The 243793-nt window shown below is 41.9% G+C and overlaps 12 protein-coding genes across 25 annotated transcripts; 5 read left to right on the top strand and 7 right to left on the bottom strand.

Moving 5' to 3' along the window:
• Positions 1-16413: 16413 nt before the first annotated feature.
• LOC119019657 (TBC1 domain family member 10A-like) lies at positions 16414-29388 on the bottom strand. The gene is made up of 9 exons (XM_037098443.1): positions 29207-29388; positions 27124-27223; positions 24868-24975; positions 24182-24288; positions 23961-24075; positions 23203-23268; positions 22575-22764; positions 22317-22471; positions 16414-20139 (listed from the first exon to the last, which is right to left on the bottom strand). Exons 1-9 carry the CDS (start codon positions 29386-29388, stop codon positions 19612-19614), a joined length of 1551 nt encoding a protein of 516 aa, XP_036954338.1. The 3' UTR covers positions 16414-19611.
• Positions 29389-30227: 839 nt separating this feature from the next.
• On the bottom strand, positions 30228-35852 carry sf3a1 (splicing factor 3a, subunit 1). The gene is made up of 16 exons (XM_037098440.1): positions 35781-35852; positions 35576-35665; positions 35021-35130; positions 34726-34930; positions 34368-34625; positions 34201-34275; positions 33959-34109; positions 33674-33870; positions 33374-33491; positions 32982-33289; positions 32627-32875; positions 32303-32510; positions 32028-32182; positions 31069-31170; positions 30908-30979; positions 30228-30793 (listed from the first exon to the last, which is right to left on the bottom strand). The coding sequence occupies exons 2-16, from the start codon at positions 35621-35623 to the stop codon at positions 30692-30694; spliced, it is 2358 nt and encodes a 785-aa protein (XP_036954335.1). The 5' UTR covers positions 35624-35665; positions 35781-35852; the 3' UTR covers positions 30228-30691.
• ccdc157 (coiled-coil domain containing 157) lies at positions 35813-40324 on the top strand. Its single transcript, XM_037098441.1, has 10 exons — positions 35813-36208; positions 36301-36451; positions 36554-37253; positions 37330-37407; positions 37822-37991; positions 38093-38269; positions 38357-38525; positions 38780-38919; positions 39024-39118; positions 39811-40324. Exons 1-10 carry the CDS (start codon positions 35961-35963, stop codon positions 40055-40057), a joined length of 2175 nt encoding a protein of 724 aa, XP_036954336.1. The 5' UTR covers positions 35813-35960; the 3' UTR covers positions 40058-40324.
• Positions 40325-42878: 2554 nt separating this feature from the next.
• slc7a4 (solute carrier family 7 member 4) lies at positions 42879-53755 on the bottom strand. The gene is made up of 5 exons (XM_037098442.1): positions 52188-53755; positions 49491-50554; positions 47893-48599; positions 47524-47632; positions 42879-45547 (listed from the first exon to the last, which is right to left on the bottom strand). The coding sequence occupies exons 2-5, from the start codon at positions 50470-50472 to the stop codon at positions 45333-45335; spliced, it is 2013 nt and encodes a 670-aa protein (XP_036954337.1). The 5' UTR covers positions 50473-50554; positions 52188-53755; the 3' UTR covers positions 42879-45332.
• An 824-nt stretch (positions 53756-54579) lies between these two features.
• Positions 54580-57222, bottom strand: dgcr6 (DiGeorge syndrome critical region gene 6). The gene is made up of 5 exons (XM_037098444.1): positions 56873-57222; positions 56573-56733; positions 56247-56347; positions 55660-55800; positions 54580-55495 (listed from the first exon to the last, which is right to left on the bottom strand). The coding sequence occupies exons 1-5, from the start codon at positions 56974-56976 to the stop codon at positions 55418-55420; spliced, it is 585 nt and encodes a 194-aa protein (XP_036954339.1). The 5' UTR covers positions 56977-57222; the 3' UTR covers positions 54580-55417.
• On the top strand, positions 57214-83091 carry LOC119019652 (rasGAP-activating-like protein 1). 5 transcript variants are annotated; one of them, XM_037098436.1, is made up of 23 exons: positions 57214-57356; positions 57634-57884; positions 58177-58233; positions 60010-60123; positions 60518-60579; positions 60996-61007; positions 62673-62802; positions 63354-63435; positions 64177-64317; positions 64469-64560; positions 66158-66275; positions 66450-66603; positions 69288-69352; positions 69664-69776; positions 71244-71436; positions 71618-71755; positions 73500-73644; positions 76350-76522; positions 78218-78355; positions 79999-80134; positions 80646-80766; positions 81172-81242; positions 81351-83091. In XM_037098436.1, the coding sequence occupies exons 2-23, from the start codon at positions 57820-57822 to the stop codon at positions 81497-81499; spliced, it is 2469 nt and encodes an 822-aa protein (XP_036954331.1). In that variant the 5' UTR covers positions 57214-57356; positions 57634-57819; the 3' UTR covers positions 81500-83091. The 5 variants fall into 5 exon arrangements, with proteins under 5 accessions (XP_036954331.1, XP_036954330.1, XP_036954332.1 ...); XM_037098435.1 differs by having other exon boundaries at positions 57574-57884; XM_037098437.1 differs by lacking the exon at positions 60996-61007 and having other exon boundaries at positions 57574-57884; positions 81351-81499.
• A 2725-nt stretch (positions 83092-85816) lies between these two features.
• dtx1 (deltex 1, E3 ubiquitin ligase) lies at positions 85817-137965 on the bottom strand. 4 transcript variants are annotated; one of them, XM_037098246.1, is made up of 11 exons: positions 137387-137964; positions 137006-137211; positions 136290-136897; positions 106245-106992; positions 97125-97186; positions 95833-95994; positions 93580-93641; positions 93276-93434; positions 92035-92196; positions 90587-90676; positions 85817-90210 (listed from the first exon to the last, which is right to left on the bottom strand). In XM_037098246.1, the coding sequence occupies exons 3-11, from the start codon at positions 136546-136548 to the stop codon at positions 89986-89988; spliced, it is 1929 nt and encodes a 642-aa protein (XP_036954141.1). In that variant the 5' UTR covers positions 136549-136897; positions 137006-137211; positions 137387-137964; the 3' UTR covers positions 85817-89985. The 4 variants fall into 4 exon arrangements, with proteins under 4 accessions (XP_036954141.1, XP_036954143.1, XP_036954140.1 ...); XM_037098248.1 differs by lacking the exon at positions 137006-137211 and having other exon boundaries at positions 95833-95964; positions 137387-137965; XM_037098245.1 differs by lacking the exon at positions 137006-137211.
• A 3586-nt stretch (positions 137966-141551) lies between these two features.
• slc20a1a (solute carrier family 20 member 1a) lies at positions 141552-150730 on the bottom strand. Its single transcript, XM_037098868.1, has 11 exons — positions 150196-150730; positions 148205-148811; positions 147943-148083; positions 147760-147845; positions 147057-147153; positions 144463-144582; positions 144065-144271; positions 143460-143931; positions 143191-143376; positions 143020-143104; positions 141552-142073 (listed from the first exon to the last, which is right to left on the bottom strand). Exons 2-11 carry the CDS (start codon positions 148557-148559, stop codon positions 141918-141920), a joined length of 1905 nt encoding a protein of 634 aa, XP_036954763.1. The 5' UTR covers positions 148560-148811; positions 150196-150730; the 3' UTR covers positions 141552-141917.
• A 4244-nt stretch (positions 150731-154974) lies between these two features.
• On the bottom strand, positions 154975-159117 carry vgll4l (vestigial like 4 like). The gene is made up of 5 exons (XM_037098514.1): positions 158732-159117; positions 157016-157139; positions 156650-156899; positions 155972-156053; positions 154975-155825 (listed from the first exon to the last, which is right to left on the bottom strand). Exons 1-5 carry the CDS (start codon positions 158796-158798, stop codon positions 155524-155526), a joined length of 825 nt encoding a protein of 274 aa, XP_036954409.1. The 5' UTR covers positions 158799-159117; the 3' UTR covers positions 154975-155523.
• Positions 159118-162658: 3541 nt separating this feature from the next.
• On the top strand, positions 162659-175799 carry syn1 (synapsin I). 2 transcript variants are annotated; one of them, XM_037099564.1, is made up of 14 exons: positions 162659-163038; positions 163314-163769; positions 164777-164834; positions 166007-166098; positions 166429-166585; positions 167399-167488; positions 168014-168076; positions 168171-168313; positions 168415-168489; positions 168582-168684; positions 168775-168918; positions 169887-169956; positions 170087-170597; positions 172242-175799. In XM_037099564.1, exons 2-14 carry the CDS (start codon positions 163447-163449, stop codon positions 172375-172377), a joined length of 1965 nt encoding a protein of 654 aa, XP_036955459.1. In that variant the 5' UTR covers positions 162659-163038; positions 163314-163446; the 3' UTR covers positions 172378-175799. The 2 variants fall into 2 exon arrangements, with proteins under 2 accessions (XP_036955459.1, XP_036955460.1); XM_037099565.1 differs by having other exon boundaries at positions 162661-163038; positions 172280-175799.
• Positions 175800-184024: 8225 nt separating this feature from the next.
• unm_hu7912 (un-named hu7912) lies at positions 184025-193227 on the top strand. The gene is made up of 2 exons (XM_037096892.1): positions 184025-184391; positions 188554-193227. The coding sequence occupies exon 2, from the start codon at positions 188606-188608 to the stop codon at positions 191807-191809; it is 3204 nt and encodes a 1067-aa protein (XP_036952787.1). The 5' UTR covers positions 184025-184391; positions 188554-188605; the 3' UTR covers positions 191810-193227.
• A 4985-nt stretch (positions 193228-198212) lies between these two features.
• gapvd1 (GTPase activating protein and VPS9 domains 1) lies at positions 198213-232440 on the top strand. Of its 6 annotated transcripts, none has more exons than XM_037097834.1 (28): positions 198213-198379; positions 204763-204979; positions 206715-206982; positions 207078-207650; positions 207728-207811; positions 207911-208045; positions 210591-210783; positions 211401-211481; positions 213804-213961; positions 214237-214366; positions 214644-214769; positions 214909-215082; positions 218909-219046; positions 220225-220359; positions 221007-221126; positions 221459-221536; positions 222348-222694; positions 222870-222957; positions 224434-224505; positions 225011-225139; positions 225337-225463; positions 225586-225698; positions 226445-226604; positions 226769-226956; positions 227745-227958; positions 228234-228306; positions 228427-228624; positions 228900-232440. In XM_037097834.1, the coding sequence occupies exons 2-28, from the start codon at positions 204795-204797 to the stop codon at positions 229038-229040; spliced, it is 4428 nt and encodes a 1475-aa protein (XP_036953729.1). In that variant the 5' UTR covers positions 198213-198379; positions 204763-204794; the 3' UTR covers positions 229041-232440. The 6 variants fall into 6 exon arrangements, with proteins under 6 accessions (XP_036953729.1, XP_036953730.1, XP_036953733.1 ...); XM_037097835.1 differs by having other exon boundaries at positions 213807-213961; positions 228900-229040; XM_037097838.1 differs by lacking the exon at positions 211401-211481 and having other exon boundaries at positions 213807-213961; positions 228900-229040.
• Positions 232441-243793: the final 11353 nt, after the last annotated feature.

The raw sequence follows: 243793 nt of genomic DNA, 5'->3' as shown, positions 1-243793 counted from the left end.
ACCGCGGCTGACATGACAGCTCCCGCTGTGAGGGGAACGGGCGAGGCACAGCTCACCTCTAATCCCCACCAGATCGGGCTTCATCGGGCTGGTACCCTGCCTGCAATGCTGCGCTCACATTCCTGCAGACGCCCGTGCTCGACCGGAGGAAGAGCCCCCCGTTGAGCCTCGCACAGAGGATGAAACTATGGCGTGGAAAATGATGTGTGACAGGTGAAAAATGTCCGTGCGAGCGCGCAGATATTTGCTCACACTTTGCATGTGAGCAGGTAATGTGGTCATGTGTGTGAGGTCCACATGCAGCGGCATGTTTCAGACAGCATGTCACACACACAAGGCTTAAGATGTTGCCTTTGGGGCACAATGCCCAAAGCAAATACTGCAGAGTTGAAGAAACAACGGTGAGGCAGTCAGGGGCTCCCTGAAAGCAATTATCCTGGCATGCATACACACACACACACACACGCACACACGCACACACACACACACAAAGAGTTCGGTCAGTCAGTGGTGATTGGCTTGACTCCTCAGACTCTGGTTCTCCAAACACACCCTCTTCCTGTTTTAGTAAGTAAAGACGGGGAGCAGCAATGGAGAGGAAGAGATGGGAGACACAGCAGGGTGAAGCAGAGGCATCATTACTCAACAGCCTGGACACAGACCTGTGGGTATTACGTCTGTTTAACTCCAGCTGACACGATTATTAAATCGAAGAAAAATAATATCTTAAAGAGAAATTTGTCCTTTAACAAACATGGAAAAGGCATTACAAGCACAGAGTGTGTTCTTAGACTTGGTTTGTGTGTGTTTTCTGTGTGACAATAATGCCACAGCATTACAGTGGAGAGGTCAGAAACGAATGGCCCTTATTGTATTGCTGAACTTTCAGTAGGTGAAGGATAAGAGATAGATGTCCTAGATAGGAACACATTGTTTACCAGTTGTATAGGATATATTAGGTTTATTTACATGTATTTCACATATTTCATTACATATGATCAAATTGTGGAGCTGCTGTGGTTGTGATTGATTGTTTGATGGGTGGGGTAATGTATTCTACCTTTTAACATATTTTAAAAGAGATTAATCGGTAATGAAAACAATGGTTTGATGCAGACCTAGCTACACCTGAGCTAGCGAGCCTTACTGTTTTCTTTTTGAATGACAAAGACAGACTACTGAACATGATGGTATGGAGACTTAATCGTCTGATCCTGATGCAGAATGTACAAGCTAGTTGATGCAGCAGTTTGTCGCAGTTAGGTTGTTGATGCTGGTTCAGCATGTTGGGGCGCTGAGCCTAGAGCACTTTTTACAGCTACACCTCTTGAAGCCACTGCAGGGATCTTTCCTTTTTGACCGGGTCCTTTAGACAAAAGATGACAGGGGTGCAAGAAAGTAAACCTTATTTTAGTGATGTACGACCAGACTACAAAGCAGCTTCTCTGCTCAGGCTGTGAGACTCATCAGATCATCCTCAGCACAACCATCAGCGATGTCACTGGGTCGGATTGTTTACTTATGTACCTAAAGGCATCAGTTTTACTGTTTCATGACCAGCAAACAGAACCTTATAGTAATTATGATAATAATGTCCAATTGAATATGAAATACCTTCCATAACTATCAATACAGTGCCAACAAAGTGTCAACAAAGAAAAAAATCAACAGGAAGCAGACCAGGGATGTTTAAACCACTAGCATGTGCGTGCGCATTGATAGGTTGGTACCATTCATGAGCAAAACACATCCCATAATGGGTGTATGTAATGGTCCCAATACGCTCGAGCCAAATGTTGGACACACGGAGCACATGGTTTTCCCACATTAAAAGCAGAAAAACAAGAGGAAACCACTGGCTTTTCTCCACAGGCAGGAGGCGTGCAGACAGAGAGCATCAGCTAAAACATCAAGTATTTTTTTTTAAAAAAGCAGGGGGGATTACCGGAGGATAATTGTGTCAGCATGGAAAGCTTTGCATGTATGAGAGGGGATACACTGAATGGTTTTCGGTGTCACACAGTGTGGGAGGTGAAGGGAGGGACACTTCAAAAGCCTTTCATGCAAGATAGTGTCAGTCTCTGAGGAAAAAGTGTTAGTTCCTCTCCTGGACAACAACAGATTTGTCGCAGTGTGAATCAGGAGAGCCATATAGTGTCTTCCTGGACCTTGAGAAAAAAGTCACTACTGTTTTCACTACTGTACAGAGAGGAGGATTAATCATCGGAGTAGCTGGCTGGCGAGCGGATTCCCAGTTCCTGTGACTCCCCGAGGGGCCTCTGGGTCATTAAAACAGGGTTATATGCCATCCAACCACTCATTATTATACTTTAAGCTGTCCTTATCTGAAGGCACATGCACAATATCAGCTCATATATGACGCAATTCATGTGGAGACATCATTTGCATGCAGCTTTTTCAAGACATCCTGGGGGAATAAAACAGAACCGGGAGAACGCACATTTCCAAATATGGTGTCATTATCTGGATTACGGAGTGCTGCGTGAATGAATCTGTAAGCAGCGCTGAGAGAACATACTTGCTGCATATTTCTTTTCTCTCCCCCCCGCTCAACTATCTGCAACATGTGACATTTTCACCTCCTCTCTGAGGCGAAGAGGCCCTCCAGGTCTGACCGCCGCAGTCCCTCCCATGACATCCGAGTGATATCTGGTCCAGCTGGGGCTCCACCTCTCCTCCCCTGGTCTGCCACTGCAGCCCCAGCTGGACCACTTCCACCCTAACAGAGCACAAACACACATGTGCTGCAGCCGCCCCTCGATCCGTCCAACCAACACTGGATTATTCATCCTTGAATGAGCTACTGTATTTTGCACACTTCTGCCCCATGTATGACTGTGGAACAAGTGGTAACTCATGAGATTTTGCGAGGCAGGTCGGAGTTCATGTTGATGTAACTCTAAGTGGGATTCATAACAGTTAAAGGACACCTAACTGTGGCCAATTTAGTAAATCCCTTCAAGTATCGGATAACATACAGCTAAATGTTATTGCTTTTTTTCTCCTTGCAGTTAATCTCAAGCAAGAAGGAACTTAAGTTATTACTAGTCACCACAGCTTACACGTCTCAGAAAATGGATCCGTCTATTCTCTGAAAGCCATTTTTCCAATGGTAGGTCAGCGACCAAAAACGCAGTGATTCCTCCTCATGCAGAAGCGAAAGCAGGCTGGGGAGGAGCCCTGTGAGCAACCCAGAAAACACACAAAACCCAAATAAAAGAAGACAGAAATGACAGGACCACGACACATTTACATTCCATTACTTGCCCCACCGCCCCCACAGCTCCAGGTGTCTACCCGTGCAGTGGCAGAGTCAGTTACTTACGAAAGTAAGGGGAGACGACTCACAAGATGATGGCAGAGGATTTGCTGTCAACTGTAAAAATTAAAAGCGCATGTTAGGATTTTTTGAAAAGATTTAAATCCACGGTGAATCTGATAATGTTAGTGAAAAGAAGCAGGTTACCTCACCGAGGAGTTGGAGGTGTGCCGCCTGCAGCTCTTCATTTAACAGCGCCCCTTTGTTCCATTACTCCCACAGACCTGACATGAAACCAACTCCATGACGTGCGATTACATCCAGTGTGCTTCACCTCCAGGCTTGGCGAAATGTGTCTCATGTCCAGGTGTTGATATTTTATAACAAATGTATGCCTCTCCTATTGTATCATCTATTTTAGCCAGGAACTGGTTGAATGCTAATATTAGCTGTTGGCTAACAGAAGCTAACAGGTCATCAAATATGCTGCTTTACCTGAAGAAATGGCCCAGCATCTCTCCAGATCTTCACTATCCATCCTCTTTTCAGTTGCTGGAAGCAGTGAAATTGAAACAATCGTCAGATTCTCGATGTTTATACGGCATGCAGTCTAGAAACACACAAGTACCGAAGAATTACGGTACAGAATTTCAAGTGGTATTTGCCACTGTTAAGCTATAAATTTAGCACTGTTCAAGCCTGGCAGCTGTAGTAATGAAGGTCAACGGGGCTCAGTGGACAGTCGTTTCAGGGTAGGCCTATACTTTTCAGTATAATTAGTTTAATAATAGTGTTGGCCCTCTACCATCAGTTCAGTTAGAACCAGGAAATAATAGCTGAAGTTGTGCTTCGTCTCAAAGGACCTTTGACCACCAGACTTTCCATTATTCCAGTTTAGCTCCTCCTGGGTGGCAAATTCTCTGGAAGATATAATTACTCACAGCCGGTCTCGGTGAGATCAGACCTGTAAGATGTCTGTCACCTGTTGTTCAAACAGCCAAACATCTATACCAGGCCTGTTGCTCCCCCTGCTCTTCCTGTGCCTGTGTCTTTGATCAATAATTCTGTGGTCACCATCGCCATCAATATGTGAACCAGAGAGGGGCCCATTGTCTTCTAATTACAGGCCTACTGCTCTCTGTGAACCGAGCCAGTGCCTGGGTGAGCGTGATTAAAAGTCAGCTGGGGCATGCGTCGGTTCGAGCGGCTCTTTCAACTGGAACCAACAGCTTGGAAACACGGCGCGGCCAAACAAAGCTTTCTTCAGCACGCTCCAGTCGAGTCTGAAACTATTGGTGGTGACGTTTCCCTCTGATGGTGGTTCACAGAAGTCAGGAGCAACGTGATTGAGCGTCTAATTTGTGATGAAATTGAGAGCACCTGCGACATCTGGAGAGGCCGAACATGACTCGCACATGGGTTCATCTTCAGAGCAAGAGCAGGGGAACATCGGGACAATAGCTGATGGCATCGCGGCACGGACATTAACCATCTGAGTCAGTGAGACCTTGTGTTACGAGCCAAAACCATTGTTTGTCTTGACTGAGATGAAGTATTGCAAACACAATAGGATCTTGAGAGCTCAGACGCGTGTGAGCGTGTGTTTGTGTGCCTTCATGTCCATCAGTATGTACAGTATGTACTTTATTTCCACCCCCTCCTGTGATAGCAAGGATCAGCTAAGTTTTATTTGGTTTTCAAGCCTACAGATAATCAGTTCAAGATGACGACCAAGCCAGCCTGCATCTAGCCCACAATAAACCTACAGTAGTGGATGGAGGAGGACCTTTCCTGAGGGAACCCTCGCAGGAAACACCTTCTCCTTTATTATCTTTCCTGCTGTTATCGCTGGCAGCGCCTGCTTGCTCTCTCCTCGCCGTTCTAATCTCCATGGCTGGGGTGGATTGCACGCCCTCCCGGCATAACTTCTCTTTCTCAGGGCCTTTCTTCTCCCTCATGCATCTTCCAGGGCCACTCTCCTCACATAACCTTGCAATTCATCCGAAGACATAGACCAGATAGCAGGAATGAAGGACTTGGTATGTTGACCCTGTTCAGCTGCTAGTTAATAAAATCAATGCGCTGTATCTACTTGTTGTGGCTCCTTATAATTCCAGTTAAGTGGAAAGGGCGAGCTCGGTGAAGCGTCTCAGACTCGCGCATGTGTTTCTCAGTGATTAAGAATTAGTGCTCGCCTCTCATCTGCAGCAATCATGTTCTTACATCTATCACGATCTGAGGCCCGGAGCAGATGTAGGTCTGGGGGCTGAGTTTAGGTGACAACAGCACACATATGCAATCACGGCCACAGCTAGATTTATGATACGGCACAATGAGTTCATATTAATTCACAAGCAAAACCGTAGCAGAAGCTCAAACTCCAGATGTGCTCTAATGTGGCTTCATTGACTCCAGTTACAGTTAAGAGGAGACTGTTTATTTTCATTACTTTAAAGGTCAAAGGTCACTAATGAAGTGCGTTAAAATGAGTGCATCAAAGGGAATGATGGAATGTAACTAAGTACATTTGGTCAAGTACTGTACTTTAGTACAATTTTGAGGTACTTGTACATGAGTATTTCCATTTTCTGCTACTTTAAACGTCCACTCCTCTTGATTTTGGAGGGAAATGTTCAACTTTTTACTCCACTACATTTTTGATAATCTCTTTCATGATGTGGGAGGATAATAAGTTGAAACCATTTGTACCTTTCGGAATCCCCGTTATCTCAGCTGCACATGGGTGGTAGCTGGAGGTTTCTATCCCAATTTGTCATAGTGGCTGGAAGAAGACCACCCTCTATGAAAACATATTTAATTCATTTGGATCCTTATCAAACAGTACTCACTCAGCAACCTCAATACAGCTGATTTTTTTTCGTCAAAATTCCTGAGAACTGTTGAGAAACATCCTATCTCACAATGTTAAAGACAGTAGAAAACATTCCTGGATCGGTCCCTTATCCAGATCTGAACCAAAACTTAATGGGGTCTATCCTGGGCTAAGACTCATCCTCCGAGTTACATGGAAATGTATTCTGTGGATTTTGTTTAATACTACTGGCAAACCAACCGACCAACAAACTGAATGATCCAGGAATTGTCTCTCACTGTGTTTAACACTGTGAGACTGGGCATTTGTTAATTTCTCAGGTGCATGGATCCTGAAGAACAAAATCAGGTTTGTATAGGTGGCTGCAATCGACACACAAAAAGGGACGGCTCTATTGAATGACAGTTTTGCAACTTGAGAAGTGAATGAAAATGTAGACAAACGGCCTATCTTGCAATCTCAAAGAAAACGATACAGTTTTAATGTATCTGTTCCTTTATTGAGATTCTCAAGTTCATGGGGTCTTTGCAAGGATGAGACCTATCCTCTATCCAATTTTTATGGAAATCTCTTCAGGAGTTTCTGTGTAATCCTGTTCACAAACCAACCAACAAACAAATGGACACAGGTGAAAACAGGACCTCCTTGGCAAAGGCATTCATTTCATTTTATTGCCACTTGATGAAAAAAAAACAACAACAACAACAAAAAAAAAATCCAGTAATCAGCCAGGTTGAATCAACCGATTATCTAATGGTTGAAATATGTGTGATAGCACATCTTAGCATAATGTAACCTATTTTAGTTTAATGTTGACTGCTTAACAATATGTACTTTGTGTTTATAATGTACATAGCATAAGAGACAAAGCAGCTGCTTAGTCAATGAAAGTGAGCTGGACACATTTATTCCCTCCAACTCCCTGTAATTACTGCTTTTCAGCACTGTACCTGTCTGATCCAACACTGCAACTGACACTTTTTGTGCTACATAAAAAAAAAACCTATGCAGCATTTAGCGTGCATCTATAAGGCTTGTGCGTATATTTAGGATTAGGAGTTTAAAGAGATGGGAAATGTCCTGCAGCTGAACCCCACACTAATGCCTTTATGCACATAAAGAATGAGCTGGCATAACAGAGTTAATCAACAATCAATCCTTGTGAGTCATAATCCAGTATAAACCATCAATATTTGGCAGCCAGATCCAGCCCGCGGGCTAAAACGGAAACCTGCAGCCAGCGGTCTATAACAGCAGTGTTAACAAGTCCCGCTGCTGTGCCCTGATCCTCCTCGATCATACCCCGGCCCGGAGATGAAGGGGCTTTGTCCACGCAGCTCTGAAGACACAACACCCTCTGTGCTGATACATGAGCTGCTGTTTCATCCCCACAGCTCATTGTAAATAACAGAAAAGCCAAACTCAAGCTCTTTCCATGGGAAACAAACCTGCTTTGTGTTCCTCTGTGTATATATCTGCCCTCCACTACTGTACGCCTGTCTCGCTCACAGCACTGGACTCCAGGGCCCGTACAGAGGGGCCCCATCTGCATAGCTGAACATCAAAATTACTGGTTAAGTTTATGGGTCCTGCTCTGTGACGCTCAGGTTTCTGCTCATCTGGTCTACATAACACGCGAGCTGCGAGGCCATATCACTTGGGAATCTGTACTGTCTGATTTACTCTTTACGAGAGCGGCTCCAAGACTCCGTAACTATTACAACACTGTTCTATATGTAGCGTCAGGCCATGCTGATGATGACTGATCCTTTTTCGTGATGAATTAATCTGTGACTATTACTATACTAACAGCTACTTCACTGTAGCCTATATAGCTTTCATCAACTCAGGTTAGTTAACAATTCACAACATGTGTTTTGTTCAAGAAAACATGAAAACTAGTAAGCAGGCTAGGAAACTAGAACAATTGTATTAAACTGAAGCCGGCTACAGAAAATGAGCAGTTGAAATAGTTAGCTAAACAGAATGACACAAACAGTTTTGATATCATGGGCTAAACGCAAAAGACAGATGATTCAAACATAGAAACTGTTTGAAAAAGCCCATGCGCTTTCAGAAAATACCTGGCAGGGGATTGGACGAAACATCTGTCCGTCACAATCTATCACAGGCAACAGCCATGTGTTTGGCCACAAGCATATAGCTTGAAGCCTGGCAAGATGGATATCTGATATCACATGGTGACGTGGTCTTGCGAATCCAGCTGTCCTGCTGGGTAAGTTCAAACAGCTCAAACTAATTAAAAAAAAAAAAGAAAGAAAGAAATAGTTATCTAACATCCAATGTAATGGATAAAAGGATGAAAGTGGCCTGATACTTCAGCAAAGAGCTTTAATGACCACTACTACTACTAAAGTAGGTTACACGCTTGTCAGCAGCACTGCAGTGTCCTGGCACAGTCAGATAGCTAATCTGGCCGACAGCATCGCTGCATTTTTTAGCAGCCAGCCAAGAAAACCTTTCTGAGCTTGAAGGTTAATAAACCTTAACGGTTAATGGTATGTAGAATGTCAATATTTCAATTTGTTGCTTTGATTTGGATTTTAATTGGAAGGCAGTATCACTGTGTGGTGACATATGACCAGGTTTTGGGTACAGTATAGGCCTGTGTATCAGTGGTGTGGTACGGTGCTTTGGATGAGAGCATTTAAACCATCAAACAACAATGTGTTTGAGTGAACCCTGAAGTGTTGAGAGAGACCCATCAGTCGAGCCGGGGCGATGACAGTTGGAGTCATCAAAGACACTTTACTGCTACCGCATCTCACAAAAACCCCAAACAATGGCAGGAAGGGGCCGCGGGTCTTCAGGAGATGAGCCACACACAAACGTCTTCAAGCAGTATTCATTAGACTGGCGCTGAGGTTGGGGGGGTGGAGGGCGTCCATCCATTTCCTGTTTTTACCTCCCGGCTAAGTAGCGACGAGGGCCTGCGTGTGCCAACACCCCTAATGACTCAAAACTTGTGAGGCGCTACTAATACAATCATTCAATACTCTATTATGCCCAGAATGGAAGTGGAGCAGACCATGCATCCTCAGGTCTACACATGTGTATTGGCAACAACATCATCTCATCATTAATGGTGACCAGAAATGATGCCAGTGACTGTGTGTCTCCAGCTATGAACACAATGGTTTGTTAAGAGGTTCCTAACGCAGAGGACATCCTCCCCATATGGCTGAGGGAGCCTGGCTCCAAAACTAATCTGCTCCCACTGTTTATAAAATAAACAGGCCCCGAACACTAACCTACAGGCTGCCCAGTTTCCCCCCTTCATCGCATCTGGCTGACCTTTGACCCGGACTGTTTGAACTGTGCTTCCTGTCCAGCGCTACATGCACATGGCATCACGGCAAAATCTGCACTGTAGGCATTTATCATGCAGCGGAAGAGGGGATTACCAACGCGTCCCCATGGAGGTGGCACATGTGGCTGCCACCCACCCACACATGAGCACAAAGAGGCTAACAGCCAGCAGTACTGATCTCAGGTACGACTCTGAGGTACTTGTAGTTAACTTGAGTATTTCCATCTGCTGCAACTTTATGCTTTTTACTCCATTACATTTATTTGATGACATAAATTACCAATTACTTTTCAGATTTAATGCTGCATTAGAGCCAAAGTGGTACATTTTTTAATCAATTTATTAACCCCGCCAAAGAGTTTTCTGGTTGGTTTGTCAACTACAGAATGAACATGCAATGTTTTTTCTCATTGTTATTAACTACTAGCTAATGGCAGCTACATTTAGCAGCAGCTTGATGGAAAACATTTTCCATCATGATGATATTTGAAGCTGTGAAATAACTAAAATAACAACATCGTGTTGCTTTAAAGGGCATTTTTTTTCCACTTTTGTTATAATTTTCAGGGAATGGATGTTGCTGATGTAGGTGGCTGGTATCTATGAGTGAGTGCAATTACGATGATCCAAGTAAAAATCTGGATCCAGCAGATTTAAACATGTTTTATTTGATATTGGATTAGCCTTGATTGAATTAAAGAGGACTGGTGGGCCTTGGCAGAGATATGCGGTCTACTTAGTGCCATTCTGGTTTTATATGAAGTTGGATTAAAAAACAAACAACATGATTTTAATAATAAGAAAAACTGAATATCAGATCCAGTAATTGGACCGCACATTGTCTGCAGTATATATGTAAATAAATGTATAATTTACTTGTACTTTTGATACTTAGACACTAAGACTTTTTACATAGATACTATGTAAAAAAATAAGCTTTCAGAACAATATCTTCAGTACTTTTTAGAACACTGGTTCCAGCACAGACCTTTCCTTATGAATCATTAATAGTCACACAGGTGTAGTAACTAATGAAAAAAAAAAAGGAACTTCAGCAGCCAAACGCTATAAAAGTGCAAATGAGCATGCAGTTAGATAAGGCTCCAATTTAGTGGTGTTAAGTTGCTTCTAATTACAAAATCTGTGCCAGTTAAAGCCAACAGCATTACCTTTTCAAAACAAGGCTGTTTTCACACAGACATCCCCACCAGACACCCCCGCCCCGTCTCTCTGGGAGCCCCCCGAGCCTGTTAGGCCCACTGATGGTGGAATGAGACGAGATAAGCCCATGGTCGGCCTCCATCAACACGTGAGACTTGCCAAAGCGAGTAGAGTTACAGACAGGCACTCCTCTGGGGCTCAGTGGGAGTGGGAGCGGGCTGCTCAGACATGGGAGGCTGCTAATCTGCCCCCAGCCGGCCTGCTGATGCCCACCATCTGTGTCTGTAACTCATCACCCACTGGCCAGGAGCCTCCGCAGGCGCACTCACAAGTAAACAAACACCCAGAGAGAGCCGTTTCACAGCTAATTCTCTACCTGGCTCTGTTAATTACTGATTATCAGTGCCACCCAAAAAGCCGAGGACAGGAGCCAGTGGAGAGAGGTGAGAGGGGATAATGAGGAGCCAGCTGAGAAGAGGGGCCCAGTAACTTCAGGTTGCTTCATTGTCCTCATTATGGAGGGAATTAGTGTCGGACAAAACAGAAAAATAAATCAGTCAGAACATATTAAAAAAAAAAAAACGAAAAAAAACCAAACCATTGTGACAGGTTTAATCACCACCAGCGGGGACTGACGGCTGAGTCAAGTCAACGGTCTCCACCAGTGTCAGGAAAAGTGGAGCTGCTGCTTCTGCTTCATTTACTTGACAAGACTTCACAGCCATAATTGTGCATGCCTGTGGCAATACTGAGCCAGGGGATGTAAGGGGGTTAAGAGGTCAGTGGGATGGGTGCAGGGAGGCAGAAGGGGACAACTGATGGAGATTAAATGAAACGCCTAAAACTCCTCAAGGAGTATGACGGCCACGCAGGTGTGCAGCACTTACCCCCCTGTAACCCCCACACGCCCATCGTTTGGAACTAAAATATCCTGTAGGCGTAGCAGCAGGTGATTAGCAGACACGATTACTATGCCTCACTTACCTTTATACCACTCACCCGCATGTTTGAATCTCACTTGACAGGGAAAGCCTTGTTGCTCCGTGTGATTTTAACCCCCTGAAACCACTAAATGGCTGTGGTCTTCAAGTTTGTTTTTCACTGACTCCTGCCATGGCACTGCATGAAAAATCATTTTCTTTCCTCGTGAGATACACTGTAAACAAAACAGTCAAAAAACACGCCCTCTGTGAGCAGCATGAATTAGAGGACCACAACAATGTCTGTACATCGTCGGGCCAGTAAGCTATTTCAGTTCTGAAACAGAATGCATGGATCTTAATGGTTAGACAACATAGAACATTATCCTAACCTAGGAGTGTGCCATTTCACTGCCAAGCAATTGCCTTCGCTTAAATGCACTGTGTAAAATTTCATTTTTAGGGGTCTCACTGCTCATTACCACCTATCACAACAGATAAAAGGACAATTGACTCAGGCAGAAAAGGTTATGTTTGAAATTTTTATTCATGATGTGACTGGTTCGTTTTTGGACTTCCTTCCTCACTTCATGACGTCCGACCAAACGAAGCCCGTTGCCTTGAATCCATAATCAAGGCAACAGGCTTCATGCGGTCTACATTTCTCTTGGTTTGAACATTGTGAGAGGCATTTAAGTACAAAGCCCAATAAAACACATAACAAAGGCAGTCCTTTTTAAAGCAGAAGTGTTCAACACAACCTCATACCTACATACCTACTGAACATTACGGTTCAGGACGTATGGGATGTACGCAACAAAAGGTAACTACGTCAGAAATAACCCACAATTGCCATATCACATTAGTTAGTTGTAAAAGGCCCCTTTTATTGCACATTCATTGCAACCCAGCTGAGGTGAAAAGTGCAGAAGCCCCTCAGAATGTGCCCTGACATTCAGTAAGAGTTGTAGCAACTGGTCATTTAGTTGCTCTTGGTTCAAAAATAGACAGCAGGATAAAAAAAAGAATGCACCATTTTTTTTGTTACCATCATTCATCATCACCATACCATCATTTTGGCAATTACTAGTTGACACGAGAAATTAGGATGCAGGGCGTTGCTTTCTTATTATTCAGCGGGAGTGTCCAAACCAAGCATCAACAGCCCTCAGGTTGGGACCTCCTCCCTACCCCAACAGTGTTCACACAGTCCCTAAAGTAGGGTGGTGTGTCCACTGGGAGAGGCCGGAATAAGACCTGTGATGACATTTAAAGCACTCTGCTAAATGCGCCCATGAGAATTTTTGGTTGTTATTCTATGTCGAATCTACCAGCTAAATATTAACCGTTTATACAGCCATCCGTAGACCGTAAATGGAAGCGAAGTCATACAGTGGAAACAGCATAGGTGCCAAAGCTACATTTCCAGGATATACAGAGCCTTGTATATCGTGATGGAACTGTCAGGCCTGCAGGCACTGCTCCAGACTTAAAACACTGGCACGTATTTATAACATTATTTAACTGTAGTCTTTGTCTCGGGTGGTCAGACGTATCTGACTGGAGCCAGAAGACGTGGAATATTTACGAAGCTGCAATATGTCTGGAGGGAGAGCCGTCACGTTTCCATTCACGAGGGAACCAGCATTAATACGACATACATACTACAATGTTGCAGAAATAACAGGCAGTTGTAAATCATTCATTTTAAAGGTGTTAAGTGGAAAAGAACGGAGAGAGGGGGAAATGAATGCGAGGGGGGTTTTTCTTTGGCAGACGAACAGAAGAGGCCCAAGCTGAAAGAACAACACGGGGATGATTCAATTATCCACCCAGGGATCCCCCTCCTCTCGTCATGCCACAAAGACTAATGTTTTCCCTCGGCGCAATAAATAACTTTTTATTCCCACTGCCACAGAAAGTTCACCTGCGCAGACGGTCACAATGTCCGCCCTCATATTTGTTACTGCGGCCTTTTAATTTGACCTGAGCCAACCTGTCATGCTCCATCAAACGTGGGAATCGGATACCTCAGGAACACAGGCGCCTTTGCTTTGCGTTATGCCATCCCCAACCCCCCACGGCCCTCCTGTGCCTTTAACGCGTCGAGCCTGGGAGCAGAGAGAAAGTCACCCGCATCACATGAATCAAGCACTGTGACAGGGGTCCGTTGGGTCTGGGATCACATGGAGGATCACAAGTCTCTCTTTTTACTGCCTCCCTCGCCCATCTCTGCTCGCTGGGGATGAGAGAGGCGGGATGGCCCTCTAAAGGCATATATTTCCGTTGATGAAGAGATAAATCAGATCATTTCTGGAGTAAGGAAGGGAGCACAGAGAGAGCCTTCTTGGTCGTCACCCTTTGAGATGTAAATGGAACGGTGGCACTGAAAGAGGGCCAGGTGTCCGATGCAAAGAGGGAAAGCGTGACGGTGCATGCATTCCTCAGGGACCAGGACCATTAACTGTTGCTGTGCCTCATGTGGGCAAACATCAGCAGATCCCATAATGGTCCATAATGGCCCTGGAATGACACTATGGTAAGTATGATGAATAGCAATAGACAGGTACTTTCTCTCAAGTAAGACACATCTACCGACGCCAAGCCTACCTACAGTTGGACTGATTATGTTGAGCATATCAAACAGTTAGTCTAAATACAATAGCAATTCCAAAATCATGCACAACTTGCTCCCTTATCTTTTAATCTCAGCTCTAAACCGCTCACGGCCAGAGGTCAACAGCTGCAGCTCACGCCTTGCCAGACGATTAGAAATGAGTTAGCAGGCTTTCTGAGGTCATCAAGGTAGCAATTTGCAATGAACTCTTAAACCCTGAGGCAAGAACCTCCAATATCTCACACCTTAAGGTGATGGGAAAAGAGGCATTCGACAGTTCAAACAGTGAATTAAGAAAAGAAGAGCAACCCGTCATTAGTCTAAACGAGCAGAGGGACCAGGATCACCTCCGAGGGGGGAAGCTGTTCAAGCTGAAACCAAAAGGCTTGGAGGAGAGAGGTCAAATATTTGTGTCATGAGTGGACTCACAATCTTTTTTTTCATTTGCAGAACGCACAGACAGATACACCAAAACATGGACTCCCATTTGATAAGAACATGTTCTATGTAGTCCTGTCTGAGGGGATAGATGTGACGGCAGTGGAGGATAAGAAAATGGATAACTGCAGAGTTTACATTCCATCATGATACTGACAGTTACAGTGAAATTTAACTAATCATCACTTCATTTAGGAAATTCATTTTAGAAATCCAAACCATTTGGTGCCCACTAAAGTGCATAACATGAAACATTTCTGCATTATAATGTCTAAAAATGATGATGATGATGTTATTGGAATATGTTTTGTTGACATGGCGCTTTACATTATCACAATATTCACCAGGTGATTGGTCAGAGTGGGGAAGGAAGTTGGTGAAGTAGCCAGCCATTCAATTCTGTTAGCCAATCTCAGTCTGTGCTGCTCGGTCACTGTTTGCTGACAGCAACTCCCACAGTCCTACGCTTCTTCACGCCAACTGCTGCGACTGAGAGCGGCAGTGACTACACACTGTGCATTTAAATGAAAAGTTCGATTTCTGGGAAATATCCTTACCCACTTTATTTTTTTTTTGCAGAGAGTTAGGCTATAAGAGATAATTGATACCACTCCCATGTCTGTACACTAAACATGTTCCTGCAGGAAGATGGCAGCCAGTTAGCTCAGCTGAACATATTCCAAACAGCGAACGTGACTCAGTCCAAAGATAACAAAGCCCCCTACCAGCGCCGCTGAAATCACTTATGAAGAACAGGAAAAAAGGGCTAGCACAAAACCTACAGTTTTAGTTTAGGATAAAAAATCAAGGTATAACTTCTGTGCTATAAAGTCTGTGCTAAGTTTAGCTGAATGGCTGCTGGCTGCATAGTGACAGACACAAGTTTAGTTTTCTCACTGAAGTCTCAGCAAGACAAGAAATATTCGCTGTAATGTTAAACTATGGCACCCTGTGATGATGACTTTTTGCCCCCATGTATGTGTTATGATAAAAAAAACAAAACAAAAAAAAAACCACGCAAATGTACTATTTAAACAAACTAACACCATAGACAACACTGGTGTCAAATAAGTGGATAGTATAGTATACTTTAGTGAGGCAGCAGAAATGAAAAGTCAAAAGTCTCAGTTTCAACTGCTGACTTTTGACTTTTCATTTCTGAGCGTAATGCAACATGACTTCAGCTAAAGTAAAGGAACTGCATACTGAGCATAACTCATGAGATATACGAAGGTTTTCTGTTCTTTCATTTTGTTGTTCTTATGCTTTTGTTCTCATTTGTTGATGTGAAACATTATTAAAAATGTCCAGCATTAAAAGGAAACAAACACAGGGTGCCACATTATCATGCAGGGAGCCACCTTGGAGCCACGGCGTCACGTTAAAGTCATGACTCTGGAGCTCCATCTGGTGGTGAAAACATTGCATTACATACAGTAAGGACAATGGTGTAACGTGTTTAAATTTGAGCTGCAGCCATTAGTTGATTAATCGGTTAGTTATTTTGTTGCCAAGTATCAACCATTTCAGTCATTTTTCAAGCAAAATTGCCAAAAGCTTCTTAGATTTTTAGAATTTGTTGATTATTTTTGTCATGGTATTAAATTAACTCTGAGTCTTTTAATTGCTGGTTTGACAAAAGAAGCAATCTGAATGTCACTTTGGGCTCTGGGGAATTGCGATTGGCATTTTTCATATTTTTTTTTTTGATATTTTATAAACTAATTAAGGGATAATCAGCTGATAAATCAATGGTATATAAAATATTACTAATTGCTGCTGTAGCTCAAATACATTTTCCTAAATGATGCTAATAAATACAACATGAAAAGGTTTAAGTCAGCAAGTATTTATTTGTAAAAATTTAAACTCACAATAATGCATACTGCCCCATGGTTGTCAAACATCTCTTTTAGAACCCTAATGTGAAAGGTAAAATACCAATCCGTCTTTATATTTGCAAAGATTACCCCTAAATTTCAGATGAACTTTTTTTTTTCTAGAGTTACAAAACCCGATCTAAGTATTCTGTCATAGAAGTCAAATGATTTTAGAGGCATCCCCTCAGCAGTGTCTGGCAACTGCTCAATAAAATATAACATTATAGACTGAAAAATAGATTCCATTACAAAACAAATTGTTATTTTCATATCTACACAATGAGCATTAAATTAAAATATAACATCAGCAAAATGTGAGGTGTATAATATAAGCAACTAAAAGCTACTGCATACAGACAAGTGGCTGCTGGAAAATGTGTTATCCTTTTAAACCCCCAATGCTTTTTATAACTGATCAAACATGCATCTTTTAGTTGAAACTTTTTTTATATTAATTATACACACAAACACATAATACACATGTGTGCTTATGCTTGTCAAATCTCCCTTTACCTTTTATCATTGCGTTAAAAGTTAGAAAACAAACTTGGACCATCACAACAAAAGATTGTCCATTACGGTTTGAAAAAACCTCAACAGGTCTTCATAATTCCCAGAGAAATGAGCCAGCTTTCCAAAAGAGAAAAGCTACAAATATCCCCCCAAAAAACCTTGAAAGCACTTAACTCCTGTTACCAACAGAGTAAGCCTGGTCACAGGTAGCGGTCGCGGGTCATCTCAAAACATTACAGTCTTGATCTGCTTTGGAAATTCTAGCAAATATATATAAAAGAAAATTAGACCCAACACACCAAGAGGATGTTCATAGCTCCAACTTGATGTTTGAGCCAAGAGGAAGGTCAGCACCATTAGGTGATTGGCACTCACTCACTGTCAAAGGTGCCACAGGAAACGCATGCAAAGTACATACATTATATAGATTTACATTTGGCAAGAGACAGCTTTGAGACTGATTAGCTTTTAAGAAGGCAGGAATGTGTCATACAGTGAGGAATGCCCAGTGTTCTCCTCTCTGCTGCCAAACTAATAGGAATTACTGCTGCTGGAAGTGCCTGGCACAGTGAATATTGGAGTTCAACCACATCAATTCAACTGATGCTGAAGTGTGACCATTTGTGCACTAGCAAGGCATGCACAAACAACAAGTGTTGTGTTGTAACTGTAAATAAATAGTGCTTTGTAGAAAAAGTCTTGATGTGGTTTGACTCAGGAAGATGATTAAGAAAATGTAACATGAAATGCACAAGTTCCCTACAGGGAAAAAAACAAAACAAAATGGAAGCTCAATGTCAGAATAACAACACATCCCAATGTTTGTGAATCCTTAAAGGAATCCCAACCCTGCTGTGATCAGCTTTGCTGACAGGGAATGTAACAGGAATACAGCTGAAAGCACTGCGAGGCCGCCCTCTAGTGAACAAAACCTCTCATGAAACATAATGGCTTGAGAAGTTGAAAGGCGTATCAGGGGCCTCATTTATAAAAGGAACAGATCCATACACTCATTTATACAAACACTTTGACGTGGAAGTGATCTTATTTCTAGAACAATCTAGAACTGATCCAAGTGATTTTCCTAGTGGTTAGGAAGGAGTATTGCAGTCAGTGGAGAACTTTGCAAGAGCTTTATGAACAGTGTGCAGCAGACACACTCCTAAAAGGTCAGCATTTCACTTTCTGGTCAACACACTAGTTAGTCTGCCTGTTAGTCTACATGTTGCCTGTCTTCGACCTCCTCTGTAACCGTGATCTTGTGTAAAAAAAGGTTGATTTTGTCTGTTCCATGGATATTCTTTACTAAACCCTAATTTGTGCTGGCATAGAAGGGGAAATCACAAGACAGGTGTTCAGCATCTTTTATAAAACGAACTTAGACGGTAACAGACAACTGTTGTGCTTTGACCTATTAAGTAAACAACTGACTGCACAATGTAAAGGCTGTAAAGAAAAAAACAAAACAAAAACATCTGCGTATAGATTAGTTCCCTCTAAGCCTCACTTTCACTATGCTATTCAGCCTGCCGTCAGGAACAAAGGACGAACTACAGCACAAATGAAGCGCATCTACCATTGTGCAACTAAAACAGGAAGAGGCAATGCTGTCCACGGTCACTGTCCCCAGTTAATGGTGAAACAACCAAAATATCTGTGGAAACTCTCCAGTGCAAAATATAAGGAACCCCACTGATGGAGGCAAAGAAGGCAAAGAGAGAGTGATAGAAACCGAGGAAAAACAAGAGTGAACACACTCAATGGAAAGCGCTCTGGTGTTGTGTCAGAGTCTGTTTCCTCGCTGACATGTTTCTCATTACCACTGAACCAGCACAGTGTCTAGTAAGTCAGGAAGTAACTAAATCTGTCTCTTTCTGAACTGCGTGTTTTTCTCTGTCTCTTCATCGCGCTGAGATCAGGGTTTCTGGTGAAACAGATTCTTGCTGAGGTTTCTGGCCTTTAGACAGTGGCCTGGCTGCTGGCTGTAACCATGTTGCTAGCGCTGTCTTTTTGACTACAATGGCAACAGTAAAACAGCAGGGAAAAGCTACGAGTGTGGAATATGAAAAGTCTATTTCCAGTTTAAGCACACTGTGTGAAATTTCCTTGAGACTAAATTTGAGTGTAAATCAGATCATTATTTTTTTATAAATGAGTCCCCTGGAGTTTACGTCCACAGAACCGCTAATGCGCTCAATAGTGTTGAATTTAAGTGGACATATATAGAAAAACGGCACATTCTGTGGCACCTTATTGTTTCTAAAGTCACATCTAAACTGTAAAACAACTCAAAGAAATTACTTTGCTCCCAATAACTCTGTAACATGTCTCCCTGGAATACTAAGACTGATTGGTCTGAAAAAAATGCAGCAAAAGGAGGTAACATCAGCTTCATGTGGAGAAATGGCAAAAGCATCAACGTAGTTTTACACTTGCAACAATGATTCTTTAGTGTATACCAATAATAATGTAGGCAAAATGGTGTCTTAAATGAATACAAAACACTCCAACACTTGAATAATAGTGATGCAGGCCAATTAGAGGCCTTAGCAAGGCTGGCTGGTCATTGGCTGACGGGTGCTGGTGCTTCATCCCCACACACACACACTTATGCATACATGCACACACTGCTGTAGAGCTACAGGTATGTATCCTGGTCTGTGCTGCTAAGGCTTTGTGTGGATCGCTGAAGAGTAGATTCTTTGGCAGGGGGCAGGTCTTTAAGAGGTGCTTCCTGCTGGTCAGGTGAGTCTGTTTTAGTCTGTGGCACAATCTCAGGAGGGCTCTCGCCATCAAGAGGGGTCTCGCTGGTGACTGGAGGTGGAGTTGGCGGCTCTGAAGGTGGAGGTGGAAGGTCACTGGGAAGAGAATAAGGATTAGGGATCTCATCAATGGGCTTGGGTTTTTTCATGCTCTTCTTCTTCTTGCTCTTCTTCTCCTCCTTGCCCTTCTTCAACTGCGAAGTTGGCTGAGGCGTCTCAAGTACGATGGTGGGGTTCTGCTGCAGGTCCTGGCGCCTCGGCGGCTCAGCAAGCATGATGATCTGAGCGCCGTGCATCCTTGGCGGTGATTTGAAATTCAGCTCCCCGCGGTTCTTCTTCCAGCGCTTCAGCTGAGTGTGGTGCTCCCTTTCCACTTCTCGCGCTGTCACTGGCACCTCCAGAATCTGCAGGACAGGAAGAGACACATCACCACGTCAAAGCTCGAGTCATTAATATATAGATCAAGGAACTGTGTAGGGGACAGTATGTTCCTTCCATGTTTGGCAATTGAGTTAAAATTCTGAACTTTGACTTCAGTAAATGTCAAAGAGCTTCAGGGCTGGTGTGGCTGTATGGTCACCCACAGTCAACACAACTCTTCATATAAGAGGCCGTATTGTTCGCCTGGACAGAGACTCACACAAAGCCTGGCCCAGGAACCAGACACTGAGCAGCCAGCAGTCTACTCAATCAGTCTCTGTACCACTTTGATTCTGAGGGTCTCTGCTGTTTCCTTGACTACACTTCTGAACACTCGCAGTTCATGAGTAACACAACACTCCACTATATCACTATCAGTATTATTCCACTGTAATACGACTATGTCATTATCAAAGAATGACACGTCTAAACCAAACTTGAGTATATGCTTTGGACATCTCAGCCTGCCATATCTGATGCTATTTATTTCGAAAAAGTGGGGAAAAACACCTTTAGCTTTGTCTGAATTGACCATTTCTAACCTCTAGATTCCATTCAAATACACCACACAGATAAGAGATGCCGTGAGGAACTGAAATCACTATTAAAAGTGGTTTTGAATGTTTGTAACCGTACGGCTCAACTACAACAGGAACACTTGGTTTCTTTTCTTTCTAACAAAAAAGGGACATCATGATAATTATTTCTAATTTTCATTATAGAGTTGAGATGTTCTTAATTGAAAATCCAAGATGCAGTTTGAACTTTATGGTCCAGGATTCCAGAAGAAATCGAGCAGAAGCTTTGTTTGTATGAAAATTAATAATCAGGATATCAACAGGTGCATCAAATCCCGACATGTCCAATGAGAGATACAAATCTGAGAGTGAAATAGGAACTAAACTTGTACAAACTACAAAACCAGACAGCAAAGCAGACACAGATCCAGCTTTTAGAGTTTCTCCAGAGATCAGCCTTTGGAAAAATAAAGTAATCATCCAGCAAAACTGTTTGCTGTCTGCTTCAAAGCTATTTAAAACAGGTATAAAGACAGGACTGGCTATAATGTAGAGCCCAGACAGCAGCTGAATCAATGCAGAGTACTAACTGCAAAAGACATCATATCTTTATTTTAACCCACACATGGATCAAGTTATATATTACAAGGAAAAGCTATATAACACTATAACTTTAATCATGTAAATGGCTGAACTGATTACACTTTAAACTGCAGACCCATGTTTGCTCTCAACACTTAAGTGATGCGTGCATCACCGGTTTATCCATAGACATCACGGAAAATCTGTGGATTGGGCAGTCCAGGTCATAAAAATAAACACTATGATTAATATCAGGTGGGCTGCTGGCGGGTGAAGTAATACATATTATTAATGAGGAAAACATCAAATTACCTGCACTATTAGTTGTTCTCCCTTAAAAAAGCTGTGTGCAATTACGCACCTGGCACATCACTTACTTCACTAACTGATTATTCAAATCTCTCAACAATTTTTAGTTCTGTGTTATAATGTAAAGAATTAAAGATGATGGCAGAAGAAAAAGAAAAAGCCAACAAAGTCATTTTGAGGTTACAAAAAATTTTAAACCTCACAATAAAAATGCTCATTAGTATATTTACATCTGTAGTGTTGTGAAAGATAATTAACACAAGAGGTATGTTTCCTCAGGCTGAAATTAGAACTATCAAAACCACAGATTACATTATTTCTGGCTTGTTGTTATGGGCAGGCTGTGCTGCAAGATATCCTGTTGTTTTTTTTCACATTTTCTAACGTATAATAATCATCGACAACACAAACTGTATGGCCTCTATTGCCTCCTTATGGTAGATTTAGGTTGATTTTGCAAGTGAACAGACAGTAAACAACTGAAAAACATACTCAATCCACAATATAACAAATGTATTTCAAACCTGCAACTGAGAAGGTAATGTGGCTTTTGATTTGCTGGAATTCCAGTCGTAAGTAAGGAAACAACAACATGTGGATGACACAGGAAAAAATATTCCAAGAATTCTGCATGGCCCAGCCCTTGTGTGACATAAACCTTTCAGCTTTTGGATTAATTTAACTTCTGCTTATCTTGCTTGAAACTATGCTTGCCAAGAAGTGACTCAGAACACATTCTCCTCTGCTGTTACCTCTCTGACGAGGAAACCCTCCTGCATGTATCGAGGCTCGATGGCCCTGAGAAGCTCCATGGTTTCATACTGGCCCTGGCAGGCCTTCAGCTTCTCCCGAGTTCCCAGCATGCTCTTCAGCAGCACCAAACCCACACGGAAGATTATCTTCACTCCTGGAGAAGAGCCAGGTGATTGAGTATCACAGAGTATGCACAGTAACTGCTTGTCTACAACATCTGGCACCACTGCAACAAAAGAGCTATAAGTGATTGTTACCGTCACAGAGGAACATGTCCCAAACACGCAGGACAGAGGCCCAAGGCAGCGTCCTGGAGAAGGCACACATAAACCATTCAGTCATGTAGAGGATAGGGTCGATCTTGTGTTTCTCCAGATGGCGGAAGGCTAGCGGGGAGACACGTCGCAGCAGAGCGAACAGGATCTCTCCATCTAACTGTATAGCTTCCTGAAAGAGACACAGGTAGGAAAGCATTAACAGAGAAAACAAAAGCCATTGTCCTCTGTACTGTCAGGGCTGAAACCTGAAACACATGCAGACGTTCATCCAATAAAAACAAACCAATCCCATTCATGTTTTCATGAGAATCGTTTCAAGTCTTGCTTCCAATTAAAATGAAATACTTCATACAAAAATGATCACGCCGAATGTTGCAAAATAAATTAGTCATGTTGCAAGTGAGTACACCAATGTTAAATTATGGTCTGACAAAACTGACAACGCCCCGCTGGTTTCATCAGCAAGTATCTGTCACTCTGTCCACTCATAAGCAACAACAATGCATTCCAGTAATCATAGTGTTAGTCTGGATTATAGTTCTGGCAAAATCAGATTTCCAGTGCCTGCCGATGTCATCATGCATGCTTGCACGTGTGTCAGTCTTACCAGGCCAGGACTGTAGTAGCCAGGAAGATACTTCTCACAAATTTGGACCAGCCCCCAGAAGGCATCCTGTGGAAACACACACAGCTGATGTCAGAAACTCAGAGGAGCTATTTCTTTTTCTTTCTTTTTTAAAACAGGACAATTAACTGTGGTCACATTTAAAGCAGGTTAATGCCAGTAATTACTGATAATTACTGGAAATTTCCGGAACCTGGCAACTTGTTTTTCTCTGTTTGTTTGCTTGACTAACCAGATTAACTAACAGAACTTTCTTCTCCCCATGACATTTTCCATGATACAGCAATTTGTTGGAGAAGTTATTGTGCGTTTTATTTTAGTTGACTGCTTTTGTCTACATCTACATCTACATCTACACTACTGGAAAAAGTCAGCATGGCTGTTGTCATACTGCTCTAACAATGATTAATTATTCAGTCTTTGGAGCAGCTCCAGGTTTTATCTCCAGATGATATCATTTGTGCAGTCTGTGGTGTTCACATTAAAAATAGCTGTCCAAGGTCACAATTTGAAACAGAGCTGTAAAATGTGATATGAAAAGCATTTTAGATGTCTATTTTAGGGGTTGAAATAATAGCAAACTGTCAGGGGTTTATGTTTTAGCACTGACATAATCAGCCAATTTCTCTGCAGCCAACACAATATTACAAAGCCTATCAAGATATATCAAGATATTGTGACAGTACACTTTCACCAAACAAAGGATATCACACACTGTTTACAGTGGAGGGAGGGCGTACCTCAGCAGGCATGTGCATAAGCAACACAGCAGCGATGGGAGCCTGGGCTTGGCAGTATCCCTCTTCTGGTCTGTACAGAGTGTAGGCCTTTAGAACACGGAACAGGTCCTGCTGCCTGTGAAGGGTCAAAACACCAATACACACAACAGTTACACATTCAGATTGACGGTCTTTTGTCATCAATTCCAAAGTATCATGTCACATCATTTTAGACAGCCTACCCGTGTCCTCCTCGCGACACAAACATCTCATGGAAAGGAAACTGTCGATGGAGGTCCTTCTCAATGACATCAACCCATTTGGGGTCACCAGGCTGGCTATCAAGCTCCTGACAAAACACATGAATGAGACTGTGAGGAGGACATGTGACTCAAGTAATTTAGTCCAAGTCTCAAGCAAGTCCCAAGTAAATAACTCTTAGACAAATTGTATGCAGTATTTACATGGTGATTAAGCACTAATATTTTCCAACGGAACAGTCAATCAAGGTTAACAACAGCCCGCTCAATCTGAAAATTAATTAAGATCAGGCTGAAAATGATTGAGGTGGTTAAATAACATATTTTCATTCTTATTGAACAATTACTGTGATTATTAGTGGAATAAAGGGTCCATGTAGATGCAGCTACTGACATTATCTGATTTCAAATTGAAGCAATTCAGGAAGTGGATACTATGCAAGATGAATAATGGCTCCTAAACTTAATCTTACATTTTGAACTTATTGAACTTAAAGTCAACTAGCTCTAGCCCTGTGTAGAAAAAATCAGGGATCCAACCAAAATAATAACCATAGTGGCATGACCAGTTTCAGTAACAACTTCTAATGAAATTTAAAAATGAAATGAGCCCAAAATACAGCATAACAGAAGCAGTAATGAGGAAGTGAAAGACAGACCGCTCAGACCTGAAACTTTCCTTGGTTCTGCTCTCTCTTCACCTTCCCTCCTGACAGATAGAGCCATGCACGACCTCGGAGGGCTGGAGGGATTCCTTTCTGGCACCGCAGCCTCACCTGAGACACAGAGAAACAAGGTTTCACCAAATAAGCTGGACAAAATGAGAATAAGAGCAACAATGGCTAAACACAAGCTAAAAAGGGCGAGCTGCTACCGCGTGTACAGTCTGTGGTAAAATCACTGGACCTGTGACTTGGTATTGGTTCCTTTTCTTGAACATGTGCATAAAGCAGTTATCTGTTCAGACCCCACAGCTTGCTGTCATCTACAGGCCTTTTTTAACAGAAGACATGTCATGTCACTGTAACATTAAGTACAAAGTTTTTTCAAAATGTCTCACAATGTGTGTCAGATTATAAACATCCACTAGTGCTTACATTATTAAAATGAAGTGAGTACAATAAATCAAATGTGTTGAATGTTAATTCTCAAAAATCTGTAAATAATAAACTGAATGATGGGACTGGGACACAAAATTAGATGGTTAATATTATTAGTAAGATCTGCACTTCTCCAACTATGACAAGTCAAAATTTCTGCTATGAAAAATACCTATCAGAAATAATACAATTTTATTTGTGCAGCACTTTTCAAGCTAGGAACACAAAGTGCTTTTCACAGACAGCATGAAATATTTATACAAATAAAAAGGTAACTATTAAAATAGAAGTAAGATCAGGTGGTTTCAGAACAGAGCTGAATTAAGCTGACAGCAAGTCTGTAAAAGCGGCTCTTATGATGAGATTTAAAAGCATAAACAGTGTCAGCAGATTGGACACTAACTTGGACACTGTTCCAAAGCTGAGGTGCCAGTATAGCAAATTCTCTATCATGTTTAGACATTAACCTGGACAGCTGGCAGGCCTAACCCTGCAGATCTAACAGGCCAACAGGACAGCAATGAGTTAATAGTTCACTGATGGCGCCTTGCCATATAAAGCTTTATTAGTCATGAGTAAGATTGTAAAATGGATTCTGAAATAAACTGGTTATCAGCAGAATTCCGCACAGTCTGAAACCAAGTGATATTTTGGTCACAGAGGGGGATAAAGCACAAAAGTGTGTGGAAATAAAAGAATGAACAATATTGTACAATTTCTAAAAGTTAACATTACTCTCATCCTCCTGTGTTCCTGATTTGGCAGAAGCACGATATTACTATTCTTTTAATGTTTTAATTATCAAAGTTGAAACGTATTTGACATACAGTGTGTGGCCATCAGAGCATGGACACCTGACCCAAATGTATCGGGATCAGGTGTGGTGGGCTTGGCCGGATAAAGACCAAGACACAGAAATTATGTCCATGTTAGATCCCATCATCTGCTCAAAAATAAATCCAGTGACACCTTGAAAGCCTTTTCACAGCCATCTACACTGTACTAATGGTTATATATATATATATATATATATATAACCATGGTTACAACTGCACGACCAGGTAACACAAATGGAGTGACAGTGCAGCAATAACCTTTCATACAGAGTAATAAGCCACTCTTGACACAATGGATTCCACTATGCCAGTGACACTGACGTGGGTTTGATTTGCATTATCATTTCTGGATTCTTTTCTTCATTTGTTTTCTGAAAGAAAGCTGGCACACTTCCCCAAGGAGAGTAAGAAACAGAGGAACACAATAAGGGATCAGAAACTCTGACCTTCACCACCAAACCTTTAAGCTTATGCACATAACAGGCGAGGGAAAAACTGCTTGCAGCTAAAACACTTTGGTTTCCTTCTCTGAGCAACTGTCTTGCACAGCAATAGTTTATATCTATGGCACCTTTCTTAAACGGTTGTCTCAGAGGAAGTCACTACAGCCCCACCCTGAATCTGAGACTGTCAATTTGTCACATGGTGCATGGGGCGATGAAGGGACGGGTCGTGTCCTGCCCTACTTTGCTGACTCATGGAAATGAGGTAAAGTTGCGGCTCTGTGCCGAATTGCTGAGAGCGTTTCATACAGAACCAGCCTGACAAGTGAAGCTGCAAACATGTGTCCTCGGAAGTCCTGTCCTTGTGCAATCAAATACTTGAGCAATGCTATTTGCCTTGTCTGATCATGTGTACAAACTACTCAGGAGAACACTGCAGCCTGGAGACAATGGTGCTACAGCTGAGATGCTTGCTTTATAAAATCATCTTAAAAATAAAAATATTGAGAACATTTTGTGTAAATTAATTTAAATGTTGTGCTGACCTTGTTGAATCTCTTGATCATCCACTTGTCCCAGTGGCTGAGCATGTCCAGCCACTTCACCTCCCTTTGTCTGAGCACCTGTGGAGGCACATCCTGAGCGCTGGAGACACAACAGAGAAAATATAGGAAAAAGCTATTTAATTATTTTGCACATTAAATCAATATTAAACCAAATGAGACTGACTAAAATCTACATCTACTCTAATATGTGGAAAGGGAGATTGGTCCAGGTGAAAAAAGCTTGAATATTTTCCATGATGTCGGTCTGAAATAAAACTCTTAATTGGATAGAAAGGCTCTTGTGTGTTGAGTGGGTGTGACAATAACAAGAAAACCTCCTGAGAGAAACGATTCATCTTCACGCATGTGCCATCACATCTGCCTGTGTGGCCATGGTTCACATGCAGTCAGTAAACTGTGCAGTGAGTCAAAAATAACAACTACTACCTTGTTTCAAGGAGACTATAAAAAGACACTAACTCAGATTGAGCCCATTTAATAGCACAGCCTGTTTAACCTCAAACATCTGCAGTGGGGATTTGACTGTCCTGTGATGTAATTTAACTTCAAAACATTTACAGCCTAGAAAAAATTAGGGACTGCACACAATATTCTCCAGCAGAAACAGAAAACGTAGGCAAGTCCAACCTATGTTACGAATGAGGTCTGATGCTTTACTGAGCTATGTTATTATCTCATCAGCACAAGTCTGTAATTGTAGGGTTCCATCGTCTTCAAAGAACTTTTTCTAAACTTGGGACAGCCCTGTTACAGCTAAAAAAGAAGTTGTAGGTCACATGTTGGGGATCACTACAATATGTTATAATCCAGCTTCTACAGACCTTAAAGCAATGATGAGTTTCTTCTCATCACTGCCAACAAGTTTAAGTTAGCCCCTGCGTTTGTGACCACCTATAAACCAGTGGGCCAAAAGAGGCCCTCTGGTAACAGGGCACCAGAGCTGTGGCTCCAAGACTGCCAAATCCTCCAGAAAACAGGAAGCTGCCAACCAGCCAGTGCTTGGCACAACTTTCACTCGATCCTTCCACTATTTCAGTGCTGTAATGTTCACTTTAGACCTCCAGTAAAAAAGGGGAAGAAAGAAAGGCCGTCTTAGAAAAAACACTGAAACTTGTCTCAAAGGCTATGAATAACTTAATTCAAATGACAACCTAACAAACAAGACAGTGTGAACTGCTTTTTTCAGCCTTTCCCACACAGATTGGGGTAGTAAGAATTATTTACAATACTGTTGCACAGTTTGATGATGAACAGATAAGTCGACTAGAATAAAGTTATAAACCATTTTTTAAAATCAATTAATAGCATTGACATTTTTCAGACTAAAATGTTTGACATTTGTAGTGATAAAGATAGAGTCTCTGGGCTTTGGACTGTTGATGGGTAAAAAAAGAAGAGATTTGAAAGCATTACTTCAGGATCTGAGAAAGTGTGGTGAGCATCCTTCACATTTATTTATTTATTTATTTATTTCACATTTTATAGACAAAAGAATTAATCAATTACTGTTGTAAATACTTGCCAGTTGCATCCATATCCATTACACTTTATCTCTCATATGGTTTATTCTGCTCATTTCAGTGTATGGTTTACTAAACAACTGCACAAAACAAATGATTCACTTTCACTGAAAGCGGCGCAACAGTCATCTTCACATAAATATTGCTCAATACGTTCTTAATGCCCCATGCTTTTTCTATGTGCAAAGCATACGAGTGGTTTACAGGGTTGAATTCTGCTGCATATTATCTTAACCTGCTTGCTGTAATATTTACCGTACCATGTGAGGCGTACATTGGGCATAAATAAGACACTGTGCCACGCAGCTGGTTGGGAGCTCTGTTGTGCAGGGACACCGAGAAAACAACACTGACACAAGTTGTGATATGTCATCACAACTTGTGATATGTCATCACAACTTGGGTATCTCCAACCCTGTTATCAAGTTTGGCTTTACTAGATTATGTACTGCCCATACTTTAGGTGAGCTGAGAGGGAACTGGTAAGAAAACACAGATGAAGTCGATGGCAATGAATCGCAGTAGAGTTGAAAGAAACTTACGACTGTTCCGTGTACTGCTGTGCCCCTCCAATAAATCCATATTTATCGGTTTGTCTGTCGCTGGTGAAGCCGTTGATCTCAGAGTCCGATCCCAAAGAGCTTTCGTCGTCAATATGACTGCTACTAATAGTCCGGATACTCCTTGTATCCACTGATTGACGGCCATTCTCTATTTTGGCCATGGTAACAGAAAGGAGGCTAACGCGGCTGGCTAGCCAGGATAGCTAACGTCAGCGAGCTTGTTGACAGCCCAAAGTCAAAACTGCTCCTCTGCATATGTTGTCGAATCAAACAGCATCGACGCCATGATTTCTCGACTCGAGTAAAACTTTCCAACGACTGCTACCTCTGTAAATGTTGCCTAACGTTACGCGACGGCTGTCTGGCCACATCAAATAGGTTCTGCGTTAGCTAGCTAGGTTAACTTGAGTGCCTATTCAGATTTAATGTTAGCTAGCTAGGACTGGGTTGCTAGCGTAAAGTTAGCCTTGACTGCTCGTGCCAACACAACTATTTCCACAACGACCCTTCCTTCAACAAACTAACGCTATCTCACCCGCTTGTTTTTCATAGTAAACCACCAACTATGTTAGCTGGTTAACGGGCTAGTTTGCCATGTCTTCAGCTAACGCCGCCTTGGTTTCGCTGCCCTGTCATCCCGAGTGCGCTGGACAGATTTTGCCTCGACCAGCCACCCAGCCAGCCGTCCTGGGTTGGTTTTTCCCCCCCGTCTTAATGTTACGGTTACCCCTAGTGGCTGTATCGGAAAGTAGATCTCATGTCTGGAAAAAGTGCACCACTTGCACTTTCTCCCTTCTGCACTGCAATTCATCTTTCATCATCATATACATCAGAGTTTATCTCCAAGTGAACCACCAATTTAGTCTAGACTAACTAGTCCCTGTTGTATTTAGTCAGCATCACTAACCGAGATTTCTGTGCACTTTGTTGTCTGTGCATCACAACACGTGGGTCGCTCTAACATGAACACTTTCATATCATCATGAAGCAACACATGGGATAAGGTGGATTTTTAATACCTTTATTTTAAATGAATGAATATTATGGAACTTTGCATTTTCTTACATGTTACCAATTATTTGTATCATTATAAACGCATCACAAGCTGAAACAATAGTGTGAAACCTGCCTGCCAGACTGTGCAGTACAGTTCATTTACTCACATTTGTGTCTTTTGCAAGTAAAATTTATTATTGCCTCTCAATCCCAATTCATCAAAAACTGATGCTTTTGGACGGCGGCCGAACCGTCCTACGATCCCAGAGCAGCAGTTTTTGACGAGCTGGGAACGAGACTCAAAAATCCACATTTCAAAAAGCATCTTTAAGAAAATCATGCTCTTTACACAAAACTGTCAGAAAAGCACAATATACTTATGAAAAGTTGTCATTAAACTAAAACAATGTGACAGAAGGGATGGAGAAAACATCCACGAGTTAAATCTATTTCTTCCTGCTGCGTGGCTCACTTCTTCCTTCCACCTCTCTCCTTCAGTGCCAAGTGAATGACAGAACCGTTGCTCATGTTGTAATAAGCCAGGGAGTTGGAATCCTTAATGAAAATGCCCTGAAAGAAACAACATGTTGTGTTACTCAATTTGTCGGGATAAAAGCTTAAAGAAAAGTTAAAATGTTAAAAGAAAAAGTAAAAAATTAACGGAGGATTAAAAGAAAAGGTTACCTCATACTGTAGCTTCTGTTTCCCTGCTGGCATGCCTGTAGCTTCATGGATCTTGACTTTAATGACAGACACCTATGGAGACATTACATTTGCACACTGATGAGTATGTGATGGCATACACCACTATGACAGATGGAAACAATAAGGCAACATTTGCATACCTGATCTGTGAGTGGGACGGTGAAATTAAGCACTTGGCCATTCAGCTTCCATTCAGTCTTGTCCTGCATGTTGGGGACCTGCACTTTAACTGCCACAGGACCCTGCAGAGGAAAATGTTTTCTTTTAGGAATTTGACGATATTTATTTCAGATAAATATACATATGTACATAAATATAGATATTGTACTTAAGAGTTTGGCTTATCAATGAAAAGTAGGAACATTGAGTGGTGTTTTGTAAACCTTGCCAAAAAGATTCTGCTGCACTACAAAGTTCGAATTCCTGTGTTTTGAAGTTTGACCTCATGTAGATCATAGAAGGGGCGGGTGTTATGACCTTAAATAAGACTGCAAAATTTTTAGGCTATATGCATGATACACAACACATCTCAATACTTTGAAATCTTCTCAAAAGAATTTTATAATATGCTAGGACTGGGTGACAACATCAAATATCACAATATTTATGACCAAATACTTTAATATCAATACTGTAGGAATGACCATTGGTAGTTTCACAAAATATTAAAGCTGAGCGGATATGGAGAATGCCCTTTGACCCTTCAAGATCACATCTAAGTTCACACTGTTCACCTATATTGTGTTTAGGTGTCAAAATCCAGTCATGTTTTCTTCCTGTAAAACTGAATGTTACATGTGCTTTATGTAAGCTTAAACCAACCACTTTCAACCAGTAATATCATGCCAATCATGTCTATCAATCATCAGCTTTAAGTGGTACAGTGCTATGATTACATGTCAGAAAGACCCTGCTGGGTGTTTCCAGGGGTCGGCTTTGCAGATTAAAGGTTTTCTGATTATCCCTGATATGTCACCAGGATGCTCTTCTTGAACCCTCTGTGATTTAAGTAGTTTCCTGATGAGCAGATGGCTTTACTTGTGCCAACTGCACAGGGCTACTGGAAATAAACCAATGACATGTCACTGCCCTAACATACCTTATTTCTACGAAGGAACTCGTCCTCTGGAATAAGGTTATCCTCTGTCTTCATCTTCTTGCTGACCGGCTCATCATCATGAGGTGGTGGTGGGTGGACTGGTGGTGCCGGAGCAGAGCTCGGGGGTTGTGGTACTGGAGGAGCAGGTACAAATGCTGGAAAAGAAGCGGCAGTAATGAAGGTTCAGTTACCAAATCATTACATTTTTGAAATTCTGATTTCCTTAACAATGCATCTTTACATTTTGAATGTCAGTGCATTTGGAAACATCTTACCAGTTGGAACGACCATTGGAGGTGGTCTGGGGGCCATGATGTGAGGAGCTGATGGCGGCATGGGGACCACATTGATGCGGGGAGCAGGAATCATGGGAGGCATTGATGTTATAACTTGTCCTGGTCCAAGGCGCACCACAGAAGCCACAGGCGGTCTTGGAAGCACAGGTACGGCAGACAACAGAGTAGTGCGCACTGGAGGTGCCAACTGTGTACAAAGAAGACATTCATAACTTATTTGTTCAAAGAGATTAAAAAAGAAAAAAAGAAAAAAAATATTAGTCAACTGAAGTAACAATTAACTGTTATTTTTAAGCTACTCACAGAGGTTGGTGGGCGAGGCACTGCTGTGACTGGAGGACTGGGTTTGGGCAAAATGGATGCAGATGAGGGCATGGGAGGCGGGTGATGAATTTCACTTGGTTTGCTTGGGCCAATTTTCTCCTTAGTGTCATCCTCTCCCACCAGTCCTTTGGCCTTGTGAATAGCTTCGATCTGCTCTTGCAGGGTGATGTTGGCCTGTGCTGCCTGCTGGGTACGAGCCATGCTTCCGGAGTGGCCATCCCAAGTAACCTGGTAACATAATACGTTCAAAGATCAACACATTGCTGACTTTTTATGCCATTTGGAATTTCTTTTAACCCCAGTTTGTGTATAATAACCTCAAAACAGTTCTCACCTTCTCTTCTGGCTTCTGAATTTCCTCTTCACCAATCTTCTTACCGATGGCCGTCTCTTCCACACCGAAGATATCGGTACGCCTCTCAGCCAGTTGTTTCAAGCTGCTCTCAATATCCAGACCAGGAGCATAGACTTCATCTTCGGTCTGCCTCTCTCTTATGCTGCGGTCTCTTTGCTCCAGCCAGCGTGGATCCAGCAGACCAATACGCATGTGCTCTTGCATCTTACTGGCTGGGATCTTCTCACCAGTAATAGGTGAGATGAGGTACTCATCTGGAACTGAAATTGAGGGCTGAGGCTTGGAAGCTGTAATAAAAAGAGAGCATGAGATTAACACATAGTACATAGTGAAAGCTTGCCATGTCACTCATCTAAGGAAGCATGTGTTACCTTTGGGGTCGTAGTCTTTGCGAATAATAACCTGGTCTGGAGTTGGGGGCAGTGGAGGTGGCATAGGGTTGTCTGGAGGTAGAGGAGCCTTCATGCCATCATCGTCATCGTCAGATCCCTGAGGAAAGCAGGTGAATGTGGTTAGCAGCAGTCATTGTAATTTTATTTGATTTCAAACAGTGTTATGAAATGTACGTTGTAACAATGACTTTGGATTGAAAAATAAATTACAACATCAAAAGGAGGGAAATAATTTCCGTTTGAATCAAAGTAGCGATTAATAACTTCATCGATTCTTACCTCATCCATGTCCTGCACTTGTGTATCTTGATCAGGCTGTGATGGATGGCCATCACCGCGATCCTGGCGCTCATCATCTTCGTCCTCACTCTCAACTTCCATCTCCACCTCCTCACTCTCACCATACTTCTCGTAGCGCTCCTGGATAAGGATACGAGCGCCAAGTTCCTCCGGTGTGGTAGGTGGTGGGAAGTGGCCTGAGCAAAGAGATGCAGATAAAGATAGATTATTTTAAGCTACATTTAGATGACAGATTTACAGTGGATATGATTTTGATCATATTACCTTGTTCGTTGGGCTGGAAATCCACTGTCTCTACCACTACAAAGTCATGCCAGTCGATTTGAGCATAAGCAACCCTCTCTTTTTCCCGTTCCTCCTCCTCCTTCTTTCTCTCACGCTCCTGGAACTTTGCCCACTCCACACGGTACCTCACCTGAAGGTTGTGTAGTATAACAGCTGATTACCATGGGCAACATGTTATTAAAATCTAATTCATAGGAACAGTCACAGTTTAAGGGGATTACCTGGTCCAAAACCTCTCTTGGATTCTCAGCCTCTCTCTTCAGCTTGGTCAGTAGGCCTTTGGGAGGGATCAGAATCTACAAGTGGAAAGACAAGATCAATTTTCTGTTTGGCGTCACTACCTAAACAAGGAGTAATATTAATATCAGAGACGTGGCTATCAGGTCACCTTAGTATACTGCTCGACCAGTTTGGTGAAGTAGTTGAAAAGGCTGTGCTGTGGCCGCAGGAAGTCAAACTGGTAGTTCCTCTGTTCTTTCTGCATGAGCTGGGTGAGAAACTGGCGGCCATTGCGAGCAACAAACTGGGCAGTGAGTTTGACGACATCCAGATCAAACGCCGAAATTGATGGAGGATCAGCAATGAACTCAAACTCAGGAGGAGGTTCTTTGGGGACAACTGTCTCTTGAATCACCTGTGACTGTACCTATCGACAAGGGGAAATGAATAGTTACTATGAATAAATACTACCACTTATATGCAATGGGAAAATAAATGCATGAGCAGAATGAAATGCAAAGTCTTACTTTTTGAGGAAGCTGTTGGGACTGCTGCATGGCCTGCTGCATAACCTTAGGTATTGCTGCAGACGGCTCCTGCGCCTTGCCCTCCTTGAATTCATTGACCTTGTGGCGGTAGTAGGCATGGTAGGGATCATTAGGGTTGAGGAAATTAAACTTTGGATTGTTGATCTCATTCTGACGGATTCTGGCTTCAAACTCGGGACCGTTCCTGTGAAATTGCCAAAAAATGTGTTAAATCACAGACATGAAATCCAGTAAAGACTGAAGCTGTACAAATGACACATGTGGGGTGACCAACCTGGCAACAAAGCTGGCTGTCTTGTCAACTATGTTTCGGACCTCAGGGGGTGGATATATGATACCAACGATGGGTTTGGTGGCAGGGGTCTCTTCTGCTGGTGCATCATTCTGTTAAAAAATGTACATTTGTTAGGCTGTAATAGTGTAAATGGGTGACATAAAATATACCCCAGTAATTCTCACCACATACCACAATTTTCATATTGTAACAATGGTGTAAGCGCAGCTGTCAATTTTCCACACGTTTATCAGAAACATACCAATTCACCATTTATCGTAAGCTGTATTGGAGCGATGGAAAGATTAGCAGGCTTAGGTAACGTTGTCTCATAACATCAAATGAATGAAGTTGTATTAGCTTGTTGCTACCGCTGAGAGTTAGCAACAAGATAATTTGAGCGATTAATGTTATCCAAAATCGACAATGGCTACTGTAAAATTCACATTCATATTCTTATTAGCGACACTTGACAATAACATAACGTGTGAGTAAGTTGTTCTTTAGTTTTATTACGGAAGCGGTCTGTTAGCTACAACGCTAACGTTAGCTAACCTTGTTGTTGGACTCCGGCTGGACAATTTGAACAGGGCCCGGCGGCATGGCTGTATCTCCTCTGGACAACGCGCAACTTCCTGCAAACACCTGACCAACAGGAACAGTGCAAGTTTTTCAGCTACACTTAAAATACCACATATTATGTTGAAGAACACAATCTATAACAGCCACAAGCCCACATTTGCTCCAGTTGAACACTTACTGCGTCGCGCTTTCGTTGACCCTAATGGAGGCCTATTACTTCCGGAAACATGCCGCGGAGAATTATGGGACTTGGAGTCGTTCTTACGAGGTTGCCAAGGAGACGCTTCGCCAACAAGCTGGACACACTCGCTGACACTGTTGTGCCAGGCCGAAAACACTATTAACTAGCTTGTTAGACATGAGTCAGTTCCTGGGCCGACAGGACTGCATCGAAAGCCTCCGGAAAGACCTCGTCGACCTTCAAGGCGCGACCCTGGACGTCTTCTCTAGAACCGGACCGGTCCGCTTCTCCTCCTGGAAGTTCCCCGATAAACTCTCCTGTCACCTGGACATGGTAGCTCTGCTGGAGCAGTATGACTTTGTGGACGGGCAGGATGCGTTCAACCAGCACTCCCATATTGTGTTACTGGAGCTGGTGATTGACAGGTAATACACAGCCTAACATTACACCACATCCACAAATACAGGCAGTATTAAAGAGTAAAAGTGTTTCTTCCTCTGTCCTCTCCCTGAACAAGACTACTGCTTCTTCTGCAAAGCTTCAATGCGTATGTTGAGCAAATAAAGTGCAGCCATAGGAGGGAACCAACCCAGCAGAGAGGATACTTGTCAGTTGGTCTTGTGGTCAGAAATTATTGGAGCAATTTAGTTCAATTCGCCAGTCTTAAGGTAGGAAAACCAGTTGGTCTGAATGAAGATAGCACATTTAAAAGGAATGCCAAAATGTTATCAGAGAACTTATTCGTCTAATCGCTTGTGTTTCTTCTTTAGGGGGCCCACAAAGACATCAAGACACAGACAAAAGCAAAGACATTTGGCTGCGATGAGACAGAGTTGGTGTCGTCAGTCTCCCAAATGAGCTCAAGGAGCAACTTTTGCGGGAAATGCTTGTCTGCTCGTTCGTCCTCAAGTTCTTTTACATTTTTGCCACAGAATTGTGAACCCTCCAGTTGTTCTCACAACACCCCATGCCATCATAAAGCTGAGAGCCACAATGTAGGCTGTCAGACATTTGAATCATCCCTTGTTCCCTGCGATGCATGCCATCAAACACAATCCATTTTGAGAAAAACGGGAGATGCTTTGGTGGAACTGTTTCAAAGCGAGGGCCTGCCTTCGTCCCTGCAGCCACTCTTAGCAGCTGTGGAGGACACTCTGGAGCTGGGACACATGACAGCAGGTGATGTCGCCCAGTGGGCCACTGAGCAGCTCAGAGACATGCGCCGTCTGGCAAAACATCTTCAAGACGTGCGAGGCACGGTGCAGCCTCTTAAAGACAGATTACAGGCAGCAGAAAAAGACCGGGACAGATTCAGGTCTCAGTTGGAAAGAGCACAGAAAGAGTTCAAGCAAGAGGTGGAAAAACACCAAGCAAACACAGTCCAGCTGGAGTTTTCACTGAGGAGAGCAGAGAGATCCATGAAAGAAACAGAGCAGAGGCTACAAGAGGAGAAACAGCAACTCAAGAGAGGTGTGGAAAACTCTCCAATAAATACAATAAAAACTCTTTTGAAATGACATTTACTAATACATGTTTGATATAACAGAAACTCTGAGCTTGGAGGAGAGTTATTCCAGACTGCAAGAGAGAGTAGCAGCCCAGCAAGATACATTACAAGCACTTGGTAAGGACAGATATACTTTCCATTCTTGCAATCCTTGTTATAATATATATTTTTTGCAGAATTGTGTGAAATATCCCCAAGTCAGTGTGAAGCAGTTATGTTAATGTCCCCTGCAGGGTGGCATCAACAGTATAAAACTGATTCCTGAATAACTGCTTAATCCTTTTATTATCAGAAAACCCGAAAGGTAAAAACAGTATCTTGAAGCAACATAAGACATATTAGAAATGCTTTTAGCTGGACAGTTTTTAATTATATTTTTACTGGACATCTGGGAAGATGTTCTCAGACTTACATGGTTAAAAATGGATTCTCCAATATCTCAAATATGCATGAAAAGGATGTCTTTGTTAGAACTCTACACATTAACTAACCTGATGTCTCATGTGATCTATCATTTTATTTCTGTGGTAGAATGTGAAAAGAGTGAACTGCAGGAGAAAGTAAAGACCTTACACATGGAGGAGGAGGCCTGTCGTAATCTACAGCAAAGGATCCAGCAGTTAGAGGGTCAGATCTCCGAAACTCAACTCCATCTTGACAAAGAGAGCGCCAAGTACCACAGCGCCTGTCGCCAGCAGGAGGTTAATGTCGCGACAAACACAGAATTATTTGTTGTTTTCAGCTGGAGGACGTCACCATCTCACCCCTGACGCCTTTTTTGTTGTTGTTGTCTCGCTTCCAGTCAATGCATGCGAAGCAGAAATCTTTGTTACAGAGAGTTGATGCTCTCGACGAGGAGTGTGAAGAGCTGCAGAGGCAGTTGGGGGAAGCGGAGGAGAGACAGGCCGACCTGCACAATCGGCTGAAACTGATGTCAGAGGAAAAGGAACAGGTGCAGGCTCAGCTGGCTAAACAGCAGGTACATGTTATTTTTTCCTCAGTTACACAGCATTTTCATGATAAAGAAATGTTTAGTAGCTGATGCTCTGATGCTTCTTTCCAACAGGACCTCTGTTTGCAGTTCCAAGAGGAGAAGCAGACTCTACAAACACATGTAGGCGAGCTAGAGAACAGTGTGTCTGAGCTGAAGGAATACGGACAAGCCTTAAGGGAGAGGGAGAGACTGTTGGTTGCTTTCCCAGAGCTCAGCCCTCTGGCTCAGGCCCAACCGCAGAGTAAGTAGTTATTGAATAATTGTCTGCTATGTACTGTCATGTATAGGTAAACAACTGACAACACTACCACATCGGTTTACATAAAACTTCCTCAGAGCTGTTGACACTCCTCTAGAGCAACCGCTACACAACACATTCACCCTATGTATTACTTGGAAAAATAAAGAACTGATCGTGTATCCGGTGATTTATTTCCCAACAACGTCTTTTTTGAGGACTGTAGTCATGTCGTAAGTACATGCTGTTCATTCAAGGTACAGGAAATGTGCTTCTGGACATGGAGCAACAGCTGCAAGCGAACTGCATTCGTATAAATGTTTTGGAGCAGGAGAACACCACCCTGCACAGCAGCCTTGTGAAGCTGAGGGAGAGAGCCCAAAATAATGCAAGCAGGGTAGGACGGACGATGATTTGTAAATTTGTAATACATGTGAATTGATGTGTGACATGTTGTTTTTGTGGATGTTTTTGGATCAACTGTTAACTATGCATCAATAGGAGGCCTCACCTATGCAGACATTGGACCTCTCTCTGTGCAGCACACCAGCGGCAAAACAACAGGATCACCTGACACAGATGCATGAGACCGCCTTGTAAGTTAGATTTGTTTAAAAAGGAACCTTTGAACATAGGAACACTTTTAGAAATAGAATTGTTGACGAACCTTTCCACTTTCCACCAAGATTTTATGGGGGAACCCATTTACATTCCAAGGGTTTCATCTTGGACCTTTACATGGGGTTCTACCAAGAACTGTTTTATATTGCACAGATTAGTTTAGAACCCATCTAGGGGTTCTATCAGGAACCGTTTTGTATTTCAAGGGTTTATCTAGAACCCATCCAAGAGGGTTCTACCGAGAGTTATTTTTATATTTAAAGGGATTCATTTAGAACCCAATGTTTGAACTGTGAAAGCATTCACATACTTTTAAGTGAAACATTATTTAAAAATGGACCAGTGATGGATAAGGAGGGGAGACTCTTTGAGAACAGGCCTACAGAACAGGAGAGTCTGTGTAGGTTCAGGTGGGACAGAGGACAATAGCCAGGCATACTGGGCTGTCCTCAGCAGGCAAATCCATGTGATCTCTAGTAACAGAGACACAGCACACCCTTTTTTTCAGGGTTCTTTAGATGCATGAGGTAGAACCTCAGTCCTCCAGGAAGAAGCCTTTTGGAACCCTTATTGAGTACAATAGCATGAAGCATACACCTTTATGAATGATTAAACATCGTACACTGCAGTGTTTGCTGTATTGCGTTTTCTCTTCTTTGTACCACAGGCAGAGCAGCAGTGCAGTACGACTGGGATACAGTAACAGATGGAGGGAGGCAAGACAGGGGGAAAGTGTTCAAGGGTCAGCTGGGCCAGAGGATCGTGTGTCCAGTGCCTCTGCTTCCCCCTCTTCCCTCAGACTTCACCTTCAAACCCTCCACCTGGACTCTGGCTCTGCTGCTAAAAGCCACACGGGAACACACAGTGTTTCTCTCCTCTCTCACTCCAGGAGCTCCAATCACAGGAAAAAGTGAAAGCCTAATTATGTAAAGAGAAGACAGTCTTGTGGCGCAGAGAAGAAGAACATAGCTCTGTAAGAGGAATCTTCTGCAACAACTATATGGATCGTTAGAGGCACATTTCCTATATTAATAAGTCAGGAGGTGTCATTGTACCGCTGTTATTGTATTTTTACATCATTATGCACACTTATGACAGTGGTTTGCCACTTTTGCCACATCTATCATTATGCTAATTCACATATAAATATAATAAACACATTGTTATACATTAAGGAAAAACTATGGTATTTTTCTGCTATTAAAATAGGGACATTGACTGCTGTTGCATATTAGGTTTCTGGATACATGATACGATTCTCAAACAAACCTGAATAGGTAACATTCGAGGCAGATGAGTCACATGGTTCTGAATAAAGAGGCTGTTCGTACAGCCTTGGATAACGTGCACACAAAGAGGCCGATGTGTTGATATCTTTAAAGTGCCATCTAACAAGATATCTGTGCTGATGGCTTTAAAGTGCGATCTGACAATGGTGGGGAGTGGGAGTTTCCAAGGAAACGCAACTGCTTGCAGGATTCATGCTCTGCTGAATCACCACAGACTTTTTTATTTCAGTCCCTCCAAGATAATCTATCAGTAAATCCTCAATAGTACACCAACATCACACACACTGCAGATCATTGTGAGCTGACGCCTCTCTCGTTTTGGTATTTGCCAACACAACATGAGGTTTTGCAGTGGTAATCTGAGTCGTCGTGAGCTGTGTAATCTGAATCTAATAAGGAGCCTGAGCTTGTGTCAGAGCTGTCATTGTCAAACACATCCTTATTTGTTTTTGTATCCGTGTTTTTATAGACCTGACGCGTAAATGAGGACACATAAGTTGGAAACTAACTACAAACACCTGATTTACATCACTAAGCGTCCTCACTCAGATCTCTCACCAATACGACCTGAATGAGCACCTGATCTGTTATTCAATTCACTTTAATGACAGCTCGTGACCTGAGGGTTAATCCCTAAATTGGGTTAACTATACACAGTTGTGTCATCAAGCATGTAATTGGAGTTAGTGTCAAGATCTTTCACTTGGTGGCATGGATGCCAGATAACATTATATCAGCACTACACTTCACTATGGCATTTAAGTGGTGTTATTCACGAGCAGCAAATATAGGATACACCTTTTAAACACTTACAAGCCCAGTTATTCAGTAAATGCTTCTTATGTTCACAATCCAATAAAGACAGTTATTTAAAAAATGAACTTTTGATTATGTAATACATTGGCTGAGTAAAAGATGAGTCATGTCTGTTCTAAAATTAAAATGAAAAGTGTGATGAAGAGAGAAATGTTATTGTCCTGGGTGAGACAAAATCTACACTGTAGGAGCTGGTTTAAAAAATATTAACTGAGGAAAATGGTTTTAGAAAAATAGGAAATTGTCATAATCATGTCATTGATTATGTATATCATTTCTACCATCATGATCCTTCTAAGCAGCAAAAGGCTACAATCTGAGGCAGATTCTATAAAATAAGATCATATGCTACATTTATATCACAATTATAGAACATTTTAAATCATTATAAATGATAAATGCTAACTGCTAATATGGGTTCAGTATTTAGCAACAAGTCATTAGAGACCAGCATAGGCATAATACCAGAAAACCCAGTCATGATTGACTGGACCTGGATATTAAATGTGTGGGAGTCAAAAAATTAGAGCAGTTTAGCAAATGATATAAGATGATATGCCAATTAAAAAAATCTTTATACATATCTATACTGAGTAATAAATCATTTTGCATGTCATGTTTTAAGAAAATTGTTGAAATAAGATCTGCAACAAGAGCCATATAGGATCTGCAAACTCTTATGTTACTCTGTAATGAGGGAAATGAGCAACCCAGGCCATCGTGAGAACAGCTCCATCAATTCACTTTCAGTGTTTTTATCCCCTTTAATTCTTAAGATGTTCTGCATAATACACAGTTCATTTTGTGAACTCCACCAAGGAACTGTGAACATTTGTTTGTTGGTTAGTTTGTAAGGTGGACTAAAAAACAGCAACTACTAAGTCAGATTTCCATTCCATCCAGAATGGGACACACTGACTTTTGGTGCGGATCTCTTAAGGAATACAGCATGGATCTTGATGAAAAAACTCAGACATATATGGGTGGTGTCTATGAGTACAGTTTGGCAGGGATCATTGATCTGGTAAATTTAACTTATGATAAATCAGCCATGGATGTTTTGAAATTTAGAGTGTTACAAGGCAAGTTTGATATTGGATTTGATTGAATTAAATGGGACTGAAGGGCTTTGGCGGAGGTACACGGTCTACCGAGTGCCATTCTACTATATCTATTCATTTCATTATATGTACATTGTGTCTGGGTTTCAGTCTAAATAATAAAAAAAAACATTTTTTCTCTTACCAGAGGGATTTTTTTTAACCCAAACCATGACCCTTCCTTAACCGTTAACAAGTGATTTCCTAACCAGATCTTAACCACAGTGTTTCCTTTTGTACGAAGTGCACAATAAAGAAACAAGTCTTTGCGAATGTAGAGTTACCATCTAGCATCAGTCCTTCTTCTTCCACAACTTCTTCCTCTTTTTGTGAATATTTACTGTAGATATGTAAGTGTGTTGGTTGTTTATTACCAAACAGAACCAAGCCAAGTCGAGACGAACACCCTGTAAACGGCCCAGCTTAAAGACAGCGTGAGGTAGAGACCTCCTGAAACAACTTTCCTGACTACTGTGATGTCCTGAGGCAATACTGCAGTAACATTAGTCCACAATTTAGATCTTTGTAAATGCTGCTTCAAAACATTTATTTTTAATCTATAACACAGTCTTTTGCATTTGATACAGACATACACGATAACAGAAAGATAAACCTGATGTGCAAGTACAATACTATTGTAAGAAAAGAAGTGGATAATTTATGACTGTGCTTCCTGGCATGAAAAAGACACAGAGAGAGGTGAGAGAAAGTTCAGCTTTCAAAAAAAAAAAGAAAAAAAAAAAAGCACCGCAGGATCAATATCTGCACTGGCTCCGATATCAAAAGCAGAACTATGACACAAAATAATTTTCAATGTGCAAAGTTGTACAAAATTCTATTGAACCTGACTCCTTTTTGAAATCATGCTAAAATGCCTCCAACTGTACATTCTCTTCCATGTTGTGTTTTGGTTTAATAATCAGAAAGCATGAAGTCCTGTGTAGGAGTTTTTATCAAACAGACAAATAAATGAAACAATTAAATCATAAAGACTGATTATTTTAAAGGGTTACTCCACCAATTTTACACAGTTCTCAAAGTGTCTTTATAGGACTCAGGGAGGACTCGGGGACTTGGAGAAAAAAGTAGTATGACACCCTTTGTGGCTTTAGAGATAGCTGCATGTAATCGGATACATTTACTCCAGTGATGTAATTCAGTGGATAAGGTGCATTGTGGGAAAACAGTAGCTATGTTTTGGATCAGAATCCTTTTATTGTCATTGAACAAGTGTGCAACAAAATTCTAGAGGAAAAGGAAGACAAATGTGTGGAACAAAAAAGGCTGTTATCTCTGTTTCTACTGTTTACTGTGCTTTTAAACTGTCCGCAATAAGTCGAACAGTCCAGACCAATGAACTATAGCCAACACTACCCACAATGCAACACAGTGGGGGCAATTTATCCAATTACATGCAGCTTCCCCTGGAGCCCCAGTTGATTTTACAGTACTTTTTTCACATATGCAGTTGCACTCCCCAAGACCTGTTTAAATATCTTAATATGTGAAATTGCTGTAGTTACCCTTTAACTTTGGAATTTAGTCTGCATTGACTACAACATGTTTAAGGCCATTGGTTTTATTATGTAATACATGCAAACACAAACTGAAATGAATAAAAAAAAACATCTTTTTAAATATGTTAACCTGTCAATAAAATCTAAAGCCTTATGTTCCGTTATAGACATTTTTGTCTGCAAGTGTTGGCTTTGGGAATGTTATCTGTATAATGTGAGCGTTCACATATGTGCCTTTCTTTAATCTGGGTCAGGCTGCAGACTGGCGACAGGGACTGCTGCAAATCTGCCGGGATTACAGAGGCCTCAGAGAGATGAAGCACATCCCAGGTTTAACGTGACAACCAATGTCTGTCTGCCTGACAGCAATCTACCCTGTGTGAAGATTCCCATTGATTTGTGCTATCCTAATTCGTCCAATTATCTTATCATCTCTCAGTCATATGACTATGAAGCTCAATAATCTGTGTGCTTTCATTTCTAATCTCATGACGACAGGGTAAAGGGGGGGAGTGAGGGCTGCTGTTTAAATGTGTGTGAGAAAAGACTGCACGGGAACAAGATCGGTGACACAAAAAAGAACAGGGTCATGGGACGGGATTTAGGAGATTAAGCGAAGCACTGAATTGTTGTTGAGCCACTTAAAAGGTGAACACAAAACGCTGATGAAGACTAATAGAGGTACATGCGAAACATCTAACAAAGATACGTGACAGAAAAAAAGAGAATGGCAGAAAAAGGAAACTCAGAAAAAATTTGAGCTAATTAGAACTGTATAAAAGCAGAATAGCTATAGTGATAATAGAAAAATAAATACATATGTTCAAATGTTAGAATATGGAGTTAAATAAACCACTAAACTTAGGGCAGAAAGGGAACATGGACTAAACAGATCCAAATGATCAAGGTCTGTTGCTCTGAGAGGAGAAGAATTTAAGAAAAAGGCAAAAATGTAAACTCACAAAAGTCTGTGCATTCCTCTATTAACTTAAAAAAACAAAACATGCAACAAACTAATTCTTAATTTACTCAAAATGATATTTTTCCAAAGCAACAAAAAAGTCATGGGTTATCTTCCACTGAAAGTGCAGTTTGTCACAAAAAAAGCACCAGATATATAACCTATAACCATGTGGGATCTGACAAACTGGCAAGGTCGCAAGAAAAGAGCTGGTCTTAAAGGATATAACACAACTTTGATGCGAGGAGTTCACGGGACAGTAATAAAGCTCTCTACTGTACATTCGAGTATTACAAGATATACAAATATGCTTCACATTGAGACAGAGAGCGTGCATCCCACTCTGTGGTGTGCTTACATTTGCAGAGCAACGAGTACAGACTGTGGCAGGCTGGTCACACGCTAAAGGGAGTGAGCTACAAAGAGTACACAAGTAATAGTACAGCGTATGAGTGGCTGACAACAGATAATACCAGGCAGTAGTACTGACTATGATTGGTCACACATCATCTCTTTCCTGTGTACTCCTCAGCTGCCAAGTCGTCGGATGGGTTCATGTGGGGCGCCGAATCCATCTGTCCTTCAGGCTGGACGGACTGCACTGTCTCTACCAGGCTGCCGCTGGGTAGAACCACGTACCGGGCGGCCATGTCTTTGGGCTGCAGCTCCCTCAAGCCCTCCTTACTGTGCCAGATCCCGTAGCCAAAATACACAAAGAGACCTGGGAAAGACACAGCCCCGAACACTTGTAACTGCAGGGACACACATTAAATGTGGGTATGCTGTACTGAGGTGAGAAGGTTTGGTTATAGTGAAATGTTGATGGCGTTCATTTTCTATTCTCCATGGGCAAAATCAATGTGTTTGTGTTAGGTCAACATGCCCTTAATGCTAAATTCAGCATGCTAACATGCTCACAAAGACAACACTGACATGCTTATACTAAAGATACGTAACATTTCTGCATTCAAATGTCTACAAAATTACCAGACCTTGATGTATATGTTGTTCAGCTGTGTGCTTATATTACCCAAAATATTTCCTAAAATGTTCATAATTATATGAACAGTGCGTTTCATTTGGTCACCAGCAGTAATAATTTACTGGAAAATACATCAGATGATACCTCAGAGCACGAAAAACAAAGTTGTGATAAGACAAATAGCCTACGGGATTTTTCAATTAGACTTTGGAGTATAGAGTGGTGTGATGAAGCATTATTATAGGCTGACCCTGTAGTTAACGTCGCCCTGGTCCCCTGTCAGAAAGCTTATCTGATTTTTCCATTGGATTTTCGAATATCATCTGAAATTAACTCTGTGTCAAACACAAGTCAAAAACACAAGTTTTCTTTTACAAGATGATCTTCACAGGTGAACAGCCACTTCCGTGATCTTCAAAGCATGATTTAAGTTTTAAGTTTCAACTACAGAACTTATTTCTGGCATATAACTGAAGACCTATTCGAAAAACCCATTGAACTCATTCCCTGGTTTTAAAAACGACAAACAAAGAAGACAACAACATCTGTGCTGGCATGCCACAGTGAGCTAATCAGCAGGGAACACACATTAGAGTGGAGGATGATGGGAGCGTCATAAGTTTTTCATTTTGGACGATCATCTGTTAATGCAGTTTATCCTGAAGGGGAGCATTAATGTCTGTGCCAAAGTTCATTGTAATCCATCAAATTGTTGTAAAGTAGTTGTTGAGTAGGTGTCTACATTTTGCACCAAAATGGAGCAACAACATACCATCAGGCCATTGACTGACAGACCAACAATTCCATTCCAAGAGCCATGGCTACAAAAGAAAGAAACCCACTGCATATCTCAAGCTTTATATTAAGTCAATGAAATCCAGTTCTTTTGTCAGTTTGGGTTTACTCTAGTGTGATATTGATTACTTGGCTTTAACTCCACCAAAACTCTGATTTGAATGAATGAATGTCTCTCTTTTTCCTCTGGTGGCCATTATGGGAAATAAGTAGCCAAGTCGTCTCTTCGTCTTCTCTAGGGAAAGGAAAAGAGCCTAGCCTGGAGCCCTGTCAAGTGTTATATTCCGTGCTGGTGCATCTTGTTAACTTGGTGCAGGCTGACAGCAGTGTTTAAATGGCTTACTGGTCCAGAGAAGCCTTAAGCTAATGCAGCTAATCATGTTTCCCCAGTGATCCCCCCCCCCGACTGACAGGGCAATAACGCTGTCTGACCACCACCCTCAGAGGGTTGCTGACTAAAAGGGAAAAACTTTCTCTGTTCCCTCGGAGTACAGAAAATGTTTAATCTGATGATGAAACACTCACGTACATTTAGTTCACTAGCAACAGGAGGCAGACAGCCTCCTGTGCTGCTGGTACAGCAGGTTGTCAGTGAGCACATACAAACACATTTGTAATCATGTTAATATCTGTGCAGTCTTCAGTTGAAATTTTGATTGTAGAGTAGTTTTTTCATAGTTTCAGTGCATGCAGATATTGTCTAATTTTAAACATGTAGTATTGCAAAAGTATCCAAGTATTGATACTATTGCTAACTTTACACTTTGTATTAGTCCACTGTTAAGTACACAAATTTACCTTAACCACCTGCTTAGTTTAGAGCAGAAGCTGTTTACCGAGTGCATACAATACAAACATTTACTCTACACACGTTTCTCTTCAGCCACTTGTTTTCTGCCTCACTCCTGGTGGTTTCTTACCTACAGCGATCCACACGGTGAATCGAATCCAGGTTAGAGGGCTGAGCTTCATCATGAGGAATACGTTAATTAAGATGCTGGCACCTGGAGTGAGTGGAACCAAGGGCACCTATACAGCAAAAAAGCATTGGTCATACTTCAGCCATGGTTAATGTGGTTTTCATGACAGTTGGTTTTGACATATGTTTCCTTTTAATTGAGGTTGATTGTTTAGCTGAGCAAATTGTACACTGTGCGCTCCTGCCAGGACAGCGAGTTACAAGGAGCAAGTTAATTCACTGACCAAACTACAAGTGGAAGTTGGCAGCATTCATTCACCACATGACACACAGTACTGGTTAATCGCTGTAATGCCATCAAGGAGCTCACCTGGAATGTTTTGCTGTTTGTTTGTGGCTCATGAATCCATATGAGCGCCAAGCTGGCAACAAACGCTAAGCTAAAAATCACCAGCAGCGTCGTGAAGCTCCAGAGTGGCAGCTGCAGCTGTTTCTGCCCGAATTCCAACACGGCACAGAGGGAGACGGAGCTCACGATCAGAGTCAGCACGCAGAAGGCCACGACCTCGCCCGGCTCACAGTCCCCCAGCAGCCTGCCCAGGTACGGCTCCCAGAAGGCCTTCAGCTGGCCAACCCCGCGCCGTTCTGCCGTCTTCTGCCTCTCCACCAGCTGGAGTTTGTCAGAGAAGGACTCGTACTGCTTCAGCTCCCCGCTGTCCTCTGTTATGTTTTGGGACTCAGAGGGGGCAGGGGAAGGCTCAGCATTAGGGTTAGGAGATGTGGAAGCGGTCCCTTTGTCGCTGGTTTTCTCGGGCTGGAAGCGCAGCACGATAATGCTCGCCGCCACGAAGGTGTACGCTAGAAGGGTGCCGATGGAGAGAAACTGAACCAAGGCCTCCAGGTCAAAGATGAGAGACATGGTGGCCATGAGGATCCCAAACACCAGTATAGCATTGACAGGGACTTTGGTGACAGGGTTGACCCGGGAGAAAAAGGAGAAGAACAAGCCATCCTCCGCCATGGCGTAGACAATCCGAGGCAGGGAGAAGAGATTACAGAGTAGCACAGTGTTCATGGCTAGACATGGGAAGAGAAGGTCATCATCACAACATTAGTCAAAATATATGCACTGATCAAACATAAGGCACGACCATACAACAGTCATTTAAAGGGACAGTTCAGGCCAAAATAAAAAAAATACATGTTATCCCTTTTAATTTGTAGGGCCATTTATCCATCTAGATTGTTTTGATGTAAGCTGTTGAGTTTTGGAGACATCAGTGATGGTGATGTCCTCTCTGTCTTGAATTGAACATAAATATCTTTCCGCTCCTTACACTTCCAAAACAGGCTTGTTACTTTTGTTTTAATGAGTTTGACGGGAAGTGTTGATTAGTTTTATTTTGCCTTCCCAACATCTCAAAACTGATTTCAGCATATTAGTACATATCACCATATAATGTAAAGTGACAAGTCGAAAAAAGAGAGGGAGTACTTTTATCAGTCTTTTTTTTTTTTTTTTACACAAGTATCATTACTCATTGAGTAATGAATGTGTGTACTTTTGCCAACTCTGCAGATCAGCAGAGTAGAATACCATTAATGTTCACATCCTGCACTGTCCCGAACACAAGCCTCTCATCCATCAGTAGACGAATGCTATCTCCTGCGTGGTGATACGGTGCAGTTCGGCAGGAAAGAAAATAGCTAAGTGCTTGCAGAGCGAAGTCTGCGGGTTGGTCTCAGATGAATTTGTTTGGCGCTTTGAGCATTACAAGCCAAGTGCCATGTACTTCAATTACATTTGAGAGAAGGCAGACATCTCTACCGTCGATATCTCCAAAACTCTGCATCTCACACCAAAACACTCTAGATGGATAAATAGCAGTGCAGGTAATAGGTATATCCGATAATGGCTTGAAACGTCCTCTTAAAATCATGCTTCTCAATTTTAGTTAGTGAACTCACCACAGATGGAACCGACTGCCACAATAACTCCAGCCCAGCTGTAACCACGGCGGAAGAAGGCATCAGCCAGAGCTGAGTTGGGGTCCAGTGTATGCCAGGGCACCATTAGTGTGAGCACTGTGGAGACCAGGACGTAAGCTGTGGCTGCCAATCCAAGAGAGATCGCCGTGGCAATGGGAACCGCTTTCTGCGGATTCTTTGCCTCCTCGCTTGAGGATGCAATTACATCGAAGCCCACAAATGCGTAGAAGCATGTGGCTGAGCCTGCCAGTATTCCAGAGAGTCCAAACGGTGCAAAACCTCCTTCTTTCTGGCTCCAGTTGGCCGGTTCTGCCAGCATAAAGCCAAAGACCAGGATGAAAACGATGACACCCATGCTTATAATGGAGAAGATATGGTTAAGGTAAGAGGACACTTGAACTCCAAAAGAAATGAAGAACGAGGCAACGACAAGAATCCCTGCTGCAAGGATATCTGGGTAATGGGCGAGGAAGGGCACGTTCCACTGCATAACGTGCGTCTCTGTGAAGTTCTGGATGGCGTGGTTAAAAATGGAGTCCAGATAGCCACTCCAGGCACGTGCCACAGCAGCGCCGCCAATCATGTTCTCCAGAATCACATTCCACCCGATGAGAAAGGCCCAGATCTCTCCCACAGAGACGTAGGTAAACATGTAGGCCGATCCCGTTTTGGGGATGCGTGCTCCAAACTCTGCATAACAAAAGGCGGCCAGGAGTGAAGCGAAACCCGCAAAAAGGAAGGATAAGATGACAGCAGGCCCCACCATGTCTTTAGCCACTGTTCCAGTGAGGACATAAAGCCCGGAGCCCACCATACCCCCAACTCCCATCAGAGTCAGGTCCAGGGTGGAGAGGCAGCGTTTCAGCGATGTGGCCATCATGTCATCATCCAGTGTCTTGAGTCGGTTCAGTCTCTGACAAAGGCGCACCGCTGGGGTGCAGCCTCTCGGGCAAGCTGCCATAGCTACGGAGTAAGACAGGCCAGCTGGGCAGGAAGTTGTTAAAACCGTCTCACTGGATCCATTACCTGTCTACGAAGCTGACCTGCAAGACAAAGGTGGACATCAGAAGAGGAACAGCTGCTGCAGGTTCATGTGGCCAGACTTATTAAACCTGCTCCACATCCAGGAAACACAGAATGATGGTGGGACATGACAATGGGTGAGGTCTGGTGTTCAGCTTAAAATGTTCTACACAAAAGATCTTCCTGACCAATCTATACTAAGCCAATTTGGACAGAGAACAGCTTGGCCTCTATATTTAAGGACATTTTTGCTTCCTCCTTGGAGTCTATGCAATGAAAGCAATGAAGACTAGAAAGGCTATATTTCTCAATAAATTGTGCATTGTGTAGTTTTGGGAAAATATTTAAATTAGAAAAGAAAGATCTTGTCAGATCTTAAACAACCCGAATAAACAAACTCTCTCTGTTTCCATGACTGAATAAACAGAATAAACAAACTGACTTTAAAGGACAAGACAATCTCACACCGTTTTACTTGCTGTTTATATTTGGCGGACCCTGCCACCTCCCTAGATTCAAACATTGTCCTGAGGACCTTATTTTCCTCTGAGGACAGCTTGTTTGTTCAGTTAGGGAAATGATACTTTTTTTTTTCTGATATTGTATTATCACCTCATTAATACTGTGAATTTTGAGACTGAGTTTGAGTTTCCTCTCCAAAACCACATACTACAATTTTAATCAATTAAAGCCCAAGGTTTCCCAAAGCCCAAGGTGATCCACAGCCCATAGGTATTCAGTTTGCAGTCACAGAGAAGTAAAAAACCCCAAAACAAAACAAAAAAATATTCACACTTAAGAAGCTTGAATCAGAAAAAATAAAATGAGCCAGAGTGATTAAACTGGTGAATGTTCAGTAGTAACGCTCAAAAGTGTTTTGATTCACATAACATAAAGACATGAATACACATTTGATTGGATGTAATATTGTTATTACACCAGTGCTGAGGTAACATTTTGCTTTTTGATTAATGGCAAAACGGGATATTTCAATTGTATAACGTCATGTGAAACAATCAAATCCATCACTTTATCAGTAGATTTTGCATGAAGGCCTTGATGTGCGGCTCAGGGCCGGTCCACGTCATCTAAAGGGTATCCGGTGCGCTCATGTATAAAATAAAAGCCTCCAATACAGTCACGGTGGATGATGTTAACGATATGCATAACTGCCGATATAATATTCGATCTGTATTGCAGGAGCAGAAATCATCCTCCTGGCGCAACATCCGACTCCTGCCCTCACCAGGCATATGGCGACAACAGGATGCCTCCGTCATAATTACGTAACGCTTTATTCCCCTCTAGAGATAAACCCACTGCCGTCAACCACAGCACACGTCCACACTACGCTCGTTTCTGTGTGTATCGAAGACCGCACAGCCGCCAGAGCCGCGCAAACAGGCGACCAGTAGGATTGGCGTCGTTTTAACACCTGATCAATAATAGATTACAAAATGGAAACGGAACGCAAAAACACAGGCTCGTTGTTGCGTTACGCTTCCTCCCCTGAACGACCTGAGAGCGCAGAGCGATATCGCAGTTTTAAATCGTGAGGCGAGTGTGATCATTTAACGGGATTCCCTTTGTCAGAGCAAAAAGACCCCCCGACATTACGTGTTGTAGCGTTAGAGACAAAATGATGGCTTTTACCGTTCAGCGTCTCTCATGCGTGCTGCAGGTATCGCCGCTGTTAGAAGTTGCCGGGATGCATCCTCGTCTGGTGATGGAGCAGAAGGTGCGCCGAGGAGGAACACCAACACGCACCGCCTGGGCTGCTTCTTAAAGGCGCAGGCACCGCGATGAGCCCGTCCAGAGGGCTTTCCCACATGCGCCCCACCCCGTAACACAGCAGATTATCTGGAGCCGGTGGTCCCACAGGGGGTCCCCAGATCCTGACTGTAAGGTCTCTGAATACAAATGTTTGAGAATCTTGCCCATTGCGCGCGATAAGTTAGGTAAGCAGCTTAAGTGAGTGAAAACAGTCATGCCTGATGTGGAAGAAGGTCTCTCAAGTAAAAGTACTCTGAAGGGGCAAGAAATTCAAACTCAGAGTTTTAATAGTTAGAATATTGATGAGCTAATAATGCAGTAAAATCGAATACAATTGTTGTCCAGAAGGTCATTTTGTTTATTCTACTAATTCAGTCATGAAAACAACAACAATGTGTTTATCTGGTTTGCTCCGTCAATAAAGATCTTTTTCTCTTCTGATTAAAATGTTTTCCCCAAAACTGCACTGTGCACCTTTCATAGCATACTAAAACTCTGTTCTAAGATAGTCATGCATTTTAAATTCTACTTGAATAAAAGATAACCTATTACCTCCAAATTATAGTGTCAAAAGTAAACTCACTGTGCAAAATGGCCACTTTTAGAGTATTCAATTGTGGAGCTCTAAAGATTATATACATCTTTAGGGAGCTGTGGGTGTTAAATATATAGACACAAGAGATTTGTTCTCAGGATGCACAACATGGATTTTTTTTAGCCAATTCCAAGAATGACCTGTTTCTCTTGGCTGATACTGAATTATTGTATGTATTTATTTCAAGTTCCTTGTAGTTGATACACACAGGGTATAAATGGAGGATTCAGTTTTCCATAGTTCTACTAAAGTTTGTTGTTTTATAACTAGCAGCACGTGTTTCAAATTACAGTTGAATTGCCTCCCACAAAAACTGAAAACTGTCCACACTGTGAACTTGTTGGGCCTATAGTCGACACTGTGTTGCTCAGGTGCAAGTTTGGCTTCATATTATTGGTTGTATTTATCGGTTAGAATTTCATCATTTCAAGCAAATGTCTGATATTATACATTTCCCAATATCCAGCTGATGATATTTTGGACTGATATTTATTGTATATAACTAATTTTCACATGTGCATTGATAAAAGAATGTGTTTTTTGCGACTCCATGGACTCTCTGTAAGTTTGTTGTGGTAATGTTCACAGTTTTATCATACTTTTCATTACATGATGATCTCAGGTCTAACCTAAGTCTCCTGTGAGGACATGTGGGAGCATTAATCCACAAGAGCTCATCATATTTAATAAGATAATCATAAGTAATTTGTTAGATTAATGTACTTACTTATATCTGAGTGAAAAGTAGCATAAATTGGAAAAACTTAGGTTCAAGTATCAAAACATTTTACTTGTTCAGTGTTTTTGTAGTTAAAGTGACAAACCAATATCATTTATACAAAAATAAAATATTACATCCCAGGATTGCGCGTCCATAAATAGAGGCAAGCACTGATCACAAGAGGTCAAGCGGAGCTACGTGAGCACTGTAAATCACAATGTTGTAAGGTGCCTGACCCTGGAGCCTTTATGGGTGATCATAAAAGTCTTATATTTTGTCAGCAGTGTGTGGAGAGGATGGATAAGACATGACACCTGGACCTGATCAGAGGGTTAGCAGTAGCATTCTAGACCATTTAAGCATAACCATGACAAATATACCGAAGAACTTAGAGTCTCGCTGGGATTAAATAAACATATCCGTCTCAGTTTAAGACACAACTGGTCTGGGATTGGTAGTGTTAAAGAAAATACTCTAATCCTAAAGCTATATCTTTTAAATGAAGATGATAAGCCAATACATATAAAGACCATAGATAACTGATGTAGCTACCCATGAACAGGTGCACGTCTTAATTGGCTACATGCAGTGTTGAGCATTGGCAGCATGCCAGTGAAATAACTTGGAGCACAGTGCTACACAACGTACTGAACTGCAGATGATTCACAGCACTGATAACAGAAGAAACTGTGTAAAATTATTCCCAAAAGACATTTTGAGAGAAGATTTTTTTTTTAAAAAAACAGACATGCTTGTAATAGACATACAAAGATTTAAGGCTACTGTTCCTACTGAAGCCTATATCATATCATTAGATTGTTGCTTATTTGTTTATTTAAATGGAACTGTAAGCATTAACCAACACTGACATTTTGAAAAAAAAAAAAATCAATGTAAAACATAAAGAGGCTTAATTTGCCTCTTTAGTGCCAACACAACTGAAACAAACTGATAAAAAAAACATTATAAACAATAGTTGTAAAAATCAAAATAGAAAACAATGTAGGAAATGTATCCCAATACCTTTCAAATAAATAAGGCCATAATGTCTGCTCCAAAAAAAGTCAGTAACTGGAACTGACATATTTTACATCATGCTTCTGTTTTAACATGTAAAATCAACATTCCAAGGCTGACAGAAGCTGCTCCTATTTTCATGTTTCTGGTGGCTGATTTACATCACCAGGTTGTACACAACCCTCCAAAACAACTTTCACCATCACAGCATGGCAAATGTGGAACGTTATAAAGTTCAGCTTTAATACTGATGTCAGCGCATGACTGCTGCTCAGAGTTGGATCTCTGTGTACACACTAAGCAATAAAATACTAATTTCCCCCATAAAATGGTGCCAGCATTTCCACATGCATCAGGAGGCTTTTACAGAGACACCATCTCACACTAAATCCAACTACAGATAACTCTGCGTTCTTCAGTAACACATCCAACCTCGTACTTTCTGGCGAGCCTGAAAGCTTCATTACTCTGCTTAAACATGCCGTGTGTCTTCCCACAACTTCCTATTTTCACAATATGTGACACGGCATTTAAGTGCTTTGTTATCTCTGTTGCAACAGCCTGCTACTGCACTCTTCCAGGACTAGAGATGTCTTTCTTTATGCACAAAAACCTGCCTTCTCCTGCATGTTTTGATGGTGAATGTCACAAGCAATAGACATTTGGGGAGCATGTTGTTAAAGAAAACAATGTCACATTGAATCTCACTATTACAGAAATGTGAGCATGCAGTCTGTGGCCATTGCATGTTTTTTTCTTCTCTTTTGGCAAAATTTCTCAAAAGACTCCAGACTGTGTCTCCTTCTGTTGAAGCTTGAGTATCAATTCAAGGAGGTTCATCTGCATTGTCAGCTCCTGTGTAACACATAACAGATAAAGCAATTAGTTAAGACACACGTCGCCACCTGCTGGACATCTGTCTGCATCACAAGTGCATGCCTTCTTTGTGCTGCTACCTTTTATGGTTTTAGTATACATTAAACTACTAAAGTACTAAAGTAGATGATGCAGATGCTAACCTGAGGATTAGTGGTGATATAAAACCCAGGGACTCCAGCCTTCTCCAGGGTGTTTTGCTGGTCTATCACTTTTTGATCCATTTCCGCTACAATCTTCTTATCCATCATTCTTTGTTCATCTTTCACACGGATTTCCAGAGCCTGAACAAAAAACAAAACACACACACACACACACACACACACACACACACACACACAAATGTTAGAAAACCATAAGGCATATGGAAATTGGAGTCCAACTGATATATAGTGCAATACATGTAGTCTGATATAAAACTCATTAAAGGGAAATTAGGATGCAGAAAAAGATGCTGGGGATCATTAACAATTATTGAATTCCCAATTAAGTTTACTATTTCACTGCACCAGTCATTACAGAAATTCAAATTAAACTTTAAAATATCCCATCACTGTTACATACTGATTGTTTGACCACATCTGCGACCAGTCAAAAATGTTGAAATAACACTGTCCTACTCCCCAATTCAGGGGCTGGCATCTGCCACAAAAGTATATATAGAGGGAGGGCTCTAATGGGAATAACCACAACTCCTTCAGTGAGAAGTATCAGCATCTCAATGCCTTACCTCTAGTTCTGCTTGTTGGTTTGATTTGAGGAGAGCAAGGTTGTGAGACTTGCATGACTGCAGAGCATCTTTGTGCTTCCGTGTAAGATCTTGTTTTAGTCCTACACATAAAAGAAATATGAACAGTCAAACATCACACTGAAAGTTGGAAACATGCATTTTCACTGAGGGCATGTTCAAGAAACACGTTCGGTGCTTCGTATAGGTCTTGTTTTGAGATGATGAATGGTTCTACTGAGCAGTTATTCAGATAACAGGCACGGACTTGCTTCTTGGGACGTGCTGCAACAAGTCGCGCCATATCTACAGTTCCGAAGAGCACGAACCTTGGTGTTCACAGTGCAGCTTCTGCCTCTGGTTGTATAGATTTTTCTCAGTCAGGTGCTGAATATCCAGGAGCCCCTGCACAATTTCATACACAGTCCCATCTATGAGCGCTAAAGCCAGGTCACTCAGCGTGTTGTAGGAGAGGCGCTGCTGGAAGGAGCTGAACATGGAGAAAGACATCGTCAAGGTATGTTTATAAACGCACGTCCAGGAAAAACTGGGTCAATTAGCTTACTTATATAGCTACTTCTGTTGATTTTATGTCAAGGAAGTCTTCCATGAAGGTAAGGAGACATTACCTTGGTAAATCTTTGACTAAAGTCTGTAGTTCAGATAACAGGTAGTAATGTCTCTCTTGTTGTTTTGTGGAATCACCACCACTGACTCCGGGATAACCATCCATCTCCTTGACTGACAAGATGAGTATACCGAAACATTTAGCTAGCTAGCTACAAGTATGGGCTAGTTTAAATATTCTAGAGTTAAAAGTTCTCATAAACTAAAAAGATGGTATTTAATGGAGACTAGTTTGATTCCACTAATGTATGCAAGTTAACAAAACACGGTCCCATTTTCTAAACCAATTTAATATGAAGAAAGTGATATATTTTAAGCTGTAGGTTTGTTCGTTGTTTGTTAGCTTCCATTCACTCCGATGAGGACCCCTAAGTAGCTGCCCGTGTGGATGCCTGTCTGTAATGGCGCTTGAAGTAGCCTGGTGTGTTCGCCAGATGGCGCCTATTATCTAAGAAGAGACGCTCCAGAGGCTCAAACACTTACCAGGTATGACCATACATTTACGGGGATTACAGATTACTAATGTAATTCTTGTACGACATCGTATTTGAAAAGGCAACAGCAGCAGTCACAGACAGATTGTGAACGATATCAAATATAAAAACAGTTCATTTCAGGTGCTGGTGTAAATGCCATATATTCGATCATGTTCATGTGAGAATTGACGTTTCTGATCATTCATACATTTGTTCTGTTTAAAAAGAGCTGCTTAAGGTCGGACGTCGCTAAAAGCCCGCACATCTTCCCGCATCGTGTCCCACAGTGTTCGACCTGCCGCACTGACAGGGATGGATGCATGCGCGCCTGTGTCGCGCGCTACTGGTGGGCTGCGCGCCGTCACGCGCTGAAGGTGCCACGAAATGAAGAAAACTCAGAGGGGAGACCGCTGTTTATAAGAGCGCGTATGGGAACATAGGAGGACCTGGATTAATAGCTCACTCCGCTCAAAATGGCCAGAAACACATCTCTGTATTTCAGAATTGTCGAGGGCAGGAACCTCCCCGCCAAAGACGTGTAAGTAATTTGTGAATGGCAACGCGCCTTTGTGCTCAAGTCTCAGAATCAGGCAGCATCAACATTGTCTAAATGCATCAGGTTAGTTGGATGGAAGAAAAAGTTAAGCCTCCATTTTCCTGGTCAGGCTGCATTCCTGTGACATAGTTGAATGAATTCTAGGTGAGAGAGTCGGGTCTACCCACTGCAATTGACCTGGGCTTACGTGGAGACGTAAAATGAAGCACATTAAGCAGGTAAATTGACTATGCTTATATTTATCATTCTCATTCTATTTTCTCGTCATCTTCAGCTCCGGAACCAGCGATCCATACTGCATTGTTAAGGTCGACAATGAAGTTGTGGCCAGGTGAGTTCTCTCTGATTCCAATTGAAGATAAGCGCACGGAAAGCATTCTTTTTTTTTTTTTTTTTTTTTTTTTTATCAAGCGACAGTTCGAAGATGTCGTCTGTCTTTTATCGAGTATGTTCACCCCGGGTGAGGTATTTGCATTATTTGAGCGTGTGACTGTGCCCCCGCTACTCCGCACATGTAAACCAGGCTGGAGTGCGTATGATCAGTGGTGCTGGTGCCCACGGCGCGGAGAACCTGATACCGGTCTGGCCTTTTAAACACCCGCAGGTAACCATGGCGAGGCTGCATCAATTATTGCAGGGAGCTCCTGGTGTAAGCAAGGAGAATGCTGGGAGCAGAGAACACGAGTTCAGAGGTGTCTGAGTGCAAAAGTACAGATGAGTTCATCCTCCAAATTATTCAAACACAGCACAGCTACAGTACAGTTCGTTTTCCAGGTTGTGCTGTGTGACAGCCGGGCCAGATTTCTCTCCAGGAAAACCAAAAAAAAAAAAAGAAAAAAAAACCCGTTTGCTGTTGGGGTTAAATTCAGTGGCTATTGTTCCATCTGGCGTCATGAGGGAAAACGGCACCATGATTCACTGCAGACACTCACACTAATTATCTTGTACTTGTGGTGTGCCTGCTTACTGGCCAACTGACTCCTTGAGTGTGATGTTCATGGATGATGTGGCTGGTAGATGGTGTTGAGAGATAATTATTACAGGATGCTCCTAGAAATAGGTGGTATAGAGGTTTTTATTGCAACAATACAGGGTTCGGAAATTGTTCAGATTGTAGGTTATTCTTTAAAATCTTTATGATCTGCATTGATTTTTTTCCCAATACCTTCTTTTAAGGAATACAGTCACGTCTCTCTGTAAAACCCTTCTCTTTTAATTTAGATGTTTTAAAAATAAAATATCAGGAATAGTTAAACAAGACTCTGACCAGGTAGTCAGTGCCTGTTCTGTTTCGTTTTATAGACGCATTCAGTCAGCATAAAAATGTATTGATGTTCTTGTCCTCTGAACCTTTTTGGCTTCAACAGAGTCCTTAAGAGCCTTATGTGATGTGTCCAGAAAACTGACTGGATCCTATAAAGAGGCTGCAATAGTTTTTAAGAAGGACATTTGACCTCAGTGTAGAGCAGTGATTCTTTACCGCTGTGTCACTTCGTGCCATAAAATGAAGCACTGCCTGTTTGCTAAGCAGCATGAGTCACAATGCTGAAAGCAGATCTACTAAAGAGGACATTTGTCAATATGTTTTAATTCAATCTTATTAAGGGCCAAGCACGTGAAATTCACAAAAAAGCAAAGTTCAGATAAAAGTCAGAAAAAGCTTTTTGATTTTGTCCCTTGTGTACAATGCTACTATTATAACTCCATATCTCTTATGATACCGGAACAAATATAAGGAAAAAATCATGCAAAATAGAATAGTTTTTCATGTTTTCTTTTTAATTAGCAACCTGCACTCAGTGCTGGTACAGAAAAATGTTGGTATCTGTAAAGCCTTTGGTACAAAATGTATTGATTCATTTTTTTATAGCTCTGATACTTTCGATCGCTGTCGAAAGCAGATGTCATATTATACCACAACACGTGGTATTGAAAAAGCATCACTCAATAGAAAAAAGTATCAATACTTCCGCCAACCTTTTTCCTCAGGCACGCTTACAAAGTGGGGAAGTGAGGGCTTATCCTGCTTTCACGAGTACAATTGTGCCATTATGGACTCTACTGTTGCATACATTCATGTGAGGTCTGGTTAAACCTCTCTTTTCAGGACCGCCACTGTATGGAAGAACCTGAATCCTTTCTGGGGTGAAGAGTACACCCTGCACCTCCCCATGGGGTTCCACTCACTGTCCTTTCACGTCATGGACGAGGACACGATTGGGTAAACTGTCATCCGAAGTTTCCTCAATATCATTCCATTTTATTCAATCCCAAGTTTTGACTGATGGAGCTTGGCAGTTGTTTTAAAGTCATCTAAGCCAGGAGTGTTTTCTTAGCTTGGCCTATGATTTGATATATTATGGTCAAAACCTCATGTTCATCTCAAATGTTTTGGGAAGAAAAACACCAAGCTTTGAATAAACAAACATCATCAGGCAGATGGTCGCCCAGACCGAGTGATTAAGGGTTGTTTTTTTCTCCTCTTCTCGTGACCACCAGTTCTCTAATCAGCTTGTCTTCAGATTCACCTCATGTAACCCCAACAAGATCAAACAACGTTGATCGTATTTTCAAACGCCTCTGTCTCATGATCTCTTCTTTTATCTGTTCCACAGCCACGATGATGTTATTGGAAAGATAACTCTGAGTAAAGACGCCATTGGATCTCAAGCTAAAGGTAAGACTGAACCGATCTTCATCAGTCTCTGAGACGGTGGGCGCATGACCAAAGCTTAGAGGTTAAACATACATGGCGTCCTCTGAGCGAGTCAAAGGTCTGAGTGATTGAGGAGAGAAGTTGTTTTTAAGACTCTGGGAACGTCTCTTAGAGTTCTCTCACACATTTAATTGGTCCAGGAGCCATATTGTGTTTGTTTTGTTTACAAAGCGTCACAGTTTGAGTATAAATGTCACAATCACAGTACATCCTCCTTTATTATAATCAGACATAAGTGTGTGTGATACGAGGAATGAAAATAGTTATTTTGAATATTCTGGATGCACATACTAAAGTTTTTTGAATCATGCATCACACTGAGTTTTATTTTTCACTTACTCCCATTGCCGCAACCCAAACCTAAATCATCAATCAAGCCAACTCAGCAAGTAAGTGATATTTACCGTGCGCTCATGTGCTGTCTGAATGATTGGGAAAATGTATTTCCGAGTGGGAAAAATTCTCTCTCAAGTTGGAACACCAACTCGAAATGTCTGAAACATGGTGGACGAAAGTAAACGTTGGGTTGATGGAGACTTTTACCAAACTCGTATTCTGTATAGTCACTCTCTTCCTAATAGTCATTTCCTTTGCCCTTCCTTTGCTGTCAACTTGTTTAAACAGTCTGAGTGATTAAATATGAATCAACTTCTCTTTTTGCATCCATGTTGCTCCCACATTCCAACATGACACACAGGCACACACCAAAATTGGAAGAATAACTCCTGTACTTGGGAAATGAGACCAGCGGAGGAGCACCTGAATGCAGCATTGCGCCTATGCGTTGTAGATATATAATATGGAAGTAAGCTGAAATTCCACCCCTATAGATGTTCTTAAGGTTTATCTACATTACTGACAGCCCTGTCACAGAAGCTGAGATTCAATCAGTCACACTGCACTTCACTTCATGGATAATAAAATGATGCTTGTTGACACTGACTTGTGAAACTTAAGAAGGTCGCACTGGGATTGCAGAAAAAGTCAAACATCGACGTCTTGTAGTTCTTTAACAAAACAACAAAAAATGGCTCCAACAAGTACATTGGCCCAAATTTAATATAATGAAATCAGCACTCACACTGATGACTCTTGTCTGCACAAAGGTTTTTTTTTTTTTTTTCCATAAACCTTCCTATTGTGTGGAGGCCCACAGCGCTGTAAAATGAGCAGAACAACCAAAGTACTTAAAATGGCTCCAAACCATTTAATGTCTGGCTCTCTAATAAAGCCTTAAACATTGAAGAAATGACTCAGTATTTACCTCAGCATGAACTCTAGCACTTTCTGCACTGTCTTGGCCAGACACGCAGCTTTTAAAACATGGTATGTTGTGGTGATGTTGCAATTTTATTAGATTGCCCAAAGTGTTTACCAGACTATGTTTGATGCATGCACTGATGCTTCTCTCCTGAGAGCCACCTGGTGTGGCCTTCACTCCATTGATTAACTGCTACATGGCGGTACTGAGTCAGTTACTCCCTCACAGGAGTCTTCTCACAGTCTGGCCTTGACATTGTATCCCAGCTTGTGTCTGCTATTTCTCAAGTGAAGAAAAAAGAACACTTTGAATTCAGCATGACTGCAATGTAATTTACATGTTGTTCAGACTATCAAGGACTGTACTGCAGGCTTTTCTTTGACTGTGAATTCACCTTGTCTTGTATTTGCCAGGATATTTGCTAAGAAATTGCTATTTTAGAATATGTACTTACCCAAATATGTAAAGATGATCATTAAGTTAATTAATTACACATGCAATGCCCACTGCAGCTTTCTAAAACCCACAGTGATGTCTCGAAATTGCTTGTTTTCCCCATCAACACAGCATATTCTTAAAATTCATAGTTTATTGTTTAATAAGACCACAATGATGCAAATCCTCCCAACAGAGGAGCTGGAACTTTAAGTGATCATGATAAAAGTTGCAGATTATTTTTCTAAAAGTTTCTGCTAGAGGATATCTCTAATTTGAGAATTTATGCATAATTTTACACTGAAATGATTAGTTGATGAACCAAGTAACCAGTAACATCTCTGTGTGCTGTGGTCAGGGTTAGACAGCTGGGTGAACCTGACGAGGGTCGACCCTGATGACGAAGTCCAGGGAGAGATCCACCTGAGTCTGGAGCTGCTGAAAGATGCAGAGAAGATCAGCCTGCGGTGTAAAGTCATTGAAGCCAGGTAACATAAAACTGTGAGATTTAAAATTCTTTCAGCTGCAAGGAAATGAGAACATTTACAGATAACTCTTGACCAGATGGCACACGCAAATATAGTCTCAATGGATAAAACTATCATTTATCTTACATGTAGTCCAAATGATTCATTGGTAATAAGTCAGAAGTTAAGTTTCTGTCGCTGAATCCTTGCGGAGCCGTCACTGCTTCTGTGCTGACATCTTATCGCCATCACCCTGCAGGCATCCGCACTCCCCTTCTGAGTCATACTGCCACTATCGCACCGCTCACTGCCCCATCTGTGCATCCCAGGCTACAGTTTCTCCCTCTCAGGCAGGGCACTAATGAGCATGTCAATCAGGGTTTGACACTGCGTGATTCAGACATGCATCTGATGAATGTGAATTTGAAAGGATCAGGTCAAGTGGAAAGTCTTGCTTTTTTGCTGCTGCCCCACAATAATTAATTGAATTTCCAGAGCAGGCACCAGGAGCTTGTTGAGGTTTGTAGTGTATTGATCCCTTCTGATGTCTTTTGATCTGGTGATACCCGCAGAGACTTGGCTCCGAGAGACATTTCTGGAACCTCTGATCCATTTGGAAGAGTTATTTTCAACAACCACAGTGCAGAGACCTCGGTGAGCCCTACAGTATGTGCGTGAATGGACAGTATGTGTTGGTTTCAGCAGAACCTTAAAGGAACAGTTCACCCAAAAATGAAAGCTCTATGAATATCTACTCAACCGCACGCAAATGAAATAGTCAGGTGAAGTTTAGTAATCCACAAAACATCTCTGCAACTTCACAACAGCCGCCGAAGTAGATGGGTACTTGTTTTATGAACTAGAAGAACATAAAATGAACCCATACCAGCGTTATCCAGGTCCGTACACCCCATTCATGGTTAACATTGTTATTTTAACAGCTACAATGAGGATTCAGCTTAAAAACATGTAAATAATCTTTGTTTTAGTATCAGTATTTATCTTAAATAGTCTTAGATAGTCAATTTGGGATCTTGGGGCTTCTGACAACTTGCACTATAATTATAGAGGCATTTTATGTTTTATTTTTATTTTAGCCCCCACCTGCCTCAGTTGTTTCAGAGATTGCTGCAACAGTGTTATGTTGTGAACCTCTAAAAATGTAGATACAGAACTTCACATTTCACATTTCCATCTGCATGGCAGTGAGTAGCTTGTGACTGAAATTTAATTTTTAGGTGAACTGTTCCTTTAAGTACACATTCTTCCATTTTTAACTGATGGCTGTATGATAGTGTCAATGTCTGTCATTGTTTTTCATGTTAGTGTTGTGAAGTTTAGTGAAGAGAGATCTTGTTTTAGGGCTTCCTAACAGCCCAACCTGCTGGGTTTTAGATTATCAAGAAGACCCGTTTCCCTCACTGGGGAGAGACCCTGGAGCTGGAGCTGGACCCAGCGGAGCTGAGCGAGGAGGGTAGTGTGACCGTGGAAGTCTGGGACTGGGACATGGTGGGCAAGAATGACTTTCTTGGAAAGGTGAGGATGCCACAATTGGTGTAATAATCTATATTTCATAGATTTCATGTTTTGATTGTGACGGCACAGTACAATTTCCCCGCTGTCAGTTCTTTAGTAAGTTATTTTTTTTCCATGGTACTATATCCTTGTTTGTCCTTTATTTCCTCAGGTGGAAATCCCTTTTGCTTGTTTGCACAAGACACCTCTGTTAGAGGGCTGGTTTCGTTTGCTGCCCTTGGGAAACAATGAGGTTGACGCTGGGTGAGGATTATGGGTGTGCTTGTTTGTTCAATGTGGTTAGTTTGTGTGTTTGTACAACTGAGTCAAGAATTTTGCTTTAAGGCTGATCAGCAGTATTCACACAGTGTTTTAGAATGCACTCAAGGAAAGTATCAGTTCCTCTCCATGCTCTCTATCATGCTTTTCAAAGACCATTCACAGGTGTAGCGCCAGGTCTCTGACAGCATCTGTTCCTTGCGATAATTTTAGAACAAAGGGGAGCTGAGTGAAATGCTAAAGGATGGCGTCAAAGTAAAGTGAATCTCAAAGGTTTATCAGGAAGTGACTCACAGTTAATTAGGGGAGTAGAAGCTGGTTAGAGACCTACTTTTGCCAAAGTAACGAAAGTGTGTTGGCTTTGAAAGAAGTTTGAACAGACCTTTTTCACTGTTTTTTTATGTAAGGACTCTCTCTCTTCTGTTTCTAAACAGAAAAGTGATGGAAATCTCTCAATTTTTAAAATCAAAATTGGTATCAACAATTCTCGCAATATTTTTCTCTCTCCTCCTCCACATATTTGTGCACACCCAAAGAAAAAAAACAGTTATCATACCAGTAGCCTTTAGCAGTGCTTCTGGACACGTATCCTGTGTTCACAAAGACGATCAATTGACCAGAGGAGACTGTTGGGTTTATTATCTTTTTCAGAGATCCTGTGGGAAGAGCGTTTACTTGTGACAGGTTTCAGAATACAAACTTTGTAACAAACCAGGTTTCTATCTGTTGTTGTTTATTGAATTAATCCAAGAAGGGTGTTATTTTTATTGTACTCTGAGATATTTAAATTGGTGAGTAGGATTTGAACTTCCCTAAACTTAACCTGAAAAAAGCCTCCAGGATAAAGTGGAGCTGTTATTTGACATTTTTGAATAGGAATTTAAAAATGTACATCACAGTTATCAGGATAAAACCATATGTAGATTTTAACTACGAGGAACTTTTTAGTGTTTATGAAACAGTCTTGTTATTCCTCTGATGATTCTAAATTACCTTTAACACCAAATGAGACTACAATTTTTCTATAGTTATTATCAATGCCTGTGCTCGGGTCCGATCACATGTAAAAAAAACATATGAATACATTACCTCTTCAAATTCTCGCGCCACCAGCACATGCTAGCAAAGATGTTTTTTTCGAGTAGGCACTGGGGTCGTACTACTTTTGTTGAAAAGGGTCACGAGAATTAACAAAAACTGAAAGTTCCTCATAGTCACATAAGGTCACAAAATCCTGATGCATAGCTGTCTGTGCTGGAAAAAAAAGTTTCAATCAAAAGAATCGAAGCGTGACCTCAAAGTTGAAAGTCAGATCAAATTTGGAATTTTAAGAATTGTGCCATCCCTAAAGTCAAACTAATGCAAAGATAATCAAGTGTCTAACTAACAGAAAAACAAAGTAATCTAGGGTTTTGTGTTTGTTGAAAAGTGCACCTTTCCCACATAAACTCTATGGCTTCTTTCAGATTGGCATCTTTCCTCCTCTTCCAGCTTATGTTAAATGAAGACTTACCCCATGATAAGATCAGTCTGTGCAGAAAATCTCTTTTCTTACTCTGTGGTGGTTTTGCTCTGTCGCCAGTGGCAAGCTGGGGGCTCTGCGACTGAAGGTGCGTTTGGTGGAGGATCGGATCTTGCCGTCAGTGTACTATCAGCCCCTCATTCACCTTCTGGTGGAGTCTGTCATCTCCCCCACAGAGGTCAGCATCACCATTCTTCTTCACTACTAATGCTGAAACTTTCCCTTGACTTAATCCACACTTATCTCGACTTAGCCTGGTTCATTCATTCTGTGGGGGTTCCAGGTGACAGAAAATCTCTTTGTCCAAGTCAGCAGTGTGTCTTCGTTTGACCTCAGTCTTGCTTCTCACCAGGTGGAGGACAGCAGTGCGCTGACCATGCTGGAGGAGGTGACCACGGTCGAGAGCCGGCAGGATGTAGCCATGACCCTGGTGAAGATCTATCTGGGCCAGGGCTTGGTGGTGCCATTCCTGGATTATCTTAACACCCGGGAGGTCAACCACACCAGTAAGACTAAAAAAACAATTTTATAACCGCCAGCCAAAGCCACATCACATCCACAATACAAACGTCCAACCCGGGACACTGCTGCATCATAACTTAATCTCTTTTAATGTCACTTTTAACCTGACTCACCGTAACGTGTCAAAAAACTGTTTACTGTTAGTCCTGACCCCAGAAGCCTGCAAAAAAAATACATTCTTCTCCTTTTTGTGACTGCACAGTACATGGTGCCTTCAGGGGCTGCTAATAAATACACACATCTGATAATACATAATAATGTAGACTAGGCTTTAGAGTGTTAAAAGTGTTTTTTAATTTATTTTATTCATTATAATCTGTGTATTTATTTTTGCCAGTTAATTTATGTGAAGTCAATATGTAATGTTAATCTATCTTGAATGATCAACTAAATAACACAAAATAAATGCTTGAGTCTGAATGTGGCCCAACAAAATCAAGCCCATATGTGCGCTACACAATGGCTAAAATGGTGATGACATCTGTTTGCTTTTACTTTTTGATTAAAGACATTTCATTCTCATACCAGTAATTTGTATCAACAACAACAATAAATTGCTGTCAGAACCAAACCATTGATTTGGAGAATTGTTACACCTCGACTATAATGTTGGATAAAGAGTCTGAATTCTGTGTACTCTAGCTTGTACTTCAGAGAGCTGACTCATGTGCTCTTGTCGGATAAAGAGGCATTATTTTAATTTAACGCCTACATACATTAGCTTACAAACATGTAACAACTGTGATTACATAATACTCAGTGTGCATAAGACCTAAGTTTATCTCTATTAGTCATGTTCGTATTAGTCAGAGTTTGGGACATGTGTTTGTTATTGCTGTGTTCTCCAGAGACCTTCTGAGGCTGCTTCTGTTTAACTCTGAACTGACACGAAGGTCCCTGAACACCACGTTCATGGTCTGTGTGTGGGCAGCTTCAGTCTACCAACACTATATTTACTAGCTCAATGCCAATTATTTACTCACCCAACAGTCTTTTCATGGCTTCACTGTGGTCTGTATTAGTCATGTTTTTGCCTCCGCACCATGTCCCCATTGCTAATTCACACACGGAGTTTGGCTCTGGTGGTCTTTGGGTTCTGTTAGTGTAGTTTGAGATAATAAGCATAGCGCCCAAGTCTCCATAGCAACTCCACATGATCCAAACGCTAACTGCTTGATCAGGAATAGATGCTGTGGGCAGCCAGACATTAAAGTTAGGCTCGGGGGTAAAGAAAAGGGAAATGTACTGTACACCCACTGGGCTGCAATGAAAAACCCAGCCTTCCCCCAAATGTCCGCATCTTTGAATCTGAAAATTTTACCTGGCAACCAAGGCCTGTCACCATGGATATTTCAGTACTGCCACCTTGAAGGATACAAGTATATCATATCAAACATTTCCACCTTTAAATGTCTAAAAATGACTACATCTTTTTATTGAGTTGTGTACTTACATTATCCAATACGTTCACACCAATTTTCAAACCCAGAGAAATCAAATATTATTAAAGGTAACAGTGTGTTACATTGGTTTGCCTGTTGCTATAACTTCCACGGCAGCATCATATGATATGTCTCAGAGAGGGGAAAGGAAGATGGCAAACAAGACAAAACATAATGTCAATAAAACTTTAATACATTACCTTGTCCTTAAACATTTCTGCCATATCTGCCCTTCAGATAGATAGAACAACTCCCATGATCTTACATCATCAAATTATTTTCAGTAACAGCATTACTTGTGAAATTGAGCCTTGGGTTTTGAATATGTCAGTCAGTTCTTGGCTGATAAACAGATCAAACAGAACAGAACATATTCGCATCTACCAGACCAAGAGCCTGAACTGAGGGTGGAAACAGCCAAAGGATCTACACACTGCATTAAGAGCTTTCAATTAATTTAATGAAGCCATGTGTCATTATGTGCCTGATGAGGCTCTCTGTGAAAGCTTAAATGTAGCTTCATTACATTCATAAGAAGCTATTAATAGAGTGATGGGATCCTTTTTCTGTTTCTGCCCAAAGATAAGCATCAAACTCAGCGTCTTTTTAGGACTCTTTGGGGCATTAAATGCCGTTTTCTGACAGACAACGGTAGACAGATGACAGGAAATTAAGTCAGTGCCTGTGTGTGTGTTTTTTTAAAAATTTCTCATTATTAGGTGTAGAGAGCTGACTGAGAGCACTTAGTAAAGTGACACAGGTAAAGTTTATGCCAAATATCAAGTTCATCAGAAGGGGCTATGTAATGAGAAATCCTCTATCTTTGTTTTCTTGATTCAGACGAAGAAACATTTTAAAAGATTTGGAGAAACCTCCTCAAGAGCAGACAGACACGTGAAAGGTGTTGTATGAAAGGAGAAAACAGACACCTAAATGTAGTTTATATTTTCATATTTTGATATTTCTCTAAATCCTAAACTGTTTTTAATATGCTGTATAGTTATTAATGGCAGATAATAGCTGCAGGATGTCAGTGGTGAGATTGCTGTTTTGGCTTTTAGTGGAAGAGAGGAACGGTAGCAAGCGGCAGTCACTGATAGCTAGCACGGTGCAGCAGGTGTAGGTCACTTTGGTAATATGCTGCCTCACGTATTTTTTTATTTTTTTTTATTTATTCATGTAGTTCTATAAATCTAACCAATCTCTCTTCTGTTTTGCTCTCCTAGCTGATCCAAACACTTTGTTTCGCTCCAACTCCCTTTCCTCCAAGGCCATGGAACAGTTCATGAAGGTGTGCTGACATGTCTCTTTTATTTTATCAGACGTTCTAAGAAATTGATTTTTTTTTTTGTCTCTGCTGTGAGTAAAAGCATGACTTGACTTATTATTATCTCTAACCTTCACTCAGTCTTTGCTATTGTCCTCCTTCCTCATCTCTATTATGCATACGCTCAGTTAGCTTCATGTCTTATGCTCCCCTGCTGTATCATTCTATGCCTTGTTTACACTTTCTATGATGCAGATCTACAGATTTGGAATGAAATCTCGTTAGCACAGATGCAAATGAGATGTCTTCAACATATGGTATTGTTTTCCTGACAGGCTGTTGGCATGCTGTATTTGCATGAGGTGCTGAAGCCCATCATCAACCGCATCTTTGATGAGAAGAAGTACATCGAGCTGGACCCATGTAAGATCGACCTGAACCGCACGAGGTAAAACACAATGCCATTATTGTAGTCTGACCTAATTACAGCCCAGATCTGCTTCACAGGAGCTTGTCTTAAGCCACAAATGATGTGAGTGGATTTCTGGCTGTGGGTTTTTGTGTACAGTCCTCAATCTGTGTGGTAAAATGGTCAAATAGTAAAAGCTGCCACGGGAGAAAAACGACTTCCTCAACGCTTCACCCTTGAGAGGAAGACATCAATGTGAGAAAATGAAAAAAAAAAAAAAGAGACTGGAAAAAGGGGTAATGCTGTTGCTTGGCAACTGCTATGAGCCCCCAGAGATGTCTATCTCTGACATGGAGGGAGATCATCCAGGATCTGACATGCTCTACGTCTGCAGTACATCTGCCTGCCGTCACCTTATTTGTTGTCTCCACTCCCCGTGTAAATATGTCTCCAGACAATTCTGTCATCAGTATCTCTTTTTTTTTCAGTCCAGTCGTCTAAATAGCATGCTCGCACACGTAATGGCATAATCAGGAACACAGAGGTTATCAGTTATATCATCAGAGGCATTGTACATTTAGGTAAGCGGGCTTAAATGAGTGTGTTTTTTTTAAATGATTCAGTCAAATATATACATAGATTCTGCTCCTTCGTCTTATTTGAGAGACTGTGTGTTCTCAATAGGTGCTGACACAGGGATCTCATTTACACAAAGTATTCAAATATGAACGTTATGCAGAAATAAGGAAAATTGCATTTTAAGGCAAGGAGTAAATGCGTCTTGATCAGATCTGACCAACCACATCTGGAGCTAATTGTCTTGCATTGTGTTCACATATAGGTGTAATGCAGTCTGTACAAGAAACCAGCATCTTTACATAACATATCCCTGAGACAGAAATATGTTTTTAGTGAATGTAGAATATGATATAAAAAGGCATATAAGAAAAAGCGTTTTTTTTTGTTTTTTTTTAAAAACTGTGAAAACTGAAACTTGGTAGCTAGGTAACAGGTAGAAAATTCATGATAGTTATGAAATTACAGTGTATGCGACAGTGTGCACTGAACTAATGTGCAGATTTACTATTATAAATTGATATTGTTTAAGGTTTTTATGTTGTCTCCCGTTTTATTTTGTCAGTTTTATCCTCTTGTGTCTTGTTTTGATTAACACTTCCTCTCTTTGTTTTTTTTTTGTTTAGAGGTGACAAATAATTGATTTTTTTGTGAACAGTGACTCATAATGTTTATAGCTTCCTCTGACCAAACAACTCACAAAATTCTGTGATTTTGTTAATGGAGTCTGGGGCTGATTTGCTGAAACATCATTTACTCTGGAGCAGGTTTTGCTTAGGACGACAATGATCTGATCTCAGCATTAAAAATATGAGGTTAAACACAAAGGCAAGATCAGATAATGTGTCTTGATCCAGACAGCATATTAATACAAGGTGTAAATAGACTGAGGGTCTCAGTCATTTACAATGTCTTTCTTTCTCTCCGAAGACGGATTTCATTTAAGGGTGCCGTGTCAGAGCAAGAGGTGCGGGACAGTAGTGTGGAGATGCTGCAGAGCTACTTGACCAGCATCATTGAATCAATCGTGGGCTCCGTCGATCAGTGTCCTCCTGTCATGAGAGTGGCCTTCAAGCAGCTACACAAGAGAGTGGAGGAGCAATTTGCTGAACCTGAGAATGAGGTCAGTCTGGAGGAAAATGCACAGAAGAAAAACGGCTTTATCTGTATCTGTAGGGCTTGTAAATCTGACATTCAATCGTTTTACATCAACATTACATGTTACATATTCAGCTACGGCTGTTAACTGAGAGAAAACATTGAGGCTCATTAACTTTCTTGACAATTTGACTCTATTTGTACAGGATGTGAAGTATCTGGCCATCAGTGGCTTCTTCTTCCTGCGTTTTTTTGCTCCTGCTATCCTCACACCGAAATTGTTCCAGCTGAGGGATCAGCATGCTGATACGCGTACGAGCAGAACTCTGCTGCTACTGGCCAAGGTACGGTAAACAACACAGACATACACGTAGACACTGCTGTGAATAATTTATTCATGCCCAGACATCACAGTGCAGCAAAGACAAACAGTTAAGAAGTGGATGCACTCAGTATGAGGCTACATGCTGTCTGCCAACTGCGAGGAATTTTAATTTGCAGGTGTAAAGCAAATAAATACGAAGCGGGATTACAACATATGATGTGTTTACAATGTGACTATGTTTTTGTAGTTTTGCAGTGATGGCCAGTACCAGCACAAATACCACTGAGCCAATTATGGCTTTTTCTCCTTGCTAGGTAATTACACAACGCTAGTTAGTTTGCAATATCTAATTAAAATATAACATTTCTGCATTTAAATGTCTCAAGGACATTGAGGGAAGAGAGAGGCAAACATTACCAACTGTTACAGAATAAAGGACTGCCCATCCCAAGAGCAATGACTATAACTTTAAACTTTAATGATAACAATGTGAGCATCCACATTGATGGATGATAGCGTTCTATAAACAGCAGCTTCACACTCCGGCTGTGTCGACACTAGCAGCTAATGAAAACGGATATTGATGACCTATTTTTCACAGCACAGAGAAACAAAAAAAAGAGAAATGTGTCAACAAAATTCTTCAGGGATGAGAGTAGTTAGACGAATCCATGTTACAAGAGTCGTCGAGTTTAACAAGAAATTTTAATCATACTTTGTTTGAGTCAAGTGGTCCTGGCGATTGTCAAAGAGCACATCACTCAGCCACCCACTTGACTTACAACAACTTTTAAAACAGTATATTTAAGGCTGTTGTTATAGTAATCGTTCTCTGTGCGGACGGCCCTTAAAACTTGAATACATTACCTCATCTGTGAACATGATTTCTGTCTGAGTAAAGTCAGGCAGATTTTCATCAATAATGGTGGTTGTTTAACAATGAAGAACAACTCCTCCAATGCTGCACTACTTTCGTTTTTTATTGTTTTGATTAGGAGACCCTTAGAGGCAGATGTGTTGTAACATGCATTTGAATGAAATTTAAGTTTTATCTCAGTGAACTGTAATTGTTAAATGTTAAACATAAAGCAGTGTTAGCATCTGGGAGTCTGGAATTAGAAGAAGACAATTGTGACAGCTCAAGAGCGTGCACAGCATGACTTGGCTTGCTTCACCAACTTCTCCAGGAATGCTGTGGTTTTAGAGTCATTGTTTACTATAGAACTTGAAACAATGCCTCCCCACATCATGCTCTGTTCTTACCCTCCTATTTCCAATGGATCAAATTACAGCACAGACAAAACATTTCCTTGTGACTGAAGAAAGGTGTCTAATAGTTTTATTATAATGGTGCTGTTGAATGTAAAATAACAACACACAAAAGCAGGGGTTTCCTGGTCACATGTTGGACGATCAGTAAGACCTCGCTGCTCTTCCACGTGTGGCTTTGCATTTGCTGTCCATGGTACTGAAGTGCTGTTGCCATGGGTCCTCTACAGAGAAGGGAACATGCTATTTTTACCTCTGTGTGGCTGCGACCAGACTCCGGTTCAAAGCCCAGCTTCAGAGAGGTGTGTAGGGAGGGACTTCCTCCCGGGGCGTGGGCTGGACAAAGGGCCTCACAGCATGCTTGGCCTCAGGGACCCTTTTGATCTCCGACTTTGAGATATGCAATCACTCACACTGAGTTCTGTCAGTAAGTGCGGGTCTGATGTGCTGGAGATGTGAGTGTTGAGTGGATTTTGTGTCTTCGGGGTCGCCAGGCTTTACAGAGTGTCGGGAACCTGGGCCTTCAACTGGGTCACGGGAAGGAGCAGTGGATGGCGCCTCTTCATCCCATCATCCTCCGCAGTGTGGCCTCCGTCAAAGACTTCCTGGATAAGCTGATCGACATAGATCACGACATTGGTAAGACTGAGCACAGTGAACACAGCCAGAGGTGGAATGTAACTAACTACATTTTCCGAAGTACTGTACACAATACCAAGTATTCATGCAAGACTTGAATATTTACCTCTATACCTGTATTTCATGATACTCCAGAGACAAATACTTTACTTTTCACTCCTCTGCATTTGTTTGACATCTCCAGTTACTAGTTACTTTTCAGAACACAATGTTTTAAACCCTTTAGGTTTAGAAAAAAGTAAGTTTCTCCAAATGTGTTAATTTTGAATGTCTGGCATAAACTGAAGGATGAAGTGTTCCTTTATATATTGAGAATGTCTTGTACTTCTTAAAGGAGCAGTTCACCTAAAAATGAAACTCATGATTTTCTTACCCCCATGCTGATGGGAAGTTTTGCTGTCCACAAAGCATTTCTGGAGCTTCATGGCAAAACAGCATTATAGTCTTCTCCTGAACAACCGAAGTAGACCTGTTGGGGACTTTAAAAAAAAACAGACAACCAGAAAAAAAGACTCAGTAACTCTTGTCTCATGTTATTCAAGTGTCTGGAAGCCCAGAGAGCTCTCCCCCTGTGTGGAGGAGCAGCGTGTAGCACCGCCAGGGAAGCAGAGCATTGTACTGCTGTACAGGGTACCATCATCAAGACTTATTTTAGCCCCCTAAAGAAGGCCCTCTTAAAAACACTTATACCTGTTTAATTGCAAGCTATATTCGGAACATTTTTTGTGCTTTACACGGCAGCAAACAGCCACTGGAAGTCCTATTAAACATCTGATCTGCGGCGTAAAACAGTGCGCGTAGGAATAAGGACACTGCACAACTGAGGGAATGTAGTGCCAAAGGAAAGGGCTGTCTGACAGCAATATAAAGCTCCACAAATGTTTAAAATATAGCGTAGACATAAACGGATATGCTACATGCTGCTTCTCCACACAGGGGGAGAGCTGACGGCATGAGAACTCACATCTACTGCAGGCATTGACTGGGGATAAGGTCCTCATACACCCCTTGTCAAAAGACCCAAACTATCCCTTTAAACATTTACAGCAGTAAGATGCAACATGCAAATTAATGTCATAGTAATGTGAATCCAAAAACATTAGATATATAACCAGTGTTGTAAAAAGTAAGCAAAAGTCATACTTGAATAAAAGTAAAGATATCATGTTACAGTATTACTTTGGTTACCCATATGAATAGCACATGAGTAAAAGTCTTAAAGTATCTGATATTAAATTATACATGCAGTATGTTTATACAAATGTATGCATAGTATACTTTAGGTCGACTGACTAGCGGCCTGGACAATTAACAGATCTGATATTCAGCATTTTGAATCAGTGTTTATTGTAATTTCATAGCCTATTAAATAAATTGATTCAAAAAAGCGGCACTGTGGCTCGGATGCAGCATGTGATCTACAAACTAACTAGTGACTAAAGTTATCAAATAATTGAAGTGCAGTGAAAAGTACAATATTTGCCTCCAACATGTAGTGGAGTGGAAGTATAAAGTAGGAGAAAATGGAAATACTCAAGTAAAGTAAAAATACCTAACAATTGTACTGTAAAATACTTAATGAGAGTACTTAGTTAAATTCCATCGCTGCATAATTGTAAAATGACTAAATGAATAATAAATATGTGATATTTACCTGTAGTGGAGTATTTTCACACTACTCCCACCACTGAACATATCACTGAACTTGTAATGAAAAGGAGAGGAGGTCATGCTGTTAATCAGCCACAGGCCAGCTGTTAGCGTATCAGCTTTGTCAGGATTAAGTGAAACAACACTATAGCTCAGTGGTGAAATATTCATAACTAGCCGGAAAAGTAGAAAAGAGATGACACGGTCAGCGAGCTGGAGTGAGAAGCCGAAGGCGCCGCTACACGCCACACTGCTTGCACAACGTGTCTTGGCTGCCTTCTTGCTGTCATGTGTCAGCGAGGCCGTTTGTTGTGAAACATCTTCCCCCTCTGATGTATCATGTTTCTGCCTCCTTCTGCACATCACACCCACTCTTTTCTCTTAAAGGCCACTATGACATTTAATGCTCTTCGGGTGGATTTGTTGGACAGGAGAGGATGCTTGTTATGCCTCTTTGAAGCCGTCTGTCATGCGGTGATGGAGGAGGCTGAGGTGCCTTCAGTGACAACATGCTGAACATGACGACTTGCACTGTACACTCGCAAAAACAATTATTGACATTAAGTGTTTTAATTACATGTAAATTTCAATCTAATTCGATTACGTGAGTTCACCGCACAGTATCATTTAATGCTAACATGCATCTGTCATGTTGACTTGATATGTATGAAATAAATAACTAGGAAATTGATTTACAGTAGACAGAATGATGTGATTGTAATACATTATTTTTATGTATAATACCTAAATAATGTAGAAGTTACTCTTAACTTTACATGTAAAAATTGCATTAACAAATAAGTTTATGTTCACTTCTGTTTTATTTTAGTTTAATTGGACTAAATTATTACATTTATTTACATGAATTACATTGATTCAACAAACTTCCGAATAAATGTGACGCTTTACATGAAACCGAAAAAATGTACATGTAACTTAATTTTTGTTGTTTAGTTTAACAAAAAAAACAGTTTATTGTCACAGCACCACCTTGTGTTTATGTGGATGAACATGCCATTACTAAGTGTTGAAACTCTTGTGACTTCCTCCTGCAGTGTCGGAGGTGCCACAGAGGGCTGTCTTCATGCCCTCAGTCACCGTTAAAGAGGGGCTCCTCCACAAATACAAGGCAGAGGGACCCCAGCTGCTCTCCCGCTTCGCCTTCAAGAAACGCTACTTCTGGTTGACGAGCGAGACGCTGTCCTACGCCAAAACACCTGACTGGCAGGTTGGTTTTAAAGTAATAGGACAGTACTTTATAATCCAGCCACTGTGTCAAGATGTGGCTAGTCGGTGTTTCTAAGGGGAGACACTGCAGATGACCACAGACCACGAATAGTCACCATGAAACTTCCCCAGTAGATTACATATACAGAGACAATTATTTTCTGTAATAGTTTTTCTGAAATGTTTATATATGCAATGCATGAATTTGGGCTAAAGTTCAAGATGAGAAATTTTATAAAGCTAGGTTAGGTCAGAAATATTTTCAGACGGAATTTTGGATCCATTTTTGGAACAATCCATGAATCAGAGAGTACTGTCAACAAATATTCAACAACTGCAGTCTTTGAAAAAACAACTTTAGTGAAAACAGCTTAGATATGTTAAAATTTTAGGAGTTTATAAGACAAATGGTGAATAGGAAAAAAGAAACACTTTCAAGTGTACTGTGGTGTCACACCATAGTCCAAAAAACATTTCTGAACTTTACTTTTACACCCTTTCTCACATGAAATCTTCACTGTAGCTGCTAAGCTAAAAGCATTAGGTCAGCTGTGCACCAAGGGTGTAAATGCCTTCTTTTTAAATCAATCTAGGATCTGGAGAGGCATGAATTACACATTATGAGCTGTATGTAGACATTTTATGGATCTTTTGGTTGTTCTTTTTACATTTTAAAACAAGTCTCCTGCTACTTCAGTTGAACTCTGCAATGCTGTTTTTGTCCAGAAATGTTTTCTGGACAACAAAACTTCACCCAACTTTCTATCTGCGTGTGGGTGAGAAGATAATGACTACATTTTTACTTTTGGGTGATGTTATTTTAAATCGCTCTGTGACATCTGGATATTAATTTTCAAAAAAGGAATGTCTACCAGGGAAACACGCACTTATTGTCTTTGTCATAAATACAGAAATAGATGTGAAAACTAAGACTCATGTGAAAGTGACTCATCCATTATTATTAGAAGCTGATACGGCTTCTGATGATGAATCCGCCTCTGTGTATTACCTCTGAAGGACATTTATCAACTTGGCTCATCACAAGAGGAAACATTTTAGTCGTCCCCAGCTCGCTTCATTATTTTTGTGTTGGTCTCCTTGTGAGAACATCATTAGCGTTATTAGCATGTGATGCCCAACCCTGTGATAATGATCTCCTCTCATTCACCAGCCAGAGATTGAGAGAGAGAGAGAGAGAGAGAGAGAGAGGGAGGGAGACTGAGAGCGGAGCAGGCTCTCTCCACCCAAGTAAAAAGCTCTCTCTTTGAGCCAGTCTCGTCTTTGTGTGACTGGAATAAAGGCGGTGGGTAATTGAAGGTTGTGGATATTCATGCTAACATTGCAAATCAGATCGCAGACAATGTCCTGGCCCCTTTCCTCAATGTTGGAGCACTCCAGTCTCAGTGAGGCGCGCTCCCATTGGAAGTGGCTGATTTACACTTTAAAGTGGCCTTTGCTGTCATGCTGATCTCATCTTCACTTCCTCCTCGTCTTACTCTGTTCCTGCTCTCCTAATGTGTGCAGAATATCTCAGTATTAGACGCTGCTCTGCTAATTTACTCTGTGATCAGATGTCTCTTTTACTTCACTTAAACCTCAGCCTAAGCCGCCTCAGGCAGAAGCACGATCCATCATTAGCAGCCTGTGCCTTACTCGTAGTAATTGGTGTTGTGGTTTTGTGGCTGAATTGTTGCAGGTGCGCTCCTCGATCCCCATTCAGTGTGTGTGCGCCGTGGAGAGGGTGGATGAAAATGCCTTTCAGCAGCAGAATGTAATGCAGGTCATCACCCAGGACAACGACGGGCAGCTGCACACCATGTACATCCAGTGCAAGGTGCATGGGTACTGACACCAGCCAGTGACCAAAATCATTATTCCCTAAATTCCAATATTTTGTTGACGGTTAGGTTGTTAGATTAGAATTAAGTAAGGATTCACTGAGACCTTGTCCACACGTACACAGATATTTCTCAAAGCTGTGTTTTGACGTTTCGTACTCACATAAAGAGCACATTCAGGTCACTGAAAACAGACCGTATAGATATTCAGAAGCTCTGTTTTTAGTGTGAACATCTGGATGGGCAGAAATACAGATGTTTGGAAACGATGATGCAGACACCCATGTTTGCTTCCTGATTTGGTCTAAGCATTGTATGTAGCATCGTCTGCAAATGTTGACTCGGAGCGTGTGGTACGATGTAATGGAGTGTTTGAGTTAATACGTTGACAAAATTGATGTTATTTTATCCATATTTAGAGAGGCGTGAACAGGCATTGAAACACAGTGACGGAAAAGAAAGACAGAAACGGCTGCTGACGATGTTTGAATTAAAATAGCATCCAGGAGGATTCAAGGAAGAGCAGTCACGATTCGCTGCCTCATCATTTTTGTCCTATTTTCAGGAAAAATTACCTGTTGCCTTGGTAACAGCTGGTACCTGTAACTAGTAAAAATTGTTAAAAAGAATCATTAGAAAATGTATGAAATCTGGTTTAAGTAAAGATTACATCACATGCACATGTAGTGAGCCCCGTCTCTGGGCGTAACCTAGTGTTTTTCCTGCATGCCTCAAGACGGACACAACCTAAGACCTTGGCACAACAAGCATGCTGCATACTTAAAATGATGAGATGAACTCCTTAGGTATTGAATATTTGAGAGACAGAGACCCTTACAGTTGTTACGCATCCCTACCTTTAACGTATTTAATGGAACTAAATGTTAAAATAAGCAAGTAAGAAAAAATTGACCAAATGTAAAAATCATTCACAGTATTTTCTGTCACTAAGCCACCAGACACAATCTTTCTCTTGTTTACACTGGCATGCACATGCCTAGTGTATGTGAGTGACTGTCTCAATCTCAATGTGATATGTGTCTTCAGGTGTATTAGTATAGATGGAGATGATCTTTGTTGCTGAAGTGTTGCTGAAACCCTGTTTACAAAATACTCACCTACGTGTGGACTTGGCCTTAAATTAATACCTTTTATAACCTTCTTTCACATAAAGAATAATCTATTTTTTCTAAACTTAACAGTTTCAAAAACCTTTTGAGCTCGAGGTATATTCTAACTATCTACTCAGTAAGAATTTTTCAGAACTTGGATAGCCTCGATAGACTGATGATAGGGACGTCACGAGCCAGTACCTCGTTGGTGTGCCAGCGCAGAATTTATATGGCACATTAGATAAACTTCAGCTGCTGCCATCAGTGAATTTCATCTAATTCGCAGATTGTCCAAAAGCAGTCAGAAAGGCCAATATCAGCCTGTACTGAGTTAAGATCAAATAAAATACTGATGACAGCAGCTTTTTGGAAAAAGGAAAAGATTTGAATTATTTGTTATTTCACTGATACATGAGGTTGAAAAGGAACTTTAACGTCAGGCATCAAGAAATAACCATGGTTTGGTCTGAGTACTTTTTTGGTTACAGCATGTGGTAACTGGTGTTTTTTTTTTTACGTCCGAACAGAATGTGAATGAGTTGAACCAGTGGCTGTCTGCGATCAGGAAAGCCAGCATCTGCAATGAGCGCATGCTGCCCTCTTTCCACCCGGGGGCTCATCGCAGTGGCAAGTGGACCTGCTGCCTGCAGGCGGACCGTGCTGGTAATCCTGCTGTCATTACTTCTGATGCCGCACAAAGGAGGGCTGAGGATGTCGCTATGTAAACCCTTTTTATTGTAAATGTTTGAAAAATGTTAAAGGATACACACCAGACGCATCATATCATCAGAAATGAAGCCACAGATGAGCAGTATTGTCCATCAGCATGCAGGATTTCATGTAGACTACAACACTTTTCACTTTCCTCCTGGTCCACTAACTTGTACCTGACTTCAAACAGCGAATGAGCTCCTGGCGATTCATATTTAATGGATAAACCCCTCAATTTGTAGCTGCCATGTTTCTGTTGCTTCAGTGGAGAATGAGCTCTGAGAAACATAATATGATTTTCTCTGACCAATTACATCTACTCGCTGTCTGAAAGCCTTTCTTAAGAAACAGACTCATTTTATCAGCCACATTCATATGACGTGTTCCCTAATATCAAGTTGAGGGATGTGTTGTGTTTTGCTGTGTGTAGAGTACCATGGTTCGATAAAAGGCTGCTTCTCAGTTACAGGCTGCAGTAGAACCCACTCAGCTGTGACTCTGGGAGACTGGAGTGACCCACTGGATCCTGACGTAGAGACGCAGACCATATACAAGCAGCTTCTCCAGGGCAGAGACAAACTCAGGTCAGTTCAGGTAACACGATCTGTAAACAGCCTCAGTTTGGATGCAGTTCAGTTTCTGGACACTAGAGGTCTATGTTGCAACACAGGAGCTCTGCTGCTGCTGCTGCTGCTTTCTGACACTACAAAAAAAATGCTAGTCCCTTCTTGCTTAAGGCTTTGCAGCTTCTAGAGAATAGTTTGTGATCATATGATTAATGACCTTATATGATTAATGTTGAAACATCTCCCCCCTCTGATGTCTCATGTGTCAGCCTCCTCCTGCAAATCATCCCTACTATTATCTCTTAAAGGCTAGTAAGACATTTGATGCTCCTCAGGTGGATTTGTTGGGCAGAAGTGGAAGCATGTGAGTTTATTCCTACTTGAGGGTGACCACATAATGAATGTTTCTGACTGACACTGCAGGAAAAAACACCTGGAGGTACCTGACGGTGATCAGACATCCAGCAATAAAGACAACTCTGACATTCTCCCAGGTATGGCTTCAGTATCTAAGCTGTATTCTTACTGTTGTTTGAGTCCTTATGTTACCATCATGATGATCTATTTTGGTTTGATAGCAGTGCACACTGTCTTTTTCATAGGTGGTGCAGAGTGCAACGTTCAGCTAATGAAGTCAGGTCAGAGCGTTGCAGCTCGGCTGTTGTCGGTGATAGAGGATCTGGAGCAGACTCACGCCACTTTCCAGCGCAGAGAAAAAGAGGACGGCACCAGTGTCATCCTGAATCCCTAGACTCGACACAGACTGGAGCCCCAGTAGAAGAGGGGGGTGGGGCCCAGCATCCTGAACAGACATGAGCAAAGCATCAGAAATCCACTTTGTTGACTGTCAGGGAGAATTAAAGTGGCCACAGGATGCCACCTCCTCCAGCCTTTAGGTATATTTGCTCCTGTAAAGAGCAGAGGGAATCCTGCCACTTTGAATATTTTTGTATTCTCCAAGTGCCACCGGCTTCAACAGCGCCGGCTGGGGAGAGATTATGATACTTGATGATAAAGAGGGCCGAGGGACTTTGAAGCATGATCTGACTCGATATTTTTTATGTAGATAACAAGCAATCCCTTGCATGGCCTGCCTGCATCCACTTGTTGTGAAATGTGAAAAGAAGCTTTTATATTTTGAGATACTGTACAGGACCTCGGTCACACATTTTTATGCAAAAAAGCTTGTTGTAGTGTAATCTACAGTACCTGAATGTAAGGTGTTTTGATATTTTGCTTTTATCAACGTTTAGTTTTTCTATTGGGTCAATTTATCACCATGGTTGAAAATGTAGCAGTGACATTAACAGTATAGGTCAAACCACCATGAGTTTATGAAATGCTGCTGCACATGCCACATTATGACGCTGCCTGTACAGTAAGCAAAATTAATATGATTTTAATCGTTGCTTTGGTCCCTTTATACAAACCAATGTGCTTTTGTTTGGTGCTATGGCCAGTCAACTTAAACGTTTGGTTCTGATGTAATTTGCATACTAAAATGTCCTTACTTACTTAATGTAGCTATTTCTAAAGTCGTAAGGGTAATACTTACCCTTCCATACATATAAAAGATCAGTCTTTAATATAACAGAGGCAATAGAAGTTACAATGATGTGAGATGTTCCTATTTGATACATTTCCATTTTGTTAAGATTTTGGTGCCACTATATTGGGCTCGCAGGTGTCAAGATATGTTTGAGATGCCAAATTTGTTTTTAAAAATGTTTAAAATTTTAATATTTAAACACTTGAATCACACAAGGACACACAAACTGTACGCAGACATGCTGTAAAGCCATTTTTCCGGTCATGATCGGTGCCTTTTTCCCGTAAACGGAGAAGGTCAGTGATTGTAATGGAGATCAGATCTGTGATCTCTCACATCGCCTCTGCAGGCCGCCCTGCCTGAGGAGCTGTTTAGATTATATCCTGGTGCAGCTACTGTAGAGTCTGTCTTTCTTTTAGAGGAACAACTGTGGACTAGCTATGTGTGGGATCAACATTTCTACTGCCTTAGATGTAACACTGTTGTACACATTCCAGACATGACAATCAGTAGGCTACGTTCATACAGCGTTTTTGATGTTTGCTGCACTACAACATTTGTTTAAGTGATTTGCCACTTCAGGTCGATCACGCAATCTTTAAAACTAGAGTAAACACCAGATGTTGCTTGTGAATCTTGGTATTCCCTGAAAGAGGGCTTTTATTTTGAAAAAGAAAGAAGGGAAAACACTACTGCCTGTACTTTATTTTGCAAACCCACCATGATGGTTTGTTCCAAGTGGATTGTTACTGTGAACTAAACAACTGTACTGTTCAGTAAACTCTTACAGCTTACACGTCTAGTGTGTTCTCTTCTAGTCACTGGTGTAGTGAAACAGAGTACATTTACTCAAGAACTGTACTGAAAAACACTTTCAAGGTACTTAACTACTTATCTATATTAGCAATTAACTGACTTCTCACTAAGCAAACACTCACAGGTGGAGTCTTGAATCAAGCATGAAACAGCTGATCTTCCAGTCAAAAGGTATTTATTTCACACAGCAGTAAGCTCTCCCGGGATGAACTGATTTTTCTGTCTGATGCTCCCCTTTATATCCTATTCTGCTCCGGGGGTTTCCACGCCCTTGGATCCTCCTTTTTGGCCTGATCGATACCCTTAACCACGATTAACTTCCATTTTTAGATTATACCGGTGGAATATCTTCCAAATAAGGTTTTAAAAATAAAGCCAGACACCCCCGTTTCAGCCCCCTCCCTCCTTGGGGCTTGGGTGTCATCTGGCAATAATCATCTTTTGTTTATTTCATGCTTAGCAGTCATAATCTCTATATACAGTAACTGTGACTCTTGTGTTCCTCTTAAAGGATGATTCCTCTATGGTTTATCCATTGCAGGTGTTTTCCTTCTACACACACAGAACAGCTGAACACTTCTAAATAGGGTGATAGTATTACAGATCAGGTTTTTATCCACTACAAGTCTTTCCATTTTATGTTACTTTGGGGAACTATTGTCCTTTTTACTCCACTACATTTATCTGTCAGTTTTAGTTACTTGATTCTTTACAAATTCAATTTATTCATAAAAATATAACCACTAATAAATTATGATGCATTATTCTGGACAAAGCTCCCCTGCAGTACTTGAGGTAGTTAAAATGTGCTCAGCCAGCTTCAACATTAGTGATGCTCAGTGATCAATAATTCAAATCCATTAATATCATATACTGTATATCATTCTGAAATAGGCCAGTATTCATAATGAGTACTTATCTTTGGTCCTTAAAGATGTAATATGTAAGAATTATGTGTTCAAATGTCTAAAAACGACTAGACCTTTCTTATATATTCTTTTTGCATTGTGTAGCTGTTACATGATCCCCATGTTTCAAACAATGCTCAAAGAAATCGACAACTTATTGAAAGTAACAGCGCTTCGTTCGGACGTCAGTCAGTAAGAAAGTCGGCAGATGAGACTAAATGTCACCTGAATAAAAATTAAATATTTCTCTTATCTGCCAACATTTGTGCCTGGTGAATTTGTGTGGTTGAGTGCAGGTCAACTGTCATTGAGCTCAGCACACACCAGAAACTCTGGTTTCCCTTTCCTCTCTGTAATGTTATGTTGTATGTGAAATCAAGAACATCTCCCCTTCAGCTCAAGTTGGCAGTCACAATCACAGAACATGAACACCCGACAGCGGAGGGATCGTGGCTTCTGTCAGGTTGATAAACCTGATAAAGGATCAGGTTGATAAACTTTTTATTCCAAACTTTAAAAGGGACATGTGAACTCTGCTGGATCAGAGCAGACTGCTATGTAACTCTGGTTGTTTATTCCTTCAGAGGGTCTGCCTCTGCACCCGACACTCTCCTCCAGAGCTAGCCTGCACTGAGCGGCTGAGCAGTCGTTCTGCCCTTTACTAGACACAACCAGAGGTGGACTTACAACTGGGCAAAGGTTGACAATTGCCTTGGGCCCTAAGCTACCAGGGGCCCCATTAAACATCTCATAACTTATGGTTAAGAAAGTTTCTTTTTCCATTTTGTTAAGATTTTCTTTTAACCCATGTGCTAATAGTGCATCACAATGCTCAATCCATAAATCAATCCATGCTCAGGGCCCCCATTCACTCCCCACTACGCTGGACTACTCCATCTGACTGCATGTGCTTTTCCCTCAGTAACATTTTGAGCGCAGGACAGCAACTTGTAAGTGTAAGAGTATTTCTACACCGGAAGGTTTGAGTACTTCTTCCATCACTTCATTAATTCATTGTGTAGAATTAAGAGCAGAAATTATTAATACTAAGCATCTAAAATTCACTCTAACGTCTATTTCTCTCCTAGTCAGTTTTAAAGTGGAAGGTGTGAGTCAGCGCAGGCAGTGGCATACATTCATGGTATTACAGGAAATGTCATTACGTGTCTGACAGATCCCAGAGCAACCCCCCCCCCCCACCTTTGTTCAAATGAATAATTTAATCAAAAACATCACAACTGCTGACTTTACAATCCAACAGGAGTCAGAATCTAATGTGAAATCATACCTCGCAAACATTGTTTATGTGGCATAAGCCGTTCCCCCTCCCGGCCTTATTTAAATGCTAATGAGAGCGGTGATGCAGCAGGATGAGTCTCCCTGCTTGCTCTCTCATTAGGCATGAGAGGTGAGCGATGAGGGGAGGCAGGGCGGCGGAGGTAGGTACCAGAGCCAGGAGGAGACTGACCCCTGAGCTGCTGGAAGGGAAGACGGTGTTAGTTGAAGGGGAAGCTGATCTCCTGCAGGCCCCTGGTGAAAGCTTTAGTATGCACCAACCACAGCCCCTCACCACGGCACCGACGCACAGCAGCCAGTGACAGAAAATGACCGTAAAGCAAATTTACGGCCGGCGAGGACTGTTTCCTCTGCACTCCACAGCCCTGGCAAAGCTCATTTATATCCAACGTAACGAGGTTGCCGAGCGCAGAGCTGCCCGGGGAGGAGGAAATGGTGGAGCTAAATGGAGGAAGCTGGGGGGAGAAGAAAATGAGGAAGAGCCAAGGTGACAAAAGGGTCAAACAAACTACCCCTGTCGAGGGCACATTTATTTTTCCACAAGAAACACACAAACATGCAACAAGATCATCACAATTCAATAAAGACCGATAGATTAAGAAGCCCTTTATAGTTTAATCAATGTCTCTCGATGTCTTGCTTTTAGTTTATCTCAGCAGTTTTGAACCATTTCAAATAGCAACACGTGGACACTGCCAAAGAGAAATCAAACCACGGAAATCATGATTTGAAAAGTGTCAATTAAAAATGGGCACTTAAAAAATGCAAAACATTCGAATGTTTCACATGTCAAAAAGAGAAGTGAGGAGGGCAGCCAAACGCTGCCTCGTCCCCCCATCTGCAGAAATCAAACCTGATAGAGGAAAACACCTGTCTAACTAACCGGAGTAAGACGCAAAACCACAGTGCTAAATCACCAGAAAGACTCGGGTGACATCTCTAAAGAAGCCATGATGTTTTCAGACGCAAAAAAAAAAAAAGAAAAAAGTTATTAAATGTGCTCACAGTTCGGTTGACATGCACCTCTGGGAGAACATTACTGTAGCTGTAAAGGACATGAACCTAAGACTCGCTTACTGGACGCTGGCTCGGCGCACATTCACACGCGCTCGCACGGACAAACAGATACAAACACACTGGCATTATCAACACAAAATGTTAAGGTATCGTTCAGAGAGAGGAGTACAGTTTTGCAGTTGACGATACGAGAGAGTACAAAGGTAAATACTTCGTTATGTCAGGACAAAGTGGTTTCATCCCACTTTTTATCAAATGGAAAAGAGTATGGAACGAGGCTTAACAAGAGTAATACAGCAATGTTATGTTATAGTTCTTTTAGAGACAATCATCATTCAAAAAAAGGACATCAAAAATATATGTTTTCTAATATATAGCGTGTGAACGTCCTCGGATCGCGACCCCCTTTTGTTTAGAAACCTGGAGGTAGGCACCCCATAAAGAAAAACATCCATTGTCATTGAAAACCAAGAAAAATCCGCCTCCTTGCTACACATTTAAATCATGTATCAGATCTTAAAATAGTAAATTGCATAAACACCAATCTCTCTCTCTTAAACAGACAAAATACCAAACCATGTTCTATTCATCGTTCCCGTAGAAGTCTGTACACACCTGAAAAGTCTAAAGGGCCTGCGTCGCTCACACTACAAGGCCGTCACATGGAAAGGAAAAGTTGAAGAAGAAGAAGCGAACATTTGGATTTCTCTGGTTAATGAGACTTCACTCAATGTGGACAAAATTCCCTGATAGACTGGAAGCATTCTCTCTTGCTGATGTTTCATAAAGGGAGTCAAAAAGGTTGTGAAGAAGAAAACTTGAGATGGAACAAGCCAAAACAATTCCAGGCCTGCATCAGAGTCTCGACTACAAACACTTTCAGAGGTCTGTTTTAGCTTGTGAAGGTGACAGAGAGTTGGAGTTTTAAACACAGAGTACAGAAAAGCCCCTGAAAACCTGGATCAAAGTCTCTAACATGAAATATTGGTGTTTATATTAGCATAAATCGAAGTTTAGCCTAAGCTAGCTAGCAACACTATAAGAAAGGCTAGATATCAAATGCAAAGATGGCACCTATTCAGCCTAGTTAGAGTGCTTGCCAGGCTCATCTGGCCCAAAAGAGTTTTTTTGGAAAATTTAAAGCAAGGCTGAGCGAAATGCGCTAACTTTGGGAGAAAACTGAATTGTGTTTATGTAGGACCTAGCCAGGGGTCGGGTTAGGACATGGAAAATAACTGATTGAACAGGTTTACAGGGCCTTTTGTATTCTGTGTACCGAATATGACAACTGACTGCGGTCAATCCAACCAATCTGTTGCTTGACTCGGCTAAAACAAACTCCAAGAATGATCTGTAGCTTCAATTTAACCCAGGCGCACTGTTTTCATCTTCTTTCAATGATTGCTGACTGCATCCATTCCCATGTTCAGGACAAGTAGAAAAAGAGAAATGGCCCATTTTTTTTTTGGGGGGGGGGGGTGTCATCTTCATGCTGCTAAAGCTCCCCGACCAATAGTAGAGACACATTTACCGTATTTATTGGGGGTCCCACAGAGGATCAACTACACAGATTCTACATGAAGGTCACGACAGCAGCATACGCTAAGACTACTTGTAATATAAGACGTCCATAACATGTCGTACATATTTCAACAGTCCCTGACATACTGACAAATTCACCTTTGCCAGATTTTATGTATTCATGTTAACATGTGCCTGTGTATAGATATGTGGGCCACTCGATATCTTTAGATTCTCTATATAGAAGAGTATAAAAATAAATTAAACTTACACCATCGACTCAAACTGAGCTTGAATTTAAAGGTATATCACATCTGCAAATGTATATTATATATATTTTTCAAAGCATCGCAAGCCGGTTTATAAACAACAACTTAAAAAAGGACATATTTTAAGACATTTTCCTAAAAATCAAACAACCGATTGAACAAAACTGTTGCCTCAAAGTGCTATGGAAGACTATGATTCACTCCGAAATTAAGCTCACAGCCGGGTGCCCGCACGATAAAACCCTACATCAACAACAACCCCGCTCATTAAAATTGATCAGATATATTTATGGAGAATTATGCAGCGCTGGGTGATCTTTTATCTCAGATTAAAGAAACATCACAAGATCTCCACCAAGGACCTTCAGAAGGTCTCCAGCTCGCAGGCATAATATCTGAAAGGGAGAGAGGAGAGCGCGGGAAAAAAAATAGTCCCCAGCCAACTGCAGACCAACATTAGCGCGCTTCCTCCTCGAATGAGGCTCTGAGCTCTGCTGCCGAGGAGGAGGAGGAGGAGGAGGAGGAGGAAAGTGGGGGCGAGGCCGTACGTCAGGATCGAGCGACTCGCACGGGGGGATGAGTTGTTTCACTTCTCGCTGTACAAACAGTGGAGCCCAGTGCGCCACCCCGCAGCAAACAGGCCCACCAGAGACTTGTAGATGGCAGGCGAGCAGAAGCGCTGCTCAGGATGCATCTCGAGGGGAAACTGTTGGGGGTTTGAAAGAGGGGACGTCCATCTGCGAGGAGCCCCTTCAGCTTTTCTCCTCAAGGACCTCCAGCCAGCATATTAAAGCCTCCGTGCACACGATCACACACTCGCCCCTCCAGTATGGTCAGCATGATGGATCGCGCCGACGCCTGGGTCCTCTCCAACAGGGAGAAATATAATGCAGGCTTTATATTCACAGAGGTCAGCGTCATCAGTGTGTCAACAAAACAAATGAGTTTAACCTTGGCGTGCGGCAAAGGCCCGCTTCAAACCTCGTAACAAGCATCAAACTGACTGGTAAGATGCTCGTTTCATGTATTTCACGTCTCCTCTCATAGACAGGCTGCAAGGTTAACCATACAACATACGTTTATCACCAGACACTAATATTTCATAGCCTTTAGCTCTCTGGAATGCAATACAGAACACTTTTCATTTTACACAACAACTGGCCCCTCATGTCAGAATCAGAAACAATCTGAGGTGCCCCGTGCAACTCTAACAGCCACAATCCTTCCCCTCAAATCACAAAACCAAGTTTCACCACTTGTCACAGGACATCAATATTTATTAGAGGAAAAGGGGCGGGAGCAAATAATGGATCTGGATAAATTCAGACTGCAAAAATTCTCTTAAATTTCTCTTCACAAAATCAAGCAACAACAGATCTATCGACGCCTCACCCTATTGCAGATATTCGCCCAGCATTCATTATGCAGCGTTAGTCCGGGCCATGCATTCTGGAGTTCAGCATTTACAAATATGCCTTTTGTATAGTTTGGGCCCCTTGCAGAGGAACAGCTTCGGGTTTCGATCTAAAAGGGGTTAAACAACATTTACCTGCAGCTATTGACATCAAGACAGAAATGTCACCTTGCCTTTACATTCTTCAGCCCTCTGAGAAAATCTGCATGAATCAAGAGACAGCAGGGGGGAGATCTCAGGTTATACAATGGATCAAAATATTGATCATAACCACAGCGTTTATTTAGCTTCCTTTTGCTCTTGTGCCACCACTTCTGCAGGGTATTTTTCGTTTGTGGGGAGTAAAGAGTTGTCAGCTGCATGTTGACCCGTCATGCAGTGTCCCTATTCTCTGGGAGAAAACGGGGCATGGTGGGTAATGTTCCTGTGTACCAGCTCAGCCGGCCATCAGTCCTTTAGGTTGTCCTCTCCGACTCCCTGGGCTGACAGCTCTGTCAGGACATTGTCCAGGTAGTTGGGGTCGGGGTAGCCGTGGCCTGTCAGGTTGGAGCCGAATTCTGTCTTGTGGTGAATCTCGTTCCACACCACTGTGTCCGACTCGCCCGTGGTGCTGGACGTGCCGATGGTGAAGATGAGACGTCGGTCCCAGGCCATGATCAGCAGCTTCAGGACCTGGAGATACAGCAGCAGTTTTTAACTGGTTACGAAACTGTAACAATTTAATACTGATGCATAAGACCAACATGAACACACAGGACCATTATTGAGAAGATTGGCTATTTCTTCTTACGTATAGATATAGTTATCAGTTCATATAGTTATTGTTACGACTTATCTGGGCTGGATTAATTACCAAATTAAACTGTTTTTTACGGCGGTCGTCTCATAGAAAGAAGCTACTCTGTAGTCTGGTGGTACGGCACTTAAATAAGTTCACTTTGTTTCATTCAAATCAAAGCTTCTTGTGGCAGCTTTATGTAAAATACAAACAGGAAGGGCAGAAAAAAAACTCCAGAGTAACCCCACTGTGTTCAGTGTCAGAGCTCACCTTCCTGCCTTTGTCATTGTCAGGGAGGTAGCAGTGTCGAGGGAACCCTCTCGCACTGAACTTCTTCCCCGGGTTGGGGTGCTCGTTGGTCTGGAGAAAATGTCAAGAACACAAACAAACGTTACAACCCGTTCTGTTCCAATTACAACTTAATTGTGTAGAAAATGTCAGCAGCACCCGCAGGACGAGCTTTACTGTTCGTGCCGCTTGCACTGGCCCTTTGTACAAATCATCTGAGCGCCGTGCTACTGTAAATATCCAATTATCTCTTTAAATATCGAATTTTACAATGCAGCCTTCAAGGCTCCATTGTGAAATCAGGATTACCGTCCCACAGTTGTCTACACAGCGACCAAGTTGTAGTTTACATCGATGTCTGTTCAGACTCATATTATACATGTAATAAACTTAAGGGAAACTATATAAGCTTAATTCTATATGGAAAAATGACATTGATCGGTTGCTATGATATTCAACAGCAGCATCATCTTAAGGTTTAAGGTTACGATGCAATGAAATGGCTGGAAAGGGACGGACGGGCTCCCTGACAACACACTGCCTCTAGCAAATAACCACCTCCTCCTGCACACTCGCCAGATCCCCCACCCTATATTACCCAAGTTACAGTTGCCTTGTTAAGACTAATGGGTTGCGTAATTTCCTCATCTTCCTTATTTCTAGCGTTGATTAAATCTTCTCGCATAGAAGTAGCTGCTATTCCAAGCCCGTCTCTGTAAGGAGCGCTCATCAGACAGTCTGAAATGTTCCTCTCCTCTTTCCTAAATAAGCATGTGTATCCCAGTGAGTCCAACCAACAAACCAATCTGAGTGCAAAGCAGCAGAAACCTACTCAACGTATTCATGTAGAGTGTTATGTAGTGTCGTTTCTTAATGGTATTAGAAGGAGAGGTAACAGAAATGCTCCCTGGCGATAATGCTGCTGTGCTGACCCCCACTGTTCTCTGTCCCCGGGGACACTAATCCTGCTCCTCTGGTGGAAGAAGGTCAGTTTATTGACTCTATTAAAGCTCCTCTCGGCAGTCAGGATGAAATACGCAACCTTCTCATCTCACTGGCTCCAATCCGGGCTGCAAAACATGCTCTCCTCTTTACTGCAGATGTGACAGAAAATGCCCTTCACTGGATTAATCTTAGTTGTATTTCCTTGATAAATACACTAAATGGATGGCTCAAAAACCTGCATATTAATAGACGATGAAGACGAATCAGACTCCTCGAAGTCCGCCTCTGCCCAGAACCACAGTGTGATCTGATCTCTAAGAATGCCGTTTCCTCAGTGACTTGCACCTCACCCTTCTGCACGAACAACACAACGTCAAGCTTAAGCGGATAAGCAGCAGGTGGGGAGAGGGCGCAGATCTGAGAGAGGTGAAACAGCGGCAACAAAAAGCAGCACGGTGGATTTAGTGAGGGAGCGCGGTTCTGACCTGGATCCCGGCAGGAATGTCATACACGATGCGGATGGTCTTGGAGTCTGGGTAACCGGGCAGGCAGTGGGGGATGACGTGATACTCCATCTTCCCAGGAGGCTGCGTGCCCGTTTTCTCCCCGTAGATGGTTTTGCATGTGGGACACTGAAGACTGCCATCCTGGTGTGGAGACGGATAAAAAACAACAGCTTTATTAAAACAATAAGATGATAGTGGCATTTCTTGCTCGTTATCACATCGACTTTAAAAGAGACAATATCTAGCCAGGCAGGCGGTTTCTCTGAGATGTCCACTTCAAAACAACAAAAATGAAAGAAACTACCATGGTACTTAAAGCTTACATGTATTTCAAAGCTTCACTAATCACTAATTTTATATTACTGAGGATTCTATTGTTTAATGAATCCAACCCCAGTGAAATAAAAACATAAAAGTCAGCATGTTCAATCTTTTTGCACTGGAAAGTTAAGCCTTTTGTGTTTTGTGTAGCCTCGCAACTAGCATTTAGCTAACACACCAAGTGGAAATTTAGCAGGATATTTACCCGGCAGATGTCAAACAAGAGTCATAAGAAGAGATTAATCTGTGAATCCAAATCACTGCTAATGTCTGACTGTCTGTCGCTGTATCTACTGGGTGTATAAATAGACGATGTATGACAAGTCAGTCACATCAAATTCACAATGTCATAATTTCTAAATGCTGGTCAAAAAATCAATGCATGCTGCTTTTAAAAAAATAAATAATTCAAAGCGTCTTTCCAAAAACAGAGTCTGTTGACAGGCTGTTTTGTGAATTATCCAGAGTAATGAGGGTTTTCTTCTTGGAAATGTTCAAATGTGGTCTGTCCACCACAACGGGGAATGAAAACAGAACTATCCATGTCTGGATACCACAACAAGTTGGTAAGAAAATATGATGTATGTGTGGCAGTAACTGCGTAACTGCTTTAAAATCAAGCATCAAGCAACCCAAACACTCTTGGGTTCTTATTAAATCTGCTTCTAAATCCTCTTCTGCATTGAGAAGCAGCATATTTGTATGTCATGCAAGTAACTGAGCTGAGCAGAATGTAGATGATCTCACACAGAGCTGTGCAGTCAACACTGATAGAACTGATCAGATAAGACAACATCAAATCTGTGTAACAACAATATTGGAGCTTTCGTCATCGCGGGTTCATCATTTGAGCCCAGAGTGACATCATAACAACTCCTGGCTCACAAGCTCTTACCCACCTTATTGCCATTGTTGTACATGGCCACCAGGCACAGCAGATGGTACATGTGCCCGCACTTGCCAAGTTTGCCCACCAGCTCTGGCTTGATGCCTTTGTGCTGCAGGATGCCTTCATATCCCGATGACATGACCAGCCTCTCCATGCAGATGGTACAGTCCTGGAATAGCCAACCAAAACGCTTCATCTGCCACTGTACTGTACATGACTGTGTATTTATGACACTTTCGCTTGCCCTCTCGGTGGGCACAAAAAAAATAACCCTCCGTTGCTCTGTGTGTCATTTTTGTGTATCCTTTTCTTACCTCATCTGGCAACACTTTAATCTTCTCTGTGTAGCGCCGCACCACATCCTCTGGGTTTTTGCCTTTGTCATAGAACAAATCACAAGACAGATGTGCTGACATTAAAGAAAAAAGCGAAACTTGCCCCGTAATTGTACTCACACGCCACAAGTAAATATGGAAAAAAGGCGAGAGTGAAACCACTGGATTGTCATTTTTGAACACAGGAGAATAACAGCTGGATCTTGATGGATGACCAACTTTGATCGGTTCCAGCAGCCAATCTGCTCTGGGCCTCGCTCACGGAGAGTCGGTGAACAGAGAGTCCGTGATGTTGAGGAGGTCACCTTGAAACCAACGCATAACCACCAGCCATCCCAGCGTTCTCTGATAATCCCTGTGTGCAACCAGGCTAGCATGGCTGAGAGCACACCCACAGCTTACACCCCTAATACGCTTACAGGCAACCTCTTTTCCCCCCGGAGCCTTTGTTTGTTCATTTGAGGGACAGCCAGTGAACACAGGGGGGGAGCGCAGTGGAAAGCGACAGAGTGAGCAAAAAAACAAAAAAAACAAAAAAAAAACAATGTTAAGGTATAAAGGGCAGGGAAGACAGAGGAGGCAGAGAGCTGTGAAGAGACGTAGAAGAGAAAACAGAAAAAAGGAGGAGAAAAAGAACAGACTCAATTATGCTTTTCTACGCTATTGCTATTTTGACGCCTTCATTAGTTGGATAGAAAAGCCTCTCTGACCTTTTTCGGTACGGAAAGCAGAGCAGGCTAAGCTCAAAAGCTCCCCGCATGAGAAAAAAAACAAAAAAAAAAACACCACACATCTCCATTCCCTCCACAGACCTCCAGTATCTCTGAATTCACACTCCGTCTGCAGACAGCACACACAGGCTGCACATTTGGCTGCCGCCTCATTCTTCAACCTACAGTGCCGCGCATGTTAAGGGTCCACGATTTCCAAATGATTTCTAGGAAAGTGCAATTACAGGGAAAAAATAGAGAAATTGTTCGCACTGCTACCTTAGCTTTAACCTGCTCGTTAACGTCCAAATTTCAGTGTTTAGGGTGGTGTTTAGGATTCTCAGTGGCTGTTCTTGCTGCTCCCAATGGAAAACGGGGACTTTGGAAATGCGAACACGCAGATAGCACACAGAAGCAGAATGCTGACTGAGATATCCACAGTGAGTCAGACTAGCATCGCTGTAAACTGTTAGTCTTGTTCGATGCGCTCCTCAGAGGTCGTTGGTTTGGGAATGCATTGGTTTGTAGGAATTTCCATGAAATAGCTACTCCATTTTAAACCCCCTAAAGTATGTATTCATTTGTCTATCCTGTCATTCTTCAAATACAGCACAAGGACTGCAAAGGGGTTCAAGGTTCGGTAGCAATTAAATGCGTGTACAAGTGGACCAACTGAACACTGTGTCTATTTTCCATATAATTGTTACCAAATGAATCACTATAATCCGCTGCTGGAAGCAATAAATTCCTTCCTGGTTAATAAGAGGAAACTATGAAACCCGTAAAAAAAAATTTCAAAAAAAAGAATGTTGCTGCATCATCAGTACTGCACATGTAACGGAGAGCTCTGAAGGGCTGAAGAGGACAATCGCATGGCGGGGATGGAAAACCAACAGCCTCGCTGATCAATTAGGACAAAAAGTCCCTTGGGAGGCCGGCGGTCTCCACGGCTTCCATCGACCAGCACTTATTCAAGCCCAAAGCTGTCCAACTAAAACAGCGCTCCTCTCAGACCGGCTCAGTCCAACAGTCCCCCTGTTAATTACCTTCCTCACAGCGGCCTCTGTCAATCTGCATGTAGCTCAACGTCTAGAAAATTGTTACAGTGACATTTTCGCATTGCGTTTGCTCATAAATCTGACCTCGCACTCATCATTACATTTTATAGGAGCTTTTTGAAAGCCACAAGAATGCTGTTCTAACTACTCACCGGCGACTTTGGGTAAGGTTAGATTTATTGTTACACTCTTATGGACGCTTAAATGGGAGACATTTAGAGAACAATTATGGCCCCTTGATCACAGCTTTGGTTTTGTTGACACACTAAACAACAGACTTACGGACAGCTGATACGGAACATCCTGCAAAGCTTGGCAGGACAGAGAGAGTCTGCTGACTGTCAGTGGTTGGTCTGTTTGCTCCCTCAGCGCATTTCAAATGCATAAACCAACACACTATAAAAACACATTTCCACTTCTGTTTTTTTCCCCCCATCATTTCTCCCCTCTCATCTCCTTCTTACCTCTCCTCAGGTGCTTCTTCTTGGTTTTGCGGCGCATGCCATTGATCCCTGGCACAGGCTTCATGTCGCTCTTGTTGATGGGTGGCGGGTGCAGTATGGGCTTTGGGGCCCGAGTCAGGCAAACCGGCAGACCTGCAGCGCACATCAGGATACCTGTCATGCCTGATGCATATGTAGAGCACACACACACGCACACACACACACACACACACACACACACACACACACACATAGAAGAGTGGAAAAAGCACTGATTGTGAATTTGTCAGTATCAACAAGAGTTGACATGCAACTTTAAACTGTAAATAGACACTTTTTTTACTTTTTAAAAATCATTTGGAGGTAAAGGCTGATTGCACATTGTAATGGCTCGCACAGATTGGTTCCCTATAAACATCACTAACGCTATTTGGTTTGGCACCTGACTGGTATGTCTCCCTGAAAAAGGAAGGAGGAATTACCAAGCAAACGTGTCTGCCTTTGCATCTGCCAATCAAAACTGGTCACTGTCCCCAGGTAACGGTGGAACAGCTGGATTAACAGCTGGAAAAAGAACCCCAGCGATGGAGGAGGCGAAGACGGGGAAGAGGGAGGGTGAGAGCAACTGAGGTAAAACAAGACTGAATGGACGGGCAGTCACTCAGTGGAGAGCGCTCCGGTGTTGTGTCAAAGTCTGTTCCCCTGCTGATGTGTTTCCCTCTTACCGTCGGGACTTAAGGTGTTGAGAGGTCTCCTAACTTATTAATATGGCCATTCTCATAGTGTTTTTTGTGTTTCGTTTTGGACAGTAGCCAGGCTGCAGGTGGTAGCCATGTTGCTAATGCTATCTCGAACTCGAACTGTGCAGCCTCCTTACATATATAAACACATGGAGGAGTGAAAACAACACATGAGTTAACAGATGCCCTTATGCAACTTATTGAGACCTCTAGATTTAGCACTTTTTTTTACGTAAAAAAAACCGTACCTCAATATTTCATTCGGTACCCTGATGTAAAAACTTGTGTATACAAATCCATTCTGCCCCCTCCTGTTGGTTTCTGCTATTGTTGTGTGGTGTCAGATTACTGCTGCCTCATGAAGTCGGGGTTCACTGAGTATACAAGCATGAGGTCTGTCTTTAAGTGGTACCCATTGCATTTTATCTAGTGGGAAGTGTAAATATTCCAGTTCTGAAGTTGTCCGGAACACAGCATAAAACCCAGGAGAAGTTGTCCATTTATTTTCTAACACCAAAAGGACTTTTTCCAACTGTTTTCTAAGCACGTGCTGCACAATGAGTGTTGTCTAACCTGCTAGTGCTGGGTGCACCGGTCCAGATCCAGTCAGGTTCTTCACCGGGAGGGCAGGAACCCTAAAAGAGGGAAGAAAGAAAGGACTTCCTTTACTGACATCTTTAAAGCACCTCATTGCTAACATCCTTCATTCATTCAGGGTCACACCTGAATGTCAAACACAGAGTGCTTCATTTCATTTCATTTCAAGCCAGTGTTTTCTGGTTCATTTTTAAAAGGGCCCCGTGACCTCCAAAATGAACACTAAATTGTCATGATTGTGCAACACTGCCTATTACACAGCAGAGAATACTGAGAACAGCAGCTCGCTCTGTTCGGCACACCACGAAAAAAGTCGAGTTAAAATGTCACATGTGCTCCACCGCAGAGACAGAGACTGCTGAAATGGGATGAGACAGCTTGACTCATGTACAAAGCACTGCAGCAGAGCCTGATTCAGGGTGACATTTGGTGAGGCTGGAGTTCATAGCGAACGCAGACGACAAAGACAGTTGACTTGCGCACTCTTCAAGATCTGTGGAGCAGAGCGGACGAAAGCGCTCGGGGCATTAATATGAGCATACAAGTCAGCAAGTCTCTTTTCAGAGGGCCGGAGCCTCGATTCAACCAGCACCCGACAACAAGGTCCACTGAGCAGCAGAGAACAAGTTTCCTTTCCTCGGGTTAAATGTTAGCCTCAGCGTGACAAACCAACTCAAGCACTGAGTCATTTGCCGGGAATGTTGGGTTCATTAAACCTGCAATTACTCTCTACATCTTGTTCAAATCAAATTAAAACGTCATTGTTATGTGGTCCTTACATTCTGAGTCCTGTCAAAGACGCTGTGTGTGGCATTTGTGAAGCTGTTATAGAATCTTTCACATTGTTCCGTCAGTGACTTCTCTGACATTTGGGATAGTGTAACACAACTGAACAGAGATATACATAAAAGGTCTGGTCATTTCTGGACTTTAACTGCTGAATTGTGACTACTATACCTTTAAGAGCCAGATGTCTTTATCAGGGGTGAGTGGAGACCAAAACAGAGCTGATGTCTTAATAACAAAAACAAGATGCATGCTCGAACTTTAGGTTTTTGTCGGTATATTCATATTTGTTTAAGCAAATTTGATTTCTGATTCTGTATTTTTATTCTCCGTCATTTTTATCTTGTCACTTTAAAAAGCCTTCCGTGGACAGGTGCTGTCGATTAGGATCTTGCTCTTGACGCTAAGTGCTGCACATCTGTTGCTTGTGTGTGATTGCATGTTGCAGCACAAATGTTACCGTAACGTTCATGTCAAATAAACTAAACAGAGACTTTAGTAAAATGCAAATCAACCATTTCATATACCTACTCAGTTCACTACCGCCATCTTCCCCCCACCACACATGCAATCGGCAGCCATGTGTTCGCTGTCACTCACTGGCTTGTGGTCGTTGGAGTAGTTGTGCAAAATATACAACAGCACCAGTAGTGGTCAAAGATCTACCTCCTTAAAAGTGCTGTGGACACCTGTAGTAGCATTCACTAAAGCTGGAACAAGGGCCATTAGCTCTCTAGATAAAATAAAAATATGTAGATGAAAGTCACATGAAATTAGTCATTTGTAAGTGAGCTCACTGTATCAAACACACACAAAATGCACATAGTCTTCTGAATTTCTCTGCTCTTTGACCACGCAGCGATTGAGGTCTCCGGCTCTGCAGCTCCCGGGTGTTTCACAAATCTGCATCAAGAGACTGCTTTGATATTAGTGAGAGCCTCTGTTCCTGTGCCAGGGGAAGCCCTTTAATAAGCTGAGTGCAATCACAGAAAGGGACACGAGGCCTGGCTGAGGCTCATGTGTCTTATCACATCTCTGGTAGGGACTCAGACACACCGTGACTCACACCAGTGGAGCAGACACTGAGATCACCTGACTCCCGCTTGTGTACAAGACCAACGTGAGTCCAGATTACAGAGAGTACAGCCGGTGTGCAGCTGTGACAAACATCTCGTGTCAAAAAAGTTGAATTCAGGGGTGTGAAACCATGACAGGTTTGACTCTGGCTGCAGGATTTAGTTTCGAGCGATGACTACAGTGAGTGATTTCACACCTTCAGCTGCAGCAGAGGACTAGATGGGAGGAATCGGCTGCTTCAGTGCTTGTAACAAAATCTAACCACTTGATACCTCACAGAGGTTTGCAGAGGTGGAGGATGTGACACCTGGGGGACTATTTCATGCCAACTCAGCCAGAATTATTTTCCATGTCATGGATTTTCTCAGAAAAAAAAAAAAAAATCATGTAAAACTTTTACCACATTCACTGAACCTTGCCAAATCCTTCAGTTGTGTTCCAGATAGTTACAAACTCTTGCAGTTTGGTCCTCGGAGCTAGATTACATAATTCTTGTGATTCTCAGTATGTGTTTTCAGGGCCTCACCATTCGCTTATTTTTCACTTGATTGTGTTTGAATTTGTCCTGAACATTTAAGAAACCCTATGGATAATTTGCAACTTGTCTTCTTTTCAGTGGTTGTTGGGAAATGTTTACAGTAATAACATTAATAACAATTAATATGTTTAATTTAATCTTTAATCAATATTTAATCAATAGTTTTCACTTCTTTCTGGCGGAGCAACATGGTGGACGACGACCTGCTTCCTCTGCAGATGTAAAAGGTTAATTCCAAGGCGACGACAACACAACAATTCTTAGTTTCAGGCAATACACTAATGACAATGTGATTATGATTTAATCATTACTCATAATTATGATCATCATATCCCATTTCTGCCAATTGATCCCTGCAAATCCTACTCACTTGACCTTTAACATATTTCTATCCCAACAAGAAGTTATTCGGTCATGCATAAAAGACTGAGTGCCAAAGGGCTTTGGAGCTCAAAAACACAGCTGTTATATCGCTCCTTCATCATTTAATGATAATAAAAGAAAATATTCATGAAAATCCATGGCATGTTATGAAACAAGAGGGCCCCGGTGAGTCGGCAACGGAATGAATCCTTATGAAACGCGTATGTGAAAAGTTAAAAATAGTGATCGGCTAATGCAGAACGTGATACTCAATAAAAAGCTAATTAGGTGCTGCCCAGTGGAGGAGTTCCTCATTCATTTAAGATGCACTTAGGCCTAAATCTAATCAAACTACACCGTGAACAAGATGCCTCCCTTTATGAGTGCATGTCTAATTTAGGTTGTTCACAGAACGCCGTGAACAAACAAATCATTTTCATTAGGAGGAGGACCACCATGAGAGCCCTCCACACAATCTCACTGTGCACAACCGCACACGCCTATAAGCACACAGTAAAGAGGGTTCCGCCAAGGCTCCATAACATAACATTAATTAGGAAAAGTGTTTCATCTTTATTGCTCTCCAACTCTCGCAAAGATCCCAATGTCAGCTGGAGCGCGTGCTGCATAATAAATATGTAGCGTTGATGCAACAGCTGCACACTGCGCGATTCCACAACCACCAAAATAAGCTACTGATGATCATTATCTGCCACGCTGAAAGAAACAAGCCAACACACTACACTACACTACACTACACTACACCGGTTTATTTTTTACAAAATGTATAGATCCACATCTTGCGAGCAATTTCCCGTCGCGCTGTACCTCATTATTCCTGCAAAGCTTGTGATTACCTTATCTGTGCACTGCAGAAACCGCTCCTGCACAGGGCTGCACCTTTAACCAGCCAGTCAACCTGTGGCCTGTGTGCAGCTGCCACCCTTCATCTCGTTCCGCACGCTGCTAAGCCCTTTTCTCCTGACTTGTTTTAATAGAAATGTGCACCTCTGGAGGCACTGACCCTGTCCGTCCTGGCTGTGCTGTGAGCACTGGGGGTTAGGACACATGCCACCTCCTCACAGTCTGCTCACAATCCCTAATGCTGGTTGACTTCTAGGGTTTAACTCGGGTTTAACTCCTCCTGTAGGCTCCTCAGTCCTCTCCTTAGGACTGAGTGTTAGGGCTAGGCTATTTATTGATACAGTATATCATTGATATGAGTCTTGATATCATTATATCATGACATGGCCTTTAAAACCAGGAAAAGTGCGGTATTTATATATAAGGCTGTTTCTACTTCATTTAGTCATGCATACACATTATGATGATTATTTATGGGAAATGAGATATGTGTTGTGTGCTGCGATATAGCCTAAATGATTGTGATAATATTCTAAAGGGGGTCTATGTAACAGTTAATAGCAGTTCACAAGCATGAATCCATTTTTTCACTGGCCATAGGTCAGCAGATTGTAATGTGACGTGAAGAATGAGGCCTTTAGCCTATGGACAGTTTGTTGAAGTTGCTTAATGCTGCTGGACTGTGGATTTCTTTGTGATGGACCCGAGTTGGATTTTCCACCACATTGCAAAGAAGATCAACACAGAAGATCCGCAGATCTCCTCTGAAGCCATATAGCTCACTCTCTATCACTCGCTCTGCTGGATATTCAAACGTAAACCCATGTGGACGCTGGTTGTTGTTAGGCGACAACCTCTCGTGGCTGTAGTAAATATTACAGGCAGAAAGAATGAAAGTCAAGTGAAGCGCTATAAAGCGAGACCAGGAGACCAGAAGTCAATGGTGAGTTATTTCAACTTTGATTCATTTGCATCAGTAATGTAGTTCTTTTAACCAGTGATCCCGAACATCAGGCTGTGCTGGCCCATGCTCATGTCTTACCAGCAATAATGTCTCATCATTAGTGTAACCTGGAGCAGACCTCTTGCCTTCCCACCACAACGGCTGCTGCTCTCGCTCTCAAGTAAGACAAGAAACATTCAGCGAACCAGACTGAACCTCGTCACCTCTGCATTTCTTTCGCCCTGCCAGCTCTAATTTATCTCTTCCTCCTGGCCGGTATTCACTTCCCCTGCTCCCTTCTATCAATCTTCTCTGCACGAAAACCCAACACCTAAACCTTTGACAGAGGACAGCAGTGTGCCTTTCAAAAGGGATTTCCCATGGAGGTACAATTCATGCCTAACGCTGTGATTTCTGACCTAAAACCAATGCAATTAAGTGATAAATCCAGCTCCTACATGCCTAACCCATTAACACCACATTAATTAAGCCCCCTGTCAGGTCAAGGCACAAGGGTCGCCGTCCCTCTTCTGCGTCCTGCTCATGCACCCATTCCTGGATGGAATCTCCGGCCTGCGTGGAGGAATTAATCAGACTGAGAGCGATGTGATTCCCCAAATAGAGAGACCACATTAGTCCTAGTTAGGAAAGTGCTGACGGAGTACTAATATCTCCTCATCTGTTTATTATGCACCATAAAGACAGTGAGAGGGGGGTTGCATGGAGAGAACTCCACGAGCGCTTAATTGCATATTGATGCGGTAGCAAGGCAGAGGCAAGCCCTACCCCCTGCTACACTAAGGGGAGTCACAACCAGGGTAAGGTACCTCACCGTGCACCTAGACTTTCCTGGGAAATGAACAATAACGACACTAAGAATTTCCGAACTTGCATCAGTTCGGTGCAGATGAGCTCTCATGATTTATTCATTCATTTCAATATTAATTTTCGTCTTATGGTGAGCACCAGTGCGGAGCGGTGCAGCAGCCCACTGAGGGATAATGATCTCTGCGCTCGACACTCTCCAGTCTCCAGCCTTCCAGTCAGAGCTCAAGACGAGCAGCCTTAACCCAAGGAGAGTGGTAGTTGTAAACACAGCCAGCAGCAGGGTGCGTATGAAAACACGAACTCTTACATTCCTTTTTGTCTAAAGAAAACCAGACTTCTTCTCCCTACCTGCAGTTTTCGCCCTGTCTACATGCGTTAAGTATTTTTATTTTTTTTTTCTCATTTATTCTGTCTGATGACTTACAACACGGATCTCAAGTCAGTTAAATACCACAGTGCATGAACACAGTGTGCGCAAGAGGAAGTGGTTTGGCTGACAGAAAAACGACGTGAGAAAATTCCCCGGAGGTTTTGCGAAATTCTGTCTCTGTTTAGTCCAGCTCAAAATGTAAGCGTCCTTTAAGCAGACAGTTGATGTGATGTTAACTCTTCTCATCTCTGCATGTCATCATATCATGACAAGAAATCTCATGTCAAGAGACTGCAGTTCACATTTCATTAGATTTTACCAAAATACATCCCATGGTGAAATACTTGAATAATGTATATAGCACTGTATTCTAGTTAAACACCATGTAACATGGGCTGTAACAATCAGCATCAGCCCCCTCTGTTCAAAAAACACAGGCAGTTTATTAATATTTGATAAATGTGTACTCTCCAATGTAAGCAGATAATGAATGACAGTATAGCAAAACACTGTGGTTATAAATAATGAAGATGCCTTCATATGTTATATTATCACAACAGTGGGAAATGTTAACAAATGCTGTACATTGGTAAAAACATCCACATCTTGTGTCTGCTTGCCATTACAATGTGTTACAAACAAATATGATGCTTATAAATGCTAAATAGAGGTCAATGTAATACAGCTAAAGTGTTATCCAAAACATGTTTGACACATAAGTATAATTGTGCGAATTATTGTCTGATTTAAGTTTCTAAAATGTTTTTCTCTGTTTTATATCAGTGTAAAATTAAAGCTCCTGCAGGTAACTTTTTCTTGATGTTTCTGGTGGTCTTATTGGACAAGAGGTGCTGATGGTGAAACAAGGTAAACTTTGCCTTAATACCGTACCACCGACTGCAAACCAGATTCTTACCTCAGGCTGTGAAAAAAAGAAAGATTCAGTCACAATCAAGTCTGATCCAGTGTAATTTGCCTGTATCAGTCTAAATGAGTCACCTGATCTGTCTGATGAAAACGGCATGTTGGAGAAAGTTAAGGGGGTGAACTCTGGCCATCAAGTTGAATGGAAATACATTCAGTAGTTTTTGTGTTATCCTGCTGACAAACAAACCAACCAACCAACCAACCAACCAACCAACCAACCAACCGATAAATCAACCAAACAACCAACCAAACAACCAACCAACCAATCAGCTCCTCGGCTGAGGTAATCCTTAGCTGCAGCCCTACTTTTAAGTTCCACAGAGGGGTTATAAAGTGCAGCACACAAGGCGTTTATCTGTTTCTGTCACATGCAACAGGGTTAACAGTGTGTGACCTCAATTATTCAAATTCAAAATCTATAGCAGGCTGCACCTGCCATTCTATACGTTCACAAACCACAGGTCCTCTGTTTATAGCAGGTGACATGTAAAGGCAGCTGGTGATAAAGTGGGCTGCGTCGACCCTGTAATAAGATAAACCGATGTGTTTACACGTACCAGCAGGTAAGACAGATGCATGAAGCAACACACACTCCCCCACCCCAACAGCACCGGCACCATCATTTACAGCCCATAACCAGTGGTTTCTTGAGACAACAAAAAGATCAATATTTGAACTGCAGACTTCACCATCAATGACACCCAGCTCATAAACACTCATACTGTGCTGTGGTAGCTTACGCAAAGATGAAATCAATCATGTGCAGGAGGGCTTTTATAAATCGTGAGTATTTACATATTATCATAATGGAAACAGGTTTGTAATCGGACTAATGTAACCGCCACATAAACTCACGTAAATGAGCCACGGTGAGCCAAACACCTTCCCTGTACCCAACACAAGTTGTATTAGGGTGTGGGTGTGTGAACAACAGATCTGATGTTTTACATTCTGTGTGGGTTCCTTTGTTATCTGTCTGCAGCATGCTTGTGGGAATTTACGAGGGAGTTCACATTTCAGTTTGTGTGTGTGACTGTGTGTGTGTCCGCGCGCGTGAGCGCGTGAGCGAGCGAGCTCTCATGTCCTGCTGTGTATATGTTAACCACACTCATCCTGTATGTTGAGCCACTCGACTGGGAACCGACACACTCTGCCTCACCCCGTGCCTCTTCCCCTCTGTCGCTCTCGCTTCGCTCTGTCTCGGCAGAAACCCTTTGTGCTGCTGAGAGGTGAAAAAGTCACAAATTTATCCACGACTCCACTTCGCACCTGAGCTTTCACTGAATTCTTAAAATACAGTGGGAACGTCCCTGAGTAGGTCAGTCAGCGCTGGTTTTCTCTTTCTGCGCGTACACCTTTGCAGAGACACATCATTTCCCACCTGCTCGCTGCACGAAACAAGGTCATGGCCTGCTATGATGAACAAAAAAACCCATACGTTTCCTTTCAGTGACACTGAATTAGGCCAGAGAAAGTGAAAGCATATGCGCCTGGGCGAAGGACGGTATTATTCAAACATGCAGTAAGTGTGTCTCTCCCCATGAGCGACGAGAACAAAATGGAATCAAATTAGATCAGGAGAGGGTTTATTTTAGTAAAAGAAAGCAGGATAGGGGACTGAAGTATCGGTTACAAAGCCAGACACACTTCTGTTCCTCGGCTCCTTTCGCTGAATCGCTCAGAGGTCAGAACGCTCTGCTGAAGCTCCCATTTTTCCTTGATCCATTATTCATTCTTCCCCAGTGGAGCTCTGCCTCCATGGCAAATAGGTTTCCACAGCTACACCAGAGCCCGCGTCACATGTCAGGCTGCACACACACACACACACACACACACACACACACACACACACACACACACACACACACACACACACACACCCAGATACTCCACATACAACGTCAGAATTTTTCATATCCTACAACAACCACAGTGTAGTGTGATAGTAACAAATTAGTTGGGAGCAGAAGCAACAGAATGATCAGAGGAGCTGCAGTATTTTACGCCTATTGGGGCCAGCATAAGCTCATTATGAGGCAGTAACCATGGCAAACACACAGGAGAAGGGAGGAGAGGAGAATCAGCTGGACCCAAGGCTTTTTCTGTTCCATTGATCAGCAAGTTAACGAGAGCAGTCGTAAATGAAAATGGGAAAGAGAGCGAATATGACAGGGAATAATACACCAGGCACACGCAGGCTCAAGCTCTGTGAAGCAGACAGGCAGAAACCGAGGTTGTCTCTTTGCTTTTTTTTCTGCCCATTGCCTCAGCTGAACTGTAAATTCAACTGAATCACAGCATTGTGCCCGGCCATAACAAGTCAAAGGCTGCTGTACACTCCAGAAAAATCCAAATGAGAATATCAGGGGACAGTATGACTGTGTTTGCAAACATCATTACCCTGGTGGGATGGCTCCTCTGGCACTGCCCATGGAAATGCGCTGGGTGCCGGGCCGGTTCAGGTTGTTCTGTCCATTGATGGTGAGAGCGTGGTGGCCATGGGCGGATGAAAGAGATGGCATCACGGGGGAACAGGGGAAGTTGGCAGTGGACAGTGGCAACTGCACCTGTTCAGCTTTGGCTTGCCCACCTCCCACACTTATGTTATTGTTGTTGGTGCCGGAGGAGGCGGATGTCGGAGACCAGAGGGAGGTTCCAGCAAAGGTGTTGCTCTGTCGCACCACGCTGAGGGTTCCCGTGGCGCCCGTGTTACCCGCTGTCCCTCCGTAGAGCTTACGGCGCTGAGAGGCTAGAATAGCGTTTGAGGCGGCTCTCGTGCTGTTGACCAGGATGCACTGCTGGCAGGAGCAGGGCTGGCCGGAGCTGGCCCCCACGGGCCAGGACTGCGACTTAGGGATCGATCCCATGATGAGCGGGTAGGCCAGGTCCATGCGTCTCCGCAGGCGTCTCTTGCGCTGGCTCTGCCGGTTGGTCTGACACATGCTGTTGAAGTCGATGAGGTAGCAGAAGCCCAGAGAGGTCAGGTCGAGCCAGGGGTGCTGCTTCTCGTAGGCGTTCTGGATGGTCACGCAGATCTCCATGTCGTACGGCGTCCACGAGCCGTTGTCGTTCTCCCACTCCCACACCACGCCTTTCCCCGGGGCAGACGACGGCTCATAGAAGTTCCTCTGCACAGGTCTCATGGTGCCTAAAAGCAAGAGACAGAGGAGAAAAAGAACGTGAGGACACATTTACGTACATCTCTAAATCCACTTAAACTAGAGCATGACCAGTACCTGATTTTAGGGCCATATGCTGGGTTCAGTATGGATTTCACAGCTGATATTCACACGTGTGTGTCCTTGATCCCTAAAATGTGATTCTCAAACACTTATCTCTGGCATCTTTAATTAAATTATGCTCTCTTAAAAGAAATATATCAGCACATAATAAGCAACATTTCAGCCAATATTAATATATTTGTGATAGGCCAATATCAGATGGCAATATCAGGCAACCAATGAATCGGTCAGGCTCGAGTGTAAACCGTTTCTTATGCTCAGCTACTGTACATGTCTAGGTGAGCAGGTTACTCAAAGGAGAGAATAAAGTACTGATAAAAAGATCATCAAATCACTGATGATTACATTAGACCACCAATTTCATCTGCGTTGAAGTGCTGATTGTCTATGTTTTGCATCTTTGACATCTCAGAGCCATAACAGATTCAAGTCCATTATATGTTCCACAGAAAATGTTTTTTCATATTGGAAGCTGTTGAAATGTTTCAATCATATAAAGTGTACTCTTGCAATTTACTGTGTTGCTTATATCAAGTTGGGGGACTTAAAACCAACTAAATCCTACATTTCCCAAAATGCAACTGGAGAGCTTTCATTAGTCCTCCTGTGCCGTCAGTACGCCCGAATCTTTCAAACCCCACACCTCCAGTTTGTAAGGCAGAATCTCTGTTAAAACTTTAAGTCTTAAGTCATTAGAGTTATTTATACAAACTCTGAAAAGCTCCTCAAGAGTGCCTCTTTAATCTATTCTAATTAACTGCTTCGTCCTAAAGGCAGAAAATGAGATGATGAGAAAAAACACCAGATATTTTCTGGATATTGCACAGCTTTACAAACCCAGAACATTGCTTATAATTTGTCATCATATTTCACAGTTAATGAAGTAAATGAGTAATTGTGTAAAAGATCAACAGGAAAGGCACGGATTGATTAATGGTGACATTAGCCTCAGGCAAGATGCGGCTGGAATGTTGCTTCAGTTTCAAGCTCACCAAGTCAGCTAACAAGTGTCGAGACAGCAACTTGACCAACTGCTGGAGATGAGGTGTAACACATCAGTGTTCACTTCAGCCTGAGGGGGTGTAGGTTGCAAACTGCGGTGTTAAGTCAGCGGCTCAAGAGTGATACAGACATTGAGCTGAGGTGCACCCGGGCCAGTAAAATCCCTCAACTCAAGAAGCTCTGACTGTGTTTTAAACTGAGAAGCATCAGGCTGCAGCCTCGCAGAGCACACAGACCCCCCGGCCCTTACAAACCACTGCCCCTGAAAAACACCCCCACCTGCACACATCGCTACAACCTGAGAGGAAACCTCAGGAAACCCAAAATACATTCATAATGTTATGTGAAAGGTAGCAATTTTAACAGCTATGAGGCAAATAAATAATGACAACCTAGTGTCTGTGTTTGAAGCACGAGATATAATTTTCACCTCAAATAATGTGGTCAAAACAAAAACTAGACTTCACTGGTACAACAGGGTAATAATAAAGTATGTCTTCTCTTCTTCATCTATAACTATGAATATTAACTATAAATACAACTGCTAAAAATGTACTTAATGAACTATCTTGCAGTATCAACATTTATGTATGACATTAAAATGGTTGGAGTGAAAGTTCCTCCCTGTCAAGCAGTTACGCTGTGTATAAGGTCTCTGGGTTTTATTTTGAAGGGACAAAAACATAAAGTCTGTCTGTCAACTTAAAACCCCCAGCTACAATATTAATGAACATTAAAATAAGTTAGTTATAGGCCTATGAACCCTGGACCAACTATATTTGGAAGTCCAACTTCCTTCGACTTTAAGTTCATGCTGCACCTGCAGCTGGATATGCCTGATTGACTTTACTTGTCTGCGTGCATGGCCTTAACACAGACACCCACAATCCTCTCTGTCTCATTGTGCACTCTACTATTCTGTATGGAGACAGAAAGGAGGGTGACACGAAGCCCGCAGCTTTGTACTTTGTCCCTCTGCTGATGGCCACTCAGCTCCCACCTCCATTATAACACAATTACTTGAGTCACATGGGAAATCAGGACACCTTAGCCTATCCATCTCCTCGCTGCACGTCAGCAAGGGTATCCAGGCACTCCGCTGGAAACCATCACCCCCTCCTTCCCCCACCTAATTTAACGGGTAAATGCACACCACCCTGCCAGGGAGGACCTGGGTGATAATGGAGAGATGGGAGTGTGTGCACAGGATGAATGGGTGTGGGAATGAGGAGAGGGGTAGGTGGGCAGTGGTAACCCCTCATCCGGCAGCTTGGTGCTGGCTCCAGAGAATAAAATGCATCAGCAGAATCAGCAAGTCTGACCTTGAGTCTGGGCTGCAGACTGCCGCTAAAGGACTCAGCTTGATGGCTAATTTCATTTGGAGCAGCTGAGAAACCGCACATACACACACACACACGCAGAGACACACACACACACACGCTCACAGATGACTGCTCAGTGAGCCAGCTGCCTGTGTCTCTCACGTCTTCAGTCAGTCAGCCATGAACAACTTTCTCTGCCAGTTGTATCCGTGCCTGCTCACAGCTTGCATGATTTCTTGAATTTTCTCTGAAAACAAAAATGATTTTCCTAAATGGACTTCAAAATAAAACAATCACTGATTTCCTCATTGTAAGTGATTCTCTCTGTACTCTTAGCGAAACCCTGCGATGGCGAGCCACACGTCTGAACCTTTCATCACTGTGTGCTCCTCTGGGATGCATTAGGCTCAACACTTTCAGCATGGCTGCGTGTTCCCGGCCATGATCAATAGTGGCACGGCTCTGCACAGACTTCCACGGTGGTAAGTGTAACATAAGTTTCATAAATATTTGAACATGTGGAGATGTTTTATTCCCAGGCATCAATTTAAACATCTAAACTTTGGTCAGGTAAGAAGAGCGCTCTTTTGCCTTTTGTGCTGGTAATTGTTCGTGAGAGCTCTGATGCTCCAAATGTGCTCTGCTGAAAGATTCTCTATAAACAGTCCAGTGGGCTCAGAGGGATGGTTGTTTGGCAGACAGATAGATTTCTTCAGCGTGGTTAAAGTGAGCAAGGACCGCACATGGCTCAGTGTTCACAGACCTGGCCTCAGTTTGTGACTCTGGTGTATCACCATTCCAGTCGCAGAGCGAAGCATCTGATTTTCAGAAAAATTCACACCCATTGATCTTAGAAAAGCAGCCGTTTGACGAGACTTTGACTTCCATAACACCCATCTAACGATCCGGATGAGAAAAAAATCTGTTGCACAGTAAAAAGATACTGAACTGGTTAAAATGTTTCAAAGAATATTCATGTTTCAGTAAATCAGAGGCTTAGCTCTGTGATTTAACGGCGATACAAAACATGGGAGGCACAAACGAGGGCTACCAAGGTAAAGTACTGGTGATGATTAGATTGTCTTTGCATGAAGTCCAGTGGCAGGGGAAAACAGCTGTCTGGGTCCAGTGCTTAAAGATCATATCGATAACATTTTTATGTCGACAAATTATTTTTTAAAAGCATGTCTACAGAGCTCGTACAAGGGTGCAGACCAAAAAAGTCTGTTTCCCTTAAAAACATCATGAATGTGAGTTAGTGATTTTTCACATTTTGTCGGGTCCAAAATGATTGTTTTGTTCATCTTTGTATAAGAATTTTTGACTGTTGGTTCAAAAAAGGTTTGTCAGCCAATATTATAACGCAGTTGGTTTCACATGGCATTTAATTCAACAGCAATGGAGAGGCTGCCAGTTTGTGGGGGGGGGAAAAGTAAAGATGGCTGAGTTCTACGGTATGTGGCCATAAATGCACCACCATTACATTAGCTAGCAAGCGTTGCCATTGTTAATGTACGCTACACACAACAAACTGGTAACAAACTTGAGGGGGCAGATGATTCCAACAACAGTGGTGTTGTGACATGAATGCAATGGAAGGGGGTGATTGGATGCAATACTTATGTGGCTGTATGATATCATTAACACTTTTAAGACACACGTTTAAAACTACAGCTGATTTTTGCAAATCAACAAGTTCTATCTCTCGCAATATTTCTCTACAGGCAAAGACTTCCTAGCACCCTTGCTGTGCCACAAGTAACTTCCCATAAAATCACAGATTGTCATCCAACTCTAATGTTTTCTTTTAAACCTCTGAGATTGTGTGACCGCTTGTAAACTGCCCTGCTTGATTTATTTTCAGAAATGATCTGCATTCTTACATCTCCGCAGCTGACCTCACAAGTACAACACTATTGTAACCAGCTGACATGATGGCCAAAACTATAAAAATAAGACCAAAGCTCAAACAAACCAGAGTTATTCTTACAATATTTGCATTCTTCTGCGGGGACTCGACGGGCTGCTGATCAGGGGCCTTCAGAGAAAGGAGCAAAGGCCACAACAACACCGGAGTCCAGGGGCCTCATGTGGGAAGTTTTACTCAAAACATACAGACTGACACTCTGCTAACTGTCCTCTATTTTGCTGCAATTTTCTGCTGTGTACCTCGGCCAAAAAGCCAGGCTGAGCTGTTGATGTTCTCCCAGTGACCCTCTGCTCTTCCTAACAGGAAACCAAGCGAGAGTGGCCACTTCCTGTCTGACCCTGTGTGCCTTCTGCAGCCATCTTTCCTGCCCTCCCCTCACTTCCCTTGTCCTCACTCCCATGACGTCCTCCAGCTGTCCTTGCCCGACAGCAGCTAGGTTCCCCTCGGGTGAGCGGTAGTTGTGTGATGTATTGCCTCGTCAGGCATCGCAGAGGGACGTTAACCCCACTGTCACGCAGGGCCAGGTAGGTTCAGGGTGAGCCTGGCTACCCTCTCACATAGTAGCCGGGGGGGCAAAACCTCCCCGCAGTGTGTTGGCCGTATGGGACTATGCCAGTCACTATCCTTGATAGGTTTGTTTTCGTCTGGAAGTGAGGGAGGGCCTGTCTGAATCACTCTTTTAAATGGAAGGACATGCAACATTAAATTGCTACATCCTTGCGTGCCCTCGGAGGCCTGCTGCTGGGAAAGATAGCAGATAGGCAAACTGATGGTGGAAGCTTTTATCTGAGCTGTTAAAAACTGCAGTTAAAGCACATGTTGATTTTTTTTTTTTAAGATACAAAGGGTGGCCTGAAAACACAATTCAGCTTCAAAACAGAATGCCAGACTCTTTAACAGGTAAGATAATATTAATTATTATACAAACAACACAAGAAGTGGAGTGTCAAATCTGGGGCCATTTTATTCTTTTAAAACCCCACCTATTACCAGTGAATCGGTTTACCTGTGTTAAGGCAAAACCTCAACTATATCTGTCTTTGTACTGTTTTCAATGGACAAAAAACAGTTAAGTAACATAATATGAAAAATGAGGAAGTGAAATTGTGGCTTTGCCATTGAGGGACCAAATCCACTCTAGGAGCTCATCTCAGGGGGTAAACTGGCTTCAGTCCACACTGTGAGCAGCAAATCCCATCCAAACCTGTCACTGAGGTTATTGATGTGTGTGTGTTCCTCACACACTAACACCTCCGTGGGCACACAGGAAAAGTGTGAGGAAAACAGCCGTCATGGAAACTCTTAGTGATGTGTACCTGATGTGTTACCACAGGTAATGCCTGAACAGCTGCTGCAAAATGCACAAGATTCGTGCTTTGCTGTCACGGAAACACTAGCGGTGCAGTCAATCCCTGGGGCTGGGAGTAGTGGGATGAAGACGGGGGGGGGGTTGCCTGTATGTATGTGAACGTTCCTACTACTCCTTTCCCTGAGCACAGCGCCAGCAGAGTCAACTCCTCCTCCAGTCACTCATCTCGTCTGCTGCTGACGCCAGCCACCCCCACCCCACAGCTCTCCTGGCTCCTCACCAACACTGTCCTGCTGATCCATTCTTCACATTTTCCACTCTGTCACTCATTGGACCCCGTCCTGCTCTCACACAACACTCAACCCTTGGACTGAGAGTGGAAATCTGTGTCATTGAATTAGAGCCCACATCACCTTGTAGTTAATGCTCCTCCTCATGCTGCTGCTGCAGCTGTGAGAGGAGAGGCGGACGAGGAGAACCTGGATCAAGCGCTACAATATATCCTTATAATTGACAAGCCTCATCAATTTTCCCTGGGGCTGTGTTGAGCCTGTTATAACACAGTCCTGCATTTTTCCTTTTAACTACAGAAGGAGAGAGGCCAGTAACAGGTCCAGCATCATATGGCTCAATGCTGTCTGAGAGGTATTTAAAGCTCGCTAATTTATGATGTCTGCTGGAGAACAGGCAGACCGCTGACAGAGAGGGGAAGCTGTATGTACAGAAGAGAAAGCTCAAGGTCCCACATATAGAAGGTGAGAGTGTCATGTCTTTTTGTATTATAAAACCGGGGGCTATATAAATACTGTGAAAGTATCAAAACACTAAATCCGTGGAGAAATGCGCACAGCCTGATTTAAAAAAACAAACAAGCAGTCAGGACTTTTTTAAGGTTGTGATGTCACACCTACACAGTCACCTTCCTGGGACACGCCCCCCAGCACGGCTTTGTTTTCAAAGACAGAAACAGCTGATGCTGATGAGGGAACCCCAAGTGGCAATGTCTTCTCTGGCCTGTGCAAGTTGACCAGCCACAGCAGACTGAGAATGTGGGCAGGGCTTTCTTAAAGAGGACGATACTAAGGCCCAATCCCATTTCCAGGTTTTACCTCTATCCTTTTCCAGAGAACACCTTACCCCTCAGAGCACAGTGACAGTGACTGAAATCTCCCTCTATGAAATGGGAGCACCCTTCAAGACCACTAAATGTAAACAGATGACGTCGATGGTGCTGACGTAATGCCCGCACATTTCCAACACGGCGTCTTCCACTGTGGGGATTTTTTTGTGTTTTCATAATGCTATTTGCCATTCATCTACAAACCTTAGAGCCCCAACACTGCGCCCTACCCCTCTATTCAACAAGAAAATACAATAATGGTGCACATTGCACCTTTAATTGCACCAATTTTATAGAGGTGCAAACATGACTTCATTGTGAACAGATACCAGTGACCTGCAGTATCTTTTCCTCTGCCATTTGTGTTTTGGAGGTTTACTTGCAAACTCACTGCGAAAGAACGGAACAAACTGAGAAATCTGGAGTGACGATATGAAACAACGCAAAATGTAATTGCACAAGGAGAGGTTCATCACAGCACGGGCAGTAATGTCAATTTCTACACAGAGATGCAGCTTATCACGTGTGTGAAACACAACAACCCCCCTCGTCAGTGGTTTTTGGTTAACTGAACAACAATGCAGAGAACACCAAGGCATTGTTCCCGCCCCTCTCTCACTTTTACTTTCCCAGAAAACCTTTTATGTTGTTGTTGCGCTGTCCTGGTTCTCTTTCAGACGACATAAAAAAAGAAGGGTTTCTTCTCCAGTAGGTTTTGTTGCCGCTGTAGCTAGCAGCGTCTAGCTGCCTGGTCTGAAACACAAGGTACTTTTTTTTTTTTTTCCAGTCGGTGGAAGCTGTTCTTCATTCCATTTAACTGTAAATCAGCTTTTGTTCAGACAAAAAGCCCTACAGAGCTAGAAGCAGCACAGACACAGAACATGAATTATCGTCATACAGCCTTCGTAATATCCTACATATGAATAGTGAACACATGATGAATATGCTAATAAATTCTACAGTATGGTGGAAATAAAATAATTGAAGCGCGTTTGATGTTTTCACATAAACCCCAGAGCACAGCTCCGGAAAAAAGGACTTTCATCTCCCAAAAAGGCCTTCACAAACAATAAACCCAGGCTGGCTATTAGAGATGATGAAGAGACAGAACACTGCGGAGCGGTTAAAAATGCATCACAGGCTGAGAGAAAACATCTGGCTCAAGCAGATCTGACACTCCAGCATGTGAGTATGATAACAAGTGAACTTTTCATTTTGACGAATGCTCTGAGGCTTTAGATGTAAAAACCCTCCTGCTCAAAAGGCGTTGTCATACCTGTACATCAAAGCCGGAGAGATCTGTAAGAGCATTATCTGCTCATTAACGAATACCCCGAGATCACAGACCATAATAATGAGGATGACAGTCTGGCATTAAGCTGCTTTAACGGTATTATATGTTACAATATCGCCGCTCTCACAAACTCACACATTTAAGCTCATTTTCTTTACTGGAATGACACTTTCGTTTTCCCAGAATGCAGTTCTTCATAATGAGTTACAGTAGTGAATAGCGACTTGGATTCCCTTAAGCATCCCGCTCGCTTTGTCGGCGATCGTGATGGATGAACAAAAGCCGCGGAGATGCCGCTGGTTGGGAGGCAGGGGGAGAAAGAGGGAGACACTGATGGAGGATAAGAAGGAGAGCAGGGTATGAAAGGAAGGTGGAGTGAAAGAAAAAGGGGATTTGAAAGGAGGAAAGCAGGAAGAGGAGAGATGATGAAGGGCCAGACAAAGGAGATGAGGAAGAAAAAGCGAGGAAGGGGTGTAAGGAGGGAGGGAGCGGATACTAAAGGAGGCATGTGACGAGGGGAGATTTTCTGCCAAATAACAATAAAAAAAAAAGAGGATGTCTCACTTCTGCTCGAGCTTAGAAAGTGAACACTGCAGTAAAACAGGTCCCACTGATACAGTTCTGCTGCCAGCAAAGACAAAGTGGCGAGGAAAAGTGGCTTAACTCCCACTGCAAACGTCCTCATCCTCAGCCCCTTCAACACTCCAAACTCTCCCACACCCCCGGCCCGGGGAGCCGGCCAGTTACCGTGCACTTGTGCAGAGTTTGCAGTTACTGTAGTGGGGTAACAAAAAAAAAAGAAAGAAAAAAAGACAGAGTGGCAAAAAAAAAAAAAATCTTGAGAAAATGAAGTTACAGTCTTGTCCACCTGCCAGCTCCTGTACTGCAGTGAAGCAACAGACCCTGAAACAACCTTCTGACTCGCTGGATGTCGTGACCGTCCTCAGCTGAGCAGCTTCAGCTCTGCCAAAGGATGCTCACTGACTCACATGGTGTTGTGTGTGTCTGTGTGTGTGTGTGTGTGTGTTCAACTACCAGTTCACGTGTAAGCAACAATGAGTCGATGAATTATTTTATCAAAAGGAAGATTAGTGTTAAACACTGAAGCTGCTGAAACATTTGCTGGTTCCACCTTCTTAAACACTATGATGTGCTGCTTTTCCTTGTCATGGTATTTATGGTAAGTGGCCAAGTAGGTTGCGTAAAAACGGAATGTTTCTTTATGTTGCAACTTTCAGGTTGCTCAGGTGGAAATGTCTGGTTCTGCCTTGTCACAACGCTGCACTTATGCATCTGGAAATGCCTCCAGGTCAGGTGTCCTCAAAAATATCCTCAGCTGAGACTCGAACTACCTCTCGTCCATTTGGCAGCCTCGTTGGCTTGCAAACGCCACCAGCTGCCTCTCAACCTCCTGCTGCGACAGGGGACTGATAAGCAAAAAATATGAACATGTTATACCTCATTTGGCACACATGTCATCATTGGATGTTACTGTGTTTTGCATTAACGTTAACTGGTAACATAATATCCTGCTGACCGGGTCGTTGGGTGCTCGGCTGTCGGTTGGATGAAAGAGACAATTTGAAGACGTCACTTTGGGCTCTGGCATATTGTGCTGAGCATTTTTCACAGATCGTTTTCTTGTTTTTTTTTGTTTTTTTTTTAATGTTTTATTGAATAAATGATCGATTGTGAAAAAAAATGCCGGATTAATCATTAACACAAGAAGTGGTGAGAAGAGGTGAGCGTGCCTGAATGTGCGGCGCGAGCATATGTGTGTTTCACCGCACAGTCCACCTCGTCCAATTCACACCGCTTCAGCCTCATCAGGTCCAGCAGGAACCTCGTTAGCATGTCAGCGCCGCACCGTCACGTCACAAGGACAAGGGAGTAGGAGGCACAGATCCAGGTTATACAACCCACACACACACACACACACACACACACACACACAAACACACACACACACAGAAACCTGGAGCAGTGTCAGGGTTACAGTAAAACAGGCGTCTTGTTAGCAGAGAGGAGTCACTTTAACACACATGGAAAACAGAATCCTTCCATGTGAGCGTTTCATGAAAGACAGCAGAGCCTGCTCACAAACCTGAAACAATGACAACCCATTCGGTTGGTGTAGCCTTTGTCAACATTTCAGTTTCCTTCCAAGGAAGGACATTCGCTAATTTTCTGGGATCTTTTGCCGGCTTATCCCTCGTGAAGTGCAACATTCCCTCTCATCCCCGACAGCTGCCAAGCAATGCCATCTTACTCCTGGGTGCTACGGAGCTTTTACATTCTGGCATCAGGCCAGTTTGAACTCAGTGCTGCCAAGTGATACTGCACAGGATATTAAAAATCTAATGGTAACACGTGTTTCACCAACGTGAACAATTCAAACATCAGATGCCTGTGACATGTACGACAAAAAAAGATTTTATAAGGAGTAGAAATGATCTTCAATTCTGTGAGCAGTAAATACAACTCGAGACGTAGAGATGCAACTACTAGTCAATTAACTGATCAGTCGATTGAAATAAAATTAGTTGCCAGCTTTTTAAATAATTGATTAATTGTTTAGGTCTTTGTGTCTTTGGGCTCCTGGACATTGTGATAAGCATTTTTAAATTGTTTTGACAGGAATTCTACAGGAAACATAATAGGGATATTAACTAATAATGAAAATAATCATTAGTTGCAGCTCTAATACGCAGTAACTTGATAAAGACTGTGGACCTACCATGATCTTATGACCATGCTTTCATTGTGCAGTACAGTAAACAGAGGTGAGGTTTCTAGGGTGAAAAATCGATGTGGACAGTACCATAAACACTGGAGAGAGATGTTATCCTGTGATACTCACCATAAATCACTTGTTTTAAGAATCCAACTTTGTACACGTTCAATTTCAAATGCAGTGTCAGGGCTTGGATTGTTTTCATTTCGACATCATTTTCAATGTCAGTGTTTGGTTTTGTTTTCACCTTCCTGAGCTGAGACGATGGAAAATGCCGGCCTAAAAAGTCATTTTACAAAACAGGAATGTCTCATCTTTTGGAATGTGTGTGTGTGTGTGTGTGTTGTGTGTGTCTGTTTTTGTGTGCGCAGCTTTGTATAAAATGACAGTGATTCATACAACTTAAGTACTGCATTTTCCCTTTTCATTTTGCTGTTTTTAATCATTACTGTCTGTCGTTGATGTTGATTGTTCTTCTAAGTCAATGCTGTTTCAGTCACGGTTTGCAGTGGCAGCTCTTCTGTGTGTTTTACTGTCAGCCTCCGTGCCTGTATTCAACTGTTGCATTACATGTTTTATTCAAAAAGCCTGTAGATTGGCTGCAGCTGAATGCTCTCTATATATTGCATTTTACTGACTTGTAACAATGCCTACCTGTAACGTCCCTGTAAACTTAACTTGAAAACATGACCCTTGGACACATTAATGAGGGTTTGGGTCATGATATCATGATGAGACCATGTTACAATGTTTTGCATTCTACATATTTCTGTGGTCTGAAGTAAAGTTTCTGGAAAAACTGTATCAAACATCAGTAAGTAAGGTTTTCATCTCTTGTAATATCTAACAGTGTCAAACAAATGTACCTTTTTTTTACATTAAAATAGTTTATTGTATAAATTATTATAATTTGCAGGTCTATGTGATTTATGGATGCATTTGGCATTTCATGTTATACATCAACACCAGAAAGTACACAATATAGATATAAATACACTGCATGGTGACATTAATGTGATATCAATAGGAATGTTTTGATGTTTCCGAATGCCTCCAAACGCATCATTTAGCCCTACAGCTGACCTTGCACCACTCCTCCCTCTATTCAATACAAGTAAAAGTGACACAAACACACACACACACACACACACACACACACACACACACACACACAAACCCACCGCCAAACATGGAGCGGTGCTCAACAGTGACAGCATGATATTTCATGTCAGGCGTCACACGGGCACGACAGACTGTGCATCAGTGAAACCATTTTGCCCGCTCAGCGGAAAGCTGATTGATGGCCGAACCGCGTCACATGAGAAATAGCTCACAAGGCTCTCAATCTGATGACCTCTGCCACACTGTACATGCAACACTTACTGCTACATGACTGGATCTGGTATCAATCACAGCCCACGAGGTGTGTGCAGACTGCAGCGTCACTGAACACAATGTGAACTTTGCTAACTAGGGCAGCAAAAAGGTCAAGATCCAGAAAGGAGAGGACGTTTTCCACACGATCGCCACCTCATCTCTTATTGTGGTGAGTATTTCAGACGTCATACATGTCTGACTCATTTCTATTGAAACTGTGGGTGGTTGTGTTATCATTATATACTTACCTATCATACACAGCATGAATCATTCACAATATGTGGTTTGGACCTTTAAAAATCTTCTGACAAAGGTCATTATTGGCTGCCATGTACACCCAGAAATATATACAGAGCAAGTGTTGTGAGTAAACGTACTCATACCACACTGCACAAACTCTAATACAAGTAAAAGTCCTGAGCTTAAAATGTTATTTAAGGAGCTCTGTGGAACCTCCGTGTTGGCTGTTAGTTTATGTCAGCGCACTTCATTTCGGAATTAACTCCAGCTACTGTTGCTCTCTCCCTGTTAGTGGAGCGGAGAGAGGCAGTGAGACGAGGTGCTGGTGAACGTGCACAGAGTAACATTCTTTGTCCTTCACAAAGAAATCCACAATCCAGCGGCGGTGAACAACTTGGACAAATCGCCAGGCCTGTATGGGCGCCGGAGAGAGAGAGACGCGGCAGGTCTCATTTTTCACGCCTGGCCAATAAGTGATTAATGCATGTGAGCTCGCTACAAATTGTTCAACAAGAGGCCCTTAAAGTGATTGATGGATATATAAAATGGCATTCAAAATGCAAAAAAAGTTAAATAAATAAATAAATAAATAACGCGTTACAAGTGCAGAGCAGTAAGTTGCCCCACGTGATTGTTTGTTATCACTAAATTATTATTAGGGCCATATCATCCCGATATGTGTATACTTTTGCCATCTCTGGAGATATAGTTAAGTAAAAGGTATTCATTTCCCTCTGATATTTAGTGGAATAATGAAGTGGCCATGAAAACAAAGAAAATTGGAGCAGAAGCCCCTCAGATGTGTAAGTACAGTACTTGAGTACATGTACTTTTTGACACTTTACCACCGACAAACAAGGGTACTTAAGTTCTGACAAACGAGATAATAACATCAAAGATGTTCGCGGGAAGCACCAAGAGGGAAAAGACTGCTCGGAATATTACATTTGACAGATAAAGGGAGTCTGACTCATCGAGATGAACAGCGTGCAGTAAATGAGTTTGCTGAGACAGGCTTTTATAAGTCGCTTCATGGCTGTCAGACGCGGTCAGGTCTTATCAGAGGAAACGTCTGGTTACATTACAGCGAATTGTCACCGCGCCAGACTCCAGTGGCCAGCTCTGATCAGCAGTACAGCAGACATGGTGTGAGAGAGGTCAGAGGCCATGTGACCGCCCTGCGGGGAGGGAACGCTCGTGTCCATTTTGTCCGCTTTCTAAAATGGATTTACCAAACACACCGGCTCCGTAACCATGTTCTACTTTCCAAAGGAGTTTTTAATATCAGGCCCAGACCTTCTCCCTGCTGAATCACAAGTGTAATCACATCTCCTCTGTGTTCACGCTACAAAATTAATGCAGACGTTCTTTTTTTTTTTTAGCATTAATAGCTCACCTTAATAGCTCAATTATTGTTAATGCCATATTTGCGCAATGTTCACTTCCTAAATCTGACTATTAGGTCTATTAAGAGGAACAGAGAATATCCAGGCAACCAAAGTGTCGAGGCTAAATGTCAGAGGCTTGAACAAAATCAGGGTCATGTCCTGGTTGGAGAGTTGCTGTTGGGTCGCTAAAAGCTTTTAGCGAGCTTAAACCGAACATGAGTCCAATGGGCTTTATCGAGACTGCAGGGGCGTAGCGGTGCCACATGGACTCTGAGGTCAGCGCTTACGGGGAAACTCATTTTCACAAATCCACTTTTTCAGAAGTCATCAGATCTGTGGCGGCGAAGGAGGAGGAACAGAAAGCTGCTGATGCGTGAGTGATATTGTTATGGGAGACTGTGTATTGAAAGTATGATCCCACATTTACTGCATCATAATGAAAGGTTGTTTACAGGGTGGTGTCAGTTCAGGCAGATGACTTCATGCTCTCTGGGCTCTAATAGCTGCTAGAAACCATTTATACAGAATAATTCAATTCTGACTTTATGGGCAGGCTTAATTAGAACAGATGAGGGTCAGCTTTGAAATTCAATTCATGTTGCACTGATAGGGGGTGAGATTATCAGGCTTTAAGTGTTACACCACCCAAAGCACCCAAGAAACATACAATCGGATTTGTAAAAATTTTTTTTTTTTTCTTTTAATCAAAAAAACCAAAAACTATACTGCAATATCTTCAACCAGTCACAGGTCCCATCCCAATTTTCAATGCTGGAGGAGTTCATCTCATCAGCGTCAGTGAGCCAATAAGTACTGTACGCAGCAGGCTTGCTGTGCCAAGATCTAATAGTGCTGGTGATTGGCTGTCTCCAGGCGTGCAGGAAAAACACCAGGTGACGCCAAGAGATGGGGCTCACCATGAGTATGTGAAATGTTATCTTTTGTTAAAAAAGGACTTTGTTAAATCAGTATGTCAAAAAATAGCGTTTAGGAACCAGGTTCAGTCCAGGTATTGATACCATTCTTAAAAAAAAAAAATTCTAACAACATCAAGCACTAATTGTGCACACTTTTACAAATGCATTACATTTTTTTTTTTCTAATAAGATCGATTTTAATCTAAACCAGCAGTTTTGACAGAACCGCTCTGGCAGTTTATTTTCTTTTTGTTCTACATCTTGAACCAGTCACATGATCTGATCACTACAATATGACTTAAATATAAACTCGTATTAAGCAGAAGTTAGGATTTGCCTCCACTGTGAAGACATGTGCAAGGTTTTTTTTTTTCTCTCACTGCACGTGTGATTTGTCCCAGCACTCTGAATTTGATTTGTGCCTGAAAATACAAAAAAAAAAATAAAAAATACATGCAAGTTTTCACAGGGAGCATACTCCAGCAGCAACAGCCCTAAGCTTGGGCTTGACAGCAGTCAGATGCGGTCTGAAGGGTTGAAGGAGATGCTGACATCCCTGGGCCAGTTTAATAAACAGAAAACAACAATTGATGGTGCAACAAGTGCTGCAGCCGAGGCCAGCAAAACCACAGAAAGCATGGAGCTCTGCTCGGCAACAGATGAAGGCATATGACGGCAAACAACAAAAAAATATGTTTCAAACCAGAGTGGCAGGAGACGTTCAACTGGGCAGCCAGTTATACAAAAACAGTCTTCTGACTGATGGTTTTGTTTGCTTCAGTCGGTCATATAGATGCACTGGTGTCAGCTAAAAGCTTCTTGCGGTATGTTGAAGTAGACTGCTTCTTTATCTCAGTATGTGGACTTCAAATGTGCTTTTATTTATTTCACTTTTATTTGAGTTATTTTCTGGAATAATGAATCTGCTCCGGCGTCAAGTTCCCTCATGAAATTATCACTGCTAGGTTGAAGCTCTTCTTTTTAAATCAGGTGATTTAGTATCAGCCTCAACCAACAGGTATTCAGCCTCAAGTATATTGTTGAAGTGATTTCATTCCTTTCGTATATTGACAAATGTCTCTGATTGAATGCATCCTTGCAAAAGGGACAGCAGAGAGTAGAAGCAATTACCACTGAAGTCTGATAAAGAATCACCTTGAGGCCGGAGTAATATAAATTCTGCAGGCTCTCATTAATAATGTCAGAAGAAGTGACGGTGTGTGAGCAGTTCTTTTGAGGAGCAACAATGGAGGTTGGAGGGATTTCTGCCAGGAGCGCCTGGCAAATATTCATCTCCCAGCCTGCTGCAGGATGTTCCTCACGCTCACCAGTCACAGGACTTGGACTCTGACCAGGAGCCATGATTTAGAAGCACTCACAGGTGACACAGAAGGAGGAGGAGAGGAGGGTGAGAGAGAGAGAGAGAGAGAGAGAGAATCATATTGATATTCTGCTGAGCGCCCGGGCTGCAAACAATCAAAATAAGTGATTGTTTTCCGTGTGTGAATGTGAGGGAATGTGATCCCGTTACGTGCATGCGTGTGCTCGTCCCACTCCTTGTCGCAGTAATTCCTCCTCTCATTTCCATTAGAGTGAACCAGCACCTGTGATTTCAGACCGCAGGCGACGTCAGGCAAAACCTCGAGAACAAACAAGGCCTGCAACCGACCGTGATCATGACTACATGTCAGGATATTGCAACACTATTAGCTCTACAGATGCGGTTACTGTTGGACCATTTTCTGAATTCAGCGCAGTTGAGAGACAGTTTTTTTATTTTTTTATTTTCGATTAAGTGAACCGATGAAAGTCTGGCAGTATATCTAAGATTTCCATTTGAAATTGTTGCTGTTCAGCTAATCCTCTCATCCGCTTACTGATGACGAGACTACGACAAGAGTCCACAGCTATTCTAACAGCTGCAAGTGGCGCTTTGAGCAAAAGGCTAACGTCAGAGTGCTAACATGCATTGGACCTTTCACAATCACATTGCTGAGTTTTCAAAGTTTGGAACATTTTTTGCATGTGTATGTTAGGCCTCATCAATTGCTTATATCTCACCGGTTTGGGTTGAAATTTGTCATAAATGTTTTTTATATATGTAATGAGTATTAACACTCTCAAGGAAGAAAGTTTCAAGTTAATCTAAAAAATTAAAATCGAAATTTGGTTGCAAGAAAGTGGGATAATTCTGAAAAAACAAGATTTTTCATTCAGGTAAAAAAAAAAAAAAAATCAGTTGCTTCCTGTGATCATTATCAACAATTTACACAAACATTGTACATGTTGTAAATTATTCTTAGGGTTTCTTGGATGTTGAGGACAAATTTCAACCCAATCTGGTAAAAAGGCTTAGAATTGGTGAAGCTTACAATACACATACACAGAATAACAAAAATGATTCAATTTAGCTCTGAGGGCAAAATAAAAAAAAGAAATCATAACCAAAAAAAACTCTTTGTCCCATGAATTTTCACATCTTTTCAAGAAAATCCACGACAAAAACTGGGAGTGCCTCATGAGTTTGTAATGGATATGTAGAATAAATACGATCCTATTTTAGAGCAAGAGCAGTGTCAGTGTAATCTGTGAAGAAACATACTGTATACAATGAGAAGATACTGACAGAATTTACACTCTGGCAGTGTCTTGGTTGTTTCTACAGTGTTTGAGTAGCGAGCTCACAGCAGAGCTGTAACTCCTGCCTGAGTGTTCACACTTTGGGAAGATCGTTTTCGGCCATTACAGGGGCTCACGCACGAACAATGACGACCGTCTTCCCCCTAAGACGCTTTTGAGAAAACCATCCCGGTTTCGGCTTTAGCGATTTGTCATGCCGCCGCTGCGTCGGGGGGAGCTATGGGTGTATTTTTTTGCGAAGTGAGTGCAAATGCAGAGACCAAAAAACAAAAAGTCCCACTCTGTGTTTCTGCCTTCACCGAGACTGATCAAGGGAGCTCTGAACTTGGCTCGCTGCAACCGCTGGCAGCTCGAGTTGCGTCAGTGCAGCTCTGGTCTCAGTCAGACGAAGCTTTCTGTAAATCTTAGACCACGCACTCCTGTAGATCAAAGATAGCCATGTGTTACAGCAGCAGCAGCACTCTGTCCCTGTTCAATATAACAACTACCTGACATCTGCTTTGTGTACAGAAGCGCTCCAGTGCTATAAAGCTATGTAACACTGTTCTTTTCCACATTATTCAGGTCAACATTCACTTTATTTATCACGTTTGGTAACAGCTCTGTTGACTCAAGTGACCATGGCATTTTTCTGAATAAAATCCTGGATAGCACAACACACTTCAACAAGAGATCTGTCAACAAATGTACCCAGGAGATGGGTGAAAGTTTACCCGAACAGTTTAGAAGGGATGCTTTTATCTCCGCAGCAGCCGGCTGATGGGCTGAGGCAGACAACAGCTTACGATCTGGGTGACCTCCCAGACTGGCCTGATAAGCAAGCAGCGCAGAGAGCAGCTCTAAAGCTGCTTCCCTGATAAAAGAGTAAGATATCCACTTTGGAAGTTAAAAGTGGTGACTCGCTGGATTAAAAGTTAAAAGCAGATCTGGAGAGACGTCTGTGCTCCCGATGCTGGAGGCTGCCAGAAGCTGCACAGACTTCATCACGGTAACGCAATGAGGATGTGGACGGGGCGGACCAAAGCACCGCGGCCCTGCGAGGAAGGTCACTCTTAAGAGGGAATAGCAGCCTGAGTGATGTTTCACAGGGAATATTGAATACGTGTAGTGCTGAATTTATTATTAGAATAACTAATGCAAAAGAAAAATGGCCAAATGTTTTCTCTTTCCAGCTTAATGCCATCCAGTGTCACTGCCATTACTGCGATGGCAACTCAGCGTCTGCAGCTGCTTGCTGACACTGAGAGCAGTGCAAGTATTACTGATAAAGGTACATTACACTGACAGCGATTTCAACATTATTCAGATTTTACATATTAGACAGTGGTGATGATAATAACCCCTGTAGACAAACTCAATCAAATTCATGTGATAAAATATATTTAAGAGGTCATATTATGCTAAATTACAGGTTCAAACTTACTTTTTCAAAAAACACATTGTGTTTCTCATATGGTGCATCAATTCAGCACCTCTTCTCACACCCCGTGTTGAGTGTCCAGTTTTAACTACAGAGTGAGACATCTCGCCTCTGGTCTGAAGGTGAGACTGCACACGCCCATCACTTAACAGTCAGGAGGCAGCCAGTCAGAGGCAGAGTGCCTCCCTCAGTTACATAGTGATGCACAAAGGCTATGGAAGCAAAGGCTCAACTCCAAACCAGACGTTTCAGGCAGTGCAGGAGCAATGTTTTCTGTGGGGAACTCCTTGGACGATGGGCTTTGTCACTTTGCCGACCTTCTACATGCACAAAAGGCAAAAACCCCAATAGCTAGAAGTCAATCAGTAGTGTGCATACCTCTGCCAAGGTCAAATAGTCCCCTTTTGTATTTCCTCATATATACCAGCCATCTAAACACTTGACATTTTTTCAAGATCGAGATCGATATCCCTGCATTACTCCCTGAGAAATTAACGAAAACGAAATGCTCAGATTTGCTTGATAAACATTTTGTGTCCGTACAAACAAAGAATCTTGTTTGTAGTTTCTTGTGTTGGCTGCTCATCAGACCATACACAGTAAATGGCTTGGGAGAGACACACGGTTCGCCTCTTGTTTCCTTATAATGGATATAAGGTTCAAAAACTTTATTTAATATTCGGAGTTCTGCAGATCTGATTGTATTGTTTTAAAATCATTTTACTCTCTAAATCTTCTGTTGATAATGCTGCGGTAACATAACAATTCCCCTCCGGCGATCAATAAAGTATATCTATCCATCTTCTTACATTCTATAAACAAAATATTAAGTCAGATAAAAAATGGCCGGATTAATGCTTAATTAAAACAAGCACACCTTGAGGCCCTGGATGGGGAACCGTACAGCGACAAGACAAAAGCTGTGTGTGTGTGTGTGTGTGTGTGTGTGTGTGTGTGTGTGTGTGTGTGTGTGTGTGTGTGAGTGAGAGAGAGAGAGAGAGAGAGAGAGAGAGAGACAGAGAGAGTGAGAGAGAGCAGGGGAATGTGCACAGCTGAGGGTCTTTTCTCTGTTATTATCCCTCCCTCCACCCTGACTGTCACTTTCCATTAGGAAAGCATTCCACCTCTCCCTCTATTCCTCCTCTCTCCTCACCTCCATCAGCAGCCACCCCCACCTCTTCCCTCTCCACAGCTCCGCTCCAGTCCCTTTCCTGCCGACATCCAAGTGGAATTCGGCCAGCTGCTTTGGGCTATAATGGACCCCTGTGTACTGTCACACCTTAGCACTGCGTTGGCCAGGCACCATTTTGATTAAAGACCTCCACTGATTAATTACGCTAATTACAAAAAGCTTTGAAAGCAAAAGAATTTGGTCATTATGTCATGTCTGTTTATCTTTAGTCCAGACTGAGAATGTTGTCTGGAGGTGACTTTCCTGCAGAGAAGAGCTGCACAGAGCTGATGAGTTCGAAAATAAATTAATCACCCACTGTTTTGACAATCGATTTATCATTTCAGTCATTTTTCGAGCAAACATTTGCTTATTCCAGCTTCTTAAAATGTAAGGATTTGCTGTTTTTTCTCCTTTTCATTTATGACTGTAAATAAAGCGTAAATGCTGATTGGACAAAAGAGGTAATCTGACGTCACTTTGGGCTCAGGTAAAGTTCTGTAGCCAATGGCTGATTCTCCTTGACTACTGAGCAGGAGGATTGTCTCTATTATTGAAAATGTGTTCATCTGTTGTTCATGTAGAGTGTAAAGTAATAATCGAACAGCAATAGCCTGTTTGAAATGTACCATCAGTAAGTGCATTAGGCTGGTTATTGTAGTTTACTTCAATCAGCTTGACTTATTGACCCGTCAGTAAACAAAGCTAACCATAATGTTTTGGAGGACAACAAGCGAGCAGAGTCATCCTAAGCACCAAAACATCTGAGAAGAAGAAGTGTGTGGAAGTATTTAGGGTACCGCGCCATAATTGGCAGAGCCACCATCAATAATACGGCTGTTTGCCAATATTGTAAAAACTGTCTTGCTCTTCAACAACAACAAATCAGCTAGCTTAACTCTGAGCATAGCAGCGGTGTGTGCACAACCACGTTTGACTGCATACTATTCGTTTAATCTTGTTTTCAAGCTTCTGAGGCCGAACAAAGGAAGACTGCTAGGCTACATCATCACGCAAATGATTGGGGCCCAAAGCGATTTTGCATTATCAAGTAAGCTTACATTGTGAAATAAACATCTGTAAAAAGGTGGATACATTTTTTGGGCGTCACAAAATGAGTTATTTCACTCTCACAATTTGAGCCATTCGGTCCGATAACATTTGGAAAGTGTAAAAGATATTGCCTGATTAAATCACTTTATCCCCATTCAAGTGAGCCGGGTGCTGAACTGAGAATCATCCAGCTCGGTTGGAGGAGGTCTCTCGTGCACATGTCTGTGGGCTTCACAACATGGAAGATCCATACCCGAGACGTTGAGTGCTTTCATAGGAATAAATAGAGTTCTGGCTCTGTGCTGCAACCAGATTTAAGTTTCTGTATCAATGGGCCAAACACAGCTAAGTTATGGAAATGTGGTGGGGAGACTGTGGCCCTTGAAAACTCACCATGGGGATGCCTGTCGGACGCTCACTGGGTCAGACAGTTGGAGGCTGCCGTCAGTGCACCAGTGGCAAACACAGTCATGTTAGGTTTTGTTTGTCACTGACTGCAGCGGTGTGCTAATTAGCAACTGCTGCCTTATATGGTGCTTTCATGGTACTGTAATGTCTATTTTTGATACAGTGCCTTGAACAAATTTGGCATTGACGCAACTAATACAATGATACATGATTGTGATGCTGTATCTTTTGCTGCTAAAATGTATATAAGAACACTGTGGCATTAAAGACAAATGTAACAAGGCTTGTGTTCTGTGTGTTAAGCGCAACAGAAAGTGTATTTCCTCCTGACCATGTTGGCACTACAGCTTGTATGTGTTGCATCACTGACAGAGAGAAGAGAGCATAAATGCAGCTGGTACTGGTGCAGTGACACCGTGGGAAATGAACACTGAAACCATTTCAGACACTCAGTATAGGTGCTTACTTGTATTTCAGGGTTTTTGACAACACTACTGCAACTCTGAGGGGACACACAACGTCAAATTCAGAGACACATAGGAAGCCCCCCCACCTCCAAGAGCGCCATCATCCACTGCAGTGTTGCACTGTGGACACATGTCAACTCAGTAGACCTCCTACAACCATACTGATAGGCATTGCTCACAAATGATTAATTGTGAAAATAATTGGCAAACTAACTGATAATGAAATAACTGCTGGTTGCAACTGTACTACAGATTATTATACAGTATACTGTACATAGTCCGTCTTTAGGTCTACAACATGTCTGACCAGAACAACAGCCCCAGTGTAAAACATAAAAAAAACACTTTGACACATTCAAATACAAAAGCTCCTGAGTGCCTGCTTCTGTCTCGTCTCTATTATTGCTTCTTTCTTGACTTTTCTTTTCTAAATCGGGAGTTTGGAGGCTCCACTCTTTGCTCACTCTGCTTTCTTCTGACGCAAGTGGGATTTCACAGCCAGAGCTGATGCATACAGCACCTGACCTTTAGCGCGTACATAGCGGGAATCCTTTTTACAGCTTCCTCCCACAGACCACCAGAACAGTTCCCACACACGTTTACTACATACTGAAGTACATGAAAGACAAACAGAAACCTAAAGCGCTGCCCTCCTCAACAATCTGCAGCATTACATACGCTCTGCAAGTTTACAGGCAGCATCCAGACCACAACCGCAGCACTCTGCTGTTTGTCAGCTTAACACAAAACAGACATGAGAACACGACCATCTCTTCTTTGTCTGCTGGTGTTTTTGTTTTCTTTTTTGTTTTTTTTTTTCATTGTAAATCATCGCGGAGGGCTGTTAGCCGAGGGAAATGAGCAAGAGGGGAGGAGGTTCTCACGCCTGTGGAACCAAAACAAACAAAAGGCCCACACCGGCAACACAGCAGCCAACAGCCGCTGATAGGGGTTATCTCTGCAGTCACACATGGACCATCTCACAACAGCCAGCACCAAACAGCTGTAACGGCCTTTACAACTCCAGGCACACAACAGCACAGACTCACACATTCATACATTGATACATTCACTGCACACTGTCTGTGTTGAACTGATTTGTTTTTTGTGCATGAAAATGAAGTGTTTTTTTTTTTTTTTTAATTTCTTATTTGTGGGAGGAAAAAAAAACTCTTTTTGTTGAGGTTTAACTTGGCAGAGATTGACTGACTTCTTGTAAAAGAGATTTTGATCTCGATGTGACTTTCGAGCCAAATAAAGGTTGTATTTATACATCTGCGGGCCAGTGTTGCTAGGTGACATGCAGTCAACTTCTGTGGTGCACGAAAAACATGTCACTGCACCTTATGGGTTACACACAGAGCTTTCTCAACAAGCCCACTTGGATATCAACACAAAACCCATATTGTTTTACACTCAAGGGCCATAAAAACACAACTCTTGATATATTATCACCCTTTAAAAGATATAATATCTTACATTTTTTGTCTCAAAAATAAGACTTTTGTTATATTTCTTTTTGAGTTGTGTTCCATCCCAAAGAAATTCATGTGTTTACTTCAGGCAAAGATGATACGACAGGATGACGAAGGAAGTCAGCAAACACAACTAAACACAACACGGGTAAAACTTTATAACATTATTTCATTTGTGAGCAAGCTTGCCTGAGTCGTATTGAAAGATTTTAATGAGCAATGGTGAAAAAAAAGACAGTTCTAAGCAATGATTAACAATGTCTGATTAAAGGTCTGCAAATACGGAATATAATACTTGTGTTCTCATTGTACTTATTAGTGTATAATCATCTGAAAGGAATGACTGTGTTTCAACTTAGAATGACCCCATACATATATAAAAGGGCTGCAACTGCTGGTCTGAGTGGCTATGGTGGCCACTCACATAGGGAAGTGACATGTTCAAACCACCATGTTTCTACCGTAGCCCAGAAAAGACAAACCAAACAGTGGTGGCTCCAGGGGAACTTGCATATTTTTAAAAAAAACATTTTTTCATTGTAAATGTCACTAAATCATACATTCTGTCCTTTTAACTTTGAGAACTGAAGTCATGCTGTTAGAATACACTGACATCTAAGCAAAAATGTGTTATAGAGATGAAATTCTGTTATATACGTGAAACACGTGCCATGGTTGAAGACGTGACTGAGAAAGTGAGAAACTCCATTTACTGTCCACTGTCAACTGTCCATTTGATCAGTTCAGTAATATATTTACATTCCCTTTACCCTGTGAGTCAGTGTCACATTTCTGCTGAAGTGTTGTGTATTTTCCTCTGTCTACTGTGCTTTAATGACTGCCTGCTATGAACTAAGTTTCTCTTGCGGTGAAATGACATCACAGCAGTAACCAACCTGACCCGTCCTCACTGAATAATAACAACGCTTTGGATGCTGATGTTACATCTATGAGCAGTCAACACTGACTTATCCATCTTTCATGAATGTGAACCTGTTCTTCTCTATGCTTTGTGCCACCCCTCCATCATTTGAGAAAACATAGGAGAAGTAAATGCTTAAAAGGCAGGCGGCAGAAGCAATAGCTGCAGTGTGAAATCCATCAGACAGGCCATAAGTGTTGGTATATGATGGAGATGGCAGATAAGCCCATGTGTTTTGCTATGGGAGTGGGTGTAGTGAAAGGGGATCAGTCCACAGCAGTGTTTAGAGGTTCAAAAGCCCCTCTGGGGAGGAGAACGGATCGATCCGCCTTGGCCTGGAGCCAATCCTTTCCCTGCCCTCGGCCAGATATTCATCCACACTATATATAAGCCTCTAAGCCTCGAGTGACACTGTATATACAAAGCACTGGGGTTCAGGATTTCACCACAGACTGGTGCTCTTGTCCTGTATTTGTATTATGGACTCCACGCCCTGTGTTTTCCAATGCCAACTAAATACAGATGTGTTTAGGCTGCGCTCCACAGAGAGGGGCCCTGCCGATTCCTTCTGCGGTTTGTGCGCTGTCGTCATGGTGCTCTGATTAGAGGGAGCCATGGAGATAAACTATGGCTGCCGTCTCATTAGTCCGAGTAACTCTGCCCACAGGAGCTCCTCCCAAACCCACAGGAGAGCAGGGCACCCCCACACGGCCTGCAGGGACAGAACGCCACAGCTGCCACCGCTGGCAGACTGCACCATCGCACACACGTCAGCAAACTCCACACACACACACACACACACACACACACACACACAGACGGGACACAAAGCACACTCAACTCTCCTCCCAGCTCTTGGCAAAAACCAGCGTCAGAAGATGATCATTGGCTCCACGACAAAATGGGGTTTCCCCACAGGGACACTCCATAAGCCTGCAGCAGAGCGAGTGGCTGCGGGTGACCCGCTGAGCTACAAATATAGCAAACATCTGATGTGAAACAGATGCATCAAAATCCACAATAAAACAAGCTGAGTGAGTTTCTTGGTGCGGTGCAACAATATCACTGCGGCCTTGAAGCCAAGGCTCATGGGAGTTCAGATCGATGGCCGTGGCCTGGCAGAGGTTTGCCCACGTTTAGGGACAGGAACAGGGCACCCAGAGGAGGAGGAGGAGGAAGGAGGAGGCAGAGGAGGCAGCGGGAGTCCATCAGGGCCGGCCGTGACAGGTTTATCCCAGCCGAGGGGGAAGGTAACACACCGAACGGCACAACGTGGACCGATAAACGTCAGGCCTAGCCGTGGCGCCGTGGTAATGGCTGACAAACGGCTCAGTGGCTCATCTCGCAGCCAGTCAACCCGAGACACATGTGCTGCACTGTGCTCTGTTCTATCAGAGGGGATAAAACCAACAAGAGGAGGCTCCTCACACTACAACCCTCCTGACAGCCAGGCAGAAACACTGCCGCTCTCATATTCAGCATTTAGAACATGAAAGAATGCTAGGAATACAATACAAGGAATACAGAGAATAAAGGCAGGCTAATATATCATGTGCTATATTCAACTGAATTGGATTGAAGAATGCATGCTACTTGGAGGTAGAGTATTTGAATATTCCTCATTATGGCTCAGCAGTGTGTATGAAAGCATGTTTGCTGTATATATGCAGCATTTAATGAAACAAGGGGTGTCAGAGTAGGAATAATAACATGTTATTTACCCATAAAACATCTTTCCTTATCATTATTTTATTATTATTTATTTTAAACGGGTTAAGGGTATGCAGCATCGACCAGTGCCACATGCCGCAGAATTTATAGCCTGAGCTAGCTTTGCTACGCCCTTCTGTAGATGGGTTTCTATAAAAACACACATGCAGTGTAGCAAGAGAGCACACACACACACACACACAAGTGACAGGAGCTGCAAGTATATGAGATTTTCAGGGCAGGATAAACATCCTACCCTAAAAATCTCATATTATTTTTTTGAATGTTTTCAACTAAAATTCTTACATATTGCACCTTTTAAACAGTGCAATACTTACTTTATGTCCAGGCAGACATTAGCCTTGGTAGAAACTTAAAATATATATTTCACCAATCCGTAGAATTCAATAACCACAGATATGCAAATACACAGTGCAATCACCATCAATTTTCATACCATGGTATACCTTTAAACAGGTATATTTTTCAAGTTTTGACCCTTTCATACATGTTAAAGTAGAAATGATTTTATTTCCTCTCAATTAAACTATTTACCACATGTAAATCTCTACTTCTTTAATTTCCCATTGTTTCTCATAAAAGACTGTTTTGCCTGTTGTGGCAGCATTTTAAATCTGATTTAAAGAGGAAAGAAGTTCAGGAACCTCCATTTAACCAACAAGCTTTCATGTGACACAACGGTGTCCCACAAAAATAACTATGGAAGATATTGTACAAATTTACATGGCAACCCAAATAAAATCTTCTCAGTCTCTGGGTATGACTGATTTAGAGAAGCATTTCATTACATTTGGACAGTTTTTTTTACATAATCAGCCAGTTATTAGACTGACAGCTGGTCCATGGGGCTTTCTGAATTTGAACTATACTCTGTTTACTCAGTATTCTAAATAACACTGCCAACTCGATCCACATAGCTTGATGCATATGCACAGGAATCACTGCATATGAATCAAAAGGTGACATAACGCAGCTGATGCACAGTGAGGTCACCTTCTGTACACCCCCCCGTGTATCTGCTTGTACCTCTTATGAGGCTCTGATGTTAAATAAAACCTTCAAACCAGAGACTTAAAGAGAGGGTTTGTACTCTCCGTGCTCCGCTTCATCAAAGAGGTGATGAAACATTGCTTTTCATTGCAGACATGACCTGTCCCCCAAGCGTCTCACACAGAATTCCCTTGACTTATAATTGCCTCTAACGCAGTGATATGTAGCTGAATCAGACGTGAAAGAATAACTCAGGCAGCTGAGATCTGTCCAAGGCTGGTTTTTAACAGATGCCTAAAACCTCCCCCACATCTCCTCTTCAAACACGGGGACAGCAGGAAGGTGAATCCACACACAGGCACAAACACAGAGAAAACATCTGGTCATGTTCAAAAAGGTAGCAGAATCGCTTACAGCCAAACAAACAGGCTCAGTATCAGTATTGGAGGGGACTTTACTTAATAGAAAGCACAGTCTACCGCGGTCGTCGTTACAAGGGACTTTTCAGACACAGACGCAGATTATAAGTGATCAAGATAAACGGATAACCGATATTTGGAACCACAGTTATCTTGTCCAAATTTAGAAAAAAATGACCAGATAACAATTACTTGTGACGTGTAACAGATCAAACAGTCCTGTAGGCGGGACAGTGAGTGAGACCAGAGTACAAACTACAAACTGGGCATGGGACAAAATGAATTGTGATTGGTGATATTGTCCAGATAACCATGGAAATATACTTAAAACGTAAAATAAAATAATTAATATGAAAAAAAACAAAAAAAACAACTCAAAATGCACTTAAACATACCGGAATCACCGTACACTTCGTTTGGAAACAAACAAATCAGTAAACAGGAGATAGGTAGTAGCCTGGGCTCCCTCTCGTACGAGCTGAGCCTTCAGCTATGGTGACAGGCTACGGTAACTCAAAACAAAATCAAGAAACCACCGCAGATGACCTTTAAAGTCGTTAATGCGAGCTGAAAGGCTATTATTTATGACATGTAACCAATCAGATAGAGTTTTGGGTGGGACGTTGAGTGGGTCGTGGTTTGGTTAAAAAACCACCAGAGCAGTACTGCACTCTGAAATGTATTTATTCTATGGGCGATCAGACACAAAAACCACTGATAGTGATAATCTGAAAAAACTGTGAATATCGGCCGTGACAATCAGTCATCTGATAATCAGTCTAACCCTAATCATCACTCTGACAATACTATGATGCATGATGTATATCAGACCGACTGGCCCAATACTGACATATTAGTATTGGTGAAATTCTAGCAGATAAATGGAGTCAATAATATGAAGCAACACAGTTTTCTATGACTTAACAACAGCAGCATTTACAAACTCTGATAAAGTAAGGAAAGAGGAGAAGAAGAAGAAGAAAAAGAAGAAGAAGAAGAAGAAGAAGAAGAAGAAGAAGAAGAAGAAGAAGAAGATCCCTATACTCTACTGTGAGCATGTCCCGACGTAATCGATCTCTCAGTGTCCATAACATTGGTCTTGTTCTTTCTTACAGAAGACAACTAAAACGTAAACCTGAGGAGAAACTTTTTGTTTAACTGCTCAGTATTCAGGTATTCGCAGTGAGATATTAAATCTCTGACATATAATCAGATTATTCCATGTAGTGTATATTCTTTCCATCGTGTGGAGTGACATACATTGAGGTAATGTGGCAGAAACTATGAGCACCGTCTCTTAAAGAGTAAAGTGCGTACGACATGCGATTGTCGTTCCTCCAAAGCAATGGCAACACATTTTAATATCACAACAGGCTGAGGAGGGCGAGGAGCGTCACACTGAGCCTCGGCACTCACCTGCCTGATGAGTGCTCAGCCCCCCATCGAACACGGTGACCTTTGGCAAGGTCGTGGCATTCTGGCAGCAGCATAAAGACACTCCTGAATGAATAAATTAGTGCTCATTTGGCTGCTTTGTGTCCTGTTTGCTGCGTCGCCTCGAGGCTCAACCTGTGGCTCGTCAACACCGGTCCCAACGTAGACGGGACATTCAGGCGTCCCCTTATTATCCCCCTGGAAGTTACATAATGTGTGTAGCAACCCCATCCAGCTCTAATGAAATGGCTCCCCGTGTGATAAAATGATATGATAATAAGATGTGCATCATTAACATAATTCTTTTATTCACCTATCACAGACAACAGTATTGATGTATACATAAGCCGGTGTGTTTACTCCCACATTATCTGTGCTTTAGTTGACACCCCCACCTGTGACACCCTCATATGTAGACAGGAAAACCTCGCGTCTCTTACCTGTGTCCTGTCGGAACTGGTGCATGGACTGCAGGTCGATGATGTAAGGGGAGAGCTGGCCATCCACCTGCCCCAGCACCACACTTCCCCGGGCGTCCCCCTTCAGTACGTTCTCGATATGGTGGCAAACAGCTGCGGTGTAGGGCCTCCAGCGCCCGTGTTCGTTCAGCCACTCCCAGACCACCACCCGGGCCAGGTTCTGAGGAGGGTACCCCAGCCCGTTGACGGGCGCCAGCAGCCCTGATCCTGGACGAGCCATCTCTCTCTGCGGCGTCTGCGCTCGTGGGCTTGAAACAGCTCTGCAACCCTGCCAGTCAACTGGCACACTGGAACATTTTCATCAGCGGCGAACGGAAAAAGCAAGACTCAGCGATAAGTGTGGTGGTTCTCAATTATCTCATGCTGCTCTCAGGCACGCTGCTCTGCTGGAGTCATCGTCTACAGGTGACTGTTGGCGCTTTGATCAGCCAGAAGCAGCCTCTGTCCTCTCGAGTTTGGCTGTGTTTGAAGTGGCAGATGATGGTGGTGGTGGTGGTGATGATGATGAGAACTGCAGCCGTAGTAGCCTCAGTCCTCCACAGCGGCAGCAGGTAGACAGGGGACACTCTCTGCACAGGGGACAAGGAGAAGAAAAAGAACACACTGGTAAACAAATGATGTGATGTCTCCCAGGAGTTATTACTCAACAGTCTGTTTCAAGGGAAGACGACACAAACCAGCTCTGTGCTGGAGCCCCATTAGTGGCCTGCAGCTCCTGGCGAGTATGTTTACTTATAAAGTGTAGTGAGGGGGAGAAAACGCACAGGAGCCTGTGAGCTGTCTCGGAAGCAGACTGACTGTGATTGCCATCATATTGGTGTGGTTTGGAACAGAGCAGCCAGATGCTATCATAATCCTAGCAGACACCATATCACTCAGCCGTCTCCACACACACACACACACACACACACAGAGAGAGAGAGAGAGAGAGAGCCGTTCAGGTGCAGTGGAGGCAGAGCAGAGAACGCTGCCTCTGTTGCCTCTGCGATGTGTAAACACAATTAAATCTCCGGGCTCGCTCTGAGTGTGTCTCGCAGCATGCACGGGTTGATACAGACCTGTAGGCTGCAGTTGTGGAGCCGCACATCTGTCAGGTAGAGGCTGCATCTGACGGGCTCCGGCCGAACATCGGATCGCACGAAAAGAAAGGGGGATAAAAAACCCAACAAAAAAACAAAACCAGCTGCAAAATCTCGTAACGCACCTGCTTCTTCACATCTGTGATTTCTCCTCTCCTTCAAACTGAAATCTTCCTTCAAACCCTCCTCCTCCTCCTCTTCCTCCTCCTCCTCCTCCTCCTCCCGCAGCTCCGCTAATCCAACGCTCCCGCACGGAGGGGGGAAAAAAAAAACAAACCCCACCGAGCCGTCGTTGTATCCTGGTGGCGACTGTGCCACAGACTACAGCAGCTTGTTGGTCCGCTGTGTTAAAGTGAATGCATGCCCCAGTTGCACGGCCGTCAGTGCGTGAGCCGCGCGCACATCCCGCGGCTCACGCGCGTCTCTGCCTCGAACGCCGAACGCCGCGCGCTCGCACGGTAAACACGCATTCTCCCGCCGGCCGCAAATTACGCACAAATGTCCGGGCGCACCTGTGTGGTCAGCCGTTGAAAATCGTCCCAAGTGTCAATTACAGCCAAACAAATACGTACAACTTCCGGTATCTGGTTTCAAAATAAAACCCCTGCTGACAGGGGCGGAGAACAAAGTGGGGCAGATTAGATGGAGATAAATTCCTGTCAGACATTTAGGCACAGGTGATCAGATGGAGACATGCTATGTTTACAGATCACATCTCAGCATCTGATTTAACACTCAGAGAGACACGTGACATCCACCTGACACTGAGACTGTACAGGTACAACATAATGTCGCCCTCAGTTGGAACATGGGCCACTGTTAGACTTCACCCAGAACACAGCTCACACTTCTGGGGTCCCAGACATATAGTGCCATCAACAGACCGTGGGTACATCCAGTGGTGGAATGTAACTAAGTACATTTACTCAAATCCTGTACTTGAGTACAATTTTGAGGTACTCTTACCTGTGTATTCCACTCCACTACATTTTGGAGGCTTTTTTTTTTTTTTTAACTCACCTACAGTCATTTAATCAACTCAGCAACAGTAACGTGTCCTTGTTACTGGTTGTTCTGCAGATTAGATGCTGCATCAAAGCCAAAGTAGCATGTTTTTAAATGTATCTTATCACCAATAACATAAAAAAACAAAATTCTGATGACCAGAATAATGCTCGACGACTTCAGTAATGTGGCCCCCCCTCTCAAATTCCAAGTCAAGTCCTCCTGAACTGTGATATTACTGGACAATGTGTCTTTCCTGTTCCAACAGGTTTGACAGTAAAGTCCCTTCCCATCATATTCAAACAGTGAAATATTGACAGCCTCATAAAAAAAAAAAGTAAAACAGAACAGTAACTCCAGTCCTCCTTTCTTGGACAAAGACAAGTACATAAGATCTGACTGTAAACCACAAGACAGCTGTACACAGTTCCAAGAACTATAAATGAAATGTAAAGCCAAAGCATCTGTTTGTAACATAAAAACCTGGTTTCATGAACATGTGGGTCATTGTTTGACGTCACTGACAGAAATGAGAGAGGTGATGATTGAGTTTCAATTTATTAGAAATATCCACAGAACTATGTGAAAAGTAAAAAAAAAAAAAAAAAAAGTGTCATTTGAGATTGATATCTTGCAGAAGCATTACTATGATTCATACATTGCAGTTTTGTCATGGGCATTGTTGACAATGTTGACCTCACTGAGGGCATCATGATATCTGATGAAGTGTCTGAAGCTACAGGAAAGCTAGATGATAAAAAAAAAAGACGTGTACGGATCTGATCTCATCACTGCAGAACATCTGGATTGCAGCAGCTGATTAAACTTGCTGAAGCTTATTTTGCTGGCGCTCTAGTTCACGGTGCGTCTGCTAGGCGAGTTCAGTGCTGCTGGTTCCTGTCAGCAAAGATCAATTACGTCACATCAGTGGCAGTGACTGACTAGACTGACTAGATTGTAACAAATTAGTCTTTACTCATATGTTTTTCAAAGTGACTGTGAGAAATGCGATAAATAGAATTGCTTATTCACAGATTCTTGCTTCTTGCTTTTTAGTTTTACTGTTAGTATGCCTTTAGAGGCCTTGAAAACTTTTTGGAAAAAAAAAAAACCCTTTAAAGAGAATCTTCATATCAACTCAAAAGGGGCGGCTGTGCTGGTATCAGATGATGCAGGCTCGATAGCAGCAGTGATGCATTTTTACCCACATCATTAATGGAGCGACACAGGGTGAGATAGTATTGAATTCATGTTGTCAGTTGGATGCTTGCAGTCTTCAGAACTCCCATACGATGATTATGCTATGGTTAAATCATTTTTCCTGGTGTGCTATTACTTATTTTACCTTTTTATTAATTACTTGTACATTTTAAGTAAGCAGAAAGGTCAAATGTCTGAATCCAAATTATATAGAGGATTTCACTGATGCTGTTGGACAAATGTAACATGTTTAACTGACGTCCAGGTCTGCCTGTTGCATCAGTCTGTCACAGTTGAAGAGTTTGATGTAAATCCTGCTAATTAAGACAATGGTACCATCTGCTGCCACATTAATGTAACATGTCTTTTGGGTTTCAGTCTAGATATACAGTATAGAGGCTTTTATAGAAGTGGGGCCTTTCCCCCCTGGTTAGTTAATCCTGAAACGTCAAGTCCCCACACTGTTACGTGACATTGATAGTGCTGCAGTGTCAGTTGCAACCGAATCTGTCGACACCTTCTGTATGGATGGTGGAGCTACTCTCCAAACTCAGGTGGGTCCATAATTAAACTGGTTCAAATTAGTCTATTATGAAATCACCATTAAATGTGCACTACTACAGCTTTGGTTATATAGTCCTGTACCCCTGAACTGTTTCTGTTCTGTACACATCTGGCTTTAAAGTACAACTTAAACTCACAGTAGCCCTTGCAAACTGTTAATTTTGTTGTAGCAATATTTCTGTCTCTGTTGCCGACCTCATGTACACACTGCCATCCAATCCACAACATTTCTCTCTCTTCTGGGGAAAAGAAACATGTCAGAAACTTACCTGCAGTGCTTGAATGTAGCCAACAAGGATCTTGGCATTGATGAAGAACTATTTCTCCATTCTGCTGATCACCACAGCTCTAAAAACAGCTCATGGAAAAAGGATTAATAGAAACATTTAGACAGATGAAACCATTAATGATGTTGTCACTGAGTCATCAACTTTTTTAAAAGGGAAAAAGTTCATTTTAGTGCAGTCTGACTTGACATGTGTGGAGAACAAAGTACAGCAGAACTGTAAAGAATAAATCTTTTCTTCTCCAAGTTATGCTTTGATTCAGCTCCATTAGACAGGTGCACATTACAGATGCAAAATCAGACAAATCTCCCTCATTTTATGTTGGTTGGTCACTTTGGAGCAAGAATCTGGGTTTCTCTGTTTGTCCAACTCAAAAGCTTGCAATTATTTGGAGAGCAGCGCCATCGTGTGGCCTGTTGATGTTAGTAAAGTTCAGGAAACTCAGCTCTCTGTAATTACAAGGTTGTGTTCAGCTTTGAGGAAGCTGCTGTGGAATCCAGTTTGCCGGAGTTCTGTCCTCAAGGGCTGTTATGAACACTGTTTACTTAAAAACAGCCAGAGCTTGGTTGTTTCTACATTGTGGAGGTCTGTATAAAATTACAACCCTGTGATTCCAGTGCTGTACCCTAACTAGTTCTAAGTCAGAGGAACCCACCCAAAGTGACCTCTGAAGGTCATTTCAATACCCTATATTATTATTTGCAACACCAGTGACACCTAGTGGGCTATTTGATACACACCAGGGGTAACTACAAACAGTATCTTGCATGTGTTTGTGTCTGTACCGCTGTCGTATCAAAGTCACAATAAAGTACTCACATTTGAGGATGAGCCTATACAAGTCCTTACACAAGATATCTATAGTCAGGTACAGAATAGATAAAGCTGATGATGATGACGATGATTAAACCTTAAAATTAACACCATACATACAAAAAAAACATGGTGTCATGTGTTTGTCTTTTTTCATTTATACAAATATAAACCTCTGTAAGGAATCGTGTTCAATCAGCATCATATCTTATGATAAAACAACATTTTTGTTTTTACTGATGCAACCTTCCCACCTGCACACAACAATAAATACGAATTAGTGGAAAATGTTTAATAGTGAGTAAAATACATTGAAATCCTTTAAAAATCAAGCAATTCCTTGTTCAAGTCCATCTGAATACGTAAAAGAATATAACTGTTATTTGTGCTTTTTAAATCAAAACTGCTTTGATTTTACAACATAGCTTTTATACAAATATACATACAGTAGTGATATACAGGGTCACAGACTTCTGATGTTACCAGATCCTGCATCATTCGGGGGTAATCTATGGCTCGGCCTTAAATGGCCGTGAATGATATCATAAACATCATTGAGAAGAGACCATATGGAACCAATTTATCTGTGGGTCAAACAAGAACTGCTGGTAGCCGTCCGTCGGGTGAAGTAACATTACAGCTCACAGAACAACATATATGAAGAGAGCCATGATGGCAGCACTGATCAGCCCGGAGATAGGAACTGTGACAAACCAGGCGATGAAGATGTTCCTGAACAGACGCCAGTCAACTGACTTCCTGGAGCGCAGCCAGCCTACAGCCACCACAGAGCCCACCTGTCATCACATGAGAAAAAACACTGAACGGTTGAATATGATAAATTCACAGCAGCAAACAACCAATTATGATGTAATGATTGTTGATTTTTGATGATGAAGTGGAGAAATGCAGTCACTAGAAAAATATATTGCTAGTTGACGTTTCTGCAAAGCCTGTTTACATATCTACAATGCATGTTCACATAACAGGTTTATGACCTGACTTTGTTATCAGGAGGTGGAGGCATTATTGGTGGAGTTAAGCTTGGCGAGAAGGCTGCCAAGTCAGTGAGCACAATTTGAAGAGGGGCCACTGCGTTTCAACATTGGTAAGCATGACACCACTGGGTCATAGCAGTGTTTGTGCCAACAGAACTGGCCTTTTTAAACGAGACCTCTGGACATGTCAAGCTGTGTTTGTGGAGAATGAGGCAGGTATTCTAAAACATGGCGTTGTCCCCAACCCTAATCAAGTGTTTTTGTGGCTAAACCTAACCAGAGCATAAGCATAGTGCTTTCAGTACATAAAATTGTCATTTTAACCTAAAGAATCATCAAGTTTCAACATATCCATGGTTTGCAGAAACATAAATTGCCTATAGTGATTCTGGTGATCGGGCTGAATGGAGTAATGGCGTCCTTAACATTTTTAACATTTGAATCCCTTGCAGTCCTTCCCATGTCAACATGGCAGCCTGGTAATAAACGTTCTCATATTACAGCTTAAAAAGTACTTTAAAATATTTTTTTTCTGAAAACATTGCAAGACAGAAATGGGCTGTGCAGTAATAGAACCTTAACTTACATTAGATCAGCACTGCCTAATTTTACAGTTTCATCTGAGATACAGGACCATCCGTTTCAAAGGACCCAAAATGGCAGCTAACTTGTCATAAACTTTCTAGTTTTAGAGCCAAGTAGTCCACTAAAATCCACTAAAAAACACTGAATTGAGTTTCCTTACCTTGCAGTGGGTGGTGCTGACAGGAAGACCAATATTGGACGCCACAACAACTGTGAGTGCCGAGGCTAGCTCAATGCTGAATCCACTACATTGAAAGGGATATGTATTGGTACACTTTGAAAGTAATATGTCATAATTTTAGTTGTTTTAGGATTTAAATACGTGTCATACCTGGAGGGTGTAATGGGTGTAAGGTCTTTGCCCATGGTCTGGATCACTCTTCGTCCCCAGACCCAGAGTCCGGCACAGATGCCCACTCCACCATAAAGAAGCAACCAAATGGGCGTTGGTGAGTTGGACACCACAGAGCCGCTCTCATACAGAAGCCACAGAGCCACCAGCGGACCAATCGCATTGCTAGTGATGAAAATGGCTTCTGTAAATTCTCTGATAGGGCAGCACACACGCAAATCCCTGAGGAGAAAAGCACCCTTGCCTACCTGACATCGTTCCCTCCGTGAGCGAAGGAACCAAAGCACGCCGTGAGGATCTGCAGGAACTGGAAAAGCGAGGAAACGGCAGGTTGGTCGACTTCCAGCTCGTCCTCCTCCGGAGTGGGGTCTGGGCCAGCTTCCTGAGTCACACTCCCGTCCTGGACTGTGCTCCCGGTGGACACGGCTGAGTTGTAGCTGCTGTAGCTGTCCACCCTCGATCTTCTCTGCAGCCCGACTTCCAGGTCTTTGTATTTAGGATCTCCTTGGATACCATAAATGGCCATGGTGTAGGAGGTGTAGCTGTTGTTCCTCCTGATGGGTCTCTCCTCTGTATCAGTGTCACCAATGCAGTCACCGACCTTCGCCATGTGAAGCTTGTGTAGAAGATCTTTGTAAAGGCCAGAGTCTTTGTGGATGGTGTGGGAGCGACCACTGTGGGGATCGGTGATCATCATAGGGCCAACAGTGCCGTTTAGACCTGTGAAAATAAAATGCTATGTTCATTCTAATGCAATTGGCATGAATGCTGCCACTTGTGGAAATATATCTGACATTTCAATGTCAGCTGAAGCATAAATCCTGTGATTTATTCCAAGCCAATCGTTTCTCACCATTCCCTGTATCCAAGTCTTTGGTTTCCATGTCATTGTTGTCCAAATCAGCTTCCTCTGAGCCTCCGAGTTTGAAAGCCACCTTCTCACTTTCTGCTGGACGAGGCTGGGGTTGAGGGTTCGGAGGTGGGAGCTGTTCTGCTGGCGGAGGTTTGCTGGTGTTCTTCTCCATTAGCGGAGTTTCACACGGAGCAGGAGCTGTGTCTCCTAAAGCACATCACAGTGTTCCACTGAGATCAAGTATGTCACGTTGTAGGCAAAAGTTTAAGCCCCAAATTTGCTATGCAACCTAGCAGACGATTAAAAACTCACCCTCTTTACATTACTGTTCTTTCTGAAGTTGTTTTTAGTGCCACTAAAAATGCATTCGTGAATGGAAGTCTGCGGAATTTACTCACGTTTGATTTTCTTCCTGAGGCGTGGGCAGACAACGAACCAAACGAACAACGCTGTGACGAGGGCACAGCCCAGGGAAATGCACAGTGTACCCCACCACGGCACTCTGTCAAAGCCCAGCACTGTGCACACACAAGACATGAGAGAGAGCTCCGTCTCAGATAAAGAGTAACAGGAACGCAACACTTTTGTTTCATTCATCATCAGCTGATGCTGCGTCTTTGAAAACAGTGACAAAAGACAGCATTAGCATTAAAAAGTGTGTTGTAAATACCCAAACGTCACACTTGAGTAAAAGTTAAGATACTGTGTTAAAAATATTACATTGGTAAAAGTGAAGGTTGGTCATATGAATAGTACTGAGTAGTAAGTAAAAGTAAATTATACATATCCAGTGTAGTTCATGTATATGTACTGTATACTCTGGGTAGACTGATTGTCAGACGACAATTATTAGGTCTCATAGTCTGTATTTTCTGATCTTTGGGATCCATGAGTTTATCTTTTATCCAATTGCCAATAAAATTAATTAAAGGAATGGTTCACCCAAAAATGAAAATTCAGTCATACTTCTACTCAGCCCCATGGGGATGGAAAGATAGGTCAAAGTTGTAGTAACAGCAGAAATTAACAGCGAAACAGCTTTGCAACATTCTCCTAAACAACCAAAGTAGATGGGGACTTGTTTTAAAATGTGAAAAGAACCAAAAAAAATAAATAATGATAATAAAAACTTAAAAATAAAATTGCTGCTTATAGCTCATCCAGCTTAATCCAAGTCTCCATAAACCTCAGGATCCTAAACTGAATTGAAAAGACTAACTAGACTAACTAGTTAACTAGACACTGTGGCTAAGCGATAAGCTAACAATGTTACTGCACACTGCATCTACTGTGGGAGCACGAGCTCGACCAAGCGTTGGGAGTGTAAATAACTTCTTTTCAAATTAATTTGAGATCATTGGGCTTCCAGAGACTTCGATTTTGTTGGTCAAGCATTTACAGAGCCATTTTATGTTGTTTTTTTCAGTGACTTTTTGCCTGATATTTTTTAACAAGGCCCCATCTGATTTGGTTGTTTAAGAGATCGCGAAACTCTGTCTTGCTGTGATGCTCCAGAAATGTTCTGCGGACTATCAAACTTGACCCACCTTTCCATTAGCACAGGGGATGAGTGGATAATGACTCAATTTTCCTTTTTGGGTGAGGTGTTCCTTTAAAAATGCACTACTTCAAATCTGATGCAGTATGTAAAGTAACAAGTAACTTAAATTATCAAATAAATCTAGTCGAGTGGAAGTATTGAGCATCACAAAATGGAAATACTTCAATGTTGGGCTTGAGTCTAGCACTTAAGTAAATGTACTTAGTTACATTCCATCACTGCTTATAAATCCCTATACACTTTAAGCTGTTTTTGAAAATGTTGAAACACCTAATAACTGACACATTTTAGGAGCATGACCCTTATTACATTTTGCAACAGTTCCAAGAAGTTAAACATGATAAGTTTTCCAAAGTATCCACGCCTCTTCTATCTCATGAGCCGTGGTCAGGTGACATGCTCAAAAGCAGACAGAACGTCTCAATGGTCGGCTCCAGTGTGTCGGTGTGTCCCAACAGACAGCAATATCAGCAAGGCAACACACTCCGCCAGTCAGATAGTGAGAAGGAGCCCAGTCTTGCAGCCAAGTGATAGTACGCACAAGAGTACACTGACACTTTGAGTCGGTCCACCACTCTTCAAAGGCTAAGCTGCTCTTACTGTTATATGACAGGTTAGTATGACAATATTGACAGTTCCCTATCACAACTTACCTGTTTGCTCTTGAAGACAACAGCAGGTTAATGACAAATAAAAAAAAAAAAAACACGGGGTGAAAGCAGCGACTTTCATCAGCAACATGGCTGAGAAGCCACGCAAACACTCCTCCACACACACAGCTGACGTGTGCAGGCAGAAAATGTTGTTTTTGTCTGTGTCTGTGTCTGTGTTGTGAAATAAAGTGTTGGCTGGAGCGTGTGTGCAGTATCAGTGTGAGAGGTGCGCTCTGCTGTAGTGTGCTGTAATTTTGCACAGCAGGAGTTATGGTGTGTTATATTCCTTGACCCCACACACCGGCCTGCAGCCTTCAGTTGAAGGGCCCAGGCCAGTTGACTCCTTGATAAGTTCAATCCTGCAAATGAAACAAAAAGGAGTGGAAATTGTCCATTTAATAGTTTTATCTTTCTTAAATTCCCATTCAACTGCTTTTACTTTATGTTTGTTGGTTTTAGTCCTGTGCAGTCCTGTCTTAACATGTGTCTGAGTTTTGTTTTTTTTTTTCCTCTGGCGTTATCTTTAAGGGAACAGTTAAGCAGACGGATGTCCTAATGATGTCCTCTTTTTTTAAACTACGTGTTTCCTAAGTTTCGTCACCTACGTCGTCCTACGAAGAATGTCATCAACCTGACAACCAGAATGTCCTCTGTGTCTCCACTGAAACTTTATTCAGACCTCGCCTCGCTCCCGGCTTTTCAACAGCTGCTGTGTTAGAGCAGTGCGGTGAGGGAGAGTCAATACAATCATGAGGGAATGTGTGGACACGGTACTCACGTGGTGCTCCTGTAAACATGATGGAGAAGAGGTTGATGCCCATAGTGATGGCATAGAAGACAGGGAGAGCTCTGAGGCCGTTGGGGACGGGGTCATCCTGTGGAGAGGAGTGTGTGAGACATGTCTGGGTCATAATCTAAGCTACTTAGCTGGCTAGCTAGCTGGTTAGCATGCTAACAACTGTAGCTTTTTAAATATGTTTTTTTAATAGTACCAATACTTTTTCATTAAAGGGCTGATATGTAGTTTTTGAAAAAGAAAACTCAGAATTTGAATATTTATGATATTAATGAGGTAATAATACAAACTCAGAAATATTATGTTTTCCATAACTCAATAAACAAACTGTTCTCAGAGGAAAAAAGGATCCAGAAAAAAAAAAAAAACTGTTAGGAGAGTGGCAGGGTCCAACAGTATGGAATTGTATTGTCCTTTAAGGTCAGTTTGTTTATTCAGTCATGCAAACAAAGAGAGTCTGTTTATCAGTCAGTGAAGATCTTTCCCTTCTGATTAAAATTTACTCTACAGAACTACATAGTGCACCTTTAATCTAGACTTTACTTTAAATACAGGACTTGTGTTTGTAATGGAATATTTCAAATTGTGATACTGGTGCTTCTGAGGACTTCACTTACCATTAGTTACTTAAATATTACACTCACAATCAACCATGTCCACTAGTTAGTTTTAGTTTTACACTTACCTTATTCAGAATGAATTTGCGGACAAAGTAGAAGAGGACTCCTGACATGATGCCTGACAGCACAGGTGACAGGAACCAGGAGGCCACTTTGGAGATTAAAAGACATTTAAAATAACATTGATTACTAAGCTTATAGCATTTGTGTTTCTCGTTAAAGCAAATACTTTCAAAACATCTATTCACCGATGCGCAGTATCTCAATCCATTTGACCCCTTGGTGACCCCTGGCTACCATGGAGAATCCAATTGTGGCTCCAACAATGCAGTGGGTTCCAGAGATGGGGAGCTTCAGGAATGAGGCAGCCAGCTGCCACACAGCAGAGCCTGCGGGACAAACACATGAGCGAGGCCTCTTCTCAGAATCTGAAAATTCACTCGTCACTGCGTCTCCTTTATTTTCACTGCACCATTTAAACAGTTCTGTGTAACGTATGTGAATGCTCACCAAACATTGCACTTATGGAGCCTGCCATCAGGACGTGTTCGGAGCCGTTGTACATCCGGACGTCAATGATCCCCTGTCGGATGGTCTCGCTGACTTTGGCCCCCAGCAGCACCGAGCCCACCGTCTCAAAGATAGTGGCCAGGATGCAGGCCTGGCGCAAGGTGACCACTCCAGAGCCCACTGCGGTACCAAAGGAGTTGGCCACGTCGTTGGCTCCCACAGAGAAGGCCAGGATGAAGGCGATGACGAAGCCTAACACCAGCAGCCATGTGTAGCCTGACAGGTCAGACTGAGCGGCCACAGCCATGGTGGTGACGGCAGCCAGGCTCGCTAGAGTACTTGTATCCATCATCATTTAATGAGAACAATCAAACCAAGCTAATTTATTGTGGTCTGACAGCGACCTATGAGGTAATATACGGTAGTTTGATAAATAAATTCCTACAACACAATGGATAAAAGAACCTCTTGGCTCAGTTCTAAAGGTGCAACTGTGAAGAAGTCAGAATGTTTTGCAAGCTTGGTGTGCAGAGTTCATCTGTAGGCTTCACCATAAAACAGGGTTCAGAAACAGGAGAGACACCCATTGTGACAGCGATGATACACACTGCAAAGACACAAAACACATAACTTAGTGGCTAATATTCCTTATTTACAGGGTCAAAACAAAGGTGAGGTTACAGATTAACAAGCCCAGAACCAAACAGCTTCATTGTGTTTAGTGGGGAATGATTTACAGCATGCTGTGGCAAGGGGAAGTGGTTTTATAATAAAGTGCTTTATATCAGTAATAAGTCATAATGAGCTGAGCCACATTAGTGTCTGACATACAATTGCTGTAACATAAAATTACTGTAGAGTTATGTCTGAGGCTGGGGAGCGCTCGGTTAATTACCTCTGCCAAAGACGTTATGTTTTCAATTCACGTGTACGTTTGTTGGCGAGTTGGTTTGTCAGCAAAATTAGACAAAAACTACTGAACGGATTTCCACGACACTTGGATAGATGATGGGTCTGGGCCCAGAAGAGACCCCATTAACTTCTGAAGCAGATCCAGGGGTTTATTTCTCACTTTGATGGTTAGAAAGTTTTACGAGCGGTGTTCATCTGTGAAGACCGTCTCGCTGAGCAAAACTTGTGTTTGCGGCAGATCCTCTTTTCAGCACTAATTCAAAAATTCCATGCACTTTTTGTTTGGTGCACCACCCAATACGACGTGACGTGACGTTTCACAACATTTCTGTTCATCAGTCAGGGAATACTGCGTGGATCCTGGTTAAAAAGATCAGCTGTGTTGACAGAAGGTTTGCTGGTTATCTAAGAGTGAGGACAAACTGATGTGGATAAAGTGGCCTTGGTGGAGGTATGCGCTCTAGTTGGAGTCAGAGTCAGAAACTGCAGCTTGCAGGCACATTTTATTTAGGAAATTAACGGAATTATTTTCATGAGAAAAAAACAAAAAACAAAAAGACTTCCTAAATGATGCAATGTGCATGTTTATCATGATGTTGACGATTATTTTTATTATCATTATTAAACATATCGGTCTATTAGTACAACAGTGACTTTGCCCTTTACAGAGTGTTTAGTCTCCTGGGGTGTTATAATAGGATTTGATCTTGGACCAGGAACAGCTGAGAAATCTGTCTGTGTAATGAAGGACCTGTCTAAAAATGTCCTTGTAGCACTTTGTCTCCAACATTCATCAACAGTCACTACAGCGGCCAAAAGTCTGTCAAAATGTCGGCTGCGTAGTAAAACCACACATTAAATCCACTTTACGCGTCAGAACGGGGCTTTGGAGCCGCCGGATGACTGGCCCATTCATCCAGGACCGTCTGCGGCCAGTCATTTCCAACAAAACTCTCCATCAGTATAGAAAACTGCGGTATGTTAATCTCCTTAGCTGAGATTGCGTAATTTCGAATGTCGCGACGACGAAAACAAAATCAGAGGAAACGTGAGAGTCGGGAGAGAAAGGATATACTCACAGGTGAGGGCGACGTGGAGGGTTCGGATCCGGCGCTGCGTGAGGGGGGAGATCAGCCTGTGTCAGCTCACTGAGAGGATGTCAGCGTGTGTGTGTGTGTGAGTGTGTGTGTCAGAGTCCAGCACTGTGTGTGATGGTTGACAGACCGGTGCTGGACGCTGCTTTATATACGAGCGGCTCTCGGTGCACGCCTCTCCAGTCATGGGACCTCTGCCGTCTGAAGTTAATGTGTAGCTGCTTGTTGGCACGGAGGAATAATTACAGTTGTCTTTTGACTGTGTTCGTTTCAAGCCGAAATCCCCAAATGATGTTTTCCCCTCGCCGCCGCGGAGACACAGAAATGTCCTTTGTTTCTGCCTAAATATATCCTCCTCACGCTGCGGAGGCAGGGGAGCGCAACACTCCGGGCCACTGCGTGTTTACGGTCATCAGGGTTTGTTATTTACGATGGAATCGGCGTAATGTTCCCATAATATTCCTGGAGACTATCTATAGGCCCGGTTTTGCTCCTTTACAAATACAGATACAAATAGGAAACACGTGCTTAATGAGCTGATGGTTATTTAATGAAGTGACCACAGGTGATAACGAGGATGCCTCCGCTCTGGCGCCCCCTACTGGCCACACTTCACCTGTTTAGACCCAGTAAAAAGAGCAGTTCACCCAAAAATGATCTACTGACTTTCCCCTCCACTACATTTGTTTGACTTTATGAAACTAGTTACTAGTTAATTGCAGATCACGGAGTCAGAGCCAAAGTAGCACGTTTTTAAAGGAAAAGTACACCCAAAAGTTAAAAGGCAGCCCTGTGCTGATGCAAATTTCGGACAAAGTTTCGTAGTTCATGAAGACATATCTGGAGCAGCAAAACAGCGCTGCAGCATCTTTTTTCAAAAAAGTGTCTGGGACTAAAAAAGTGATACAAATAAGATGACCATAAAATGGCTGCGTCAGCCTAAACCAAGTGTCTGGGAGCCCCAAGAGCCCAAATTAATTTAAAAACATGTTCTTTACATCCTCGTGGTTGAAATACCTCAGATGTGGCGCAAACTAACACTGTTAGCTTGGAGGCTACAGTCAAGATTTTGGCTGAAGAAAGGCGTTAAAACGACTTTTCAAATCAGTGTGAGATCTCGGAGGCTTCTGGAGACTTGGATTACACCACATGAGATTGTGAGCAGCGTATTGCAGCACTGTTTCGCTGTGAAGCTCCAGAAATAACTGTGGACTGGCGAGAACAAAACGACTGATGGTTTTACATTATAAAAATAACACAGTCCTTTTATAGACTTTTACAAAAAAAGTCCCTCCTTTCCTTGTGTCTCTCTCTTCTCGTCTGTCTCTTGCCGCAAGAATGTTAGAGTATTCCCCCCACAGGAATATGCATTCTGCAAAGATTTGACCCAGCTGAACTAAAGTTTGGTCAGTGTAAGATCCCCCGTTGTGCGCACAGCCCAGGAAGCAGGTGGACCCAAGCAAACGATGAAGCAACAGTCACATACTACGGGACGTTACTCATCAACCTATTATGAATACTCACTGTACTGACAAAACTCTGTCAGGCCGCCTTCGCTGTCAGCAGAATCCACTCTTTTCCGAGATGCTACATTGCCTCCAAATCTGCTGATGGCTTCCTCTTCATTACTCATTTATTAAGTGTCTGCCGGATGATGTAGTTTGGATCGTGTGGAACATTTTGACCTTCCCGGAGCATGTGACAGGTCCAAATCACTGTGACTCTCAACCGCCAGAGAAACAAAATGTGAAGGTGGCAGAAAACCTGCGCCGTGTCTGAGTCGCTCGCATGCGCTTTTCAGAAAGAAAAAAAGGCATCGGCGAGCACATCCTGTGTCATATTAAACAAGTGTTCTTTCAGTTTGTGTTGGTGAGCTGATGTTTCAAGCATCCATTTGCTGAGTGTACATCTGAAAACCAAAAATATTGCTACACTATGAGTTTTCTCCCGCTCAGATCAGCTACACTGACATCCAGAGAGTAAGAAACTGGCGGCCAAACATTAACTTGTGAAGGACGGTTCTGTATGTACTCTACAAACCACAGACATTATTTACTGCAGGCTCCCCTCACAGGGGAGGCTTATATTGTGCTTTTGGACTGTTTAGGGTTAGGTGTTGCCACTACCATGGCTCTGAAATTGTGACATGGTGTTTTCCCGACATCTCGTCAAAAATGTCAGTTTTTTCTGGCAGTGACACAGCTGGTAAAATGTCTGGACGCCTCATCTGAAATATGTGTTTGTTGCAGCTAACACAGTCGGAAAGTGTCCTAACATCTTGCAAAAAAAAAAAGCCACCGACAGAGCAGTAAAACGTCCAGATGTGTAGTCAAAAATGTGCGGTTTTGTTGCCGCTAACATGGCTTGAAAATGTCTCCTTAAATGATTCAAGTGGTTTCGAACAATGTTTTCTCGTTTTCTCCCCGCTGTCAGACTCCCACCATCTCCTGCTCCTCATGTCGACACGACAGTCAGCTCATATACGTGTAAGATGAGGGTGATATAACGGGTAATGCATAATTGTTGATATGATATGCATGATCCGTACAACGATTTATTCTTACGTCTCAGCCGATGTTGTTCCTTTTAGTTTTTAATCACAAATAGTGTTTGTGGATTCTTTGTTGTTGGATTTTTTTTTCCATTTATGTCTCGTTTTATCCTTTAAAAGAAAAACCCCCAAACATTTGTTTGTGCTGTTATATAACTGGGATAATGTTTGCGACAAATGCTGGTGAGGGTTTGTTGTCTATTAAAATGTCTCGGTGGATGTTACATGAAGTGCAGCTGCACTTCACAGCAGTTCACGTGGCCAGAAACTTGGAGTAAGCATAAAGCTGATTTAAAGGGCTTGATTCAAATCATATCCAGTTGCTATTGTGGGTTAAATAAAGCTGCCACCCAGCGGTTCGTGACCGAACAATTATCATTCAAACAATTATCCCACATCTTTGATCATTTAAATACAAAGAGGTGGAACCAGAAGCTTGAAAATGAATCGTGCTCTGCTCCCCGACAGAGACAAAGTCATTCCATGCAATCATGTTCTCATGAGATTACGGCTGTAATTTCAGTTATTTACAAAATGCTTCATGCTGTGTTGACAGTGATCTAACTTTCGACAGACAAGACAAAGTGCAAGAATTTTCCCAGAGGGCTCGGGCCAATCCTCTAAACTGTAGTCCAAACTTAATTACCACTGCCACAGTCAAATTGAGTTAAATGTTGTTTTCTGTCATGTTTGAGGTATTTAGAATCATAATTATCTTTTATTGTTGCCTCAAACGACAATGTGCATTTGTTGTGGAGCAGCTTGAGAAGTTTTTTCTCTTAGCATTCTCATGACAGCCACTTTCAACTCAGCCGTACTAGATGGCAGCGCTCTGTAGTTGGGCACATTTTTATTCATTTCATGCATTATTGTGGCTGAGTGCATCGAATAAAGAGTTCATCTTAGATACGGGTGTATATTCCGAAATTATAGTTAAGAACCTTTAAGCTGCAAATGGTGCAAGGTAATCACTCATACAGACTGGCCCCTGTCCATTGTAGTACTGCTGAATAAGATTTTAAGTGGCTTAAGAGCATATGAATGAAGTGTGGCATGCAGCTGTGAAAACCTGTAATGGAGTCGCCTCCTAGCGGTAAACCGAGCAAAGGATTGTCTCTCCCTTTCTCTCTCTCTCTCTCTCTGTTTAGTTTCTAAAGGTCACTCTGTCAGGCAGCATTTGGCCCACGACAACACGTTCAGCGGCGGAGTTGTGTTTTTAAGCTGTCCGTGCTGTTCATCATGCAACGTGAGACCATTTGGCTGTGACGCAGTTGGCTGTCTGAGGTTTACCCAAGGGCCTCTAGATGGCATCAATGCCCCTGTTCGGGTTACACTGGTTAATGAGTGCACCTCATGTGGAAATACCAGTTTTAACACTTAATGAGGAAAAGTAATAACCAGCAGTTTGGCTGTTGTTTACTTTTTTGTGTGTGAACTTCCTGCAAGTGTGTTTGCCGTATTTTTGTTACTGTATGGTGGATTTTAAGAGGTTTTGTGCAGCAGGCTCAACTCAAACCACCCTATGACATAAGCTTGTCCACTTTTAACGATTTATCTTAACAATTATTGTGTAAAAACACATTAAATACACATTTCCCCTCCATGATTTGCAACTTTCCTTTCACGACACCCATCTTGTGGGCACATTACGGTTATTTCCCAACTCTGTATAATTGACCAGCTCTGTAGTTTCAGAGACAGAAGCTTTGGATTTTCTTTTAAAAATGTGGCTTATCGTGTTTAAAGTTGGACAAGATAGGACATGCAAATAAGTAACTGAAGAGCTCAACTGGTTCTCATGCTCAGGCCTATATTAGCCCAACCCTTCCTTCCCCGCTTCCCTCCCTCCTATCCCTTGCCAAACAGGATCTGTAGGATCTTACAGAGTCATTTTCTCAGGAGACAGGAATGTCAGAAAACAAGGCCTGGTGCCTGCTGCAACATGCAGCCTACATTCCCTCAAACTTACAGGAAAAAGTCCCGAATGTGTTGCTCATACATCCATTTAATTTCCACTAAGTGTGTGGCAACAGGGCTCCGTGTAAAACGGCATGTGAGCTCCGGACGTGGTGCAGACGCAAACTGACTCACTACAAATTAGGTTGTCTGGTAAACCCAGCCCATTTTTACAAGGTTATTTGACGACCTTTGGTCATTTTGCCCATTTTGTGATATCCTAAAACAACATTTTTCATCTGTAGTTTATTATTTTATTCTTTATTTTTAAAAAAATGGTGTGTCAGGTGACACAAGTGACGACCACACACAAAACAATGAAAGAATTTTTGAGATTTTATTTTTTCAAGATCTTTTGAAGAGTCTTTGTTTTGTGTACAGCTTTTAAGCATTATCTTACAGCAGATAGGTGAGTCGTTTAGACTATAAGAAACCCAGATGTATCAGAATATAAATATAATTCAACAGAACTGTGGCACTCAGGCTGCATTAAAAGAAGGACACAAAATGAAAAAAAGAAATGTACAGGATCATTTGGCTGATTTTTTCAATCATCCCACATTGTCATCCACTGTATCTCAGATGCTATCGACAAGCAGAGAGTAGAAATGTAACAAAACAAGGACATCCCATTCATGCTACATTCATCTGTGTGTCTTAAATTTGGACACATTGAGGTCCAAAGTGACAGCACTCCTGGACCTGTTAGCTCTCAACACCAGCGCTGGCGTTTCCATCGCTCAATAAGCAGAGCAGTGAAATGTTAAAAAGTCAAGTCTCTTCCCGCATCAGGGATCGTTTCCAATTCAGTTGATGGACCAGTGGCTTGAGGTTGGCGATGAGCTGCTGGTGGACTCCTTGCGGGACTGATTTGAGCTGTGGCTGTAGGTGGGGGAGTGAGTAACACTTGGACTGCTGGGCGGTGTGGAGGAACAGGAGGAAGACTTGGATTTGATCTGCAGCCACTTGTCACCCAGTGCCTTGGCGAAGTGGTCGTCGACGGACAGGCTGATGGAGAGCTGCTGGGAGCGGGCTTTCTGGTAGTTCGCTCCGAGGCTCCTCTGGAAATGCTCCTCAACCACGTGGTCGTAGGTGGATTTGGGAGCCACTGTAAGAGAAAGGATGAATGGCGCACATCAAATACACCTCAGTGAGTCAGTAAAAGTGAGTGGATGTCTGTAGTATGACTTGACAGTGACGATTAGGGAGGGACCGTCTAGTGGATTAACTCATTCACAGGAGTGTGAGACTGACCTGATGAGTGGCCTCTGTGGACCTCAGGTCTGCAGGAAGGGTTTCTTAGCGAGGAGATGGAAGTGATCACAGAGGGACGCATCTGAGGGAACAAACCAAAAGAAGATGAATCATTAATTACACGAAGAGACGCAGAGAAAGGACTTTATTTGCGCTTTCATACCGCAGCACCCCTGCTTTATGTCCTCTGTTTATCCCCCAAAATGATTAGTATCACCTAAACCTCAGTGTGCACGTCGTCCCATTACCACAAATAGTGTACAAAGTTCAATTCGAAAAAAGCCAAACGACTTGAGGACTGATTAAACTGGTTGGGTCTGGCCCGTGAAAGACAGATCGCTCCCAGTGTGGTGGCATATGCAGGTCAAAGAGGGAGCAGTCTGTTTGGTCTTGTTGATGGCATTCCTCCCTCCATTGCTCACATTTTCTCCCTGAATCCTGCTGGATTGCATAGCTCCAACAAGCTAAGGCCTGTATGCACTCTTGGAGGAAGAATGTCTGTGCGGTTGGATTCGCTGACTACAGGTGGGAGATGTACCACCGCTGTGGTTAGCCTCGGGCTACACTGAGACAACAAAGGGACGTGCGGTGATGCCACTATAGATGAGCTCTGCCATCACCTGAGTCAAGTTCTGAGTCCAAACATCCCGCATCACGCTGTGTGTTCAGGTGAATTACCTGGATTTGAGTGGCAGCAGAGCTTTTAGTCTTCTCCTCCGTGTTCTCAGGGTCTTTTCTTGGTTTCTTGATGAGGGCGAGTGGTTCATCCATGACTGGTGCGTAGTACACATGGGTGGGCAGAGGGCTGGTGGGGCTTGGTGTCGGACTCCAGGTGGATGTAGGGCTCTGAGGCCTGTTAAACACCGCCGGTGCTGGCGCTGCTCTCTGGGCAGCTCTTCCGCTGCTCCTGCTCAGCGCACGCTCTCGCCTAAAGCATGAAATGATCGGAACACGTCACACCTCTTTGACAGAATTTATATTTGATCGATCACAGTTTAAATGTAAATTATCGCTTGGAAACACGAGTGCAATTGTTTCACAAACCTTTCCTCCAAAGTGAGGCCTCTCTCGTGGCTGCGCTTGCGCTTCATTGGATAAACTGTTGGGACTCGAGGCCGGTCGTTTGTCATGTGTCTGTATCTGTCTTCGCTTCTGAGGTGAGGCTGACCTGAAAAACACCAAATTCAAGTGCAGGTTTAGAATAAGCAGCTTTGTTCAGGCCCATTTTCTAAAGAAAAAGACTGTTGCCAGAAGGATGACCCTTTACTGGCAGTGACGACTTTACTACGGCTGTAACAGTGTGTCACTCAGTGGTGAGTAACGACTTGTTTTGATCCGTGACATCAACCTGCATGACTACTATTCGTGGGAAAATGTTTTTTGTCACCGTTAATTGTAAACTCCGTTAACTTGTAGAACCCGATCTACCTGATCAGTGAGGCTTACAACACTCCACAGCTGATTCAATGGTAACGGTAAATGTTGTTTTTCTGCATAATGTTGGCAATCAGCCCTATCACACAGTCTGAAGGGCACAATCAACAGGTTCTGTTGTGGATGGGTGCCACATATCTAACAGCTTAGTCTTTGAACGACCCCGATTTGGGCGGCACCCATTTGTGAACGAGCCATCAGGGAGAATACACGCTGGGTTTTCTGCACCTACACAAGTTGGAACACATCAAGAACAGGAAGCTGATGAGGTCACTGGTGTATTGAATAAGACGAATTGAGATATGAATTCTAAGTGAAATTATTTTTGGTGTTTTTATAACACTTACAAACATTGACTCAAGGCAAAAAAAAAAAAAAAAAGTTATAGTTTTAAATCCATGAACTCTTAGCTACTGACACACATCATGTCTGAAGCCGTCATGCCTACAGTCAAAACACAGAGCTTTGTTTGAAAATGTAATGGCAGCATAATTACACTGTGGCCCATTGTTTGACTGTATGCTCAGTTAACACTGATGGGGCAGCGGGAGCCCTTCAAAGCTCCTTCACCTGTATTCAAATTCGTCATTCTGGGTTTTAGAATAAGTCACACTTGCATGAAGCACCTTATTGAAATCTAACAATGAGCTGATGCGGTTGGTCACTGGAAGAACAATACAAGCTGTTCACAGTGTATTCGCTCCCCAATCCACATTACCTACTTGGTGAGCACTCCAGCACCTGTGAGTAGAGTGCCATTGTGGAGGGGGAGGTATAACCACACCTATGCTGATTTTCTAATGCCTCAGGCATGGATATTTCTTCCTTCTTACCAGCAGGACTACGCTGCCTGACCTTCTGTTTTGCTGTGTTTAATCAGATTGTGGATATGTAACAGAAAGGCAGTAATTCAAATGAGTTCAATCTTGGTGTTGATAGAGAGTCATTTATTCTTTAGTCTAAGTAGATGTCCTGTATGAAATCTACTTATTTTCCCTTCTTGATGAATAGGATAAAGATATTTTTCCCAGTGTTTCTTTTAAAAGTTTTTGTTAGTTTTCATGTCACTGTCACATCTCTTTCTTTCAGTTTTAAACTGTTTATACATAATCATCATGTACACAACAAAAAAGGCAAATGACACTGTAATGAGCAATTTAATATAAGGTAGAAGGTAATATATATTAAAAGACCATGCTGTAAAGATCTTAACACATAAACCTGTAATATTGTAAGTGTTACAGCACAACCAAAGGGCATGATTAGCTCCAGTGATTGAAGTGAAGCAACATGAGGCATTAAAATAACAGTAATGATAAATCTTACCTTCTAAAATGTAGACCTTGAAGCCGCTGCTCATCCGGGTAATGTACTGGAAATTAGCCACAGCCATGACTGCTTGTCTCACTGAAGCCAACGCACAGAGGAACACCTTGACTGCTGGATCTCACAGCACACAATGAGCCTCAGTTTGAGATTGTATTGGACAGGTAATGAGATGCTGGGACTGAGCTCAGCCAGGTAAAGTATCAGGTGGGTGCAGATAGGTGCAGTGGCTTCCCTGTGACTCGGTCCTCGCGTTCAGATTGGCTACCGTCTGGGCCAATCAGGAGGCCGTTCAGCGTTGTTATTGTCCTGCGGGCGGAATGAGCTCACAGGTCAGCCTGTCTCTCAGGTAGAAAGTGGTAAATGTCAGTGGAGCACCACGGAATCCACACTGGCTTTACTCAAACACTCTCTCTCGTACAAGATTTCATCACAAAACGTTCACCTCTTTGGTCTTGAACCATGTTTATTGCACAGTCTTTTTTAGGACTTCTCTGAGCAAAGTGAAGTGTGTCTTTTGTTTCCCTCCATGCAGTCAGCACCTGTCCCCCTCCCCTCCCCTCCCCTCCCACCTAATCTGCAATCTCACCAAACTGCATTTTTTCGAGCTCTTAGCCCACCGGAGCTCCAGTCATTCCACTGACCTGCCCATACATGCACGCAGCTGCACTGTGAGCCTGCCTCACCAGTAATCCAAAGGCTTTTGTTGATGGCCAGACAAAGACTCCTAAGTCCTGGAAATGCTGCTGCCATGAGAACAATCTCGCCTGAGCACCCCGAGGAGTTTGGCCACACGTAGAAAGTCTTCGGAGGCCTCTCACCACAGAGGCCGTGTGACGCTGCTCACAGAATAATTATGGGGATATGTGACATATACAAACATATAAATTATGTCTTTATGATGGATTATGGTTAAGTTAATTGAGAAAACTGATCCCCTGTGCTGCCCTAGTGTCGGCTGGCACTTCATGCCCTCTGCTTCAGGCCATTTAATGTCCCGACAAAGTGATGGAGGGATTGGTTCAAAAGTGAGAAAGAGCTGCGCATATAAAGGTCCCACTGTGAATACATGCATGAGAAGTGAGAAGTGTGACGCTGAACTCAATCTAAGCTCAACAGTGCCCCCCGAAGTCATAACCTGAACTCCATCATTACCTGCACTTGGGCCCTGTGCATTGCATTTAATCAAAGAATGGCAAAAATGTTGTACTGAGCTTGACAACATGTCCGGTCAGTGGCAGATTCCTCTCTTGAACACGCAAATCTCGGTTTAGAATGTGTGGAACCTGCGAGTGTGTGACAGTTGTTCTTGTTTTGTGGCATTATTTGGCTTCTGCACGTCAAACGGCCAAGAGAGATCTCTTCTGGTTGTTTTGTTTATGTCTGTACTAGCACAGTGACAAGATCCTTTGCTCTTCATGCTGAAAACGAGATTAACATAGTCCAGCAAAAATGGATACAGTTTGTAGTTTAAATTCTACTATAGATGTATTATTAGTGAAGTTTGTTTCAATACACAATAGCGTTCCTCTTTGTCTGATCCAGCTGTTTACACAATCCTCAACATGATGGAATACTCCATATGACAAATTGTGAGGTGGATCTTCACAGTAGTGGAAGGCCCAAGTGTTTACACTGCAACACGAACATTAGTATTCCGCTAGTGTTTCATGATTTATTGGTGAGCGGATTCATTAAAATGATAACACGACAAGATATTTCTTTATTCGCCCGGGAGTGAAACCACCAGATATTAACCTGACAAAACAGAAGCCGTACAGTACTGTTGAGTAAATAATGTAATTGTGATATTGTTCATAAAATCAACAAAGACTTTAGAGCTTTGCTTTGCTGAGTGTTTTGCTGCTCTGTGAGTGAATGCTTTCCCACGCCTGTCTCTGCACAGCAGTCAAACTGACTGACTTTGGCATGTTGACAGTGACTAAACATTTTGGACTGAACTTGACATGTGTGTGGGTCACATTAAGGCAAGGCATTATTCTTCAAATTGATAAACTGCTAACTAAACAAATACAAAAAAATACTTAGCCTGCATTGAAATTCAAAAATAAATAATCACCTTTTTAAAAAAATGTTTAGTGATGATTATTTTGTCATGGGAAAAGTCTTTAAATGTGGCTTTTAAGCTGAATATGATACCGAAATACTGTTGCAACAAATATTTTCCAACAAACTGGGATGTGGACATTTTTTGTAATGAATTGTTTAATCAAAATGTGAACAGCAGCACTTAAACCTAATTTGGAGAGAGAGAATATAGCCCACCTATCTCTAGCTGTCCTTTATTCTAACCCCAACTCATACATTTTATGAGGACCACATACTCATATTACTAACAAAATAAGAAACAATCATTTGTTCTTTTAATTCTTCTAATTTTCATTCAAACATTCTTCTTCTTCTTCTAATTTGTTAATTTTTGTTCTTGGATGATAATTAATAGACAATTGAGCTTTTAATATGATTTTTTTTAGTTCAAATTTACGATGGAAGATGAGCAATTTTTGAGAGCTAAGTGCTATATCGTATATGTGAAAGAAAGAAGTCAGGAGTATGAATTTGAAAGATGTGTGAGTCTCCTTCCACAATCAACAGAGGGGGAACAGTATCTGACAGTAATATTTGATGCTGTCAGGACGTGTTCCCCCGTTTAAAATGTCATTTTAGATTTTCATATCTATAATTATAAAGATGTGAAGTCAGTCCCCTGGTGCTGTGCTGTTTGTGGTTATGTGGTTCTTTAGCCTCTAAGGAGAGGTGCAATTGAATGCGAGAGGATAATGAATCACTCAGTAGACCTCTGAACAATTTGTCCCCCTCACTTCTGAAATGATGGCTACACCCCTGGTCCCAGCACTGCATTCATGAAGGTAATTTGATTTGACCAAATGTAAATGCATTTACTTGTATTGAAAAAGAACATTTATGAAATATATTTTATTTTGCAGTGTCCATTTTTTCCTATAAAAAGAGTACAGACAGCAGTAATGTGGATCTTTTTAGTAGTAGAGGGCTAGAAGTATCAGTGTTAGTATCCTCCCAGCCCCCTCCCCGGGACAAGCCACACCCTGACAGGATCAAAATAAAAAAAGATGGGTTTTTTGTGTGTGTGTGTTTGCTTAATTCATTGCATTGCTAATTACAAAATTGCCATGTAATGTTAAGATTAAGACTGGCTATTTATCCCACAACAGGGAAATTCACTCGTTACAACAGCTTTAGAATAAAAAAGAATCAGAAAAATATTCATAAAGTTAGAACAGAAATAAATAGAAAACAACAAGATATTAACAAAAAGTCTACATAAAAGAAAAAGACTACAGTTCAGTAAGTTCAGAGTAATCTAACACAACACTGACTCTGCTGGTTGATGTCTGAAATGCGCTGAGGAGTGTTTATCAGTGTCCATCAGCCAGCTTCCTTAGTAAGGGCCCGGGGCTCCCCGGGGGTCGTGTTGATCACTTGCTCTGTGTGTCACCAACAGATGGCGCATCTCACGACCTGTTTTGACTCTGAAAATCAAAAGTGACACCTCGTGACAGCGGCCTGAGAGCCGATCAGCCACTGCTGCTTTACTGGCCGCAGCAGGAAGCGGAATCACACCAACACCCCGAGTGCACCCCGTGGAGTCAACAGCAGGCTCGTGTCTGACAGTGAGCGACGCCCCTGTGTCACCCTGTCCCCATCAGCACCACCACCGTCTCCCAACACAGAGCTGCGTCAAGCCACACACAGGCAGGCTGAACGACACAGGAAGTGTCATAATATTCCCCGCGATACAACGCAAACGACGGAAATACATTTCCCTATTTGGCACTACGGTTTGTCACTATACATCTCATGCTGAATTTCCATTAGACTGTCAAGACTCACCCTGGAATCAAGAAACAAACAACAACAACAACAAAAAAACCCATCCTCAACAAATCAACACGCGTTTATTTTGAAAGCAACACCCGGAAGTGCCGCACCTCAACCCGCCGAGCTCGACTGTGGTCCAGCCTCTCAGGCTCCCTTCCCTCAGGATGACTGGGAGTGACGCAGGGCAGGCAGACGAAAAAAAAAAAAAAAGAAAAAAACTGGGGCTGGAGGGGAAGGACAGGGAGAACGGCGGTGATGCAGGAAGGATCGTAGCTTCCATCTCACAGGTTCAAGCCCGATGCTCGACCTGCCCGCCCGCACACAGGACATGAGAGACGCGCAGACGCTGGCTTTCCTGTGAGAGATCATAATAAGGCACCATCACCTCATCCTTTGGGGCGGATCATTGTTGGATACCCTCCCAGGTAGGCTTGTTATCATGACACTTGCTCCTGATCAGGGGTCGCTCTGATTTGCTTGGTCTGTGAGGAAAATTGTCTGTAAGTCAGATTTAAAGGTGAAAGTAGTGGGTTTCATCTGAGTCAGACACCCTCATTTTTTTCCCCATCTTAAATCAAGAGGTTGTGTGATGGGTTTGCTAATTCCTTGAGCTACTCAGTCACGATTCCTCAGCAGGATCCTGTAATCAGACACCCGAATTCTGCTCCTGATCGATAACACAAGGCTCGTTTCTCTTTAGGCAACATCGATGCCACATCTGCACATGGGAAAGTAGCCTAGTCATCCCATTTCCCCACTGAACTTGTGAGTATTAAGCGTCCTCTTGGAGGATATCTGGACGCCCCTATCCGTCATTTTGTCAAGTCTCCATCATGAACTACCTGCGTCGACGACTCTCGGACAGCAATTTCATGTCCAACCTGCCCAATGGCTACATGACCGATCTCCAACGCCCCGAGCCGCCGCAGCAGCCGCAAAGCCCCGCAGTGTCGCCAGGGCCGTCGGAGAGGCGCCAGTCCACCAGCCAGCCGCAGCCTGCTGCAGGTGGAGGCTCCGGCTTCTTCTCATCCATATCCAATGCTGTCAAACAGACCACGGCCGCTGCGGCCGCGACCTTATCCGAGGCGGCGGACCGGGCAGGAGTCTCCAGCAGTGCCAAGGTCCTCCTGGTTGTCGATGACCCCCAGACCGACTGGTAAGAAACAGTGCACATCGGCGGCGCCGTGCCGCGTCTAGACAGAAATGTGTGCCAGACCGTGGGTTGCAGTGGCCTTAACATCTAGAAGGTCATATGATTCATCCGGTGCTGGGAGATATATCACGTGTAGCAGCCCGTTAGGCTTCATGCTCACAACAGAATCACCTCGCAGGTTTGTGCGCTGGCGGTGCCCTGGCAAGAGCGCAACAGACTGAAGGCAGAGAAGCCATTTTCATTAGGCGATCAGCTGTTGCTTGTGTCGAAGTAATGTTGGATTCTGCCAATAAACTGCTGAAAACGGTGCCAGTGCCTAGACTGAGACCATGATGATGCAGGGATTTTTCTTGTTCAGATCGAGGTGATGTGAGGACAGATTCTGTACGAGAAAAACGCATGCACCAGAGAAACCAAGCCCCTACGCCAGTCCACATAAAACATGATTATTGGGGCTTTGCGCACAAGTCTCATGCGATGAAACATCGCACTCCTATCTGCAAATGACACCTTAGATGATAATACACCAGGCAGATGTGTGCGCCATCACTCTACAGATAGTGTGTGCTTCTCTCGCTCTGTCAGATCTGGCAGGAGATGACGCGCATATATACGTTTGATAGGATGGATGTAAGATGCAGGGATCAGCTGTGTCCTCCTCATGACCAGTTTATGTAAGATAAGCTTCCTGATTTAGCTTGGCCTTTTTGTTTATGTTGCAAGGTGTATGTAAAAGGGCTGAAACAGCCTAATCCTGATGCATTGCCTACAGTGAGAGTAATTATGCAGCATACTGCCTCTAACAGATTACTGTGTCTGTGAAAAATAGCACTTTCTTCCATTGTTGTCAGCTCATTTGAGGAGGAGTTCTCTCAGGGTTTTGAAAATGTTTCACAAACGCTGGAGAGAATGTCAGCTGTCAGTTACAGGAGAACATTCGCAAAATGAGATTCATGTCCTGTGTCTTCATGTGAACAGCAACTGGATTCTAATCCTCATTTCATATGCAGGGTAAAGGTGTTCAGAGGACGGAAGGTCCACGGAGAGTTTGACATCAAGGTTGAACAGGTAGGTGTCACACATCTAACTCTTTGCTGGATTCTGTCCAGCTGTGCAACTTCACATCCCTCCAGAGAAGGACCGACAGATAAAATACAGATTGCACAGGCTGGACTTGTTAAAAGAATCCGCCCAAGCTTTACTTAGATTCATGACCAGACTTTGAACTTCAGATGGAGGGACGTTACATCATTCTTTCATCAGAATATTTTGCATTGTGCGGTGCCTCACCGCCTGTGATCTATTTATATAAGATCTGGTGGCTGAACACTTTAGCTTGCATCTCTTAAACTGAAAACATCGTCGTAGGATGAATTGATTGTATTTGTTTCTGGACATGATTCTCTCTAAAAGCAAAAGCAGCAATACACTGTCAATGGAAAATGTTCCCCTAGAAATATTATGCATCATTTATCTTCACTTTAATACATTTGGGTCTCATACCATTTTTATTTTCTGAGGTTGTTTCATGGTTCTTGTTTGGTCATTTTGTCGAGTACAACAACAGGTTCCATAATAACATAAAATAATTCATGGTTTTCAAATAAATTATCCAACACAATGGAAGCCATTACCATGTTCACAGAGAGTCCTTAGAATGATAAATGTCACTCCAGGTCCAGGTCACTAATGAGTATTGGTAGAAGAGAGGGACTGCTGCATTCATTCATTGATCTCCTGACAGTGGGTTAAGAAAATTACATTTTGTTTGACAGATGCTTCCACAAAACCATTCTGAATGCATTTCATTGCAATCACTTATAGATAGATAAATCAGCTGTTGGGTCTAATGTAACACCACCAATACTGACCAATACTCATTTTTGTGTGACTGGTAAAGTGTAGCCTCATAAGAATATTTATTAATATAAGTGCCACTGGCTATTTATGCTGTAATCCACCCAACAGCCCTTTGAAGAGACTCTCAAAGTTTAAAATCGTATTCTCCGCCTGAGGCACTTTCCTCTCTTCCTATTTTTGTCCCTCTACTTCTTGTTGCGCTTGCGTTTCCATTATTTCCCCTGTGGCCCCTTAGCAGGAAGAACAAACTTCAGATAAAGTCTGCCATCTTATAATTATACCATGTTCGACCTGGCTCATGGGGAGTAGGGAGTCATCATCTGTTCTGCTGCTCTGATTGAAGTGTTCATTGGAGATTAACCATGCTGTCGTCCCTTTAGGCGGAGTTCTCTGAAATCAACCTGGTGGCCAATTCCATAGGCTCCTACAACGTGAACATTGATGCGATCAGGAGCGGCCATAAGGTTACCAAGTAAGTACTCTGCAAAATATCTCTAGTAGAGAGAACAGTTCACACAAAGAGGAAAATGTGGTCAGTATCTACCCACCTTAATGATGATAGGAAAGTGCGAAGTTCTGTAGTCCACAAAACATTTCTCGAGCTAGTAGCTGGGAACTACTAACTTGGAAGAGCTGTATGTAATGACTGAATTTTCCTTAATGGGTGAACTGTCCCTTTAACAAATCTTGACCAGTCCACACGTGCTCCTGCAGATTTGAGGTTATGTTGAAATCCACCCTTGCTGCTGCTCAACTTGTCTTGAAACACAGTTTAATGTTTTGCTAATGTCCTCTGTGTTAGATCCATTAAGCCAGACTTTGTGCTGATCAGACAGCATGCCTTCAGCATGGACAAGAATGGAGACCACCGGAACATGGTGATCGGACTGCAGTACGCCGGACTGCCAAGTGTGAACTCTCTGCACTCTGTTTACAACTTCTGTGACAAACCATGGGTGGTGAGTAAAGAGTAAAGGTAAAAATAACAGTGCAGTAAGCGATTCTGTGAGAAGACGTTGGTGCTTTGGGTCGGGGTGCCACCAACCCAAAGCGGTGGTCTTCGACATGGAAATGACACTGAACAATCAGCTGTTTTTCTCCAGAATCGCTGATGCCCAGACCTGCAATGACTAATTGTCAACATATGTGTTGTTTACATTGGGGATGCTTGGGACATGTCCCCACTAATTTCTGGACTTACCAATTTTATGATGCCCTCGAGTATTGTGCTGGGTTAGACTTGTATATTTGAGTAACTATATAGATCACTACCCCTTGATTTTGAAAAAAAAAATGCCTTTGGAAAGTCCTTTTTTATCATTTCAAAACAGCATAAACCCTGCTTTTCATTAAAGCATAACCTGACACTTGACATGTTTTCTGTTCCTACTGTAGGTTGTTCTTTTGATAACTGATGTGATTAATTAATTATCAATTACATTAATTTGATTAATTGAGGCAAAAAAAAATCACGTCAAAATTCTCCGATTCCAGTCACTCAAATGTGAATATTTTCTGGTGTCTTCACTCCTCTTTGAAACTAAATATATTTGGGTTGTGGGCAAAACAAGATATTTAAGACCCCTTTAAAGAAAATAATCAACAGATTAATAATAGCAATGAAAATAGCTGCAGCCTTAGAGTCTGTAGGGTACATTATATGTTAGTATTAGTAGTAAGTATTTCAAAAACATTGCACATTAAATTCAGCTACATAAACATATAAACTGTTGTTTTGGATTACAAATCCCCCATATTTGTGTTTATTTCAGTTTGCTCAGATGTCTAGACTCCACAAGCAGCTGGGCCCAGAGGAGTTCCCACTGATTGAACAGGTTTACTATCCAAACCACAAGGAAATGGTGAGTTCTTTGCCATCTGCTCTCCTCCTCTTTCTCCTCCCCCCTTCCATTTGTGCTGATGGGTATGTGTTGATGCTAAGCAACCCCTTAAAGAGACACACACGCACGGACAGGTCTGAAAGGGTCACGCTTTAGGAGATAATTCACTTCCATGTCAATATTCAATCACATGTGGCAGCTGAGACCGACCCAACATTCTAGGGAGTGTCTTGGTTTCAGGCAGAAACAGATTTTTTTATAAAAATTATTTGTGTGCCAAGTCAGAGTCATTACATTAAACCAAGTCTGTTGGTGCAGAGCAGTCATCTCCACCCCCTGCAGTCACAGGCTGACAGTACTCGGCTGGCTTTCAAGCCATCAATATGAATCAGAATTTCCTGCAAAAATACAAGCAAGGTGCTACTTGTCATTGCTGTTTGATTTAAATTGATTCATTTATCAGTGTTTTTTTTATCACTATAGTACTCCAATGAAGTTGAAGAAATGCATGTGATAAATGAGTATGTGATAATGCTGTTGTTACAGATTACCTCCCCTCGCTTCCCTGTGGTGGTAAAGATGGGCCATGCTCACTCAGGAATGGGAAAGGTAGTATTGCAGTGTTTCCACAATTCAATGCGAACACAATATTTCTGGGACCTAAATACATGCTGGTATATTTATATTTTGATTGCTTCCCCAGGTAAAAGTGGACAATCAATACGATTTTCAAGATATTGCCAGTGTTGTGGCACTGACCAAGACTTACGCCACGTCTGAGCCCTTCATCGATGCAAAGTATGACGTTCGTATCCAGAAGATTGGCGACAACTACAAAGCTTACATGTGAGTAAAATTCTGCTCTCTTCTGTTTCAACCAACACACAGTTACTTTATGACTGGGAGGTTGTTTAACGTGGAAATTATATTTTGATTTTAATTGACAGGAGAACATCAATTTCTGGGAACTGGAAAACCAACACTGGCTCATCTATGCTTGAGCAGGTGGCCATGTCAGACAAGTAAGAGCTCTCAAATGCAGATGAGATGAGAAACGGTATATCCTGCAGTGTCACCCTGCACTATTATAGATCTGTTTAACATGTTCTTGCAGGTACAGAATGTGGGTGGACTCTTGTGCTGACATCTTTGGAGGGTTGGATATCTGTGCTGTGGAGGCTTTACATGGTAAAGATGGCAAGGACTATATCATAGAGGTATGAGCAGGCAGTATAATGTTATCAAGGGAATGTTTGTCTGAAATCAGAAAAGGAATCCATGAAAGCCATCATCTTGTTGACTTTTAGGTCGATGACTGTTCGATGCCGCTAATTGGGGACCAACAGGATGAAGATCGTGTCCAGATTGCCGAGCTGGTGATTTCTAAGATGAACCAGACTGTACCACACAGCTCTTCCACAGTCCGTGCTGCAGCAGGACAGCCAGCACAGGTGCTCAAACCACAGACAGTCAATACTTACAACAGTAAACTCTTCATTTGCATTATTTTACCAACTTTTGTTAGTTAGAATATTAACATTTTAATACATTTAGCAGATGCTTTCGTCCAAAGCAACTTAAAGTATTTCATGCATACATTAGCGGTGCCAAGCAAGGTGCCGACCAGCACATCAGGAGCAGTTTGGGCTTCAGCATCTTGCCCAAGGACACATTGACATGCAAACCAGGGGAATCGAACTAGTGACCTTCCAAGTACAAGACGCTGGCTCTACCCTTCATCCACAGCCACCCCTTAGAACAGCTAACATTAGTATTCAACAACTTCCTTGCTAACATTATCTAATGATATTGGTACTATCACTATACAATCTATGGCTGGATGCTAATAAATCACTGATTCAAATGATACAAACAGATCAACACCAAAATTTGCATTTGTGTATGTCTGATTTTGGGATACTGAAGCCATCAAACTTTACAGTTATGTCTGAAAATGCATTTCTGACTGGTCTAATACTTAACATCTCAGTCTTACAGTATTTTGCATTCAGGCGCATTGAATAAGCTGACATATGCTTCTAATGCTAAGTGTCATCAGTGTAGAAGTCGAGATTTATGTTACAATTATGGGTCATATGATTAAAAGACAACATAAAATTGAATAGTAATGGGCTAAGCACTGATCCCTGGGGGACTATAGACTTGATAAAGAGATCTGAGGCGGTCTCATTGTAGACAGTGTCCGATATCATCTATGAAACAATGGAAGAGAGAGGCAGATGTAGTAAAATATTCTGCGCTGGTGTAATTTTGCAATCCTGCAATGGAGGGTGTCTTGCATGGTGTGGCAGAATGTCTTTATATAGGAATTATTCTGAATATTATTTTCAAAGTTTTTCCATTTTCTCATTTGATAAATATTTGTTTTCCGTCCTTTAAACCCCTGTGTGTTTCATAGAGAGCAGTGTCTCCTCAGCCTGTCTCACAGCCCAGAGTACCACAGGCTCAACAGCGCCCCTCACCTCAGGGTAAGACACGTTTCACAGTTGCAAAAAATTAAATGATGCCATTTGTTTTATTTAGAAACCATTTTCTTTATCCCCCAAGGGTATTAGGAAAGTACTGAGTGTGATGGCTTATTTAAATTTTCTCCTGTAGGTGGTCAAAGTCCCCCATCTCAGCAGCGCCCACAGCCTCAAGGCCAACCTCCTGCACAGTCCCAGCAATCTGCCAGCCCTGTTCCCGCTGACTCCATTGCCCAGACTAAGGCTAGCCAAGGACCTGCAGCTCAGCAACGGCCACCAGGTCAGGGAGCTACTCAAGGCCAGAGACCTCCCTCTGGCCAGGGCTCTCCCCAGAAAAGCCAGGGAGGTTCACCTCAAACTCAAAGGCAACAGTCTGTCACCCAGCAGCAGAAACCGCCTGCAGGCCAGAAGCCTCCAGCAGGCCAGCAGCAGAGGCCCACCCAGCCCCCTAGGCAGCAGTCACTGGGAGGGCCACAGAGGGCTGGTCAGCAGGGTCGCCCTGGAGCACCTACCACCCAGCAGCCTCGACCTGCTGCTCAAGGCCAAGGGGGCCCAGGTGGACGCCCCCCACTGCAGCAAAAGCCTCAGCCCCCTCAGAAGCCCAGTCAGGACAACCCGGCTATGGGCGGCTCCCCACAACTAAAGTAAGTAACTATATATGATAAATGACGTGGGATAAGTTTCCTCTCATTTTTCATGATGTGAACTTGACACTTGACCTAAACAGAATATTCTTTCTTACTTTTTGCCTGCACTAAAGTTAGCATGCCACATCGAAAAAGTCTCTTCCCTGATCTGCCTGAATTTGCATGATTTATCGATTCTTCTGTATTTAAGTCCTCCAACAGCCGTTTCACAAAACATAACATTTTCAGATCACCTGGAGAGAATGTGATATGATGAAACAACAACAAGCGGAAGTTGGCTTGCAGTTGTTCATAACCCCAATTAATTTATCACATCTGTCACAACATGTTTTAGGATGCAGGAAACCAAATATGCTAAATCCAACTTATTAATAATTTTTCCTCTTTGGAGCAAGGATATACAGAACACTTAACAATTTAAATAGTGAATTAATCTGCTGGTTTTTTTAACTTTAAGAAACCTTAAGACAGTTTGTTTTGTAATACCGTACTTAATATTCATTGAATCCTTTGGTTCAGCTTTTAGCCAGGAAACGAATGTTATGCTTGCAAGATTCAAATCAATAACAAATAGTGGTGCAAATAGTAAATATAATTTGATGGTATGTTTAACAACAGGACTAGCTAGCTAGCCAGCAATGTCACTTTCCCCAAATCAATATCAGTTTTTTTAGGAACAAATGATCGGCGTTGTGAAATGCTGCTGCAGTGAGATGAATAGTGAATGGGATGTCAGAGGGGAAGTGTAGGTTACATCTTGCAGTTTGCAGGTTATAGCACATTAATTTAGAAAAGTGAACAGGCAGATACACTGGGAGTATTTAGTACCTTCATCTGTGTTTGTTTTTATCAAGAGTTAATAGACACCGTCTGACAGAGAGTAATTTTAGATATCCTCTTTTATATACCAATAGTGAGATTTTCCACTATCAAATATGCTGTCAAATGAAAGTCAGACAAAATGTATTTTTACTGTGGCATATAATCAAAATACTTACCAAATGTATCCAGCAGAATTATGTTTGAAAGAAAAGTAAATATAGTCAAAAAACAGCATGTATTTCTACCAACAACTTCTAAAAATAGTTTTGAGTTAAGCTGTCAAACTATCAAAGCTGTACAAATACACTTACATTCCATAAGTATTTGTGAATGCTTTAGAACATTTGCCATTGGCTTTTGCTCCAAAAAGAGTAGTACTGTAGTGGTCGATACACTGTGATGGTTTTCATGGACTGTTATGTGACTCACATAATCCTGATTTTGGATTTCACTGATTATATTGCATTATACGCTCTTGAAATAGAGTCATAAAGTACCTGCCATCAGTCCCTGACACAACATGCATTACTTTGCATCCAGACAAGTCATTCACTATTCATATCATATCAAAGCCACATTGAAATGATAAGGCAATACTGAATGACTGTAGGGAAGGAATGCGCTTTTATCATTTTTTACTGAGCCCTTCCTCTCCAGTCTCTCTCTCTCTCTCTTTCTCTCTCTCTCTTTCTCTCTCTCTCTCTCTCTCTCTCTCCCTCTCTCTGTCTTGCCGTGCTCCTGTCTTCCCATTCCATGGGTTTGCTGCATGACTTTAATAGCCTCTTCCTCTCCTCTATTGCCATTTTCCTCTCTTTATAGCAAGTCCCAGTCTCTTACCAATACCTTCAACATTCCAGAAACCCCAGCGCCACGAGCCAGCCTTAGCCAGGATGAGGTGAAGGCTGAAACCATACGCAATCTACGCAAATCTTTTGCCAGTCTCTTCTCAGACTGAGATGGCATAAGCCCCCCTCTCCCCCCCTCCTACTGACAGAAAGATGGACAGGCAAACTGAAGGGCATATTCCCCCCCCAATGATCAAGGACCAACAGGATGCTGTCCAATTCAAGTGCATTGTCCCTGAGATGAAAATGTACACACTGACACCCACTGCCTAAAAAGTCAAAATATTTTAAATAAACAAAAAGTAGAACACAGAGTAAATTCAGGCACTGACGTCTGAAACATTCCTTGCCTCGCCTCAAGTTTAAGTCATTGTGTCACGCAAAACAACACTTTACAGAAGCCTGTATATGCATGAACACGTACACAAAAAATAAGGAACAAAACACTGCTGCCACTTGTTTGTTGGTGCTGTAAAGTCATTGTGATCTTTTATGTTTGATATTTGGTTGGTTGGCTGACCAGCCAAATCAGTTCAGGGGCTGTATGAAAATAATAGGGCTGGGGAGGTGTGCTGAAAATACACAAACAGTGAAAATACAACCGCTCACTGTTGCTTGCTTGCTGAATTCTTGAGATCATGTGATCTTGTGAATCCGTCATGCCACAATGGTTCAAACCAGAATGTCCATCCATCAGCGTCCTAAAGACTACTAACCACAAGCAGCAATGTGTGAGGGCCAGTGAGATAAGTGTCCATAAGAGGTTAGCATATATGCTCTAGCATCAGTTATATTAGAACTTGAGAATATATTTGATTGAAAGAAAAGCAAAGGACTATGTTTTGCTCTTCTTCCGACCGGCTTTAGCAAGCGTTTAATTTATCAGCAGCTTCAACTGGTCGTTATGATCCCCAGCTGTTGATCTAAATGGTTGAACTTTTGTTCAATCACCTGCCAAGTATTTGTTTAGAAGTGCCTGACCTTTTTCCAAACAGTTTCCAAGGACGACCTCCCAGATGGTTCTGCGTAGCAAACCATCTGGAGCACAATGTTACATACCCTCTGCAGAGGGGAAAAATACACCTCCATGGCCCAAGTCATCTTTTTGATTTAACTATTTGATCGCTTTTTATCTAATATTGTCACAAACGTAAAATATGAAACAAAATAGGAATCTAGGCTAAGAAAAAGACATCCCCCTGCTCTCCCTAAAAGGTTAGGCTACTATTTCAAAATTACAATACCTTCCCTCACCTTTTTCTGACACCCTCCACCCCTAATACCTTTTATACAGTCCCTAACTCAGCACAGCCGCGCACATAGGATGTCCAGTGTTAAGCTAACGCTAGATCTGTTGACTGCTCATGGTGATGTCTTAGCTGCATGTCAACAGGAGGCAATGGTTGCATTTTCCAACCCCTGACATTGGCGCTTGTAACTGTGTTGTCACATGTAGTTGAATTAGCTAGCTAGCAGAGTAACCTAGTAGGTGTTGTGAGTATGTTGTCGCTGCCCCTTTTTTTTCTTCCCTCTGGTTTCTTTTCGTCGCACAAGAACAAAAAAGCCTGAAAGCTCTCCACCTTGAACGCATGCCTTACACAGACAAGACCGTCAGATCAAATGGAGTTGTCTCAGGGATGTCCAATTGATTGTGACACTTGTATGTTGGTGAGGGTCTTCCATTATAGTTTTATTGTGGTTGTTTACCAATAATGAAGAAAAAAAGCATGCATTTTAATGAGGTAGAATGTTTTTTTTTTTAAATTTTGTATTATTTCAAATGCTTTTGCACACAGAGTATACTGCAAAATTATACTTGAATACAGTGACACTGACTGAGGTGTGGGGTCGATATTTTCAGGTTTATTCACCTGCCACTTGACAAAGCAGCAATGCAGTGGTCCCACCATTGGGTGCTGCTGGGTCAGTTGTAGGTGCTGCACAGTAGAATACAGCATAAGCAGGGTTGACAACTGTTCGTGGAAAATGACAGTTTCATTTAATATTCCCTTGATTTCAAAGCTATGTAATGTATAGACTTCTGACTGTAAACCAGCTATGAATTGAATGGATGTACAGTGAGTTAGTGGATTATATCAGGGTTTTTAGCAGTGAGTCAGTGCATTGTCATTTTGCACTCAAGTCAGCCTTCAGTTTACATCATTTGGTGCAGCAGGGTTTCTGCTTCCATATATGCCTCTTGGGCTCACACTATGAAGAGGCTATACAATAAAGAAACACAATAATGTAAACGTATAGGAATGTCGACTGCGGGATGCACCTCTGCGGGAGGTTTAGCACTTCCTGCCAACCCTCCTTTGCACTGACAACCCTTTCTTTGATCACAACTCAAAAGAATTCGAAACTGTTACTGAAAACGACTCTGTTTCCAGGCACTAAAACATGTCTTCCAGAAGGAGTGCTTTCCATTCAATGTTGACGTAGTATGGCAATATCATGCTTTTTAGAAAAGACCCATGAGCCAAAAGTATATAGGAGCCCTGGTTCCCCTGCAGATTCTCCCTGCTGCCTGTGTTTTTCAGTCTATTTGTGTAGCCACAGTGACCCCTTGTGCTCAATGGTGCATAAATGTGTGAATGTTGTTCTGTAACTGGTCAAACCAAATAGATGTGTTGTACAGAGCTCCGAGTGGTGCAGATCGTCACCTTTATCCCCTGCTGCTATTTGTGCTTGTTGATATTATGTGTGTCTCTAAACTCTCTAAGCTTTATTTTTTTTGAAACTTTGGCATTTTTGTTTTAAATTATTTTGTAAATGCTTTATTTTTTCTATGAGGCAGGACTATCTTGGGGCTTGTCAGTTTATGCATTAGTGATTCAGGGCTTCATTTTTAAACTTTACAGTGACTCAGTGTCAGTGCATGACTGTCAGATTTATCGTGGTACAGCCTACAGCCAAGAGAATCATTAAGAGCAGCTTTGTGTAATTGTTACACTGAGTGTGTAATTTATGAAAATGAGCCATCACAATTAGCATGGATGGTTAACTTTGAAAAATGACATCTTGTCACTCAGAGGCATCGTCGCCATATCAAGACGTACCACTTGGCACCTCTTGAGCCTGACAGGATGAGTTGTGACAACAATGCAAAGAAGTAGTTTTATGCATTTATGTTTTTGATATTCACAGATTATTTCTTACATTATTTATGGTGGCTATATTTGACTGTGAATGTACATTATTTTCTTTGTTACAGCTAGGTTTTATTGTTTTCTAAATGCATTGTATAATCATTGTGAAATGATTTGAACCCTTACGAATTTGAGTGTAACTGATTGTGTCGGTTGATGCCTGCCAGATTTAAAAACGTACATCATCAATGTAAGTGCAAGAATCAAAAAGCTGAGATTTTTGTTGATCATAAACTAAGATCATGTAAATCATGGTGGATTATTGAATTAGATGTATAAAAAAAGAAGAGTATTTGATGTTATATGCAATGTAGCTATATTATGTGATAATGAGTATGTTACTAAAACATGCACATGTCTAATAAAGTCTATGACCAAACGATGACTGTTTTATTTGTTATTGTTGCCCAAATATAAAGCAGCAACAGTGATGCGTTCAGGTTTAAGCTATGTTTCATGTCAGTCCCCGACAACACGTCCTCATACCTAAAAAACTGAGTAGGTGAATTGCCAGTTACTCCCAAAACAACATATACCACCATTCCACCCAGAAACATGACCTTAATAGTGCATCAGTGGCAGGCATACTGGACCTTATCATATGATCACAGTTTGGTTAGGTTTAGGAAAACCTTTTGGATTGAAATAAATACATTACTTACGTTTCTTCTGCTAAATGATGTACCTGATGTTATTTTACTTTGTTAGTAATTTAAAAAAAACCTCACTGTTAACCTGTGATTGCACAATGGACATGACCAGCGGGGCCATGAGTGAAAGTCTTGTGCAACCTCATCCTTAAGCAGACCTTCTGGTGCGTTAGACAACTTGCCTGACTTCTTCCTTTGCTGCCATAATAATAACTACAGCCACAAGAGGTCACCACTTAACAAGAAATGTAAATATGGTACACCATATTTCGACTTTTAGTCAATCCTCTGATGAGGACAGGCTGCCCTGGAATAGGATCTCTTCTGGTAATCTTTCTGAGGTAATGAAATTAGGCTTGAGTGACTAGCAGGTATCAGGTATAGATAAGATTGTAGCAAGAATCATCCAAGTAAATGCTTTGAAAATCCTCATAGCTGACTGGAGTTTCTTTATTCACATATATATATATATATATATATATATATATATATATATATATATATATATATATATATATATATATATATATATATATATATATATATATAAAAAATAATAAAAAAAAGCAGTTTTCGAGGCTGTTCTGTAAATAGGATCCCCATGAATCATTACCTATATAAATGTCATGCTTAACATCTTCCTGTTTTAAGATGAGTTATTCCCAAAATAGCTACAGATACAGCTAATATAGTTTGCTGAACAGATACAGATACAGATACAGATACGGATAATGGCGTCCTCACTCATATCTACTATAAAATAACATTTTTATTGAATGTTTACTCTTGCAAGTTGTTGTATGTTGTAGATTTGAGGCCCCAAATCAAAAAGATTTCACAAAAATCAACTGTCTGGATCTGACATGACATATCGATCAAGGTTGAAAGTATGAATTTGGCCTTAAAATGTCCATATTAAACATGTAGGAGTTGGGCCTGTAGGGCTACTGAGCTAGCAAAATGACTAAAACACACAAAATATGAGGTCAGGAAGGATCTGAAAAATGATTACAGTGTTTTGCAGAGTAGTTGCAATAGCAGGCTTACTAATGTGGCCACAAGGTGGTGCGGGCCTTCAGTCTGACTACTGTAGCTTCAATACTGCATGAGATTAATCAGGTTATATAATTCATTTTACACTGGTGTAATGAGCACAGCCTTTTATGTCTCCGTCTGTTTGATCAGAACTATTCATTACCTAACATTACGTTCATTTGGCAAATGCTTTAGCCCGAAGCAATTTACAGTATGTGTATTCAGATGTGATGTTAATGTGAGTGAGACATCAGCAAAACATGGGAATACAGTCAAAACATGATCAGTGCAACAGTTCAACTACTTTGGATTTGAGGTTTTTGTCATGCGGATACTGGGGAGTCACTGACCACTGAACCATCATTATGTCAGTGATGCTGCACAGAGTTTTACGGGAGTTTGGTCCTCTATTATGTTAAATACTCTAATGAGGTCTCTTATTCATTGTCTCCTGAGAAATTGATTTTAATGACATAATTCCGAGTTGTGATCACACAAAATACACAAATACAAATGTGTGCATAATCCTATTAAACAAAACTAATCTGGCACATATGAACAAACAGCTCTCTGAATGCCGCTCATCATAGTTTAGTCTTTGGCCTTTCTTCGTATAATAATGGCCTAATTCATGGTGCTTGAGGAAAAACACATGTATTATGCTCCAATATCTTGTGGGCTTTCATTAGGGCTGCAAATCTGAATGGAGCAGCTGCAGCTGAGAGAGGCCGGTGGTATTATGCATCCCCAGTCAAAAGAAAGACTGCGTTTCATTGCCTTGTTTTGGGCAAATCAATGACTGCATCTACAGCTGAAACAAACACATTCAAACAGAGATGTTTGCTGTCTAAATATTTCAGCTGGCAGGTTTTATACACTGAGAGAGAGAAAGAGAGAGAGAGAGAGGGAGAGAGCTCAGTTTTAATCACCAGATGGATCAATTTCTTTTTCCTGTTAAAGTTTTCATTGCAGACAAAAGTGTCTGCCGTGCAGAATCCAATTTGCAGGCAGGACGTTATAGAGCAGTGCACTCATGAAAGGTCAGTGTCGTTTTTATAGCTCTGTCTGCCGGCGTGACTTTCTTATCTCGCTGCCCAGCGGGCCATGGTGTCCTCTCCTAACAGATGCAGGTGTGGTTATCAGTGAAGATACTCCTCTGATCAGTATAGCCAAGATTTTATATTGAAAGTGTTATGGAAGATAATGACATTGTTCTCATTTGGCATCTTTAATTTGCAGATCTATTTAGTGTCTATGACAAGGCATTATCTGTTGATCTAAGCCATCCATTCACAAGAAAACTGCAGAAATTTAGATTTTCTCCCACCAGCCACACACTTGAGGCACTGTGTAATCATTCTCTTACAACTTCAATGACTTTGCACATCACAAGTAAAACATTCAAGGGTGTTCTCAGCAATAGTCTTATTCTGCTGTGAGCAGAGAGAAGACAAAAGGGGAGGGGCCTCTCTGAGCCAGGATATTTCTAGAGCTGACCCATTTAAACAGCCTGGAGAAGCTGAGAGCACAGGTGCATCTGGAGTACATAATTACATACATTAAATGTCAAAATTGATTTGCACATGCAGTGTGATGGGTGGATGTGCAAACTAGGGAGAAATTCCAGGCGAGGGGGTCAACTCCCGTTTGTTTTATTCATTTCAAATACATCGTAAAAATACATTTCACAAAGTGTTCTCATCCAATATAGAAGGAAAAGAAATGCTAACGTCAGTCCACTATCCAGTTCTCTTGTTCAGCCATCACATGCTAGTATCTGAATGGAAAACAGTGGCTGTTACAGCTATTATACATGGCCTGCAGCCTTGCACAATTAGTGCAAGTCAGTACTGCTTTGCATTGTGCTGCTGTGGGATGGAGAGTGAGAGATATCCATATTTAGAAGGACCTCATTGATTCCTCCTAACCAGGGCACAAAAGATTTGTTGTCTGTCCAGTCTTGAATAAGCACGACCTTAATGACAGCGCTGCATTATAAAAACCTCCTGCTGGGCTCGATCGCCGTTTGAAAATGCGATGAAACTCGGAGCGAGAGGCAGTTTGCTCTAACTGTAATATAACTGCGTTCTGTTTCTCTGCAGTTACATAACAATATCACAGTGACAATGCACAACCACAAATAATTCACACCATCAGGAGCCCTCGCAAAGATACTGCACCCACCAACAGGCCCGTCTCTTCCTTCCAAATGTGCTTCCCCTTTAATAAACCTGCACACATGACTGAATGGTTCCTCAGCCAAAATGGCAGATGATGAAGGATGAGAGAGGAGTGTGTAGTAAAGATTTAATTAAGACTCACCATGGGATGTCTTACTGACTCCAGAGAGCAGGACAGAGGAGTTTGTGTTTGCACACTGCAGCTGTGAATAATATCTACACTATTCTTACTTTGACCTACATGTAGAATATGCCCACATGAGCGCAGGTCTTTGCTCCTGCTTTATTTCTGCCACGAGGCTGCCAGGGAGAGGGAGGAGGGGTGTCCTTATGTTTGAGCTTATGTTAACTTTTAAATTGTCTTTCTATGCCGGACATAGTCAGGGACATAAGACGCAACCACTTGACACACAGCTGATTTAAAGCCGCACTGCTGAACCCTTGAATCACTCCTGCCAGAGCATTTGTAGATTGAAGGTTTACTGGCAATTTTCACCTCCGGTCCTCTTTTCTCAGTGACGTAGATTTTTATGGTCTCCATGGAAGACTCCCATCAGCAATTTTACCTCATTCCCTTTGAAATCAATTCAGTCTCTTTTGCTCCTACTCAGTGTGGGTTACCATGGATACCGCTCCCAAATGGTTCGGCTTGTACATGAATTTGTTTATGAGTGTTACTTGGAGTGGATTAGAATGTTCTTTTTTGTGTGTGCAGCCAAAGTAAACATAATTTGCTAATTGAGCGCGTTGAAATTACACTCAAATTGTTCTAGTCGTCGGGTCTCAGCCCCAAAGGAAGCATTCCACCTTTGCGACATGCAGCATCAGCTACATGAGGGCCGCAGTTAGGGTTCCGCAAGTAACTCTTGTCCACTCAGGAAAAGCCCAACAATCCGCTGAATATAATCTGGTCTGATCCACCAGGAATCGAAACTGTGCCAACGTTGCCTCTTCAGTAACCCTGATGAGCCAAAGAAGCATCCAAATACTTGACCTCGCTGCGTGCAAATCCACGGTCTGAGTGGCGCGCGCCTTATAAATTATGTCGGGGGAAGGAAAGTTGGAGGGGGAGGATTGGGTGGTTTAATTTGTTGAGGACTTAGTCTGAGTTCATTTGGATTGAAGGGAAGCATCCGGGTGCATCCCCCACTGCCTCTGCTACTGCATTTCATCCTCCTCTGCGTCCAATGAATCGGAGTTGTACATATTTCATAGAGGGCATGAAAGTGTCCTGTAAGATCGCAAGGAACCACCCATATTCAAACATATGTCTATCTGAGAGGTCTTATTCTGGCCGTGTGAAATATTCACCACTGCAGGGAGAACATCCCTGGGGGTTTCTTGTGAGAGCTGAAATGTGTTTGCCTTATCTCTGTCTAATGTGTTTTCCCTGTTTCCTCTGACATATCATTACAGTCCAAAATAAGTGAAGCTGAGAGTTGCTTTGTATTAGCTTGCCACGCTGGCTATTTTGGGCTGGACTTTGTAAGCGGTGGGGCCTGGCTGTGTGTGCATCCCCGCAATCTCTTATGTAATTCCCTCCAATAGGAACGCAGGAATCAGAGAGAAAGTTTGTAGAGAGTCGCTCGCTCTTACGTAGAGCTAATTGGAGACAGCGGGAGAGCTGAAGGTTGTTCTCTGAGCCAGCATGAGCAGGGAACAGTGTAGGAACAAAGCAGAATGTCCAGATTCTTCCTTATGGCTCAGTATGGTGGATATGTCAGAGCAGCATGAAAGCTTGTTTAAACATCGGAGGCAGCGCGAAGCAGTGTCTGCTTCACTGTTGTTACTTTGTGGTGGTATATGCCTGATTGATCCCTGTCAGAGGGGCCCTCTAATCAACAGAGAGCCATTGATTTACTCTCCACAGAGCCTACGAGGTGCCTGAGACACCTGCTAGCAGCCAGCTGACAGACACTTATGCCTGCTAACCAACAGCTGACACAAACTGATGCCAATGCACTGTGCTGGAGAGGGTGAGTCACACATGCTCGGATGGATCCCACTCTCATGGATGCTGGAAGCCACACAATGTGAGATCCACTGTACTGTCATTCTGAATCATATCTCGTACACGTGGTATGTCACAGATGGAGTCTCGGTTAGCCGTGGTGTTTTGTAACCAGGATGCAGGCAGGAAAAGTGTAGATAATAGAAAAATCGACTGCGCGCGAGCAGTGCAAAGCTGTTATTCCTGTTACAAAATGAGCACTGTCAAAGCGAAGTATCATTGCTATCTTCAGCCTGATCAGCACAGTTTGTCTGTGGTGATTTCTATCTGCGGTGAGAGTGCTTCAGTAAGCAGTTTCGCAGAGGCAGTCACATGCTCCAGGCTGGGGCTCACAGCCAGCTGTCCCCACCATCAATTCAGACAATGCAGAAGACTGTGGAGAGGTGAGACTTTGGGCCAGATGTGTGTGGCACAGTGCAGGCTAGGAAATGCAGATTGTAAATGATTTTTCAACAGGCAAGTTTGGGAGAAAGAAAAGATGATGTGCAAAGCAAGATCATGTTGTAACAAGGAAGGCTTCTATCAGGAATAAGGGCACCGTATTCAGGTGCCAATGTGAATGTTTGTATAGCCTACAAGTAGTCAGATTCACAGATCATTATCAGCAACACGGTCACCAGAATGGATGTTGTAGATATATGTTCCTGCAAAATGTCAGTATGTTACGACTTTACATTTCTATGTGTTCAGTTTTGAATATGATGTTGTGACAGTGCTGTGCTTACGGTCTGGTAGGACAGACACAACAGCTACTTGGTTCAGGTTAGGAAAAGATCATGTTATGGCTCACCTGGTTCTGTTGCTACAGACACAGCTAGAAATGTTCCCAACATCTTGCCAAAAATATTTAGTTTCGTCTTTTTTGGCTTGAAAATGTCCTGATGTCCTGACATCCTGATGATGTCATGTTGAAACTGCCAGTGGTTTCGTGCTTACAAATGATGAAACGGCTGTCACACCTACCCCTGACATCCAAGTCCCCTCAAACACGTTTAATCTCATCGTGATATGACACATATACATGTTGATGTGAGACGTATGACACAATTTAAGAGTGTTATATGATTTGCAGGAATGTACAATACTTACATATACATTTTAGTTAACACTACAGGGCCACACATTTCAAGGTAAGTAGATGGTAACTGTCAAATGACATAATAATTATTATGTTTAATATAATTTCTTTCAAATTACCAAAATTGCCATAATAATTACCATAAAATAAATTAAACAATACCACAATATAATTTAATAATAATATTCTGCTATTCTCAAATAAACAGTATCAGTATCAATAAATAGCTTGCAATTTCTTTAATAGATTTCCAGGAATATTCCCCTGGTTTCTGCTTAACCACCAAGCTGATCATGCAATTTCCAACTTGTGTCTCTCCAAGTTCCCCTCAGCTGACCACTGTTGTATTTGTCATTAATTAGAAATTTATTGGTTAACTATTTTAAAAAAAATGGACGTTATGAAAAATGTTCCAATGCTGGACTGATCTGCTGAATTATAGAAATTGGTGACAATTACCAAAATGTACTTTAGTTTACTGACGTGCAGATGCTGAACAGACACTCGATACTCTGCTGAGGGAAAGGTTGGACAGAAACTAGATGAAAGTTTCCTCGAAATGTCTTTAAGTAATTACCAGTTATTCATTAAATGCTATATGAAAGAAAATATATAATTCTGGGGGTAATTTTTGATAGACATCAGGGTATTTATTGTGGTAATCTGTGGTATTGGTGGTAGCATGTTTCTTGGTAATTACCACATACTTACTGTAACATTTTCAGACCTATAAAATGATGTGTTACCTCCATCACATTACAGCCTTAAAGGCGCACTATGTAGGTTTAGAGAAGAAATTCAAACTCAGAGTTTTCACATTAACAGTCTTAATGAGGAAATATTACAAATTCAGAAATATTTAGTTTTTCTGTTCTCAGAGGGAAAAGTAGGTCCTCAGAACATTGTTTGAAGCTAGGAAGGTGGCGGGGTCTGCCAAATGTAAGCAAAGTAAAACAGTAGGAGGTTGTGTTATCCTTTAAGGTCAGTTTTTTTTTTCTTCAGTTTCGTGAAAAGAGTGTTGTTTATTTTGTTAGTTTAGTCATAAAAAACAGTCATTGCAGATCTTTTTTATTATTATTTTTTTTTATTTATTTTTTTTTATTAAAATATCTTCCCCAAAACAACACAGTGCACCTTTAACAATAAGTCAATTCATGAATTAGCCATTTAATGAATTTTATGTTTTTTTTCCAAGCAAAATGTTAAATTTATAGCTCGGGTTTCTCAAATGCGATGATATACAATGTATAAATGTCCAAAACTATATATGATTATGACTAATTTTTCATAATTGTCTGACATTTCATAGATGAGGAAGGTAATGACGACAATCACTTGTAGCCTCTCATCACACAAAGTGCAACATGACAGTAGATTGGCACGGGACTGCTTATTCTCAGCACCATTTGCGTCTCTGAAGCGTGTAGGAGGAAGACCAGATGTGACCAGCCGAGTGTAGGAGAGTAGGATGGGCCCGATCCTGCAGGCGGGCTGCAAACTTTCTAAAAAATGCATCCGGAGAAGCTTCGCCTCATGGTGAGAAAAGCTAATTAAAAGCACCTTGCGCTGCAGGATGAGCAAACTACCAGATACCCAGGCAGTCATCTCCAGGGCTCCTTATTCACAGATGAACGAAGAGACCGCAGTGCTGCTCGGAGACCGAACACCCCCCCACATCGCTCCACCGCACCTCCTCCCCTCCACACAAAAACACGCACAACCACGCCTCCAGAGGCACGCGCACAGGCGCAGGCTCAGACACACCTCCTCCTTCCCCTCCATCACACACACACACACACACAAACACGATGACACACACACGCAAAGGCATAAGCGAGTGTGAGAGCATCGCGGGCTGAGCAGGACAACATGTAAGGCGAGCGGGAGGGACGGTGCTCTGCTGCGGGAGGATCACGACAGGTGCGGGTGTCGGGGGTGGGGGGTGAAGCTGCACCTCACGGAGAACGGGCTGCCGCTTCACCATGTCCACCGCATCCGATCGACTCTCTGACGAGACGGTAAGGCCCCGCATCCACTCCGATCGCTCGCACATTTCCAAACTTAGACCAAGTCGTTCTCTCCCTATCACGCCTCCTCGTCGGAGGCTCCGTCCTGGTTTGAACCCGCTTTCTTTTCTTTTCTTTTTTTTTTTTTTCCTCCCTCAAATGATGTCACCCCGGGCTCAAAGGCATTAGGTCAGCCACAAAAGGATGGATGGCCGTCCGTGCCGCAGCAGCAAAATAAAAGGGGTGCTGAAGTGCGTTAGAGCAAGAATTTGGTTGCGCTTCAGGGCTGAATGCGCCTCGGCGTGGCCCCGCGGGGAGGACTCCGGCGGATCTGCATCACATTTGTTATTGTCTGGAAATCCTCGCTGTCATCGCTAAAAGACAGTCTTCGAAGTTGTTTTGCGGTCACAAATTTGCAGTCAAACGCAGTCGAGCCTGATTCCCACTCGTAGAACGGTTAACACCACTAGCTGTTTAAATAGGCCATTATCAGAGCATCAGTGGTGAATCCGTTCATAAGGTCAATATAAAGTCGCACTTGTGTAACAGATAGATTTTGCCCGCACAGAAAACACCACAGCGATCCTCAATACTCCCGAGTCCAAGCCCAGTTCCGAGTTTATGTAATTTATACAGCACTTTATAAGCAGACAGGTTTTGCAGCAAAGTGCTCCACAAAAACAGCAGTATACACAAACCCATACAGACAGGCAAGATTACACTGAGGGGAGGTTTAAACTAGGCAAGCATTAAACATATAAGCCCTATGGGCATTGCAGATGTTATAGAGACAGGGCAAGATGAAGAAGAGTCCATTCAAACCTTAATTTAAAACCTGGTTAATCAGATCGAAATGAAAAGATGTTAAACACAGAAACAAGCCAGAGTATAGAAGCGAGGTGCGTGTTCAAAGCATGTTTCCAGGCTGAAACTGTGCCCTCGGTGCAACTCCAGGAGTGTTTCATGGTTTCTTTGCTGTGTGCTGTAGCCATGGAGACAGTATGTGGCATGTGGTTTAATACTTGTGCTAGAAAGTGTGGTCCCCCTATTGAAGAACAGCCTCAGAACATGAAGATGAGTGGAGGAAGGAATGCAAGCGCTTAGCTGGTCTACGCATCTTGTTCTCTCCTCTGGTTTTAAAAGCAAACCTGCTAATCTGTCTTATCTTCAGTCCTAAATCAGTGTGATCAGACACATTAACATTTTTCTACAGAAGAAAGCCTCATAATATTCCTACAGGGACTTAAAAGATGGTCAGTGGTGATGTCAGTAGGGACCTATTGCACATCTACGTAACTAATCTTATATTTTTCTTCCTCTCTTGTGGTATTGATCTACTGTAACAGTCCTATTGAGATTTGTGTAGTAGCTCTGCAGGTCTATTTTTATGGTATCAAAAGTGGGAGTTCATATCCATTAATGTATTAAGCTGTGTGGCTGTTTAAGACAGGTTGTGGGAGTGAGCTACTCACTGAATGCTCACCATTACATCCTGCACCCTGTTGGGCCTAATTTTATACTGTATAAATAAATAAAGGCTATCATCACAGCTTCTTCCATCTTGCTGACACCTCACCTCAGTGATTTAAACATTGAATATGAGGACTGAAAGTGAGTTCGATTTAAACAACTTTGTTCCGTTTAGTAGCAAATGGCTTGAACTCTGTGTTGACAAGTGACAGAATTAGACCTAAATTGTAGTGATAGTATAATGACAATTACACATTAGTGACCATTATCGGCTGACACTAGCCTACAGGTGTAACAGTATCAACAAAGAGTATATGATGTTTGATATGGGCCAATATGATGACTTAATTTTTTAGAAATGCAGAAAAAGAGTCCTTCAGTAATTTGGCATTTTTCAAATCCTGATAACGTTACTGGCTTTAGTGAACCGATGTCATTTTAGACAATTAAGTTTATTGTTTAACTGTAAAATACCCTGCCTCTGTAACACAGCTCTGTCAAATGTGTTTGAACCACATTTGAGGTTCTGATATCAAATTGAAATTCCTATTATCGCTATCGTTCCTTAAATTGGAGTATCGGCCGGGCTCTAAATACTACAATATGTAATCTGTATTTGCTCTTAGAGTGCAACTAATTTCCTCACTATTATATCTTTGGTGTTTCACCTTTATTCACTACCATTTTCAGTTTCGTTTTGACAATTTAGGCTTAAAGCTTGAGCATTTCCAGTCAAACATTTGTTTCTTTATATGTTCAGTTGGTTTATTTCTTACTAGTGTAGTAAAAATAATAACCCTTTGAATTTATTTCTTTTAATTTTCTGTTTGGACATGTGCTTTAAATTCTTACTACATTGTTGAACAAGGGTTGAATTTACCAGTCTAATTTGATACTTTGAATTTACAACTGAAACACTGTAACAAGAAACAAAGATTAATCCCAAATGAAGTGCTACAATATGGAATTAATTTTTAGTGTTTTACGTATTGATATCCATACATGAAAGTCTACATTTTCAAAATCCTTTATCCTTTTAATTAACAATCCTTATATGCAACTGTAGCTGTAGGGCTCGAGCAAAAACATGAATTACAGAGTTTGTTTGTCTGTTGGGTTTGGTCATGTGTAAGCAGACGTGATATTTAGGTGTATAGTGGAGACTTGACAGTGAGATGGCTGGTCAGTCCTCTCTCTTCACCATGAACAGATGGTAACTCAGGGTTAGCTCGTGGGTGAGTGCCAACAAGAAAGCCCATGTGTGTGTGACACATAAATCCATTGTTGAAATGGAAGGGTTTTGTCCATGGTAACATTGAAAGCCTAACAAAATACTGTTGTCTGTTGTTTATTTATTTATGTATTAGAGATTAGTAATGATACAGTAGAAAACAGAAATGCTTTGTTGCATTTTAATCAAATTTTAAAACAAGTCAAGACACTTTATGAAACTCAGACTCATCTTTTATTATAATTTATTTTATTCTATGGTCAAAGGTTTTAATGCCAATCGAAAACATACCATAGTGACTTCCAGTAAATTATTATTAGTACTACCTAAGGCCAGGCAAAATTATATCATTATCATGATATAAGACTGTAAATTGTCTTAGATTTTGGATATTGTTTTATTGTTGTATGGTATATCAGTGTGGTCTTATTCTGGTTTTAAAGGCTGCATTATAGTGGTGAACTTAGCAGACTGTATTTCTTCTTTCTAATACTTGACTTTACTGTTAAGTCATTAATCATCATTACTGATGATTATTTATGAAAAATCTCTTTAATATTTAGTCAAAGTATTATTAAACCCTACAACATACCAATATCATGGTATTCGTTCAAAATATTGTGATATTTGATTGTGTCCAGGTCTAGCATTAATCAAGTACCTTTGAGTAGATGTATCACTGTGTATCACAGTGTGGTCTAAAAAAGTATTGCAATATTAATTCAAGGCATATTGTCCTGCCCTACTACTACTATTTGTCTTTATATTTAGATAAAATAACACTTAAGTGATCCCTCACTGGGGAAAATTCCCTGTTACAGCAGCTCAAAAAGTTAAAAAAAGACTACATACACTATATTGACTTTTCACATTCTACATACAGATATAATCAGAAAATGTCCAAATAGCTTTAATGTTATTGTCTCCAATAATACAAGTTTTAAATTAAGTTTTTAAGTAAAAATAAAGATGTTTTTACCAGCAATTTTGTATAATGCTATGAAAATTCTGTTTTGTTTTTATTGAAAAGTTGGCAGTGAAAGATAGTATGAATAGCTAATCTCTGCTCAGTGTCTCCAGTCTCATTAAGATTAAAAATCAACTGGTTGTCACATTGCTCAGATGCAGTGTTGCATTGTGGCTGTCAGTAGGATATTAACTTGGTGAGTAAATGAGAAAGCACTGCTAAATCTAAAGTCCACACATTGCAGGAATGTGCTATGTGGTTGGGTTGTTGTACAGATTCACTTGCATTTATTACAGCTTTAAAGATGTAAATAAAAAGCATTGAAATTTGTATAGAGATTTGGTTCACAGACAAATCAAATATAAACTGATCCCACTGTTGGAACACAACTCAGCATATAGATGTACAAGCTACTTCCTGTCAGCCTCCTTTCAGCAGAACATTAACTCACTTCTATACATTTAAGTGCAAGTGTTTTATTTCAATGTATCTCTTTCTTTTCACAGGCTGTGTTGATCTTGAATCACACTGAATGGAGAGCATTGAAGTTCCTCTAAGATGACACGAACACATCCCCCTGATATACTGGCATCGACTCTTTATCAGGACTTTACTCTAAATCCCCTTACTGACCACCCCATTTCTCTCCACTCCTCGCGGCAGTGCGACTTGAAAATGATCGACAAACCTGAAATCATCAACAAAAGACACTGCCGTAGCTTTGACTTCATTGAGTCACTGGATGACCCCCAGTCCTTCTCTTCCTCAATGGAGTACCCATATAAGAGGGCTGAGCATCAGACGTTAAACAAAGATCTAATGTGGACCAATGGACTAGATCAACCTGGGCACCTTCGCTTCTCATCTCCTGATCTGTTCAACACGAGGCAGTTCCAACAGCAAACCACCCAGGATAAAACCAGCCATCTTACATGGTCAGACTCTAAAAAGAGAACAAGATCTAAAAGCGCTCCAAGAATCAAGGCCACCCTCACTCCTGTGCCCATCTCAGTGTCTCCTCCAGCAGCCAGGAAGGGGAGGGATGCACCTCAAGCTGCATCTGATACCTTAAGGACTTCGGAAACACATCGAGAATCCTACTCATCGAACAGGGCTTTTGTGAATGATGTGCATCCTATCAAACTGCAGCCTCATTCTCCCCTCTATGTGTCAGACTGTTTTGAGGAGGATAAACCAGAGAAACCAGCCATAACTCCTCATGTCCGATGTCGAGTTGACATTAAACCGGATGCTTCTGTACTGCAGCACACATCTAGGCAGGTTCCCAATGCACGGACTGAGCAACTCTGGCAGAGATACTCCCAGGCCAGTAGCAGTAGAGGTTTGTATGTACCACGACAGATTGTCTCCTCACCAACGCCCACTCCAAGCGAATGCTACAGTGGAGATTTTAGACAAGGATACCACTATACCACCAGCATGTCTCCCATCTCTTACCAGCATGTTGACATGCACAGAATGCCATCACCAACAGCACCATATCTGAGTCAGGAACAAAGAGCCTACTCAAATCCTAACATCCCAACAAAGTTTTTCTACACAGAAGACCCTGTGCGGTACCCAGTCCATCCATATTCTAGGGCATACTTTCAGGATGATCGGTCGAGTCTAACGAGCCATGGTAGCACAATGACTAGTCAGTATGATCCTAGGACTCGATGGGTGCACACCCTTCCTGTCAGGTCGTATTACACAGACCACCTTTCCAACAGAGAGCCAGCAAACTCAGTATATAGTAGGCCTTACTCCACAAGTGAAGCAGGATCCTACTTTTCTCAAACTCCACTCTCTAGATCATACTATGGAGAGGGGGACAGCCGGTTCAATCCATACCACATGAATGGCTCAAGGTTGTTTTATTCCAAACCCTACGGCTCACCTGAGGAGCCATACTTTCCAGCAAGGCCATATCATACAGAGGGACGTCGGCGCCCTCGAATGTCCCAGGCCTTTTCATATGACTGGTATCGCTCAAGTATATCAGGTTACTCTAACCATTCCTCTCAGCACACACCACCGAGAGTGGGGCAAGATCCCAGTATACCCCCATGGTTTACTAACAGCTGTGTGGAGACAAATAGACTAGGAGCAGAGGTCAAAAGCCACTCCAAGTCTTGGGACAATATTCTGTACCCACGGCACGACAGAGAGCAATCAGTGCCTCGTGGTCGAAGCTATGAGAACCTGTTTTACCAAGCAAGGCAAGGAGCATCCTCTGATGTTACCTCCCAGCCTGTTATACTGAACCTCTCAAGTTCCCCAAGGCGCTATGCTGCCCTTTCGCTCTCTGAGAACTCTCTCTCTGACAGGGGCTCAAGCAATCCATGGAGGAATTCCAAGAGTGGGCAGTGGTTTGTAACTCCGGAGATCACTATAACAGACAATGACTTGAATGCAGGCAACAGCAAACGGCGTGATGTGCACACTGTCAGCTGGGATATGGATGACGAAAAGACGCCATCTCCGAGAGTACTGAATCCAAAGCAGCCATGCAACACAGCGGACATAAGCAAAGAGAGAAAACATAACAACTTCTCCCTCCAGCAGAGTCTGGAGCAACTGGATGAACTCTTAGCAGATTTAGTTGTTGATTACAAACCACCAACCTGTAGAAAGTCAAGTGTAGACCTTTTAGACCAGCTAAAACAACTAATCATTGAAGATGATGACAAAGACAGAGGATCTTCTGAAGTTCTGGACTCACAGCTGCCATCCTCGAAATCCAGCCCTGACACGATCAAAGACCCTGATAGTGGATGTGATGCTTTACAAAGGAGTGCAGAGGAATGTTCTCCAGACCACAGCACTGATGAAGATGACACCATGGCGTGTGCAAACAAGAAGTGCAACCGGATTGAGAGTATGTTCAATGCCTGCTTGTACTTCAAATCGTGCCATAGTTGCTACACCTTTTACTGCTCAAGAAACTGTCGCAGGGATGACTGGGAGACCCACAAAGAGACCTGTCTGTATGGTCGTGTCAACAGTGTGTGTCGACACACTCTGAAGTTCTGCAGAGAGAATGCGGAGATCCACAAAGCCTTCTCTCGTGTTGCTAAAGCTGGCTACCTCTCCAGAGGGAGAGGCGTTCTCTTTCTGGGTTTTGCTAATCCAGAGACAGCTGACAACTTCCTGCTAGTTGGGCTAGAGAGCCTCCTCATGTCTCCAACATATTTATCTCTCAGAGAGCTGGACGGCTTCAAGGACAACCTAGGTGAATACTGCAAGGAGCTGCAGCATGCAGGTAATGAGTACGACCCCAATGAATGTTTCCTTCTGAATGTATCCGTAGCTGTTGGTGAACTAGTGCCTAACAGACCTTCACCAAGGGTCCAAGCACCAACAGTTCGAAAATATGCAAAGGTGTCCTTGGCCTCCTCAAGCCCTGACAAAAAGGTACTTAAGAAGGATAATGAAATGGAAACTCTCATCCTCACTCCGCCTCCAGGCACACCAGACATTGACAAGGAGGGGGAGGAGGGAAGAAAAGCCAGAGAGGTGTGCTTTGTCAATATCCAGCGAGAGCTCAGGACCAGAGGAGTCTTCCTTCGTCACGAGTACCCCAAAATCTATAATCAGCTGTGTGAGTTTGTGGAGAGCAACAAAAGGTTCACACCAACTACCATTTACCCAATAGATAAGAGAACAGGGAAACAGTTCATGTGCATGATCATGGCTGCATCCGAGCCAAGAACACTGGACTGGGTGGGTACACCGCATCTCTTGGATGATATTATATAGTTTATCACTAAATAGTAATGATAATGATGTCAGAAACGCTAAATGTACATTCTGTAAATACATGGTGTGGTTTAGCAAATTGAACAATGGTATGGAAACAAGTGTATATATGTGACCAATCTAACTTTCTGTCTCTCTTTCTCTTATTTCTCTCTGTTGCCACACACATGCACCAAACATGCACGCCAACACCCACACATGCACACACGCATGCACGCAAGCACACACACGCACACACACACTATATACACACTTTTAAAGGTTGCCATATGTTGTTATTGGCTTGTTTTGATCCTGTTGCACTCAAGAGTTAATAGCCTGCATGTAGACTAGGCACAAACCCAGTTATCCAGGTGTTTAAGATGTGAACATGTATGATCTGTGCAGTTTCTGCAGAAAATGTGTGAAGCACACATTATTTATTGACTACACATCTCATTGCCACCACATAATAGTAGGCAAATCCAGGTCTCATATTGTAACAGTCATCCACTATTGATTTCTCCAAAAATGTTATATCAGACGTTTATATTATAACTTGTTACAGTGGTTGTAACATTACAACTGTTTATTAGTACTTAAGTATTATTTCCTAGGTATTCTGTAGTTCTGTTGGTATTTTTTTTTTTATTATTGCTATATTAGTTATTGTTTGACAAAGAAGTACAATCAAACCTATTTGTTTTCCCCTTTGATTCAGAATTTTGGTTGGAACTTATTTCATCTTGTGATAAGACTTGATGTCATTCTCGTATAAATTGCTTTGTTTGAAAGTGGCCTTCAGTCGAAAAAAAAAAAAAGCATTTGACACAAAGCAATGTATAGGTTTAGGTATTTCTAAAGGCTTGACAGCTCTTGACTTAGGTTGTTTGAACTACCATTGTAAATTAACAATTATTTTGCTCAAAGCATGTTATTTATATTCAGGTATTTTAATATGGATATTGCTTATAGTTAAATTTATTATGTTGATGAGATACCATTTGATGCTTAGAAATGTAAGAGTTATATATATATTGAATATTAGATAATTTGAACATCACAACCTTGAGACCTTATTGTAACTAATACCACAGTATGTTCTTAAACAATATGCAATAAAAGAGCAACCTTAACATCTATATTGTAAAATTCTATTTTATTATCAGTATTGAATAATCCCTTGGAGCCAAGAGCTGCAAAGACTTCTTTTGCACTAAAATATAAATTATAAAATGAGAATGTTCCTAACACAGCTGCAGCACTGAACCCAGATATGATAATATGCCTGCTTCGTTTGCCATTGTTGACTAATCTAAGGTTGCTCTTTTACTTGATTCTATACAGTATATCTTTGTGCAAGACCTTCCTGAACTTTATATTTTGTGATGTTTATAACCCATATATCAATATATAATAAATGGAATTCAACAAGTGAATTTGTCGCTTTGCCTTCCTCTTTCACAGTACTCATTAGTTATTTGGTCAGAGGGGAAAAATGACACGCTAGACTGAGATAATCCAGTGGTTCCCTAATATTATGCCGCATCCCACTATCCCCAAAGGAAAGAACAGGTTTACTGCCGGATTTTGTTACAACCCTACATTAATATTGCCATATACAACTATATAGTAATGAATAGGTTTTCAGTTTACTAATGAAGTTATTTGTACATCAATTTTCCTTTAATATGACCCTTTGAAAACCCTCCAAGGAACCACAAATAAATGTATACTGAGTGATTAAATAACACGTTGTAGAGGTTATTAATGAAGGCAGGTGTGCATTTAGATTATGTCTTACCCTTTGCCTTGGGCACAAAACATATGAAAGCCACTGATATACACAATGTTTAATGTTTTGTCATATATTCTTTTATGGCACCGAGCAGAATAGTTCAAGCAAGAAAAAATAAGAAAAAAACAACTTACAAGATGTAAGAGGTAAGAGGTAAAACTGTTCATTACACAAGAATAAAACATTTAAAACAGCATTTAAATTTTTTTTAGTTTGTAATCAGATACAAACATTGATTCCAGTCATCAGAAAAATGCAGAATATTGCATTAGATAATCTGCACATGAAAATGGGTCGGCCTATTATATACAGTACACATAATATATAAGTAGTATTTACATTTACTTATACGCTTGATACTAAAGCATATGTTTTTCCATGAAATAAGTTTATGATGCTAAAGTACATTTGATATCATATATTAAGACTCAGACTAGTACTATTCGAATGGGTGACTTTCAGTTTCAACAAATTCACTTTTCAACATATTTTTACAAATGTATGACTTTCAGGTCTTATTTACAACACTGACTTTCACTGAACCTGTTAGTTCAGGCATTATTTGAGTTTTCACATGCCCTCCCTCACTCTCTCTCTCTCTTTAATTACCATTAGTGTGCTGTAACATGGCTGATTCATGTTACTGTACACAATTTGCTTAGAGAAGGATTTACAATACTCCCTCCTGTGTTTTTTCTGTATATCCTTATGCCACCACCTAGTGGAGTATTGCATGTATTACTATATGTTTTTGAAAATTAATATCCCTTAAATCTGCAGTCTTTATCAAAAGAAAACAAACCCTTTCTTTGAAGTATCAGAATTAAAAATGACCAATTGTTGTTGGCCTGTGTTATTGTAACTCATTGTAATATTACTGTACTGTCAGAGAGGGGCAATCAGCTAAATATCCTTAATATGCTTTAGAATTTTTTTAGCCAGTGTAGATCTAGATAACCTAAAAGCGCAACCTGTTAATTAACCTGTTGATGTACAGATAAATATGATTTTTGTCAGGCAGCTGCATGTGAATGCATTAATATGGCATTTTCTGAAACACTGTTTTAAATCTGTTTAAAACAACAGGTCATAGCATGAACATACCATATGTTTCAATTAATGTGAAGTTTGAGGCTTCAGCAGACTGAGACGTTTGGTCTCAGGTACGTAATCCAAAATTCCAGTCTTTTTAGTTTAAATTCCTCTCTTTGTGCTCCTCACAATGTTTTCTGGCTGAGCTGTGAAAAGGATTGTAAAACAATGTTTTGGGAATTTTTGACTAAAAAGACTGTAACTTCTGAAAATACCCACTTGATTTGTCTAATTAATTTTCCTCAATCCCCATATTATGGCTAGAGAAACATCAGAATCGTTAGTGCTTGGATTAAAAAATGCAGATTCCCTATCACTTGAGGGCATTAAGAAGAGATTGATTTAATGGTTAGTATGAATAGCAGGAAATATTCCAGACAGCAAAGTAGATTTAATGTTCATACAAATGATGATTCCTTTTAGATGGACTTGGACAAATGATATGAGCCCATCCTTAACTGTTTGGATGCTTTCCTGTAATGATCTCATCTTGGCACTGAGCAGAAGCTTCATCCAGCAGAGAACAGTGACAGAGGTACTGTGTGTGTGAAATCAAGTTTCGCCTGTGTTACAAAGAACTTCTGAAAACATTTTATGATGGTGAAGCACCAGGGTTGGAATTTTGTCATTTCAGGGGCAAGGCCATTTGGCCTTCACTTTTTTGTTTTTTTTTTACGGTCACCAAGGCCACATGACAGGGCTCAAAGACCATTGAGTAAAATTCGATGCTTTTGCCTTTCAGACTGATACCATAACATCCTAATTCATGGATTACATGGATTATGTATTAAAACATTTTTTTAATACCAATATCAAGTTATTGTTACATTAGAAAACAGTTTTTTAAAGTACATCTTCCAAAGGAATTACCACCGGAAAGCAATAAAACATATTAAGTATCAAATCTTATAGAAATATTGATATCAAGTTAATAGTACATTGAAAAACATTTTCACTTGGTGACGGAGAATCTGAAGCAGGGTCAGGGTTAGAGCTCAGTCTTGGCCCATATAGTTGAATGTCTGGTCTCCTCCTGGAGAGGCCAGCTCTCTCTCTCCAACACCTTGCCACTTGATATACCGCTTCCCTTGAGAAAATACACCAAATCAGCACAACATAAATACTGTGGCATATTGCTATCCATAACATCTGCAGCAGACCAAAACATTAAGAGTGTGCTCTTCATAGTAAAAGACGCTTGTCATGATGGGACTGAATAAGTTGACACTGACCGTAGTATAAATCCATCAAGCCACATCCTGCTGGAAAAACCAGCACAGACCAGCATAGCTGGTGACCAGCAAGACCAGCATATGTTGTGTTTTGGTGCTGGTATGCTGGTCACCAGCATGGGGTGCTGGTGCTGGTATGCTGATGACCAGCTTCATCAGGAACCTCACCAGCAAGACTATGCTGGTAGGCCAGCATAATTAATGGGACCTTGCTAGTGGACCAGCTTCATCATGCTGGCCCACCAGGTAAACCAGCACCAAACCAGCACTAACCAGCATGGAAATCATGCTGGTCTGTGCTGTTTTTTTCTAGTAGGGCATGCACTTAGCAGCAGACTCCCACAGGAGTTTTTCATTTTTTTACAAGCTCCCTTGAAGCTTGGCATTTCTGGACAGACGAATTGACAGTATTAGTGACCCATTATCTAAAAGTGGTTAGCTGCTAGTTAGCATTAGCTTAAGGTAACCCTCTTGGGAACCGAGCCAGGGGCACAAAGGCCAGTGTGACCATATGATATGACCATATGATTTTTCACGGGGCATCAAGGCCAAAGTATGGGGCAAATTCCCACCCTGCCAAGCACTGCAGGTTTTTAAAAGAGGAACATAAAAAAAAGTCTAAAATACAGTTAAAAATGTCATTATCATAAATTACCTGTAGGGTTTTGAATGCGGTCATACATACCAGCATCAGAACTGAGGAAGCCTCTTGGATGAGAGGGGAAACTTCATCAAGAAACTGAAACAAGTCCAGTTGCCTACAATACAGCACTTAGAATTACCATGACCTGGATGACTGAGAACCTTCATCAACACATACCAGCAGTGTGCAGTGTGACTTGAATACCAGGAAAAGGTGAGGAGATGAACAGTCTTATGTGCCTGAGCCTGGTGGTGGAGGACCAGGTGCTGTGTTAGGGGTCATTGGATTCTTAGTTAATGCTGTTGGACTTTTTCCTGCACTGCTGGGTATAGAAGTCTTCCATCAATGGTGGCTTACTCCTGGTGATTTTGTGAGCAGTTTGCTGTGATGCAGTTAATCAGGTACACCTGTCGAGTACTACACCTTATAAGTAGTGCATTACAATAGATGTTTCCTATCTAACAGAATTAGCTACAATACTGTTAATCCCATTAATAGGGGTTATATATCTGTGAACAAACACAGATGTCAGAGATGTAGTGTGTCAGGCTACAATGCAGTGCACCAACTGTGAATGGAGGAAAAGATGTATTACATTACCTGGGAAATATTGTCCTCTATGGGTCAACCTTAGCATTGTCATGGGAGGGTGTGTGTGAGTGTGTCTTGTTTCCTCCACTCACTATGGACTATGCTAACAACGTTTTTCCATGAGGAGTAAGATGTGTAAGAATTTACGGAGAAAGCAGTTGAAGGTGATGAGGGATGATAGATGAAGAACGGTGGAGGTGAGGAGAGCAGAAGTGCCAGGAGTCAGATGTAAGCTTCCCTTTTTTAAAAACTGCCTTGACTATTTTTGACATCAATATTGCCTATATTCCTCAAATCTCAACAGTTGCCTTTAATGTGAGATGCAAGAACACAGATTTACTTATACATGTCCTTTTGCACACATTTGCTGACAGTTACCAACTACATAATTGCCCAATTAGACAGACTAATAATATTAATCTTCCTTTGTAATAAAAAAAATGTCATTGTCTTCATATGAAAAACAACTTGCGCTGCTCTTAAAATGATTTCATTAAGAACAATAACGATCACTCTCAGGAGCTGTTGTTCATACTGCAAATATGACTATTACACCAGTTTGTTCCCATTCTTATTCCACACTCATCTTTAATGTGCAGTTTTTTAACACTAATATTTAAAAATGTATTTGTGAGCTTGTCTGTTGTATTTTACCTCTTGTTATTCTTCTGGGTGTCATTTTTGTAATACAGTATATATAGGCTATTTGCCATTACAGGTTTCATTCTCATTCATACTTTTTACATTACCATCATGTGTTTTATATTCATATGTGTCAGACAAACACGACAAACCAACAAAATAAACCAAATGACTTTGAAAATTTGAAAAACCCAACACATTTCTGACAGTGACAATGACTTTTGGACTTTTGTGTTCACAGAGAAATTGAGTTTTAGATATTATCCAGTAAGGTAGTACCTATACTCCTGAATCATTTTTTTTTTTAATTTAAAACCTCTGAATGATTTGTTAGAAGTTATATCAAACTTTTTTAGTACTCAATTATGTTGAGGCTTTTTTCTCTACCAGTGTGAAGTCCCTTTAACAGTCATTTGCGCATGCGTGTTGCGCAGGTCTCCTCGTGATGACAGCAAATGACAGCACTGTTCGTTCCTGCAGAAGCCAGTGAGAGACGGCTAACCGCCAACAAACAACCCCACTGACTCGAGAAATCTTATGAACAGCTGTGTTTAGAGAAACCGTGGACGACCAGTAGACGCTAATTACATTTGGTAAGTGGCTAAATATACGTTTTGTTGGTCTCATTTGGCCATCCAGGAGCTTGCAGCCTAAAGCTAAGCTAACGTAGCTAACTAGCTTATCGTTAGCTTAACGCTGTTTGACTAGCAAACGTTAGCTGAGTTTAACTTGGCTAACGCAAGCGGGCTTCCTCTTGGTTAGCTTCTTCGCCACTTTACTATTTGTTCTTTAAATCAGTGCACACACAAACCCGTGCTGACTCGTACCAAGCTAGCGCCCGGTTGCTTGAAGTGTGTCGGTTTCCCCTCACATCGTTTAGCTGACCTAACGCTGGTTACGTGGTTTATTTGATGTTCTCATCTTGTCTGGTGGTAAATTGATGTAAGACAACTTTGACGTTACCTAGCTCGCGTCAACAGACCTCAACTTAACCAAACCCATCTTAATTTGTCTGGCTAATTCTCTGGCTAAATCTTAGACTGACTAGTGCTAATGAATCAAGGGCACTATAATCTTGCAAGTTTTTGTATCAAATGTGACCACTCATGGAGCCTGTGACAGGGATTTCTAAAGTTGTGGTTTGAAAACCGTTCATTATATCTGTTACATTAAGGGTTTGAGGCCGTGGGATATAATGGCCTACTGTCATTAACATCATAAATGTTTAAACACGGGATATTACCATTAACCATTTGTAACATAGAAGTACATTATCGCCCCACCATGTCCGATATTGCTGTTATTAGTAACAGACAAAATGTAATCAATTAAGTGAATCACTTAAGTATTTGTACGAAGCTATAATGCTGAACATTTGGTAGTCATTAATGTTATTGCATTTTTCCTCTTACCAGGCAGGCTCAATGAAATTGTGCCTAATAGCTGAAATGGTGAAAATACGAATTAATTACAATCCAAATATACATACATTACATCCCACTTTGACATTCACTGTTGTTTCACTATTGCCCAGTATCTGCCCCCTATCTGGTCACTATAAAAGGACAAACATTTTTGCCCAGGGCTAGATTTCACATTATACCGCAAATCATTCCTTACAATGTCAAAAATCCCTTTCAGTAACTTATTTATTTTGTAATTACGACTTAAATCATAATCTGATCTGTCAACCAGACTTGCTTTCCTCTGGACTGATGATGAAAGATTGCCTGGAAATGGAGTCACTTGACTTGGTGGTTTTAGGTAGAATGACTATTGAAATTCATGCGCGACAAATGTATCATATTTGCTGTGAAACCGGACTCATAGTAGTTCCTTGATTCATTCAGTTCTTCAAAGTAGGTTCATCATTCCTTGTCAGAATGCACGAATATGAAAGTTTAGCATAGAACCGAGAACAGTGATGGTTGTTTCAGTTGATATCTATGACAACATTATTCTTCATAAATTGCAATACCACCTTCTGTTTCCTTTCTACTAGTGGTGTCTATGATTGATATATTTGAGTAAAAGCACTGCTTCACTTTTTTTGTCCTGATGTATTGCTTAACTCCTGAGAAATTGTCGTAATTGAAGGCAGTATCTACAAGTTAAGAAGGATATTGAACCTCACAGCTCTGTATCTCTATGTTTGTGCCGTTTGCTTCACTTTGTCAGTAGGATTTTGTATCAGGTAAAATCTCTGTGCCCTGAATTGTCAAGATTTCCTTGAAGCCATTTCACATGTAAGTGTAGATTCAGTGTGTTGGGCAGCCAGACATGTTTCAACCCATGTTCATGGGTCTGTCACAGGGCCTGAACCTAAACCCCTTTCACAGTTCACATGATTGTGTTGAACACTTACTGATAGCAGGTAGTTGTCCTCCAGACAGTAGATAAAGTGACAACACATATGGTTAACTGGGTTATGTTTATAACTGTGACGTTTAACTTTCACATATGATGGACACGTGGTAGATAGTGTTCCATGTTAATGTCAAGTGCTGTTTATGCATAAAATTTGTAAAACTGTTTACTCAACCGAATAAAGAGCAGTGGCATAAAACAGATCTTGTTGGCCCTTCATGCTGTATTTGGTGTAAAAACACAGACTTAGGAAGACTCAAGACTGTAATGTATGTTTAGTTTTTTTTTTCTTTTGTCCATGACTAGAGCTTCTTGTGTTAGAGCCAGAGGATAATTGGAACATTTTTTGGGGGGTAGTGGTCGCTTGAAGGTTAGAGAAGTGTGTTGCCAGAAGGTCGCTTATTCAAGTCTGAGACCAACACGATAAATCAGAACGGGGAAAATGAAAGACTCATGCTTGCCCATCCGTCCCTTTACCCAAATTTTGACCACACACTGAAAAGCATCTTTCAATTATTGACAGTGTTTTTTTTTTTCTTTGTTTTTTTTCTTTCTAAGAATTAGTGGTATGTAGGGCTGTACAATTAATCAAAATATTAAAGAAAACTATGCCCAATGTGCAATATCTAAATGACAGGAGCTTGTGATTCAAGTAAAACCACCTACCCTGAAAAAATGCAAAAGATAACCATTCTCTCTAAAACACTTGTATTGCAGTTTCTGTCAAAATAATCTCTCAAAAATAATCTCTTTTTGCCTCATTGTTCAGCCCAAATATTATGGAAACATTTTTTACTGTACTAGTGATGGGAAACTATTGAGGTTCTGTACAGAGTCTAAAATGTGGGAAAGGTCACTGATAAACCGCGTACGATATATGATATGGGTGGTATTTGTCTTCTGAGCAGTGTAAGAAATTGTCTGAAAAGGAAGCGTAAAGAGGATGTTAACTGTTGACCATGAATACCTTGTAGAAAGTGAAATCCTTTTAATATCTAGCTATAAAAAGAACTTTATGCCATTGGACGGTGTGTCTCTGACTGTGTATGTGTGTATTAGATCATGTAGTGGGAGGAGAGGGCTGTGTTCCAAACATCTTTACTGTGTTGCTGTGGTATTACACTGTTGTTTTGTGCTCCACATTTAAGAGATAATGTCAACATTTAAAATATTTAGATCATATTATTGAAGTAGTTGGACTGGGCAGGGAATTTTAAATCCTCTGTTTTTTTTCTTTGCCCTGCCTCTTGTCTCCTAGGCTGCCTTGTTATAATTATGGTGATTACACAGATGTTATGGTTGAACTGTTGGTCCTCTTGTCTGTCATATGCACAGCTTTGACTGGCTGTCCTGCCAAAACTATGATCATTGTCACATAACTCAGAAGGTTTCAGATTATGTCCCTGATGCTGTCTGTTCTTTGGTTTCTCTTCTGCTTTAGAGTTCCTCAGTGTGTTCCATGACTGACTCACCAGGTAGCTATGTGCAGTAGATTGTGTTGGAGGGGATGGGCACGGGGGCCATGAGAAATGGCAGCTAACCTCTGTGCTAGCCGCTTAATAGCCAAGTTGCTTTTTCACTTCCTTCCAAGTATGTGAGGAATGTGCTTATTCGAGAACATGAGTGTAATGTGTGTAACTGCACCATGTGTGTACTTGTCAGCCAGTTACCTGTCCATTCATTCAGATATACATTTTAATAATTATTAATTCAAATATCCAGGTCTGTTAATCTAGAAAGGTCTTAAATGTAGATCAGTTGACAACAAATTAAAGCCCTCACCAAGTGGTCTGTTTTAGTGCAGCCAGCTTCTGTTCCCACAACGCTAAACTCAAACTCTACGTGTGACCATACTAGTTCAAAAAATTTCATACATACACACTCCGCTGACAAACTGATTCAGAAGGCAAAAATATTTTCTTGGGATTAGCTTACTTGTAGAGACTGACATGTAACTTAAATGATTAGATGATTTATTGAGTTGTTAATCAACAGAAAATTAATTGGCAACTTCGTGATTAATTTTTTTGATACATTCTGGAGAAAAAAAAATCTGTTATTAGCCTTGCTGATTTGAATATTTGCTGCCTTTCTCAGCCTTCTGTGGGCATAACTATTTTTGGATTGTGGACTGGTGGTTGGACTTAAAGGAATTGGGCTCAGGGAAAAATTGTACGGACATTTTTCAGTAAATTCTGACATATTAAAATCCAAACAATTGAATTATTCTCTAATAAAATAATTATTACTCGCAGCCCTTGTTGCTGCCGCCATTCACTTCATAGCAGGTCAGATGACAGATACATTTTGTGTGTGTGATAAACTAATGGTGCACACCACAGACATTTTCCCGCTGATACCAATAACTGTGTTTATTGGCAGATTGCAAAGCGACTGTAAGGATGCCTACACCCGCCTACTGTATTGGAGTGTCTAGATGTAGTGTTATTATCGTCTACATTTATCATCTGTCATTTCACTCATTCTGACAAGTTTTAGGCCCTATATTGGGAAACATATTTTCAGTCAATTATTTAGTCTTTATGTCAAAGTTAATTGAAGATAAAACAAGTCGGTGCCATCACAAATACACATTGACAGTTACATACATGCTGTGTTACGATGGAACCAAAACACTGTAATCATTGAATGTTTGATGTTTATTTTGAGTTTTGACTGAATGCTCAATTGCTGGTGAGCAGGTAGCCATCACGTTTCTCACGTGGTCAGAGGAAGCTGTGCCTCACAAAGAACTGGAAAAACACTTTGAATATGCATTTTTTTTCTCCACCAACCATAAAATAACATACCGTATTTGTATCAGAGTTGTATTTGTTGGTTTTTAAACTAGACCTAAAACTTGACAAAAATAACGACAATTTACTTAAGGGATTGCATTTCAATAATCATTGTTTATTCTTGGTTTGCCCAGGAAATTTATTGTAGAGCGTTTGGTTATGCAGATTTAATTAGATTTGTTAGGCATATCAACTCCGACGTTGTGGTTGTCTGTTAGCTTGCGGGCAGTGACACTACCTTGCAGTCATTCCCATTCTGTGACAGTTTTCTCCAGTCTAGTCTCATTCTGCTCCCGGAGCCATCGCTCTACAGCTAAATCTGTGTTTGCTATGTTAGCAACCAGCCACAAAGGGGCTTTTGTGCGAAGGATTCACCACGAAATCATTCAAATTTCATGCCCTCGGCTTGGTTTGTATGTCTTGGCTGTGTATGTTTGGAAAATGGAGTGGGATTTGCATATTCAGCTATGTAGCGTCTCCTGAAGCTTGTGAAAAGGCGTGCTTTGCCTGTTGTCATCAGGCCGGTGTGCAGCACATGGAATGCAAATGACTTCCCCTGCATGACGCAAGCATCATGTGTGAGTTTGTGTTCAGCCAAACCTTAACAGAAAAGGGAACTGTTTCCTACATTTCCTGTAAATACATTTACTTAAAGATGCAGCACAAGTTGAATAATCATATCTGATAATATTAGTTCTACTGTTTGCTAAAAAAAAGGATGTGATCGGGTAAGGTAAACTAGTGTAAATGTAAACCATTAGTAAAGTATTCTACAAATATGTCACAGATCCTACAAATACACATGTTAAAAAGGAACAACAATTACCCACTGCATCATGGTTTATTTTATCAGACTTGAGAAAGCATCTTGAGCCAGTGTTGGAAAGCCGCAGTGGCTAAATTCTACCAGCCCCTCAATTTTTTTTCCCTTCCATCATTTTCCAGTCATTGTTTTTTTTGTAAAATTGGTATAGGTGTAAAAAAAAAAAATCAACAACAACACAATCGCATGAAAAATGTTTATTTAAAAAAATGGCATGTCTCAGTATGTGCTCTGCAGTACACATGTGAATGTCAACTGTTAGCAGTACTGCTGTAACTTTAAACTGACAAGTTGACAATTTAAAAATGTATGAAGTGCTCCCTTATGAAACTGATTTATTGAAAATTGAATTATGAACATGAAAATGCATGTCCTTAAAGAACTGCTAAACTGATGAAGGCTACTATCACTTATTTAGAAATGTTGCGTTGTTACTTTGGCCAGGCCATTGTCAAAAGTGCAGAACATTCATGAACTGGTCCATATAGAGATTAGTGGCTTCATCAGTTTTCATCAGTTTTTAGCCAGTGCTAGTTGGACTGCCTCATACCATTTGTAGGTGCAACTACCCTTTTATTGTGCTTAAGATGATTTGGTTAAACCACATGAAAAACACATCTCATGCAGACTTTATTTTTGTCCTGGGCGTACTAGCAGCAGCACAGGTGTATTGCTACCATCAACAGGGCAGGTGTATAACTCAATTAAATGCTCTGTGTCTTAGAAAGTCATGTCCAATTGCTAACTCAACTGAAATCGCCACTGTGGCTTGTGGGTTGGTCAAAGTCAATGGCTAGTGGTGGGTGCTCATCTCCCACCCTGTCCAGCTGTAGACTGCTTTTACACTACCAGCTACCAACTCACATTATTGCCAATGTGATTGTGGTCTGACATTTGATTAAAGGTTAATTAACCTCTGATTTAGTTTCCGTTCCACATATTCATCTTTTATCTATTTCACTTCCATCTTGTTTTTTGTGTTCTTTAGTCATTTAGCTCTCTGCCTGTGTGCTGGTGAAGATGGTGAAGCCAGATATCCACACTCTGGCCCACCACCTGAAGCAGGAGCGGCTGTACGTGGCATCGGAGAAGCAGCTGATCCAGAGGCTCAACAGTGATGTGCTGAAGACAGCCGAAAGGCTGTACCGGGCTGCATGGATTTCGAAACAGCAGAGGATCAATCTTGATCGGCTCATTCTCACCAGGTTAGGCCTGATATGCTCTGGCTTAATATGTCTTCAGGCACCTCTATAACTTACATGAAACCAACTATTTTGTGGTTTTACAGGGTGTTTTGAAAGTTGACAATTCCTGTTATGAGTGACTGTTATGAACAAGTGGCAGAGAGCAGTATTTAGTATGTTGGCTGGGAATAGTACTGCTAAAAGCAAATATGTTCCTACGTGTTGGAGCTTGAATTTTAACATTTGTTTTTAAATTTGAGGCTGTAGACTTTTAAAATGTAAATTTGTTTTCAGCATCAGAATACTTGACTAATCCCCAGGGGAAATTGTTTTTGTTCCAGAGTCTCCGTGCAAAGTAGAAATAGAAATACTCCATGAATAGAAACAAGAGAAAAAGATATAAATAAAATGCTAAAATAGACAATGAAATGAAATAAAATAACATAAATTAAAGTATTAAAGTAGACAATAAAATGAAATAAGATAAAATAAAGTATTAAAGTAGACAGTAAGATGAAATAAAAAATAAAATAATAAAGTAGACGATCTGGAAATATATACAACATAAAACAAAATGGTTATAGCGTTATAAATGAAATGAGAATGAGTAATTATAGTTTTTGTTTTGTTTTTAGAAATAGCCATTTGAGTCCAATCATCAGAGGGAGGAGTTGTAAAGTTTAATGGCCATAGGTAAAAATGATTTCCTGTGGCACTCAGTGGTGCATTTGGAGCGATCAGTCTCTCACTGAAGGTGCTCCTCTGTTTGACCAGAGTATTGTCCAGAGGGTGAGAGCCATACTGCAGTATCGCCTGCACCTTCAACCGCAGTTGCTGTGGATTTCTGGGCTAGAAATAGTGCTAAGATACTAAACCAAGAATACAAATATGAGGTCAAGTTTGATGCTGTATAGTGTTCTTGAGTCACTAGTTTGACCAGATATCCTCAAAGGGACCCTGCAGAGCTGGAGCATCCCTTTGTTATTTAAGCATGTGATATAATACATTTACTAGAGGAGTGAATCTTCACTAGAGTCACGTTTTGATTAAATTACAATTCACCTGTCCATGATTCAAATGCACAGTGATCAGCATCTTGATGCATTGCAGTGTATTACACCATCAGTGTTCTATTTCATTACACATGGTTGCTTTTTCAACAACTAATACAAACAGTCAAATAAATCTAAATTTATCTAAATCTAAATAAAAAAATAGTGAAATTAATGAGTACAACAGTGTAATCTGCATCTTTTCAGTACCAGTGCCGTGTGACCCATCTCTGCACATTAACAATAATGAAGCATCCCAAATCGGGTTTTACCGCGTAAGAGCTCTATGACGGGGCACTTTCTGAATGTGACAAACATGACCCTGCTGCACTGTCCTCTCTCAGAGTTGAACTGCAAAGTTGTCAGAGCCTACTACTACTACTACTTTGAGTCAGATTTTACGCTCAGCTTGTCCAGCTCAGTTTGTAAAGTTTATAAAATCTTAAATGTGGCCAGATTTCACTTCTGATTCTTGCCTCTTACTGACATATTTATTTCCCAGCACAAAGATACTGGACTTGCTTGCCTAAAATTGGATCTACATCAGTCAAAACTAGATTGGATGATTTGTCTTCAGCTTGGACAAAGCATAGATAGATTCGGTCGTCACAGTGAGAAGGATTTACAGTAACTAATGATAGTAGTTATTGGCCCAAGTGATTGTATATGAAAAATATTACTAATGAAACAACTCTGTTCTACAGTGCGGAGGCATCTCCGGCCGAGTGCTGCCAACATGCAAAAATGCTGGAAGACACACAGTTTGTCGATGGCTACAAGACTCTGGGCTTCCAGGAGACGATCTACGGCGAGTTTGTGGCCAGATTGAGGGAGAATCCTAGACTGGTGGCATCCTGTCTGGTGGCAGGAGAGAGACTTAACCAGGAGCACACCCAGGCAGTCATCCATACAGTCTTCACCTCACTTTATGGGAACTGTATCATGCAGGAGGATGAGAGCTACCTGCTACAGGTTAGGGATCATACCTGAGTCTTGTGTTACTTAATTGCCTCTCAGTAAGATAAGGTGTTTGAACTGGTGCGACTTTGTTTTTTGCCAAATTTCAGGTGTTGCGATACCTGGTAGAGTTTGAGCTGAAGGAGAGTGACAATCCTCGCCGTCTACTGCGCCGGGGAACCTGTGCCTTTAGCATCCTTTTCAAGCTCTTTTCTGAGGGCCTGTACTCAGCCAAGCTCTTCCTCACTGCCACCCTCCATGAACCCATTATGCAGCTCCTGGTGGAAGATGAAGACCACCTGGAGACGGATCCTGCCAAGGTGACAGAGCGCCTCACTCCTGCCCAGCAGGAACGCTTTGGAGAGAAGGGTTCTGAGACCTACAGACAGCGGGTGCAGGCCGCTGTGGAGGCCAACGAAGCCAAGCTGGTAGCTCTGGTCAATAAGTTCATTGGTTATCTGAAGCAGAACACCTACTGCTTTCCCCACAGCCTGCGCTGGATTGTGTCACAGATGTACAAGACTTTGTCATGTGTGGAGCGTCTTGAAGTGGGTGAGGTGCGCACCATGTGTACAGACCTACTGCTGACTTGCTTCATCTGCCCAGCTATCGTTAACCCAGAGCAGTATGGTATCATCTCAGATGCTCCCATCAATGAAGTGGCCCGATTCAATCTAATGCAGGTCAGTGGCAAAGCATGTATTCTTTTCACATGTTACACCACAGTCTAGATTGATATTGCATACTTCTTCTTATACAGGTTGGGCAGCTTCTGCAGCAGTTGGCCATGGCTGACGATGATGCAGACCCAAGACGGAAGAGCAGTTTGTTGAAATTTGATAAGGTGTGTGAAACATTGCAGTGTTTTATTAATTCTAGCCAAAGTATTACATATTTATCATTTCAATACCTTTATTGTACCTTTCTTCTTCCTCATCTATAGAGTTGTGTTGCTGCCTTTCTGGATGTGGTGATTGGAGGAAGAGCAGTTGAGACCCCACCCATGTCCTCAATGAACCTTCTTGAAGGCCTCAGTAGAACTGCGGTCTATATTACACATAATCAGCTGCTCGTGCTGGTAGGCTCTTTTACACTTGTATGCAACATTGGTACCATTTGAAAGTTTGAGTTTGTGGCACTACCAATATACCGGGTATAGTGTTTCTCAAAGGTTTTCGTAAGACTATAGGGCCGCACACTAGGGGGTCTCAGGCATGTTGAAAAAGAAGAAAATTCTGCACCTTTTTAAGTTAAATGTATTAATCTGATGCACTTGAAGACAAAACATTAAGAGGCTATCTCATAAATAACATAACCATAAATGAGAAATTGTGGTGAATATAAAATGTAGAAAATAATGAAATATAACATTAAGCTTTGCTCTGCTGTTGGTGATTAGTCCAGTCCTCACAATTTATTCTACTAAGCACCTCTGTCTATACAGTGTTAGCACAAACCTGTAAGCTATAGTCAGTAGTCAACATCAGTCCATTAGCACAAACCTGTAAGCTATAGTCAGTAGTCAACATCAGTTCATTGGTTTTAATCTTGAAGCCTATTAGCTCTGGTTTTAAAATTTTGAGCGCCCAGGAGTGCGATCTTCATTTATTGCCATTGTCTGGTCTAACGTGTACACATGCGCTTCTGAGTCGTGGTTCATTCACGTGCTGCCCATTGGCATTTATCAAACATAATAAATAATGTGAGTTGTATTTCAATCTCACTCTTTTCAGAGAGACAGAGAGATATAGAATATGTACTGCCCAGCTGGGTTAACAAGACAAACTGACTGGTGAGTGATTGCCTACAAGTTAGCACATCTTTACTGTCATTACAGTTACTTACTTAACATTACTGTTAGAGACCACAAGTTTGACAGACTGACAATTAATGACGCTTTGCTGAAGCAATGCCGCAAAACATTGTTCAGTGCTATTATGACAAATTGAAAACATTTTTGGACACTATGGTGCAGTACTATGGTGCAGTACTTAGACTATAGCGGGCCGCCTTAGCCTCATTGATGAACTGGAAAGACTGGAGTAGAACTTGAGAACAACACAATAAAACTACCACACTTATATCTTTTATCCTCCCTACAGACAAGGTGATGTGATAATATTTTGGTGCACCTCTCTGCATACATTTACAGAGTTCCTTGAAACTCCTAGCACTGCTTAAAATGTTCCAATACAGAGGTCATGTATAGGCAGTAGATAAGATACCACTGTGCAGTAGATAAGATACCACTGTGCACTAGACATCCTTTTTAAATTTCTCCATATATATATATAAAGCTTTTTTTTTAAACTAGGGATGTTTATTCAGGTCTATCAAATTTTCAGGTAGAGTTTGTTGTATTGTCGAGCAAATATCTTGTTACTGCACAGTGAGTCTCCAGTCAATGTTCTTTATGACTTTCTTGTTACCAAATGCCATTATAACTAGGGATATACAATATATACCAGACAGATGGTGGAAAATATCATTTAACAGTCGATAAATTAATTGAAGTTGGTATGTACAGCTGATAGTACAAAGCAAAATTGCTTTCATTGAGCTCATAAGCAGTAGTTGATGGTAAGCACGCTTGAAGTTGGTCTACGATTTGCCAGTAAACACAGAGAAGAAGGAGATAACGAAAAGAAGAACTGCAACACACTGTTGGCGCTCATGACCTCAAAATGCTACACTTATGCAGAGCCATGAAGTTTAGACTAGAGAGCATAAAAGATTTTTGCCAGTCTGGAGGAAGAAAACACAATTTCAATTTGCAAAACATGTTCTACGAAAAGATCAGAGCGGAAGGAAAAAGTTGAAATGTAATGCAACAAATCTTATTGGACCTATGGAATATTGAATAATCCAACTTTGCACTTAGCCTTTCCTCACCTGTGCATGTACTACAGGTTATGAACTTCTTTTAAAAATACAAAACTGTGAAGGTATTGATTATCTCATTAGTGTCAGCCATTGGAAGCGGGTATTTATAAGATATTGGTAATGGCTAAAAATGTCCAAATCCTACGTACCTAGTTAGGTTTCTTAACCAGTTGTCAAATTACAAAAATGTGCAGTGTTTGAATATGAATTACTGGCAGTTAAATCATGACTATTTAGGTCATATTTTAAAAGGGAACTACACAAGTGAAACTAAAACTTTAATGAAGGGTACACAAACTGTAAGGGCAACTGACACAAAAGGTGAAAATAGGATGGATATTCGCATGAATTTTAGGTGAATCAGTTTCAAACATAGCAAGGATGTGGTAAGAGGAGAGGCTTTAGTATTAACTTACCTTTTGACCTTATTCTGACTTGAGCGCACGTTATGTGTATCAGTTCATATACCGTTTGTGTCAGGACACAAGGCCGCTCGATTGCCTTTTGTTTTGTTTGTGTATGATAGCTGTGTGTGATTTTCTTTGCCTCAATTGATTGCGAAATAACTTTGCTGTCAGTGAGTTTTTCATAAAGCTGTGTGTAATCCCATGTTTTGTACTGGCAACATTTTAGATTCATGTCAAACAAGACTTCAGCATGTACAAACTTGTCAGCTCTCACTTCCAGTCATTGATTCATTGTGATGTTCTGAAGAATAATGTCTTCCTCTTCCGGCACAGGTGGACTTTGTGCGGAGTGTGATGGCAGGAGACCATCTTCGGGAAGAGGAGCACATGGCTCTGGAGACCCTGGTTGCCAACGTGCCCCAGAATCGAACTGTGAAGAGCAACAGTCTGGAGCTCACTCCCTCCAACACTCCCCAGCTCTCCCCAGCTACCACTCCTGCCAACAAGAAGAACAGACTCCCCCTAGGTACCTACCTTGGCGGTCTCTAAGCCTCTGTCTTCATGCCCCTTCGGTTTGAATAAATAGATGTATTGATGCGCTCAACGTGATGCAACCTCTTGTAATTTCCTAATGTGAGGATCTAAAGAATATTTTGCCTTATAGGAATAGCACAAGTCGAAACATGAACTAAAAGTAGGAGTGTAATATTTTGTCTAATGAGAAGCAAAATAAACAAGTAGAGTTGAGTGGTGATGGCTAGTGAAAGCCCTGCGTTTCATAGAAAGCTAATGAGCTTCTTCTCAGCTTGTTATGAAGATAATTAGCATGGCCTGGATTGAGGCTCAATTACAGAAATGACAACCAATTAAATTACCAAATATAAATGAACTCATTTTAATTGGAATGGATGGAAAAGATGCATAGACTACCTTCATTAGCATTCTCGAGACAAATGATGCTGTAGTAACACCCCCTTAATTAGAAATGAACCACTTGTGCTTGCTGCTCTGAAATATGACGTTTATACACACAATCTTGACTTGACTTGAACAACTTTCAGTTCTGAGATGTGCTCTCTATTCTTTCTCCAACTCCCTACCTTGTCCTTCTCCTTTCCTCCTGTGCTGCCAATGAATGACCAGGACAACACTTAGCATCCTTAACATCCTGGGACCCCACTGCCACCACTCTGTCTGCACACATTCCATTAGTAACCCCTTTTGGTGGGTAGACTGTCAGTGGTGTTAGAGCTGGAGAGAAACTAACTCATGTATCTGTCTCACCCAGTTGCGTTTTTAGTTGACACTCATCTAGTCCATGCTCCTAGCTGCACAGTAACCTCCCTGCCTCACCACTTTTACACAACTCTGCTGTTGTCCATGTGCTCTCACCATGCTTGCTTCGCCTTGCACACTGCTTTGGCTCATGATTAGAGCTGAGATGTTTTTCCACTCATTTCGTTCTCTAAGTTTTCCCTTTTTTCTTCCTCATTCAGCAGATTATGGCTTTTCAATACCAGGTAGAGTGAGGAAAAATCTGTATTCCACCTTGTTTCCTTCTGGTGTTTATGAGTTGTTGTCATAGTAAATGAGAAATTTGTACAGTACACTATATTCACATGGCAGCCATTTTCCTCTGATGTCAAGTTTAGGTGGGATCAAATGCTCAAATGTCTTGTTGCTGTCCCAGGTATGAAGTTGTAAAAATGTAGATAGTCTGATAATCTCATTATCATTTCGACACTTCTGTTTGATCATCAACCCTAACCCTAAAGATGAATGGTGAAAATCCTAAGGGAAGGGGAAGGCTGTATGGGAGAATGGGTGAATATGACAACAGGCTAAGATCTGGTTTAATGCTAACATGTAGCTAATGGGCTTATGTTGTTTAACCTTGAAATATCACTGTCCTTCCAAGTTACTATCTATTGTCTTTTCATTTGCTAATCAATCAGGAAGTGGAACACTGACATTTTGTCAGTAGTCTTACGTTTATGAGACTTTCACCCTGATTGTGAAATTAGTGGAAAATGGCTACAGTGTGATGGCGATAGTATAGTTATGTTCTGAATAGTACATATGGCATCTACTCATCTTTAAGAGAGCAGGGGCAGAACCAGTTATAGTGACAATGTCAAGGAGTTTGAGTGATTCTTTTAGCTCTGCGTTTGACGTATAGTGTTTTCAGTTTCAGATACTCAACTGAGGTATGTGTCACAATTGAAGAGTTTGTGGTAGAACTAGAATCCTTTTTGTGGTCTTCAAATTGTTAATACTTTCTAATGCTATGGAAGCATTGCATATAAAACACATGAATCGAAAAGGAAACACGAGATCAGTGTCATGTGGTCAGCTGTCTTGTTTATATACAGTTGGTGCCAGGCAGTGTCCATACTTTAGATTCTTGTTTTAATTTTCTTGATATAGCCAGTGGATGGAGCTAAAGGACCAATGTTGTGTGCTGCAGCCACAAAAATACAGCACAGAAATATGTCAGACCCATCTGTAGAGTAGTATGAGAGTCATGTGCTGCTTTAGTTTTATTATTTCAGGCCTGACATAATAATCCCAGAAACACTGTGCAAGCAGGTCATTTTGTATTTAAACATGCACGGAATATTATGTATCAGCAAAGGATTTCATTCAAATAATATGGCAGATATAGGGCCTTATGAGGTTTGTATGCGCATGTGTGTATCTGTTTTCAGCTTGACCAGTCAGCAGTGCACAGTGGTAAAAAAACATTTTTCAGATTTCAGTAACATTTTCATGCTAAAAGAAAACTTGCCCCTTGTTATTGTTAAATAACTGTCTGACTAATTGTCTATCATTGAGAAACAAGTGATAAACCTGTCTTTGATGTCACACCAGTGTTAGCCACATATGGAAAACAGTCAAAAGATAATTTTCACTTCTTCTTTGTGAAACCGATAAAGGCCTTTGCGGCTTATTGATGTGTTAGCTGCTAAGTAAACCTGCAACAACTTAATTGATCCATCCATTAGTCGATGGAAAGTAAATTGTTGTTATAAAATTGTTGTTATATGATCATTTGTTTCAAATGTCAAACATTTGCTGGTTTCATCTTCTTAAATGAAATAAATGGTAGATTTTCTCTGACATTAATGATAGTAAATTAAGAGTCTTTTGGGTTTTGAACTGTTGGTTGGACAAAAGAAGCTATTTAAAATGTCACTTTGGGCTCTGGAAATTGGTATTTTTGATATTTTATAAACTGAATGATTAAATAATCAATCAATCATTAAAATAATTGTTAGTTGTAGCCCTACAGCAAAAGTCATTGTTAATACTTATGAATTACAGTTACAGACAACACATTGGTGTGACATATCAGATGAGGGCCTTGGTTCTGTGCTGTTCATTTTCACCAATGCTGTTGTTTGGTGAAACATTAATTCCTGAATGTATTACTTGAACCCAGCAACATTTTTAGTTCTGAATATTATTTGTATTCAGTATCCTGTGAGTGTAACAGTCCGAGAATAACAGTGTTTCCCTTTGAATTCCCCCCAACTGGCCAACTAGCAGCTGCCCGTAGCCGCAGCCGTACCAACATCGCCCAGGAGGGGGAGGCAGAGGCTAGCTCCCAAGAATCCCTACAAGAGCTGATGCCAGAGGAGGTGCTGGTGATTTCACTGGGAACTGGTCCTCAGACGGTCCCTGGGATGATGTCAGAGAATGAGGTAATGTGACTTGAATTAATGCACTAATATGCAGAAGAGATGGTGTGATGAATCCAGTGTCATATTTTTTCCTTGTCACTAAAGGGGAGAAGGACTTCTCAGTCTTTGTCATGTGCTTTGTGTGTGCTTGTTATGTAACTGATAAGAAACCTTATGTCTCATGTATAAACAACACCTCTCTCATCCCCTGCAGTCTTTGAATGAGGTAACGCTCATGAGGTAATCACCAAACATATTTTTCAATGTATGGATGTCCTCTGTCTCCTGCTCTGTAGGTTTTGAACCTGCAGATGGCTGATGGGACCCAGGGGGACGGTCATGCTGATGATACTAAGCTGCATGGCAAACCAGACAAAACCCTGCGCTTCTCGCTCTGCAGTGACAACTTGGAAGGAATCTCAGAGGGTCAGTCTGCGGTCTAATGACAAAGATAAACTATAAAAAAGAACAAATGTTTTTTCTTTTAATATTTTCCAAGCAATATCAAAAAACATAGAAAGTAAAGTGTTTAAAAAAAACAAATGATAATAAAAAAGAAAAAATGATACAGTTTATTTTTATGTTCCATTATGCATTTATAAAGGTCACAGGGTCATAACTGGTCTATTAATTACAGCTGACTGAATTGCTGACTGACCTTGATATCTAATATCTGTTTTTATTTGTTTATTTTTTTCCTCAGGTCCATCCAATCGTTCAAATTCTGTGTCATCTCTGGACCTGGAAGGAGAGTCTGTTTCTGAGCTGGGGGCTGGACCATCAGGGAGTAACGGGGTGGAGGCCCTCCAGCTTTTGGAGCATGAACAAGGTGTGTGTGTATTTCTGAATGTCACCAAAAAGTTGAGTTGAAAGCATGAATATATAATTTTCTGTTGCAGAAATTTTATAAACATGAAAGATATTGATAAGTGGGCATAGTCTAACATAATACTAAATGCCTCCCTCAGCCACCACTCAGGACAACCTGGATGACAAACTGCGCAAGTTTGAGATCAGAGATATGATGGGTCTGACAGATGATCGGGACATCTCTGAGACGGTCAGCGAAACCTGGAGCACTGATGTGCTTGGCAGTGACTTTGACCCCAACATGGATGAAGATCGGCTGCAGGAAATAGCAGGTGGGGCATAGCTTCTACCTGTATTTGTCAACATCAGTCTATACTTAACAGTAAGTGGGCTTCATTACATCTGGAGAATACAATTTGTGGCCCGGAAATCTCTTCTGCACTATAGTACTTTTATTAACATGTATTGTCACACATTTTACAATTATCAAAAATATTGCAGCTTCTTGTAGTCTGGATATTGCACTCAGCCATATTGGGATTTTGATAATATTTCAGTTTATTGTGCTGCCATGATCAGTAACCAGATGAATTGATCTGTGCAGCCTGTGGGATCATGTCACATTGTAAGAGGTGAATTTTCTGCACATGAGGACCTTCTCAGACTGTTGATTAAATAGATTCAGGGAAATGTCATCACCTTGTGGTATGTGGGTGAAATAGCATCAAAAGGCAGGTCATCAGTTCAGCTCGGGTCATATGGCACTGCTTCGACACATGATTTGACTTTGTTAGCGTTTCCTCGTGAAAAAATATATCCAATTGAATTTCAGTAGGATTTAAATGTAAGTGGTAACTAATTAAGCTGAAAGTAACCAACAGGCAAAAGTTTCTAGTTGCCTCTGGTTGATTAATCAATTGCTCCACCGAAAGAACATTGATTACCAACTATTTTGAGAATCTGTTGATTTTTTCAGTCACATTTCAAGCAAAATATCAAATATTTGCTGGCTTCAGCTTCTTAGATATAAGGATTTGCTGTTTTTCTATATCATTAAGGTAGTATATGGAATGTGTTAGACTGAAGATACAATTTTGTTACCTTTTTCAGACTAACAGTTAATCAATTAATTGTAACATTTATTGGTAAACTAACTGCACATTTTTTTTTACTTGTAGTCCTATTATGAACAAGGTTTACAATAGTGTTATTAGTTTTACGGTTTGGTAGATGTATGAAATGTACCTTTTTGTATCTGAACTCCAGTGCCATAGCTGTAAAACAATTTTCTGGTGCCTAGCTCGAAGAATACAATATATCTCAGTATTACACATTTGCAGTTAAAGAAAAAAATAAATATTTATTCTTCTTTTGATTATGAAGTTTGACGATAAAGCAAAACGTTTTCATCTACTGCCATCACCTCTTAGATTTGCCTGAATATGTAATTATCTTCCAATTGATAGTATAATACATGAGCAAAGTGGATGCATTTGATTAAAATGGACTCTTGGGCACACCAAGTCATTTTCTGCCTGTCTCTGGAAGCATATTCTGAAGAAGGCTTGCATTATCACAGTGGCAGTAGCTAATAAGTACATGCATAATCATAAGATAATGATATATGAGATAGCTATCCTCTGTAGATAGTGGAGGGCATGTTCGGACTCTGCACTCAGTTGAGCCAAAGCTATGACAGTAAACACAGTTCGTAAAGATAATGGTTTAATCTAATGTGAAACAACAATATTTGAGTGTTATTCAGACTCTCATCTTCCTCTGCCTCAGTCTTTCTCGTCACAGCCTTCTCCTCCTGCCCATCTCTCTATCCTTCTCTCTCTCTCTGACATTCACTCAGTCCCTGCAGTCTTATTGACCTTGGTTCCTTCTCATTTGCATCCACCATTTTTCATTCTTCGGAATATGGCGTTGGGGGACTTTTCCATCATTAAGTGAATTTACAGCGATTTCCTTATGTGTTTTCTCCAAGGGATTGGGTTATGAGATGCACATTAAATATCCATTAATACCTCATTATCCCACTGATAAGATTACCATGATAATGAGGCAGAAATTCTAATTGTTTCACTTCTTGTTGTGCCACTCATTTAATCATCCACCTGAAAGACAAGTACTCTGCGCCCCTACCTTGAAGACTGTAAACACGGACAGCGGGATAGAGCTCTCCCACCGTCAATGAGAGCCCTGCCCCCGCCAATATCAGTGCACACTGTTGCCTCGGTGCTGGCATGCATGCGTTCTCATGGTGTGCGTGTGCCATGAAGTGGAAGCATGACATACCAGGGGGCACGGCTACCACAGGTCGACTTTTTGGTCTTGAGCCTTGGCCACTGACTCCCACTCACACCTGCTAGCTCTTTTCCCCCTCCTCCGCATTCTTCCGCCTTGTTAAGCCACGGCTTCCCAAATGGAGATGGAGGGACACTGTGCGGAGGACTTTGTGGGAGGGTGGGCAAAGCGGTAATTTGGTTGTGAGTAATGCTAGGCTTAATCAACAGCTCAAAGTCACGGCCCTGGAGGCCAGGAAAGGGTGAGATATTACCATTAACCTCTGACCTTTGGCACAGTGGTATATCTGCCTGTGGGCCCCAGCATGAAATGCATGTGACCTCCAACTCTGTGTCTCTGGATGCAAAGCTCACTGTCTCTGAAGCCCCATCCACACAACGTTTACACTGGGTTTATGTCATGTTTTTGCTTATCTCAGGGCAATCTACTGTGGTGTTTAAAAAAGTTAGACCCGAAGGCATCATGTAAAGGTGATGGGGCAGGTTTTAATTAAGTTATAGCATGTGAATTCAATACATTAGGTACAATATTGTGGCTGTTGAGTGAAGCAAATCTATAAGCAGCTTTCACATTTCAAAGGCATTTGGCTTCTGCCATGCATATAGTGCTGAAACAATTACTCACTAAGTAGCTTGTGTGAGTGATTTAAAAGAAAACTGATTTTAATTCATTATGAATAAGTTGTTTCAGTGATTCATAAAGCAACAAATGCCAAATATTGCTGGTTTTAGCTTCTTTCAGATGTGCTATTTTTCTCTGCTTTTAGTCTTAGAAATTTGGTGTTGAATTTGACCGGGTTATGTATTGTAACAAACATGTCACATCATTAACATATGATTTCTTCAATCTGAGACACAGTCCAAACACAGATCTGTTGTATCACAGCCTGAGCTAGAATTGATTGTTCATGCTTTAATATTGTCCCTGCTGGAAGATTGCAATTCCCTTTTCACCTGCTTCAGCAAGTCCTTCTTGGACTATTTAAAATGAGTCCAGTCCTTCTGCACACCAGCTGCTGACCAGGTCCAGCAGGATGACTCACATCACTCTGATTTTATGTTCTTTATTTTGGCTTCCATTTAAGCTCGTGATTCATTTTAAAGGTTCTTGTTTTCACACACAGAACCCTGCATGGTCAGGCATCTGAGTATATTTCTTAGCCGCTTCATCGTTCTAAATATCACTAGTAGGTCTCTTGGGTTTTCTGACTAGCGCTTATTGGTTGTCTAGTGCACTCCACTTAAAACAAAAGGGTGATTGGCATTCACAAGTTTCTGATATTTTGATTAGTTTAAGTTGTTGAGCACTTTGTGACCTTGCTGAGTGAAGAGTGTAATATTGTATAAACTTTACGTGCATTCTTTTTCAAATGTAGCAATTTGAAGATTTTATTTTGGGCTAACATAAGCTAACATATATTTTTCTCTCTTTTTTTTTAAATAACCTAAATTATAAATTCCTCAAGTGAAAAACATTTTGATACATCCCTTGTACCAAAAATGAAAACACACATTTATATGTTGTGGAATGGAGAATGAGATATGCACATGCATGTAACTGAAAAATTTAAACCTTTTACCAAAGGAGTCATTTCTGTACTGGCATTCTGAAGTTCACATGTTGCTCATATTTAAGGCCTGAATAATTTATAAGAACTAATTACAGAATATGAATCAACACACAGTGCCTTAACAACACATAGAGGCTTGATAATGAACAAAAGGGTGCCATCAGGATGACCTTGCCACTATAAAGGTGACTTCTTGCTGGTCTCAACACTTTTCAAGACAAAAATAAAGCTGTTTCATGCTGTGGCAGGAGGTTAACTCTTTGTCTCTGTGCTCTCAGGGGCAGCTGCAGAGAACATGCTTGGCAGCCTGCTGTGTCTTCCTGGCTCTGGTTCAGTCCTGCTTGACCCCTATGGCTCCACCATCTCAGAGACCACAAGTGAGGCCTGGAGTGTTGAAGTCCTTCCCAGTGACTCAGGTAGGTTCATTCAGTTGTTGTAGACGCCCTCTGACTGGTCCTCTGCTTTTGTTATTGTCTTCATCTTCATGCCAGCCTCAGATGTCTGTTTGCATGCATATTTATGTTTGTGCCATACAGTGGGGGTTGGGACACCAGGTGTGGCCGCTCGGCAATACATACCAGAAGTGTGTGTGTGCATCTGTCATCATATTTGTGTGCACTTGCCTGTCTTTCAGGGCAGATCTGCCTGTGCCAGTAAAAGGCAGCTCATGGTTTCCTTAGAGGGACCACCAGGTGTGTTTGCACCTGTGGTGGAGCTGTGTGGTGGGAGGATCGGGGACAGCAGCTGTCCTCAGTCAGTTTTACTATGTCAGATTTTTTTCATCCGGCTCGACTTAACATATAGCTATGACACTGGTCTTTACATCTTATATTGTTTGGACAGCAATCATATAAATACTGTCTTATAAATCATAGCATGTACACTCTTTGGCTGTTTTTGTTAATTGAACATACAGTCCAACCTTTTATTAATCAGAGATTATGTTATTAACTCCCCCTTTTGATAACCCGTGTTTTGTGGAAATCAGCCGACTGTTTTATGAACAGCGTTAAGTGTTTCTTTTGAAAAGCCTGGGCCTTATGTTAATTGAAGTGGTACACCACTTCAATATGTGCAGTGCAGAAATGACATGCATGAGTGTCTTGATTGCTTTTTGTTCCGTTTGCTGCCCCTGTTCTACTCGGTAATAGCACGATCGGAGGCTTGCTTGGAGTACAGCGCTTGTTTCATGGCTAGGCAGCAGAAAACTACACTCTGAAGAGCACTTCACCAACACATTATTACTAACGAGCATGCAAATGAGTACTGCTGTTAGTATGGAGCCTCTGGGTTCGACCCAACAGCTCCATTGGGTAGCCGAAGAATTGGCCGTACTAGCTTTATGGTTTGGTTTGGCAGTTAGAAGACATGATAATGTATGCTTTGTTTGATTTTGTGCATATGTGCGCATTTGGTTTCCCTATAATCATAACGGGGGGGGAGTCGAAACAATGAATGATCATCATCTGTTGTAAACTGCCACAAGTGAAGTGGATTATGAGTTTCATTTAAAAAGCACTTCATCCACACTTAAGGTTAGCAGTACAATTTTTTCTCTCAGAAGGAATGTTGATATATCTTTTTACATTTGCAGAAGCCCCAGACCTGAAACAGGAAGAACGTCTGCAGGAGCTGGAGAGCTGCTCAGGGGTTGGCAGCACCTCGGATGACACCGAGGTCAGAGAGGTTAGCTCGAGACCCAGCACACCAGGCCTCAGTGTTGTCTCAGGTATAAACATAACCTCTCCTCCACGTCTTCTCCCTAACATCTACTCCGAAACAATTGTACCTGTTTCCGTTTCCGATCCTGTTCTCCATTTTGTCTTTCATAAGTTGAAAAAGTCCTAAATTGACCTGTGTTGTTAAATAAACTGACAAATACTGCCTGTTTCTAACCCTCCTTGACTGTGTGTAGAGCGGTCATGTCGCTGGGAGGGTTGTTAACCAGTGTAATGGGGTCAGTGTGAATTTTTCTGTATGACACAGGCTATTGCTGCTTGTCTTTTTTTGTGGGCTCAGGTGGAAATGCATGAAGTAGTATCTTAGATTAAGAAGCCAGCGGTGATGTTCCTGGCTCGGCTCACAGGAAAACGTCCCACGGGATCTGGCCGATGGATAGTCTGCATCTGATGATCACTCTTATCTCTGTCTTTCCCCTCACCCATGGGAGCTTACTCTACCAATTTAGAGTTCCCACTGGGTTCCCATCTCAGAGAGACATTGCAGTGTAGTAAAGAGAAAAATATCCCCTTTTGTTTGAGAGACATTGAACATGCAGCTCCTGTTTTTGACTGTTACCAAGCTGAAGTATTTTACTGTGCTTTCTGTTTCTTTGATCTTGATTATCAACTGAACACTTTTTTTTTTTTGCTGCAGGTATCAGTGCAACCTCAGAAGACATCCCCAACAAGATCGAGGACCTGCGGTCAGAGTGCAGCTCAGACTTTGGAGGGAAGGACTCTGTGACCAGTCCAGATGGGGAGGAGTCAGGCCACGGTAGGAGAGTGTCACATCCCCGCTAGGCTAGCTAAGCCATCAGTCCAGTGTTTATCTCGTCTAAACAGCAGCAGCCAGAACTATCAATCCCTGTCACCCTCACAGCTGCCACTGTTTTAGTTCTAAAAAGTTGTTAGATAAAGTTGTAGTGTAGTGTTAAATATTCGTTGTTAGCCTGGTTGGGGAATCACAGATGGTGGCCAGACTTTTCATTCTTACTGAAGATGATAAGCTATTTTCTTCTCAATAATGGCAATGTGCTTTTGAGAAATGGTGGTTAATTTAGAACATGTTCTTAATTGTCAATTGTGTATCCTCTTGTGTTTTTACAGGAGCACACCATCTAACATCTCCACCCTCACAGTCCGATTCCTTACTTGCCATGTTTGATCCCCTCTCCTCTGCTGAAGGTAATCTACACTCCCAGAATGCTCTACAGCCAATCAGAGCTAGAAATGAGTATCATTAAATCTCAACACTAATGTCGTGGGCTCACAGAACAGCTTGAGCTCTGTGAAATTAACCAAGAGTGCCTCGTACAGCCCTTACCCCAATTACCGGACTTATTATAAGTGCAAGTGAAATGTCATTTCATTTGGCCCATTTAGGATCCCAAATTATTCTTAGCGCGCTTTGTCCCTGTGCATTTTGTTTGTAGCGCAGGTGGAAATAGTGGGAGTGAGGAATGGTCGCTGCTGTGTGTCTGTGGCAAGGTGAAGGGACGACAGGTTGAGAGACCTCACCCCAGGCTCTTTGGCACTGTCCCCTTGTCCCACTGTGCTCATGGCACGAAGCTGCCATTGGAAGCTTTTCAGGAGAGAGAGTGTACCCTTGGAACAGGTGGCCTACCTATACCTAGGGCTCATCTCCCACCAACATCTCTCTTTAGCACTCTACCCCCACTTTTGAAGTGTTTTTCTCCACTCACTTTATAATGTTTAACAACTACTCTTTAGAGACAAGTGAGCTTTTTCATCTTGGTATACCTACTTGTAGAATTTCTTAAGTATATTTAAGGCTTTAAAAATAGTTAAAAAGAAATTTCTACCGAGGGAAAAAGTCTTTGTGAATCCTATGCAGTGGGCTGGTAACTTAAATACTAGAGTGAATGTAATGGAAACTGCTCATACAGGGTGTATGGGGATGTTTAAATGTGAGCCATATTTATGCAGAAAAAAATCCATCAACTCAAGAATCTTATTATGTCTTTTATCACCTCAGGCTCCTCCACTGGAACAATAGTAAGGCCTAAAGTGCACTACGCCAGGCCCCCTCACCCTCCCCCGGATCCACCCATCCCTGAAGCTAGTGCCCTGGGGCAGGAGACGCGCCACTCTCTCTTCACGCCTCACTGCCTGGCCCAGGCTGAGCTGGAACACACCAAGCAGCGTCACTCCTTCCCTGACAGGCTAGTTCGGAGCCGCAGTTCTGACATCGTCTGCCCCGGCCGCCGGCCAACAAGTGACCCTGGCCTTAACCGGCGGGTCGCAGTCGAAGAGCGCGACCCTGCCGGAGCCTTCGCCTTAGGACCATCCTCGTCCCCCAGCAAAGACTCCCTGAAAGGAGAGGTAAGCAACTACAGCAGTGCAGTTACTGCTGTGTCAAATCATTTTTTTTCTTTTTCTAGCTGCTGGGGAGCAAACTAAAAATAAGTAAATGGTTTATTTTGTATGAGTTGCAGCTGTTGTGTGTAATAATCTACCTGCCTGTGTCTAAGTGTGTCTTGGTCATTTCCGTCTAAAGGTTGAGGACAGAAAAGACAGTGACGATGAGAAGTCTGATCGCAACAGACCATGGTGGAAGAAGCGCTTTGTGTCGGCCATTCCCAAAGGTAAGGAAACTGAATGCACCCTCTTCTAACCAGAAAAATGACCTTTTATAGATTTAAAAGTGATTGGTTTGATTGCTGTGCTCCTTTATCACTCCTTTTATATTTGTGTTGTGTAAAAAAAGTTATCTTAATCGCAACTGACAGGAAATATCACACTTTAAAGAGCAGCGTGAAAACCAATTTATAATGTGAGAAAGAGAATGATGATCCATGTTGTCCACTCCATTGCTGATGCTCCAGTTGGAAAATTATGTTTCTTGTTGTTTGAAGTTACTCCAGAGACGTGTCCAGTCCTTTTTCTCTCACGTCTCACTGGCTGCAGATTTATAGAGACTTTTCAAAGCTAATCAGTCATCAGAGGAGCTTTAGCTGTGTAGATTGTATGGCTGTAGCCCTCCCAGCAGTGCTGTCAGCCAGTGGCTAATGGTCATTAGATAGACCTTTCTGTCATCAGCACTGATAGATGACACATCTCTTGTTGCAGTTCTACTCTACAACCATCTCTCATACATCTGTCTGGGAAATAATGAGCTGTGCCCACACAGAATGACTGCTTATTACTCTTAGAGATAATGATGTTTCTTGAGTAAACATTGAATTGATATTCATAAAATGGAGGACTGTGTGCACATGGACAAGTAGAGACCCGCAAAGCTTAAACCACCCGCCAATTGTCTGTAGAACCCGTTGTGTTTGTCCTGTTGCTCTGCATGGTGACGCACAGTCAGTTGTCCAGTGGTGCAGCAGGCTGTGTGTGAAAGGCCAACCCTGTCTGTTGTATTCCTCACAGTGCTGTATTGGACGGCTGAGAGTGATGTCCCAGGTAACGCTTCCATGCTGTCGTCATTGAGCTAGCTTTCCTGCTGGAGCCAGCGGCTGCGTGCCCATGCTGCTTTATAGATGTCGCCCTAGAGCTGTAGAGCTGTGATGTGACATGTTGTAGCCTGAGTTCCTAAGTGCACACTCCTCATCCATGCATCCGTTTTACCACCCTTTTTCCTTTTTTTTTGCAACAATATCTTACATTTTCCTGTATGGAGAATACAGAATATCAATGTAGATACTTCACCCAGTGTTTCCTGTGTGTGTGTCATCAAATTGTATCTGTGTCTCTCTTGTTTATCCTGTTTGCACCTTTGTGTTAATAGGATAAGCATCATTAAGCTAATTTACATCTATATCGACCAGACTTAATCAGTTGTAGTAGACCTTTGTGATATTCTGGTATGAACCAATGGTTTGATTCACCATTTCAGTATTCTTTTGCTTTTTAAGTAAAGTTCACACTACACTAGACTTTTTTTTTGTTTGCTATGGTATGACCATACATGTACTGAGATTTTTGGTCTCAATACAAACCCAAAAAAAATACCAAAGATTCACCAAAATGGCTGTCAACAGGTGACTCATGATCAGCTCCATCCGATGAGAGTAAAAGTTGTGTCCATTCGCTAATCACATGTCTCTCCTCTACAGCTCCTATAGCAGCATTTCGGAAAAGGGATAAGCAGGAGAAAGACGAGATCACCCCGGAGCGGATCCCACAAGGTCTCTCCTGGTTTGGTGTAATTTTACTCCCAGACTGACTCCAAATGTCCAAACTGCTGGGAAGTCTGCGAGTGCTGATGGCTGTCCAAACTCACAATTCGTCCAGTTTCACAAGAGAGCTCAAGCGTACTTTCTGCAGACTCGCAAAGAGTCTGCTTGGGGTGCAGATTTCACCAGACTTTACAGATTTAAACGTACTGCAAGGAACTTTTAATTGGTTCTGAAAAAGTCTCATTTCAATATAGATCCCTCTACATGACATAGAGGGCTGTCTTATCAGTGGTTTATGTAGCCTTGCAGTCTCTGGCACTCACCAACTGACATGAACAACAATTAACACGTCACAGTATGAACAACTGATGTCTATGTGGGCTCAGTCCGCAAGTCCAGATGGAGGACATTTGGATTCAGCCTTAATGCTGCTAACCACATCCTATACTACATGTGGCTATCCATTATAGTTGGTTTGATTGTAATGTATGTCATGTGTGATTGGGTTTATCAGATGACCCATTGCCCAGACAGAGCTGTCAGGCGCAGGCAGCTGAAGACATCCTGGACAAGTACAGGAACATCAAGAGAACCAGTCCGAGTGATGGAGCCACAGGTGGAGCTTCTTATGATGGGACAGGAGGTCAGTAAATACTGTTGTGTATATCTAGCTATCACAGTAATTGCAGTAGATGCGTCAGAATCAGGTTTATTGCCAAGTGGCTTTCTGGAGTTGTCTGCCTTGGAGTTTGGTGCCATATACTATAGAATATATGAAAAAAATACTGTAAAAACACAAAGAAAACATAGTTATTACCCTCTTATTGTATATGTTGACAGATCTTTGTGTGGATGACAACGTGCACGACTCTCCCCGAGAAGACACCCTGCAGAACATTTCCACAGATGACCTCCCGGACTCAGCCAGCCAGACAGCACAGCAGCATGACTCCAAGTTCTCATTCAGGTCTGGAATTCACAGTCCTGCAGAAAACCACAAAACCAATATACAAACAATCACTTAAGACTTCTCAGCAGATCTTCTCAACTAATGCTGTTAATTAGAAACTTTTCCTTTGTGTCTTCCAGTGATGCAAAGAAGAAGTTGAGGCTGGCCTTGTGCTCTGCGGACTCTGTGGCTCTGCCCATCATGGCTCCTGCAACCACAAGAAATGGACTTCCTGATCACATGGACTCTGAGGGTAGGCAGTTCTTTTGAATCTATGAAAATATGGAGCTTTTTGTTTCTAGCGTTTTTCTATTTGAGGTAGAACATTTTAGTGCTTCTGTCATGGCAACAGTTTCCACTGATCATGAAACATAATTTTTGAGGATGTGTTTTAAAAGAGATTGCATTAATTTAAAACTTGGTATTATCTGCTAGACTTCAAGCAACTTTGTCACAACTCTCTGTAGGGAGCAGGCTACAAGCGCTTAATGTTGGCAAGCATCCAACTTGCTGAAAGTGTCCTTAAGCAAGACACCAAATCTGTACCACCTTCACCTTCTGACTTGCCTTCCAAGGTTTGGGGCAAGGTTGGAAGAGTGGGGGATGTAAAAAGAGAATTCCCATATGGTGTTGGTAAAATGTCCCATTATTAAACCATTGTACATATTAGAAATAGAAATACTTGTGTAACCACATAGATTACTTGTGCAACATTCATCAGAAAAATACAAGTATATTGATACTGCACAAAATAAAGTCAGAACTCTCAAGCTTCCCCCAAAGCTCACCGTCACTTCCTGAAGTGAGACAATTGCACACACAATCAAGTTACATCTTGTAAAATGGTCAACAGTAAAACCATAAGACTCCATCTTTGTGGTCATCAGTCAAATTGTCATGAGGAGGCAGCAGGTTGATCAGATTACAGCAACCAGCCGGTCCTTTGTGAGCAGCGAGCAGTGTTGTCTAATGCTGTCTCCTTATCGTCCTCTCCTGCAGACAATGAGATCGTCTGCTTCCTGAAGGTACAGCTAGCAGAGGCTATCAACCTTCAGGATAAGAACCAGATGGCCCAGATCCAGGAGACCACGCGCTGTGTCAGCCGCTTCGATCCACGCACCTGCAGGAAGCTGCTGGCTGCCATTGCGGAGGATTACAGGTAACTATGCAGGCCTGGGTAGCTGAAGCAAGCCCACTTAAAGCACCCCATGGGTCCTTCATTTTGTTACTGTTTCTTTGTTCACTGCTTAATGTCGTTTAAGGCCACTACAGAGATGTAGCCAGGGATAATAAAATACAAATGTTTGTGTGTGTTTCCTTTAGAAAGCGGGCTCCATACATAGCTTATCTAACCAGGTGTCGTCAGGGCCTTCAGACCTCTCAGGCCCATCTGGAGAGGCTCCTCCAGAGGGTGCTGCGAGACAAGGAGGTGGCTAACCGCTACTTCACCACCGTCTGTGTTCGACTCCTTCTGGAACACATGGAGTCCAAGATGCTTGACTTCATTAAAGGTATCTCACAATTTTTGCATTAGAGCTGGGTATCACCACTGATTTCCTGAATCATTTCAATTTCCACTTCATTTAGTATTGATTTAGTGAGGGATATTTAAGTTAGGATACCAATTTTTCTCGGATATGAAAGAAATTCGGAGGGAACTCTTTGTTTAAATTGTGCAAGAATTTCTCTCACCTGGTTCATTATTAAAAATCTTAATGTTTACATTGAAAATTGAATAAAATGGCTGCAGACTTTTGTGGACAAATTAATGGAATTTTGTTATGATTTAGCACTGGATTATTAAATATACCACAATGACAGAACAGGAAAGTAATAACAGAATTAGGCTTACACAGTTTACACAGTCTTTGTGGCTATTTGGATATAGATTTTTGAGTTAAGGAGGTGCACTGAAGTCTCTCAGCATAGTTTTTGTGACAACTATCTGTAGTTTATTACTACATCTGCTACTCTATGCTTTTCACATACTTTTTTAAGGATCATAAAGTTAACCATTGTTCATTTGTTTGGACAGCCAACATGGTAGTGAAACAAAGGTGGCTAAAGATGTCCTGTTTAAGTCATAGATATAATGTAAGGTTTACTGCATAGTGACCTACCTTTAAAGTTTGATGATTAAATATCAGCGTCTCTTTTTTGTATTCATCATCTCAATTTATTTTCAAGTATTGTAAATGCCTGTAAGTCTTTACACGACATCCCTTCCAAGCCTGACTCGCTTGAAAACAGCTATGTTCTGTTCTGGTGCTACATCTGTTGTTTCTCTGCTCCCCTCCAGCGTTCCAGGGGTGCACGGCAGCGGATGACAAGACAGCAGCAGTGGAGGATTTTCTGCGCTACTTGTACGGTGCCATGGCCCGTGATGCCATTTGGCAGTATGCGAGCGAGGACCAGCTGCAGGATGCCCAGATGGCTATCGAGCGCAGCGTTATGAATCGCATCTTCAAACTGGCCTTCTACCCCAACCAGGATGGAGATATTCTCAGAGACCAGTGAGTAGCTGGAATGACACCAGGGCCCCAGAGTCTCAGCAGGCAGTATTATGTTTTATTTCAGTTATTTTAGGAAGTTTCTGGGCTGTTAAATTGAGCATCAACTTTAAGATATATTTAAAAGCCACTTAATCGATCGCTAGGAAAGGAGAGGAAAAACATTTTAAATGACTTGCTAAATATTTAGACTTCATATGTTACCAGAAGAGCTGCACTGTTGGATTGGACAGATTGTGTCTCTCTTGTTATATACTGACTTTGTTTATCTCCTGCAGACTTTTTTATGAACACATCCAGCGGCTCTCGAAAGTGGTGACGGCCAATCATAAAGCTCTTCAAGTCCCAGAGGTAACTTCATTGTGACTTTGTCTTCATGACATCTGTGCATTTCAACCCAACGAAGAGACTTGTTGGTGCATGTAGGTCTAAGAAGTGTTGACATTATGTTTGTAACTTTTCTGGTTGCAGGTTTACCTGAAGGAGGCCCCCTGGCCCTCCGCTCAGTCTGAGATCAAGACCATCAACGCGTACAAAACGCCACGTGACAAAGTTCAGTGTATACTGCGCATGTGTTCCACCATCATGAACCTCCTCAGTCTGGCCAATGAAGACTCAGTCCCTGGGGCGGATGACTTTGTCCCTGTACTTGTGTTTGTCCTCATTAGGGTAAGTCTGTTCTTCATTTTACACCACAATCAAATTTTCATTCATTTTACTGCCAGTATTGATTCCTTACTGATAATTTTGTTTAAAAACACAAACTGAGAATTATGAGAAAATATTTCCCTAAATGACTTCAAGGCACCCTAGAGGCTTCTATTTGCAGACCTTTGTGGATATATAATACATATTTACATATTTATAATTGTGATCTGTATGGCGTTGTGTGAGGTTCTTTCAGTGGCTAATGTGGGCCCATCCCCACATCTCCTCCCCTCCAGGCAAACCCGCCCTGCCTGCTGTCCACCGTTCAGTACATCAATAATTTCTATGCCAGCCGGCTGAGTGGGGAGGAGTGCTATTGGTGGATGCAGTTCACCGCGGCGCTGGAATTCATTAAGACCATCGACGATCGCAAGTGAAGCAGAACAGCCACCTGTATGGGCAGACTGCGGGGGAAGGAGCCGGGAGACTGGGAGACTTCCCAACCAACTGCTCCCTCTGCACAGCTTAGAAAACCTGGCCCTCAGCCTGCTCTTTATTTGTATAGCTTGTACATAGCCAGAGACGTTGAAAGATTACAAAATATATATTACTGTACGTATGTGGACAAATCCAGGTTTTAGCCGTGCTGAAAAAAACGGCCTTTGGGAAAAATTAGCAAGATGTTAACTTTGAACCTGATTTGGATTTTTCCTTCTCGTTTTGTCTCTTCAATCATATTTCACTTTTGGGGTCTGTATTAGGAATTGTATATATATACACACAATTATCATTACCATTACTGATATGACATTAAATCAAACTAAAAGATAATCCTATATGAAGGGACCAGACTTCCTTGATGTGATCACTGATCTTTTTTCCCCCCCTGAGTAAGAGGGAAGGGCTTCCAATTAAATTACAATATAATGTTGATTAAATGCATTGTAACGTGGGGATTTACAGTGCGTGATAGTTACTGATGGGATTTAGTGGCTCATAAACACTGAGATCAATTCACAATAACCATAGCACTCATAAGGTTAGTGTATCAAATAGTAGGGCAGCTTATTTTGAGAATTGTTTACTTCATCTGATTCCCAAAAACAAGTGTGTCAGTGACAATTTGGACATAAGGGCCCACATATTTATACGAAATAAAATGTATTTATTTCTGTAATTCTATTTAATGCTTTGTTTATCTCATTTAAAAAAAAATGCAAATGCATATCATGCCCGTTTAAGATGTCTGAGGCGAGTGGTGTTATTATAAAAAAAGCTTGCAAGAAAAGCTTGAGTTAGGAAGGCACCTTAGTGATGAGTGGCCCACGGGTGGGGATGCTGATACAGGGTCAACTGGTGCACAAGAGCAGAGGTGGCATTTTTTTGGAAATATTATTGAAATAGTGCCTTTGATGTGGGGGGCGCTCTGTACAGGTAGATTTCTTTTTTTTTTAACCTAGCATAGGCATTATCCCCACCCTTCCCCACCTGCCAAACACTCCAACAGGCCGACCACGCACCACCACATCGCTGATTGTCATGGCTCAGTCCCTTTAAAGCACTTGAGTTTGAACAAATTTCCCCTCTGGTGTTCTAGATCCTACCTCAGAGTTGAAACCAATGAGCCTGATATCAGTGTGTATACAGTAACTGTCTTGCATTGGTTCACAACAGGGTACTGGATCACTTTTGCACTGGTTAAAAATTAGTGAGGGGAAGGTAGGAAAATATAGATGCTATGCTGCTGTTATGCTTGTTGTGGTCACATCACCCTTAATTAAAGGAACACTTCACCTAAAAATAAAATTTCAGTGAAAATCTTCTCACCCCCATGCAGGTGGAAAGTTGGGAGAAGTTTTGTATTCTACAAAACATTTCTGCAGCTTTACAGCAAAACCACAGTACAGCATTCTCCTAAACAACTGAAGTAAATGGGGATTTGTTTAAAGAAAAAAAAAAAAAACACAAAATGGCTCCATACAGTTTGTCCAGCGTAGTCCAAGTTTACGGAAGCCCTGAGATCCCAAACTGATTTGAAAAGATGTTATTAACACCCTTCAACACACACACTTCAGATGCTGTTCAATCTAAGGCTTTTAGCTTAGCAGCTACACTGAAAGGGTGTAAGGGTGTTTTTTTTACAGTCTTTTTGAATCAGTTTGGGATTTAGGGATTATTTAAACAAGTCTCCAGCTACGTCAGTTGATTTGGAGCAATCAACTGATGTGGCTGTTGTCTACTGTTGCAATGTTGTTTTGCTGTGAAGCTCCAGAAATGTTTCATAGACTATTAAACTGCACCGGACTTTCCATTTACATGGGGGTGAGTAGATAATGCCTGAATTTTCACGTTTGGATGAACTGTTCCTTTAACACAAGCCTTTCTTAGCGAACAAAGACATTTTAGATTTGAATCGTAGACCTGAGATGCCACATGTGTCCACATGGGCAGACTAGTGATTATTGGATATTAGCTCTCTACCTCCTCATAAGTTCAAGAAAGGGACTCTTGTTTATGTGCACTTATATTTCTTTTTCTTTCCCAATTTGGCGTGCTGTGATATCCCAGTGTCATTGTAACTTTCCAATTATAATACAAGCATGTCTTTAATTACCCAGAAATGACTAAAACTCATCCTGTCTTGAAATCCTCTGCTTCATTTTTGCGCACTCACGTGCCACGTGTATTATAGTTTGATAACCCTTGACTTTTCACCATAAATGACCTGACAGCACAATACACAGTAGGATAGAAGAGCAAATAATCAACACTATTGACTTGTTACTGACTTGCAGTTTATGCTAAAGTGGTTGGTGTAATACGTGAGTGTGGTTTTTAATCTAGTGAGCGCGCGTGAGACGATCGTGTGACTGCTTGACCCTCTGCCTCCTCTTGCATGAAGTCATTGGATGGTCTGTACATTCTCATTCATGATAAACAGTAGAATAGGATTAGCATCTGCCACAGGCCAGTAATTGAACCTGCAAGAGGACGCAAAGCTTCTCTTTGTGTCCGTGATACTTGCATATCAGAACTCAATGATTTATTTTGCACAAAACAGATGTGTTTTCCTGAACAAATTGACAGGGAGCAGTGCATTTTGAAATGTCATCACTTCTCGTGTAAACATTTTGTGATTTTGAAATAATATTTGAGTAGCTGAGTTAAGCACCTGACTGTTACTCTTTTGAACAGACGAACATCCACATTTATGGGCAACCTCACAAATGCGTTTTTTCGCATCCGTCTACAGCAGCACGTGCGCCAGATTTGTACGTGTCTGTGCAGTATGCTTCCTTGCAGAGTCTGTGTAATCAATTTGATGAGAAAACCATGCACTGGAAAATCAAGTTGCAGGTTGCATCTATACTAATTAGGTTTATGTGATGTCACTTTAATTGGAAATACATACTCCACAAATCTGATGAAATTATTTGGACCTGGCTTATGTTTCTGCGTTCCCACTGATAGCAGGTCGCAGCAGCTCCATATGATCCTGGAGAAGTACTGATCAAAACACTGCATCATTTACACAAAATCACATCTGACTGTGATAGCAACTGTACTTTTAGCTCTGATTGTATGCAAACCACTGGACAGTGGTGTCAAGAAAAACCGACTGAGTCGGTCTGTTCTTCAAAGCTTTACTGCTCTGCTCCCTGTGCAATTGAGTTGAAAGCAGAGAAAGAATAAAATAGAGTTTTACATCTTAACATCTAATTTTACATTTAATTGTAAGCTTGCACAATTATGACATGCGGGGAAATCCGGTTTGTCTTTACTGTGATTAATGCATTATGTAATTCTTTAAAAACAATAAAAGAAGCAGAAGTTTTTTTTTTCTTTTCTTTTTCTTCAGTGGCTCTTCAGACACATTGTGCACTGCAGCAGGACTGATGTCGCACCTACTGTTCACAACGGTGTGTCATTATTCCGCGGCTCCTCGGACAGTTGTAGGTATATCTGGCCGACAGTTCGCACAATAGGAGAGATGGCGGGGAAATTTATGCGAGGAATATAATTGTTAGTGGGGGCAGTGGAGCAGCATCATCCAATCTAGCAGCCACAAATAGCAACCTCTCAGCAAACATTTCATTACAGCTGACAAGTGTACGGCGGATTGTAATTGGAGATATCCCCTCATCTAAAAGCCCTCCTTACTTCACCGATTGCCTTCTCTAATACTCATCTTTTTTTCATCATAAACTTCTTCGTGGGGTGCTTTGTGTCCCCTGATGATATCTCGCAATTGTTAATTTAAATTCAAATTTTGGTGTGTGAAGTTAATTAGTTGCATAAGCCAATGGCTAGATAGGCCAGATTTGGAGATTGGATCTTTTGACTATGTGGCACTTAGCTGATTTGAGATACAAGGAGGCTGGGTTTTGTTTAGTATCACGCTGCTTCGCGTGCTGTATTATTATTGGCTGATACCTTCCTCAGTGGTGAACTGGAGGCAACATGGGGCTGCGCGCTGTTCTGTTACTTCTAATTTATAGAAGGTATTGAAGCGGTGGAGTTTGTTTTACAGGTGACGGCAGATGGATCAAGTGAGGAAGACGAAGAAGAAGAGGGGGTTGTTGGACTCATCTGACTTTTATATTGATGTCATTCTGTTGCTTGAAGACATAAACAGGCCTGAGGTCTCACCCAGATGGCTGTGGAGAGACAGATGATCAGTCCAGTGGGGCTCGTGCATGACTTCACACGTGCACTGGTAGGCGAGCCGTGGAAGAGGGACTCCCCCTCCGATTAACTGCATTTGATAAAACCCCATAAATTTATCCCGGACTGACTTCCTGTAGCCCTCACTATAAAGCTCCCACTAACTTTAGACAACAATGGGAAGTTATTAAAACACTTCTGCAGGAGGAGCTTGTTAATCTTACAGTAGAACAATAAAATTGCCATTCATATAATTATGATAAATAATTCATAATCTATTGTAAAGTTTGGGCAGTAATAGATCCCTAACGATGGGCTGAAATTGATGTAATCCTAGAGTAGACAGATTAAAATACGGCACTATAAGATGACTAGGCACACCGTTATATGGTACAGACAAGGCTGTAACTATAATACATATACAGGGTGACACATCCCCCACTAACATGTAAATGTACTTAAAGCATCCCCCCCCAATACACTGATGTAAAAGATAGGAGCAAAAAAAAAAGGGACAAAACAACACACACTGCAGTCCAAACTAGTCATGAGCAAATGCAATCATTCAATAAGTAAAGTGGCATGAGAACTGCCACCATGCGTGGTCGCCTTTACTTGCTAATGATAAATAATATTATTACTTTGTTTGACTAAAGTGCAATCAGCTTTCTTTCAGTCAGCTTTCATTCACAGTACGTGTCATCATGAACAAGAGGAAGGCGTTAACATTCAGCAGGTTTTTGAGCATCCTCAGAAAAGAAGAAAAGTTGTGAACAGGGAGAAAATGAGAACTGCTCAGATGATGGAATTATACACCATGTTGTCAAAATACCCAGCATCAAGACATTGTGTTAAAATACTGCTGTTGTTAAAATGAGATTCACCCAGACAAATAGTAGGCTACTTGAGTAAAGTCTGTAGTCTTACTGTATGTTATTGTCTTTCAGTACTTCAGTACTATATATAGTGTATCCCATGAGAACTGCACATATTTATATGAATGTATATAGTATAGGATGTGATCTGATATTCATTATTATTCTTATAATCAGTTTTAAAAAATCTGATTGCTGATGATAAATTAATTCAAAAATTTGAAAAATTAAAAAAACTTCAGCTTTTAAATAATCAAATACATGTAGTGGATTTAAAAGTAAAGATTTTTTTTACCTATAGATTTGTGGTGGATTTGAATTTTAAAGTGACAATGGAAATACTAAAGATAAATTCAAGTACTGAAAAACTGTACTTAAGTACAACATTTGAGTAAATGTGCTTGTTTTATTCCATTATGGAGTATAAAGTCGTAGGGATGATTATGGTTATGGTTGTGCTTTACTACATGCAAGGAAATGAGAAAACATAGAAATGGGAAAAGCAGCAGTATGATACAATACACTCTTACAAATTTCTGTTAAAATGAAAAAGTAAATAATGAGCACATCCCATGTGATAGTGAACGATTGAAATATTTCATATATGAGTCTCCAATTAATGAATTTTTCTCAAATGTGCCAGACCTCCCCAGCAGATGTGATCCCCCACCATGTTGACTCCATGTCTACAGACACATTTATACCCCAATTCTACAAAAATGTTAGCTTCATTCCAATTCATCATCAAGGATTTCAATGAAGCTGCAGGAAAATCATCATCATCCTCAGCAGCAGCAGCAGCAGCAGCAGCAGCAGCAGCAGCAGCAGCAGCTGCAGCTGCAGCAGCACTGTTCTCCTCAGCGACTGTACCTGCGACCCACTGTACAGCTGTGTGTTTCTCCCTCGGCGTCCTGCAGATGGCAGACACACCATTCCTGACGACGGTCAGCAGATCTGAGAGCGGCTCAGACAAAGAACACCACGGGGCACGACGGCTTGACATTTAAAACCAGTGGGGCTCGCTGTCTGGAGCTGGATCTGTTTGGTTTATTGTGGATATTCCTCAAATTAAAAATGTTATCACGAATGTTCTTATTTTTGATAATTCTTAGTGATGTAAATATTCTTGTTCTTGCTTCAGTAGGTGAAGGGATGACATAAAACACACTTCAAGCTCAATAAACAGACAAAACCTGCTGATACTTTTTATTACTGAGCCCATGAGGAAGGTCTCTTGTTGACTGTTGTTGGAGCTTCCTCGTGGCATTTCTCTTGATGTGGAAAAACACCGCACAAGCACTCGTCCCTCTTTCCACCCCTCACGTGTATACACCATTGCATTATACAGGTCTGTATGTACATATCCAGCTGGTCTGATGTGCTGGTGGTGGCGGGAAATCTTCACTAAGGACAGAATAAACAACACAAGGCAGCAGCACGTCAATTAAATTAAGTGCAGGGGGAGGAGGGGCGGGGGGTCTGAATGAACAAAAATGTCAAATACACATATTAAAACTTAAATGAAATAGCCGCAAGGATGCAGGCAGAGGAGGAGATTAAAACTCAAAGGGATACCAAGTCTCTGTGCCCTGAGGAGGCCATACTGTAAGAGATGCAAATAGCAAAAGTGAGCACCATTCCCTCTGATGATTTCGGCTTAAACTACACAGACAAAGGAGATGTGTGTCTCGTAACAAGTTGTGGTTCATTATGAGAATCCTTACTGAACACGCAGTAAACGCAAACCCTAACAGGCGCGTTTTAGCATCACTCCAAAAGGACAGACATGTGGACTGCTGCATCCCCTTGCACATTTTATCGTGCCATTAAAGCCACAGTCTGAAACCGTGTGAATGGATGAATGAATGGCACCCCCCCCCCCCCATGTTTTCCTTTACTGCTCACCACAAAGGATATCAATTAAGCTAAAGGTGTCAGTTACAATGGTTCTTCCGAGGCTGCCTCTCCTTCATATATTGTTCTTATATCATTAGAAAAAGAACAATTTTCACAGGCGCGCGCGGCTAATCACCTACGAGAGAAAAGAGTGGGTGGTGACATCAAATTGAACCGTGGAAATGGAACAGGAATTAGATGCACTTAGCCATCACATGTTAATGGCAGCAATCAACAGCCAATTACCCGGCGTACTTGAGTACCTTGACAAGTGCAGGTGTACCCTACAACTAACGCAGGCCTCTTTCATGCATTTCCATAAATTTCGACAGTAAACCCCCGCTCTGATTGAGCATGCATGTTTCATCGGGGTTGCAATTAAGCAGTATTGTTAGGGAAGTGTCAAGTGTGGATCGTGAGGGGAAAAAATAAATAAATAAAAAAGTATCCCTTAAGGGCAACAATAACATGTATTTTAGCTGCATGCATGTAAATCAATAGTGTTGTTTATGTTAACCCTTTCGTACGTGAATTATTAAATCACGTGTTTGTTTTTGCTCTTAAACAAGTGAAAAATCATGCCAATAACTATGTTTTTTTTTGTTTTTTTTAAAATATAATTTGAAGGAGTTACATAGATGTCACAAGGCATCAACCGTATAAAAAGTGGATAACTGTTAAACCCTTAAGAAACAAACAGTACTTTTACACTCGATAAGAGACCTAAGTTGAGATCCAACAGGTCAACTGTTTCCTATTTTCTGTAGATGTTAAACTGATTATCCAAAGCATGCTTGTGACAACTCATGAACAAACAGACACACCAGAGAGGACGCTGCTCGGTTGACTTTGTTTACATCGACACTAGATAGGCCGCTGAAATTCTGAGGTGAAAGCTGAGGTGTAGAACAAGGCGATGGTCCACTGGTGGCTTGTGTAGTCAGTAAATGATGCTCCATCGCATTTTTTAAAAAAGCAATTAAAGGTTTGACTGGAGTCAGCTGAATATTAGTACATACATTAATTATCTTTGGATTGAGTTTGACCTTTAACTCCGACGTTACAACTTGTGAGAATATTTAATGACATTCTCGTGGGAAAAAAAGAAAAAGAATATGTTTACTTTCCCAGCGTAGGAACATGAAAGTAAAGCCTACAAATGACTTACAAGGAACAACATATAGAAAAACAAGAGAAAAAAATGGCATTGTGGATAATTTATACATACAGTGTGGCCCATTAGTTTTTAGATAAGAATGGTCGACAAAGATGGTGGAATGGTTTCCTAACTGTTGATTATTTGTATATCACTCGCTCAACCTCTGTATGGCATACAGCTCAACTAAATGATTCTCACAATATGAAGGTATATGTCCGTGGCAAAAGTCAAAACAGCTGGATTTTTCAATGCTGAAACGTTAGAATCACTCTGTAAGCCTCTCTGCAGGCAGGCTGTCAAGTGTCACCTGTTTTTGTGCTTGTACATCCTTTTTCTCTGACTGAAAATACTGGAGGAATCTAAATGGGCAGAATATCCACTTATCATCCATCTCCTCCTCCCTCCGCCATGTTGGATTTATGAGGCCATATCCTAAAATGAAAAGAGCAAGCGATTCAAGGATAATGATCAAAGTGTGGATTGTGGACAAGGCTTTGGGGATCTGCAGTCTGGTCTTTCAAATATGGTACTAAAATGTGGTATAAAGGTAAAAAATTAGAGCCTGACCGATACTGGATTTTTGGGGCGAGGCCGACACCGATACGATGATGCAAAAAAAATCAAAATAATAAAAAAGAAAAGTATCAGTTACACATTACATCAACCTTCTTCTTCTGAAGCGATACATATGTATCTGTGACAGGACAGTATCGGTCGACCCATGCATTGGACAGACTCCATTAAAAATGGCCGCCAAATATTTGTGCACTGCGGTGGGCACCATTCTAACAAAGGGTTAAAACGGCCTGTGTTTTTCTGCCGAGATAAATGTTCATATTGCTTCTACACGTTTGCCGATTTAAACATTTCAGAATCGGAGACGTGCTGGCAGGACGTGTCCTCTGGTACCACTGGACAGTGCAGTGGTGTCAGTGCCTGGCACAGCGCGCATGGTGAACATGATCCAGGCTGAAGATCTGCTGCTGATGCTGATGATCTCTGTCACTGGGGTGGATTTCAGGGCTCAGCTCTGACTACTGCCCTGACAAGCCTAGGAACACACACGCACAGACACACACACACACACACACACACACACACACACACACACCCGCATCAGATGAACACATCAGCCCTGCACACGCTCAGAGGCCAGCGTCCCAATATGACCCACTTTGATTATTCTGTCCTTAAGCAACAGGTGACGGGGCTTCCCCGGATGTCATCTGTGTCGTTGGCCTCTGTTCAGAGACAGCATTCAGGACCCAGGGAGAGCTGGCTGGCAACATGCCCGATCTACAAGTGAGCTGTCCTATCACTGACATCAAGTAAGCCGAAGATGTCATGTCTTCATCTTGTGAGAGTTCAATCCCCCTTTCAGGATGGATCAAGCTCTCTGTCGCTGGAGAGAGGCTGTGCAGATAAGTGTAGCGGGTCATACAGTACCTTCTCTGGGGAACGTCAAGAGAATAACCCTCGGGATACAGGCGTGCTTAATAGCGGCTGCTTTATTGGTGATCATGAAGCAATAAATTGCCCCCAGTATGTGTGTGCACTCCGTATCCTACAACACTAGATTTTATATGTACAAAAACAGCGTACCAAAGGTTGGAGTTGTACATCGTTGCGTGAGTCTTGGCTGATTTCTCTCTGCGCGTCTGGCCAGGGGAACATGTTTTGTATGAGTCCTGCATGGTCTGGTGTTCGGGCTACAGTCCATCTGGTGGACAGCACTGAAAGCTGCAGCAGTGCCGAGCTGTGATCCAAACAGCTGGCAGACAGACTTCACACCGGAAGACGGAGGAGAGAGACTTAAAGGAGAGAGCGTGGAGCCGTACCAATAATCGGATTAAAAAATGAAACAGATTTTGAGGAGAAAAGCAACGTTATGTCGCACAAAAGCGATCTGCCGTGGTTGTAATCATTCAAATGTTAATTCAATTAATTTTGGTTCAGTTTACATTTTTTTTTCTATTATTGTAAGTCAATAGACAGCCAGTGACTTATAGCACCATCTTCTCATGAAGCCAACATATTTTATAATATTCGATAAAGTACAATATGACCATTGACAGTCCATTAGCTTTTAAGAATGACCTGTCCCTTCCCTCCTCTTTCTATCACTTTTGTTTGCCCTCGAGCCACTTGACTCGTTCTACTTGACTCCTGAACCATTTTAATATCAGGCTGCCATGGGTTTCCTTCCTGTAAGCCGGCGCCTTCATATTTCTGTTTCTGCCCTCCCAGAACGAGAGATAAAAACTGGAGTGCTAAGGATGCTGCCGCTCTGCTGGTGTATATTAAAAGATGGAGTGACCCTGTTAATGGCCTTTTTTTTCTCCTGTTTCTTTTTTTGTTTTTTGTTTTTTTTTTTAACACGGTGCAGCGCGTGTGCGCGAAGCACTGATGTTGAGAAAATATTTTGGATTAATTTGAGGATGGTATTTGTGCAGAAAAAAAAAAGCCAAACAAAACACCTGTTCTGCTGTTGCAAAAATAATGACTTCCTATTGATACACTCTGATCTTTGAGTCCAGAACGCTGCCCTGATGTCCGCCTCTACACATTTTCCACACACACTAATGTCACTGCAGTTTGACACATTATAGTGTTATTTGGAATTATTTCTCACAGTTTTTCATTTTTTGTTGGAAGAATCAGTGTATTTCTGCGTGTCGCTTCAGTTTTGTTTAGCGCTAAAAGCAACGGCTAGTTAACACTTCATATTAATCACTTCTGAAATGACATCAATAAAGCAGCCCAACGGAAAAATGGCAATTAAGCATTTATTGGCCCAACGTGATCAGTGTTGTCAGAGGTCATGTGCAGACATCAATGGCCGCGTGTGTGAGTGCACGTACAGTTTGTGTGCCTGTGCATATTAAATCCGGCCCAACTTTTCTCTTTATGACAAACAGCCTCTATAAAAGATGCAGCCTGTCTCGCTGCAACGAACCTCTTACGCTCCGTCTCTCTGTCACCGCCACTTCATTGCTTACTCACAGAGGAGTCCACAATACTATATATTAATTAAGGGTTTCAGAAACAATAATGGTGACAATAAAGACAGTCCTCCCTCTTTGTCCTCAGCGTTCTGCCGTCAGACAACATTAGGAGGCATTTGAGAGGAGATAGGGGAGGAGGAGGAGGGGATGGAGGAGAGATAGCTCCTTCCCTCCAGAATGTAATCTCCCTGATGTTACATGGTGCAGCCTAAACTGATAAATTGCAGATTAAATGGCGGCCACACTCCACTTCACCCTACAGCCTGCACCACACCCCCTTAGTTCCACACATTTTTGCTATTCACTGCCTTCTTGGCCTGTCAATTCTGCCTAATCGTGAGAGGCACTAAAACACCAGGTCTTGACAGAGCCAGATCAAGAATGATGAACATCTCTCAATGGCAAAAGACTCGTGCTCCTAACTCTACTAGAAGGCTCGCATCACTTATGCAGAAATCAGCGGCGTGCCAGCATCCAGGAATTATGCCTGCTGACAGGAGATGCATGAGGTACGCATTGTGCGGCTGGAGCAGCCTTGACAAGTTATAGTTAACTGCAGCTGTGGCGACCCCGAACACAAAGGATACAGCGGCTTATTAATGGTGCAGCATCCATGTCAATAATCTCTGCTTTTGGGTTGTGTCCAGAGTCATGCATCTTGCCACTACAAGTGGCACACACACACACACACACACACACACACACACACACACACACACACACACACACACACACACACACACACACTTGATTTCACCGCATACATATATACACACACACACACAGAGACATACACACACAGAGTGTATTCTCTCTGAGGTTATGGGCCAGAAAGCTTTCTTTTCCTATTGAATGAACGGCACAGCAGCTGGGAGAAAAAAAGATAGGTGAATATAAATATCAATATATACACCTGTGTTTAATTATTCATCTGTTTTCTCACAAAAGCCTGCCGACGGGAGGTGCCCTCCCAACCTAATCCATAAGCATGAATACAAAGAAATAAGTCATTAAATTCCTAACCGCATGTTGCTGATGTCGTCTATGGAAATATTTGTAATGTATATTCTAATTTTTCTGAATAAATTAGGCAGAGATGCATTTCCATGTAAATTTATTCAAGGCGAAAGGAAGAGGAGTGTGGGGGGTGCGCTAAGATCTGCCAGATTATGCATAATTGTAGTATTGTAGCCCTCATTTCTACATCTAGCTCCGTATTGCGTGGTCATTAAATTCTAAAATAATGGCAACCTCACAGCTTCTCTGTCCTAATTGCCCCTTCCATACAATCGCCTCCTCAAGACAATATGATGAAGAGTGCTGTGGGATGTGTTAATAAGCTGGCATTTTTTTTTTTTTTTTTTTTTTTTTAACTGAGGAGGACAAACGCTCCGGAGTCATACTACCAGGTGGAGTGACTTCACTCACTCACTGTCTTTCTGATTCGCTCGCCTTTTTTGCCGTTTGATGCCTTTGAGGCGGCAAACAGCCGAGCTCACTGGAGTCCTGACACATCAGGAGGAAGCTGGGATTTCAGCTTGTCTCCACTCATTTCAATATGTGGGGAAATCAAAGAGGGGGAAAAAGGCTCATTAATAAAAAGACGTGTCTCTAATCCACTCAGCGGTTGGGGAGGAAATTTTTTTAATGAAATGCAACACGTTAGCTAATTGCGCGGCCGCACCAGGAGCACGGTATACATTTCAAAGGAAAATATGCATGAATTTCAAATGTAGTATCTCTCAATTGAGACCAGACGCGAGTGAGAGGAAGGGAAGGAGAGATCAATCTCTGTGATGATGTGTGAAAAGGGCATGCTCCTCGCCCAGCATGTACTTTTCCTCATTACCTTTCATTTGAGCATCTTTCCACTTGATACAAAATAAACAACTCGAGTGCAGCGTGATGATATTCAGCCGTCTGCGGCCGCAGAGGAGCCCGCGTCTCCTCATCTGGGCACATTTGTAAACACACATTTCAGACTGGATGCTTTAGTTGCACTTGCATGATAGAAGGTTATTATAATGTGTTTAAAGTGTCCCCCAGTGGACATTTTGTCCACGCTGAGACTGGCTGGACTCATCACCGGCACTTCTGTCTGTGCCGCAGCTCCTCCTCACACACACACACACACATGCATACACACAGTTATACACACAGGACACCCCAGAGTGCTCTCCTCATAGCCTAACCCACCTAAACATCCTCTCAGCTCACTCTGCCGCTGACGTTTAGCCATGCTTCATCTCCGCATCCTTAAAAGCAGAAATTAATGACAAGCACAAAGCTGCTCATTTATAATTGCTTCATTATACTGTTGTGTTCTCCTGACAATAATGGTGTTGCTGGTGTTTTTCTAATTATATGGCATTTTTTTTTGCTCGTTATCAAGGACTTCAGGTAATTGTGGAGAAAATAATGACTGCCTGCCTGCCTGCTTCCTCCGTCTCTCATGGATTGCACATCACAAACAGTCTCAGTGCAACCAGGAGCCTTATCAGGGAGGCAGTTGGGTTGCCTTTTAAAGCCGACTCCATTTACACTGCTAGTCATCAGTGGCCCACTGGCTCAAGCGTCTCTAATGAGCAACTTGTATTCAAGTGTTTAACTCAAGGTTTATGACAGATTACAATTAGCTTCTGTTTTTGTTGCACTTGAGTCACAGTCTTACTAATTCTAATTTCATATTTGTTCTTTTTGCCAACACCTCTGTTTGGGTCTGAGGTGATTAGGAGGGACGCGGGAAAAAAACACAACCCACTCTCCGGAGTAAATGTTGGCAATGTACGTTTCTGCAAACTACAGATAGAAAAATGTACTTTTCTTTCCGTCGCAACTTTACTTACAATCATCAACGTTACCTTGCGACAACGCCGTTCTTGTTGCCTGGTGATAGGTTTAGACACAGAAACCACTTGGTTAGGGTTAGAAAAAGATCATGTTTTGGCTTAAAAGACCTCTTTTGTTTTTATTTATTTTATTCATATTAGGAATTTATTTATATTAGGAATTCCTGTTAAAAATGACCAGGTTTTGTCACCACAAACATGGCTAGAGATATTTCCATTAAAAACACCAGAGTTTGTGGCCACACACACACACACACGGAGATATCCTGAATTCTCTGTTAAAGAAAAACCCTGTTCAAACAGTTTGAGATGTCCCAAATTTCTGCAAAAAAATATCCAGACGTTTCCTCGAAAATATCAATGTGTGTTATAACGCTGCGGACCATGCTCAAAAGTCAACCGCTGGACAAGCTCCCCGCCTGTAACTCCTGCACCATCCCCTCCACCTCTCGATGTGAAAGCCAGATTATGAAAACATAACGTGAGTGTGATGTGACAAGTTTTACATAGTCTACGGTACGTACAAATATTAACTTATCAGTGGTCTGCAGAAATGTGACTAGACTGAGAAAAATAATAGTCTTTTAAAACTATTTTCACCACAAATTAATAATATGACACTAGAAAGGAAAAAACATGCATCGCTCCTCACTCTGTAGCCGTATACACTAAGTCTCATATAAGAAGTCTCAAATATGATTTGCAACGGTGACGATAACATCACTAATAATGCTGTCTGTG

This window comes from Acanthopagrus latus, chromosome 5 (assembly GCF_904848185.1).
Source record: "Acanthopagrus latus isolate v.2019 chromosome 5, fAcaLat1.1, whole genome shotgun sequence".
Taxonomy (NCBI): Eukaryota; Metazoa; Chordata; class Actinopteri; order Spariformes; family Sparidae; genus Acanthopagrus; species Acanthopagrus latus.
This window is presented reverse-complemented; position numbering and strand designations above follow the sequence as displayed.

Coding starts and splice junctions, on each gene's coding strand:
- LOC119019657 (XM_037098443.1), bottom strand. CDS start 29,388: ATGGCCAAAATAGAGAATGGCCGTCAATCAGTGGATACAAGGAGTATC. Junction 24,976..27,123: donor TGATCAAGAGATTCAACAAG/GTCAGCACAACA, acceptor TCTGTGTCTCAG/GTGAGGCTGCGGTGCCAGAA. Junction 22,765..23,202: donor GCTACTACAGTCCTGGCCTG/GTAAGACTGACA, acceptor TGTCTCTTTCAG/GAAGCTATACAGTTAGATGG.
- sf3a1 (XM_037098440.1), bottom strand. CDS start 35,623: ATGCCGCCGGGCCCTGTTCAAATTGTCCAGCCGGAGTCCAACAACAAG. Junction 34,110..34,200: donor CAAGAGAGGTTTTGGACCAG/GTAATCCCCTTA, acceptor CACAACCTTCAG/GTGAGGTACCGTGTGGAGTG. Junction 30,794..30,907: donor AACAGAAGCTACAGTATGAG/GTAACCTTTTCT, acceptor TGTTTCTTTCAG/GGCATTTTCATTAAGGATTC.
- ccdc157 (XM_037098441.1), top strand. CDS start 35,961: ATGAGTCAGTTCCTGGGCCGACAGGACTGCATCGAAAGCCTCCGGAAA. Junction 38,920..39,023: donor CCCAAAATAATGCAAGCAGG/GTAGGACGGACG, acceptor ATGCATCAATAG/GAGGCCTCACCTATGCAGAC. Junction 39,119..39,810: donor CAGATGCATGAGACCGCCTT/GTAAGTTAGATT, acceptor TTTGTACCACAG/GCAGAGCAGCAGTGCAGTAC.
- slc7a4 (XM_037098442.1), bottom strand. CDS start 50,472: ATGGCAGCTTGCCCGAGAGGCTGCACCCCAGCGGTGCGCCTTTGTCAG. Junction 48,600..49,490: donor GGCAGTCGGTTCCATCTGTG/GTGAGTTCACTA, acceptor TCCCATGTCTAG/CCATGAACACTGTGCTACTC. Junction 47,633..47,892: donor CAAACAGCAAAACATTCCAG/GTGAGCTCCTTG, acceptor TTTGCTGTATAG/GTGCCCTTGGTTCCACTCAC.
- dgcr6 (XM_037098444.1), bottom strand. CDS start 56,976: ATGGATGGTTATCCCGGAGTCAGTGGTGGTGATTCCACAAAACAACAA. Junction 56,734..56,872: donor TTAGTCAAAGATTTACCAAG/GTAATGTCTCCT, acceptor CTCCATGTTCAG/CTCCTTCCAGCAGCGCCTCT. Junction 55,496..55,659: donor ATATCACCACTAATCCTCAG/GTTAGCATCTGC, acceptor TGTGTTACACAG/GAGCTGACAATGCAGATGAA.
- LOC119019652 (XM_037098436.1), top strand. CDS start 57,820: ATGGCCAGAAACACATCTCTGTATTTCAGAATTGTCGAGGGCAGGAAC. Junction 62,803..63,353: donor TGTAAAGTCATTGAAGCCAG/GTAACATAAAAC, acceptor TGATACCCGCAG/AGACTTGGCTCCGAGAGACA. Junction 71,437..71,617: donor TTGCTGAACCTGAGAATGAG/GTCAGTCTGGAG, acceptor CTATTTGTACAG/GATGTGAAGTATCTGGCCAT.
- dtx1 (XM_037098246.1), bottom strand. CDS start 136,548: ATGGCTCGTCCAGGATCAGGGCTGCTGGCGCCCGTCAACGGGCTGGGG. Junction 97,187..106,244: donor AGAGGAGCCATCCCACCAGG/GTAATGATGTTT, acceptor TCCCTCTTTTAG/GGTTCCTGCCCTCCCGGTGA. Junction 93,435..93,579: donor TTAAAGTGTTGCCAGATGAG/GTAAGAAAAGGA, acceptor TGGCTATTCCAG/GACTGTACCATCTGCATGGA.
- slc20a1a (XM_037098868.1), bottom strand. CDS start 148,559: ATGATGATGGATACAAGTACTCTAGCGAGCCTGGCTGCCGTCACCACC. Junction 147,154..147,759: donor GCAAATTCATTCTGAATAAG/GTAAGTGTAAAA, acceptor TCCTCTCCACAG/GATGACCCCGTCCCCAACGG. Junction 143,377..143,459: donor CACGGAGGGAACGATGTCAG/GTAGGCAAGGGT, acceptor TTTCATCACTAG/CAATGCGATTGGTCCGCTGG.
- vgll4l (XM_037098514.1), bottom strand. CDS start 158,798: ATGGCTGTGGCTAATTTCCAGTACATTACCCGGATGAGCAGCGGCTTC. Junction 157,140..158,731: donor CAAGGTCTACATTTTAGAAG/GTAAGATTTATC, acceptor GGTGTTTTTCAG/GTCAGCCTCACCTCAGAAGC. Junction 155,826..155,971: donor CCACAGAGGCCACTCATCAG/GTCAGTCTCACA, acceptor TTTCTCTTACAG/TGGCTCCCAAATCCACCTAC.
- syn1 (XM_037099564.1), top strand. CDS start 163,447: ATGAACTACCTGCGTCGACGACTCTCGGACAGCAATTTCATGTCCAAC. Junction 168,490..168,581: donor CAGGTGGCCATGTCAGACAA/GTAAGAGCTCTC, acceptor ATGTTCTTGCAG/GTACAGAATGTGGGTGGACT. Junction 168,919..169,886: donor CAGCAGGACAGCCAGCACAG/GTGCTCAAACCA, acceptor TGTGTTTCATAG/AGAGCAGTGTCTCCTCAGCC.
- unm_hu7912 (XM_037096892.1), top strand. CDS start 188,606: ATGACACGAACACATCCCCCTGATATACTGGCATCGACTCTTTATCAG.
- gapvd1 (XM_037097834.1), top strand. CDS start 204,795: ATGGTGAAGCCAGATATCCACACTCTGGCCCACCACCTGAAGCAGGAG. Junction 225,140..225,336: donor TTCTTATGATGGGACAGGAG/GTCAGTAAATAC, acceptor ATATGTTGACAG/ATCTTTGTGTGGATGACAAC. Junction 225,699..226,444: donor TGATCACATGGACTCTGAGG/GTAGGCAGTTCT, acceptor CCTCTCCTGCAG/ACAATGAGATCGTCTGCTTC.